This window comes from Bufo gargarizans, chromosome 5, assembly GCF_014858855.1.
Source record: "Bufo gargarizans isolate SCDJY-AF-19 chromosome 5, ASM1485885v1, whole genome shotgun sequence".
Taxonomy (NCBI): Eukaryota; Metazoa; Chordata; class Amphibia; order Anura; family Bufonidae; genus Bufo; species Bufo gargarizans.
In genome coordinates this window covers 443,421,376-443,709,733 of record NC_058084.1, presented here as the reverse complement: position 1 = coordinate 443,709,733, position 288,358 = coordinate 443,421,376, and the positions used below count along the sequence as shown (strand labels likewise).

At 46.1% G+C, this 288,358-nt stretch overlaps 2 protein-coding genes and 1 long non-coding RNA gene across 3 annotated transcripts in view; all 3 read right to left on the bottom strand.

Moving 5' to 3' along the window:
- Window positions 1–69,271: 69,271 nt before the first annotated feature.
- LOC122939505 (calpain-8-like) lies at window positions 69,272–198,539 on the bottom strand. Its single transcript, XM_044295572.1, has 12 exons — window positions 198,304–198,539; window positions 194,280–194,349; window positions 153,406–153,524; window positions 114,501–114,634; window positions 92,156–92,335; window positions 91,413–91,434; window positions 90,794–90,877; window positions 90,617–90,702; window positions 82,115–82,189; window positions 79,624–79,781; window positions 76,745–76,869; window positions 69,272–69,448 (listed from the first exon to the last, which is right to left on the bottom strand). Exons 1-12 carry the CDS (start codon window positions 198,517–198,519, stop codon window positions 69,272–69,274), a joined length of 1,446 nt encoding a protein of 481 aa, XP_044151507.1. The 5' UTR covers window positions 198,520–198,539.
- Window positions 198,540–267,463: 68,924 nt separating this feature from the next.
- On the bottom strand, window positions 267,464–275,727 carry LOC122939191. Its single transcript, XR_006390100.1, has 2 exons — window positions 275,305–275,727; window positions 267,464–267,686 (listed from the first exon to the last, which is right to left on the bottom strand). It is a non-coding gene; the product is annotated as an uncharacterized LOC122939191 (long non-coding RNA).
- A 2,919-nt stretch (window positions 275,728–278,646) lies between these two features.
- Window positions 278,647–288,358, bottom strand: part of LOC122939504 (calpain-2 catalytic subunit-like) — a 100,734-nt gene continuing 91,022 nt past the window's right edge. The window contains exons 9-11 of the mRNA XM_044295571.1: window positions 286,414–286,571; window positions 285,141–285,292; window positions 278,647–278,664 (exon numbers count right to left, since the gene is read on the bottom strand). Of these exons, the coding sequence (XP_044151506.1) occupies window positions 278,647–278,664; window positions 285,141–285,292; window positions 286,414–286,571 (328 nt within the window). The remainder of the gene's footprint in view (window positions 278,665–285,140; window positions 285,293–286,413; window positions 286,572–288,358) is intronic.

Below are 288,358 nucleotides of genomic sequence, written 5' to 3'. Positions count from 1 at the left end.
GATACGTGGACCAGTAAGCACGGCCAGGGACGCTATATCTCCCTAACTGCACACTGGGTAAATGTAGTGGCAGCTGGGCCCCAGGCGGAGAGCTGTTTGGCGCACGTCCTTCCGCCGCCAAGGATCGGAGGGCAACATTCTTTGCCTCCTGTTGCCACCTCCTCCTTCTCGGCTTCCTCCTCCTCTTCTTCCACCTGCTCATCCAGTCAGCCACACACCTTCACCACCAACTTCAGCACAGCCCGGGGTAAACGTCAGCAGGCCATTCTGAAACTCATATGTTTGGGGGACAGGCCCCACACTGCACAGGAGTTGTGGCGGGGTATAGAACAACAGACCGACGAGTGGTTGCTGCCGGTGAGCCTCAAGCCCGGCCTGGTGGTGTGTGATAATGGGACGAAATCTCGTTGCAGCTCTGGGACTAGCCGGTTTGACGCACATCCCTTGCTTGGCGCATGTGCTGAATTTGGTGGTGCAGAAGTTCATTCACAACTACCCCGACATGTCAGAGCTGCTACATAAAGTGCGGGCCGTCTGTTCGTGCTTCCGGAGTTCACATCCTGCCGCTGCTCGCCTGTCTGCGCTACAGCGTAACTTTGGCCTTCCCGCTCACCACCTCATATGCGACGTGCCCACCAGGTGGAACTCCACCTTGCACATGCTGGACAGACTGTGCGAGCAGCAGCAGGCCATAGTGGAGTTTCAGCTGCAGCACGCACGGGTCAGTCGCACTACTGAACAGCACCACTTCACCACCAATGACTGGGCCTCCATGCGAGACCTGTGTGCCCTGTTGCGCTGTTTCGAGTACTCCACCAACATGGCCAGTGGCGATGACGCCGTTATCAGCGTTACAATACCACTTCTATGTCTCCTTGAGAAAACACTTAGGGCGATGATGCAAGAGGAGGTGGCCCAGGAGGAGGAGGAGGAGGAGGAGGAGGAAGAGGGGTCATTTTTAGCACTTTCAGGCCAGTCTCTTCGAAGTGACTCAGAGGGAGGTTTTTGGCAACAGCAGAGGCCAGGTACAAATGTGGCCAGCCAGGGCCCACTACTGGAGGACGAGGAGGACGAGGATGAGGAGGAGGTGGAGGAGGATGAGGATGAAGCATGGTCACAGCGGGGTGGCACCCAACGCAGCTCGGGCCCATCACTGGTGCGTGGCTGGGGGGAAAGGCAGGACGATGACGATACGCCTCCCACAGAGGACAGCTTGTCCTTACCCCTGGGCAGCCTGGCACACATGAGTGACTACATGCTGCAGTGCCTGCGCAACGACAGCAGAGTTGCCCACATTTTAACGTGTGCGGACTACTGGGTTGCCACCCTGCTGGATCCACGGTACAAAGACAATGTGCCCACCTTACTTCCTGCACTGGAGCGTGATAGGAAGATGCGCGAGTACAAGCGCACGTTGGTAGACGCGCTACTGAGAGCATTCCCAAATGTCACAGGGGAACAAGTGGAAGCCCAAGGCCAAGGCAGAGGAGGAGCAAGAGGTCGCCAAGGCAGCTGTGTCACGGCCAGCTCCTCTGAGGGCAGGGTTAGCATGGCATAGATGTGGAAAAGTTTTGTCAACATGCCACAGCTAACTGCACCACCACCTGATACGCAATGTGTTAGCAGGAGGCAACATTTCACTAACATGGTGGAACAGTACGTGTGCACACCCCTCCACGTACTGACTGATGGTTCGGCCCCATTCAACTTCTGGGTCTCTAAATTGTCCACGTGGCCAGAGCTAGCCTTTTATGCCTTGGAGGTGCTGGCCTGCCCGGCGGCCAGCGTTCTGTCTGAACGTGTATTCAGCACGGCAGGGGGCGTCATTACAGACAAACGCAGCCGCCTGTCTACAGCCAATGTGGACAAGCTGACGTTCATAAAAATGAACCAGGCATGGATCCCACAGGACCTGTCCATCCCTTGTGCAGATTAGACATTAACTACCTCTCCTTAACCATATATTATTGTACTCCAGGGCACTTCCTCATTCAATCCTATTTTTATTTTCATTTTACCATTATATTGCGAGGCTACCCAAAGTTGAATGAACCTCTCCTCTGCCTGGATGCCGGGGCCTAAATATATGCCAATGGACTGTTCCAATGTTGGGTGACGTGAAGCCTGATTCTCTGCTATGACATGCAGACTAATTCTCTGCTGACATGAAGCCAGATCCTCTGTTATGGAACCTCTCTCCTCTGCCTGGGTGCTGGGCCTAAATATCTGACAATGGACTGTTGCAGTGGTGGCTGACGTGAAGCCTGATTCTCTGCTATGACATGCAGACTAATTCTCTGCTGACATGAAGACAGATTCTCTGTTACGGGACCTCTCTCCTCTGCCTGTGTGCTGGGCCTAAATATCTGACAATGGACTGTTGCAGTGGTGGCTGACGTGAAGCCTGATTCTCTGCTATGACATGCAGACTGATTCTCTGCTGACATGAAGCTAGATTCTCTGTTACGGGACCTCTCTCCTCTGCCTGGGTGCCGGGGCCTGAATATCTGACAATGGACTGTTGCAGTGGTGGCTGACGTGAAGCCTGATTCTCTGCTATGGGACCTCTCTCCAATTGATATTAATCAATTTTAATATTTAATAGTTTAATAGTTAATTTTTATTTATTTTATTTTTATTTTAATTCATTTCCCTATCCACATTTGTTTGCAGGGGATTTACCTACATGTTGCTGCATTTTGCAGCCCTCTAGCCCTTTCCTGGGCTGTTTTACAGCCTTTTTAGTGCCGAAAAGTTCGGGTCCCCATTGACTTCAATGGGGTTCGGTTTCGGGACGAAGTTCGGATCGGGTTCGGATCCCGAACCCGAACATTTCCGGGAAGTTCGGCCGAACTTCTCGAACCCGAACATCCAGGTGTCCGCTCAACTCTAGTCCTGACATAAACACAATAAGGTCTGCATACCCCATTGTTTCCCATGATGGCCACCCTGTCCCACGCCGTGGTATATAACTTCAAGAGCCATAGTTTTACAGAATTAGTTTGTTCAAGGACTTTAGAATGTGGCTGAGAAAAATTTGTACAGGGAGTCCTTACATGTGCAAGGCATAACCCTGGTAAACCTACCCAAATGCCCAGGAAGAGCACCACGAGACCAGATTGCCCATTATAGAGATTGCAGGTAGACTACATACAGCTACCTAAAGTGGGTGCTTATGAGTATGACCTGGTCTGTGTAGACTTGTTCTACTGCAAAAGCCACTGCTCCAAACTGCTGAAGGCAGTAGAATGCACATATGGGGTCCCAGAAGTGATAGAAAGTGACAGGGGTACAAACTTCACAGGTTAAATTATGAAAGCAGTGACAGATGCCTTAAGCATCCAACAAGCATTCCATGTTCCATGCCACCCACAAAGCTCAGAAAAGTCTAAAGAATGAATGGCACACTTAAAATGAAAATTCAAAAAGACATGGACAGGGGTGAACTGACCATTCGGACACTCGGTCATGGACCGAGGGCCCGTGGCCACTAGGGGGCCCGGCGGCAGTGGCAGGGAGAGATGAGCGCTTCCATTATGTCTATATATGTATCTGTATCACCGTCCTTCGGACGCCAATACAGATGACTGGTGGGGGGCAGGGTAGAGGCGTCTCCCTTGCCCGTTTCTCTGATAGGCTACAGGCACTATGCCTGCAGCCTATCAGAGGCCAGTGCAGGCGGCGCGATGACGTCATCGCACAGCCTGAGCCGTACAGAGTGGGACACAGGCCGGAAGAGGCCTGCATCGCATCACTGAGAGCGATGGAGAAGGGGGGGATGGAGCACTATGGGGGCATCTATTGGGGGGCCCTATATATTGGCACATTATAGGGGGGCACTATGGGGGCATCCATTGGGGGCACCTATATACTGGCACATTATGGGGGCACACTATGGAGAAGGGGGAAGGATCATAATGGGCGCATCTACTGGGGGGCCCTACATACTGACTCACATTATGGGGGGCACAATGGAGAAGTGTGGGGGAAAGGAGCACTATAGGGGAATCTACTGGGGGCCCTAAATACTGGCATGCATTATGGGGGGCACTATTGAGAAGTGGGGGAGAATCATTAAGGGGGCATCTATGTGGGACAGTCTATAGAGTCATTTCATACTGGCACATTATGAAGGGCACTATGGGGATGGGGGAGGACCACTATGGGGGCATCTTCTGTGGGCACTATATAAGATGGGGAGGAGCACTATGGAGGCATCTTCTGGGGGGCACTATATAGGAGTATTTTATACTGGCACAAATTATAGAGGCACTATGGGCACCTTAGCTCAACTGTAGGCACTAAGTGTTTTTTGTAGTGGCACACAGTACAGGTCATTTGATCACATGAGGGCACTCTACTACTTACTACCAAGTGCACTCTGGCACAGAATTATTACTATTGCTGGGATTAGGGGGAGCACTATTACTGTGGGGGCACCGTGGCACGGTATCAGCATAGCACAGTTTTTTGGGGGGACATTATGGTTACACTATTAGTGTCAGGGGCACTATTAGCTGGGAGCAGTTATTTTTTAGAGCACTGTATTCCAATAATTATTGAAGGGGGCGCTATCTGTGTGTAACTAGTATTTTCAAGGGGGTTTATCTGTTTCTACAGTATATTTTTAGGGGGAACAGCGTCTCAGTATTGGAGGTGCATGATGGGATGTTGAGAAGGTGGGAGGAAAAGTAGGAAACTAAGATGTCTGTCAAACTCTGCAGAGATGAGAGATGGCTGAAAGAAATCATCATGGTGGTCTGGGCTGAATGGAGAAGATGAAGAAAGAGAACATCTACATCAAAGGAGACGTCACTGCATGGAAGAGGTATGGGCGCTGTATTAGGCTGCCTTCACATATGCGCTAGTGATTCTGGCAGGCTGTTCCAGCTAAGAACAGCCTTCCGGAATTTACTGCATCCGGCACTGCTGGATGCAGACAGAATGCCCGCTGGCCCCATTAACTATAATGAACTTTTATTTTGAACATAGTGAAGAGAAATTCTGTACCAAGTGTAGGTGATGTGGGTGGCATGATATGTGGGTGGGGCTGTGTGTGGGTGTGGTTTGAGGATGGGCGGGGACACAGGAGCCCCATAATCTCCTATTGCCCGGGCCCATGGAAGAGAAAGGAAAGGATTGGCTTGACTGCTTACATGTAACTTTATTCTCAATCAGGTATACTCCAAGTAGAAAAACTGAACTAACCCCTTGTGAAATCCTCTTTGGGTCTACCCCTCGTACTGGCCTGTATTTTCCACAAATATTGGCCTTGAAACACTATTCATTGTCATATCTTACCGGCACAATTAAATAAGGTACATAAACAGGTGTTTGCATCTATTCCAGATCCTAACAGTCTTAAAGGTTGCCACTCTTTGGAACCAGGAGACTGTGTGGTCCTAAAGAGATGGTCAAAAAAAGCCTTGATCCCTGATCCCTTTCAAGTCCTCCTGACAACTGCCACTTCAGTAGGATTGCAAGGAACGATGAATTGGGTCCATGCATTGCAAGAAAGTTGAGACTGGAGTGTTGAGACTGGAAGAGGTGATGCCTCTCATTCTATTGATCATAGTGCAAAGAATATGGGCTGTTAATGAGATGCTGAAGGAGGACTAGGACAATACGTTTCCTAAAGGGATTCTGTCACCTCGTTTTACCCTATAGAGATGCGGACATGCACGGCTAGATCGCCGCTAGCATGTCCGTAATATACCTGTCCCATAAAGCTGTGTGCATTTATTGTGCTTAAAAAATGATTTTATAGATATGTAAATGAGCCTGGTAAGGTGCCCAAGGGGCTGTACTAATCTTCTTGGAGCCCAGCCACGTGCCCCTGTGAAGGAGCCCAGCACCGCCTGCGTCCTCCGAATCTCCCCCTTGTCACAGTTAGATTGCCGTAATCTCGCGATGCTCAGTTCTATCCCTGAGGCTGATGCCAGCACAGGGAAGGAACACTATACCGGCTCGCGCATCGTGAGATTACGGCAATGTAACTGTGAGCAAGGAGGAGATTCGGAGGACGCAGGCGGTGCTGGGCTCCAAGAAGGTTAGTACAGCCCCTTGGGCTCCTTACCAGGCTCATTTACATATCTATAAAATCATTTTTTAAACACATAAATGCACACAGCTTTATGGGACAGGTATATTGCGGCGATCTAGCATGTCCGCAGCTCTATAAGCTAAAACGAGGTGACAGAATCCCTTTAAGCATCACCAAATACTGTATAGAGACTTGAATGATACGACTCTTAGGCCTCTTTCACACGAGCGTGGCGTGTGAGGGCCCGATAAGATGCAGGTGCGTTGCGGTAAAATGCGCGATTTTTCAGCGCGAGTGCAAAGCGTTTTAATGCGTTTTGCACGCGCATGAGAAAAATTACCATGTTTGGTACCCAGACCCAAACCCGGACTTCATCACTGAAGTTCAGGTTTGGGTTAGGTGTTGTGTAGATTTCTTAATACAGAATGCAAAGTAAATTAGGGATGGAGGGGTTAAAAAAAATAAGAAGTTAACTTACCTGCTCCATAACTGCCGGTCTCTGTTCTATCTTCAGGACCTGGCAAAATACCTGTGGTGACATCACTGTGCTCATCACATGGTCCAATCACATGGCTCATCACCATGGTGAGGGACCATGTGATTGGACCATGTGATATGATGTCACCACAGGTCCTTAGCCGGCAGCTCAACATTACAGAAGAAGTAAGAGATCCGCAACTACTCGATCAAGTGGACTCGGTGAGTTAATTTTTTTTATTTTTAACCCCCCATCACTATTTTACTTTGCATTCTGTATTCAGAATGCTATTATTTTCCGTTATAACCATGTTATAAGGGAAAATAATACAGATTAGGTCCCCAGCCCGATCGTCACCTAGCAACCATGCGTGAAAATCGCACCGCATCTGCACTTGCTTGCGGATGCTTGCGATTTTCACGCAGCCCCATTCACTTCTATGGTGCCTGCGTTGTGTGAAAAACGCAGAATATAGAGCATGCTGCGATTTTCATGCAACGCACAAGTGATGCGTGAAAATCACCGCTCGTGTGCACAGCGCCATAGAAATAAATGGTTCCGGATTCAGTGCGGGTGCAATGCGTTCACATTGCGCATTGCACCCGCGCGGAATACTCGCTCGTGTGAAAGCGGCCTTAGGAACTGCTGGATTTGTACCGACAGCCCTGTGAGCTCAAGGAACTCACTATAATCAAGAGTCTCACTTTGAGGCCTCATGCACACGACCGTTTTTTTTTACGGTCCGCAAAAACGGGGTCCGTAGGTCCGTGATCCGTGGCCGTTTTTTCGTCCGTGGTTCTTCCTTGATTTTTGGAGGATCCACGAACATGAAAAAAAAGTCGTTTTGGTGTCCGCCAGGCCTCCCCTGTAGTTAACTCATTGGTGGCCAGTGGGCCCCCCTCCCTCCCCTGTAGTTAAAGGAGTTCTGCACTTTCAATTAACTGATGATCTATCCTCTGGATAGATCATCAGCTTCTGATCGGCCGGGGTCCGACACCCGGGACCCCCGCCGATCAGCTGTCTGAGAAGGCAGCGGCGCTCCAGCAGCGCCGCGGCCTTCTCACTGTTTACCGCCGGGCCGCCCGCCCACTGACGTCACGACTTGTATCAACTAGAGTGGGCGCAGCTAAGCTCTGTTCACTTGAATGGAGCTTAGCCGCGCCCACTCTAGTTGATACAAGTCGTGACGTCAGTGGGCGGTCGGCCCGGCGGTAAACAGTGAGAAGGCCGCGGCGCTGCTGGAGCGCCGCTGCCTTCTCAAACAGCTGATCAGCGGGGGTCCCGGGTGTCGGACCCCCGCCAATCAGAAGCTGATGATCTATCCAGAGGATAGATCATCAGTTAATTGAAAGTGCAGAACCCCTTTAACTCTTTGTTGTCCAGTGCGGCCGTCCCCCCTCCCTCCCCTGTAGTTAACTCATTGGTGGCCAGTGGGCCCTCCCCCTCCTAATTAAAATCTCCCCCCCTATCATTGGTGGCAGCGGAGAGTACCGATCGGAGTCCCAGTTTAATCGCTGGGGCTCCGATCGGTAACCATGGCAAAAAGGACGCTACTGCAGCCCCGTTTGCCATGGTTACTTAGCAATTTGTAGAAGCATTATACTTACCTGCGAGCTGCGATGTCTGTGACCGTCTGGGAGCTCCTCCTACTGGTAAGTGACAGGTCTGTGCGGCGCATTGCTTAATGATCTTTCACTTACCAGTAGGAGGAGCTCCCGGCCGCAAAATGGTGCATTTTTTCGATTTTTCCACGGACCCATTGAAAGTCAATGGGTCCGCGAAAAAAAACGGAAAACGGCACAACGGCCACGGATGCACACAACGGTCGTGTGCATGAGGCCTGACTCAGATACTCAGACTTCATATACAATACAAATTGAAATTCGAGACAGACTACACCCATGCCCTAGAATAAGGCTGTTGGTTACACCTGATCTTCACACATGAGTAAGGGGACGTGACCCCCGAAACCTCGCGCTTGAATATGTGATTTACAACTCGGCGAACTCTGAACAAGTGGGCCTGAGAGCCATGCAACACTTTTTAATTGTGAAAAATAAAGTAAAGAAAGTACCATGAGGTCTTCTGGAGCATGAATAGTATCCTTCTCACCTAACAACAAATATTCAAAACGTTATATGGCTGAATTGTATATGAAGCTCAAGGAACTCACCCATATGTCTTGCTGGTTATTTGTATCAAAGAGAAGAGAAGGACAGGATGACCAAAAATATAACTCCACAGCAGTCCCCCTCCCCATAGCTGGGTTGGTAGAGCCCCCTTGCTGACAAGCAAACGTTACTGCACAGAAAGATGGAACAGTACAGGTGTGGGATTTTGATGGGCAGAAGTGGGCCAAGAAAAAGGTGCCGCGATTTATCCTTGGAAGGAAGGAATACAAATTCCACTGTGGGCCCCTACTCCTCCTACTCCTCCCCATGCTGATCATTCATTTTCTTTCAAACTAAACATAGTAACTCAAAGCTTGTCTATACTGTGACAGTTTTACTGAGGTTTTTTTGTGTATAAATACGTACACTGCTGGTTATAATAAATAAAGGCATAACAAGGAACACATCTTGTATGTGTCCCTGTGTCGTAACCTCAGATGGTCGGTTTGCGACCACAGGTAGAACTGGCTTAGTTGCCCATATCAACCAATCAGATTCCACCTTTCATTTTTCACAGCTCCTTTATAAAATGAAAGGTGGACTCTGATTGGTTGCTATGGGCAACTAAGCCAGTTCTACCTTACACCAGTTTGATAAACGACCCCAGTGTATTATATTTAAAGAAGTGCTCAAAATAGTGCCTATTATAGTCCCCTTGTCGGACTATTAAATGGTTAAAAAAGTAAAATGAAAACATTTATTAAAAAATAAAAATAAAATCTCCACATAACTGGTATCACCGCGTCCCTAACAACCTGCACTACACAATTATCATGTGATTTATTCTGCACGGTGAAGGCTGTAAAAAAAACAAAAAAAAAAAACAACTGAAAATTAGTGATGTTCCGAACTATTCGCCGGCGAATAGTTCCCGGCAAACATAGCTTGTTCGCGTTCGCCGCTGCGATGTTCGGTCCGCCCCCTATACATCATCATTGACTAAACTTTGACCCGCTACCTCACAGTCAGCAGACACATGTAGTGTCCCACTAGGTAAAGGTGGGCACTACACAAAAGGGGTTAATGTGTCTTATTGTATTTAATGTCATGTGCATGTATTTCCCTGTGTTAACTGGGTGTCAGGCCTTTCAGGGTGCAGTTTAGCCTCCCAGACGTTAGAGGGAGCTAGAGAGCCCTAGTTATATATAGGACGGCCCAGACAGGGGAGAGTTAGTGCATTCCAGGAGACTAGAGGAGTCACCTAGTCAGCCTGAAGCTCCTGAGGCTAAGTATAGCTCAGTTGAGACACCCCAGTAGTAGGAGAGCACCTCCTGGGAGCAACCTGCAGTTTCCCTACCAAGCGAGGATAATACAACCAAGTACAGATAAGTAACCTGATGGGCAGAAGTACTATAAAGTGAAGAGCAAGAGTTTATACTGGAGGAAGGATTTATATACCAAGGATTAAAGCCAGCAATTAGGCATTCGGGCCTTGGGATCCAGCCAGCTAGAATAGCTGAGGGGATAGAGCAGCATTGTACTGCAAAGCATTAACTGTTTGCCCTCCAAGTATCTTGCAAGATTATACCTGCCATTATTGTAAAGGAAACCTGCTTGTGAAGTATTGTTTAAGGGACTGCATCATCATTAACAACTGTAATTGTCTGTACAAAGTTGGACTGTTTTCCAAGTAAAGCAACGTTTTGGTTCACCATACAATCTGTGTACCTCAATTACTACTCCTATAAACCGGTGTGCCACCGTTACAGGCACTGGCGTCACGATCCTTAAAGGGACCTTGCCTCAGGCACTCAAAACACCTACAACATCCAGGGCACCTCACATACCATCAGGCCTGGTCCCTATCTACAGAGTGTGCCCCAGAGGAACTAGTGTCTACCTCTCCTTCACTGTCGCATGCCTGCCCAGGGTTCTCTTCAGAAAAGTGAGTAACCCTCGATTGCCCATACCGTGACCTCACTGTCGCTATACCCTGCAGGTCTGGCGTGCTGCATAAATTGGCGTCACGAACAGGATACGATCATTCCTGCGCCATTGCGGATATAAAAACTGTGTGCCATTATTTGTCTTAAAGTGACCAAGCCCTAAGTGCTTTATTTAAAATTGCTGGGCCAAAGAGAACTGTGATAATTTGCGGTGTGAAGATTGTATTGTATGGACTGTTTGCTGCTTATTTAAGCCACCGCTTGCTGTCAGTGAATAGACAGTGATTTTGATTGGATTACAAGTGCGCCTTGTGGAACCGTTTGGCGCGAAAAAGAGGACTTTGGCGCGAAAAGAACCAGACGGAGTCATCGCCCAGCCAACAAGGAGGAAGAACGCCGCCCTGTCTGGAAGAAAAGGTGCCGCCTACCTGAGTCCCGGAGCTACGAGAGGCCGCGCCCACCTGCTGACGCTGTACGCAGGACGCTCAACGCCCGTAGCCACGCATCTCTCGAGATCTGGAGCGAGCATCACCGGAGTAAGTACAGACTTTAAACTTTTGCCGGCTCTTCCGATTACCTTACCGGAACATCCCCGACCCCTGCCAGGGCACCGGAGGGGATCCCCTTAGTGACCAAAGACTTTACTGTGAAAAGTTATTACACTTGCCGTTCCGGTCCACTCCGCTACATTTAAAGGGGCATACCCACATATTAACGCCATGTCCGCACCTGAGGAAATCGGGCAGGCGGCTCCAGTCGTGCCTTCTGAAGCACCCACAGCCGACTTTGGGGCCCATGCCGCCGCGGCACCGCCAAGCCTGATGCCGCTTACCATGCCGTATTATTTTGGGGCCCCCTGGTTCCCACGTTATTCGGGGGAAGCCCACAATTTAAAGGACTTTAGGGAGCAGATACTGGCCTTGTTCCGGCTTTATCCCATAACTGCCGAACAACAAATGGAGATCCTCCTAGCTCAGTTAGAAGGGGCCGCCCGCAGGGAAGTCATGTCATGGCCCCGTTCTGAGAAAAGTAGCCTGGAACAGATCTTTGATCGCTTGGGCACAACATTTGAGGCCAGAACGGAGTCAGAAGTTAAAATGCGTTTCTTCAGCAGAAAGCAGCAGCCTGGAGAGTCACTCCGCGATTTTGCCCTGTCCTTACAAGAGACGCTGAGAGCTGTAGTCCACGTGGATCCTAAAGAAGCTGAGGACCAGGACCGGACTTTTAGAGAGCAATTCATTGCGGGCATAGGTACTGAGCATTTAAAGGGCCAGCTACGCATGTTGTCAGCTCAACACCCCCACTGTACATTTTTGGACTTTAAGGAATTGGCCATCAGTATACTAGGCCAGAACCCTGCTCCAGGGCCAGCAGCCTTCCCTGAACCTCAGGCTTGTCAGCCAAAGACTGTTAATGTGGGGTCTGCAGGAGTCGGTCAGGCCACCCAAGCTCCAGTCACGGATGTAGTGGCAGCACTAATGGAGCAAGTGAACTATCTTACTCTATGTCTAGAGAAGGTGTGCAATAAAATAGAGGAGTGGGAGAGACCATTGTTACTAGAAGATGAAGGTCCTTTTCCTCCAAGGCTCCCACCTGCATATAGAGAGGTATATCCAAAAGAACCTGATGGGCGACCGAGGTATCGGCCCAGAAGTAGAAAGCAGCCTGTCTGCCACCATTGCAAGAAATATGGACATACTGAATCAATGTGCTGGCAGTTAAACGGGCAACCCCTAAGGCACAGGACCGCCCCTCGGAGGTAGAACAGTAGGTCCAAAGGATCCAAGTTGGATGCCTAAGTAGGTAGGATCCCGTCCGAAAATTAATATATGTATCAACGGGATACCCTTTGAAGCCCTGTTGGACACTGGGTCACAGGTCACCACCATTCAACGGCCTGCCTTTGACAAATTCTGGGATCCAAGTCTCCTCACCCAGCCACCAGAGTCCTAGCTAGATATCATTGCCAGCAACGGTAAGCCAGTGAAAGTGCATGGTTATTGGGAACCTACCCTTCAGGTGAGAGAAGCCACCCTGCCACAGCAAGGCGTAATTGTGGTACAAGCAGGAGATAAAGGAGGACACCCTGTGATCTTAGGGACTAACGTTCTTAAAAATTGTTACTCCGAAGTGCTTGAAGCATTGAATCAAACCATATCTTCAGCCTCACCTGCTTCCAGAAGAGTTATTCAAAAGACTATTAGTGTGCTGTGTGCTCAACAAAGGTTCGCCAACAAGAAAGGAGAAATTTGTACTGTCCGGATCCGGGATAACCGGACGGTAATTCTGCCTCCAAATTCCCAGATCATCCTGTGGTGCCGTGCTGTATTAGGGATCCAGGGCCAGGACTATCCAGCCCTAGTGGAACCTATTCCCATCGAAGATCATCCCTTCGTACGGACAGCCAAGAGCCTGGTGACCGTGTCTCAAGGTAAAGTGCCTGTCCGTTTAATTAACTTTGGTGATCATCCCGTTACTCTTCTTAAACACTGCCCCGTTGCTCAGCTTTTCCAGGTGTCTTTCCAGGATGTGATCCATCTGCCTGCCACGGAGGCGTTCCAGACCACACAGAGCAGCAGCACCCCTACGACATCCTGGTGGGAAGAACTACATGTGGGGAACGAATCCACCCCAAAGGAACAAATAGAGGGAGTCCTGAAGCTGGTGAAGGAGCACCACCAGGCTTTCAGCAAACACTCCACGGACTACGGAGAGGTCAGTGTAATCAAACACACCATACCCACTGGCTCTCATCCTCCTATTAAGGAGAGACACCGACCCATACCACCTACTACCTATCAGTCCGTGAAAGAGATGATACAAGAGATGAAAGACTCTAATATAATCCGGGACAGTCATAGTCCCTGGGCTGCGCCCCTAGTACTTGTCCGGAAAAAAGATGGCAGCATAAGGTCCTGCGTGGACTACAGGAAAATTAATCAAATCACCCACAAAGATGCATATCCCTTGCCACGCATTGAAGAGTCCTTGACTGCCCTGGGGTCATCAGCCTATTTCTCCACCTTGGACTTAACCAGTGGGTACTGGCAGGTACCCATGGCCCCAGAAGATCGAGAAAAGACTGCTTTCACTACACCTATGGGCCTGTTTGAATTCAATTATATGCCGTTTGGACTGTGTAACACTCCAGGAACGTTCCAGAGGCTGATGGAACGTTGTTTAGGCCATAGGAATTTTGAGACTGTACTATTATACCTGGATGACGTCATTATATACTCCAAGACGTATGAGGACCATTTAAAGCACCTGGGTGAGGTGTTTCAAGTTCTTACTAAATATGGCCTCAAAATCAAGCCATCCAAGTGCCACCTGCTGAAACCAGCGGTCAAATATCTCGGGCAAGTTGTCAGTGCCAAAGGAGTACAGCCTGATCCTGATAAACTTGCTGCTGTCCGCAACTGGCCTACCCCTACGAACGTGAAAGAGGTGAGAAGCTTTCTCAGTTTTGCAGGGTATTACAGGCGTTTCATCCCGCATTTCGCACAAATTGCGGATCCCATCCAGGAACTCTTGAGGGGGCATCCAAAGAAGAGCCCAAAAACTCCTATTCCTGTTGAATGGAATGAAGAACGGGAAATTGCCTTTCAACTCCTAAAGAAGAAGTTGACTGAACCCCCTGTTCTGGGTTACCCAGATTATCAGAAGCCATTCCACCTCTACACAGATGCCAGTAAAAGAGGCCTGGGGGTCATGTTGGCTCAAGTGCAAGATAACAAAGAAAGGGTAATTGCCTACGCCAGCAGATCCCTGAAGGGAGCTGAAAAGAACAACCAGAATTACAGTTCTTTCAAGCTGGAGTTTCTTGCCTTAGTGTGGGCTGTGACCAAAAAGTTTAAAGACTATCTCGCCGCCACACCATTTGTTGCCTTCACGGATAATAACCCCTTGGCGCATCTGAATACGGCCAAATTAGGGGCACTGGAGCAAAGATGGGCCTCCCGCCTTGCCAACTATGACTTTACTGTGAAATACCGGGCAGGCCGCTCCAACGATAACGCTGATGCTCTGTCGCGGCGTCCCACTACAGAGGCCCCAGATGAACCAAAAGATGCCTGGGAAGAGGTGGAAATGCCAGCGTTCTACAATAAATTTACCCAGCAGGATAATATCCGTACTGAAGATCTCCCTGCTGCTGATCCTCCCTCATCAGATGGTCCTGAGTCCAGAGGCAATCAAGAAAGATGGATTAAGCTCCAGTCCGAAAGTAGAGTCCTTGGTGAACTGCTCGACTTCCTTACCAGTGGGAAAATCCCTGAGAGAATCCGCAGGAAGAGTAAAGACCCAGAACTAGCGAGACTGTGGAGACATCGCCACCAACTATTCCTTCAAAGAGGCCTGTTGCTCAGAAGGAGTCTGGATCCAGTGTCCTGTGATAGAGTGTACCAAATTCTCCTGCCACGTCGGGATGCCAGCCTGGTGCTGGATATGTATCACAACCAGTCCGGACACTTCGGTGTGCAAAAGACTGAGGCTACCATTCGCAGAAGATTCTATTGGATTGGGATGCGAGAAGATATTGAGAAATGGTGCCGAGAATGCACTGCCTGCGCTGTGGGGCGAACTGAACGCCATGACCAGAGGGCGCCTCTCCATCCTATCGTAAGTAAAACTCCTTTAGAACTTGTTGCTATTGATCATGTGAAGTTGGAGCCGAGTCGCTCAGGGTATACGTATGCCATGACTATAATTGATCACTTCACCAAGTTTGTCGTAGCAGTGCCTGCGAAAGACCTGACAGCCAAGACTACAGCGGAGGCGTTCTGGAAGCATTTCCTGTTGCCATACGGCTGCCCAGAAAGGATCCTCACCGACCAAGGGTCTGCGTTTGAGTCGCAGCTGTTCCATGAGATGTACCTGCTGCACAACTGCCAGAAAGTCCGGACCACCGCCTATCATCCGCAAGGTAACGGACTCTGTGAAAAAATGAATAAAACTCTCATTGAAATGCTGAGAGCAGTACCCCCTGAGACGAGGGGTGATTGGCCTACTCTGTTGCCGCAGCTCATGTACACTTACAACAACACCATCCATTGTTCCACCGGTTACACCCCGTTCTATCTGATGTTTGGACGACAAGGGAGATTACCTGCGGATCACTCCCTGGGTGTACAAGTACCGGACGTGATCAACCCACTGCCCAGGACGGATTGGGTAGTGGAACACCAAAGGCGTCTCCTCAATGCTAAGGAGATCGTCCAGGAACGTATGGAGATTGTTCGGGAAAGGCAGCAAAAAGACTACGACCAGGCTGCCCATGCGTAACCCCTGGCTCTTGGAGACAAGGTGTGGTTAAAAAACAACCACCGGACCAGCAAGTTGGACAGCAAATGGGAAAGGATTCCCTATATCAGTGGTGGCGAACCTATGGCACGGGTGCCAGAGGCGGCACTCAGAGACCTTTCTGTGGGCACCCACACCTTGGGAAAAGTCTATGGTGTACCAATATGCCTTAGACTTTTCCTGCCATTCATCAGCGCCGGGTTCACTATGAATGGCCCCGGCAGTGCACTGAATGTAGGCAGGCTATTACAGCTACATGATAAAGTACATGGAAGATACACTATATTGGACTGTAGTATTAAGGGTAAATTGCCGTGTTGGCACTTTGCGATAAATAAGTGGGTCTTGGGTTACAGTTTGGGCACTCAGCCTGTAAAAGGTTCGCCATCACTGCCCTATATCATTATTGCCATCCCCAATGCTGCAGCACACATCTATCAAGTCTCCAGAGTCTCCAGAGAAGGTTCTCAAGTCGTCCACAGGAACCGCCTCAAACCTTGTATAGAAGGAGAACCAGCGGCAGAGGATATGGAGCCTGAGCCTTCTAAAGAGGAGTTGCCGGCTCCACCTATGGACCCTATGCAGGCTGTGGAGAACTTGATCCACGACAAAGAGCCGCTCCACTGGGCCCTCACGCCCTGGTTGAATTTAATGGTTCCCGCTCCCGTTCCTGTCTGCCCTCAGCCTCAGGACACCTTACCCCAGAGAGCTCCTGAAGAAGCTCCAGAGGCGGTGGGCTCCTCTGACCTTCCTGAATCCGGGCAGGAAGAACCCCTGCCAGTAAGGAGGTCCACCCGTTTTACTAGGGGGCACCCACCTGTGAGGTTTGGGGACTATATTATGGGCCCAGGTAGCCCCTCACGGGAAACCCCTGTTTAACCCTTTGCAAGCCTGGGTACGGACTCATGTGATCCTGTGAGCCTCCAAGGACTTATGGTTGTTTGCGTTTTTGTGGACTGTTTACATTTAAAGTTTATAATGGAAACTATCCTGGTTTACTGACACGCTGCACCAGGTCAGCGCCCCTGTTCCCTTACATTATCCTGAAAGAAGAGAACGACGGCCCTTTTCACCACTCCTCTCAGTGACACTGTTTGCCATTGTTTATATTGTGATTGTGGTGATTGCTGGTATGCCTTTTCTCATTTGTCTTTCAGGCTGCCGCTTCCAGATGGGCGGACCCTCCATGTTGCGCCGAGGACGGGCAACGTCATAGCGTGGGGGTATGTAGTGTCCCACTAGGTAAAGGTGGGCACTACACAAAAGGGGTTAATGTGTCTTATTGTATTGAAAGTCATGTGCATGTATTTCCCTGTGTTAACTGGGTGTCAGGCCTGTCAGGGTGCAGTTTAGCCTCCCAGACGTTAGAGGGAGCTAGAGAGCCCTAGTTATATATAGGACGGCCCAGACAGGGGAGAGTTAGTGTGTTCCAGGAGACTAGAGGAGTCACCTAGTCAGCCTGAAGCTCCTGAGGCTAAGTATAGCTCAGTCGAGACACTCCAGTAGTAGGAGAGCACCTCCTGGGAGCAACCTGCAGTTTCCCTACCAAGCGAGGATAATACAACCAAGTACAGATAAGTAACCTGATGGGCAGAAGTACTATAAAGTGAAGAGCAAGAGTTTATACTGGAGGAAGGATTTATATACCAAGGATTAAAGCCAGCAATTAGGCATCCGGGCCTTGGGATCCAGCCAGCTAGAATAGCTGAGGGGATAGAGCAGCATTGTACTGCAAAGCATTAACTGTTTGCCCTCCAAGTATCTTGCAAGATTATACCTGCCATTATTGTGAAGGAAACCTGCTTGTGAAGTATTGTTCAAGGGACTGCATCATCATGAACAACTGTAATTGTCTGTACAAAGTTGGACTGTTTTACAAGTAAAGCAACGTTTTGGTTCACCATACAATCTGTGTACCTCAATTACTACTCCTATAAACCGGTGTGCCACCGTTACAGGCACTGGCGTCACGATCCTTAAAGGGACCTTACCTCAGGCACTCAAAACACCTACAACATCCAGGGCACCTCACATACCATCAGGTCTGATCCCTATCTACAGAGTGTGCCCCAGAGGAACTAGTGTCTGCCTCTCCTTCACTGTCGCATGCCTGCCCAGGGTTCTCCTCAGAAAAGTGAGTAACCCTCGATTGCCCATACCGTGACCTCACTGTCGCTATACCCTGCAGGTCTGGCGTGCTGCACACATTCTAGCCAATCAGCAGCAGACCCTCCCTCCCAGACCCTCCCACCTCCTGGACAGCATCCATTTTAGATTAATTCGGAAACTGTATTCACTGCTGCTGCTGATTCAATAGGGAAAGCGTTAGCTAGGGCATTGTTCTGTGTCCACAGACTCATCTGCTGTAAGGACAGCACCCCAAAAAGCCCTTTTCAGGGCTGGTACATCAGTGTTCTTTTTTTTTTTTTTTTTTCATATATATATATTGCAGTTGCCTGGCTGCAGGCTCAGTCACAGACAGCACTGTGTGCACAGTGCACACCATTCATACAGGGTGTGACAGAAAATACCTCGCAGATAAAAAAAAAATCCATTTAATATTTTTCTGTGACATAATCACATTTGCAAGCCCGTGTGTGTCAAGCCAACACAGACTGTATTGTGCCCACTGGCTAGTGGCTGGTTAGGCCTGCACTCATACCGTTACAGGGTGTCATTCACTCAAATACCTTGCAGGAAAAAAAAAATCTATTTAAAAATTTTCGGTGATCTAATCACATTTGCAAGCCCGTGTGTGTCAGGCCAACACATACTGTATACTGGCTAGTGGCTAGGCCTCTACTCATACCGTTACAGGGTGTCATTAACTCAAATACCTGGCAGATAAAAAAAATTATATTTAAAATATTTCTGTGATATAATCACATTTGCAAGCCCGTGTGTGTCAGGCCCACACAGACTGTACTGTGCCCACTGCCCACCACTTATATAGGGTGGCACAGTACCTTGCACGTATAGTACCACTTATCTAAAAAAGGGCCGTCGTGGTCATGGTGCTGTGATTTCCACTGGCCCTGGAATAATGCCCAGTGTTCAGAGGCCACGTACCCTGAACCCCAAAAAATCTGAGAAAATAGTTGACTGGCTTACATAGAACAACCAATCTTCAACAGCTCCGCTAAGAACCCTGACGCACCATCCTCCTCCAGCTCAGCTTTGGTCACCACTCTCCCGCCCGCCGCCACCACCACCACTACCACCACAGCCACCACAGCCGCTTCACTTGATCCCTCAGAGGAGTTATTTACACATCAGTTGGATGAAAATAGTGATGTGCAACCATTATTGCCAGGGGATGTAGATAACAGGGATATGTCTCAGTCAGGCAGTATTACACATATGGATGTACAATGTGATGATGATGATGATGTTGTACCCGCTGCTGCTTTCTTTGCTGAGGTGTCAGATACAAGTGAAGTGGTTGATGATGACGATGTGTCCATGGATGCCACGTGGATGCCTGCTCGAAGAGAAGAAGGAGAGGGGGAAAGTTCAGAAGGGGAGACAGAGAGAAGGAGGAGACGAGTTGGAAGGGGGAGGTCGTCGCAAGGAGCTAGTGGCACAGTCAGACAGCATGGATCGGCACCCGGGGTCAGCCAGAAAGCACGCCAATTTTTTTTTTAAGGCAATCCCAAACCTCTACTCAGTGATTGAAAAGGAAGTCATGGCATCTCTGGCATACAGTGTTGGGGCAAGGGTCCATCTGACCACTGATACCTGGTCTGCAAAGCATGGTCAGGGCAGGTATATCACCTACACTGTGCATTGGGTCAACCTGCTGACGGCTGCCAAGCATGGAATGCGTGGCTCTGCAGCGGAGTTGGTGACACCGCCACAACTTGCAGGCAGGCCTACTGCCACCTCCTCTACTCCTCCTACTCCATCCTCTTCCATAACCTCCTCGGCTGAGTCCTCTTCTGCTGCGGCGTCTGGCTGCACATCAACTGAATCCCCCCAGCTCCCCAGGGGCTATTCCATATCCCGGATACAACAGTGTCACGCTGTCTTGGTGTTGACTTGCCTGAAAGCAGAGAGCCACACCGGACCAGCACTCCTGTCCGCCCTGAATGCACAGGTGGATCAGTGGCTGACCCCGCACCAACTAGAGATCGGCAAAGTGGTGTGTGACAATGGAAGCAATTTGTTGGCTGCATTGAATTTGGGCAAGTTGTCACATGTGCCGTGCATGGCACATGTGTTGAATCTTATCGTACAACGCTTTGTGTCTAAGTACCCAGGCTTACAGGACGTCCTCAAGCAGGCCAGAAAGGTGTGTGGCCATTTCAGGCGTTCCTACACGGCCATGGCGCACTTTTCAGACATTCAGCGCCGAAACAACATGCCAGTGTTGCGACAGCCCGACACGTTGGAATTCAACACTCCTAATGTTCGACTGCCTGCTCCAACAGGAAAAAGCCGTCAACGAATAATTGCTCTGCGGAGCTGGGAACATGCTTGATTTGCGACAGCCCGACACGTTGGAATTCAACACTCCTAATGTTCGACTGCCTGCTCCAACAGGAAAAAACCGTCAACGAATAATTGCTCTGCGGAGCTGGGAATTATTTTGCCACGTTACTGGATGCTCGTGCGCAATGCCTGTAGGCTATTGCGTCATTTTGAGGAGGTGACAAACCTAGTCAGTCGCACTGAAGGCACCATCAGCGACCTAATCCCATTTGTTTTCTTCCTGGAGCGTGCCCTGCGAAGAGTGCTGGATCAGGCTGTAGATGAGTGTGAAGAGGAAGACTTGTGGTCACCATCACCACCAGAAACAGCCTTGTCATGATCGCTTGCCGGACCTGCGGCAACGCTGCAAGAGGAGTATGAGGAAGAGGAGTCAGAGGAGGAATGTGGCTTTGAGGAGGAGGAAGACCAACCACAGCAGGCATCCCAGGGTGCTCGTTGTTGTCACCTACCTGGGACCCGTGGTGTTGTACGTGGCTGGGGGGAAGAACAGACCGTCAATGACATCAGTGAGGAGGAGGAACGGGAAATGAGTAGCTCGGCATGCAACCTTGTGCAAATGGGGTCTTTCATACTGTCATGTCTGTTGAGGGACCCTCATATAAAAAGGATGAAGGAGAACAACCTGTACTACACCCCCGGTATAAGCAGAAAGTGGCGGAAATGTTACCAAATTACCGAAAGTCAGAAAGGATGCAGCAGTTTAAAACCAAACTAAAAAATATGCTTTACACAGCTTATAAGGGGCTCTCACAGCACAACGGGAATCTAACAGGGGAAGAGGTGAAAGTAATCCTCCTCCTACCACGACCACGGCGTCTAAGACAGGGCGCTTTACAGATGTGTTGTTGATGGAGGACATGCAGAGCTTTTTCAGTCCTACACATCGCCACAGCCCTTCGGGATCCAGCCTTAGAGAACGACTCGACCGACAGGTAGCAGACTACCTCACCTTAACTGCAGATATCGACACTCTGAGGAGTGATGAACCCCTTGACTACTGGGTGTGCAGGCTTGACCTGTGGCCTGAACTATCCCAGTTTGCGATAGAACTTCTGGCCTGCCCCGCTTCAAGTGTCCTGTCAGAAAGGACCTTCAGTGCAGCAGGAGGCATTGTCACTGACAAAAGAAGTCGCCTCGGTCAAAAAAGTGTTGATTACCTCACCTTCATTAAGATGAATGAGGCATGGATCCCGAAGGGACTGACAGTGGGGGATATGTTTGACTAACAAAATGCCTGATGACATGCCTTGGCCTCAAAATGGTCCCCACGCTCCTGTATTTAATGTCTGCATACCGGATGACTTTTGTGAATTCTCCACCACCAACTAAGGTTCAAGCCGCAATACCTAATTTTTTAGGCATGTGTACATGCCTAATTTTTCTGGCCTCTATTGCTGCACTGTGGCTACAAAAACAAAACAAAAAAAAAGGCACATACATGTGTCAATTCCCCTTCGTGATCGGTACCTTGTTGTGGTGAAGGGGCATGCGTATCACAATAAAGCGATCATCACCTCTATGAGTGTAATGAAAGTTTTGGAACCGCGCTGCTTGAGACTATGGTCCCCGGTCAACAGTGGATAGCACAGGGCTCCAGCCCCTCTCCTTTTCACCCAAAAAGATCCGATCTTCCACAGACAGTCTCCTCTACAGGGTTTAAGAAGATTGGCAGAATAGTGAAGCACCCTTTAGCAAGATGGTTTAAAAAGTTTTATTCTACTCACAAGAGTTGATGGACAAAAGGCATATAATAATATTAAGACCGTCACGTTCCTGCCCGACCCGGGTTTCGCTGCCTCGCTTCTTCAGGGGCGACAACTGCGTATATCTGCAGTGGGGCCCTTTAAATAGCCCAGCTTATCACATTATATGAGCCGGTGTTTCTCCGGATCATATCCCAAAATTACAAAGCCATGATTTAAAATCATACGTATTACAAATACAGCCATGATCTTATTATACCTTCAGATAAAAAAGTCTCTTGCTGTTATGAACAGCATAAGCCACATACACACTTATTCACATATTCACCCTTTCGGTTTACCGCAGTCTTATTTAATAAGTGTAGTTCTCCGATCACCTACTACACATTATTCTCTCACATCATAGTATTAACAGTCAAATTCCCAGTTTCCTCTAACTCTACCTGTAATATTCATAGAGCCGTCATTTAGGCTCCACCCACTCCTGGGACGTCATTCAGGTATTCCTAACCTCGCCTCCCCCTCCGGCGCCCACATCACACCGTGTCACCGCCCTATTGAGCGGTCCAACCCTCATGACGTCGCTCGAAGGTCCTCAAGAAGCAAGGTAAAGAAAACTCGAATAGCGCCACCAGTAGAGATGTTTTACAGTATGCATGGTTTCAAGTCAAATTCAATATTCAGCCCACCTGGTTGTAGGGTCCCTAGCTGATAGATCCACTCTACCTCTTTTTTATTAATCTGTGCCAATGAGTCCCCCCCTCGCCAATGTGGCTTAATAATTTCTACTCCAGCAAATTTCAAGCCCCGCGGAGGAGGAGGAGGATTTAGTAGGTTGGGAAAAAGTACTAAATGAATGCGCATGGAAAGTTATGCAATATATTATCACTGTTCGAAAAAATAAGTTAAAAAAGATTAACAAGGTTATTGATGAACTGCAAGAAGTGATTAAACCTATAAAAAGCGCAAATAGAGAGGTATATGAAAAATGTAGCAAACAATGTCAGGAAGCAGTACTTAAATCCGAAAAGGAAATAAGGAATAAAAAACAGAAGAAATATGTTAAGATCTGTAATGAATATAAAATAGATATGGTATATAAATGGAAAAATAAGCAAAAGAATACTGAGGAGACTATGTTAGAAACGGGAAATGTGGATGAGTTCAGTGCTAGTAATCCTAATGAAAATTTCACTGGTATAACTGGTATAAGGTATACGTTCCACCTATCAAAATTAAGTCACTGTCGTTTGGAACGCTATATTTCTGTTAAAACTGTTACTTTATTAATCAGAAAACAAAAAGGGAAGGGGGACTAACCTATATTAAAATTCTAGGACGCCATCCATTCAGTATAGGGTCGATGAATAGGACCTATAAACCGCAATTGCGGTGGATACAGCTGTGGATGGGGTCACTAGAAATACCGCAGGCTAGTGCTGTACTGCTGGTTGAAGCATGGGGCCATGGGGCCGTGCTAAATCAATACCACAGAAGTTAGGCACTATGGCGCGGTCGAGGTGCTCTGAACCACTACCAGCTGTTGGATCCCTGGACTAAAATTATTCATAGACTAATCCAGTGATAAACATCTGCCTGCAGAAGCCGATCTCAATTGAAACCATCCGTTCATATGAAACGGGTGTCTGAGAATCGGCCCTGCAAACACGAATCAATGGATCTAAGCTACAGCTGGGTGGAACAGAAAAAAACAGAATTGCCGTTGCTCATCTACCTGCAGAGGGCTGAGAGCCGCAGACCTCAACTGCAGTGTGAGCGCAATGCAGATACATATGAACATTATTTCATCCCCACACCACACTCGACGCGTTTCGCCATAAGGCTCGTCAGGAGCGTGTATCTGTGGTTATCAGGAGAAATATTCAAAGCTGCTAAGCCTCCGTTACAGAGACTGCAGCTGTAAGTACGAGGTGGCCGAACGCGGCCGCTCAGGTGCACAGAATATGAGGAGAGTCCTCCTCCCCTCTGCTGAGCCACGCCTACAGAACGGCCAATGAGGATACAGGAGGCGCGGCATCGCCGCATCATCCGTCCCACCCTCATTGTGCCGCCCCCTCTATGAGACTGGCCCAGATGAATGTCATGACATTCTACATTAGAATTAGAGTTGATGTATACGGCGACTTGTTACAACGGCGACGTATGTACAGCACAGATCGGGACGCGGATCATAAAGTGGTATAGACTACATTATATTTTATTTTATTTAATTTTATTTTATTGAGGACATCAATCGGTAGTTGTAGAGACAGCCCAACAGGATCACAGAGGACCCTGCCGCATTGTTACTAGATGGTGATACTGTGATCAGGCGGATGTACATAGCGATCCCTTCATAGATTGCAGGGGCGGTGTTTGGTATGATGTGGTATAGGTAATCCACAACCCATGATTATACTACCATACCCCTACTGTCTCCTGGCCCCATCAGTGCTGACCTAATAACATGAGGTCATTAGTGGTCAGTCCTACTAGGACACATGGATCGTGGGCAGTATATCATCACCCCTAATATTCCCCTGTTGTACTCCAGTTCCAGGGATCTAGAGAAAACACACAAAGGAATTATACTCATTCAATCCCTGGGGCTGGAGCGCACACAGGCAGTAAATCCACTGTGTCTCTTTTTGTAATAAGCGCCTGTCGAAGTCGCCTCCTCTTGGCGATCTTCTGACCACCTCCACAGCCTGAAATTTGATGACATCCACATCACCATTGTGCATGGTTGATATGTGTCTAGCAATCGGGGTATCAGCCCCTTTGCGGATGTCATTTAGATGTTCTGCTACTCTTCTACGGAATTCTCTTGTGGTTTTACCCACATATTGCTTTCCGCAAACACAAGTGGCCAAATATACCAGGCCTCTTGTTTTGCAATTAACAAATGACCTAATAGTGAACCTCTGTTCGGTGACGCTACAGATAAATGTGGCGCCAGTCTGGATTGCAGGGCAGGCCACGCAACTGCCACAGCGGTAGGTCCCTTTGAGACTAGTGCTCAACCATGTGGATGTAGTCGGGGCCTGAAAGAAGCTGTGGACCAGGCGATCTCTCAAACTACGTCCACGTCTGTACGTAATTAGAGGTACATCGCCTATCATATCGCCAATGTCCGGGTCTGATTTAAGAATACCCCAGTAGGTTGTCAGCAACTCACGCACTGTGTTGTGTGCTTCATCATATGTGGCTATAATGCGCAACTGGTCCATTCCAACCGATCCCGACCTAGGGGTAAGAAGGGTATCCCGGTTTTGTGCCAGCGAATGCTGGTACGCCTTAGTTAATACATGTTGTGGGTACCCCCTACTCCTAAATCTGGTTCGTAGATCACTAGATGCCGTTCTGAAATCCGACATGCTGGAGCAGTTGCGCCTTACCCGAAGGTATTGCCCTTTTGGAATTCCCCTCTTCAGGGGCAAGGGGTGGCAGCTGTCCCAACTAAGGAGGCTGTTTGTCGCAGTCTCCTTGCGGAACAGTCGTGTGCCAATGTTGCCCAACCTGTCCCTGAAGATGGTCAAATCCAGAAAGTTGATTTGAGATTCCTGGATCTCCGATGTAAAGAATAATCCCATAGTGTTTATGTTCAGGTCTGAAACAAACCGATTGAAGTCCTCAACACTCCCAGACCATAAAATCAAAACATCATCGATAAAGCGTAACCACAAATTAATGTGGTCAGCCCATCTCTGATTATCCGCGAACACAACTTCACGTTCCCACCAGCCCAGGTAGAGATTGGCGAAGGTCGGGGCACAGGGGCTCCCCATCGCCACTCCCCTGAGCTGGTGGTACATGCGATGGTCAAAAATGAAACAATTGTGCTCAAGGATAAATTTCATTAGTTCAAGGATAAACTCGTTATGCTGCCAGCAATGGGTGCCACGTTGACTGAGAAATGAGGCCACAACTCCACACCCCCTATCGTGGGGTATGGAGCTGTACAAGGCCTCGACATCCAGGCTGGCCAGCATAACATTCTCACCAAGATGTATTCCTTCCAATTTTTTGATCACATCCATAGAATCACGTACATACGAGGATAGGGACACCGCAAATGGTCGTAAAATCCTATCCACGTATGTACTGATTGGATGTGTCAAACTCCCAGTCCCTGACACAATGGGACGTCCCTTTAGGGGGGCAAGTCCCTTGTGCACCTTGGGTAACCCATAAAAACAAGGGGTCTGGGGATGTTTGGGGAACAAAAACTCAAACTCAGACCTACTGATAAGGGCATGATTGTGTGCTGTGTCCAAGAGGTCCTTCAATTGCCTCCTGAACGTCTCAGTTGGATTTGATTCCAGCACACGGTAACATGATTCGTCACTGAGAATGTTCAGACACATGGTCTTGTACTGATCACAATTCATTACGACAATATTCCCTCCCTTGTCCGATGGTTTAATGACAAGGGAGTTGTCGCGTTCCAGTGAGATAAGGGCATCAATCTCCCTTTTACGGAGATTGGGCTCAGTCCCCCTGGATGTGTCGAGCATTCTCAGTTGGTCTGTCACGACCTTAAGAAAGATGTCAGGTGGTGTACCATCACTAAGGGGCGGATTTTTTGTAGAGGACAGTTTGAGGTCCGTAAATGGACCCTCACCAACATCCCTACTCCCTTCCTCCAAGAGGGATGCCAGTAGTTGGATATCCGGCAGGTCATGTATGTCCACACCCAATTCATTGCATTGTTGTTGATTATGTGTAGCAAAGAATTTTTTCCATTTAAGTTTCCTTACGAATAAGGTCAAGTCCTTGACCCATTCGAAGGAGCTAAAGGAACAGGTGGGAACAAATGATAGGCCCTTGCTTAGCAGTTCTAGTTCTACCTCCGTAAGTGACCTATCAGATAAGTTAATGATTTGTAACTTATCCCTGGACCTATTTTTTCCTAGAGAATCCACAGTCTCGTAACCGGCTGCACCCATCCTGTGATGGTGTGCTATTGGTTCTTGCTGTTTCTGAGACTGTAGGACCTCGTAGTTTGGTTCCCTAAAAAACCACCCCGTGATCTGGGGTTCCTACCTCTGCCTCCTCTTCCTCTAGGTCCCTTATTAGAGGGTTGGAAAATGGGGTATTGACTATTCTGGTAGGAAGTGCCTTCCAATTCAGTTTCTCCCTCAGAGGATGAGGGTTCTGTCTCAACCTCAAGAGTCCTTGCGGTTTTAGTTGCAAAATCGAGGATGCGCCCTTCTTTAAAATCCGCTTTGTCTCTCAAGAATTGAGAATGTTTACGCTCTTTGAGCTGGGCCGTGAATCGTTCCACCGTCTGTTGCAGAAAGACCTCCTTACGCGTAAACTCAGAGTTACTGGAGAATTTGCTCACTTCTGCAATTTGCTCCTGCAACAATGTGGTATTTTTAGTGTGCAGGGCCTTTTCCTCCTCCAGCAACAATGCCATAAGTCTGAGGGAGCTCTCCACGGCCTCTTTTTCCCAATTCTTACGGAACTCTGAGGACTGAATTCTGTTGGATGGGAGGAAGGGAATCCGCATACCCCTGGGAACTATTTGGTGTTGAATATAAGTTTCAAGGGTTTGAATTTCCCACCACCCTCTGACTTGGTCTTTGTAAATTTTGGTGAGTAGTTTAAATGAATCAGCAGTTTAATGATTATATACCGCAGCGGAATCATGGGTATTATAACAGAAATTATGAACGTACATATCAGCCCAATAGAGAAAATGTATATGCATATGAGTCAAATTTTGGGAAAGGGAATGATTACATGTACCAGCAGAACCCCATATACCAGCAAAATCATGCTGGCCAACAGGGCGGTAGCTATGACCAAAGTAATAGCTACAGAGGAGGTCAGCATAGTGGTAATTATGGGCAAAATAATGGATACAGAGGCAATCAATACAGACAACCATATAGACAGCCGTATCAAGGAGGAGGATATAAGGGAAAATCAAAATGGAGACCACAGGAAAATTATAAAACGAACTACTATGAAGGAGCTTATTATGAAGGAAATAGTTATGGAGCAAACCAGAAGAGGGACAACAGTGAGGGAAATAGATTAAGTTTTAAACAACAAAGTGAGCAGAATTTTCCCCACCAGAGCATAAAAGGAGTTCAGAGGGAAGGAGAAATAAGGGAACAGATAACGAGGACACCACAAAAAAGAAGCTTGGCAGAGGAAGACGGGGAAAGGGAAAGGGGAAGAACGAGCCCAAAAACCAAAAAGATCAAGGAGATATAAGAGGAATTTTCAATTTAAGTAATCACATTCTAACAGAGGGAGAAAAGAGTGTCCTGAGTAAGGGCCTGAAATATGCGCCTAGCCAGAAGATTAACAAATTTGAGGCATTCCTGGATATTCACAAATATATTCGGAAAATCAATATGGCAAAATACTGGATCATTAACCCTGTATCACAGAGTAAAAACCCTGTACCATCGAACACAAAGGTAGATAAAGAGGAAGGGATCGTGCATACACATATGAAAGAAAAATCAAAGTTTTTTCCAAAAAATCGGAATAATGAATGCGTGGAGGCTTTTAAAACAGGCCTGTTGAAAGAGCTAGAAGAGATGGATACGAGTAAGGTGAATCAAAATCTCAATTATAAAGAAAGAAAGGCCCTGAAAGATCTGGAAAAAAATCCAGACATAATAATTAAGCCAGCTGATAAAGGGGGGGGGGGGGGGGGGGGTGGTTGTAATGAATAAAGAAAAATATGAAGCAGAAATGGCGAGATTGGTATCGGATGTAACAACCTATAGTAAACTGAAAAGTAACCCCACCCAGGAGTATAAAAATATTCTTGATGGCATATTGGGAGAGGGCTTTAAAAAAGGGATATTAAATAAAAAAGAGTATGAGTACCTTACCGTTCCGTTTCCCTTAGTACCAGTGATATATCACTTGCCAAAGGTCCATAAAAATCTGACCGACCCTCCAGGGAGGCCAATAATCTCGGGCCTGAATTCGTTAACTTGCAGGATTACTGAATATATCGATTTTTACCTACAGGGGTATGTGTTGCAGAATCCCTCTCATTTGAAAGACACTGGAGCCGTGTTACATCTTATTAAAGACCTAAGCCCCCCCACTGTAAATACATGGATGGCCACAATTGATGTGGCATCTCTGTATACAGTCATTCCGAAGAAATTAGGTATGGAAGCTGTAGAGAACAGGATTAAAAAAGATGTAAAAATAGGAGATCAACAGGGAACTTTTATCCTGGAATGCCTCAGCTATTGTCTTGACCATAACTACTTCTGGTTTAGGGACTCGCACTATGTACAGTGCATTGGGACGGCGATGGGGGCGAAATTCGCCCCCAGTTTTGCTAACATTTTTATGGGGGCATGGGAGGAGACTTCCATCCTTCCCACACTAGGAGCGGACACCCCAGGGGGTAAGTTGACCTTCTGGAGGAGGTATATCGATGACTGTCTCCTAGTGTGGGAAGGAGGGAGAGAGGGACTTGAGTCTTTCATCTGCCAGTTGAATAACAATGACTGGAATCTGCGATTTGTGGGGGAAATCAGTAATGTCTCTGTCAATTTTCTAGATTTGTGCATACGGATAGAAGATGGCCGTTTCATAACCAGTTCACATTTTAAAGGGAACCTGTCACCGGGATTTTAGGTATAGAGCTGAGGACATGGGTTGCTAGATGGCCGCTAGCACATCCGCAATACCCAGTCCCCATAGCTCTGTGTGCTTTTATTGTGTATAAAAACTGATTTGATACTTATGCAAATTAACCTGAGATGAGCCAGAGCTTGAAAATATGACTCTTCTCTGGTCACACAAGTAAGATATGACTCTTTTATGTTAATTAGCATGTGTATCAAATAGTTTTTTTTTTACACAATAAAAGCACACAGAGCTATGGGGACTGGGTATTGCGGATGTGCTAGTGGCCATCTAGCAACCCATGTCCTCAGCTCTATACCCAAAATCCCGGTGACAGGTTCCCTTTAAGGAGACAGATGTTAACTCCTATATTGATATGAAGAGTTGCCACTACGGGCCTTGGCTCAAGAATATACCGAAGGGACAATTTAAGAGAATGGCCCGTAATTGCACAAAAGTGGAAGATTACAGAACACAAAGTAATGTGTTAAAAAGTAGATTTGTTGAAAGGGGTTATGATGAGGCAAATCTGGATGCATGTATAAAAACTGTGGAAGTGGAAAAAAGGGAAGAGAATAAACATATGGGAGAAAAAGTGAAAAAGGATGACAGGGACTATAAGTTCTCGTTCGTGACAAAATACTGTTCGATGTCTGACAATATTAAAAAAATGGTGAAAAAGAACTGGGGGATACTAAAGAACGATCCAGTATTAGGAAAAATTATACCAGATAATCCCTCCTTCATCTTCAAGAAAGCGGCTAATATTAGAACAAAGCTTGTACACAGCGCTATCTCCCCAGTGAATATCAAGTAAGGAAGGAGAAAAATTCACTTGGTGTGGGTTTTGCGCAGGGTGCAAAAACCGGAACACAAAAGAACGGCAGAGAAACACTAACTGTATATTATCCAAAAAGAATGGAGTGGAGTTCCGTATAAGAGGAAACTGCTCTTGTGAGAATGAGAGCATTGTTTACGTGCTGGAGTGCCCTTGTGGGCTCCAGTACGTGGGCAGGACAGTAAGGAAGCTGAAGATTAGAATACAAGAACATCTACGGAACATTAGAAAAGGTTTGATGACCCACAGCGTATCAGCCCATTTTAAGCTCGCGCATGGAAAAAATCTGCGGGGCTTGAAATTTGCTGGAGTAGAAATTATTAAGCCACATTGGCGAGGGGGGGACTCATTGGCACAGATTAATAAAAAAGAGGTAGAGTGGATCTATCAGCTAGGGACTAGGGATGAGCGAACTCGAACTGTATAGTTCGGGTTCGTACCGAATTTTGGGGATTCCGTGACACGGACCCGAACCCGGCCATTTTCGTAAAAGTCCGGGTTCGGGTTCGGTGTTCGTCGCTTTCTTGGCGCTTTTGTGACGCTTTCTTGGCGCTTTTTGAAAGGCTGCAAAGCAGCCAATCAACAAGCGTCATACTACTTGCCCCAAGAGGCCATCACAGCCATGCCTACTATTGGCATGGCTGTGATTGGCCAGAGCACCATGTGACCCAGCCTCTATTTAAGCTGGAGTCACATAGCGCCGCCCGTCACTCTGCTCTGATTAGCGTAGGGAGAGGTTGCGGCTGCGACAGTAGGGCGAGATTAGCCAGATTAACTCCTCCAAAGGACTTGATTATTGATCGATCTGCAGCTGTGGATCATTGAGCTGCTGATACTCAATTGCTCACTGTTTTTAGGCTGCCCAGACCGTTTGTCAGTCACATTTTTCTGGGGTGATCGGCGGCCATTTTGTGTCTTGTGGTGCGCCAGCACAAGCTGCGACCAAGTGCATTTAACCCTCAATGGTGTGGTTGTTTTTTGGCTAAAGCCTACATCAGGGTGAAGCTGTCACACCAAGTGCATTTAACCAGCAATAGTCTGTTCATTTTTTGGCCATATACTACATCAGGGGCAAGCTGCGCCTGTCACCAAGTACATTTAACCCTCAGTAGTGTGGTTGGTCAAGCTATCACACCAAGTGCATTTAACCAGCAATAGTCTGTTCATTTTTTGGCCATATACTACATCAGGGGCAAGCTGCGCCCGTCACCAAGTGCATTTAACCCTCAGTAGTGTGGTTGGTCAAGCTATCACACCAAGTGCATTTAACCAGCAATAGTCTGTTCATTTTTTGGCCATATACTACATCAGGGGCAAGCTGCGCCTGTCACCAAGTGCATTTAACCCTCAATGGTGTGGTTGTTTTTTGGCTAAAGCCTACATCAGGGTGAAGCTGTCACACCAAGTGCATTTAACCAGCAATAGTCTGTTTATTTTTTGGCCATATACTACATCAGGGGCAAGCTGCGCCTGTCACCAAGTGCATTTAACCCTCAGTAGTGTGGTTGGTCAAGCTATCACACCAAGTGCATTTAAACAGCAATAGTCTGTTCATTTTTTGGCCATATACTAAATCAGGGGCAAGCTGCGCCCGTCACCAAGTGCATTTAACCAGCAATAGTCTGTTCATTTTTTGGCCATATACTAAATCAGTGGCAAGCTGCGCCCATCACCAAGTGCATTTAACCCTCAGTAGTGTGGTTGGTCAAGCTGTGACACCAAGTGCATTTAACCAGCAATAGTCTGTTCATTTTTTGGCCATATACTACATCAGGGGCAAGCTGCGCCCGTCACCAAGTGCATTTAACCAGCAATAGTGTGGTTATTTTTTGGCCATATCCCAGTCTAATTCTGTCACTAAATCCATACCGGTCACCCAGCGCCTAAATACTAGGCCTCAAATTTATATCTCGCTAAATCTGTCGTTACCGCTGTACTGTTGTGGCTGGGCAAGTTATTTAGTGTCCGTCAAAGCACATTTTTTGTTCTGGGTTGAAATACAATTCCCAATTTAGCAATTTCATAATTTAGTGGTTTCTGCTATATCAGAGCTATTTGAAATCTATCCCTAAAAGGGTATATAATATTCAAGGTGCACATAGGGTCATTCAGAATAACTTCACACACACGCTACTGTGCATTTCCAAGTCTAATTCTGTTAGTAAATCCATACCGGTCACCCAGCGCCTAAATACTAGGCCTCAAATTTATATCCCGCTAAATCTCTCGTTACCGCTGTCCTGTTGTTGCTGGGCAAGTTATTTAGTGTCCGTCAAAGCACATTTTTTGTTCTGGGTTGAAATACAATTCCCAATTTAGCAATTTCATAATTTAGTGGTTTCTGCTATATCAGAGCTATTTGAAATCTATCCCTAAAAGGGTATATAATATTCAAGGTGCACATAGGGTCATTCAGAATAACTTCACACACACGCTACTGTGCATTTCCAAGTCTAATTCTGTCACTAAATCCATACTGGTCACCCAGCGCCTAAATACTAGGCCTCAAATTTATATCCCGCTAAATCTCTCGTTACCGCTGTCCTGTTGTGGCTGGGAAAGTTATTTAGTGTCCATCAAAGCACATTTTTTGTTCTGGGTTGAAATACAATTCCCAATTTAGCAATTTCATAATTTAGTGGTTCCTGCTATATCAGAGCTATTTGAAATCTATCCCTAAAAGGGTATATAATATTCAAGGTGCACAAAGGGTCATTCAGAATAACTTCACACACACGCTACTGTGCATTTCCAAGTCTAATTCTGTTAGTAAATCCATACCGGTCACCCAGCGCCTAAATACTAGGCCTCAAATTTATATCCCGCTGAATTTGAATACAATACATTGGGCCAAATAATATTTTTGTTGTTGTGGTGAACCATAACAATGAGGAAAACATCTAGTAAGGGACGCGGACGTGGACATGGTCGTGGTGGTGTTAGTGGACCCTCTGCCACATCCACACGTCCTAGTGTACCAACTACCTCAGGTCCCAGTAGCCGCCAGAATTTACAGCGATATATGGTGGGGCCCAATGCCGTTCTAAGGATGGTAAGGCCTGAGCAGGTACAGGCATTAGTCAATTGGGTGGCCGACAGTGGATCCAGCACGTTCACATTATCTCCCACCCAGTCTTCTGCAGAAAGCGCACAGATGGCGCCTGAAAACCAACCCCATCAGTCTGTCACATCACCCCCATGCATACCAGGGAAACTGTCTCAGCCTCAAGTTATGCAGCAGTCTCTTATGCTGTTTGAAGACTCCGCTGGCAGGGTTTCCCAAGGGCATCCACCTAGCCCTTCCCCAGCGGTGGAAGACATAGACTGCACTGATGGGAATACCACCTCAGCATGTCTCTGATGATGACGAAACACAGGTGCCAACTGCTGCGTCTTTCTGCAGTGTGCAGACTGAACAGGAGGTCAGGGATCAAGACTGGGTGGAAGACGATGCAGGGGACGATGAGGTCCTAGACCCCACATGGAATGAAGGTCGTGCCACTGACTTTCACAGTTCGGAGGAAGAGGCAGTGGTGAGACCGAGCCAACAGCGTAGCAAAAGAGGGAGCAGTGGGCAAAAGCAGAACACCCGCCGCCAAGAGACTCCGCCTGCTACTGACCGCCGCCATCTGGGACCGAGCACCCCAAAGGCAGCTTCAAGGAGTTCCCTGGCATGGCACTTCTTCAAACAATGTGCTGACGACAAGACCCGAGTGGTTTGCACGCTGTGCCATCAGAGCCTGAAGCGAGGCATTAACGTTCTGAACCTGAGCACAACCTGCATGACCAGGCACCTGCATGCAAAGCATGAACTGCAGTGGAGTAAACACCTTAAAACCAAGGAAGTCACTCAGGCTCCCCCTGCTACCTCTTCTGCTGCTGCCGCCTCGGCCTCTTCCTCTGCCTCTGGAGGAACGTTGGCACCTGCCGCACAGCAAACAGGGGATGTACCACCAACACCACCACCACCTCCGTCACCAAGCGTCTCAACCATGTCACACGGCAGCGTTCAGCTCTCCATCTCACAAACATTTGAGAGAAAGCGTAAATTCCCACCTAGCCACCCTCGATCCCTGGCCCTGAATGCCAGCATTTCTAAACTACTGGCCTATGAAATGCTATCATTCAGGCTGGTGGACACAGACAGCTTCAAACAGCTCATGTCGCTTGCTGTCCCACAGTATGTTGTTCCCAGCCGCCACTACTTCTCCAAGAGAGCCGTGCCTTCCCTGCACAACCAAGTATCCGATAAAATCAAGTGTGCACTGCGCAACGCCATCTGTAGCAAGGTCCACCTAACCACAGATACGTGGACCAGTAAGCACGGCCAGGGACGCTATATCTCCCTAACTGCACACTGGGTAAATGTAGTGGCAGCTGGGCCCCAGGCGGAGAGCTGTTTAGCGCACGTCCTTCCGCCGCCAAGGATCGCAGGGCAACATTATTTGCCTCCTGTTGCCACCTCCACCTTCTCGGCTTCCTCCTCCTCTTCTTCCACCTGCTCATCCAGTCAGCCACACACCTTCACCACCAACTTCAGCACAGCCCGGGGTAAACGTCAGCAGGCCATTCTGAAACTCATATGTTTGGGGGACAGGCCCCACACCGCACAGGAGTTATGGCGGGGTATAGAACAACAGACCGACGAGTGGTTGCTGCCGGTGAGCCTCAAGCCCGGCCTGGTGGTGTGTGATAATGGGCGAAATCTCGTTGCAGCTCTGGGACTAGCCGGTTTGACGCACATCCCTTGCTTGGCGCATGTGCTGAATTTGGTGGTGCAGAAGTTCATTCACAACTACCCCGACATGTCAGAGCTGCTGCATAAAGTGCGGGCCGTCTGTTCGCGCTTCCGGCGTTCACATCCTGCTGCTGCTCGCCTGTCTGCGCTACAGCGTAACTTCGGCCTTCCCGCTCACCGCCTCATATGCGACGTGCCCACCAGGTGGAACTCCACCTTGCACATGCTGGACAGACTGTGCGAGCAGCAGCAGGCCATAGTGGAGTTTCAGCTGCAGCACGCACGGGTCAGTCGCACTACAGAACAGCACCACTTCACCACCAATGACTGGGCCTCCATGCGAGACCTGTGTGCCCTGTTGCGCTGTTTCGAGTACTCCACCAACATGGCCAGTGGCGATGACGCCGTTATCAGCGTTACAATACCACTTCTATGTCTCCTTGAGAAAACACTTAGGGCGATGATGGAAGAGGAGGTGGCCCAGGAGGAGGAGGAAGAGGGGTCATTTTTAGCACTTTCAGGCCAGTCTCTTCGAAGTGACTCAGAGGGAGGTTTTTTGCAACAGCAGAGGCCAGGTACAAATGTGGCCAGCCAGGGCCCACTACTGGAGGACGAGGAGGACGAGGATGAGGAGGAGGTGGAGGAGGATGAGAATGAAGCATGGTCACAGCGGGGTGGCACCCAACGCAGCTCGGGTCCATCACTGGTGCGTGGCTGGGGGGAAAGGCAGGACGATGACGATACGCCTCCCACAGAGGACAGCTTGTCCTTACCCCTGGGCAGCCTGGCACACATGAGCGACTACATGCTGCAGTGCCTGCGCAACGACAGCAGAGTTGCCCACATTTTAACCTGTGTGGACTACTGGGTTGCCACCCTGCTGGATCCACGCTACAAAGACAATGTGCCCACCTTACTTCCTGCACTGGAGCGTGATAGGAAGATGCGCGAGTACAAGCGCACGTTGGTTAGACGCGCTACTGAGAGCATTCCCAAATGTCACAGGGGAACAAGTGGAAGCCCAAGGCCAAGGCAGAGGAGGAGCAAGAGGTCGCCAAGGCAGCTGTGTCACGGCCAGCTCCTCTGAGGGCAGGGTTAGCATGGCAGAGATGTGGAAAACTTTTGTCAACACGCCACAGCTAACTGCACCACCACCTGATACGCAACGTGTTAGCAGGAGGCAACATTTCACTAACATGGTGGAACAGTATGTGTGCACACCCCTCCACGTACTGACTGATGGTTCGGCCCCATTCAACTTCTGGGTCTCTAAATTGTCCACGTGGCCAGAGCTAGCCTTTTATGCCTTGGAGGTGCTGGCCTGCCCGGCGGCCAGCGTTTTGTTTGAACGTGTATTCAGCACGGCAGGGGGCGTCATTACAGACAAACGCAGCCGCCTGTCTACAGCCAATGTGGACAAGCTGACGTTCATAAAAATGAACCAGGCATGGATCCCACAGGACCTGTCCATCCCTTGTCCAGATTAGACATTAACTACCTCCCCTTAACCATATATTATTGTACTCCAGGGCACTTCCTCATTCAATCCTATTTTTATTTTCATTTTACCATTATATTGCGAGGCTACCCAAAGTTGAATGAACCTCTCCTCTGTCTGGGTGCCGGAGCCTAAATATATGCCAATGGACTGTTCCAATGTTGGGTGACGTGAAGCCTGATTTTCTGCTATGACATGCAGACTGATTCTCTGCTGACATGAAGCCAGATCCTCTGTTACGGGACCTCTCTCCTCTGCCTGTGTGCTGGGCCTAAATATATGCCAATGGACTGTTGCAATGTTGGGTGACGTGAAGCCTCATTCTCTGCTATGACATGCAGACTAATTCTCTGCTGACATGAAGCCAGATCGTCTGTTACGGGACCTCTCTCCTCTGCCTGTGTGTGTGCTGGGCCTAAATATATGCCAATGGACTGTTGCAGTGGTGGCTGACGTGAAGCCTCATTCTCTGCTATGACATGCAGACTGATTCTCTGCTGACATGAAGCCAGATTGTCTGTTACGGGACCTCTCTCCTCTGCCTGTGTGTGTGCTGGGCCTAAATATATGCCAATGGACTGTTGCAGTGGTGGCTGACGTGAAGCCTCATTCTCTGCTATGACATGCAGACTGATTCTCTGCTGACATGAAGCCAGATTCTCTGTTACGAGACCTCCCTCCTCTGCCTGGGTGCTGGGCCTAAATATATGCCAATGGACTGTTGCAGTGGTGGCTGACGTGAAGCCTCATTCTCTGCTATGACATGCAGACTGATTCTCTGCTGACATGAAGCCAGATTCTCTGTTACGGGACCTCTCTCCTCTGCCTGGGTGCTGGGCCTAAATATATGACAATGGACTGTTGCAGTGGTGGCTGACGTGAAGCCTCATTCTCTGCTATGGGACCTCTCTCCAATTGATTTTGGTAAATTTTTATTTATTAAATTTTTATTTTTATTCATTTCCCTATCCACATTTGTTTGCAGGGGATTTACCTACATGTTGCTGCCTTTTTCAGCCCTCTAGCCCTTTCCTGGGCTGTTTTACAGCCGTTTTAGTGCCGAAAAGTTCGGGTCCCCATTGACTTCAATGGGGTTCGGGTTCGGGACGAAGTTCGGATCGGGTTCGGATCCCGAACCCGAACATTTCCGGGAAGTTCGGCCGAACTTCTCGAACCCGAACATCCAGGTGTTCGCTCAACTCTACTAGGGACCCTACAACCAGGTGGGCTGAATATTGAATTTGACTTGAAACCATGCATACTGTAAAACATCTCTACTGGTGGCGCTATTCGGGTTTTCTTTACCTTGCTTCTTGAGGACCTTCGAGCGACGTCATGAGGGTTGGACCGCTCAATAGGGCGGTGACACGGTGTGATGTGGGCGTTGGAGGGGGAGGCGAGGTTAGGAATACCTGAATGACGTCCCAGGAGTGGGTGGAGCCTAAATGACGGCTCTATGAATATTACAGGTAGAGTTAGAGGAAACTGAGAATTTGACTGTTAATACTATGATGTGAGAGAATAATGTGTAGTAGGTGATCGGAGAACTACACTTATTAAATAAGACTGCGGTAAACCGAAAGGGTGAATATGTTAATAAGTGTGTATGTGGCTTATGCTGTTCATAACAGCAAGAGACTTTTTTATCTGAAGGTATAATAAGATCATGGCTGTATTTGTAATACCTATGATTTGAAATCATGGCTTTGTAATTTTGGGATATGATCCGGAGAAACCCCGCCTCATATAATGTGATAAGCTGGGCTATTTAACCCCTTAGGGACACAGCCTTTTTACACCTTAGGACCAGGCCATTTTTTGCAAATCTGACCAGTGTCACTTTAAGTGATGATAACTTTAAAACGCTTTGACTTATCCAGGCCATTCTGAGATTGCTTTTTCGTCACATATTGTACTTCATGACACTGGTTAAAAAAAAGTAAAAAAAAAAATTTTTTTTTGCATAAAAAATGTCAAATTTACCAAAAATTTGGAAAAATTAGCCAATTTCAAAGTTTCAGTTTCTCTACTTCTGTAATACATAGCATTCACAGTTTGAACATAATCCTGTTCAGGGGAATCAGTAGTAGAATGAGGTTATGTACCAGAGAATCACAGAATTACCACCATTCTAAAATATAACCTTTAATTGTATTTAAATAAAAGTCAATACACCCTTATCTATACAGAAATTAGAAAATAAATAAATACAAAAATAAATCAAAAAATAAGGTCTAATGGTATGACCCATCTAAGGCTGATAGGGAGGTGGTAGAGCAGTTGTGTTGGGCCTATAGGGAAAAATGTCCCTGATGCTGGCCCTGATGTAGATGATCCTGCCTATATACGGAATAGCCGCCCTGATAAGGGCGATCCCGTCTCTCGTACCTCCTAAAAACCCTAAAGAACCCTAGCGGGTGAAGGAACACAAGAATTAATAAACTTGATAGAGGACCTATGCTAAAGTACACAAAATAATAAATAGAGAAAGTACCCAAGGAAATTAAATGTGGCAGTCAATAATCAAACGAAAGGGTGAAAGAAATGTCCAATACCGTCCCTACGCGTTTCGCCTGGTTGTTGTCAGGCTCATCAGGGGACAAAATTGATCATGGAGGACCGACACCAAAAAGTACTAAAGTAATATTATGTACAAGAAGATTTGTTTTTGATTTTTTTTAGGTATTTTAGATAAAATAATAACAATATAACAATATAAGCCGCTGGCTCTAATAAGAGTAGTGACACCTGTCAGTAAGATAACAGAATATTTGATACAGGGGATCCCTAAGTGGCCGGTGGTGGATCGAGAGGTAGGGGTCTGGATTGATGAACTCTACAGGTCCCCAAATCTCAAGATTTCCAAGCAGTGGCTACGTGACGGTATATCATTTTATATATATAATGTATAATCCGAATAGGACGGTCCCCCTGACTCGCTGCAAATTGGTTATAATAATATTATGAGCGGACACCACACATGAAAAATCTGGACAAAATTAGATAATTAAACCAAGATGTGGTATAGGCGATGTGCAGTGGGTACCATAGAAATTAACTATTTAGATTATAGCAGTGCAAGATAGCGGGCAAATAGTGCTATTAGAGCACATGGTACTTGCGTTCCCTTAAACGATTAGGGGTCCACATGTTGAGTCCATGGATGAGGAAGCCAGAGTCAGAAAAGATGTTGGGGTGGCGCTCAGGTGGTGATGTGCGGCAGGTAGCAGGGAAACACTAAACGTGATTACCTATATATAGAGTACTTCCGGGTATCGGGGAGGCCGGGCGTCCACGTGATGGATGTGACGTGGGGCGTGCTACGTAGCACGCTCCCACGTGACCGGGAGACTGACGCGGCCGTGCATGTGACCTGGTGAGGTCACTGTGTGGGTCACATGACGGGTAGCAGGGAGGCCGGGCGCCCACGTGATCGGTGTGACGCGAGGCCTCCTACGTCTGATACCCCCACGTGACCGGGAGGAGGAGGTGATCTGATGAGGTCACTATACTGGTCACGTGAGGTAGGCGGAGCAAAGGGGCCGAGATGGCTGATTGCACTGGCCATCATTAATGAACAGTATCAAAATGTGAGTGGATCCGATATTAATAAAGGGGGTTAAGGAGGAGTGTGGGCAAGGAAGATGGTGGGGGACATAATTGGTGTATCCTAAAGGGAAGTAAGTTAATAACGGGATGATGGCGAAGAGAGCCGGGGATCGAATTAAACAGAATATTGAAAGTGTATCAAATATAGGTGTATGCATCGAAAATGGATGCATTAATAATAGATAGCCAGGGAATAGTTGATAAGGGGTGACCAACTATTATATAAATAATTAAGGATCAGCTGTGGAGGGGTTAATCTCCCAGTCAACATACGTTGTACTAGATAAAAGATAAATTGATCCTATCAGATTGGAGGCCTCAAATAAAGCACGCATAGTCTATGTTTTCGTTTAGTCCAAATGGTGCCACAGTGTTTAGTCTGAAGATCCATCTGGACTCTTTCTGTTTTAATAATTTGTCTATATCCCCACCTCGCTTAGACATTTTTAGGACTTCAATCATGAAGAAGTGGATACTTTTAGTGGACCCTGCATGACTCATCCACGAGTGTCTGGATATCGGTTTGTCTCGTTTGTTTCGGATGTCTCCGATATGTTCAAGAATCCGTTTTTTTTAAATTCTTTTGGTCTTGCCTATATACTTGAGTCCACAGTCACATTGAGCCATGTAGATTATCCCAGCTGTGTTACAATTTGCAAAACTGCGAGGATAGAATGTCTGATCGCCTAGGCTATTCATGAACGTTTTACCGGGGACTATATGCATGCATGCCTTGCATTTACCGCACTTAAAAGTGCCCACTTGTCTGTTAGACAGCCATACCTTCTTTTCTGGGGGCTCGAAGTGACTGTGGACCAAGGTGTCACCTATATTGCGTCCGCGTCTATAGGTGATTGCCGGATTGTCCGGTAGAACCTTTGTGAGATCAGGGTCGGTCTTCAGGAGAGACCAATATCGATTTAAGATGTCTCGAATTTGTCTTGATTCTGAGTCAAAGGTGCCGATGATTCTAATTAGATCCTGAGGGGCTGGTTTTTTAGGGTTTGGTTGAAGGAGGGTGGTGCGGTCCTTAGAGTTGGCCCAGTCCCATGCCTCAAACAGACAGGGGTCCGGATAGCCCCTTTGTTTGAAGCGATCGAAAAGTTTAGATGCTTCATGCGAGAAGTTTTGACTGTTGGAGCAGTTCCTTCGAACTCTTAGGAATTGGCCTTTTGGCATGCCCCTCTTAAGGGGAGTGGGGTGGAAACTTTCCCAGCGTAGAAGACTGTTGGTTGAAGTCTTCTTCCTAAAGAGGGTAGTTTTAATGTAATTGTGTTGATCTCTTGCCAGACAGACATCCAAAAAATTGATGGTATTGGGGTGCATTTCAAAGGTGAAAAACAGTCCAATGTGGTTTGAGTTCAGGGTGTTCATGAATTGTTGAAATTGACTAGCTGTACCTGACCAGAGTAGTAGAATGTCATCTATATATCTGGACCATAAAGAGATGAATCTGGTCCAGGATGACATCGATTCAGAGAAGACGACCGTGTCCTCCCACCAGCCCAGGAGCAGATTGGCATATGTCGGTGCACAGGGGCTACCCATTGCAGTGCCCCTGAGCTGGTGGTAGAAGCGGCCCTCAAATATGAAATAGTTGTGTGTAAGGACAAAATTGAGGAGTTGGAGGGTAAATTGATTGTGTTGGTATAGATCCGTAGACCTGGAATCCAGATAGTGTTTTACTGCTGCTAAACCCTTGTTATGTGGGATAGAGGTATATAGTGCTTCTACATCTATTGATGCAAACCAGCTGTCAGGTTCTATAGTGACTCCTTCGACTCTTTTTAGTAGATCAGTCGTGTCTCGTAGGTATGAGGGGAGTGTTGACACGAATGGACGTAGGATTTTGTCTATGTAAATACCGGAGTGGTGTGTAAGGCTCTCAATTCCTGATACTATGGGACGTCCCTTAAGGGGGCGTGTCTCCTTGTGTATTTTTGGAAGCCCATAGAACGTGGCTATTCTTGGTGTGACATTTAATAGATATTCATATTCCTTTCGGTCTATACATCTGTTATCCAGACCCTCTCTCAATAGCTGGGAGAGTTCAGTCTGGAAAGCCTCAGTAGGGTCACCCCTGAGGACTGCGTAGCTATTTTTATCAGAGACCAGGGAGAGGCACATATCTCTATATTGCTGTACCGAGAGGATAACAATGTTCCCCCCCTTATCGGAGGGTTTGATAACAATGTCCCTATTAGTTTTTAGGTTATGCAAAGCTGTTATTTCTGCCCGAGTGTAGTTTTTATAATCAGGGCTAGTGTATCCTATTCTCTCCAGATCTCGTGTGACCGACTTAAGGAAGATATCTATATTGGCATCGTTCAAAGTTTTGGGTGGCATTTTAGAGCTTTTGTTTCTCAATGTAGTAAAGGGACCTTGTCCCCTTGGTCGCTCATTCTCTTCTAGGAGACCTACAAGATTATCAATGTCCTCTAGGTCCCCCATTTCCACACCTAGTTCCTGGCATCTCTTCTGATCTAATGTTGCAAAGATCTTGTGCCAACGTAATTTTCTGGTAAATAGTTGTATATCTTTGATCCAGTCAAAACAGTCAAATCTGGTTGTTGGTACGTATGTGAGTCCCTTTCTTAGTATGGATGTCTCGTCTTCAGAGAGAATTTTCCCTGATAAGTTAATGATTAGGGTGTTTTCTGTGGTGGAGTTCTCTATTTTTTGTTTATGGGGGGTAGTGGACGATCCCTCAATCCATGCGGGTTTGATGGAGGTGGGCCTAAAAAAACCCCGTTGGTTGTGGTCATAGGTAAAGAAGACAAGTTTGAGGTAGCAGAGGAGGATGAGGATCCTGATATATGACCATCCTGTTCTAATTGTTCCTGATTGGTCCGGGTTCCATTTATCGATCCTCCTCTGATCTGTTGGCCCCATGGTCTGGGTGGGTTACCACTAGTGTATTGGTCGTTACGCCAATTGGATCTAGGGGCTGGGTATCTATTTCGTCCCCTATAACGTCCTCTACCCCTCCAATTGGATCTTTGAGTGGGATATTGTGGGCGATAGGTGGATGATTCAGGGTCAGAGCTCTCTATTTCAGATGCTGATGTGTCAGTGATAGAGCCCCTTTTGTCCCCCCCTGTGGTGATATATGCCGTGTTGTTCCTGAATTCGGCTAGGTCCTTGGTAAATTGTCTATGTTTCCTTTCAACAAGGGTCGCCCTATATTTTTCTATATTATTTTGTAATTCAAGTTCTTTTTTTGAAAAGTCAGTATGGTCCTTGAATTTTAGTGCTGTCTCGGTTAATGTAACTTTTTTCTTTTCTAGCTGTTCGATATTAATCTTTTCTTGTTCTAACAATAGTCGCATAAATCTGATGGAGCTTGTTGTGGCCTCAGTTTCCCATTTTACCAATAATTCAGGGGTACTGATCCGTGGCGCAGGGCGTATATATATTCTGAGGCCATTAGGGACAATTGAGTTTTTTATATAGTTGTCAAGGGATTGAATCTCCCACCACGCTTTAATGTAATCCTTGTGGATCTCGTATAGGTCTTTAAAAATAGTCTTGAGTGAGGGGGTAGTTATGTTAGATAAAGTTAGTTCTTTGTCTGAAAAAATCTCACTGGCTTCTGTTAGCCATCTGTCTTCATTGGTCTGCGTGCTTAGGAAGCCAGCCATCACCTGGATATTGTGATGGTTATATATTCGATATAGTTTTAAGCGAAAAAAGAAGCATTCACAGTTTGAACATAATCCTGTTCAGGGGAATCAGTAGTAGAATGAGGTTATGTACCAGAGAATCACAGAATTACCACCATTCTAAAATATAACCTTTAATTGTATTTAAATAAAAGTCAATACACCCTTATCTATACAGAAATTAGAAAATAAATAAATACAAAAAGAAATCAAAAAATAAGGTCTAATGGTATGACCCATCTAAGGCTGATAGGGAGGTGGTAGAGCAGTTGTGTTGGGCCTATAGGGAAAAATGTCCCTGATGCTGGCCCTGATGTAGATGATCCTGCCTATATACGGAATAGCCGCCCTGATAAGGGCGATCCCGTCTCTCGTACCTCCTAAAAACCCTAAAGAACCCTAGCGGGTGAAGGAACACAAGAATTAATAAACTTGATAGAGGACCTATGCTAAAGTACACAAAATAATAAATAGAGAAAGTACCCAAGGAAATTAAATGTGGCAGTCAATAATCAAACGAAAAGGTGAAAGAAATGTCCAATACCGTCCCTACGCGTTTCGCCTGGTTGTTGTCAGGCTCATCAGGGGACAAAATTGATCATGGAGGACCGACACCAAAAAGTACTAAAGTAATATTATGTACAAGAAGATTTGTTTTTGATTTTTTTTAGGTATTTTAGATAAAATAATAACAATATAACAATATAAGCCGCTGGCTCTAATAAGAGTAGTGACACCTGTCAGTAAGATAACAGAATATTTGATACAGGGGATCCCTAAGTGGCCGGTGGTGGATCGAGAGGTAGGGGTCTGGATTGATGAACTCTACAGGTCCCCAAATCTCAAGATTTCCAAGCAGTGGCTACGTGACGGTATATCATTTTATATATATAATGTATAATCCGAATAGGACGGTCCCCCTGACTCGCTGCAAATTGGTTATAATAATATTATGAGCGGACACCACACATGAAAAATCTGGACAAAATTAGATAATTAAACCAAGATGTGGTATAGGCGATGTGCAGTGGGTACCATAGAAATTAACTATTTAGATTATAGCAGTGCAAGATAGCGGGCAAATAGTGCTATTAGAGCACATGGTACTTGCGTTCCCTTAAACGATTAGGGGTCCACATGTTGAGTCCATGGATGAGGAAGCCAGAGTCAGAAAAGATGTTGGGGTGGCGCTCAGGTGGTGATGTGCGGCAGGTAGCAGGGAAACACTAAACGTGATTACCTATATATAGAGTACTTCCGGGTATCGGGGAGGCCGGGCGTCCACGTGATGGATGTGACGTGGGGCGTGCTACGTAGCACGCTCCCACGTGACCGGGAGACTGACGCGGCCGTGCATGTGACCTGGTGAGGTCACTGTGTGGGTCACATGACGGGTAGCAGGGAGGCCGGGCGCCCACGTGATCGGTGTGACGCGAGGCCTCCTACGTCTGATACCCCCACGTGACCGGGAGGAGGAGGTGATCTGATGAGGTCACTATACTGGTCACGTGAGGTAGGCGGAGCAAAGGGGCCGAGATGGCTGATTGCACTGGCCATCATTAATGAACAGTATCAAAATGTGAGTGGATCCGATATTAATAAAGGGGGTTAAGGAGGAGTGTGGGCAAGGAAGATGGTGGGGGACATAATTGGTGTATCCTAAAGGGAAGTAAGTTAATAACGGGATGATGGCGAAGAGAGCCGGGGATCGAATTAAACAGAATATTGAAAGTGTATCAAATATAGGTGTATGCATCGAAATGGATGCATTAATAATAGATAGCCAGGGAATAGTTGATAAGGGGTGACCAACTATTATATAAATAATTAAGGATCAGCTGTGGAGGGGTTAATCTCCCAGTCAACATACGTTGTACTAGATAAAAGATAAATTGATCCTATCAGATTGGAGGCCTCAAATAAAGCACGCATAGTCTATGTTTTCGTTTAGTCCAAATGGTGCCACAGTGTTTAGTCTGAAGATCCATCTGGACTCTTTCTGTTTTAATAATTTGTCTATATCCCCACCTCGCTTAGACATTTTTAGGACTTCAATCATGAAGAAGTGGATACTTTTAGTGGACCCTGCATGACTCATCCACATGTGTCTGGATATCGGTTTGTCTCGTTTGTTTCGGATAGTCTCCGATATGTTCAAGAATCCGTTTTTTAAAAATTCTTTTGGTCTTGCCTATATACTTGAGTCCACAGTCACATTGAGCCATGTAGATTATCCCAGCTGTGTTACAATTTGCAAAACTGCGAGGATAGAATGTCTGATCGCCTAGGCTATTCATGAACGTTTTACCGGGGACTATATACATGCATGCCTTGCATTTACCGCACTTAAAAGTGCCCACTTGTCTGTTAGACAGCCATACCTTCTTTTCTGGGGGCTCGAAGTGACTGTGGACCAAGGTGTCACCTATATTGCGTCCGCGTCTATAGGTGATTGCCGGATTGTCCGGTAGAACCTTTGTGAGATCAGGGTCGGTCTTCAGGAAGAGACCAATATCGATTTAAGATGTCTCGAATTTGTCTTGATTCTGAGTCAAAGGTGCCGATGATTCTAATTAGATCCTGAGGGGCTGGTTTTTTAGGGTTTGGTTGAAGGAGGGTGGTGCGGTCCTTAGAGTTGGCCCAGTCCCATGCCTCAAACAGACAGGGGTCCGGATAGCCCCTTTGTTTGAAGCGATCGAAAAGTTTAGATGCTTCATGCGAGAAGTTTTGACTGTTGGAAGCAGTTCCTTCGAACTCTTAGGAATTGGCCTTTTGGAATGCCCCTCTTAAGGGGAGTGGGGTGGAAACTTTCCCAGCGTAGAAGACTGTTGGTTGAAGTCTTCTTCCTAAAGAGGGTAGTTTTAATGTAATTGTGTTGATCTCTTGCCAGACAGACATCCAAAAAATTGATGGTATTGGGGTGCATTTCAAAGGTGAAAAACAGTCCAATGTGGTTTGAGTTCAGGGTGTTCATGAATTGTTGAAATTGACTAGCTGTACCTGACCAGAGTAGTAGAATGTCATCTATATATCTGGACCATAAAGAGATGAATCTGGTCCAGGATGACATCGATTCAGAGAAGACGACCGTGTCCTCCCACCAGCCCAGGAGCAGATTGGCATATGTCGGTGCACAGGGGCTACCCATTGCAGTGCCCCTGAGCTGGTGGTAGAAGCGGCCCTCAAATATGAAATAGTTGTGTGTAAGGACAAAATTGAGGAGTTGGAGGGTAAATTGATTGTGTTGGTATAGATCCGTAGACCTGGAATCCAGATAGTGTTTTACTGCTGCTAAACCCTTGTTATGTGGGATAGAGGTATATAGTGCTTCTACATCTATTGATGCAAACCAGCTGTCAGGTTCTATAGTGACTCCTTCGACTCTTTTTAGTAGATCAGTCGTGTCTCGTAGGTATGAGGGGAGTGTTGACACGAATGGACGTAGGATTTTGTCTATGTAAATACCGGAGTGGTGTGTAAGGCTCTCAATTCCTGATACTATGGGACGTCCCTTAAGGGGGCGTGTCTCCTTGTGTATTTTTGGAAGCCCATAGAACGTGGCTATTCTTGGTGTGACATTTATTAGATATTCATATTCCTTTCGGTCTATACATCTGTTATCCAGACCCTCTCTCAATAGCTGGGAGAGTTCAGTCTGGAAAGCCTCAGTAGGGTCACCCCTGAGGACTGCGTAGCTATTTTTATCAGAGACCAGGGAGAGGCACATATCTCTATATTGCTGTACCGAGAGGATAACAATGTTCCCCCCCTTATCGGAGGGTTTGATAACAATGTCCCTATTAGTTTTTAGGTTATGCAAAGCTGTTATTTCTGCCCGAGTGTAGTTTTTATAATCAGGGCTAGTGTATCCTATTCTCTCCAGATCTCGTGTGACCGACTTAAGGAAGATATCTATATTGGCATCGTTCAAAGTTTTGGGTGGCATTTTAGAGCTTTTGTTTCTCAATGTAGTAAAGGGACCTTGTCCCCTTGGTCGCTCATTCTCTTCTAGGAGACCTACAAGATTATCAATGTCCTCTAGGTCCCCCATTTCCACACCTAGTTCCTGGCATCTCTTCTGATCTAATGTTGCAAAGATCTTGTGCCAACGTAATTTTCTGGTAAATAGTTGTATATCTTTGATCCAGTCAAAACAGTCAAATCTGGTTGTTGGTACGTATGTGAGTCCCTTTCTTAGTATGGATGTCTCGTCTTCAGAGAGAATTTTCCCTGATAAGTTAATGATTAGGGTGTTTTCTGTGGTGGAGTTCTCTATTTTTTGTTTATGGGGGGTAGTGGACGATCCCTCAATCCATGCGGGTTTGATGGAGGTGGGCCTAAAAAAACCCCGTTGGTTGTGGTCATAGGTAAAGAAGACAAGTTTGAGGTAGCAGAGGAGGATGAGGATCCTGATATATGACCATCCTGTTCTAATTGTTCCTGATTGGTCCGGGTTCCATTTATCGATCCTCCTCTGATCTGTTGGCCCCATGGTCTGGGTGGGTTACCACTAGTGTATTGGTCGTTACGCCAATTGGATCTAGGGGCTGGGTATCTATTTCGTCCCCTATAACGTCCTCTACCCCTCCAATTGGATCTTTGAGTGGGATATTGTGGGCGATAGGTGGATGATTCAGGGTCAGAGCTCTCTATTTCAGATGCTGATGTGTCAGTGATAGAGCCCCTTTTGTCCCCCCCTGTGGTGATATATGCCGTGTTGTTCCTGAATTCGGCTAGGTCCTTGGTAAATTGTCTATGTTTCCTTTCAACAAGGGTCGCCCTATATTTTTCTATATTATTTTGTAATTCAAGTTCTTTTTTTGAAAAGTCAGTATGGTCCTTGAATTTTAGTGCTGTCTCGGTTAATGTAACTTTTTTCTTTTCTAGCTGTTCGATATTAATCTTTTCTTGTTCTAACAATAGTCGCATAAATCTGATGGAGCTTGTTGTGGCCTCAGTTTCCCATTTTACCAATAATTCAGGGGTACTGATCCGTGGCGCAGGGCGTATATATATTCTGAGGCCATTAGGGACAATTGAGTTTTTTATATAGTTGTCAAGGGATTGAATCTCCCACCACGCTTTAATGTATTAATGTATTAAGTTTATTAATTCTTGTGTTCCTTCACCCGCTAGGGTTCTTTAGGGTTTTTAGGAGGTACGAGAGACGGGATCGCCCTTATCAGGGCGGCTATTCCGTATATAGGCAGGATCATCTACATCAGGGCCAGCATCAGGGACATTTTTCCCTATAGGCCCAACACAACTGCTCTACCACCTCCCTATCAGCCTTAGATGGGTCATACCATTAGACCTTATTTTTTTATTTCTTTTTGTATTTATTTATTTTCTAATTTCTGTATAGATAAGGGTGTATTGACTTTTATTTAAATACAATTAAAGGTTATATTTTAGAATGGTGGTACTTCTGTAATACATAGTAATACCCCTAAAAATTGTGATGACTTTACATTTCCCATATGTCTACTTCATGTTTGAATTATTTTGGGAATGATATTTTATTTTTTGGGGATGTTACAAGGCTTAGAAGTTTAGAAGCAAATCTTGAAATTTTTCAGAAATTTACAAAAACCCAATTTTTAGGGACCACTACAGCTCTGAAGTCACTTTGCGAGGCTTACATAATAGAAACCACCCAAAAATGACCCCATTCTATAAACTACACCCCTCAAGGTATTCAAAACTGATTTTACAAACTTTGTTAACCCTTTAGGTGTTGCACAAGAGTTATTGGCAAATGGGGATGAAATTTGAGAATTTCATTTTATTGCCTAATTTTCCATTTTAACCAATTTTTTCCACTAACAAAGCAAGGGTTAACAGCCAAACAAGACTGTATCTTTATTGCCCTGACTCTGCCGTTTACAGAAACACCCCATATGTGGCCGTAAACTACTGTACGGCCACACAGTGGGGCGTAGAGTGAAAGGTGCGCCGTTTGGTTTTTGGAAGGCAGGTTTTGCTGGACTGGTTTTTTGACACCATGTCCCATTTGAAGCCCCCTGATGCACCCCTAGAGTAGAAACTCCATAAAAGTGACCCCATCTAAGAAACTACACCCCTCAAGGTATTCAAAACTGATTTTACAAACTTTGTTAACCCTTTAGGTGTTGCACAAGAGTTATTGGCAAATGGGGATGAAATTTGAGAATTTCATTTTTTTGCCAAATTTTCAATTTTAACCCATTTTTTCCACTAACAAAGCAAGGGTTAACAGCCAAACAAGACTGTATCTTTATTGCCCTGACTCTGCCGTTTACAGAAACACCCCATATGTGGCCATAAACTACTGTACGGCCACACAGCGGGGCGTAGAGTGAAAGGTGCGCCGTTTGGTTTTTGGAAGGCATGTTTTGCTGGACTGGTTTTTTGACACCATGTCCCATTTGAAGCCCCCCTGATGCACCCCTAGAGTAGAAACTCCATAAAAGTTACCCCATCTAAGAAACTACACCCCTCAAGGTATACAAAACTGATTTTACAAACTTTGTTAACCCTTTAGGTGTTGCACAAGATTTAATGGAAAATAGAGATACAATTTCAAAATTTAACTTTTTTGACAGATTTTCCATTTTAATATTTTTTTCCCAGTTACAAAGCAAGGGTTAACAGCCAAACAAAACTCATTATTTATGGCCCTGATTCTGTAGTTTACAGAAACACCCCATATGTTGTCGTAAACCGCTGTACGGTCACACGGCAGGGCGCAGAAGGAAAGGAATGCCATACGTTTTTTGGAAGGCAGATTTTGCTGGACTGGTTTTTTTGACACCATGTCCCATTTGAAGCCCCCTTGATGCACCCCTAGAGTAGAAACTCCAAAAAAGTGACCACATTTTAGAAACTACGGGATAGGGTGGCAGTTTTGTTGGTACAAGTTTAGGGTACATATGATTTTTGGTTGCTCTATATTACACTTTTTGTGCGGCAAGGTAACAAGAAGTTGCTTTTTTGGCACCGTTTTTTTTTTTGTTATTTACACCATTCATCTGACAGGTTAGATCATGTGGTAATTTTATAGAGCAGGTTGTCACAGACGCGGTGATACCCAATATGTATACAATTTTTTTTATTTATGTACGTTTTACACAATAATTTCATTTTTAAAACAAAAAAAATGTTTTAGTGTCTCCATAGTCTAAGAGCCATAGTTTTTTCAATTTTTGGGCGATTATCTTAAGTAGGGTCTCATTTTTTGTGGGATGAGATGACTGTTTGATTGGCACTATTTTGGGGTGCACATGAATTTTTGATTGCTTGCTATTACACTTTTTGTGACGGAAGATGACAAAAAATGGCATTTTTTACACCGTTTTTATTTTTATTTTTTTACGGTGGTCATCTGAGGGGTTAGGTCATGTGATATTTTTATAGAGCCGGTCAATACGGACGCGGCGATACCTAATATGTATACTTTTTTTTATTTATGTAAGTTTTACACAATGATTTCATTTTTGAAACAAAAGAAATCATGTTTTAGTGTTTCCATAGTCTAAGAGCCATAACTTTTTCAGTTTTTGGGCGATTATCTTGGGTAGGGTATGATTTTTGCGGGATGAGATAACGGTTTGATTGTTACAATTTTGGCGTAGATGCGACTTTTTTGATCACTTTTATTACCTTTTTTGGGAAGTAAGGTGGGCAAAATTCCAATTTCATCATAGTTTTTATTTTTTTTAATTTTTATGGCGTTCATCGTTCGGGTAAAGTAACATTACCGTTTTATAGATCAGGTCGTTACGGACGCGGCGATACCAAACATGTGTAGGGAATTTTATTTTTTTCATTTTTAATCAGTGATAAATGTGTTTTTTGATTTTTACTTTATTTTCACTTTTTTCACTTTTTTTTTGATCCAGACCCACTTGGTTCTTGAAGATCCAGTGGGTCTGATGTCTGCGTAATACAGTACAGTACAATATATATTGTACTGTACTGTATTTTGCTTACACTTTGTCTGAACAGATCTATGCTTTCAGCACAGATCTGTTCAGAACCATGGACAGCAGGACGCCTGAGAAGGCGTCCTGTTGCCATGGGAACCTTCCGCGTCTGCTCAGTAGTGTTCAGAACTACGCAGACGGGGAAGGGTAAGGACGGGGCTCTGGGGGGGCTGCCTGGAAGCTCTCTCCCTCTCCATTCGGGGGACTGCAAAGGCACAGCAGCCCCCCGATGGGAGAGGGAGGGAGCTCCCTGAGCTGTTAACCTTTTCCATACAGCGGTCCGTACGGACCGCTGTATGGAAAGGGTTAAACGGCTGACATCGCATCACCGATGTCAGCCGTTTATACCAGGGTGCCAGCAATGTGCTGGCACCCTGGTATACCCACTAGACGCCAACGATTACGCAGGAGGCGGGCGGGGGATCGCGATCCCGCCTACCGCACCGCCCGCCTCCCGCACCGCCCGCAACCCTCCCCCTGCACCTCCCACCGTGCTCAAATAACTCAGGGGTGCAGGGGGGAGGGATACTGGACAAAATTTTGAATCCTAAAGTTTCTGATCCCCGCGGTCAGGGACCGCGGGGATCATAAACTGCAGAAATCGCAGCAAACCGCAGGTCTGAATTGACCTGCGGTTTGCCGCGATCGCTGACATGGGGGGGGTCACGGGACCCCCCCGCGCATTTAGCCTAGGTGCCTGCTCAATGATTTGAGCAGGCACCGGGTTCCGATCACTGCCAGCCGCACGGCAGTGATCGAAAATGCACAGGGCGTACATGTACGCCCTGTGTCCTTAAGTACCAGGGCACAAGGGCGTACCTGTACGCCCTGTGTCCTTAAGGGGTTAAAGGGCCCCACTGCGGATATACGCAGTTGTCGCCCCTGAAGAAGCGAGGCAGCGAAACCCGGGTCGGGCAGGAACGTGACGGTCTTAATATTATTATATGCCTTTTGTCCATCAACTCTTGTGAGTAGAATAAAACTTTTTAAACCATCTTGCTAAAGGGTGCATCACTATTCTGCCAATCTTCTTAAACCCCGTAGAGGAGACTGTCTGTGGAAGATCGGATCTTTTTGGGTGAAAAGGAGAGGGGCTGGAGCCCTGTGCTATCCACTGTTGACCGGGGACCATAGTCTCAAGCAGCGCGGTTCCAAAACTTTCATTATCTGCATCTCCAGTGTGAACTACTTACCACACTACTCCGGAACCAGCAGCAGCGCAAGTAATTGTCCGTGTTGGGACATAGGACTGACTTTTTATTGTTATTTTAACCTCTATGAGTGTGTTGGCAATGTTGCCACACCCCAGTTAAGGCCGCTGCTTCATTATGATCAGACTAAAAGCGATTGACTGGATAATTTTTCATGGAAAAAACATTATTTTTCTTTTTTTAAGTTGTATGGGTTTTTAATACATAAAATAAAAAAATCATAATAAAGTCTCTTAAAAGTTTATTAGAAATAATGCAGACAATTTAAAAAATCCCCATCAATTCCAATACAAAGCAAGTACAGAGCTCAGAACAAAATTATTTCAGGATGTCGTTAATTCGACAATGATTAATCAATTCGACACACGTCTCTGGATAGGGGACGTAACAGGGATTAAACTGATAAGAATAGTACTACAGAAAATACCACTCATATCGGGTGTGACAGTAAATTGCACGGCGCAGACGCAGTGACCCTGGCGTGGATTCAAACAAAGGGGAGGGAGCCAGCGTTTTTTAACCATCTCCCCATTCGAAAAATCAATTCAATTCACCTTTCGGGGACCCTTGGTGTTGTACGTGGCTGGGTGGAGGAAGAAACCTTTAATGACATCAACGGGACATGGCTAGCTTGGTATCCAACCTTGTGCAAATGGGAAGTTTGCGGTTGGGCAAATGGACTGTTTGTGGTTGTTTGCAGTGCATTAAAAGGGGAGTTTGGTCTGTCAATGTCTGAGAAGCGGGCGTAACCCTTACACTACCTGATCGATACAACATCATACCTGATCGTATACACACACTGGATGTTTTAAACCACGTTGTTCAAAAAAATTTTGGATTGTTAGGTGATTTATGCCCTTTATGGATTAAAATCCAACTCTGCGTCAACTATGTAATTTTCCATAGGAGTTTTGCCATGGATCCCCCTCCGGCATGCCACAGTCCAGGTGTTAGTCCCCTTGAAACAACTTTTCCATCACTACTGTGGCTTGAAAGAGTCCCTGTGGGTTTTAAAATTCGCCTGCCTATTGAAGTCAATGGCGATTCGCCCGGTTCGCCCGTTCGCGAACATTTGCATAAATTTGCGTTCGCCGCTCGCGAACTGAAAATTTTATGTTCGCGACATCTCTACTGAAAATGCCAATAGCGCCTGCGTCATGTACAGTGCCTTGCAAAAGTATTCACCCCCCTTGACTTCTTTCGTATTTTGGTGCCTCACAACCTGGAATTAACATTAATTGTTTGAGGATTTGCATCATGTAATTTACAGAACATGCCCACAACTATGAAGATGTTTTTTTTTGTTTTTATTGTGGAGTAAACAACAAATAGGACAAAATAACTGAAAAAGGACAATGTGCAGAACTATTTCCCCCCCCCCCCCCCCAAAGTCAATACTTTGTAGAGCCACCTTTTGCGTCAATCACGGCTCCAAGTCTCTTTGGATAAGTCTCTATGAGCTTGCCACAGCTTACCACTGGGATTTTTGCCCATTCCTCCTTGCAAACAGCAATCTTTAAGTCTGACCACAGATTTTCTATTGGATTGAGATCTGGGCTGTGACTCGGCCATTCCAACACATTTACATGTTTCCCCTTAAACCACTCAAGTGTTCTTTAGCCATGTGTTTGGGGTCATTGTCCTCCTGGAAGGTGAATCTCTGTCCGAGCCATTAGATCACGCACAGAGTGGGACAGGTTTTGCTCAAGAATATCCCTGTATTTAGCACCATCCATCTTTCCCTCCACTCTGACCAGTTTCCCAGTCCCATCCCCCCAGCATGATGCTGCCACCACCATGTCTCACTGTGTGGATGGTGTTCTTTGGGTGATTTGATGTGTTGGGTTTGCGCCAGACATAGCGTTTGCTTTGATGGCCGAAAAGTTCAATTTTAGTCTCATCAGACCAGAGCACCTTCCTCCATACATTTTGGGAGTCTCCCACATGTCTTTTCACAAACCCACAAAGTGCTTTTTTGTTTTTAGCTGAAAGTAATGGCTTTCTTCTGGCCACTCTGCCATAAAGCCCAACTCTATGGAGCGTGCGGCGTATTGTCGTCCTCTGTACAGATACTCCAGTCTTTGCTGTGGAACTCTGCAGCTCCTCCAGGGTCACCTTAGGTCTCTGTGCTCCCTCTCTGATTAATGCCCTCCTTGCCCGGTCTGTTAATTTTTACTGGGCGGCCGTCTCTTGGCAGGTTTGCTGTTGTGCCATGTTCTTTCCATTTGGTTATGATAGATTTGATGGTGCTCCTGGGGATCATCAAAGATTTGGATATTTTTTTATAACCTAACCCTGACAACATTGTCCCTTATTAGTTTGGAGAGTTCCTTGGTCTTCATAGCAGTGTTTGGTTAGTGATGCCTCTTGCTTAGGTGAAGCAGCCTCTGGGGCCTTTCAAGAAAGGTGTGTATATGTAATGACAGATCATGTGACACTTAGATTGCACACAGGTGGACATTATTTCACTAATTATGTGACTTCTGAAGGTAATTGGTTGCACCAGAGCTTTTTAGGGGCTTCCTAACAAAGTGGGTGAATACATACGCACATGACAATTTGCTGTTTTCTATTTCTAAACAATAGTTTTATTTATATATTTTTCTCATTTCATTTCACCAACTTAGACTATTGTGTTCTCATCCATCACATAAAATTTTGATTAACAAAACATTGAACATAAGGCTGTAATGTAACAAAACACAAAAAAGTCAAGGGAGGTGAATACTTTTGCAAGGCACTGTATGTGGTTACAGGGGTAGTGGACTCCCTCTGTCTTCCAACGGCACTGCACAAAAGAGATTTCAGTCAATGTCATTGCATGAAGGCCAGGCCCTAGTGAAGCTCTACGGCTGCGCCTCTCTGCTGGCGAATGTCAGTATAGCATTATACAACGGACCATAGAAATAGTGTATTATATTTTAGAAAAAAATTGCCTACTATAGTCAACCTTGTGGAACTATTAAATGATTTTAAAAAAAATGTAAACATTTATTTTAAAAAAATTCCAATAAAAATATGTTTTTTTTAAAAAAGGCTCTTCAATGGAAAAGAAAATGAAAAAAGTTATAGCTCTTGAAAGACGACAATGAAAAAATGGAGAAAAATCTCTTGACGGCCCAAAACAGGCTGGCAATTAAAGGGTTAACTCTGGTCTCAGTCTTCTCCGCTCTCTCTGGATGTTTCTCTCCTTGAGGACTCTCATAACTCTCCATAACAGCTCCTCACAGACCTATTCCTTGTCAGCACCAAGCTGCACCCTCTTCTTACTAGCCCTTTCTACAATGTCCAACACCAGCTATCTGAGCATGCTCAGCGCACTCTGATCACTTGTACCATTATTCCTTGAGAATCTGAGTTGGCTCCTTATGGGTTTAAATTGGGGCCATTATGTTCAATAGCGGCTTGTGTTGCCACTGCTCCGGTTTTTGTGCTGTGGGCGGAGAAAAGGCTTCCTCTGCATCGCTCTCGCATACAGCATCTCCTTGTGTAAAGTGCGCCGAATGGTTGAACGATGCACAGTGACTCCGTCTGCAGCAAGATGATGTTGTAGGTCTTTATGCTGGTCTGTGGGTTGACTCTGACTGTTCTCACCATTCGTCGCTTCTGTCTATGCGAGATTTTTCTTGGTCTGCCACTTCGAGCCTTAACTTGAACTGAGCCTGTGGTCTTCCATTTCCTCAATATGTTCCTAACTGTGGAAACAGAAGCTGAAATCTCTGAGACAGCTTTCTGTATCCTTCCCCTAAACCATGATGGTGAACAGTCTTTGTCTTCAGGTCATTTGAGAGTTGTTTTGAGACCCCCATGTTGCTACTCTTCAGAGGAAATTAAAAGAGGAGGGAAACTTACAATTGACCCCCTTAAATACTCTTTCTCATAATTGGATTCACCTGTGTGTGTAGGTCAGGGGTCACTGAGCTTACCAAGCCAATTTGAGTTCCAATAATTAGTTCTAAAGGTTTTCGAATCAATAAAATGACAACAACAACAGTGCCCAAATGTATGCACCTGCCTAATTGTGTTTAAACAATTATAGCACACTTTCTGTAAATCCAATAAACTTCATTTCACTTCTCATATATCACTGTGTGTGTCTCCTGTATGATAGATTTATCTGACATTGTTTATCGTAACAACCAACGATTTATACAGGAAAATCATGACGATTAACAAGGTTGCCCAAACTTTCGCATCCCACTGTATGTTTCTGAGTTCTGTTTAAGTGTGATATGTCTCTTGACTTCTGTGACCTTCCCTGGTTATGCAACATGTCATGTCTCGCTTTGGTCCATTTGGAGTCTGTCTGTGCCTTGTATTGGAGTTTACTGTATATCTCAAGTTTGTGTCTGAATTGGTATAGTTATTTCTGTGTCTAGATTCTGACCACCTACTTCCTTATGTCTTTACCTTGCCTGTGTACCCTGTTTGGTTGATTTTGTCTTGGATTTGCATGTGTGCCACTAGAGTCTGTATGGAGCTTATCCATCTGTTTGTGCTGGCTTCTGTCTGTATTCCTGCAACCACTGTGTCTGAACCATGTCCTCTAGCAACATTGTGAATGTCTTATGCTTCCTTCTGCCTAGGCATCTTGACCACTGCCGTCCAATATCCGCAACTTCTGGGATTTACTAGGATAGGGCTAACTAGGGTCAGTTTATCTAGGGAAAGGTTCCGGATGGGTGCCCTTGTCAGGGCTGGTGCTCTGTGGTTAGGCTATCAGGGCCAGCCTAGCACCCCCACTGTAGGGCAATATTAGGGACATTAATCCCAATCCCCGTCTTACATGCAGTAACCCTATCTTTTTCCAGGCACAGCCTCATTGTGTTTCCTTGGACAATTGATGCATCTTGGAACCCATTGACGGCGTGGTAGGTTTTCATTTAAGTGTGCACCATTGTTTCTACTACACATCATTTTCTTGCTTTTGTCGGTTCATCTATTGGGACAAGAAGCCTTTTTTGTCTATTTATCTGTATTATTTTGATATATCTTGAGGGCCATCAGTTTTAAAAGTGGTATTAAAAGTTACGTTTTATACATATCTAACAAATTTTGGATCACTCCTTTAGTGTGCTTTGTGTAATTATTGGTGATCTACAATATTTATACTTCATTATCTCCCGAGTGTTTATTCTAGGTGTAGAAAATGGCAAATGAGACGGGCCTACCATCAGGCCCATGCCATGCCCACTTTTTTTAGATCTGGCGTGAGTGGGGAGAAGTCACAGATTGAACTTTTACACCGCAATCTGCGTCAGAAATACGACTAATATAGGCGTAATTGTGTTTGACAAATGACCTCCCCTCGTGTTTATGCACCTGGCTGGTAGAAGAAAGTGCCCTCCTGCATTCAACTGTATCGCTGTCCTCATGATGGTTATAGATTTGAATGGTGCTGTGGGGCCAGCAGTATTTTTTGCTGCACTGTGTGCTTGGGTCTGTTGGAGTGGTATTATGTGCTGCACTACAGTATTGCTGGCCCTGCCTACTTATATTCTCCCTGCCTTCTGTCAATTTGGACCCGCCTACAACAAAAGGCCACTTTTATTTTTTTTTCCAGGGCCACTTTAAGTTCCCAGTCTGCCCCTATACGTCTGTATGAGTTCCTGTAGTCCGTACTGTATATCTGGTTCTTGTAGTTTATCTGGTTTCACCAAGTCTATTCATCTGCCTGTGCTCCATGTTTTGGCTTTTCCCCTTATCTGTGTTGCGTTGGATTTGCCTGCATTCTACCTGGTTCTTTACTGGTGTCAGCCAAAAAGGTAGCGTTCTAGTTTGTTCCCTATTATTATATATTATACATGTTATTATGAGCAGAAGCATACCTCTAGCCCATGGGGTCCCAGAAACTCAGAAACTAGGGGTGGTGTAGACTTGAGCTGTAGTTTCTGGTGTAAATTATAGAAAATCTGGCAGGCTGTGGGTGGCCATGCCCCTCCCGCTATACCCAGTCCTCTTTTAAAAAAGTGGTGAAAAGCTCCAAATTACAGATTATTGTGCAAATACAGCATGTATAATAATCTGCAACTTTTTACACCATTGTTGTGATGCAAAAATGTTGACAACTCTGTGTCAGTTATTGCTAAAACTATGAAACACTGACATTACTCATGCTCACAGTCATACTACTGAAGATCTATCTCCCTGTGTATTACAAAGCAACAAAGTAACAACCCTTAAGAGAAAAAGCTACAGGATTTAGCAGAACAGTATAGCAGCCACATAAGAGAACATGCAGAGCAACTGCCAGAGAAAGGTAAATCATCTACATTGTGGCTACAGACATCTCTGCATACTGACGGGAGCAATACACTTCAGGTTCCTCGTCATACCCTTTTTTTCCCCAGAGACTGTATTCCCCTGAGGATGCTTCAGAAATAACCTACTGAGAGAGATAAGTTGAACATCTTGGGCCGGAAAAAAAGAGATTGCATAGCCTGATTGAGAGAAAGACCAACCTTTCATACACAGCCTTGGGAATTACATATACCAACTGTAAAGACTGCATCTAATGTGTACAATGTCTATGTGAGTCATCTATGAAACTACCTCAGTAAAGTATAGTGAACTTGTTGCACAAAACCCAGCCTCATCATTGTCTTGCACTTTAGGGAGCCCTGCCTTACACATCACAATCCATCACCATCAAGGGCACCCCAAACCACCATCAAGCAGGAGAACACCAAAGCCAGAGAGTGCTCCAAAGGGAGAATGAGGTGTGCCCTTCACATCACTGCATGACCCAGGGGAGCTTCAAAGTGAGTAACTACAAACTTCATTATTGTTACTATTACCCTTGTCTTCCACTCCTCTCCCTTCCTAGGCAATCTGCACATATTACTCTAGTATTTTCAGATCTTGAGGGTTGTTTTATGATGTCACTTTTTAACTGCTCACTGTGCTCCTCTTGACCATCTCTCAGGCGGGGCTTTATATCCATTATCTTAGCAGTGAGGGTCCAACACCACAGACCCCAACCAATCAGCTGTTCCCTGCAAGCTCAGTCACTGGAACTAGCTGTATGAATGTAATTGAAAGCACAGCTCCGTTCAAAGTGTAGTGGCCATATCAGGTTACTGCAGCTAAGTTCCTATTGAGGTGAATAAGAGCTTAGTAACCCTGTATTGCCACTACACTTTAAATGGAGCTATCTGCTTCCTGTTATATTTAATGTGCTAGTTTCAGTGTCGGAAGCTTCAGGAATCAGCTGATTTGTGGGGATGCTGGTGTTGGACTCTCACTGATTGGATATCGATGACCCATGCTGAGGGTAAGTCATCAATAGCAGGAGCTTGGAAAATCCCCTTAAAGGGGTTATCCCATGACTAATGTAAGAAATGAAAATCAGACATCATATAGTACATGACAACCTCTTTCTAACAAAGCCCTAAGCAGCCCTGTACCTCACATGGATCCAGAGACCTCCCCCATTCACTGCTTTTCTAGATCTATATCAAGCTGAAAGCTCAAGGGGAGTGTCTTCTCTGCTGCAGCTAAAGGGGGTGTGTCTCAGCTCTCCCTATCACAGCTCAGGAGGCGTGTCTGTGCTCTCCCTATCACAGCTCAGGGGGCGTGTCTCAGCTCTCTCTATCACAGCTCAGGAGGCGTGTCTGTGCTCTCCCTATCACAGCTCAGGGGGCGTGTCTCAGCTCTCCCTATCACAGCTCAGGAGGCAGTTGAAGGATGAAACTGAGCATGTGCGGCCATCTCAGTGAGCAGGTCAAATAAATAATTTAAAAAAAAAACAGCAGGTGGCGCTATGCAGATACATTTTATTGAATAACTAAGTGGCTATGATCAATTTTTAATTACTTGCAACTACAAAAGTATTCAGATGCAGGTGATGGTTTGAAAACTGTAGACAATTTTTCACGGGAAAACCCCTTTATGGAAGTCTAGCTACCGCTCTGTTAGCAAAGAAACCAAGTTTGGTTGAAGAGAATAGCTCAAATAGTTAGTCATTTTATGATTATGTAAAAAAAAAATTTTTTTTCAGCTACAAAACTATCTGACCCGAAATTATGTTGAGACATTTAGTTCACACAAGAGGAGATTCTGCATTTCAGAGGAAATTGTATTGAAATAATCAACATTTATGCATATAAGCGATATAATAGGAATCTGCTGAGAATGTGCTGATTAAAGGATGAGGCCAAGCATCTTTCCTTTCTTATCATTGTATCTGTGGATCTATCCTCAGGCCAATAGTGTGGTTCGCCACTGTGAAAATAAAAAGATAAATTCATAAAAGTAACATCGCATTAGAGATGGAGCCAGGATCACAATTTCACCCTGGCGGCAATAACCAGCTCATTCCACCATGTTCTCAATAACGTTTCATGACTTTTTTGATTACCATAGGAACTCTTTCAAGGAATTTTTTAGCATATTTTAACTAAATCATTCTATTATGAAACTGTATTTAGGGAGTCTTTAATTATTCTGGAGGTCTATTTGTTTTGGGGTCTGGTCTCGGGTCTGTATTTATTCTGGGGTATGTAGATATTCAAGGGTTTGTATTCTGGCGTAGTATATTCACCAGCTATCAAGCCAAGGGATGATCCAGATGCATGGACACCACCCCAGAAAGAGTAAGCAATAGAAGCAAAACAGAAAGCAATCCAGCTCCATCGGAATAAAAATTAAAAATCTCCTTTATATAGAATATTAAAAAGGCACAGGTAATTGTAGTGAGTACAAATGACATGTTTCGATCGACTAAACGATCCTTATCATAACGTGTACACGTTTAAGATTAATGATGAACATCTCTTAGTCGATCGAAACACGTCTTTTGTACTTACCACAGTTACCTGTGACTCTAATGTTTTTACTAGTGCTGAGTGAATCGAACCATCCGAAGTGGAATTCGATCAGAAGTTCAAGAAAAATTTGACTTGCAGCGAATCCAAATTTCCTTGCGCTTCGTGGTAACAAATTTTTATTTTTTTCTAAAATGGCAGATGCAAGTGTTACAAAGTGAAAGTAAGAAGCCTGGAAATGCGAGATCAGCCATAATGCCGTGCAGCTAGCCATCTTGTCATCATGTTGCTGAAAACTGTTTGAAAAAGAATATTGGATAGGGAGAGTGCAGGGGCAGTGCAGGGATATTGTAGGGAGAGTTTTTGGAGACTGTAGGGAGACCATAGGGAGACTGCAGGTTGCGTGCATCTCATTCATAGTTAATCTGTTATTTTATACATAGACTTACTGTGCGTCAGACTCAATATTTAAGGGCGGTCTAATATATCGTTTATCTTGTTCAACTGCTGCCAAGATCATAGTTAATCTGTTATTTTACACATAGGCTTACTGTGCGTCAGACACATTCTTAGTTAATCCGTTACATTACAGTTCAGTTACTATGACCAACAGACAGTTGCCTGGGCCCTCCAAAGGAACCGGCAGTAGAAAAAATGTTGTTGTAGCTGGCACAAGTAGAAGCAGAAGAAGTGGGTTGTTACAGCCACAGAAACAGGCCAGAGCTGCCACTGTCATCCATTTTGGCCAACAATCCAACTGTACTGGAATGTTTGACTCGGGCTTCAACATCATCTCAAGTGACAACAGGTACACACAGCCAGGAATCAGTGGGTTCTTCTGACACCAAGCTTACTTGGCATGGCCTAGGAACTGCTTTTGTGCCCTCACCTGTCCTGAACCTGCCTCTTGTTTTTGCTGCTCCTTCTGCTAGCCAAGTAATGTATGCTGCTGGCTCTACTCTGCTTTTCACAGGGATGAGCTTTGTGAGAACAGTCAGCAGTTACAGGCCAGCACAGACTTGGAGGAGAAGTCTGCTGCTGACTACCATTGATGACAATCGGGTGGGAGCACATGTTGCAAGAGGTCAGGGAGCATCACCCTGAAGTGGTGTGGGAAAACCATGCCACTCATTTAGTGTTACAGCTTGATGCACCAACCGCTACATCTCCCACTGGCATGTACCCCCTATCCAGCAGTCAGGGCTCGACAACATCACCAGAAGGAAGCTGTCATTCCTTCCCGTCAACTTCAATATTGTCTATTGCTTTTGATGCTCCTCCTCCTCATCGCTTGTTTAGACAGCTATCGATCACCAAAGCGATTGCAAAAAGATAACAGTATGTGTGCACTCATCCAATGGTGCAGAAGCTGAACGTGCACCTGGCCAAGTTGCTGGCACTACAGTCCCTCCCTTTCCATGTAGTTGACACTGCACATTTCAGAGAACTGATGGCTTATGCCAAGCCAAGGTGGAGAGTCCCAAGTCATCATTACATCTCTAACAAATCTGCATCAGCCTTGTACACGTACATTAAGCAGAAGGTTTGCCAGTCCATGGGTCTCTCGGCATCTGATAGAGTTCACGCCAGTGCTAACTTATGGTGTTGCAACTATGGTCTGTCACAAGGCCACTATTGTCCCTGTTTCTGCCACTGCTGTTCGACACCATCCCCACTCTGTTTTGGGGCCACAACTATTACTGTTACTGCCACTGCTGCTGCTGCCACCCGCTCCACTGTGTTATGGGGCCACTATTTTCACTGCCACTGCTGCCACCCTCTCCACTGTGTTATGGGGCCACTATTTTCACTGCCACTGCTGCCACCATTCCCACTGTGTTATGGGGCCACTATTTTCACTGCCACTGCTGCCACCCTCTCCACTGTGTTATGGGGCCACTATTTTTACTGCCACTGCTGCCACCATTCCCACTGTGTTATGGGGCCACTATTTTCACTGCCACTGCTGCCACCCTTCCCACTGTGTTATGGGGCCACTACTTGAATCTTGGGGCACTGTGTGGTTAAATCCACAGCAATAAATTAGACCTGACGCTAACATTGACCTGTAATACTGACACACAGTAAATTTTCAGCTAACAGAAGGGCGCTGCCTCTATTTCTTTATTTTGTTCAGCTAAAGTACCATTGCACTGCAGTGGTGCACACAGGTTTTTTGCTTTACTGAAGGGTGCTGTATGCTTTTCTTTTTGTTTAACAAAACAGATTAGCTATGAACGTGGGTGGACTACAATGTGAAGCGTATGGCGATAAAGTACATCTGCCTGTAATACTGATGGCACAGTACCTACAGAAAGGATTAACTTTGGATGTGGGTGCACTATAGCGTACTGCACATGTCGGTACACTCTCCCTGCAATCTCCCTGCAGTTTAACTTCCAAGCTTTCACACTGTGATTGGGGTTTACCAAGTGGGATGAATAGGATTAGGCAGAGTGGCCTGGGTTTACCTGATTGATCGCGATTTGTGACAAATTGATTAGTGATGAGTGGCATAGGCAATATTAATTTTTGCGATATTTTGCGAATTTTTCACTTAATATTCGCAATAGATTCATGAATTCTAGAATTTGTGATCTCCAGTCATTATTTTCACAATTTTATTTCAAGACACGGAGGCTCCTATTGCTTTATCTCTCTTTACTGACAAAACCACAGCAGCAAAGAAAAAACTTAGGAGATTAGCATATCTCCATGGTAACAAGCTCCTCCCACTTGCTCCCCTATATATAGTCTCTGTTGCAGGAAGCCTTCCTCTTTCTTTGCTGCTGCCACAGCTAAGTACCTCACTGTGCCTAATTTCGAATGTTTATATGTAATACACTGTATATATATATACATTTCCTTCCTTACAGGGTGCGGTCTTTACCCAGTTATTCATTTATTATGGTTGGTGACATTTTGCAGCTGTATTTGTAAATTTTTCTCCTCAGGTTGCACGCCATTTTTCATTTCCATATACCACATCGTTTTCTTTATCAAATCTTTCCCTTCTCTCACTCCGACCCACCCTGTACTCGCCCCTTTTTCGCCTGTTTTTCCTCTCAGTCTTATAATACCTTGCGCTTCCTCGTCCGGTCGCCATTTTAGTCGCACTGCCCCGAGATCTCGCACGGATCCTTCCGTTCGCGAGAATCTCGGCGGCCATTTTGGATCCCTTCTGGCCACTCCGAAAATCTCGCGTTTTTTCTATCGCGAGATTATCGGCGGCCATTTTACAGTCATTTGTAGGCGCGCAATCAGTCAGTCACATCCTCGGTTTATCGCTGCCAGGCTGCGTTTCTTCTCTGCGTTTCTTCTCTGCGTCTTGTGGGGTAACTCACCCCAATTAAATTATTTGTTTTCTCCAACTACCCTGTTTATTAGGTCTATAAATTTAACCCAGATTTATACTTAGAGATAATAAATCTCTCAATATTACCTCAGTTACCATGTCACATACCCCATCCAGACATTCTATAGCTGAGGAGTCTGAGGTAGAATTTCACTCCCCTCCTACAGCACCTGAATTTAGTGCAGCCCCTTCCACACTAGACCCTAACCAGGTTGATATGTTACAGCGCTCTGTGTCAGAGGCTATTATTGCGGCAATGGGATCTATGTCCCATTCCCTTTCCATGACAATTGCAGATGCACTTAAGAGTCAGCCCCCCACACCCTCAGTTGATACCCAAGCAGGTACTACTTCCCATCCTACCTCCAGAATTGATTTGACTGGTGTGAACATAGCCACCCAAGACGGCGCGCCAAGGTCGCGCAAAAGAGCCTTTTCCCGCCAGGCAGAAAAGGCGAGGAGTTGGAAATGTGCCAGAGCACAACCAGAGTCAGTCTCAGGATCCGAATTCGGTTCCGACTATGAGGAGGCTAGATTTGAGGATGAGGAATATCCAGATGCCGACCTGTCTGACTCCCCATATGTTCAGCCTACTGACAGTTCCGCTACTGCGGCTATACCGTCGACATCCCAGGCTGCATTGGGTTCATCCGGTCCTTTGACCGACCCCTCTGGAGAGCCATTATTTGATCCTGACTCCTTGCACCACCCAAGGTCAGCTGAGTGGCTACCGCTGGATCATGTAGCCCAATACTTAGAGTCCAGAGTCCGCTGCCCCCTCAGTAAGGAGGCGCGTAAAAAGCTCAGGGCTGAATGCCCGCGGCCCTTAATACCAAACAAAGTGTGCGATACATCATCAGTAGACCCTAAGATGGTCCAATTTCTATCCAAATCTGGCTGGAATCCTAGGAGAGGCCTAGATTCTGCTCTTCGAGCATGCCAAGATAAACTGCTGGACATATTTGGGCCCCTAGCAAAAAATTTTGAACTAGCTGAGACCGCAAAGACGGCTAATGAGTCTGTGGACCCTGAGGTCCTCCGTGCCTGGGCACAACGTGCCATTTGTATAGCTGGGAATGTCAACACTTCCCTGTCAATAGAAAGACGTAAGGCGATCTTATTTAAGATCGAGCCTAAATTAGCTAATTTAGCTCTATCCGAATCTGGTAGTGAGGCACAGGGCCTCCTCTTTGGTGACTCATTCATTAAAGACATGAGTAAATTTGTGGGAGCATTCACGGCCCTTGACAAGGCCCAATCCTCCATGAAGAGGGTTTTCCACCCTCGTTTTTCTCACAGGGCCGGCAGCTCCAGGGGCCGTCTGTCCGGCCGCTCCTCTTTCCAGACCCGGGGCTCGGGTCGAGGTTCCTACAGCCACCGATCCTATTCAGATAGATCCTCATTCCAGGATTCCAGACAACCAATGGGTTTCTTCCCATCCCGAGGCGCCCCCAATCGTAGAGGTTTCCGTGGAAACTCCGGCTCCCGCCGCCCTTTCGGTAAGTGTACCACCACTTCTTTTTTCTCCACTTTGTGTAGGGGGCAGACTACGACATTTTTCTCGTCCTTGGTCCGCCATCACCACGGACACTTGGGTGCTCTCCACAATCCTTGGTTTCCAGATAGAGTTGGTAAGTTTTCCGTTTCTTCCCAACCCCCCCTACCCGATGGCCACTTCATCAGAGACCCTCTTCCACATAGACAAGGAATTGATGGACCTACACAGAAAGGAGGCGATCGAACGTGCTCCAGATTACTCCGGAGGAGTTCTCAGCACTATCTTTCTGGTGCACAAGAAGGGCGGACAGATGCGCCCAGTCATCAACCTACGCCCCCTAAACAGGTTTGTGCGATATCGACACTTCAAGATGGAGGGCATCCATCTTCTCAGGGATCTCCTACTAAAAGGGGATTGGATGGTGAAACTCGACCTAAAGGACGCGTACCTCACCGTCCCTGTAGAGGAATCCTCCAGAGACCTGCTTCGCTTCAAATGGAAGGGAGAAATTTGGCGTTTCACTTGCCTCCCATTCGGCCTTTCATCGGCTCCATGGTGTTTCACCAAACTCATGCGGCCGGTGGTAGCATGGCTCCGCAGTCGAGGAATTCGACTAATTATCTACCTGGACGACATACTTCTGCTGGCCCAGGACAGACAGACCCTTCTCTCGCATCTGGAACTCACTTCAAGCCTATTAACCAGATTGGGATTCCTCATCAACTACGACAAGTCCGTTTTGACACCAGCACGGATAATGGAATTCCTAGGGTTTTCCGTGGATTCGGTAGCAGAAACCCTCAGTCTTCCGACGACAAAGATCAAGGAGATTCGCAAGGAACTACGCAGAACGCTGGACATGCCCCGGATTTCCCTTCGACATCTGGCTCGAATCATCGGTCTTCTATCGTCCTCCATCCAGGCCGTTTTTCCAGCTCCTTTACACTACTGAGCCCTACAACGCCTGAAGACGGCGCATCTTCACAAAGGAGCCACCTACGCGGATTTTATTTGTCTGGACGACGAAACTCGGGACGAGATCCATTGGTGGATCGGCAATCTTCAAGCCTGGAACGGGAAGGCGATTTGCAGTCCCCGTCCGGATTTCACAGTAGAGTCGGACGCCAGCCTACTTGGTTGGGGGGCCCACTGCGAGGGCATTTCGACCGGGGGTCGTTGGTCAGTAGAAGAGTCTCCTTTACACATCAACGCCTTGGAACTCCTAGCGGGCTCATTCGCTATTCGCAGTTTTGCGAAGGACATGACCAAGGTTTGCATTCGACTACGTATGGACAACGTCTCCGCTGTCCGTTATGTCAATGCCATGGGCGGTACCCATTCTCCCATGCTGTCTCATTTGGCCAGGGATTTCTGGTCTTTCTGTCTGAGTCAGGAACTTACAGTGGTGGCGGAATACATCCCAGGACTACACAACGTTCAGGCGGACTGGAGCTCACGCTATCTCAAGGATGCCAGCGACTGGAGATTAGATGCGCAGGTGTTTTCTACCATCTCCTCAATCTGGGGCCCTGCTTACATCGATCTCTTCGCCTCCCGTTTGAACAAACAACTACCGAGGTTCTTCAGTTGGCGCCTGGATCCAGAAGCGGAGGCTGTAGACGCATTCCTTCAAGATTGGTCAGAGGATCTTCACTACGCGTTTCCGCCGTTCTCAATGATTCAGAGAACCCTGAACCAGGTCCGCTCCCAATCAGCGGAGATCATCTTGATCGTTCCGTTCTGGACCACTCAGTCATGGTTTCCCAACCTTCTAGAGCTTCTCATCTTCCCTCCTTTTCTTCTACCAGTTTACCCAGATCTCCTCTTAGGTCCGGAAGACGCTCAACATCCTCTCCTTCTAGAGGGTTCTCTCCGATTACTGGCGTGCAGAGTTTCAGGCGTTCCTACCAAGGCTATGTCCTTTCGGAACCAACTTGGAGATTACTGGAAGAGTCTTGGGCTCCTGGCACCAGACGGGCTTATAGAGCGGCCTGGAGATCTTGGTCTAGTTGGTGCGTGGACCGGGGTCTGGATCCCGTTTCGGCCACTGTGACAGACATCTTAAATTTCCTTACTTCCCTATTCGACGACGGTAAGGCTTATCGGACTATGAATCTTTTCAGGTCCGCCATTTCCTCTTTTCATCAAGGTTTTGAAGGCCGCCCTTCAGGCCAACACCCTTTAGTCTGCCGCCTACTCAAGGGCGCCAGGATGTCTCGTCCTCCCAGACCACGCCTTTCCACCACTTGGGACGTTTCTCTGGTCTTAAATCTTTTCTCTTCCTGGCCATCCAATTCGGAACTCTCATTACGCCAATTGTCAGCTAAACTGGTCACTCTGTTCTGTCTGATCTCTTGTAAGAGAGTTTCTGACGTGAGAGCGTTAGATTATAACGCCAGATTTTTCTCTCCTGAAGGAGTCACCTTTGACATTTCTCGTCGGACTAAGACCCAGATTCGTTCTGTGTCTTATCCTTCTTTTCCGGGAGTTCCTGCCCTTTGTCCCGTATCTTGTTTACGCGAATACGAGTCTCGAACTTTACCTCATCGTTCCATCGAGCTCCCTCAGTTGTTCCTTTCTTACCGACGTCCGTTTGCCCCAGTTTCCACCACAACTTTGGCTAGATGGGTTAAATGGCTCATGTCTTTAGCGGGTGTTGATACTTCAATATTCACCGCTCATTCTACTCGAAGCGCATCGTCTACTTCTATGATGGCGGCGGGCGCTCGCCTGGAGGACGTTATGAAAATTGCAGACTGGTCCAGAGTATCGACTTTCAGAGACTTCTATTTTCGTCCTACTCAACATGTTTTTACTCCTGTTATTGGACAGCTTTAAACTCGCAATAGGAGCCTCCGTGTCTTGAAATAAAATTATATGATTTTGCTAATTTATGACGTAAAGTCATGATTTTATGAAAGACACGGAGGCGAGTATTGCCCTCCCTCACTTATTTTCCCTCCCTGCTCACTTTAATTTAGTTATTTATTTATTTATTTAATAAATTATTGTACTATTTTGACTTGGTGACGATCACTTATACTTGCCATTTATTATGCTCCTTGCTGCTTTGCATGCACATGTTCCTTTAGTGTTTACTATTACCCCCTCTATGTGATTTTCCTTTTTCTTTTTTTCTCCTAGTGTGACTTAATCCTCACTATCGACTGGATTACGTATGATCTACATTCTTAGTTCCCAGTTTCGACATTGCAGTTCCGGTTTGACCAGTTCTCGGCTTCTGTTTCAAAGTTCCTGAAGAGTTGGAGTGGCATCCGCCAAGAAAGAGGAAGGCTTCCTGCAACAGAGACTATATATAGGGGAGCAAGTGGGAGGAGCTTGTTACCATGGAGATATGCTAATCTCCTAAGTTTTTTCTTTGCTGCTGTGGTTTTGTCAGTAAAGAGAGATAAAGCAATACTCGCCTCCGTGTCTTTCATAAAATCATGACTTTACGTCATAAATTAGCAAAATCATTGTGCTAATCGGCACTAATGATGTGCATATTTTTTGTGCAATACATGCAACTTCACATTTTATTAGGTCTGAGTAGATATTACTGATTGGTGCACTAAGTATTGTTGTGACATCACAGCACGTAGCATGTAGGTATGGACAGCAGAGAAACAGTAAGGTCCCTTGCAGACGAGCGTGTCCGGATTAGGTCCGGATGCGTGGCGGATGCGTTCAGTGAAAACTGCCCGATTTCGCAAGCAAGTTCATTCAATTTTGTTTGTGATTGCGTTCAGTTGTTCAGTTTTTATCACGCGAGTGAAATGCGCATTGATGCGTTTTTCACACGAGTGATAAAAAACGGAATGTTTACAAACAACATCTCTTAGCAACCATCCGTGAAAATCGCATAGCATCCACACTTGCTTGCGGATGCGATGCATTTTTCATGCAGCCCCATTCACTTCTAAGGGGCCAACGTTCCGTGAAAAACACAGAATATAAAAACAATGCATAAGTGATGCGTGAAAACCACCGCTCATGTATACAGACCCATTGAAATTAATGGTTCCGGATTCCGTGCGGGCACAATGTGTTCGCATCACGCATTGCACCCGCGCGGAATACTCGCTCGTGTGAAAGGGGCCTAATTCCTTTCACACTACCTAACACCCTGCACTGGAACCTATCAGCCACACTATATCACTATCTAGCCTACACTGACTATCTCCCACTAACTATCTGTATTATATATTTATGAGCTAACTATCTAATGTAATTATATAAGGAATAGGATCCAGATGAAAGCACAGAGCACAGCAATGTCACTGCTCTCTCTGTCAGAACTGCAAAAAAACTGCAGAAAATGGCTGCTGGGGAGGTTCTTATGTAGTAAAGGGGAGGCAGCTTTCCTATTGGTTGCTAGGGATGTTGCTAAGTTCTGACAAAAATATAGCAGCCTTCTCATTGGCCCACAAGCAAGAAGGGAGGTTACTGATGAAAAAATCTAGAATATTCGCGATTATGAATATATAGCACTATATTCTACATCTTTGCGAATTCTCGAAATGCCGATATTTGTGATAAAAATTTGCTAGTAGAATACTTGCGATCAACACTAGAATTAATTTAAAAAAGAATCAAATTTCTGGCTGAATCGAATTTTTCAAAACTTTGCTCATCTCTAGTTTTAACTAAAGAAGGAGATTTGAATTTGGATTCCAGTGGAGCTGGATCGCTTTCTGTTTGGGTTGTTTTCTGGCATCTGATCTGAGTTATGTATTCTTTTAGTCAGTCTGTATTTATTCTAAGGTCCCTATTTAATAAGGCGGTTTCCAGCAGTAAGACTGGAGCAGCTTCAGAATAGCAGCAGGGAAATCAATGAAAGTATGGTGTCCTTTTTACTTTAAACCTACTGTAAGCCACATATAAAAATGTTGTACCAACTGGACGACCACTCTAAGTGGTCTGGTGTCACTCTATAGTTATTTCTGAGGTCTGACCTCGGTCTTAAATTAGGGTGGCTGGTTTAATATCTGCATTTTTTGGGGTCTTGTCTGAGTTTAAATTTATTTAGGGTCTTTGAGGCATGTATTTATTCTGGGGTCTGTAGTTAGCCTGTAGTCTGGTCTTAAGTCTCTATTTTGGGGTCTATATTTTGGGGGGCATTCCAAGTTTTTTCTGGGGCCTATATGTACTCTGCAGTCTGGTCTGTCATCTGTATTTCAAGGTGCAATCCAGAGTTAGGCCTCATGCACACGACCGTTGTTGTGTTCCATTCCGCAAAATGGGGTTCCGTTGTTCCGTGATCCGTTTCCGTTTTTGTTTCCGTGTGTCTTCCTTTATTTTTGGAGGATCACCAGACATGAAGGAAAGTAAAAAAAAGTCTAAGTCAAGTTTGCCATGCAAATGATAGGAAAAAAACGGACGCGGAAGACAATCTTGTGTGCCTCCGTGTTTTTTCACGGACCCATTGACTTGAATGGGTCCGAAAACCGTTTTCCGTGAAAAAAATAGGACAGGTTATATTTTTTTGACGGACTGAAACCACGGATCACGGACGCGGATGACAAACGGTGCATTAGCTGAGTTTTCAATGGACCCATTGAAAGTCAATGGGTCCGCAGAAAATCACGAAAAATGGAACAACGGACACGGGATGAAACAACGGTCGTGTGCATGAGGCCTTATTCTGGGGTCGGTAATTATTTTGTAGACTGTTTCCTCTTGGGTCTGGTCTGGGGTCTGTATTCTTTACAAGGTGTGATGAAGGATATAAGCACTGTGTGATTGGGATATAGACGTGTAAGGGACTCTGCGGTTTTGGTTCCCTTGCGGGCAGATACGGTGGGGCGTCCGCATGGGTGCCGGAGGGGAGGGCCGCGGGGATCTCTGAGGCAGAATTGCCGGGCTGATGGCAATACGTCGCGGCCGGTCCTGCCTCCGGTGTCTCCTGCGGGTTCCGTTCCGGCGTCCATGCTGGCACAATCCCGTGCCCGTGCCAAGTCTGTTGGGCGTCTGCGTGCACGCCCGAGGGGTTATTCGCAAAGGAATGCGCGGCCGAGTGTGTGTGTATCTTATGTGCTACGTCGGCCACTGGCAGGTAAAGCATCTGTGCACAAATTCAAAGTTGATTAGGGATTTGCTGCACAGGTGCTAATGAGTAGGAGCATCGCATGACCTATGAGGTTCTGACAAGCAGCACTCTGTGATTGGCCAGCAGGTGTCTCCCTGGCTGACCAGTGCTCACTGTTGTCTCTACAACCTGGGAGTATGCTGGTTCAGATTCACTAAGTTTGTTCCATGCGTGAACTCTGAGTGTCTCCATTTAGTGAATGCCTCTGGAAACCTCGTCTCTGCTCTACAGTTGCACCGTGTGTGGCCTCGGATCGGACCTTGGATACTTCAGTCTCATCCTTAGGTATTTGGTTTCACGGACTATTCTGTATGAACTTTAGCCTGGTCTGGCTTTTCTCTGATGTTTTCCCACAGAGGTTATTATTTGGACTTGGGGTTCTGCAGCATTACAAGAAGGTTAGCAATGTTTGGGGGAATGGTCTATGTAAATATGTATAATTGGACAAAAGTGAGTGAATCTACAGAAGTGATTCCAAAGTAACAGAAGTCATTTCTGCATACAGTACTTACCATGCTCTGTTTTATTTTTCAGTTAAAATACGGAGGTAAAATTCACCTTCTTGAGACTCAGAATAGGTTGCTGCCACAATGACATAATCCCCTGCAGGAAGCTCCATCTGACCTGATACGTCACGGTAAAAAAAAAAATCGGATACAAAAATCGGATTGTTTTTATTGAGGAACTCCGTCCCCAGAGGAGTTTTGTCTGAAGGTGTACCCTGTTGTATAGAGAAAAAAATGATGACTATACAGTAATAGTGTAACATTAGCATCAGTTACCATTATCTCTGTATCCAGTGTAAGTATCACAGAGCGGAAGAAAAATTTAATAAAGCCTACATGGATGGTAAAATGAATCCATTATCCAATATCTTTCTATTTATTGGCTATTTATATAGTGATATTTAGTAGCAGCTGTGGTTGCAGTAGTAGTAGTGATAGTAGTAGTAGTGGTAGTAGAGTTATAGTAGTTAGGCCCCTTTCACACGGGCGAGTTTTCCGTGTGGGTGCGATGCGTGCGGTGAACGCATTGCACCCGCACTGAATCCTGACCCATTCATTTCTATGGGGCTGTGCACACGAGCGGTGATTTTCACGCATCACTTGTGCGTTGCGTGAAAATAGCAGCATGCTCCTCTTTGTGCGGTTTTCACGTAACGCAGGCCCCATAGAAATGAATGGGGTTGCGTGAAAATCGCATAGCATCCGCAAGCAAGTGCGGATGCGATGCGATTTTCACGCATGGGTTCTAGGTGACAGTCTATTCACTGTATTATTTTCCCTTATAACATGGTTATAAGGGAAAATAATAGCATTCTGAATACAGAATGCATAGTACAATAGCACTGGAAGGGATAAAAAAAGTTAACTCACCTTCTCCTCTTGATCGCGTAGTTCCCGGTCGGTCACTTCTTTAGCTGTGGGCTAAATGACCTGTGGTGATGTCAGATCACATGCTCCAATCACATGGTCCATCACCATGGTGATGGAGCATGTGATCTGACATCACCACAGGTCCTTTAGCCCACAGCTAAAGAAGTGACCGACCGGGAACTACGCGATCAAGAGGAGAAGGTGAGTTAACTTTTTTTTATTTTTTTTAACCCTTCCAGCACTATTATACTAAGCATTCTGTATTCAGAATGTATTATTTTCCCTTATAACATGGTTATAAGGGAAAATAATAGCAATCTTCAGAACATCAATCCCAAGCCCGAACTTCTGTGAAGAAGTTCGGGTTTGGGTACCAAACATGCGCGATTTTTCTCACGCGAGTGCAAAACGCATGACAATGTTTTGCACTCGCGCAGAAAAATCGCGCATTTTCCCGCAATGCACCCGCCTCTTATCCGGGCAAAAAACATGACGCCCGTGTGAAAGAGGCCTTATAGTAGTAATAGCAGCAGTAGTAGTAACATTAGTGATAGTAGGGTGGAAATAGTAGTACTAGTAGTAGTGGTAATAGGAGTAGTGCTAGTGGTAGTAGTGTTAGTGGTAGTAGTAATATAGTGGTAGTAGTAGCAGCAGTGGTACTGGTAATACTAGGAGTAGTGGTAGTAGAGTAGTAGTAGCACTGCTGCTGGTACTAGTAGACATAGTAGTAGTGGTGGTAGTAGTAGAAGTAGTAGTAATAAGACTAGGGCAGTAGTAGTATTGGTAGTGAAAGTAGGAGTGGTAGTAGTAGTAGTGGTAATAGTAGCAGTAGTAGTAGTGGTAGAAGTAGCAGCAGTGGGAGTACTAATAGTAGTAGAGTGGTAGTAGTACTGCTGATAGTAGTGGAAGTAGTAGATGTAGTAGTAGTTGTAGTAGTAGTAGAAGTAGTAGTAGTAATAAGTAGTGATGAGCGGGAGGTGCCATATTCGATTTCGCGATATTTCGCGAATATTCGAATGAATATTCGTGTTATATTCGTCGAAATCGAATATTCGTAATTATTCCAATTATCGCGAATAGTATCCGAATTTTTTTTTCGCGTATTGCGATTATTTATCTTGATAGTATAAGGCAACATTCCTATGCTAATTGACTATGGCTAGGCTAATATGTGTATTTTACGAAATTTCGTGATTTGCTCTAACTTCGTCTCTTAGAATATTACGAATATTCTAAAAGACGAAGTTAGAGCAATATTACGAAATTTCGTAAAATACACATATAGATTGTAATTTAGCTAATATAGTGCTATAATCCCTTTTTTTTCCTCTAATTTTTTTTTGCCTCTTCTGAACTTAAGTTTTGTAAAATATGTACACTATTAAAAAATATTACTATAGCAGTATATTAGCTTAAATACAATCTATGTGTATTTTACGAAATTTCGTAATATTGCTCTAACTTCGTCTTTTAGAAATTTCGTAATATTGCTCTAACTTCGTCTTTTAGAATATTCGTGATATTCTAAGAGACGAAGTTAGAGCAATATTAAGAACATTTGCAAAAGCCGAAATTGCGATGCGAGTAATATAATACGAAATAATCGCATGAAGATTTCAACTTAGCACTGCTATATTCCATATTCTAGCCTAGTATGGAATATAGCAGTGCTAACTTAGCACAGCTATATTCCATATTAGGCTAGAATATGGAATATAGCAGTGCTAAGTTGAAATCTTCATGCGATTATTTCGTATTATATTACTCGCATCGCAATTTGCGAAATTTCGTAAAATACACATATAGATTAGATTGTAATTTAGCTAATATGGAATATAGCAGTAAGTTGAAAACGCCACTGACTGGAGCAGCCAGGAAGCCAGGAATCCAAAGGACAGGTAAGAACAACTTTAGAGAAGTGGGAAAGAAAAAAATATAATAATAATAAAAAAACAAATATTCGAATTCGCGAATATATAGAACGATATTCTAAATATTCGCGAAATCTCGAAATTGCGATATTCGAGAAAAAAATTCGCAATTCGAATATTCGCGCTCAACACTAGTAATAAGAGTGGGGCAGTAGTAGTAGTAGTAGTAGAACTGGTAGTGGGGTAGTAGTAGTAGAAGTAGTAGTGATAGTGGGATAGTAGAAATAGTAGTGGGATGATAGTAGTAGTAGTAAGAAAAGGTGGTGGTAGCAGTGGTAGAAGTAGTAGAAGTAGTAGTGGTAGTGAGGTAGTAGTAGTACAAGTATTAGTAGTGATAGTAGGGTAGTAGAAGTGGTTATAATAGTAGTAGTAGTAGTAGTAGTGGCATTAGGCATAACACATTGTGCAGTGGCCAGAGAGTTCCTTTCAGAAGTGGAACATAATAAAAAATAATAACAATAATAATAACAAAAATTCCCAACAACCTTATATACATAGAAGCCAATGTTAAGGTTTTTCACATTGGCAGCTTTCTGCTTCCTTCGATCCTTCTGTGTCAGAGACACAACGAGAGTGCGTTTCTTGGTGGCATCACCATCTTTAGCCTTCAATTGTATCCGGTACTGGGGGTTGGTGCTAAATCTGTCTGAGTGTGAAATAAAATAACAGTGAAGGATAACAATATATGAATAGTAGTGGATGCAGTACTTCATATACCAGGCCCTGATACTTTCTCCTGTTAGATTCTATCTATTTATGTATAAAAGGGTTGACCACTTTTGGCATTCCCATTTTCCCAAGTATAATTAAGACATTTTTAAATAATATTTAAATTTCAAAACACGGTCCTCTCCTCTATCTGGGAAGAGCCAGCATGGCAATGTTATCACAGACATTAGTCCCAGGTGTCTCCTGTGTGAAACAGCAAAAATCCAGCAGCTACGGCTCCCACCTCACTCCGGGGCGGGCACCATCCGTTGTACATGCACGATGCATGTTGTCAAGGGGTTAATGTTTTTACTATGTGATTGTAGTGAAAGACTATGCATTTGGTTTCGTCATATTCGTACTGACCCCCAGAATAAAGTGACCCTGTTATTTTTACTGCATAGTAAATGTCATAAAAACAAAACCTCAAAAAAGGGTAGAATTGTGTGTTTAAATTTCCCAACTTAAAGAGGACCTTTCACTTGAATAAACTATGTGAACTGAGTATGCTGCCATATAGAGCGGCGCCCGGGGATCTCACTGCACTTACTATTATCCCCGGGCGCCGCTCCGTTCTCCCGTTATAGGCTCCGGTACCTTTGCTCCTTAAGTTATAGTAGGCGGGTCTTCCCTTGTCCTGTGGGCGTCTCCTTCTCCCAGGCTGCAGCGCTGGCCAATCGCAGCGCACAGCTCACAGCCTGGGAGGTTTTTTTTCTCCCAGGCTGTGAGCTGTGCACTGCGATTGGCCAGCGCTGCAGCCTAGGAGAAGGAGACGCCCACAGGACAAGGGAAGACCCGCCTACTATAACTTAAGGAGCAAAGGTACCGGAGCCTATAACGGGAGAACGGAGCGGCGCCCGGGGATAATAGTAAGTGCAGTGAGATCCCCGGGCGCCGCTCTATATGGCAGCATACTCAGTTCACATAGTTTATACAAGTGAAAGGTCCTCTTTAACCCAACCTATAATTTTTTACATGTTTCTCGGTACATTATTATTGATAAGCAGCATAGGCAATATTCATTTTTGCGATCTTTCGTGAATTTTTGGCCTAATATTTACCATAAATTAGCAAATTCTAGAATTCGTGATCTCCAGTCATTATTTTCTTGATTGTGAAAATCGGCAATGTAATATGCGCGTATTGCGCGTGCAATACAGGCGTGGCTCACTTTTGCTACATTTTTCATGTAGCACTATTCCAATCACACTACCTAACACCCTGCACTGGAACCTATCAGCCACACTATATCACTATCTAACCTACACTGACTATCTCCCACTAACTATCTGTATTATATATATGCGCTAAGGGCTCTTTCACACTTGCGTTTTTATCTTCCGGCATAGAGTTCCGTCGTCGGGGCTCTATGCCGGAAGAATCCTGATCAGGATTATCCTAATGCATCCTGAATGTAGAGTCCGTCCTTCAGGATGCATCAGAATGTCTTCAGTTCCGGAACGGAACGTTTTTTGGCCGGAGAAAATACCGCAGCATGCTGCGCTTTTTGCTCCGGCCAAAAATCCTGAAGACTTGCCGCAAGGCCGGATCCGGAATGAATGCCCATTGAAAGGCATTGATCCGGATCCGGCCTTAAGCTAAACGTCGTTTCGGCGCATTGCCGGATCCGACGTTTAGCTTTTTCTCAATGGTTACCATGACAGCCAGGACGCTAAAGTCCTGGCAGCCATGGTAAAGTGTAGTGGGAGCGGGGGAGCAGCATACTTACCGTCCGTGCGGCTCCCGGGGCGCTCCAGAGTGACGTCAGGGCGCCCCAAGCGCATGGATCACGTGATCGCGTGGCACGTCATCCATGCGCATGGGGCGCTCTGACGTCACTCTGGAGCGCCCCGGGAGCCGCGCGGACTGTAAGTATACCGCTCCCCCGCTCCTACTATGGCAACCAGGACTTTAATAGCGCCCTGGCTGCCATAGTAACACTGAAAGCATTTTGAAGACGGATCCGTCTTCAAATGCTTTCAGTTCACTTGCGTTTTTCCGGATCCGGCGTGTAATTCCGGCAAGTGGAGTACACGCCGGATCCGGACAATGCAAGTGTGAAAGATGCCTTACTAACTATCTAATGTATTTAAATAAGGATCCAGATGAGTCAGCAAAGCACAGAGCACAGCAATGTCACTGCTCTCTCTCTCTCTCTCTCAGAACTGCAAAAAACAGCAGAAAATGGCTGCTGGGGAGGTTCTTATATAGTAAGGGGTAGGCAACTTTCCTATTGATTGCTAGGGATGTTGCTATGCTCAGAGAAAGATATTGCAGCCTTCTCACTGGCCCACAAGCAAGAAGCAGGGAGGTTACTGATAAAAAAAAAAACTAGAATATTCGCAATTATGAATATATACAATATATATTCTATATATTCGCGAATTGTCGAAGTGACGATATTCGCGATAAAAATTTGCGATTAGAATATTCGCGATCAACACTATACATTATATGGTACAATAAATGGCCACGTTGACAGAAAAATATTAAAGTTATGACTCTTGGAAAAAGGGGATGAAAAAAATGACAAAAAAACCCCTAAAACTGCCTGCAGTGGGTTAGGAGTAATCCTCCTGGTTATGTAGTACACAAAGGATGGACTCACTTCATAAGATGAGTTGTGGGATTGTAGACATCTGTATAACGTATGACAGTGTCAGGCGTGATTTCGGAGAACACACATTCTTACCCAAACCTTTCTTCCCTCCATCGCTGATGTCCTTCTGCCAGCTTCCATTGAATTCTGTCAGGGACCAGTTAAAGTCGTCACCACAGCACACCTCACTCAGGTGGATGTTACAGATCTCCAATACTTTAAACCTGTTCTTATACTCCTCTAAGGGCATCCTGCAAACAACCAAAACTATGTGTTTCACAAATTTCCAAATTTCCAAATTTAAAGAGGACCCGTCACCTCTCCTGGCATGCCTGTTTTAGTAACATTTATGCCCTATGCCCCGGAGGAGAGGATGATGGGAATGGTAGTGATTCTGGTTGCAATAATTATTCACAGTGGCGATCCTCACACTGATGCTCCCTAGGGCCAGGGCCGTGATAGAAGGACGCACCCTTTCTTCCCTTGGGGCATAACCTAATGTTGGGGCTCCTGCGTATTGGTAGTTGGGGTGCCCTTGGTGTTGTGGGTTTGGTGCGGGTGCTAGGCAGGAGATATAGGTGCTGTGGCCCACATATAGTGCCGGAGTCAGTAACCAGGCCATTTGTAGAAAAGAACAAGTCTCTCCTTACTGGGGAGTTGTAGTACATCCACCAGATCTAAAGAGTTATCTCCCAAGGAAAGAAAATCATCTTGCGTGCGCTTTTTTTTTACCACCAGGATGACCACCTAAGTGTAAACGATAGATCAACTGGCAATGTAATACTGCCTCCGATTACACGCTTGTTCATCAGGCAATGCCGGCGGCAGATCGTGCTGTGTAATAATGATCTGCCGCCGGCACACCGCTGTCCTACACATGGACGAGCGATGGTATAGTGATGGCTCTTCCCCATGCTGCAGAGTTATTTAACCCCTGGAAGGGGTAAGGAAGAAATTTGCTATTACAGGAAACATGATATATAGAGTTTGGTTAGGAGTCTCTGAATATCTGGAGCAACAACCTTTTATTTGATCAGAGTCTGAGAGAAGTTGGCACTGTATCCATCTGAGAAGGATTTGGGGTAACATGCCTCTCTCAGTTCTATAATCAAGAAGGAGTTAAAGGTTATGCGTCTTCAATATCCGATCAGCAGGGGTCCGACACCCAGCACCTCCACCTATGCACTGTTTGAAGAGAAGGCGGCGCTCTATGTCAACACCGATTCCAATTCATTGCACTGCACTTCGCCTCGGAAGTGGAGTGTAATACAAGTACCCGCTCAATTCACCACGCTACTGGAGATGAAACGTAGTGTAATGACGAGGAAGCAGCGCCGCCTCCTCGTCTTACTGCTGATTGGCGGTGGTCCCGGGTGTCAGACCCCCGCCAATCAGATATCGATGACCTATCTTGAGAATAGTTCTTCAATATTAACACAACACAACCCCTTTAAGGCTGCAGGTTTTGGAGATTAGATGGAATTGAATATAGGTTAAATTTTCACCCTTGATAGATATATGGTTTGGTTTTAGGATTATATTAAATAAACAGTATGTATTTTTTCTCTCTCGCTCTTACTAAGGAGTGGGATCAGTTTGTGGATTTATCTAGGTAAATATAACTGCATTTCTATACTGATTATTGATTCTGTGTTATTTTGATATTATGAAATAAAGAGAAAATTTAAGAAGTTTTTTAACTTTTGCACCCTTGCCTGGCCATATAAACAGTAGTCACAGGCAGTTGGTAATGAATACACCTGGCAAGACCCTGTATAAAGGGGCAGCAAGCAGGTAGTGTTTATGGGGCAGACTGTTTGATACAAAGGGCCAGATTTATCATTAGCTCAAGTCAGAATAATGGAGTGAAAAAGTCGCAAATTTTTGCGCAATCGCTTAAACTGCGCAAAAATTTGCGACTTTTTTCTGCTCTGCACTATGCTCGCCAGTTTTCTGAAAGTGGGCGTGTTTTCTTATGTAAATGAATCTCTAGACAGATTTACTATTGTGACTATTTAAAAAGTCGCAAAAAAGTCGCAAAAAAGTCGCAATTTCACTCCAGTGAGGACCATGCTTATCTTATGAGACTTTTTAATAGAACATGCGACTTTTTCGTAAAGATGTGCGACTTTTGTAAAGCTGCTTACTGACGGATAAACTGCTACCGTCAAGCCACATTTATTACAGTCTTAAAGGGCCGATCATAAATCTGACTTGGCTAAAACTGACTTTAGCCATATGTGAAAGTGGAGTGAGCTGTCAGTCATGATAAATCTGGCCCAAGCTCTTTTGAAAATGTCCCATGGAAAAAACACATAAGCGGCAGTCACCAGAGATAGGTTTCTTTATTCCCAAATTCTCACATTACATCGCGGACTGCCCCATGCCTTTATCCATGTAATGTGAGAATTTTGGAATAAAGTGCCGCTTATGTGTTTTTCTTCTGTGGGACATTTGCAAAAGGCTTGGATGCAGAGCACCACCTATAGTGGGAACAAGGACCTGACTTGGGAGAGCTGAAAGTGGAACTTGGGAAGTCTGTGCTCTAGATGTTGTTTATGCTTGATACAAGCTGATAACTCACCAAGTTTCTCCATCTTCATTCTGAACATTGAGTTTTGCTTTTACGTCGGGATCCACCTTGTCCCACTCCGGGGATCTGAGAGGACAAGAAGAAATCATGAAAATTAGGAAATTCCCTTTTAGACATTAATTTGCAAAGACTAAAGTCCAGGGAGTGGAAACCTTCCGTCACACGCGGCCAGCATACTCAAACATTACATTGGAAAAAGCCGACCACAAGCATAAAAAGGCCAAGGGCTGACAGCTGTCTTTGCCGACTTCCCATGAACAGACATTTTCGGCTCAGTCTTCACATCTATTTAGTAAGGGCTCAGTAGGTTCACTTCCCCACTGGGTCTCCTGGGCACAGGAGGAAAGTGCAGGCCGGAATCAGGGCTGCAAGGCTGGATGGAGGCCTGGCATGACTGGGGCTTGGAGGGAGAGGATTCGGGGTTACGAAGGGTTAAGGAGGAAGGATAGTGACGAAGGGCTGGAGGTGTGGCTAAGGGCATAAAAGGGACAGCAAGGGCGGGAAAAGGGGCCATTTTGTGAGGACAGCAGTGTGGCAGCAGCCAGTGTCTTAGCTGCTGCAGTACCTCTTTGGTGGTTCCTGTCCCACGATGTCCGAGGTGGAAGCGCTCCTGGCACAGCTCCGTGCGGCAGCGGAGAGCAGGGGATCTGGATGGCTGCAGGCTACTGTTCAAGGTCTGCTCTCGGGGTCTGGGGAGGCTGCTGCTTCGGCTCTCCCCTCCAGCCGGCCGCGGAGGACAAGGCCTCCAGTGCGCCTAACTCCAGAAGCGACCCCGAGGGTCCGGCGCCGGTTAAGGAGCCCCTCTTTGGCCCCTCCAGCACGCGCTGCGGTGAGTACCAGTGCTTCCAGGCAGTCGCGTGCTGGGAGGAATCCTGTGGTACGGCGGGATCCTAGGAGGGGGGTGAAGGACCTCCCCCCCCCCCTCCTCTGATGCAGGCAGCGTGGGATCCGGAGCTGGTTCGGCAGGGAGATCGGGCCCCGGTCTCTCTGCCCGGCGTGGGAGAGGAGGGCAGACTGCTTCTGCTGGTCGGCGGTGTCCTGTGTGTGGCCCTGAGCTGGTTTACTTACTGAAGCAGCGCAGCGCTGGCTTCAGGTCGACTCTCGATGGGGAAGGAAGGGCGACATCTGGTGGCAGAGCTGCTGATCTGCAGGCTCTTGGAGCTCCAAGCGGGACGAGGGTGACATCTGGTGGCGAGGCTGAGTTACTGCAGGCCTTGGGATCTACAAGTGCTGTAAGGGAGACATCTAGTGGCGCAGCTGCAGGATTGCAGGCTGCAGGGTCTGCAGATTCCAGAGGAGACGTTACGGAACAGCTTTGGTCGTCTGGACGGGAGTTCGTCGCCAGTCAAGTTTCGGTGCCTCACGTTCCCGCTGGTGGAGTCACAGCCCGCGCAGCCAGGTGAGATAAGCAGGGATTCCTCTTTAGTGGTTGCTAATAGTGGGGGAGCCTTGGGGGTGGTGGGAGTCTCTGGGGTGTCTGTTGGCGGTGGGTTGGTGGAGTTGTTGTTGGGATTGCGTGATTTGGTGACAGGGTTGGTAGGTACGGGGATGGTGGCGGGGTCCCCTTTGACGGCATGGGGTGTGCAATGTCCGGGGTTGCTGGGTGCGAGTGCGGCTGGGGGTCTGGGTGGGGCGGGTGCTGGGAGGTCAGTTCTGGTGCTGGAGGTGTGGCTGGAGCGGCGCACCAGGGAGTGGCGGATAAGGATGGCGATAAAGGAAGGGACGGGGCGAAGGAGAAGGATGGTGAGGAACCACGTTTAGATGATGCAGCAAAAGGGGAGGTTTATGTGTGCTTTGAGGGGCCGCTGGGGGCGCACTTGAAGCACGAGGTTAGGGAAAAAATTTGGAAAGGGGAGTACGTGTATATATTCTCGCTGCTTCCCCTGGAGCGATTTCATTTGGACCGGGATAGGCGGAATGATAGGAAAAAGGAGGATGAGGATAAGCAGCGTTCTCGTTTGAATCCGCGGACCTTTTCAAACTGGTTACAGGCTTTCGTGATCTTGGCCAATGTTATCGGGGAGAAAGCGCCAGACAATTGTTTGGCACTTTTCTGTTATCTGGATGCAATAGGCGAGGTATACCGAGTGTATGGTGGTTTGGGGTGGTTGAGGTATGATGAGCAGTTCAGGGAGCTGAAGGCGGTCCGGCCTAGTATGCGCTGGGACCATAAAGACATTGGCCTGTGGATGCGGGTTATGACTCCGGCCAGGGCTGGGCAGCCCTTTCCGGGGGGCGCCGGGGGTTCGGGGCAATAGGAGCGCTCGGCGGCCTCAGTTAAGGGACTCTGTTTTTCATTCAATGAAGGGGGATGCAAGTTCAAGCACGAGTGTTACTTTTGCGGGGGTAACCACTGAGCGCAACGGTGCTTCAGGGGGCGCAGGGGTGGGGGTGATGCGGCTGGAAAAGGGGCGGACGCCAATACGGGTAACCGAGATGGAGCGTTTTCTAAATGAATACCCTGATGTGGAGGCGGCGGAATTTTTGCTTGCTGGTTTTCGGGAGGGTTTTCGGATTCCGTATGTTGAGGGGGTTGGGGGGAAAGGAATTTACATTCTGCGGCGGAACTTCCTGGAGTGGTGACCGAAAAACTGCGGAAAGAGGTGGAGTTAGGTCGCATGGCAGGGCCCTTTAGGGAATTGCCGATGCAGGATTTGCGGGTGTCTCCGTTGGGGGTCGTACCTAAGAGGGAGCGGAATTTTTTTCGCCTTCCATACATCACCTTTCTTTCCCAAAGGGGAACTCGGTTAACGATGGGATCGCGGCGGAATTGTGTTCGGTTGTATATACGTCGTTTGATGAGGCGGTTCGTTGGGTCCGGTTGTATGGGCAGGGGGCGCTGTTGGCCAAGGTTGACATTGAGGCGGCGTTTCGTCTTTTGCCTGTACACCCGGAGTGTCAGCACTTGTTGGGGTGTTTATGGGATGGGGGTATTTTGTTGACCAGTGTTTGCCGATGGGTTGTTCGGTTTCGTGCGCTTATTTTGAAAAGTTCAGTACTTTTTTGGAGTGGGTTGTTCGCGAGCGGTCAGGTTAGGGTTCTATCATTCATTATTTGGATGATTTTTTGTTTATCGGGCCGCCATGTTCTAATGGCTGCTCAGTGATGTCGCATTCTTTTGAAGCCATGTCTTGCCTTTTCGGTATTCCTTTGGCGTCTGGAAAGACGGAGGGCCCGACAACGCGGTTGAGTTTTTTGGGGATAGTCATTGACACGGTGGCTATGGAATGCAGGTTGCCTGAGGATAAACTTGTGGATTTGCGGCGGGAGGTGTCTGTGGCTTGCGGCAAACGCAAAATGCGGCTCCGAGAGTTGCAGTCCCTATTGGGCAAGCTCAACTTTGCGTGTCGCATAATGCCCATGGGGCAAATTTTTTGTAGAAAATTGGCTAGGGCGACGGCGGGAGTGCGGTCTCCCCACCATTTTGTTCGGGTTACCCGTGAGTTGCAGGACGACTTGATGGTTTGGGCGTCTTTTTTGGAGACGTATAATGGGCGGTCCTTGTGGATGGCGGACAGAGTGTCGGCAGCGGATTTAGACTTGTTTATGGATGCGGCTGGGGGCCGGGGTTTTGGGGCATATCTGGGGGGCCGTTGGTGCGTGGGGGAATGGCCGGAAGTATGGAAGGAGGAGGGCTTGTTGACAAACTTGGTGTTACTGGAACTTTTCCCCATTGTGGTGGCGGTGTCCATTTGGGGTGGAATCTTTTGGGACAGGAAGGTATGTTTTCATTGCGATAACATGGGGGTGGTTGAAGCCATTAATCGCAATTCAGCTTCGTCGCCACCGGTTGTGAGGTTGCTTCAGTATTTAACGTTGGGTTTCCTATCCTTAAACGCGTAGGTGGTGGCGTCTCATGTAGTGGGGGTTAGTAACTCAATTGCGGATGCTTTGTCTCGTTTCCAGTGGGATCGTTTTCGCGCATTGGCACCGGAGGCGGAGACTGAGGGGACCAGCTTTCCGCCGGAAATGTGGAATCTGCCATTCGGTCGGTTGAGGTTCTGGTGAGGGGTTCTTTGGCGGCGGGAATCTGGGCGGCGTATGAACAGGTGTGGGCCCTGTGGGAGGCATGGAGGCGGCGTTTGCAGGGTTGTGGGTTGGAGGATAGCGCGTTGATGTTGCTGTGGGTGGGGCACTGTAGGGAAGAGGGGTGGTCGTATTCCAGGGTGGTTAAGTTTATGGCGGGTGTGGCCTTTGGTTGTAGGAGCCGGGGGGTGGGGGATGTGACAAAGTCTTTTTGGGTTGCGCAAGCTTTACGGGGTTGGAGGAGGCGTGCATCCAAGGTGGATAGTCGCCGTCCGATATCTTTTACTTTGTTGGTGGATCTGTTGGGTCAGTTGGAGGGGGTTTGTATTTCGGAGGGGGAGGTTAAGCTGTTTAAGTTGGCTTTTTCGCTCTCCTTTTTTGGGGCCTTGAGGATCGGGGAGTTGGTTAGTCCGAGTAAGGGGCGGGCTGGGGGCCTTTGTGGGCAGGATGTGGAATTATTTGATGACCGATTGGAATTCTGCATTAGATGGTCGAAAACAGACCAGCTGGGTCGGGGTAGTCGGGTGGTGTTGTTCCAAGTAGAGGGTTCGGTCACGTGCCCGGTTCGATGCCTCGGGGAGTTTTGGGGACGGGGTGGGACAGGGAGAGCAGGCCCTTTATTAGTTCATGGAGACGGGTCTTGTCTTTCTCGTTTCCAGTTTATAGCAGTTCTGCGATCATGCTTGTTGGGCTTGGGTAAGGATTCCTCGTTGTATGGGGGACATTCTTTTTGGATCGGGGCGGCCACGGAGGCTGCCAGGATGGGGTTGGGTGATGTTATTCGGCGCATTGGCCGGTGGGAGTCTATTCGATTTCGGTCATATGTGAGGCCCGCATGGTTATAGGGAACTTGCGGAGGGGGGGGCTGGGGGCAGGTGGCAGTGTTTGGTTGACGTTTTTCTTTGTTTCTAATAGGTGTTCCACCGTGCTTGGTGTGGATTATGGGGCACTCCTACGTGTTCTGGGGAGCGTTGTGAGCAGCAGTCAGGCCGGACGGGAGGCAGTTGTCAATTTCGAGAGAGGTGGCGGTGATTCGTTGGATTGGGATGCGAGGGATGCTGTGGAGTCGGGTTCTTCCTGAGTTTCACAAATTTGCACGGTTGGATAGGCCCCCTGGTGTTTTGGTGTTACATGTAGGGGGGAATGATTTGGGGGCGCGCCCCTTCAGGGAGTTAGCGAGGGACATTAAGTTTGACTTGCTACGTTTGTGGGCGCAATATCCGCGACTGGTGACGGTTTGGTCGGATATGGTGCCGCGCCAGCATTGGAGGGAGGAAAGGTCTGTGGAGCGGCTGAATAAGGCGCGAATCAAGGTGAACAGGGCAGTTGGTAGGTTTGTGGCACGTAACGGTGGCATTGTTGTTCGGCATAGGGAGCTGGAGTCCGGTGAGGGGGCGTTTTGGAGGAGCGATGGGGTGCACTTGAACGGGGTGGGGATTGATCTCTGGTGTTCCGGTTTTCAGGACGGCATTGAATTAGCGCTGCGGGTGTGGCGGGACACAAGTAGGTGAGGTTTTCACCTTCTTGTGTCGTGGGCGGTGGTGGGTCCTTGGAGTTGGTGGTTATGGTGGCTCTGGCGTGGTGGGGAGGGAACCAAAGGAGGCTCTGGACTCCCCAGGTACTGGTTTAAGGTGTGATATGGCGGGTAGCGGCCTAAGTTGGTTGCCCTTGGTTACCGGTTCCTGTGTCTGAGCTGGCGTTTATCGGCTAGAGGTAATTTAACTGGGGGCGAGGCCAGTTATCCGTCATTTATGGGGCTCCAAGGACCCTCCCCATGTTGGCATTCATGGGTTCTTGGTAAGGTTTTAGGGCGAGGCCTTCAGGTGGGAAGGCCAAGGGTTAAGTTATGTATGTATGATATTTATTTGTATTTATGTTATTAATCAAAGGCTGCTGTGGCCATATAATCCACTTGCTGAGCCTGTCATTATTGGAGGGGGGAGTGGAGTTTAAGGGGTAAGCGACTAGACAATACGCCGGTCATGTGTAAGATTTAGTGAATACGCCGGTCATGACTGACATTCTTGGAGGGTGGTATTATCCTCGCTCAGATGTGGCTGGCTCACTGATCAAGATCTTAGAGAGTCCCTGCTGCTGGACATCTACACTTACATGCAAGTCTAATTGATGACATAAAGACAATTATCATGTGATATTTATAATACTGGTGTCTTCTTATGTGGCAGATGGACCTTTGAGTGTAACTGCTACCTCTACACCGCTGATAGCTATGCCCCTGTCATCACGTTTATGACCTACTGTACTTTTAAAATATCCACAGGGTGTCCCATTGTAAAAAGAGTAATCTTTAGGATGTACATTTTTTTTAATTATGTTATTTAGATTTTATTATGTGCAATAGTGCAGCCTATTACAGTATTACATACCTTTCTTATTTAATATACTCATGTATGTTGGCCAGACGGAGGCCAGAAGGACACTCTTATAGACTCCCTATGAATGTGTTTAACATCTGCTTCACCAACTTTCTCTTGTAACTTGATATGAACTCAGGATAGGTCATCAGTATCTAGTCGGTGGAGTTTGGCTCCCAGATGTTGGAAGGGGTTGCAGCACTTAGGTGAGCACTGCGGCCTCTTCCCTGGGCTATGATGTCCTTCATCACATAGCCTTCCTACAGTTGAGTCCCATTCAAGCAATGAGATTGAGACATTCAAAGAAAATGGCTAGCTTACACTCAATTTGCATATAATATTTACTGTTAGGGTCCATTCACACGTCCGTTAGTGTTTTGCGGATCCGCAAAACATGAACACTGGCAATGTGCATTCTGCAATTCGCGGACCGCACATCGCCGGCACTATAATAGAAAATGCCTAATTTTGTCCGCAATTGCGGACAAGAATAGGACATGTTCTATTATTTTGAGGAAACAGAAGCACGGATGGGGAAGTGCGGATCCGCAAATGCGGATGCGGACAGAACATTCCGGCCCCATTGAAAATAAATGGGTCTGCACCCGTTCCGCAAAATTGCGGAACGGATGCGGACCCATTTTGCGGACGTGTGAATGGACCCTTAACAGTAAAATACACATAATAATGCAATAATAAAAAATAATAAAACAGTCACGGTCCCTTTTAAAAACTTAAAATACGGAGCTCTCGCATATAGCACTAGTGTATATACGCTAAAAGACGGCTGAATTGTAATTATAGTTAATAACCGTTCTCATCGGTGCATCCACTAGACAACTTTGTCTCCGGTTGTGTCCTTTTTTGCAGTGGAATAATGTCCAAATGCAACATATACTAGGTAATAGTCAATATGCTAGCGCTCCTGCGCTTGAGCTGGGACTCGCAGTACTATAGAAACTTAATAGAGGGGACAAACTCCAGTGTATACTGCTCGTGAGTCTCCCCATTCTACAATCTGCCGCTCGGCCTACTGAACTTGCGCCTTTGTGTTTGTGCTGGGATTTGTGGTACTATAGAAGTTGATGTCTGTTACTCCGCGTTCCACAGTCCACCGCTCAGCCCGTTGTTCATCGGTGTATCGGCTGCTCTGCTATGTGCTGGCTTGTATGACTCCACGCATGCGCTCTTCAAGTATGGAGACACCAAAACCGATTCAAATACTGCAAGATTAAAGTTCTCCAGATGTTTATCCACACTAGCGATACTGGATAAGCCGTCCTACAAGACGCGTTTCGGAACAAGTGTTCCTTCCTCAGTGGTAAAAAATTATATATACTTAAAGGGACCAATCTCTCTATATATACCTGTGGATGATAATTAGAAGCTAGATAATTAGAAGACTGTATATTTTTTTTATTTCATTTTTCGTTTATTTATTTTTTTATTTTTGTTTTTATATTTTTAATTAGTTTTAGATAATAGTTTTTTTTGGGGGGGGCCTTTTTGCCTGTAACATGCATTTTGTCTAAGTATGTAGTAAATAATAGTGCAACCTGAGTCCAATGACGCAGTGTGCACTATACTTAAGATTATACGAGTAAAATCACTAGCGCACAGTCCGTAGTTTGCTATTTACATCCACAGGTATATAGGACGGCTGACACGCAATGTAAGTCAATGAGGACGGATCACTTTTCTCTGACACAATAGAAAACAGATCCGTCCCCCATTGACTTTCAATGACGGATCCGTCATGGCTATATAAGACATAATACAACCGAATCCGCTCATGACGGATGCATGCGGTTGTATTATTGTAACAGAATAGTTTTTGTAGATCCATGACGGATCCACAAAAAACACTAGTGTGAAAGTAGCCTTAGTTTGCTGTGCTCCAGTTTACTACACTGACCGCCAATACCAACAACAGCCACAATACACTTTATGGCGCTGTTCTTAGTATACTATTAAGAGGCCACTATGCTCCTCAGAGCTGATTGCAGTGGGTGCTGGGAATCTGATCCTATCTTTTGTGGAGGTTTCACTGTGACTATTAAAAATGAAAATGAGAAATATCTAGACCACATACCCATCACTAAAGGGTCCGTTCCATTCAGTTTTACCCCAGGGATTCCTCAGTCGGATAATTTGAACCACTTTTCCATCACAGGTGACCTTCAAAGCACACAACGATAGTTTGAATAAACATAAAATTATATCACTACCAAGATCAAAAGGACTCTAGTCAAGTATGTCGTGTCCTCACCTCCTCTGCTCCGGTTATAGAGTACATATGTCCTGCAACAATATTCATTTCGTCAATAGTTTCTCCTACATCATCGACAAACTTCTGCAGAGAAAAAATAGTAAGTGTCACTAAAGCTTCTTTGAATCAAGCATGCAAATGTAGGTGTCACGGACGTACCGAGACATACGGACTTCCCCGCGAGGAGATCTTTGAGACTGGCAACACGTGGTTTGATTTGACATGTTTACCTTGTGGATCAATAGGCGTCTGTGTTGTTTCTGGTACCGGCCACACCCTTAACTTTCAGGTGTTGCTATTGTGGTCATTTTACTTTCCCTATTTATAGTTGTTTCTCCCACAATGCTGTGCGGTTAATAACTTCAGTTGGACCTGTAAATACCTGGTGTTTGGATCTCGGCTGAGTTCCTGGTGCTGCCATAGCTTCTTGGAAGTTAAGTGTTACCTTTCCGTTTTGTACTTTATTTAGACTTTTCTGTGTGTTGCATTTCCTTATTGTTTTGTATTAGGCCTTAGGGAGACTCCCGTTCATACTTTCTTTTGGAGGAACGGGTTGTCATTAGTACCAGGGTCCTTTAGGGTTAGATAGGACTTTAGGTATGCCTGTGTATAAACTCACCTGCCTCTGGGGTCTGTTCATACTGGTAGTCAGTCAGGGCTTTGATTAGGGTTTTCACTAGGAGGTGTCCATCTTCCTTCCCTTCCTTTCAGACCTTATTTCCTTTCCCCTTTCCCTATGTTCGGTGTGGGGTTTCCCTCCCACATTAGTGCGTGACAGCAGGAGGCAGTTGGTCCAGTATGTTCCCCACCCAACCATTTGACCATCTAAATTTAAAGGTTATAAGGTTGGAAATACACATTAGATAGCTATTGGCCAATTGAACATTTAATCGACGCCCGACAAAATGGACAAACTGCCCCACACATCTGCACAATTGGCTTGGCCAAGCGTGTCTGTGCCCTGAATGGTGAGAGAGGAGTAAGTCGTATAAAAATGTGATCACATGGTCCAGCACTAATTGGACAGTGTCATCCTCTTTTAGGACACACCTCATTGACAAGTGGAATAGTAACTCTCCCAGTTGTTAAACAGGTTTTGCAGAAGTAAAACTTTGATAACCTATCTTGAGGATAAGTCATACATATCTGATTGGTGTGGGTAAGACTCCCGACATCCCATTCCATCAGTAGTTCAAAAGGGATTCGGTGCTTGGGCGTTAAGTCCTGCTCAGGTAAAACTGGTAGACTGCACTATGTCTACAGCAGGACCCAGGTGAGGAACATGACACACGGATTCTCTCTTTGGTGCCCTGTACTAGGAATAACACTTTCATTTTATGGAGCACTGGTGGAAATTAAGACTTATAATAACTTACTGTGCTACTAGCGGTCAAGCTCTTTTCTATCAGTGTCCTCTTGACTCTCTGAAACAAATCTGCTGGAGGTTTCGCAGTTTCATATGTTTCACCAACCCCTCCAGTGAAATCCACAAGTGATTCCAGAGCATGACCACCATCAAGGGCTTCATACGATCCATTGATCCTGCGCAGAATAAGTGTTACTGATTAGTGTGTTCTTTGTTTTTAAATGAGACACTGGCCCACATGGCCATGTTCAGACGGTACATTTTAAAGCGTCTTTTTAAACAAAAACAAGAAGTAGATACAGAAGAAGAGCGTGTGTGGGCACATACAGTGTAATTATTGTTGGTAGCAGACCCTGCTTACATGAGGCGATGTGCTGCCAATAACCAATTATTTTTATGCCTGTAAAAAAGATGTGATCAGCTGAATGTTCTCACTTGGCTGATCACTGGGGATCTTCACATGTGGCAGTGACCAGGACCGAGCATTTGTAGGAATGTTTATACACTTAATCATTGGCCTGTGTTAAAGGACCTGGGTTCAGTAATTCCCCACTAGAGGGAGCTTACAATCAGTTACATGTAACGGAGGGATTAGGCCTGTGTTTTGAAAATTTGCAAGACAACAATTCTAGAAGACTGCAACCATACTAAAAGCTTTAGAATCTTTTCACAGGAAGGCACAGTGTAACGATAAAGATTGTTAAATAAGCATTCTGGCATTTGTCTCAGTTGGTTACGTACATTTTGAACCTTTTCATTATGGGAACCTGGACATGTGAGCACAAGTCTGATGTGTAAACAGGACACAAAGAAAGAGGAACCAAGTGCCCATATATAGAGTTACTGCGTATTGACATAGCTAGGGATACTTATAGAAGTGTGTTGGGATTCGCTCTGGTAGGCAGGTTGAGCGGACGCAGTACAGAGGCACAAAACAGTTCTTAACCAAAAATTCAGTGTTCATTCACACATGGCAGGTTAACAAAACCAAACAAAGTCACCTTAGGTTTTAAGTCCTGGTGTTCAATTCACACCGTGCCGCGGGTACCGCATAAAAATGTCAAGTTCAGTTGACACTGTGCTGCAAGTACTGTGTAAGAAGGACAAGTTATGGTGTTCGTCGACCTGTCCTCCCAGACGGGTCGCAAGCCGACATCCAGCCACAGGCCTCACACACACAGACACAGCCTACTGCCGTCCAGCTGGCTTTTTAAGACAGTCAGATGTTGGCAAAGCCCGGACTTGCATCCCTCACCTCCCTCGGCGAGGTCGCCTGAAGAATATCAAACACTCTGTCCGTTCAACAAGATGGATCAGAGGACTCCAGAAAAAGGAAGGTATTTATTGAAGAAATTAGCTTGACGCGTTTCGAGGATTACAATAGAAGTTCCCTTCTTAAGGAGCATACAGGATGTCTCTCCAGTGTGACTTCCTGTGAACTCCAGGATTACATCATGACCAATCACATCCCTCCTGGCAGCTCTCAGTCCCCTTCTCTCTCCATTTTCCTGTTTTACTGTGTGGGTAGTAAACTCCACACCGAACACAGAAGTGAAAGGAAGAAGTACCAGGCCTGGAAACTAGAGAAAGGTCACCTCCTTGTGAATCCCTACCCTGAGTCCTGACTACTAACAGTATGAACAGACCTCGATGGGTAGGAATGCTCATACGCAGGATCCAAGAGCCAATCTTATCCTAAATGGCCCTGGAAATAGTGTCAGGACAAAAGGCGACCTGTTCCTTCCCAGTTGAAGAGACTCTCTCAGACCCAATACCAAAAGACAGGGGAATACAAAAAATACGAATTAGGGAATGTGGCGAAACCAACCTCGCCACTGGGTGCTGGAGAAGCCTGGTTGCCAGCCTCTTGCCTCAGGAGTATATGGGCCCTCTCATCAGTCCATGCTAAACTTTAACTCCATGGCAATTGAACTGTATTCGTGTAGTCTGAGTGCCATTCACCTAATAATTGAATGCACTCAGACCGAAGCTATCTGGGGATATGTTAAATGTCTATGTTTACTGTAATGGTTGTGACATTGTATATTTGAATAGTGATTTCTGTCCTATTGTCCCCACGTGTGTATTGGCGATTTCCCTTTGTCCAGGAGAGAAAATTGAATTACTCCCCAATTGTCTCCAGGACAGAAGACATTGTATAAAACTGTGTATTCTCCTGCCTGTGATAATTACAGTTGCAATAAAAAGTATGTGAACCCTTTGGAATGATATGGATTTCTGTACAAATTGGTCATAAAATGGGATCTGATCTTCATCTAAGTCACAACAATAGACAATAACAATCTGCTTAAACTAATAACACACAAAGAATTAAATGTTATCATGTCTTTATTGAACACACCATGCAAACATTCACAATGCAGGTGGAAAAAGTATGTGAACCCCTAGACTAATGACATCTCCAAGAGCTAATTGGAGTGAGGTGTCAGCCAACTGGAGTCCAATCAATGAGATGAGCTTGGAGGTGTTGGTTACAGTTGCCCTGCCCTATCTGCGTTTGCTTTTCACAAGAAGCATTGCCTGATGTGAATGATGTCTCGCACAAAAGATCTCTCAGAAGACCTACGATTAAGAATTGTTGACTTGCATAAAGATGGAAAGGGTTATAAAAGTATCTCCAAAAGCCTTGCTGCTGTCATAAAAACAGGAGTGGATCCAAAACAGAGATGACACATGAATGGAATATTTGCATGTCTTCTGTGTTTTGTACCCACTCCTGCTTTTAGCTACCAAATCACAAGCCAATTCTGATGGGACCATACAGGACTTACAGCTACTATACAGACAGGATCCATTGTGCATCTCATTATTCCTTCCTTCTGACAGATCAGAAGAAGGGTCAAATAAATAATTATGTCAGCCAGCAGGGAGGTGGCAGCAGCATGAGGAAACCACACATTGGCCCAATGAGAGAGTCTGTAGGTGGCGGCAGCATGAGGAGGCCACAGAGTGGCACAATGAGAGAGTCTGGAGGGAGCTGCAGCACTAGGAGGCCGCAGGGTGGCAAGGTGACATAGTGTGGAGGTGGCATCAGCATCAGGAGGCCACAGAGTGGCAAGGTGACAGTGTGGAGGTGGCAGCAGCCTCAGGAGGTCACAGAGTGGCAAGGTGACATAGTGTGGAGGTGGCAGCAGCATGAGGAGGCCACAGAGTGGCAAGGTGACATAGTGTGGAGGTGGCAGCAGCAAGAGGGTGACACAGAGTGGCACAATGACGAGCCTGGAGAAGGCAGCAGCATCAGGAGGCTGCAGAATGGCACAATGACAGAGTCTGGAGGTGGTAGAAGCATGAGGAGACCTCAGAGTGGCACAATGACAGAGTCTGGAGGTGGCAGCAGCATTAGGAGGTCACAGAGTGGCAAGGTGACATAGTGTGGAGGTGGGTGGAGCTCTTGGCATCAGATGTGTGGCATCAGGTGGGTGGCAGCATCAGAATAGTAGCCGAGTCATGTAGCCAGAAGAAACCGGCCTCTTTTGTGTTGGTGTGGCACCATAGATGATCTAGTCTGATGCATCAGGAATTGGTGGGTGGAAATCCTGGCTGATCCATGCCTGATTCATCTTGACAAAGGTCAGTCTCTCCACATTTTGGGTGGACAGGGGAGTTCTTCTTGGGGTAACTCTCTCCCCCGCCACACTAAACACCTGCTCTGATGCCACACTACTGGCCGGGCAGGACAGCTTTTCCAGGGTAAACTCGGCCAGTTGTGGCCACAAATCCAGTTTGGCTGCCCAGTAGTCCAGCGTATCTTCAATGACGGCTGGCAGGCTGCACTCCAAGGATGCCACCACCTGCTGGATCAGGTTCTGCTCCAGGTCTAGATGCTGCTGCTGGTGAGTAGTTTCTTCATTAGGCGGGTGAATAAAGCTGCTCATCAGTGACTCTAGACTGCTGCTGATGGAGCTGGTACTGCTTCTGCCACCCCACCCCTCCCCAGCAGCAATGGCTGTGGAACATAAGCGCAGAGGGCCCCCCGGTTAGCCCTGCAAGAGGATAGACGATGGCGCAGATAGTTAGCCGCCAACTTACTACATAGGATGTCTCTATAGTAGTAAAGTTTCTCCTCCCTCTCAGCGAGTGTAACAAAGGCCCCCATTTTGGACCGGTAGCGAGGGTCCAACAAGGTGGAGAGCCAGAAGTCATGGTGACAATTCGGCTGTCACTACCCAAGCAAGTGAGCATGCAGCGGGTCATTTGCGAAAGTGACTCGGAGGGACTCCCTGCCTCCATCTCCACTGCATACTGCCACGGTGTGTCTGGGTCCTCTGCCTCATCTTCATTGCCCTGTAGCTCCTCTGGCTGCTCCTGCTCCTATTCTCCTGTCCCCTGTGTAGAAAAAACACCCATTTCGATACACATTGCTTGTGCAGTGTCCAGATACAGGTGGATAATATTCTGTATTTGTCATGATGCCAATTGCAGTGTAAGCAGGGTACTACCGCCCCAGGGCCCTTCCAAGGTGTTATAACTCACGTCTCAGATTAGGAATGCCAGAGTGGTGTAATGGCCTATAATGTGTCTGTAGTTTTGTGGTAGTTGTGTCACAGTGTCTCCTACCTGGGTATGGCCGGATTCCTGGCTCCTGGCTCACTTGCAATAAATTTGAGTGTACTGATAGTAGGAGTAATAGAGCAATAAATGATGTCCAGACCTTTAGATGAAGTTCAAATTGAAATAACTTTCATTTAAACAGTATACAGCTTTGGTCTCTTGGTCCCAGCAGGTGTAGGCAATGATTGGCAGGAATGAGTACTTCTGCTTTAAATGTGGAGCTTGCAGGATAAACGTCTGCTTGGTAGCTATGCAGCTGTGGCAGGCTTAGCTTCTGCACTTATCTGTAACTTCTGCTGTGTGGGGACAGACTAGCTGAGGAGGAATAGGCTTCTCCTAGGACTCTGGACTTATCTCACAGATGGATTCTCAGGGAATGCTTTCTTCCTGGAACACTGGAGTTTGACTGTAGTTTCTGCTTCCTTCATCCAGAAGAGCCGAAGGTGCTCAGACTAGGTATTTGACCACGTCTCTTGCGGAGACGTGTCCCTACCCTAAGGAGGAAATACTACTCAAAAAGCTTCTTTCCCCAACATGGCTGAGCTACAACTGGTTCTAACTGGTTTTTCCCTCCCTTGCTGCAGGAAGAGGGACTAGCCCACCTTTCTCACAAAGGGGGAGCTAAGCTAGAATAAACCATTCCAGCTCAGATACACTAAACACTAAGCTGTCACTGCCAATGAGTTGCTGCCACCCGCTGGTGAACCAGGCAAATTACATGAACCATTACATTTAACATAGTTTTATGCACATTTCTGGAGGACATAATGAAAAATTACATTAGAAGACATTATAAGACGCGCTTAGAAGATAGCAGCGGGGTAGAGGAGTGTAGTAACACAACTCTGGGGTGTTACACTTGTGCTCCAATGTCCTCATCCTCCTCCTCCAGTTCAGCCCCCACAGGGCTCATGTGGCTATAAGATCTAGGTGCCACGTCTCCAGTCCCCTGACAAGCTAGATTTGCCAGCATCTGTTCCAGGTCATGAAGCAGTGGAATAACATCATTTATCACATAGTCCTGGTGACTGACAAATAACGTAGCCTCCTCAAAGGGTCTGAGCAAACAGCAGGTGTCACGCATGAGCTGCCACTGGCTGACATCGAAGTTGCACGGAGGAGTACTCCTGTCGGCTTGGATCATCAAGAAATCATTTATGGCCTTTCTCTGTTCGTACCATCGCTCCAACATATGGAGGGTGGAATTCCAACGGGTGGAAATGTCGCATATCAGCCTATGTTGGGGGATGCCATTCTGCCGCTGCAGCTCAAGGAGGGTGTGCTCTGCGGTGTACGAATGGCTGAAGTGCATGCTAAATTTCCTGGCCATTTTTAGGATGTCTTGCAGTTGGGTGGAAGACTCTAGAAACCACTTGATACCAGATTCAACATGTGTGCCATGCAGGGCGCATGGCTCAGCCCTCCTTGACGCAACGTTGACACAATGTTCTTCCCGTTGTCGGTCACCATGTTTCCGATTTTCACTTGTCCTGGAGAAAGACATGATTCAATTTCTTGCTGTAGGATACGGAGCAGTTCCTTCCCTGTGTGACTCCGTTCGCCCAGACAAGCGAGGTACAGAACAGCGTGACACCACCGTGCCCTGCACATTTGGTATGCTGGAGGGGCACAGTGAACTGTCCCTGCAGTGGAGGCTAAGGACACGGTGGAGGATGAGGAGGCAGAGGCGGACATTGTCGCAGGACCAATGGCGTGAGAACGTGGAGGAGGAAGCAGCATCACCTGGCCAAGTTGCTGGTTTGGCTGAGCAGGAACCACATTCACCCAGTGGGCCGTAAAGGACATGTATTCTTCCTGACCATAGTTAAAGCTCCACACCTCTGCATTGCTGTGCACTTTGGTAGACACCGACAGGCTCAAAAACTGGCCCACCTTCTGGTGTGAAAGGCTGGTACTGCCTTTTTGGCAAATAAATGACGGATTGGGACTCGGCTCAGCACAAGCCATCTGTTCGCTGAAAGGTTCAGAGTCTACCACTTGGAAAGGGAAGGACTGCAGCACCAGCAACTTGGCCAGGAGAACATTCAGCTTCTGCGTCGTTAAATGAGTGCACGCATACTGTTGTCTCTTGGCAATTGCTTTACTGATTGCTGATGGAATGACTGATGAGGAGTAGGAGGCAGAAGAGCAGGAGCATCAGGACCAGCAGATGATGGGAAGGACAGACAGCTACCTTCGGCTGAGGTGGTTGAGCCTTGATGGCCTGAAACCGGGTGCGTGCCACTGGGTGATGCAGCGGTTGCTGCGGCAGTCTGGACCACCATATCTGAGCCATGGTTCTCCCAGGCCACTTTATGGCAACGTTGCATATGTTGACGCAGGGCCGTAGTGGCAACATTGGCACCCTGGCCACGCTTCACCTTCTGCCCACAGATTCTACATTTGGCCACGTTCACTTCCTCCGGCGGCTTTACAAAAAACTGCCACACTGCCGAGTAGGTGAAGTTATCCCCAACACCACGCACTGACTGACTGCTACCGCCGCTGCCTCCGCAAACCCATGCACCGCTACTTCCCAGGCAGGTAGGCTCCAGTGAAGAGGGTGGTCTACCCTGGGCACGTTTTGCTCCCGATCTCCCACTGCTGCCACGCTGCTGACTCCTCGCCACGCTAGCGACTTGCTGGCTCCGCTGCTGCCTCACGGGCAAGCTGCCACCCTCTTCTCCCGATGATGATGAAGCATCTTCGTCACCCGGCTCCAAAGTGCGATCAGCTACATCAACATTATCGAGTACTGTCTGCACGTCACTGATGTCCTCCTCAACTGTCTCTGGGTCAGAAGCCTGACCGCTCCCAACACCTACTCCCGCGCCACTCTCCCCATCACTCCAGATCTTAGCTGGGCAGTAGCTGCTGACTGCCCTCTAGTAGCTCATCCTCACTGTATAGTGGAGCTGAGCCCACAGCATACAAGACTTCTCTGGCTGAGGGAACAGATAAGGCCAGAGGCAGGTTGAGGACAGGTGAGGGCACAGGACCTGCCCCCGGGCCATGCCAACTAAGTGTCGTGTCAGAGAAACCCACCGACTCTTGGCTGGGGGTGTCTGATATCACTTGGAACAAAGTGGATGACCGAGTCAACCATTCAAGAACCCCTGGGTTGCTGGTCAAGACACGACCGCTAGATGACACCGGGAGCTCAGGCCTCTCGCTGTGACCGCTGCTGCCACGCTGCCTGCACCAGAAACATTTAGGCCTCTACCACTCCCCTGTGCAGGGCCTGACACTTGTCTGTCTGACATACTGCTAGATCAAAAAAATAAATAAAAAGGAAATGTAATCACCCCAAAAAACTCTGTAATTTTCCCACTTCAGCACACAACTGCTAATAAGCCCCTTTTTTTTACCACTAATACACACCTAAAAGGTCAGTAATTTTGTCACTTCACCACACAACGGAAAATACTATTTTGTGCCGGTAACAGACGCCAAAAAGGGCTGTAATTTTGTCACTTCACCACACAACGGAAAAAACTTTTGTGCCAGTAACACACGCCAAAAAGGGCTTTAGGACATATAACTGGTTTGCCACTTATACACTGCAAAAATGGGTTTAAAACAGATGACTGCACCGCTGAGCGGCAAATATATTTTTTCTTTTCACGGTAATACACGCCACAAAAGGCTTTACAAGATATACGGTAACTGCACCGCTAAACGGCAAATATATATTTTCTTTTCACGGTAATACACGCCACAAAAGGCTTTACAAGATATACGGTAACTGCATCGCTAAACGGCAAATATATTTTGGTTTTGCAACTAATACACAGCAAAAATGGCTTTAGAACAGATAACAGCACCGCTGACTGGCAAATATATTTTGGTTTTGCCACTAATACTATCACATCTGCTATGGCAGGTACTAGACTTGCGGCGAAGATGGAAGGGAGACTGGGTGCCCTAACAAAAGGGAGAGGGAGGAGTAGTGACCCCTAACTCACCTAGCACTGGCACCTGGCTTCCCTGACGTCCCTAGATGGGTTGCTCACCCGTACGCTAGTCACGTGCCTTGTCCCTGGCTTACCCTGAAAGAAGACCTAGATAGTGAGTAGGGTGGTGGGAGCACTAGTTCTCACCACTGACACCTAGGGTATCAACAGGGAGTGGACAAACAACACAAACACCACCTATAATCCCCAAAGGGAGACAACAAACAGTAAGAAACAAACTGGAGAGAACCGGAGATCCAACCACACTGGTTCCAACAGCTCCTGTAGGCTCCACAGCAACACCACCTGAGGTCAGACTAGATAACCTGAAAGGAAGGTCTATATCTGGCAACAAGGGAAGTAGGAAAAGAGAATATATATGGTAGCTGGAAGTGGCAGACCAAGAACAGCTGAAAGGAAAACTACTGATACCTAGATAGGACAAAAAGGATCGCAAACCAAAACAGGAAAACCTGGACCGGAATCCATTCCCACAACTAGGTCATGGAGCGATGCATTGAAATTGGGCGAATAGCCACCAGCTACGACCTTCTGACGCCAGGCACCACGGGGTCAGCGATAGGTCTTGACACCCTCGTGACAAGTACATAGCAAAATAGGCTTTAAAACAGATAACTTAACCCTTGAGCGGCAAATATATATTTTCTTTTTCCGATAATACACGTCCTTTCATTGGTTTGTAGTAAGTGAGATAAATATCTGTACCTGCTGATGCTGCCAGCCTGCCTGTTTTTTTTTAAATAGCGCTCCTGAGCCCTGTTATGGCCCCCACAAATTTCACGCTAAGTCGGCTAATACTGTGCATCGGAGCAATGGGGAGGAGACACGGTCTTTCTCTGTGGGCGTCTCCTTCTCCCCTGGCTGTAGTACTGTCCAATCGCAATCGCAGTGCAGAGCGTCACAGCCAGGGAGAAAAAACCTCCCTGGCTGTGACGCTCTGTGCTGCGATTAGACAGCTCTACAGCCAGGGGAGATAGAGACGCCCACAGAGAAAGACCGTGTCTCCTCCCCATTGCTCCGATGCTCAGTATTAGGATACTGAGCGTGAAATTTGCGGGGGACCATAACGGGGCTCAGGAGCGCAGTTAAAAAAAAAACAGGTAGGATGACAGCATCAGCGCAGGTACATATATTTATCTCACTTACTATAAACTAATGAAAGGTCCTCTTTAAAACAGATAACAGCACCGCTGAGCAGTAAATATATTTTTTTCACAAAAGGCTTTAAATCATATAACTGCAGACGCTGACTGGCAAATATATTTTTGGTTTGCCACTAATACATGGCAAAAATGGCTTTAAAACAGATAACCACACAGCTGACCGGCAAATATATTTTTCTTTTGCCATTATTACACGACAAAAAGGGCTGTAATTTTCGCACTTCACCACTCAACAGCTAATAAGTAGGGATGAGCGAACTCGAACTGTATAGTTCGGGTTCGTACCGAATTTTGGGGTGTCCGTGACACGGACCCGAACCCGGACATTTTCGTAAAAGTTCGGGTTCGGTGTTCGTCGCTTTCTTCGCGCTTTTGTGACGCTTTCTTGGCGCTTTTTGAAAGGCTGCAAAGCAGCCAATCAACAAGCGTCATACTACTTGCCCCAAGAGGCCATCACAGCCATGCCTACTATTGGCATGGCTGTGATTGGCCAGAGCACCATGTGACCCAGCCTCTATTTAAGCTGGAGTCACATAGCGCCGCCCGTCACTCTGCTCTGATCAGCATAGGGAGAGGTTGCGGCTGCGACAGTAGGGCGAGATTAGGCAGATTAACTCCTCCAAAGGACTTGATTAACTGATCGATCTGCAGCTGTGGATCATTGAGCTGCTGATCCTCAATTGCTCACTGTTTTTAGGCTGCCCAGACTGTTTGTCAGTCACATTTTTCTGGGGTGATCGGCGGCCATTTTGTGTCTTGTGGTGCGCCAGCACAAGCTGCGACCAAGTGCATTTAACCCTCAATGGTGTGGTTGTTTTTTGGCAAAAGCCTACATCAGGGTGAAGCTGTCACACCAAGTGCATTTAACCAGCAATAGTCTGTTTATTTTTTGGCCATATACTGCATCAGGGGCAAGCTGCGCCTGTCACCAAGTGCATTTAACCCTCAATGGTGCGTTTGTTTTTTGGCTAAAGCCTACATCAGGGTGAAGCTGTCACACCAAGTGCATTTAACCAGCAATAGTCTGTTTATTTTTTGGCCATATACTACATCAGGGGCAAGCTGCGCCCGTCACCAAGTGCATTTAACCCTCAGTAGTGTGGTTGGTCAAGCTATCACACCAAGTGCATTTAACCAGCAATAGTCTGTTCATTTTTTGGCCATATACTAAATCAGGGGCAAGCTGCGCCCGTCACCAAGTGCATTTAACCAGCAATAGTCTGTTCATTTTTTGGCCATATACTACATCAGGGGCAAGCTGCGCCCGTCACCAAGTGCATTTAACCCTCAGTAGTGTGGTTGGTCAAGCTGTGACACCAAGTGCATTTAACCAGCAATAGTCTGTTCATTTTTTGGCCATATACTACATCAGGGGCAAGCTGCGCCCATCACCAAGTGCATTTAACCAGCAATAGTGTGGTTATTTTTTGGCCATATCCCAGTCTAATTCTGTCACTAAATCCATACCGGTCACCCAGCGCCTAAATACTAGGCCTCAAATTTATATCCCGCTAAATCTCTCGTTACCGCTGTCCTGTTGTGGCTGGGAAAGTTATTTAGTGTCCGTCAAAGCACATTTTTTGTTCTGGGTTGAAATACAATTCCCAATTTAGCAATTTAAAAATTTAGTGGTTTCTGCTGTATCAGAGCTATTTGAAATCTATCCCTAAAAGGGTATATAATATTCAAGGTGCACATAGGGTCATTCAGAATAACTTCACACACCCGCTACTGTGCATTTCCAAGTCTAATTCTGTCACTAAACCCATACCTGTCACCCAGCGCCTAAATACTAGGCCTCAAATTCATATCCAGCTAAATCTGTCGTTAGTGCTGTAGCTGGGCGAGTTATTTAGTGTCCGTTCAAGCACATTTCTTGTTCTGGGTTGAAATACAATTCCCAATTTAGCAATTTCATAATTTAGTGGTTTCTGCTATATCAGAGCTATTTGAAATCTATCCCTAAAAGGGTAGATCATATTGAAGGTGCACATAGGGACATTCAGAATAACTTCACACACCCGCTACTGTGCATTTCCAAGTCTAATTCTGTCACTAAACCCATACCTGTCACCCAGCGCCTAAATACTAGGCCTCAAATTTATATCCAGCTAAATCTGTCCTTAGTGCTGTAGCTGGGCGAGTTATTTAGTGTCCGTTCAAGCACATTTCTTGTTCTGGGTTGAAATACAATTCCCAATTTAGCAATTTCATAATTTAGTGGTTTCTGCTATATCAGAGCTATTTGAAATCTATCCCTAAAAGGGTAGATCATATTGAAGGTGCACATAGGGACATTCAGAATAACTTCACACACCCGCTACTGTGCATTTCCAAGTCTAATTCTGTCACTAAACCCATACCTGTCACCCAGCGCCTAAATACTAGGCCTCAAATTTATATCCAGCTAAATCTGTCCTTAGTGCTGTAGCTGGGCGAGTTATTTAGTGTCCGTTCAAGCACATTTCTTGTTCTGGGTTGAAATACAATTCCCAATTTAGCAATTTCATAATTTAGTGGTTTCTGCTATATCAGAGCTATTTGAAATCTATCCCTAAAAGGGTAGATCATATTGAAGGTGCACATAGGGACATTCAGAATAACTTCACACACCCGCTACTGTGCATTTCCAAGTCTAATTCTGTCACTAAACCCATACCTGTCACCCAGCGCCTAAATACTAGGCCTCAAATTTATATCCAGCTAAATCTGTCCTTAGTGCTGTAGCTGGGCGAGTTATTTAGTGTCCGTTCAAGCACATTTCTTGTTCTGGGTTGAAATACAATTCCCAATTTAGCAATTTCATAATTTAGTGGTTTCTGCTATATCAGAGCTATTTGAAATCTATCCCTAAAAGGGTAGATCATATTGAAGGTGCACATAGGGACATTCAGAATAACTTCACACACCCGCTACTGTGCATTTCCAAGTCTAATTCTGTCACTAAACCCATACCTGTCACCCAGCGCCTAAATACTAGGCCTCAAATTTATATCCAGCTAAATCTGTCCTTAGTGCTGTAGCTGGGCGAGTTATTTAGTGTCCGTTCAAGCACATTTCTTGTTCTGGGTTGAAATACAATTCCCAATTTAGCAATTTCATAATTTAGTGGTTTCTGCTATATCAGAGCTATTTGAAATCTATCCCTAAAAGGGTAGATCATATTGAAGGTGCACATAGGGACATTCAGAATAACTTCACACACCCGCTACTGTGCATTTCCAAGTCTAATTCTGTCACTAAACCCATACCTGTCACCCAGCGCCTAAATACTAGGCCTCAAATTTATATCCAGCTAAATCTGTCCTTAGTGCTGTAGCTGGGCGAGTTATTTAGTGTCCGTTCAAGCACATTTCTTTTTCTGGGTTGAAATACAATTCCCAATTTAGCAATTTCATAATTTAGTGGTTTCTGCTATATCAGAGCTATTTGAAATCTATCCCTAAAAGGGTATATAATATTCAAGGTGCACATTGGGTCATTCAGAATAACTTCACACACACCCGCTACTGTGTATTTCCAAGTCTAATTCTGTCACTAAACCCATACCTGTCACCCAGCGCCTAAATACTAGGCCTCAAATTTATATCCAGCTAAATCTGTCCTTAGTGCTGTAGCTGGGCGAGTTATTTAGTGTCCGTTCAAGCACATTTCTTGTTCTGGGTTGAAATACAATTCCCAATTTAGCAATTTCATAATTTAGTGGTTTCTGCTATATCAGAGCTATTTGAAATCTATCCCTAAAAGGGTAGATCATATTGAAGGTGCACATAGGGACATTCAGAATAACTTCACACACCCGCTACTGTGCATTTCCAAGTCTAATTCTGTCACTAAACCCATACCTGTCACCCAGCGCCTAAATACTAGGCCTCAAATTTATATCCAGCTAAATCTGTCCTTAGTGCTGTAGCTGGGCGAGTTATTTAGTGTCCGTTCAAGCACATTTCTTGTTCTGGGTTGAAATACAATTCCCAATTTAGCAATTTCATAATTTAGTGGTTTCTGCTATATCAGAGCTATTTGAAATCTATCCCTAAAAGGGTATATAATATTCAAGGTGCACATTGGGTCATTCAGAATAACTTCACACACACCCGCTACTGTGTATTTCTAAGTCTAATTCTGTCACTAAACCCATACCGGTCACCCAGCGCCTAAATACTAGGCCTCAAATTTATATCCTGCTAAATCTCTCGTTAACGCTGTCCTGTTGTGGCTGGGAAAGTTATTTAGTGTCCGTCAAAGCACATTTTTTGTTCTGGGTTTAAATACAATTCCCAATTTAACAATTTCATAATTTAGTGGTTTCTGCTATATCAGAGCTATTTGAAATCTATCCCTAAAAGGGTATATAATATTCAAGGTGCACATTGTGTCATTCAGAATAACTTCACACACACCCGCTACTGTGTATTTCCAAGTCTAATTCTGTCACTAAACCCATACCTGTCACCCAGCGCCTAAATACTAGGCCTCAAATTTATATCCTGCTAAATCTCTCGTTAACGCTGTCCTGTTGTGGCTGGGAAAGTTATTTAGTGTCCGTCAAAGCACATTTTTTGTTCTGGGTTGAAATACAATTCCCAATTTAGCAATTTCATAATTTAGTGGTTTCTGCTATATCAGAGCTATTTGAAATCTATCCCTAAAAGGGTATATAATATTCAAGGTGCACATTGGGTCATTCAGAATAACTTCACACACACCCGCTACTGTGTATTTCCAAGTCTAATTCTGTCACTAAACCCATACCGGTCACCCAGCGCCTAAATACTAGGCCTCAAATTTATATCCCGCTGAATTTGAATACAATACATTGTGCCAAATAATATATTTGTTGTTGTGGTGAACCATAACAATGAGAAAAACATCTAGTAAGGGACGCGGACGTGGACATGGTCGTGGTGGTGTTAGTGGACCCTCTGGTGCTGGGAGAGGACGTGGCCGTTCTGCCACATCCACACGTCCTAGTGTACCAACTACCTCAGGTCCCAGTAGCCGCCAGAATTTACAGCGATATATGGTGGGGCCCAATGCCGTTCTAAGGATGGTAAGGCCTGAGCAGGTACAGGCATTAGTCAATTGGGTGGCCGACAGTGGATCCAGCACGTTCACATTATCTCCCACCCAGTCTTCTGCAGAAAGCGCACAGATGGCGCCTGAAAACCAACCCCATCAGTCTGTCACATCACCCCCATGCATACCAGGGAAACTGTCTCAGCCTCAAGTTATGCAGCAGTCTCTTATGCTGTTTGAAGACTCCGCTGGCAGGGTTTCCCAAGGGCATCCACCTAGCCCTTCCCCAGCGGTGAAAGACATAGAATGCACTGACGCACAACCACTTATGTTTCCTGATGATGAGGACATGGGAATACCACCTCAGCATGTCTCTGATGATGACGAAACACAGGTGCCAACTGCTGCGTCTTTCTGCAGTGTGCAGACTGAACAGGAGGTCAGGGATCAAGACTGGGTGGAAGACGATGCAGGGGACGATGAGGTCCTAGACCCCACATGGAATGAAGGTCGTGCCACTGACTTTCACAGTTCGGAGGAAGAGGCAGTGGTGAGACCGAGCCAACAGCGTAGCAAAAGAGGGAGCAGTGGGCAAAAGCAGAACACCCGCCGCCAAGAGACTCCGCCTGCTACTGACCGCCGCCATCTGGGACCGAGCACCCCAAAGGCAGCATCAAGGAGTTCCCTGGCATGGCACTTCTTCAAACAATGTGCTGACGACAAGACCCGAGTGGTTTGCACGCTGTGCCATCAGAGCCTGAAGCGAGGCATTAACGTTCTGAACCTGAGCACAACCTGCATGACCAGGCACCTGCATGCAAAGCATGAACTGCAGTGGAGTAAACACCTTAAAACCAAGGAAGTCACTCAGGCTCCCCCTGCTACCTCTTCTGCTGCTGCCGCCTCGGCCTATTCTGCTGCTGCCGCCTCGGCCTCTTCCTCCGCCTCTGGAGGAACGTTGGCACCTGCCGCCCAGCAAACAGGGGATGTACCACCAACACCACCACCACCACCTCCGTCACCAAGCGTCTCAACCATGTCACACGCCAGCGTTCAGCTCTCCATCTCACAAACATTTGATAGAAAGCGTAAATTCCCACCTAGCCACCCTCGATCCCTGGCCCTGAATGCCAGCATTTCTAAACTACTGGCCTATGAAATGCTGTCATTTAGGCTGGTGGACACAGACAGCTTCAAACAGCTCATTTCGCTTGCTGTCCCACAGTATGTTGTTCCCAGCTGGCACTACTTCTCCAAGAGAGCCGTGCCTTCCCTGCACAACCAAGTATCCGATAAAATCAAGTGTGCACTGCGCAACGCCATCTGTAGCAAGGTCCACCTAACCACAGATACGTGGACCAGTAAGCACGGCCAGGGACGCTATATCTCCCTAACTGCACACTGGGTAAATGTAGTGGCAGCTGGGCCCCAGGCGGAGAGCTGTTTGGCGCACGTCCTTCCGCCGCCAAGGATCGCAGGGCAACATTCTTTGCCTCCTGTTGCCACCTCCTCCTTCTCGGCTTCCTCCTCCTCTTCTTCCACCTGCTCATCCAGTCAGCCACACACCTTCACCACCAACTTCAGCACAGCCCGGGGTAAACGTCAGCAGGCCATTCTGAAACTCATATGTTTGGGGGACAGGCCCCACACCGCACAGGAGTTGTGGCGGGGTATTGAACAACAGACCGACGAGTGGTTGCTGCCGGTGAGCCTCAAGCCCGGCCTGGTGGTGTGTGATAATGGGCGAAATCTCGTTGCAGCTCTGGGACTAGCCAATTTGACGCACATCCCTTGCTTGGCGCATGTGCTGAATTTGGTGGTGCAGAAGTTCATTCACAACTACCCCGACATGTCAGAGCTGCTGCATAAAGTGCGGGCCGTCTGTTCGCGCTTCCGGCGTTCACATCCTGCTGCTGCTCGCCTGTCTGCGCTACAGCGTAACTTCGGCCTTCCCGCTCACCGCCTCATATGCGACGTGCCCACCAGGTGGAACTCCACCTTGCACATGCTGGACAGACTGTGCGAGCAGCAGCAGGCCATAGTGGAGTTTCAGCTGCAGCACGCACGGGTCAGTCGCACTACAGAACAGCACCACTTCACCACCAATGACTGGGCCTCCATGCGAGACCTGTGTGCCCTGTTGCGCTGTTTCGAGTACTCCACCAACATGGCCAGTGGCGATGACACCGTTATCAGCGTTACAATACCACTTCTATGTCTCCTTGAGAAAACACTTAGGGCGATGATGGAAGAGGAGGTGGCCCAGGAGGAGGAGGAGGAGGAGGAGGAAGAGGGGTCATTTTTAGCACTTTCAGGCCAGTCTCTTCGAAGTGACTCAGAGGGAGGTTTTTGGCAACAGCAGAGGCCAGGTACAAATGTGGCCAGCCAGGGCCCACTACTGGAGGACGAGGAGGACGAGGATGAGGAGGAGGTGGAGGAGGATGAGGATGAAGCATGGTCACAGCGGGGTGGCACCCAACGCAGCTCGGGTCCATCACTGGTGCGTGGCTGGGGGGAAAGGCAGGACGATGACGATACGCCTCCCACAGAGGACAGCTTGTCCTTACCCCTGGGCAGCCTGGCACACATGAGCGACTACATGCTGCAGTGCCTGCGCAACGACAGCAGAGTTGCCCACATTTTAACCTGTGCGGACTACTGGGTTGCCACCCTGCTGGATCCACGCTACAAAGACAATGTGCCCACCTTACTTCCTGCACTGGAGCGTGATAGGAAGATGCGCGAGTACAAGCGCACGTTGGTAGACGCGCTACTGAGAGCATTCCCAAATGTCACAGGGGAACAAGTGGAAGCCCAAGGCCAAGGCAGAGGAGGAGCAAGAGGTCGCCAAGGCAGCTGTGTCACGGCCAGCTCCTCTGAGGGCAGGGTTAGCATGGCAGAGATGTGGAAAACTTTTGTCAACACGCCACAGCTAACTGCACCACCACCTGATACGCAACGTGTTAGCAGGAGGCAACATTTCACTAACATGGTGGAACAGTACGTGTGCACACCCCTCCACGTACTGACTGATGGTTCGGCCCCATTCAACTTCTGGGTCTCTAAATTGTCCACGTGGCCAGAGCTAGCCTTTTATGCCTTGGAGGTGCTGGCCTGCCCGGCAGCCAGCGTTTTGTCTGAACGTGTATTCAGCACGGCAGGGGGTGTCATTACAGACAAACGCAGCCGCCTGTCTACAGCCAATGTGGACAAGCTGACGTTCATAAAAATGAACCAGGCATGGATCCCACAGGACCTGTCCGTCCCTTGTCCAGATTAGACATTAACTACCTCCCCATAACCATATATTATTGGACTCCAGGGCACTTCCTCATTCAATCCTATTTTTATTTTCATTTTACCATTATATTGCGAGGCTACCCAAAGTTGAATGAACCTCTCCTCTGCCTGTGTGCTAGGCCTAAATATATGCCAATGGACTGTTGCAGTGGTGGCTGACATGAAGCCTGATTCTCTGCTATGACATGCAGACTAATTCTCTGCTGACATGAAGCCAGATTGTCTGTTACGGGACCTCTCTCCTCTGCCTGGGTGCTGGGCCTAAATTTATGACAATGGACTGTTGCAGTGGTGGCTGACGTGAAGCCTGATTCTCTGCTATGACATGCAGACTGATTCTCTGCTGACATGAAGCCAGATTGTCTGTTACGGGACCTCTCTGCTCTGCCTGTGTGCTAGGCCTAAATATATGCCAATGGACTGTTGCAGTGGTGGGTGACGTGAAGCCTCATTCTCTGCTATGACATGCAGACTGATTCTCTGCTGACATGAAGCCAGATCGTCTGTTACGGGACCTCTCTGCTCTGCCTGTGTGCTAGGCCTAAATATATGCCAATGGACTGTTGCAGTGGTGGGTGACGTGAAGCCTCATTCTCTGCTATGACATGCAGACTGATTCTCTGCTGACATGAAGCCAGATCGTCTGTTACGGGACCTCTCTGCTCTGCCTGTGTGCTAGGCCTAAATATATGCCAATGGACTGTTGCAGTGGTGGGTGACGTGAAGCCTCATTCTCTGCTATGACATGCAGACTGATTCTCTGCTGACATGAAGCCAGATTGTCTGTTACGGGACCTCTCTGCTCTGCCTGTGTGCTAGGCCTAAATATATGCCAATGGACTGTTGCAGTGGTGGGTGACGTGAAGCCTCATTCTCTGCTATGACATGCAGACTGATTCTCTGCTGTCATGAAGCCAGATTGTCTGTTACGGGACCTCTCTGCTCTGCCTGTGTGCTAGGCCTAAATATATGCCAATGGACTGTTGCAGTGGTGGGTGACGTGAAGCCTCATTCTCTGCTATGACATGCAGACTGATTCTCTGCTGACATGAAGCCAGATTGTCTGTTACGGGACCTCTCTGCTCTGCCTGTGTGCTAGGCCTAAATATATGCCAATGGACTGTTGCAGTGGTGGGTGACGTGAAGCCTCATTCTCTGCTATGACATGCAGACTGATTCTCTGCTGACATGAAGACAGATTCTCTGTTACGGGACCTCTCTCCTCTGCCTGTGTGTGTGCTGGGCCTAAATATATGCCAATGGACTGTTGCAGTGGTGGCTGACGTGAAGCCTCATTCTCTGCTATGACATGCAGACTAATTCTCTGCTGACATGAAGACAGATTCTCTGTTACGGGACCTCTCTCCTCTGCCTGGGTGCCGGGGCCTAAATATCTGAGAATGGACTGTTCCAGTGGTGGGTGACGGGAAGCCAGATTCTCTGCTATGGAACCTCTCTCCAATTGATTTTGGTTAATTTTTATTTATTTAATTTTTATTTTAATTCATTTCCCTATCCACATTTGTTTGCAGGGGATTTACCTACATGTTGCTGCCTTTTGCAGCCCTCTAGCTCTTTCCTGGGCTGTTTTACAGCCTTTTTAGTGCCGAAAAGTTCGGGTCCCCATTGACTTCAATGGGGTTCGGGTTCGGGAAGAAGTTCGGATCGGGTTCGGATCCCGAACCCGAACATTTCCGGGATGTTCGGCCGAACTTCTCGAACCCGAACATCCAGGTGTTCGCTCAACTCTACTAATAAGCCCTTTTCGTCCCACTAATAAAAGCCGAAAATGCATTAGAACATATAACTGCACTGCACAAGGGCAAATAAGATGTAGAAATGTTTCCTTGTAATAAACCCTGTTACCCTAAGTTCACACCAGAGCGTTTTACAGCGCGTTCAAACGCGCTGTAAAACGCTCAACACGTGAAAACCAATGCTTCCCTATGGCCCTGGTTCACACTTGAGCGTTTTACAGCGCGTTTGAACGCGCTGTAAAACGCCCGACGCATAAACAAGTTCTTGAGCTTTTTTTGGGGCGTTTGTCGCGCGTTTTGGCCATAGACTCATTGGACAACACTGCAGTCAATCACACAAACGCGCGTCAAACGCGCGTTTACTATTGCAAAAAACGCGCATAAAAACGCGCGTAAAACGCGCGTCTCAGAAACGCTCAGGTGTGAACCCAGGGTTACTGGCTGTATCAAACAGCACTTGTACCCTAATAAGAACGGTTTGCTGGATTTACAGAGCTGTATAATGGCAGTTTGGATCCCCAGTCAGTGCTGCAAGGTGTAATAGGATTGTTCCTATTACCCAGGCTGTAACCTCCCCTACTGAACCCTGTTCTACATAAATGCTGTGGAATGATTCCTCCCTATCCTTTCCCTACACCTTGAATTATCTTTCCCTTTCCCTGCGCTTTTTCTGCACAATTAAATAGTTTTTTCTAACACTGTCCCTAGTGCCTGCAGACGTCAGTACACTGGCAAATGGCAGAATCTAAGATGGTTGCTGCTATTTATAGGGCTGGACATCACAGGGCTGGCTGGCTGCTGATTGGCTGCATGCATGTATGTCAATCTTGGTGATCCCGCCTTCCCAGACTTCCTTTCTCCATGACCTCACACGTGCAGCGGCCATTTTAAGAAAAAATGTGATTCGTTACCACGAAGCGCGAGGAAATTCGGCTTTCGTGCGAATCTAATTTTTCCTTAAATTCGGAATGAATTCCACGTTGTCAGCTTCAATTCGCTCATCTCTAGATATAATGTCTCTTCTATGCAAAAGACCTCTATATGCAGAAATATAGTACGTAAGTGTATACAATGATTAGCTGCCGTTAAGTATGTAGTACCCCAGACCTGGGGGTTCTACCATGGTATCTGCAATTGTTTACTGTTTTATATGCAATGTGAATGTATTGCTTTTGTAATATTCATAATATGTAACCTTTCATGCAATACATTTTGTTGTTCAGCAGATGGATTACAGTTGTCAATGTTTGGCAACAGGAATGGAACTTACCATTCCATTCCTCTCCTTTTGGTAGGAGTGGGCTGGTCTCACTTTCTGCCAAGGGTGGGGCAGAGCAAAAGAGATTCAGTCTACAGTCTGAGAGAAGAGAGTGAGGCATGACGGAGCATGTGATTCATTTCTTGCTCCTCCAGGCCAGGTGGACCACAGAGGAGGCTCATCAAGGAGGATGTAATTGCCCCAGGTGGACCACAGAGGTGACTCATCTAGGAGGATATAATTGCCCCATGGAGACTGCAGGGTCGTAGGCCACAAATGGATTGCAAGCAACAGCATATTAGAGTCAGCAGTGTGATGAAGCAATCAAGCTAGTAAGACTCGGCTGCAGAGTGGAAAACACGTTCTAACACCATCACGAAAATTCAGGACAGGCATAGCTAGAAGCCTGCAGCATTCAGTTGACACCTACAGTGTAAAGCCGTAGGGAAAGGAATGCAGAAAGAGACAGTGTGCCCTAACAAGTTTCTGAGTGTAATTTTTGCACAATGTGGTGAGATTACCCCTCCCCCTGTCTCTGCCAAGCCAGGCATAAACATACAGTAGTTCACAGAATAATGAACGGTGGATCCCACTTAGCCAACCAAATCCAACTTGATTGAGGCACGGTCAGTAATGTGGAAGAAAATAGCCTATGACTGTTTCGCGTGTATCCAAGCTTTGTCAAGGCCGCCACGTCACAAGATAAATTGCAAAAGCGGTCAACACCTGACTTCCAATACGTCAGCACGGGAAGGGAATCACTCCAATGTAGACACAACTGAAAATCCCAGTGGACGTTTGTCTTCAAAACATCTCTTTCTTTATTTCCTAAGTACAGATAGATATAGAGGACCTGTATCGGCCCGTCCAGCCTTCATCAGCTCCTTTATTTGTATCTGTACTTATGAAATAAAGAAAGAGAAGTATTGAAGACGAACGTCCCCTGGTATTTTCTGTTGTGGCCATGTCTCAAAAGACTTCTGCATATGAAGGAGATGTCTTTGAGATGCAGAGACCTTTACAAACTGTGAAAAACGATTGTAGATTATCTTCCTCCATATTACTGACCGTGCCTTATTAAAGAAGAATTTGGTTGGATTAGTGAGTGCCACGGTTGCCTTACCTGTGGACTATATGGATTTATGATTCTGCTAATATAATCACTGAGCACCATCTACAACAGTGAGCAAATTGACGGGCGATACATGTATACTTATATTCTGATCAATATGAGGAATAGCTGAGCAGGGCCAGCTTTTCTGTGAGTGGATGGTGACATTCATTTTCACTACACTTACTTAGCATAGGCTTTTTCCAGAAGTGGGCACCAGAACTCATGAGATGCATTGGACTTAGCAGCCGTGAGCTGACCATTCTTTGTAGGCAGCATGTCATCCACTACCACTTCCATCCATTGTCCATACTGCCAAAACTGTAATAAAGCCAGAATATTTGGTTAGGCTCAATTGTCTCTTTTTTCTTATCACAGACAGCCTTTTTCATACAGGAGACAATGTGGCAATCATCTCCCGACACCTCGGCAAACAGCTGATTTTGCATTGAGCTGTGGCCATTCTGATAAAAGTCATATTACATGGCGATCATCCACAGAGGCTCTCCATTCTAAGTCACATAGGGGGACTTAAAGGGAACCTGTCATGTGGATATTTGATTATAATCTAACTAATTATATACAATCATTAACTACTAAAAAGTACTTTAGATGTATTCACTTACTGGTGTGACAGATGGTTACCTCATAATATACACACAAAGATGCCACATGCCGCATGCTAATGATCTGATTTGAGTCCAGCGTGATGTCAGTGAGTCCAGCGTTTTTTTAATTCAGAGCTATAGCCACTCCCATTCCCACCTGCTGCTGATTAATATGGAAAAAAACTGTCAATCAGCAGTAGGCAGGCGGGGAGAGTCAGGAGCTCATGAATATTCAGGACTCATCATTATGAGCTGGAGCTTTTCAATACAAGATGTTGGCAGATTAACTGGGTCAATTAAAGAAAGTGACCCAGCATTTTGCTAAGAGAATCAGTCACTTATTTATGTTGCCCTTAGTTAGGATACCATAAAACTGGTGACAGGTTCTCTTTAAGCCAGGGACCACTCTATGATGTTCATTTGTCCTATCTGGTCAATGGACAGCAGTTATCTTTGTACAAATACCATACACTGATATATAATCGCATAAGAAACACTAAAACATGTCAGGTCTTTCTTAAATGGGTTGTCCCACAAATAAATATTCTACAGTTTTAAAACCAGTACCTGGATCTGAATACTTTTGTAATTGCATGTAATTAAAAATTTAGCATAGCCACTGAGATATTTAATAAAATTCGTCTGTATAGGGCCACCTACAGTTTGTGTTTTTTTCCTATTTCTTTGACCTGCTCACTGAGAAGGCCGCACATGCTCAGTTTCATCCTTCAACTGCCTCCTGAGCTGTGATAGGGAGAGCTGAGACACACCCCTTAGCTGCAGCAGAGAAGACACTCCCCTTGAGCTGTTAGCTTGATCTAAATCTAGCAGAGCAATTAATGGGGAGATATATGGATCCATGTGAGGTGCAGGGCTGGTTCTGGCTTTGTTAGAAAGAGATTGTCACAAACTATATGATTAGAGATGAGTGAATTTGGAAAAAATTGGATTCGCCGGTTCGCCAAATTTTTCTGGGAAAATTTGGCTCGATCCGAACATATTTGCGGTGAATCGCGTAAAAAAACGACTAGTTCCTGGCTGCAAAGAGCCTTTATAGTGGTGCAGAACACTGTGCCTTGCAGTAAGACGCATAGGGAGTCTGCTTTGGTAGTGAAATAACAATGTGAGCCTGTATGACATGCAGATGACAGGCGTCGCTGTTAGAATCACTGCACACTTCACTTATTTGGGCAGTCACGGCGCCAAAACCAACCAAATAACTAAAGTATGAACTCAGCCTTACAGGTTAATGTTAGCGCCAAGAAGAAGCGCACTCCTTTTACACAGCTGATTCCACATATATGTCTACAGAACCTGTTCTATTAAACGCTTATACAAGTAAAGCCCCCCGACTGGAGAAGGTGTCAGAAGTAAGTTTGTGTTGATGCCACTGATTATTTTGCCCTTCCTCTGATCCATCAGAACAATAACCCACAAAAAACCGATCCTGTCTGTTCCGCATCCACCTTTACTCGGTTAGCATTTGGTCAGTAATGCAAAAAAAAAACAGGAGTGGATCTAAAACAGAGATGAAACATGAATGGAATATTTGCATGTCTTATGTGTTTTGTACCCACTCCTGCTTTTGGCTACCAAATAACAAGAGCATTCTGATGGGACCATACAGGCCTTCAGCCGCTGGGCTGCAGAGTGGCACAATGACAGAGTCTGGAGGTGGCAGCAGTATGAGGAGACCACAGAGCAGCACAATGATAGAGTCTGGAGGTGGCAGCAGCATCAGGAGGCCGCAGAGTTACACAATGAAAGAGTGTGGATGTGGCAGCAGCATGAGGAGACCACAGAGTGGCACAGTGACAGAGTCTGGAGGTGGTAGCAGCATGAGGAGACCACAGAGCAGCACAATGACAGAGTCTGGAGGTGGCAGCAGCATAAGAAGACCACAGAGTGGCACAATGACAGAGTATGGAGTTGGCAGCATTAGGAGAAGGCCACCAAGTGGCATAATGACCGAGTCTGGAGTTGGCAGCAGTATGAGGATGCCACCAAGTGGCACAATAACAGAGTCTGGAGGTGGCGACAGCAGCATCAGGAGGATACCACAGAGTGGCAAGGTGACATAATGTGGATATGGCAGGAGCAGCAGCATCAGGATACCACAGCGTGGCAAGGTGACATAGTGGGAGATGACAGCAGCATCAGCATCAGGAGACCACAGAGTGTCAAGGTGACATGGTGTGGAGATGGCATAAGCATCAGGATACCGAAGAGTGGCAAGGTGACATAGTGTGGAGATGGCAGCAGCATCAGGATACCACAGAGTGGCAGGCATTAGAAGGCCACCGAGAGGCACAATGACAGAGTCTGGAGGGAGCGGCAGCAGCATCAGGAGAAGGCCAACGAGTGGCACAATGATTGAGTCTGGAGTTGATAGCAGTATGAGGAGGCCACTGAGTGGCACAATGACAGAGTCTGGAGGTGGCGACAGCAGCAGCATCAGGAGGATACCACAGAGTGGCAAGGTGACATAGTGTGGATATGGCTGGAGCAGCAGCATCAGGATACCACAGCGTGGCAAGGTGACATCGTGTGGAGATGACAGCAGCATCAGCATCAGAAGACCACAGAGTGTCAAGGTGACATAGTGTGGAGATGGCAGCAACATCAGGATACTACAAAGTGGCAAGGTGACATAGTGTGAAGATGGCAGCAGCATCAGGAGAAGGCCAACTAGTGGCACAATGACGGAGTGTGGAGGTGGCAGCATCAGGAGGATACCGCAGAGTGGCGAGGTGACATAGTGTGAAGATGGCAGCAGCATCAGGAGACCACAGAGTGGCAAGGTGACATAGTGTGGATATAGCAGCAGCATCAGGAGACCACAGAGTGGCAATGTGACATAGTGTGGATATGGCAGCAGCAGCATCAGGATACCACAGAGTGGCAAGGTGACATAGTGTGGATATAGCAGCAGCATCAGCATCAGGAGACCACAAAGTGGCAAGGTTACCTAGTATGGATATGGCAGCAGCATCAGCATCAGGATACCACAGAGTGGCAAGGTGACCTAGTGTGGATATGGCAGCAGCATCAGCATCAGGATACCACAGAGTGGCAAGGTGACCTAGTGTGGATATGGCAGCAGCATCAGGAGGCCACAGAGTGGCAAGATGACATAGTGTGGATATAGCAGCAGTAGCAGCAGGATACCACAGAGTGGCAAGGTGACATACTGTGGAGATGGCAGCAGCAGCATCAGGAGACCTGAAAGTGACCCGGTGACAGAGTGGGGCGTTGGGTTGCAATACCAGTACCCGCTGACGAAGGTGGGTGAAAGAAGGAGCACTTGGCATCAGATGTATGGCATCAGGTGGGTGGCAGCATCAGAGTAGTAGCTGAGGCAGGTAGGCAGAAGAAACCGGTCTCTTTTTTTAAAGTGCTGGTGTGGCACCATGGATGATCTAGTCTGATGCATTAGGCATTGGTGGGCGGAAATCCTGGCTGATCCACTCCTGATTCATCTTGACAAAGGTCAGTCAGTCTCTCCACATTTAGGGTGGACAGGCGAGTTCTCCTTGGGGTTACTATGGCAACCGCCCCACTAAACACCCGCTCTGATGCCACACTACTGGCCAGGCAGGACAGCTTTTCCAGGGCAAACTCTGCTAGTTGCAGCCACAAATCCAGTTTGGCTGCCCAGTAGTCCAGCGGATCTTCAATGTGGGTTGGCAGGGTGCTGTCCAAGTATGCCATCACCTGCTGCTGCTGGTGAGTAGTTTCTTCAGTATACAAGTGAAGAAAGCTACTCATCAGCGACTGTAGACTCAGGCTGCTGCTGATGGAGCTAGTACTGCTCCTGCCACCCCACCCCTCCCCAGCAGCCATGGCAGTGGAACGTGAGCGCAGAGGGCCCCCCCGGTCAGACCTAAGAGAGGATGGACGATGGCGCAGATAGGCAGAGGCCAACTGACTACATAGGATGTCTCTGTAGTAGGTTAGTTTGTCTTCCTTCTCAGTGGGTTTAAAAAAGCCCCCATTTTGGACCGGTAGCAAGGGTCCAACAAGGTGGAAAGCTAGAAGTCATCCCTCTGCCAAATGATAAAATTCTGCTGTCACTACGCAAGCAAGTGAGCATGCAGCGGGCCATTTGTGCAAGTGACCATGAGGGACTCTCTGCCTACATCTCCACTGTATACTGCCACGGTGTGTCTGGGTCCTCTGTCTCGTCTTCCTCATCTCCCTGTAGATCCTCTGGCTGCTCCTGCTCCTTCTCTCCTGTTCCCTGAGTAGAAAAAACACCCATTTCGCTAGACATTGCCTGTGCTCCAATGTCCTCCTCCCCCCTCCTCCCCCTCTTCCAGTTCAGCCCCCACAGGGCTCTTCTGGCCGTGAGATCTAGTCGCCACGTCTCCAGTTCCCTGACCAGCCAGATTTACCAGCATCTGTTCCAGGACAAGAAGCAGTGGAATGATATAATTCACACTGAATAAATTTTTTGTTTTCTATAGAAATACGTCACTAAAGATTTTACCACAAATTTTACTGCAGCGCTGAACAATGAATACATTGATTGTCTACCGAAATACGTTAGTCAAGATTTCACCCCAAATATTGCTGCAGCACTGAATAAATTGCTTTTCTACCGAAATATGTCAGTAAAAATTTCACCACAAATATTACTGCAGAGCTGAACGTTGTATAAAATTTTGTTTTTCTACCAAATGACGAACTAAAGATTTTACCACATATAACTGCAACAGTGAACGCTGAATATATGTCATGGTTGGGAGTGGGGGAAACTCCCCACCATACAATGAGGATTGGTGGGGCATGCCACTAAGCCAGAAACCGGGATAAGGGAGCTGGTCACCTCCTAAAGCGCCCCTAATCCATGCCTTAACTCCTAACCGTATGAGCGGACCTGAATGGTAGGTTGGCTCATACCCAGGAAACCTAGGATCCTGAGTCACCCTGATAATCCCTCACATAGGAGCAGGGAAGAGACGACCTGTTCTTCCATGACACAGAAGCACAGAAGTCTCCACCGGCCTAGCAGCAAAAACGGGAAAGCCGAGAAAAGCCAAGTACGTACTGACACACGAAGTAACCAGCACTCCAGCAACTGCTCACCAACTTGACTTGTGGTTCCCCCTTCAGGGAAACAGAGACCCCCTTCCGGAGGTACAACACCCAGGGTAATGCCTTGCATACATGCCAGACATAACACACCAACTGACCAGACATGTAACAACAACAAGATGAGACACCACACCCTAAACATAAACCCACACCAAACAACCACACAGGTAAGGCTACTTTCACACTTGCGTTCGGAGCGGATCCGTCTGGTATTTGTACAGACGGATCCGCTCCTATAATGCAAACAATGGTATCCGTTCAGACGGAACCGTTTGCATTAAATTTCACTTAAAAAGTCTAAGTACAATTTGTATTCAGACGGATCCGTCCAGACTTTACATTGAAAGTCAAAGGGGGGCGGATCCGTTTGAAAAATGCACCATATTGCGTCACCTTCGAACGGATCCGCCCCCATTGACTTCCATTGTAACTCTGGACAGATCCGTTTGCCTCCGCACGGCCAGGCGGACACCCGAACGCTGCAAGCAGCGTTCGGGTGTCCGCTTGCTGAGCGGAGCGGAGGACAGACGGTGCCAGACTGATGCATTCTGAGCGGATCCGCATCCACTCAAAATGCATTAGAGCTGCACGGATCAGTTCGGGGCCGCTTGTGAGAGCCTTCAAACGGAACTCACAAGCGGAGCCCCGAACGCTAATGTGAAAGTAGCCTCAGGTAGGGGAACATGGAGGATGGGAAGACAAACTATGTTCAACAAGGTAGCCCTCAAGCTGAACAGATGGAAAGGTCCAGGATGGCAGCATAACTCCAGCTACAACATAAGCTGAAGTCAACACTGACCTCAAGCTCCAAACACCAGTACTATAAGGCTGGGTTCAGACCTGAGCGTTTTACAGCGCGTTCCTACGCGCTGTAAAACGCACAACAGGCAAGAACCAATGATTCCCTATGGGAATGGTTCTCACCTGGGCGTTTTACAGCGCGTACGATCGCGCTGTAAAACGTCCGATGCCCAAGAAGTACATGAGCTTCTTTGGGGCGTCTTGTCGCGTGTTCCCGTACATAGACTTCAGGGAACGCGCGACAATGGGCGTTCGCTTGTCTCTGTATGCGCGATTGTAAACGCCGGTACAATCGCGCATACAGAGCGCTCCATCGCGAACGCTCAGGTCTGAACCCAGCGTAAGAGCCAAGAGGCCACACCCAGCTCCACCTTGCACACACCTTAACTCCATACACACCAGAACTGGGAAGGGAACCAGACTTCAAGGGAAAGTGTCAAAACATGCTATAAACTACACGTTGCCACCAGCAACAAGCATGCATGGCAAAAGTGTCACGGTCCACTACCACCATGACACAGCCGTAGCAATATATTTAGTTTTCCTACCAAAATACGTTACTAACAATTTCACCACAAATATTACTGCAGCGCTAAACGCTGAATAAATTGATTTTCTACCAAAATACATCAGTAAAGATTTCACCACAAATATTACTGCATCACTGAACGCTGAATAAATGTTGTTTTTCTGCCAAAATACGTAACTAAAGATTTTACCACATATAACTGCAACAGTGAACACTGAATACATTTTGTTTTTCTACAAAAATACGTCACTAAAGATTTCACCACAAATATTACTGCAGCGCTGAATAAATTGCTTTTCTACCGAAATACGTCAGTAAAGATTTCACCACAAATATTACTGCAGCACTGAACACAGAATAAATGTTGTTTTCCTACCAAAATACGTTACTAAAGATTTCACCACAAATATTACTGCAGCTTTGAACATGGAATAAATTGCTTTTCTATCAAAATACGTCAGTAAAGAATTAACCACAAATATTACTCCAGCGCTGAACACTGAATACATTTTGTTTTACTACCGAAATATGTCACTAAAGATTTTACCACATATCACTGCAACAGTGAACACTGAATATATTTAGTTTTACAACCGAAATACGTCACTAAAGATTTTACCACAAATATTACTGCAGCACTGAAGGCTGAATACATTTTTTTTTCTACCGAAATACAGCACTAAACGCTTTTAACACATATAACTGCAGAAGTGAACTGCGTATATATATTTTTCTTTTTGCACTGAAATAGGCCAATAAATGCTTTCAACACATAACTGCAAAAGTGAACTGCGTATATATTTCTCTTTCTGTACTGAAAAATGCCAGTAAACGCTTTCAGTGCAAATAACTGCAAAAGTCAACTGCGTATATATTTCTCTTTTTGTACTAAAATAGCCCAATAAACGCTATCACCACATATACCTGCAGAAGTGAAATGCGTATTTATTTCTCTTTTTGTACTGAAATAGGCCAATAAACGCTATCACTACATATAACTCAAGTCGTGAAATGCGTATATATTTCTCTTTTTGTACTGAAATAGGCCAGTAAACACTTTTAGTGCAAATAACAGAAAAAGTGAACTGCGTATATATTTGTAACACCCAAAAGTGGCATTACCACTCCTACACCCTGCTTCTGTCTGTATCTGCAATAACCATGGCATTCTTATTCCTGTATTCCAGGTCCTCCATGTAGTGTGCATTTCTTCTTATGCATTTGTATTGTTCATGCAATAACCTGGTTCCCCAGCGTGTGGCAGCAGACTTGGCAGTGCTACTCTACAGAGGGTGGAACCTGGCTTTCCAGCAATCTTATACTCTCCTCCAAGGAGCAAGTACAATCTTGGTAGAACCAGTTAGGTCCTGTACTCCATGCTATAGGAAGCAATGTGGACGCTCGTCCCTGGTGAGACTAAGCTCTCCCTCAAACCAAGCCAGGACAAGACGTTCCTAGGATCATAGTGGGAGAGAGACTTAGAACAACAGCAACAAGCAGAACGGAAAGCATTCCCATTTAATATTGCTGACGTAGCAGGGCTGAGAAAGTTACAGCATAGCAGGGCTGAGAGAGTACACTACAGATTCAGCAGAGAGAAGTTTGTTTTGCAGAAGTTGTTTGCCTGCCAAAGTCCTGCTAAAACCTGTTGGGAACCAAGACAAGTTCTGTGGATTGTTTGGATTATCGTTTATGCAAAGTAAAGCAACTGTTGAACTTCTATACAACCAAGTCTGGACTCAACTTTATTTCTACACTATCCAAGTTAACTACCCCTTTTGAATTGCTTTGGATGACCACGTCTGGGATCCAACCATATCCAGGTAAGGAGCACCGTGACACGTGCAACACAACACCTTCAGTGATATTGTGGACACTTCTACACCACCCTGGCAATCCTACACCTGGGTACCAACACTACCATCTACAAAGGGGGCTCTATGTCCTCGTTGCTTAACTGCAACTGGCGTCACGTTTACTTGCTCTATAAGAGGGACATATTTTGTAGAATCCTCCTAAGGGGAAAGGGATCCCCCAGACGCTGAACCCAGCCGTTGCATCATTCGGCGTCATGAACAGGATTCTGATAATGCTAAATTGTGTGCCATATAAATATAAAGCCTACAGGATTTACAAAAAAAACCTGTTAAAAGTGACTTTATTGAGTTTATCTGTGTGCTCCGGCACCCGAGGGGTTAATTAGCCATCTTAACCTTGATGACTCCGCTTCTTGTCCAGTCCAGAAGCGGGAAAGACAAGAAACGCCTCCTCCGCAGCGGGAAAGTCCAGCCCTGCCTACAGGGAGCGACTTCACAGTAAAGAGAAGTAAAGTGGCAACTCCGCCCCAAAGCACCCTCCTTTGTCTTCAGCTCACGCCAGCACCAGGGAAGACAAAGGAAATCAACGGCACCCTTACAGGAAGTGAAGTGGATACCCAAAAGCCATGTCTGACAGTGAAGAAGGCAACCAGTTGGACTGCAGCGATCCACTTGCGGCAGCCGCATGCATCATGCCTCTTACTATGCCATATTACTTTGGAGCACCCTAGCTCCCACGTTACGCAGGAGAATCCCATTCACTCAGGGAATTCCGCGATAAAATGCTGGCTACGTTTAAGTTATATCCAGTATCTCAGGACCAGAAAGTGGAAAACCTGATTGGTCAGTTACAGGGAGCTGCGCTCCGAGAGGTCAAATCATGGCCCCAGCTAGAGTGAAAAACAGCTGAGCAGATCCTAGACCAACTCAGTATCACCTTTGACACTAGGACCGCCTCTGAACTGAATATGCATTTCTTTGGGAAATGACAGCAGTGCACAGAGTCGCTAAGAGACTTTGCCCTATCCCTGCAAAAAGCTTTGCAGACAGTTATCCAGCTAGAGCCCCATGAAGCTGAGGGACAAGATCAGATCCTCAGGGAGCAGTTTATTGAAGGTGTCCTTGACAAACCTCTCAAACACCAGCTGAAGATGCTGTCGGACCAGCACCTGGATATCCCATTCCTAGATTTTAAGGAGCTTGCTATTGACATCCTGGGAGAAAATCCCCACTCTGAACCTCCTGAAGATAGGAAGGCCTGGTCCGTCCTGCGATCCGCTGCCCACGGCCAGATAGCGGAGTGTGGGGCCCAGACACCTGTCCCAGATGCTGTGGCAGCCCTGACTACCCTCCTAGCGGAGAATATGGAGAGAATGAGGAAGCAGCTAGAGCGACTGGTACAGCAGTCCCGGGCTGTAGAAGGGACCGCTACACCCAGAAACTGTCCTCCACCCAGTCCGCGAGAGGATCGACGTCGACCAATCGGTGGGTTGTCAACCCCCCGGCATCAACACACCAGAAAACCGAAATGCCGGTATTGTCAGAAGTATGGACACACTGAAGATAATTGCTGGCAGTTAAACGAATATCCCCTGAGGCCAAGGACCACCCCTCAGGAGGAAGAATACTAGGCCCCGAAGATCCCCAGCCTTCATGCCTAGATATGTTGGGGGCCGCCCTGTCATTGAAGTTAGCATCAACGGAGTAATGTTTTCTGCTTTGGTCGACACCGGATCTTAAGTAACTACCATCCGCCGATCAGCATTTTAAATATGCCGGAAAGGAGCTCAATTGACACAGCCCCCAAAATCCTGGATCCACATCAGAGCTACTAACGGCCAAACGGTACCCATCCTAGGTTATTGGGAACCCACCTTACGGATCGAAGATACCGAACTTCTACACCAGGGAGTAGTCGTAATCCACGTTCCAGATGATGATAAAGAACCTGTTGTCCTTGGGATTAATGTAATCAGGAACTGTTACACTGAAGTGCAAGAAGCCTTGAAGAAAACCCTACTAACGGCACCCAGTGCGACTCAACTTGTCATCAGCCAGACCCTCCAAGTGCTAATCGCTCAACAAAAATTCAGTAACTGACAGGGAGAAATCTGCTGCGTTCACATCAATGATGCTCAACCTATTAAACTTCAATCTGGTGCAGAGACCCTGATATGGTGCCGAGCCTGCATCGGGGTCCGAGGTCAGGATTACCAGGCCCTCATGGAGCCCCTACAATTACAGGATCACCCTATTGTCAGAGTTGCCAGGAGCCTGGTCACTGTGTCGTGTGGAAGAGTACCCATCCGCTTGGTCAATCTTAGTGATGAAATGTGGAACTAAAGAAATATTATCCAGTGGTGAGTCTATGTCATGTCCATCTACACGACGTCCTGGATTCCCCTACTGCTGCTGCACAGCAATCACTTCAAATAGCGGATTCAGCCAAAGATCCGTTTAAACAACCTTGGTGGGCCTAACTACACATTGGAGATGCCACCACCTCTGCTGAACAACTTAAAGGTGTGTTGGACTTAGCCAAGGAGCACCACCAAGTCTTCAGTAAGCACCCCTTGGACTATGGTCAGACGAGCTTAATAAAACACACTATTCCCACTGGCACTCACCCTACAATCAAAGAAAGATATAGGCCAGTGCCTCTTGCCCTATACCAGCAGATGAAGAAGATGGTTCAGGACATGAAAACAGCCAATGTCATCCAGGAGAGTCAGAGCCCCTGGGCTGCCCCTTTGGTCGTGGTAAAGAAGAAGGACGGAACCATCCGTTTCTGCGTGGAGTTTCTCAAAATTAACATTACGCACAAGGACGCGTACCCCCTGCCACAAATTGAAGAATCTCTAGCAGCCCTGGGATCTGCTGCTTATTTCTCAACCCTGGATCTAACCAGTGGCTATTGGCAAGTCCCCATAGGGCCTGAAGATAAGGAGAAAACAGCCTTCACTACCCCAATGGGTCTGTTCGAGTTCAACCACATGTTGTTTGGGCTGTGCAACGCCCCTGGAACATTCCAGAGACTCATGGAAAGGTGCCTTGGACACAAAAACTTTGAATCCGTATTGCTGTACTTGGATGATGTGATCGTCTACTCCAAGATGTATGAAGACCATTTACAGTATTTAGCAAATGTATTCCAGACTCTGGCTCAACATGGATTGAAAGTCAAACCTTCATAGTGTCACTTGTTGAAACCCCAAGTGAAATATCTGAGACATGTTGTGAGTGCGGAAGGTCTGAAACTGGACCCTAATAAAATAGCGGCCGTACAAAGCTGGCTTGCTCCTAAGACCATCAAAGAGGTCAAGAGCTTTCTGGGATTTGCAAGTTACTATCTGAGATTTACCCCCCACTTTGCTCAAGTTGTGGAGCCTATCCAAGAGCTTTTGAAGGGTTATCCCCTCATACCAGTAGAAAGGAATGAAGAGCAAGAGACCGCTTTCTGACTACTAAAAGAAAATCTCACTGAACCACCAGTCCTGGGCTACCCTGACTATAGCCTTCTATTCAGTTTCTAAACGGACGCCAGTAAGAAAGGGTTAGGAGCCATATTATCTCAGACTCAAGCCAGAACTGAAAGAGTCATCGCCTACGCTAACAGATCTTTACGAGAACCGGAGCAGAATGACCACAATTATAGCTCCTTCAAACTGAAATTTCTGGCCTGTAATTGAGAAGTTAAAGGATTATCTAGCGGCCACACCTTTCACCGTCTATACCCATAATAATCCACTGGCTCATTTGAACACTGCGCGTCTGGGAGCTCTAGAGCAAAGATGGGCCTCTAGACTGGCAAACTTCGACTTTACCATTAAGTACCGGACAGGTGAAGCTAATGACAACACTGATGCCTTATCCAGGCTATCTGCCCAGAATGAACTCATTTCCAAAGACGATCAGTGGGAAGATGTGGAAATGCCTATGTTCTACTCCCGATTTGCACAGCAGGAAGCTCTACACACTGAGCACCAGGTCTCCAAAGCTTCTAAGGCTCCAAGGACCAGTGGTCCCTCATTTTGCTTTGTGGAGTAGGGACAGGCTGTTGACACCAAACGCTTGCTAATAGGGCCACAAAAGTCCTTTTAAGGACTGGAATAGGTGTGCTATCGATAGGTGTGATATACTGAGGTGTGTGATATACTTATAATATACTTTCTAACATAGAAAGTATATTATAGTGCATTTGTATTGTGCAGCAGTTGTGACCGGTTCTGCTGCGATACCGCAGCTGTATAAAGGGACAAACACTATTGGAATAACTAATTGCAACTGGGGTGATATACCTGTTGCCCCCCAAAAAAAAATATTGAGGGGTGTGATATACCTATAATATACTTTCTAACATAGAAAGTATATTATAGTGCATTTGTATTGTGCAGCAGTTGTGTGTGTTTCTGCTGCGATACTGCAGGTATATACAGGGACAAGCGTTATTGGAACAACTATTTGTAATGAGTGTGATATACCTGTTGCCCCCCCAAAAACTGATTGAGGGGTGCGATATAACTGCTTTCACAAAATACTGATTGAGGGGTGCGATATACCTGCTCCCACCAATTACTGATTGAGGCGTGCAATATACCTGCTTCCACCAAATATTGATTAAGGGGTTCTATATACCTGTTTCCACAAATTACAGATTGAGGGGTGCAATATACCTGCTTCCAAAAAATACTGATTAAGGGGTTTGATTTACCTGCTTCAACAAAATACAGATTGAGGGGTGCGATATACCCGCTTCCACAAAATACTGATTAAGAGGTTTGATATATCTGCTTCCACAAAATACTGATTGAGGGGTGCGATATACCTGCTTCTACAAAATACTGATTAAGAGGTGCGATATACCTGCTTCCACAAAATACTAATTGAGGGGTGCGATATACCTGCTTCCACAAAATACTGATTGAGGGGTGCAATATACCTGCTTCCACCAAATATTGATTGAGACCTAAGATACACCGGCTTCCACAAAATACTGATTGAGGGGTGCGATATACCTACTTCCACAAATTATTGATTAAGGTGTTCTATATACCTGTTTCCACAAAATACTGATTGAGGGGTGTGATATACCTGCTTCCACCAAATATTGATTAAGGAGTTCTATATACCTGTTTTCACAAAAACTGATTGTGGGGTGCGATATACCTGCTTCTACAAAATACTGATTAAGGGGTTCTATATACATACTTCCACAAAATACTGATTGACGTGTGCGATATACCTGCTTCCACCAAATATTGATTGAGGCCTGCGATACACCAGCTTCCACAAAATACTGATTGAGGGGTGTGATATACCTGCTTCCACCAAATATTGATTATGGGGTTCTATATACCTGTTTCCACAAATTACAGATTGAGGGGTGCAATATACCTGCTTCCAAAAAATACTGATTAAGGGGTTTGATTTACCTGCTTCAACAAAATACAGATTGAGGGGTGCGATATACCCGCTTCCACAAAATACTGATTAAGAGGTTTGATATATCTGCTTCCACAAAATACTGATTGAGGGGTGCGATATACCTGCTTCTACAAAATAATGATTAAGAGGTGCGATATACCTGCTTCCACAAAATACTAATTGAGGGGTGCGATATACCTGCTTCCACAAAATACTGATTGAGGGGTGCAATATACCTGCTTCCACCAAATATTGATTGAGACCTAAGATACACCGGCTTCCACAAAATACTGATTGAGGGGTGCGATATACCTACTTCCACAAATTATTGATTAAGGTGTTCTATATACCTGTTTCCGCAAAATACTGATTGAGGGGTGCGATATACCTGCTTCCACCAAATATTGATTAAGGAGTTCTATATACCTGTTTTCACAAAATACTGATTGAGGGGTGCGATATACCTGCTTCTACAAAATACTGATTAAGGGGTTCTATATACATACTTCCACAAAATACTGATTGAGGGGTGCGATATACCTGCTTCTACAAAATACTGATTAAGGGGTTCTATATACATACTTCCACAAAATACTGATTGACGTGTGCGATATACCTGCTTCCACCAAATATTGATTCAGGGGTTCTATATACCTGTTTCCACAAAATACTGATTGAGGGGTGCGATATACCTGCTTTCACAAAATACTGATTATGGGGTTTGATATGGGGCGTGGCCTACCGCCACATGGAGTAAGTCGCACTGCTCGGAGCTCCCGCCTGTATCCTGGTTTTAAAAAGCTGTACAGCGATCCTGTGCCACTTCAATTTCTCCCACTGGGGACCGGGTGTGAACGAGGACACAGTGTGTGAGTGGCAGGCGTGAGAACATGCCGAAAAAGTTAAATAAGCCGGCGTGGCAAGAAAAGCCAGAGCCGGAGCAATATGGCGCCGAACGGAAGGAGGAGGCAGCCCAGCATGATGCGGTGAGCAGACAGGCAGCGGCACGGCTGAGCAAATATGCTAGAGTGGTGGCAGCAGAGGGGAACTGGGCTTGCGTGAAAGAAGCTGAGATGTCTGAAACCTTGGATCAGGAGGAGGGTTCCTCTGATGAGGAAGAGCAAGTACTGCCTGGTCAGCCATCCTCAGTTGCTAAAAGTCCTGTTAAAGAGACAGAGACCCCTCAAAATGTGCCAGTGTCAGAACCTACTCTGAAAGATATTATGATGGCTGTTTCTAGCTGCAATGCCACCCTCAAGGCTCTTACTGTTCAAGTTGGTAGCCTCCACTCAGATGTTTCTATAATTAAACATGATTTACACAAAATATCGGCGCGCACTTCTGAATTGGAGAAGAGGGTATCCACAATAGAGGATGAGATTCGGCCCCTTCAGGCAGACAGCAGGGCGGTGAACAAGGATATTGCTGCGTTGTATGCCAAAACCGACTATTTAGAAAATAGATCGCAGAGAAATAATATCCGAATTGTGGGAGTGCCTGAAAAAACGGACGCTACAGAATTTATTGAAAAATGGCTTCACCAACTTTTCCATGATAAAGGACTATTCGCCATTATATGCCGTGGAAAGGGCGCACAGGGTGCCTATGAGACCACTACCACCGGGCAGACCTCCAAGACCTATACTTGCAAAGATTCTACACTTCAGAGATAGGGAGAATCCTGAGAATGTCCAGAGATTGTGCGGACATGACCCTGAATGGCGTTAAAGTATCTATCTTTCCGGATTACTCAAATGAAGTCCAACGATGAAGTCCTGGATATTAAAAGGAGACTTAGAGGATTGCAAGTACAATATGCTATGCTGTTTCCTGACAGATTGCTAGTGGTGGTGCTGGGCTCTACGAGATTCTTTAAAGACCCAGAGGAGGCTGCGCATTGGTTGGATATTCATTAGCGGCAGTTGAGAGACTGCGTCAAAGACACTTGAAGCGGAAAGAGCTGAAAATGGACACTTGAGTTTACCCATACCTATGTGTTCTAGTTATTGGTTCCTGTTGGGACTTATTTTTTCATGCTAACATGATATCCTTGGTGGCGGGAGAAGGTGCAGAATGGGTATTTGCCAACTATTTGAGTTGAAGCGGTTGTACCCAAGAGGGATTGTGTGTACCGTATTGTTTCTATGCATGCTTTTTATTTTTATTTTTCCAATGGTGGGCATGTTACTAAGTAGAAGCCCCAAATTTGGATTCGTAAATCCAAGTGTTATGTGTGCACTTATATGCATTGTTCATTTGGGGGGAGGGGGGGAGGGACTCTGGGGTATGCTTACTGTTTAAAGATGTGCCTGGTTACGCTGGGATTTTGGAATCCCCAAGTGGGTATGGTGTAAAGTGCTGTTTGTTTTAACATTTCACCATGTTGCCGGGGGTTAATATAATTAGCTGGAATGTGAGGGGCATGGCAGATGCGCATAAACGACACTGTATTTTCCACTATTTGCAGAGATTTCAACCAGCTATACTTTGTCTGTAAGAGACGCATTTAACTGGTGAGACTATACAGTTAATGAATAAGCCATGGGTGGGACATGCTGTGCATGCTGTCATGTCCTCTTACTCTAGGGGCGTGAGTGTGCTAATTCATAGAAGTATTCGCTATGAGGCTATTAAGGAATTAGTGGATGATGAGGGAAGATTTGTATGCCTTCTTTGTAAAATTGATGGGGTTCAGGTAGTGTTGGTAGCAGTATATATCCCTCCCCCGTTTGCTTCACCCTTGATGAGACGGATTATGGACTTTATGGCGGATTTCCCTGGGGTGCCCTGGTTGCTTTTGGGAGACTTTAACTGTACACCTGACGATCACTTAGATAGATGTAGGATAGAGGGAAGGGGCAGTTCACCAGGTAGTACGGCGCTGAAAAATATTATGAGGGAGACAGGGTTGTTAGATGCTTGGAGACTGCGCCACCCTACTTCGCGTGAGTACTCCTGTAGATCGGCCACACATCACTCACTATCGCGAATAGATCTAGCACTGGTTAATGATGCAATGTTGCCTTTGCTCCATACTGTTGAGTACCACCCTCGGTCATTGTCGGATCATTCGCCTATGCAGGTGTGTGTAAACCTTGCAATGATTCAGCAAAGACTGACTCTATGGAAATGCAATCCTTACTGGCTGCAGATCTTGGGAGATCTGTCGGGTATGGCGGAAGATATAAAGGCTTTTTTCATCATTAATAGAGGGACGGCTTCTCCACACGGAGTATGGGACGCCATGAAGGCATACCTTAGAGGGCTACTGATTAAAGATATCAGTCGTCATAAAACTAAATCGCGAGAAGCCGATGTTAAGGCTCACCTATTGGTTTCAGAAACAGAGCAGGCGTTTAGGTTAGCCCCCACATTAGAAAATAGTAGGACCCTTGATGCTGCACAGGAGCAACTGAGGTGTCACCTAATGCAGGCGGCTGAACGTAAGAGAAGCTTTTATCAAATGAGGACATGGGAGGAAGGAGAAAGGGTGGGACATTTACTTTCTGTCGTCTCTAAAGCTCAACGTGGGACAACGTGTATTCAGGAGTTGGTAGATAGTCAGGGGACGTCTAGGCAGGACACACAGGGCATTTTAGAAGTTCTTAAGGATTTCTACGCCTCTCTGTACTCGTCTATGACTTCCAGCACAGTGGAGGAAATGATTGATTTCCTGGAGGAAGCTGAGCTGCCTAAGTTGTTGGACGAAGATAGGGAAAAACTAGATGAACCAATTACGATAGAGGAGCTGGAGGAAGCTCTTGGAGACATGGCAAGTGATAAGGCTCCAGGGGTGGATGGACTCCCAGTGGAAGTCTATAGGGTATTTCAAGGGATATTGCTACCTGAACTGCTTAAGGTGTTTGAATTCTCCCTGGATGCTGGGTCGTTGCCGCCTTCTATGCAAGAAGCACTAATTGTAGTCATACCGAAGCCTGGGAAGGATCCCAAGTATCCGGATTCCTATAGGCCAATATCACTGTTGACAGCGGATGTAAAACTGCTAGCGAAGGTGTTGGCGACACGGTTGTCTAGGTTGATTCTTACCATAATACATCCGGATCAAACAGGCTTTATGCCCGGCAAATCTACTGCCATTAATATCCGGAGATTGTACACCAGTTTACAGATTCCAGGGGAAGACAGTGGTGATAGAGCTGTGCTGACGCTTGACGCTGCTAAGGCGTTTGATAGTATAGAGTGGAAATATCTTTGGACGGTGCTGAATTGTATGGGCTTTGGTACTCAATTTATTAGTTGGGTCCAAGTGCTCTATTCCAATCCACGAGCACGGATTAGAGCCAATGGAGGAATATCTGACTACATTCACTTGCAAAGAGGTACTAGACAGGGTTGCCCACTGTCGCCTCTATTATTCGCCCTAGGCGATAGAACCCTTAGCGGCGTCGATCCGCAGGTCACAGCAAATCAAGGGATTCCAATATGGCTCTATACAAAATAAAGTCGCTCTATATGCGGATGACACCCTGTTATTTCTGAGGGATACTAATTCCTCTCTGAACGCCGTTATGTCCATTATTGATAAGTTTGGGGGGTTTTTCTGGTCTTACCATTAACTGGCAGAAGTCAGCGCTGATGACCTATAGATGGTCAAGACTTATCGAGCGTGCTGAGTGCTGATCTGGTACCACGGGTGACAAAAATTAAATATCTTGGAATATATGTTACCCCTAGAATTTTGGATTTTGAGGAGCTTAACCTGAATCTGCTTTTAGCTAGGTTTAGGCTCAAGGTCAGGACATGGTGCCGATTATTTCTTTCTGTAGTGGGTAGAGCAAATCTACTGAAAATGGTGTTGATGCCACAATTACTGTATATATTACACAATGCTCCGACTTGGATTCCTTTGGACAGGTTCCGGAGGATCAACACAATTTTTAGGGAACTGATATGGAAGGGTGGTAAGGCACGGATTAAGCTGGAGACGCTGCAATACCCTAAGACAGAGGGGGGACTGGCGGTGCCCAACTCATGGCTTTATTACCTTGCTGCACAGAGCCAACACTATCAGGGATAGATGGAGGGCAACCTTCAGGAGACTACGTGCCAAATATTACAACATTGGCTAGGTAAGAGAGACTTTATGTGTATCCTGGTGTCACGGCCACGGAAGGAGCTGGGGTTACTTTAAGGAAAGAGAAATTGCCATTGATAGATCTCATGAAGAAAACGTGGGCCAAAATTAAATAATTGAGAGGAATGGGAGGTGTAAGTGAACTCTCGCCAATTTGGAATAACAATATATTGCCGGAGTTCTTACAATTCTCTAATTCTAAGAATTGGTAGTCCAGAGGGGTGTGGAAAATAGGGAACCTACTTGAGGGAAATGTCTTTAAGTCGTTCCAGGATATGCAGGAGGAATTTAATATCCCGCGTAATTGCTTTTATCAGTATCTCCAACTTAGACATGCGTATGAGACCACCATAAGGACTGGCTGCTTAGTAGCGAAAGTGGAGGCAGTTCAAAAGCTGATTTTGATGGGAAGTAATAGGAGAGGTTTGATATCCCAAGTGCTGCTCATCCATTGTCGAGGATGATTAAATGGGAACAGGATGTAGGAGAGATTCCGAGGGATCAATGGGCTGATATACTGGAAGCAGTTCCAAAGGTGTCCCTGAGTGAGCAGGGCAAGCTGTCTCAACTCTTTATTATACATAGAGTGTATAAAACACCGGTGTTTTTGCATAAGGTTGGATGTAGGGCTGATGCAAGATGTCCTAGATGTTTGAAAGAGCCTGCCGACTTACTGCATATGCTTTAGACTTGCCCAGTTATTGCACACTACTGGGAAGAGATATTAGACTTGATACATCAGCATATAGAGTTAAGGGGACAAAGTGACCCGAAAATATGTATATTGGGATATGTCTCGAAGCTTGCAGCTACTGAGTCTGCTAAAATAGCTATAGGTAGACTGTTGTATGTTGCCAGAAAATTTGTGGCGCTGCACTGGATTTAGAGTAACCCACCGACACTGGGTGAATTTGTAAGGAAGGTTCATGATATGTTGATGGACGAGAAGAGAGTTTTTACTAAGAGAGGCTGCCCTCAAAAGTCCGATAAAATTTGGAGCGATTGGCTGGCACATAGCCCAATAGTTATGTAATTTTTGAGAAACTTGACTAAGCGATAACCAGGCATTCTAGTTAAATGTATGTTTGGGTGGGGGGGGGGGGTTACGGGAGTTTTCTTACTCGCCTTTCTATATTATATGGAAAATAATATATATGTATGTAATATGAATATTTCTATGTCTTTATGTTACCATGTAATTTTACGCGGCAATGTAACTGTAAGATCTTGGAAAAAGACAATGGCATGTGATTATTGTTTCAAAACTTTACATTATTTGTTACAATAAAAAAGATTTGATTAAAAAAAAAAAGGGGTTTGATATACCAGCTTCCACAAAATACAGATTTAGGGTTGCGATATACATGCTTCCACAAAATACTGATTAAGAGGTGCGATATACCTGCTTCCACAAAATACTGATTAAGGGGTGCGATATACCTGCTTCAACAAAATACTGATTAAGGGGTTCTATATACCTGCTTCCACAAAATACTGATTGAGGGGTGCGATTTACCTGCTTCCACCAAATATTGATTAAGGGGTCCTATGAACCTGTTTCCACAAAATACTGATTGAGGGGTGCGATATACCTGCTTTCACAAAATACTGATTAAGGGGTTTGATATACCTGCTTCCACAAAATACTGATTTAGGGGTGCAATATACCTGCTTCCACATAATACTAATTAAGGTGTTTGATATACCAGCTTCCACAAAATACTGATTAAGGGGTGCGATATACCTGCTTCTACCAAATATTGATTCAGGTGTTCTATATACCTGTTTCCACAAAATACTGATTGATGGGTGCGATATACCTGCTTCTACAAAATACTGATAAAGGGGTTCTATATACCTGCTTCCACAAAATACTGATTAAGGGGTCCTATGAACCTGTTTCCACAAAATACTGATTGAGTGGTGCGATATACCTGCTTTCACAAAATACTGATTAAGGGGTTTGATATACCTGCTTCCACAAAATACTGATTTAGGGGTGCAATATGCCTGCTTCCACAATATACTGATTAAGGGGTTTGATATACCTGCTTCCACAAAATACTGATTAAGGGGTGCGATATACCTGCTTCTACCAAATATTGATTCAGGTGTTCTATATACCTGTTTCCTTAAAATACTGATTGAGGGGTGCGATATATCTGCTTCTACAAAATACTGATTAAGGGGTTCTATATACCTGCTGTATCTGCACCCTCCTCACTCTCTGCTGTGTGCACCCCCAAAGACACCACCACCACCACCATAGCCACTCCACTTGAGTCAGAGGAATTATTTTCCAATCCATTCCCAGACCTTACCAATGTTCAGCCATTCTTGGCATCGGATGAGGAGGAGGAGGTAGCAGTGGTCTGACAACAGTACCCAGATCGGCCCAAGGAGGGTGGTCCCCGCTGTTGCTACCAACTCCAAGATCTCTAATGTCAGTGGTGGGTAGGATGACGATGATAATGTGTCGATGGACGTAATGTGGGTGCCCACAAGAGAGGAAGAGGAGGGGAGTTCAGTGGAAGAGACAGAGCAGCAGATAGGAAGGAGAAGAAGGAGAAGCAGGCAGAATTTGCAGTGCACAGGAGACAAAAAGCAGACTGCAAATGTATCTGGAGCGAGCAATCCACCATGCACGGTCATATCTTGCGCTGCCAGGACACCGGCACATGGCTCCACAGTGTGGGCTTTTTTTTTTTTGTGTCAGCTGCTGACAATAGTGTTGCCATCTGCAGCCTGTGCTGTTAACGCATAGGTTGTGGTAAGCCCAACACTCACCTAGGGACGACTGCCTTAAGAAGGCACCTGGCCTCCCATCCCCGAGCCCAGTGAGAGCAACGCCGTTAGAACCCACAAAGCCACACTCCCGGAGCTCCACGTCCTGCCTATTCTCCTCCTCTCTCCTACCATTTGTCCTCCACTCCACCTTCCACCGTGCTGTTGTCGCGCTTATATGGCAAAAGGCAGGCTTTTGTAGCCCAAATGTTCGAGCGTAAAAAGTTGATTAGACCAGATAACCCTCTTGCTCAACGGCTGACCGCTGGCTTGTCGAAACTGCTAGCCCACCAACTACTGCCATATAAACTGGTCGACTCGGAGGCATTTAGAAAATTTGTGACTATTGACACACCGCAATAGAAGGTCCCTGGAAGGAAATATTTCTCCCAGAAGGGCATCCCAGAGCCTTCACTCCACTGTACTGCAGTAAAATTGTTATCCACTGACCGCCTAATATACGGATGGAGTAGAGTTAACACTCCTGTTTTCTGAGATTTCTGAGTTGTGTTATCTAATCTAAGCAAACACCTTCAATTGCTTTTCAATGGCTTTTGTCTCAAGATAACTCGATGAGTTAAGAAATTTGAGTTAAGTGTTGGAGTGCTAACCCTGCTACATCTGTACCTCCAGCCACATAATCACTTTTTCTTTTCTGTCCGGTAAATGCCTAATGTTTGGGGCCTTTACTCCACTGGCCTACAGTAAAATTGTTATCCACTGACCGCCTAATATACCCCCAGCCACATAATCACTTGTTCTTTTCTGTCCAGTAAATGCATAATTTTTGGTGCCTATACTCCACTGGCCTGCAGTAACATTGTTATCCACTGATCGCCTAATATACCTCCAGCCACATAATCACTTGTTCTTTTCTGTCAGGTAAATGCCTAATGTTTGGGGCCTGTACTCCCCTGGCCTACAGTAAAATTGTTATCCACTGACCGTCTAATATACCTCCAGTAGGGATGAGCGAACTCGAACTGTATAGTTCGGGTTCGTACCGAATTTTGGGGTGTCCGTGACACGGACCCAAACCCGGACATTTTCGTAAAAGTCCGGGTTCGGGTTCGGTGTTCGTCGCTTTCTTGGCGCTTTTGTGACGCTTTCTTGGCGCTTTTTGAAAGGCTGCAAAGCAGCCAATCAACAAGCGTCATACTACTTGCCCCAAGAGGCCGTCACAGCCATGCCTACTATTGGCATGGCTGTGATTGGCCAGAGCACCATGTGACCCAGCCTCTATTTAAGCTGGAGTCACATAGCGCCGCCCGTCACTCTGCTCTGCTCTGATTAGCGTAGGGAGAGGTTGCGGCTGCGACAGTAGGGCGAGATTAGGCAGATTAACTCCTCCAAAGGACTTGATTAATCGATCGATCTGCAGCTGTGCATCATTGAGCTGCTGAAATTCAATTGCTCACTGTTTTTAGGCTGCCCAGACCGTTTGTCAGTCACTTTTTTCTGGGGTGATCGGCGGCCATTTTGTGTCTTGTGCGGTGCTGCGACCAAGTGCATCCAAGCTGCGACCAAGTGCATTTAACCCTCAATGGTGTGGTTGTTTTTTGGCTAAAGCCTACATCAGGGTGAAGCTGTCACACCAAGTGCATTTAACCAGCAATAGTCTGTTAATTATTTGGCCATATACTAAATCAGGGGCAAGCTGCGCCCGTCACCAAGTGCATTTAACCAGCAATAGTCTGTTCATTTTTTGGCCATATACTGCATCAGGGGCAAGCTGCGCCCGTCACCAAGTGCATTTAACCCTCAGTAGTGTGGTTGGTCAAGCTGTCACACCAAGTGCATTTAACCAGCAATAGTCTGTTCATTTTTTGGCCATATACTACATCAGGGGCAAGCTGCGCCCGTCACCAAGTGCATTTAACCCTCAGTAGTGTGGTTGGTCAAGCTGTCACACCAAGTGCATTTAACCAGCAATAGTGTGGTTATTTTTTGGCCATATCCCAGTCTAACTCTGTCAGTAAATCCATACCGGTCACCCAGCGCCTAAATACTAGGCCTCAAATTTATATCCCGCTAAATCTGTCGTTACCGCTGTACTGTTGTGGCTGGGCAAGTTATTTAGTGTCCGTCAAAGCACATTTTTTGTTCAGGGTTGAAATACAATTCCCAATTTAGCAATTTCATAATTTAGTGGTTTCTGCTGTATCAGAGCTATTTGAAATCTATCCCTAAAAGGGTATATAATATTCAAGGTGCACATAGGGTCATTCAGAATAACTTCACACACACGCTACTGTGCATTTCCAAGTCTAATTCTGTCACTAAACCCATACCTGTCACCCAGCGCCTAAATACTAGGCCTCAAATTTATATCCCGCTAAATCTCTCGTTACCGCTGTCCTGTTGTGGATGGGCAAGTTATTTAGTGTCCGTCAAAGCACATTTTTTGTTCTGGGTTGAAATACAATTCCCAATTTAGCAATTTCATAATTTAGTGGTTTCTGCTATATCAGAGCTATTTGAAATCTATCCCTAAAAGGGTATATAATATTCAAGGTGCACATAGGGTCATTCAGAATAACTTCACACACACGCTACTGTGCATTTCCAAGTCTAATTCTGTCACTAAATCCATACCGGTCACCCAGCGCCTAAATACTAGGCCTCAAATTTATATCCCGCTGAATTTGAATACAATACATTGGGCCAAATAATATTTTTGTTGTTGTGGTGAACCATAACAATGAGGAAAACATCTAGTAAGGGACGCGGACATGGTCGTGGTGGTGTTAGTGGACCCTCTGGTGCTGGGAGAGGACGTGGCCGTTCTGCCACATCCACACGTCCTAGCGTACCAACTACCTCAGGTCCCAGTAGCCGCCAGAATTTACAGCGATATATGGTGGGGCCCAATGCCGTTCTAAGGATGGTAAGGCCTGAGCAGGTACAGGCATTAGTCAATTGGGTGGCCGACAGTGGATCCAGCACGTTCACATTATCTCCCACCCAGTCTTCTGCAGAAAGCGCACAGATGGCGCCTGAAAACCAACCCCATCAGTCTGTCACATCACCCCCATGCATACCAGGGAAACTGTCTGAGCCTCAAGTTATGCAGCAGTCTCTTATGCTGTTTGAAGACTCCGCTGGCAGGGTTTCCCAAGGGCATCCACCTAGCCCTTCCCCAGCAATGGAAGACATAGAATGCACTGACACACAACCACTTATGTTTCCTGATGATGAGGATATGGGAATACCACCTCAGCATGTCTCTGATGATGACGAAACACAGGTGCCAACTGCTGCGTCTTTCTGCAGTGTGCAGACTGAACAGGAGGTCAGGGATCAAGACTGGGTGGAAGACGATGCAGGGGACGATGAGGTCCTAGACCCCACATGGAATGAAGGTCGTGCCACTGACTTTCACAGTTCGGAGGAAGAGGCAGTGGTGAGACCGAGCCAACAGCGTAGCAAAAGAGGGAGCAGTGGGCAAAAGCAGAACACCCGCCGCCAAGAGACTCCGCCTGCTACTGACCGCCGCCATCTGGGACCGAGCACCCCAAAGGCAGCTTCAAGGAGTTCCCTGGCATGGCACTTCTTCAAACAATGTGCTGACGACAAGACCCGAGTGGTTTGCACGCTGTGCCATCAGAGCCTGAAGCGAGGCATTAACGTTCTGAACCTGAGCACAACCTGCATGACCAGGCACCTGCATGCAAAGCATGAACTGCAGTGGAGTAAACACCTTAAAACCAAGGAAGTCACTCAGGCTCCCCCTGCTACCTCTTCTGCTGCTGCCGCCTCGGCCTCTTCTGCTGCTGCCGCCTCGGCCTCTTCTGCTGCTGCCGCCTCGGCCTCTTCCTCTGCCTCTGGAGGAACATTGGCACCTGCCGCCCAGCAAACAGGGGATGTACCACCAACAGCACCACCACCTCCGTCACCAAGCGTCTCAACCATGTCACACGGCAGCGTTCAGCTCTCCATCTCACAAACATTTGAGAGAAAGCGTAAATTCCCACCTAGCCACCCTCGATCCCTGGCCCTGAATGCCAGCATTTCTAAACTACTGGCCTATGAAATGCTGTCATTTAGGCTGGTGGACACAGACAGCTTCAAACAGCTCATGTCGCTTGCTGCCCACAGTATGTTGTTCCCAGCCGCCACTACTTCTCCAAGAGAGCCGTGCCTTCCCTGCACAACCAAGTATCCGATAAAATCAAGTGTGCACTGCGCAACGCCATCTGTAGCAAGGTCCACCTAACCACAGATACGTGGACCAGTAAGCACGGCCAGGGACGCTATATCTCCCTAACTGCACACTGGGTAAATGTAGTGGCAGCTGGGCCCCAGGCGGAGAGCTGTTTAGCGCACGTCCTTCCGCCGCCAAGGATCGCAGGGCAACATTCTTTGCCTCCTGTTGCCACCTCCTCCTTCTCGGCTTCCTCCTCCTCTTCTTCCACCTGCTCATCCAGTCAGCCACACATCTTCACCACCAACTTCAGCACAGCCCGGGGTAAACGTCAGCAGGCCATTCTGAAACTCATATGTTTGGGGGACAGGCCCCACACCGCACAGGAGTTGTGGCGTGGTATAGAACAACAGACCGACGAGTGGTTGCTGCCGGTGAGCCTCAAGCCCGGCCTGGTGGTGTGTGATAATGGGCGAAATCTCGTTGCAGCTCTGGGACTAGCCAATTTGACGCACATCCCTTGCTTGGCGCATGTGCTGAATTTGGTGGTGCAGAAGTTCATTCACAACTACCCCGACATGTCAGAGCTGCTGCATAAAGTGCGGGCCGTCTGTTCGCGCTTCCGGCGTTCACATCCTGCTGCTGCTCGCCTGTCTGCGCTACAGCGTAACTTCGACCTTCCCGCTCACCGCCTCATATGCGACGTGCCCACCAGGTGGAACTCCACCTTGCACATGCTGGACAGACTGTGCGAGCAGCAGCAGGCCATAGTGGAGTTTCAGCTGCAGCACGCACGGGTCAGTCGCACTACAGAACAGCACCACTTCACCACCAATGACTGGGCCTCCATGCGAGACCTGTGTGCCCTGTTGCGCTGTTTCGAGTACTCCACCAACATGGCCAGTGGCGATGACGCCGTTATCAGCGTTACAATACCACTTCTATGTCTCCTTGAGAAAACACTTAGGGCGATGATGGAAGAGGAGGAGGAGGAGGAGGAGGAGGAGGAAGAGGGGTCATTTTTAGCACTTTCAGGCCAGTCTCTTCGAAGTGACTCAGAGGGAGGTTTTTGGCAACAGCAGAGGCCAGGTACAAATGTGGCCAGCCAGGGCCCACTACTGGAGGACGAGGAGGAGGTGGAGGAGGATGAGGATGAAGCATGGTCACAGCGGGGTGGCACCCAACGCAGCTCGGGCCCATCACTGGTGCGTGGCTGGGGGGAAAGGCAGGACAATGACGATACGCCTCCCACAGAGGACAGCTTGTCCTTACCCCTGGGCAGCCTGGCACACATGAGCGACTACATGCTGCAGTGCCTGCGCAACGACAGCAGAGTTGCCCACATTTTAACCTGTGCGGACTACTGGGTTGCCACCCTGCTGGATCCACGCTACAAAGACAATGTGCCCACCTTACTTCCTGCACTGGAGCGTGATAGGAAGATGCGCGAGTACAAGCGCACGTTGGTAGACGCGCTACTGAGAGCATTCCCAAATGTCACAGGGGAACAAGTGGAAGCCCAAGGCCAAGGCAGAGGAGGAGCAAGAGGTCGCCAAGGCAGCTGTGTCACGGCCAGCTCCTCTGAGGGCAGGGTTAGCATGGCAGAGATGTGGAAAACTTTTGTCAACACGCCACAGCTAACTGCACCACCACCTGATACGCAACGTGTTAGCAGGAGGCAACATTTCACTAACATGGTGGAACAGTACGTGTGCACACCCCTCCACGTACTGACTGATGGTTCGGCCCCATTCAACTTCTGGGTCTCTAAATTGTCCACGTGGCCAGAGCTAGCCTTTTATGCCTTGGAGGTGCTGGCCTGCCCGGCGGCCAGCGTTTTGTCTGAACGTGTATTCAGCACGGCAGGGGGCGTCATTACAGACAAACACAGCCGCCTGTCTACAGCCAATGTGGACAAGCTGACGTTCATAAAAATGAACCAGGCATGGATCCCACAGGACCTGTCCGTCCCTTGTCCAGATTAGACATTAACTACCTCCCCTTAACCATATATTATTGGACTCCAGGGCACTTCCTCATTCAATCCTATTTTTATTTTCATTTTACCATTATATTGCGAGGCTACCCAAAGTTGAATGAACCTCTCCTCTGTCTGGGTGCCGGGGCCTAAATATATGCCAATGGACTGTTCCAATGTTGGGTGACGTGAAGCCTGATTCTCTGCTATGACATGCAGACTAATTCTCTGCTGACATGAAGACAGATTCTCTGTTACGGGACCTCTCTCCTCTGCCTGGGTGCTGGGCCTAAATATCTGACAATGGACTGTTGCAGTGGTGGCTGACGTGAAGCCTGATTTTCTGCTATGACATGCAGACTGATTCTCTGCTGACATGAAGCCAGATCCTCTGTTACGGGACCTCTCTCCTCTGCCTGTGTGCTGGGCCTAAATATATGCCAATGGACTGTTGCAGTGGTGGCTGACGTGAAGCCTCATTCTCTGCTATGACATGCAGACTAATTCTCTTCTGACATGAAGCCAGATTGTCTGTTACGGGACCTCTCTCCTCTGCCTGGGTGCTGGGCCTAAATTTATGAAAATGGACTCTTACAGTGGTGGGTGACGTGAAGCCTGATTCTCTGCTATGACATGAAGACTGATTCTCTGCTATGACATGAAGACTGATTCTCTGCTGACATGAAGCCAGATTGTCTGTTACGGGACCTCTCTCCTCTGCCTGGGTGCCGGGGCCTAAATATCTGAGAATGGACTGTTCCAGTGGTGGGTGACGGGAAGCCAGATTCTCTGCTATGGGACCTCTTTCCAATTGATTTTGGTTAATTTTTATTTATTTAATTTTTATTTTAATTCATTTCCCTATCCACATATGTTTGCAGGGGATTTACCTACATGTTGCTGCCTTTTGCAGCCCTCTAGCCCTTTCCTGGGCTGTTTTACAGCTGTTTTTGTGCCGAAAAGTTCGGGTCCCCATTGACTTCAATGGGGTTCGGGTTCGGGACGAAGTTCGGATCGGGTTCGGATCCCGAACCCGAACATTTTCGGGAAGTTCGGCCGAACTTCTCGAACCCGAACATCCAGGTGTTCACTCAACTCTAACCTCCAGCCATATATTTACTTGTTCTTTTCTGTCAGGTGAATGCATAAGTTTGGGGGCCTGTACTTCACTGGAACTACAGTAAAATTGTTATTCAGTGAATGCCTGATGTTCCTCCAGCCACATAATCACTTGTTCTTTTCTGTCCGCTGAATGTCTAATGTTTGGGGCCTGTACTCTACTGGCCTGCAGTAAAATTGTTATCCACTGACCATCTAATATACCTCCAGCCACATAATTATTTGTTCTTTTCTGTCCGGTGAATGCATAATTCTGGGGGCTAGTACTCCCCTGGCCTACAGTAAAATTGTTATCCACTGACCGCCTAATATACGTACCTCCAGGTACATAATCACTTGTTCTTTTCTATCCGGTGAATGCCTAATGTTTGGGACCTGTACTCTACTGGCTTGCAGTAATATTGTTATGCACTGGGGGGCCTGTACTTCACTGGAACTACAGTAAAATTGTTATTCAGTGAACGCCTAATGTTCCTCCAGCCCAAAAATCACTTGTTCTTTTCTGTCCAGTAAATGCATAATTTTTGGGGCCTGTACTCCCCTGGCCTACAGTAAAATTGCTATCTACTGACCATCTAATATACCTCCAGGCACATAATTACTTGTTTTTTTCTGTCCGGTGAATGCCTAATGTTTGGAGCCTGTACTCCACTAGCCTGCAGTAAAATTGTTATCCACTGATCGCCTAATATACCTCCAGCCGCATAATCACTTTTTCTTTTCTGTCAGGTGAATGCAGAATTTTTGGGGCCTGTACTCCACTGGCCTATATTGAAATTGTTATCCTCTGACCATCTAATATACCTCCAGCCACATATTTACTTGTTCTTTTCTGTCAGGTGAATGCATAATGTTTGGGGCCTGTACTCCCCTGGCCTACAGTAAAATTGTTATGCACTGATTATCTAATATACCTCCAGCCACATAATTACTCGTTCTTTTCTGTCCGGTGAATGCCTAATGTTTGGGGCCTGTACTCCACTGGCCTACAGTAAAATTGTTATCCACTGACTGTCTAATATACCTCCAGCCACATAATCAATTGTTCTTTTCTGTCAGGGGAATGCCTATTTTTTTGGGGCTGTACTCCTGTGGCCTAAAATCAAATTGTTCTAGGCTCCAGCATAAGACGCATAAAAATGGCCCCTGATTAAAATCCATATTTTTTGTGGGAATTTTTGCCATTTAAGTGTATGGGGCCCGCCGCGAACGCGTGGTTCACAAATATTTGATCGCGAACTCGCATTCGCGTTCATGGAACGTCCTGGCCAATGTTCGTCCATCACTATATTGATTTACTTGTGAAGGATTTAACAGCCAAAACTACAGCAACAGTGCTGTGGAAAAGCTTAATTCTGCCATATGGGTGTCTTGACAAGAATCTCACTGACCAAGGATCAGCATTCGAGTCTCAGTTGTTCTACGAATTTTGTGCTTTGTACAACTGCAAAAAACTGAGGACCACTGCATATCACCCGCAGGGGAATGGCCTGTGCGAAAAGATGAACCAAACCCTGATCAATATGCTCAAGCCCGTACCACCTCACAAGAGACCCAAATGGCCTTTGCTTTTGCCTGAATTAGTGTACCTGTACAACAATACAACTCACTGCTCCACAGGGTACACTCCATACTACCATGTTTGGAAGACAGGGCCGTTTACCTGCAGACCTCGCCCTTGACATCCCTGTGCCGGACTCTGAACCACTCCTTCCCCAATCTGAGTGGGTCAAAGAGCATCAGAAGTGCTTAGAGGATGCCAGAGAAAAAGTGGACTTTAAAATAGAGAAAGCTCAGCAAAAACAAAAACAGAACTTTGATCAACATGCACATGCTGAGCCCTTACAACCAGGACACAAGGCTTGGCTCAGAAACAATCACCCAGTAAGCAAGCTGGACAGTCGCTGGGAATGTGAACCATACACATTCGTGGCTGTCCCCTCATTGGAGGTCTATGAGATCCAGAGAGTGGATAAAGGTACTCAGCGATTACACTGCAACAGGCTCAAGAAGTGCCTGAAGGAACCTTTTCAGAAACAGCCAAGAGAAGTGGATAAATCACTTGAACCACCATTGCCTCAAGTGACCGAGATGCCAACAGAGTTGTCGTCCATGCTGGACCCCCTTCAATGGTTCTCTCTGCCTCAAATTTGAGTTCTGATGCCAATTCCTGCAACCCCTGCATCTGCAGAATCAAGTCCAGTGGCCAATCCTCCTTCACAAGTCCCGGACACTACTTCTACCCCCGGAGACTTGGAACTGTCCTTGCGGAGATCCCAATGGACCAACAAAGGTATCCCCCCGTTATCTGGAATCCTTAGAAACAAGTGTTTAGTTATAGAGATAATAAGAGCCAAGCCATGGACACATCTTGAGAAACTTGCCCCTTGTTTTGTGGTTATATTTTCTTTTTTATCCTTCCTTTTTGTGCCTGAACTTCATGGACTCCAAACTTCAACTATACCCCATGTGGATAACAAATAACTTTACTACCTCATGTGGATTGCAATTGACTTTTTGCATTATATGTTCCCGTTTTGCAACGTGACAAGTAAGCACCCAAAGAATAGACTCAAACGTATACTTGAGCTCTTTGTGATTTCTACTGTGATATTTTTGCACTGACATTTTAAAGTTTTAGCAAAGTTTAAGCACCTTATCCCATTGTATAGACTCTTTCACGAGTACAATGTGACCTCTTTTGCACTCTAAATGGCCTCTGGACTTTATATTGGTAGTCAGATAGCAATTTGCTTTATTACTCATACGGACTGCCTTTGAGCACTTAAAAGTACTAATCATCCTATATTTCTCTTGTGTTAGCTAGAACGCCTAGGTATAATATTGTAATGTATTGTTGCTGCACAGATAGGACCAAGTGGTAAAGTCACAAGTAGGTCTAACACTTTGTAAGGGTAACCTGCTGCTAATCTGTGTGCTTTGAGGAAATAGTCCTCATGAATATATGGGAGAATACCGGTTCCTCCTCCAATTTGTCTGTATTCTAAGGCCTTGCCCACCGCATTATGGATACCTATGTTATAGCTACCTGTTTCAATCATCAACGTGACAAAGCGTAAATCATAATTAGACCTTGTTTCTGGGAGGGAACACCGGATAAAGCCACTCTTCTATCTGTGGGCGTTTCATTGCATAGTGGTGGGATAACCGAGTAAAGACACTCCCACACTTCCTTTGGCCGGAACACTCCAAAGTTAGTCAAGAATGAGTGCTTAGTGCACACCTGTTTGGTTCTCTGGTTATACCTGAGAAGGAAACTGTTCTCGGACACCCTACTCGTCAGAGCAGAGACCTCGTGGTAGCCGTTGCTACATCAGTTAGTAACTGTATATATAGTCTAATGCAGCACTTTAACTTCCCTTGGGTACCCTTGGAACTTACTTTAAGCACAAGCCAAGGGCGGCTTGCCTCTTAAGTAAAGGGGAATGTAACGCCCCCAAGTGGCATTACCACTCCTACACCCTGCTTCTGTCTGTATATGCAATAACCATGTCATCTTATGCCTTTATTCCAGGTTCTCGATGTAGTGTGCATTTCTTCCTATGCATTAGTGTTTGTTCATGTAATAACCTGGTTCCCCAGCGGGTGGCAGCATACTTGGTAGTGCTACTCTACAGAGGGTGGAACCTGGCTTTCCAGCTCTCTTATACTCTCCTCCAAGGAGAAAGTGTGATCTAGTAAGAACCAGTTAGTTCCTGTACTCCCTGCTGTAGGGAGAAACGCAGACGCTCGTCCCTGAGGGACTGAGCTCTCCCTAAAAGCCAGCCAGGACAAAAAGTTCCTAAGATCACAGTGAGAGACAGACTTAGAACAACAGAATCAAACAGAAAGGAAAACATTACCATTTAATATTGCTGACATAGCATTGCTGAGAAAGTTACAGCATAGCAGAGCTGAGAGAGTAAGCTACAGATTCAGCAGATATAAGTTTGTTTTGCAGAAGTTGTTTGCCTGCCAAAGTCCTGCTAAAACCTGTTGGGAACCAAGACAAGTTCTGTGGATTGTTAGGCCTATCGTTTATGCAAAGTAAAGCAACTGTTGAACTTCCATACAACCAAGTCTGGACTTAACTTTATTGCATCGCTTTTGACGACCATGTCTGGGATCCAACCATATCCAGGTAAGGAGCACCGTGACACATGCAACACAATACCTTCAGGGATATTGTGGGCACTTCTACACCACCCTGGCAATCCTACACCTGGGTACCAACACTACCATCTACAAAGTGGAGTCCATGTCCTCGCTGCTTAACTGTAACTGGCGTCACGTTTACTTGCTCTATAAGAGGGACATATTTCGTAGAATCCTCCTAAGGGGCAAGGGATCCCCCAGACGCTGAACCCGGCCGTTGCATATTTCTCTGGTAGTACTGAAAAACGCCAATAAATGCTGTCACCACATATAACTGCAGAAGTGAACTGCGTATATATTTCTCTTTTTGCACAGAAATAGGCCAGTAAACACTTTTAGTGTAAATAACTGCAAAGGTGAACTGCATAGATATTTCTATTTTTGTACTGAAAAAGGCCAATAAACGCTATCACCACATATACCTGCAGAAGTGAACTGCGTATATATTTTTCTTTTTGCACAGAAATAGGCCAGTAAACACTTTTAGTGCAAATAACGGAAAAAGTGAACTGCGTATATATTTCTCTGGTAGTACTGAAATAGGCCAATAAACACTATCACCACATATACCTGCAGAAGTGAAATGATTATATATTTCTCTTTTTGCACAGAAATAGGCCAGTAAACGCTTTTAGTGCAAATAACGGAAAAAGTAAACTGCGCATATATTTCTCTGGTAGTATTGAAATACGGCAATAAACGCTATCACCACATATAACTGCAGAAGTGAACGGCGTATACAGTCAGGTCCATAAATATTGGGACATCGACACAATTCTAACATTTATGGCTCTATACACCACCACAATGGATTTGAAATTAAACGAACAAGATACGCTTTAACTGCAGACTGTCAGCTTTAATTTAAGGGTATTTACATCCAAATCAGGTAAACGGTGTAGGAATTACAACAGTTTGCATATGTGCCTCCCTCTTGTTAAGGAACCAAAAGTAATGGGACAAAATAAATCAAACTTTCACTTTTTAATACTTGGCTGCAAATCCTTTGCAGTCAATTACAGCCTGAAGTCTGGAACGCATAGACATCAGCAGACGCTGGGTTTCATCCCTGGTGATGCTCTTCCAGGCCCCTACTGCAACTGTCTACATTTCCTGCTGGTTCTTGGGGCATTTTCCCTTCAGTTTTGTCTTCAGCAAGTGAAATGCATGCTCAATCGGATTCAGGTCAGGTGATTGACTTGGCCATTGCATAACATTCCACTTCTTTCCCTTAAAAAACTATTTGGTTGCTTTTGCAGTATGCTTTGGGTCATTGTCCATCTGCACTGTGAAGCGCCGTCCAATGAGTTGAAGCATTTGGCTGAATATGAGCGGATAATATTACCTGAAACACTTCAGAATTCATCCTGCTGCTTTTGTCAGCAGTCACATCATCAATAAATACAAGAGAACCAGTTCCATTGGCAGCCATACATGCCCACACCATGACACTACCACCACCATGCTTCACTGATGAGGTAGTATGCTTAGGATCATGAACAGTTCCTTTCCTTCTCCATACTCTTCTCTTCCCATCACTCTGGTACAAGTTGATCTTGGTCTCATCTGTCCATAGAATGTTGTTCCAGAAGTGTGAAGGCTTTTTTAGATGTTGTTTGGCAAACTCTAATCTGGCCCTCCTGTTTTTGAGGCTCACCAATGGTTTACATCTTGTGGTGAACCCTCTGTATTCACTCTGGTGAAGTCTGCTCTTGATTGTTGACTTTGACACACTTACACCTACCTCCTGAAGAGTGCTCTTGATCTGACCAACTGTTGTGAAGGGTGTTTTCTTCACCAGGGAAAGAATTCTATCACGACCGGCGTGCCTATCACATACGTGACACGAAGGGAGGGAAAGAGGAAGGCCCTGTCCAAGGGAGAGGGAAAGGTGGTGACCCCTATCTCACCTTGAGGCTGGCACCTGACTGCCCTGACCTCCCTAGACGGGTTCCTCACCTGTACGCCGATCACGTGCCTAAAACCCTGGCTTTCCGTAAGCTGAGCCCTAGATAGTGAATAGGGCGGTGGGAACACTAGTCCGCACCACTAGCTCTAAAGGAAAACACCAAGGGGAGGACAGACAATACAGACTAAACATATAATCCCAGGTGGGCGACAACAGAGGACAACAAAAAGCCCAACAGGGATCCGGAGGAAAACACTCTGGATCAACAACAGGATTCACAGCTCCAGTGGGTCAGTATAGAAGTCCAGGCAGGAAGCTCTATATCTGGCAACCAGAGAAGTGGGAGAGGAGAATATAAGGAGGTTGGGAGTGACAGACAAGAAACAGCTGAGGAGGAGAGGCTACGGATCCCTGAGTGAGACAAAAAGGATTGCAAGGCAAACACAGAAAACTATCATTAAGAAACAACGTGATCTTTAGACCTAGAGCGCGCGACCACCCGCTGCGACTTCCTGACCCCGGGTATAACGGAGTCAGACGTAGCTCTTGACACCCTCGTGACAAATTCTTCGGTCATCCACCACAGTTGTTTTCCGTGGTCTTCCAGGTCTTTTGGTGTTGCTGAGCTCACCGGTGCGTTTATTCTTTTTAAGAATGTTCCAAACAGTTGTTTTGGCCATGCCTAATGTTTTTGCTATCTCTCTGATGGGTTTGTTTTGTTTTTTTCAGCCTAATGATGGCTTTCTTCACTGATAGTGACAGCTCTTTGGATCTCATCTTGAGAGTTGATAGCAACAGATTCCAAATGCAAATAGCAGACTTGAAATGAACTATGGACCTTTTATCTGCTCATTGTAATTGGGATAATGAGCGAATAACACACACCTGGCCATGGAACAGCTGAGAAGCAATTGTCCCATTACTTTTGGTCCCTTACCAAGTGGGAGGCACATATGCAAACTGTTGTAATTCCTGCACCGTTCACCTGATTTGGATGTAAATACTCTCAAATTAAAGCTGACAGTCTGCAGTTAAAGCACATCTTGTTCGTTTCATTTCAAATCCATTGTGGTGGTGTATAGAGCCAAAAATGTTAGAATTGTGTCAATGTCCCAATATTTATGGACCTGACTGTATATTTCTCTTTTTGCACAGAAATACCTGTAGGCCAGTAAACGCTTTAAGTACAAATAACTGCAAAAGTGAACTGCGTATATATTTCTCTTTTTGCACAGAAGTAGGCCAGTAAACGCTTTTAGTGCAAATAACGGAAAAAGTAAACTGCGCATATACAGTACAGACCAAAAGTTTGGACACACCTTCTCATTCAAAGAGTTTTCTTTATTTTCATGACTATGAAAATTGCAGATTCACATTGAAGGCATCAAAACTATGAATTAACACATGTGGAATTATATACATAACAAAAAAGTGTGAAACAACTGAAAATATGTAATATTCTAGGTTCTTCAAAGTAGCCAACTTTTGCTTTGATTACTGCTTTGCACACTCTTGGCATTCTCTTGATGAGCTTCAAGAGGTAGTCACCTGAAATGGTCTTCCAACAGTCTTGAAGGAGTTCCCAGAGATGCTTAGCACTTGTTGGCCCTTTTGCCTTCACTCTGCGGTCCAGCTCACCCCAAACCATTTCGATTGGGTTCAGGTCTGGTGACTGTGGAGGCCAGGTCATCTGGCGCAGCACCCCATCGCTCTCCTTCAAATAGCCCTTACACAGCCTGGAGGTGTGTTTGGGGTCATTGTCCTGTTGAAAAATAAATGATGGTCCAACTAAACGCAAACCGGATGGAATAGCATGCCGCTGCAAGATGCTGTGGTAGCCATGCTGGTCCAGTAAATCCCCAACAGTGTCACCAGCAAAGAACCCCCACACCATCACACCTCCTCCTCCATGCTTCAGGGTGGGAACCAGGCATGTAGAGTCCATCCGTTCACCTTTTCTGCGTCGCACAAAGACACGGTGGTTGGAACCAAAGATCTCAAATTTGGACTCATCAGACCAAAGCACAGATTTCCACTGGTCTAATGTCCATTCCTTGTGTTCTTTAGCCCAAACAAGTCTCTTCTGCTTGTTGCCTATCCTTAGCATTGGTTTCCTAGCAGATATTCTACCATGAAGGCCTGATTCACACAGTCTCCTCTTAACAGTTGTTCTAGAGATGTGTCTGCTGCTAGAACTCTGTGTGGCATTGACCTGGTCTCTAATCTGAGCTGCTGTTAACCTGCGATTTCTGAGGCTGGTGACTCGGATGAACTTATCCTCCGCAGCAGAGGTGACTCTTGGTCTTCCTTTCCTGGGGCGGTCCGCATGTGAGCCAGTTTCTTTGTAGCGCTTGATGGTTTTTGTGACTGCACTTGGGGACACTTTCAAAGTTTTCCCAATTTTTCGGACTGACTGACCTTCATTTCTTAAAGTAATGATGGCCACTCGTTTTTTCTTTACTTAGCTGCTTTTTTTCTAGCCATAATATAAATTCTAACAGTCTATTTAGTAGGACTATCAGCTGTGTATCCACCTGACTTCTCCACAACGCAACTGATGGTCCCAACCCTTATTTATAAGGCAAGAAATCCCACTTATTAAACCTGACAGGGCACTTTGAAGAACCTAGAATATGACATATTTTCAGTTGTTTCACACTTTTTTGTTATGTATATAATTCCACATGTGTTAATTCATAGTTTTGATGCCTTCAGTGTGAATCTACAATTTTCATAGTCATGAAAATAAAGAAAACTCTTTGAATGAGAAGGTGTGTCCAAACTTTTGGTCTGTACTGTATCTCTATTTTTGTACTGAAATAGCCCAATAAACACTATCACCACATATAACTGCAGAAGTGAAATGTGTATATATATATTTTTTCTGTACTGAAATAGGCCACTAAACGCTTTTGCCACAAATAACTGCAACAGTAAAGTGCGTGTATATTTTTCTTTTTGTACTAAAATAGACCACTAAAGGCTTTTCAACATAGCACTTGCGCCCCAATAACAAGAACAAATTGCTGGAATGACAGAGCTGTATAATGGCTATTTAGATCCCCAAATAATCTTTTCCTGCACTTGTAAATCGCTTTTCTAGCACTGTCCCTAGCGCCTTCTGACATCTCTCCCTGCACTAATATGCTGTGAAGTGATTCCTCCTATCCTTTCTCTGCACTTTTAAATCGTTTTTAAGTTTTTTTTTCACAATGAGGTTTTTCCTATTGCTCTCCCTAACACCTTCTCACGTCTGTCCCTGCACTCAGAACGCTGGAAAATGTCTGAATCTAAGATGGCCACCGTATTTATAGGGCTGTGACATCACAGGGCTGGCTGTAATGGAGAAAAAGAAAAGAAATGAAAGGGTGTGTCCGAACTGCATATTACAAAAAACCTGAATGGAGTGGTTGTCAAATGTGAATCAACTGGATTCTATGCAGGGACTTCTGTAGGAGGTATGGAGGTAGCAGTCACACCTAGCTCCTGAGGCCTGGGGGTGCCCAAGGACACCCCTTCCATAAAAGAGGATACTAGTATTATCAATGGTACATGCTAGGTGGGGCCCTGGTAAAGACTTTGCACTGTGGCCCAGAAGCTTTACATTGTGTCACATTAAGAAGTTACTGTACCTTGAAATAAAAGATCCCGGCATAGTCTTTGTCAAAGGATTGATTTGGTGGAACCACACGGAAGAGGCAATCTTGATTCAATGTGAGACATGCGACGGAGGCGAGGAGCCAACAGTCTACTGTGTAAAGAAAGAGTCAAGGGTCAAAGGGAATGTCTTATGTATTTCATTTTAGTTTCCAATAATTTGGAGTAAGTCTGTAAAAAAGCAATAATGAATGAGTTCTTTTTTTTTACCCCTTCACAACATCCGCCATATACGTACAGGGGTCTTTAAAGATGGAGCACCCTCCAGAGTGGAGCGAGCTCCATAACTAGTGGGTGCCTGATGTTTCATACAGCAGACACGAGCGGCTGTCAGCAACTATCAGTAATGCCTATTGCGGACATTTACCCCCTCAGATGCCATGGTCAAATGTGACTACGGCATCTAAGAAGCCAGAAACCCTGAAGTGTGCTTTTTACGGGATGCAGAGATCGGGGAGAAGGTGTTTATTCAAAGAAATGAGCCTGAGCCTGTATTAGGCTACTTTCACACCAGTGTTTTTGCTGGATCCGTCATGGATCAGCAAAAACGCTTCCATTCTGATAATACAACCGTCTGCATCCGTTATGAACGGATCCGGTTGTATTTAGAGTTGAGCGAACACCTGGATGTTCGGGTTCGAGAAGTTCGGCCGAACATCCCGGAAATGTTCGGGTTCGGGATCCGAACCCGATCCGAACTTCGTCCCGAACCCGAACCCCATTGAAGTCAATGGGGACCCGAACTTTTCGGCACTAAAAAGGCTGTAAAACAGCCCAGGAAAGAGCTAGAGGGCTGCAAAAGGCAGCAACATGTAGGTAAATCCCCTGCAAACAAATGTGGATAGGGAAATGAATTAAAATAAAAATTAAATAAATAAAAATTAACCAAAATCAATTGGAGAGAGGTTCCATAGCAGAGAATCTGGCTTCCCGTCACCCACCACTGGAACAGTCCATTCTCAGATATTTAGGCCCCGGCACCCAGGCAGAGGAGAGAGGTCCCGTAACAGAGAATCTGTCTTCATGTCAGCAGAGAATTAGTCTGCATGTCATAGCAGAGAATGAGGCTTCACGTCAGCCACCACTGCAACAGTCCATTGGCATATATTTAGGCCCAGCACACACACAGGCAGAGGAGAGAGGTCCCGTAACAGAGAATCTGGCTTCATGTCAGCAGAGAATCAGTCTGCATGTCATAGCAGAGAATCAGGCTTCACGTCAGCCACCACTGCAACAGTCCATTGTCATAAATTTAGGCCCAGCACCCAGGCAGAGGAGAGAGGTCCCGTAACAGAGAATCTGGCTTCATGTCAGCAGAGAATCAGTCTTCATATCATAGCAGAGAATCAGGCTTCACGTCACCCACCACTGTAAGAGTCAATTTTCATAAATTTAGGCCCAGAACCCAGGCAGAGGAGAAAGGTCCCGTAACAGACAATCTGGCTTCATGTCAGCAGAGAATCAGTCTTCATATCATAGCAGAGAATCAGGCTTCACGTCACCCACCACTGTAAGAGTCAATTTTCATAAATTTAGGCCCAGAACCCAGGCAGAGGAGAAAGGTCCAGTAACAGACAATCTGGCTTCATGTCAGCAGAGAATCAGTCTTCATATCATAGCAGAGAATCAGGCTTCACGTCACCCACCACTGTAAGAGTCAATTTTCATAAATTTAGGCCCAGAACCCAGGCAGAGGAGAAAGGTCCCGTAACAGACAATCTGGCTTCATGTCAGCAGAGAATCAGTCTTCATATCATAGCAGAGAATCAGGCTTCACGTCACCCACCACTGTAAGAGTCAATTTTCATAAATTTAGGCCCAGAACCCAGGCAGAGGAGAAAGGTCCCGTAACAGACAATCTGGCTTCATGTCAGCAGAGAATCAGTCTTCATATCATAGCAGAGAATCAGGCTTCACGTCACCCACCACTGTAAGAGTCAATTTTCATAAATTTAGGCCCAGAACCCAGGTAGAGGAGAAAGGTCCCGTAACAGACAATCTGGCTTCATGACAGCAGAGAATCAGTCTGCATGTCATAGCAGAGAATCAGGCTTCACGTCAGCCACCACTGCAACAGTCCATTGTCATAAATTTAGGCCCAGCACCCAGGCAGAGGAGAGAGGTCCCGTAACAGAGGATCTGGCTTCATGTCAGCAGAGAATCAGTCTGCATGTCATAGCAGAGAATGAGGCTTCACGTCAGCCACCACTGCAACAGTCCATTGGCATATATTTAGGCCCAGCACACACACAGGCAGAGGAGAGAGGTCCCGTAACAGACAATCTGGCTTCATGTCAGCAGAGAATTAGTCTGCATGTCATAGCAGAGAATGAGGCTTCACGTCACCCACCACTGCAACAGTCCATTGGCATATATTCAGGCCCAGCACCCAGGCAGAGGAGAGAGGTCCCGTAACAGAGGATCTGGCTTCATGTCAGCAGAGAATCAGTCTGCATGTCATAGCAGAGAATCAGGCTTCACGTCAGCCACCACTGCAACAGTCCATTGTCATAAATTTAGGCCCAGCACCCAGGCAGAGGAGAGAGGTCCCGTAACAGAGGATCTGGCTTCATGTCAGCAGAGAATCAGTCTGCATGTCATAGCAGAGAATGAGGCTTCACGTCACCCACCACTGCAACAGTCCATTGGCATATATTCAGGCCCAGCACCCAGGCAGAGGAGAGAGGTCCCGTAACAGAGGATCTGGCTTCATGTCAGCAGAGAATCAGTCTGCATGTCATAGCAGAGAATCAGGCTTCACGTCAGCCACCACTGCAACAGTCCATTGTCATAAATTTAGGCCCAGCACCCAGGCAGAGGAGAGAGGTCCCGTAACAGAGGATCTGGCTTCATGTCAGCAGAGAATCAGTCTGCATGTCATAGCAGAGAATCAGGCTTCACGTCAGCCACCACTGCAACAGTCCATTGTCATAAATTTAGGCCCAGCACCCAGGCAGAGGAGAGAGGTCCCGTAACAGACAATCTGGCTTCATGTCAGCAGAGAATTAGTCTGCATGTCATAGCAGAGAATCAGGCTTCACGTCAGCCACCACTGCAACAGTCCATTGGCATATATTTAGGCCTAGCACACAGGCAGAGGAGAGGTTCATTCAACTTTGGGTAGCATCGCAATATAATGGTAAAATGAAAATAAAAATAGGATTGAATGAGGAAGTGCCCTGGAGTCCAATAATATATGGTTATGGGGAGGTAGTTAATGTCTAATCTGGACAAGGGACGGACAGGTCCTGTGGGATCCATGCCTGGTTCATTTTTATGAACGTCAGCTTGTCCACATTGGCTGTAGACAGGCGGCTGCGTTTGTCTGTAATGACGCCCCCTGCCGTGCTGAATACACGTTCAGACAAAACGCTGGCTGCCGGGCAGGCCAGCACCTCCAAGGCATAAAAGGCTAGCTCTGGCCACGTGGACAATTTAGAGACCCAGAAGTTGAATGGGGCCGAACCATCAGTCAGTACGTGGAGGGGTGTGCACACGTACTGTTCCACCATGTTAGTGAAATGTTGCCTCCTGCTAACACGTTGCGTATCAGGTGGTGGTGCAGTTAGCTGTGGCGTGTTGACAAAAGTTTTCCACATCTCTGCCATGCTAACCCTGCCCTCAGAGGAGCTGGCCGTGACACAGCTGCCTTGGCGACCTCTTGCTCCTCCTCTGCCTTGGCCTTGGGCTTCCACTTGTTCCCCTGTGACATTTGGGAATGCTCTCAGTAGCGCGTCTACCAACGTGCGCTTGTACTCGCGCATCTTCCTATCACGCTCCAGTGCAGGAAGTAAGGTGGGCACATTGTCTTTGTAGCGTGGATCCAGCAGGGTGGCAACCCAGTAGTCCGCACAGGTTAAAATGTGGGCAACTCTGCTGTCGTTGCGCAGGCACTGCAGCATGTAGTCGCTCATGTGTGCCAGGCTGCCCAGGGGTAAGGACAAGCTGTCCTCTGTGGGAGGCGTATCGTCATCGTCCTGCCTTTCCCCCCAGCCACGCACCAGTGATGGACCCGAGCTGCGTTGGGTGCCACCCCGCTGTGACCATGCTTCATCCTCATCCTCCTCCACCTCCTCCTCATCCTCGTCCTCCTCGTCCTCCAGTAGTGGGCCCTGGCTGGCCACATTTGTACCTGGCCTCTGCTGTTGCAAAAAACCTCCCTCTGAGTCACTTCGAAGAGACTGGCCTGAAAGTGCTAAAAATGACCCCTCTTCCTCATCCTCCTCCTCCTCCTCCTGGGCCACCTCCTGTTCCATCATCGCCCTAAGTGTTTTCTCAAGGAGACATAGAAGTGGTATTGTAACGCTGATAACGGTGTCATCGCCACTGGCCATGTTGGTGGAGTACTCGAAACAGCGCAACAGGGCACACAGGTCTCGCATGGAGGCCCAGTCATTGGTGGTGAAGTGGTGCTGTTCTGTAGTGCGACTGACCCGTGCGTGCTGCAGCTGAAACTCCACTATGGCCTGCTGCTGCTCGCACAGTCTGTCCAGCATGTGCAAGGTGGAGTTCCACCTGGTGGGCACGTCGCATATGAGGCGGTGAGCGGGAAGGCCGAAGTTACGCTGTAGCGCAGACAGGCGAGCAGCGGCAGGATGTGAACGCCGGAAGCGCGAACAGACGGCCCGCACTTTATGCAGCAGCTCTGACATGTCGGGGTAGTTGTGAATGAACTTCTGCACCACCAAATTCAGCACATGCGCCAAGCAAGGGATGTGCGTCAAATTGGCTAGTCCCAGAGCTGCAACGAGATTTCGCCCATTATCACACACCACCAGGCCGGGCTTGAGGCTCACCGGCAGCAACCACTCGTCGGTCTGTTGTTCAATACCCCGCCACAACTCCTGTGCGGTGTGGGGCCTGTCCCCCAAACATATGAGTTTCAGAATGGCCTGCTGACGTTTACCCCGGGCTGTGCTGAAGTTGGTGGTGAAGGTGTGTGGCTGACTGGATGAGCAGGTGGAAGAAGAGGAGGAGGAAGCCGAGAAGGAGGAGGTGGCAACAGGAGGCAAAGAATGTTGCCCTGCGATCCTTGGCGGCGGCAGGACGTGCGCCAAACAGCTCTCCGCCTGGGGCCCAGCTGCCACTACATTTACCCAGTGTGCAGTTAGGGAGATATAGCGTCCCTGGCCGTGCTTACTGGTCCACGTATCTGTGGTTAGGTGGACCTTGCTACAGATGGCGTTGCGCAGTGCACACTTGATTTTATCGGATACTTGGTTGTGCAGGGAAGGCACGGCTCTCTTGGAGAAGTAGTGCCGGCTGGGAACAACATACTGTGGGACAGCAAGCGACATGAGCTGTTTGAAGCTGTCTGTGTCCACCAGCCTAAATGACAGCATTTCATAGGCCAGTAGTTTAGAAATGCTGGCATTCAGGGCCAGGGATCGAGGGTGGCTAGGTGGGAATTTACGCTTTCTATCAAATGTTTGTGAGATGGAGAGCTGAACGCTGGCGTGTGACATGGTTGAGACGCTTGGTGACGGAGGTGGTGGTGGTGGTGTTGGTGGTACATCCCCTGTTTGCTGGGCGGCAGGTGCCAACGTTCCTCCAGAGGCGGAGGAAGAGGCCGAGGCGGCAGCAGCAGAATAGGCCGAGGCGGCAGCAGCAGAAGAGGTAGCAGGGGGAGCCTGAGTGACTTCCTTGGTTTTAAGGTGTTTACTCCACTGCAGTTCATGCTTTGCATGCAGGTGCCTGGTCATGCAGGTTGTGCTCAGGTTCAGAACGTTAATGCCTCGCTTCAGGCTCTGATGGCACAGCGTGCAAACCACTCGGGTCTTGTCGTCAGCACATTGTTTGAAGAAGTGCCATGCCAGGGAACTCCTTGAAGCTGCCTTTGGGGTGCTCGGTCCCAGATGGCGGCGGTCAGTAGCAGGCGGAGTCTCTTGGCGGCGGGTGTTCTGCTTTTGCCCACTGCTCCCTCTTTTGCTACGCTGTTGGCTCGGTCTCACCACTGCCTCTTCCTCCGAACTGTGAAAGTCAGTGGCACGACCTTCATTCCATGTGGGGTCTAGGACCTCATCGTCCCCTGCATCGTCTTCCACCCAGTCTTGATCCCTGACCTCCTGTTCAGTCTGCACACTGCAGAAAGACGCAGCAGTTGGCACCTGTGTTTCGTCATCATCAGAGACATGCTGAGGTGGTATTCCCATGTCCTCATCATCAGGAAACATAAGTGGTTGTGCGTCAGTGCATTCTATGTCTTTCACCGCTGGGGAAGGGCTAGGTGGATGCCCTTGGGAAACCCTGCCAGCGGAGTCTTCAAACAGCATAAGAGACTGCTGCATAACTTGAGGCTGAGACAGTTTCCCTGGTATGCATGGGGGTGATGTGACAGACTGATGGGGTTGGTTTTCAGGCGCCATCTGTGCGCTTTCTGCAGAAGACTGGGTGGGAGATAATGTGAACGTGCTGGATCCACTGTCGGCCACCCAATTGACTAATGCCTGTACCTGCTCAGGCCTTACCATCCTTAGAACGGCATTGGGCCCCACCATATATCGCTGTAAATTCTGGCGGCTACTGGGACCTGAGGTAGTTGGTACACTAGGACGTGTGGATGTGGCAGAACGGCCACGTCCTCTCCCAGCACCAGAGGGTCCACTAACACCACCACGACCATGTCCACGTCCGCGTCCCTTACTAGATGTTTTTCTCATTGTTATGGTTCACCACAACAACAAATATATTATTTGGCCCAATGTATTGTATTCAAATTCAGCGGGATATAAATTTGAGGCCTAGTATTTAGGCGCTGGGTGACCGGTATGGATTTAGTGACAGAATTAGACTTGGAAATGCACAGAAGCGTGTGTGTGAAGTTATTCTGAATGACCCAATGTGCACCTTGAATATTATATACCCTTTTTGGGATAGATTTCAAATAGCTCTGATATAGCAGGAACCACTAAATTATGAAATTGCTAAATTGGGAATTGTACTTCAACCCAGAACAAAAAATGTGCTTTGACGGGCACTAAATAACTTTCCCAGCTACAACAGGACAGCGGTAACGAGAGATTTAGAGGGATTTAAATTTGAGGCCTAGTATTTAGGCGCTGGGTGACAGGTATGGGTTTAGTGACAGAATTAGACTTGGAAATACACAGTAGCGGGTGTGTGAAGTTATTCTGAATGACCCTATGTGCACCTTCAATATTATATACCCTTTTAGGGATAGATTTCAAATAGCTCTGATATAGCAGAAACCACTAAATTATGAAATTGCTAAATTGGGAATTGTACTTCAACCCAGAACAAAAAATGTGCTTTGACGGACACTAAATATCTTGCCCAGCAACAACAGTACAGCGGTGGGTAACGAGAGATTTAGAGGGATTTAAATTTGAGGCCTAGTATTTAGGCGCTGGGTCACCGGTATGGATTTAGTGACAGAATTAGACTTGGAAATGCACAGAAGCGTGTGTGTGAAGTTATTCTGAATGACCCTATGTGCACCTTCAATATTATATACCCTTTTAGGGATAGATTTCAAATAGCTCTGATATAGCAGAAACCACTAAATTATGAAATTGCTAAATTGGGAATTGTACTTCAACCCAGAACAAAAAATGTGCTTTGACGGACACTAAATATCTTGCCCAGCAACAACAGTACAGCGGTGGGTAACGAGAGATTTAGAGGGATTTAAATTTGAGGCCTAGTATTTAGGCGCTGGGTCACCGGTATGGATTTAGTGACAGAATTAGACTTGGAAATGCACAGAAGCGTGTGTGTGAAGTTATTCTGAATGACCCTATGTGCACCTTCAATATTATATACCCTTTTAGGGATAGATTTCAAATAGCTCTGATATAGCAGAAACCACTAAATTATGAAATTGCTAAATTGGGAATTGTACTTCAACCCAGAACAAAAAATGTGCTTTGACGGACACGAAATATCTTGCCCAGCAACAACAGTACAGCGGTGGGTAACGAGAGATTTAGAGGGATTTAAATTTGAGGCCTAGTATTTAGGCGCTGGGTCACCGGTATGGATTTAGTGACAGAATTAGACTTGGAAATGCACAGAAGCGTGTGTGTGAAGTTATTCTGAATGACCCTATGTGCACCTTCAATATTATATACCCTTTTAGGGATAGATTTCAAATAGCTCTGATATAGCAGAAACCACTAAATTATGAAATTGCTAAATTGGGAATTGTACTTCAACCCAGAACAAAAAATGTGCTTTGACGGACACTAAATATCTTGCCCAGCAACAACAGTACAGCGGTGGGTAACGAGAGATTTAGAGGGATTTAAATTTGAGGCCTAGTATTTAGGCGCTGGGTCACCGGTATGGATTTAGTGACAGAATTAGACTTGGAAATGCACAGAAGCGTGTGTGTGAAGTTATTCTGAATGACCCTATGTGCACCTTCAATATTATATACCCTTTTAGGGATAGATTTCAAATAGCTCTGATATAGCAGAAACCACTAAATTATGAAATTGCTAAATTGGGAATTGTACTTCAACCCAGAACAAAAAATGTGCTTTGACGGACACTAAATATCTTGCCCAGCAACAACAGTACAGCGGTGGGTAACGAGAGATTTAGAGGGATTTAAATTTGAGGCCTAGTATTTAGGCGCTGGGTCACCGGTATGGATTTAGTGACAGAATTAGACTTGGAAATGCACAGAAGCGTGTGTGTGAAGTTATTCTGAATGACCCTATGTGCACCTTCAATATTATATACCCTTTTAGGGATAGATTTCAAATAGCTCTGATATAGCAGAAACCACTAAATTATGAAATTGCTAAATTGGGAATTGTACTTCAACCCAGAACAAAAAATGTGCTTTGACGGACACTAAATATCTTGCCCAGCAACAACAGTACAGCGGTAACGAGAGATTTAGAGGGATTTAAATTTGAGGCCTAGTATTTAGGCGCTGGGTGACAGGTATGGGTTTAGTGACAGAATTAGACTTGGAAATACACAGTAGCGGGTGTGTGTGAAGTTATTCTGAATGACCCAATGTGCACCTTCAATATTATATACCCTTTTAGGGATAGATTCCAAATAGCTCTGATATAGCAGGAACCACTAAATTATGAAATTGCTAAATTGGGAATTGTACTTCAACCCAGAACAAAAAATGTGCTTTGACGGACACTAAATATCTTGCCCAGCAACAACAGTACAGCGGTAACGAGAGATTTAGAGGGATTTAAATTTGAGGCCTAGTATTTAGGCGCTGGGTGACAGGTATGGGTTTAGTGACAGAATTAGACTTGGAAATACACAGTAGCGGGTGTGTGTGAAGTTATTCTGAATGACCCAATGTGCACCTTCAATATTATATACCCTTTTAGGGATAGATTCCAAATAGCTCTGATATAGCAGGAACCACTAAATTATGAAATTGCTAAATTGGGAATTGTACTTCAACCCAGAACAAAAAATGTGCTTTGACGGACACTAAATATCTTGCCCAGCAACAACAGTACAGCGGTAACGAGAGATTTAGAGGGATTTAAATTTGAGGCCTAGTATTTAGGCGCTGGGTGACAGGTATGGGTTTAGTGACAGAATTAGACTTGGAAATACACAGTAGCGGGTGTGTGTGAAGTTATTCTGAATGACCCAATGTGCACCTTCAATATTATATACCCTTTTAGGGATAGATTCCAAATAGCTCTGATATAGCAGGAACCACTAAATTATGAAATTGCTAAATTGGGAATTGTACTTCAACCCAGAACAAAAAATGTGCTTTGACGGACACTAAATATCTTGCCCAGCAACAACAGTACAGCGGTAACGAGAGATTTAGAGGGATTTAAATTTGAGGCCTAGTATTTAGGCGCTGGGTGACAGGTATGGGTTTAGTGACAGAATTAGACTTGGAAATACACAGTAGCGGGTGTGTGTGAAGTTATTCTGAATGACCCAATGTGCACCTTCAATATTATATACCCTTTTTGGGATAGATTTCAAATAGCTCTGATATAGCAGGAACCACTAAATTATGAAATTGCTAAATTGGGAATTGTATTTCAACCCAGAACAAGAAATGTGCTTGAACGGACACTAAATAACTCGCCCAGCTACAGCACTAGGGACAGATTTAGCTGGATATAAATTTGAGGCCTAGTATTTAGGCGCTGGGTGACCGGTATGGATTTAGTGACAGAATTAGACTGGGATATGGCCAAAAAATAAACAGACTATTGCTGGTTAAATGCACTTGGTGTGACAGCTTCACCCTGATGTAGGCTTTAGCCAAAAAACAACCACACCATTGAGGGTTAAATGCACTTGGTGACAGGCGCAGCTTGCCCCTGATTTTGTATATGGCCAAAAAATGAACAGACTATTGCTGGTTAAATGCACTTGGTGTGACAGCTTCACCCTGATGTAGGCTTTAGCCAAAAAACAACCACACCATTGAGGGTTAAATGCACTTGGTGACAGGCGCAGCTTGCCCCTGATTTTGTATATGGCCAAAAAATGAACAGACTATTGCTGGTTAAATGCACTTGGTGTGACAGCTTCACCCTGATGTAGGCTTTAGCCAAAAAACAACCACACCATTGAGGGTTAAATGCACTTGGTGACAGGCGCAGCTTGCCCCTGATTTTGTATATGGCCAAAAAATGAACAGACTATTGCTGGTTAAATGCACTTGGTGTGACAGCTTCACCCTGATGTAGGCTTTAGCCAAAAAACAACCACACCATTGAGGGTTAAATGCACTTGGTCGCAGCTTGTGCTGGCGCACCACAAGACACAAAATGGCCGCCGATCACCCCAGAAAAATGAGACTGACAAACGGTCTGTGCAGCCTAAAAACAGTGAGCAATTGAGGATCAGCAGCTCAATGATCCACAGCTGCAGATCGATCAGTTAATCAAGTCCTTTGGAGGAGTTAATCTGCCTAATCTCGCCCTACTGTCGCAGCCGCAACCTCTCCCTACGCTAATCAGAGCAGAGTGACGGGCGGCGCTATGTGACTCCAGCTTAAATAGAGGCTGGGTCACATGGTGCTCTGGCCAATCACAGCCATGCCAATAGTAGGCATGGCTGTGACGGCCTCTTGGGGCAAGTAGTATGACGCTTGTTGATTGGCTGCTTTGCAGCCTTTCAAAAAGCGCCAAGAAAGCGTCACAAAAGCGCGAAGAAAGCGACGAACACCGAACCCGAACCCGGACTTTTACGAAAATGTCCGGGTTCGGGTCCGTGTCACGGACACCCCAAAATTCGGTACGAACCCGAACTATACAGTTCGAGTTCGCTCATCCCTAGTTGTATTATCTATAAAATAAACATGAACACTAATGAAAGTCAATGGGGGAACGGATCCGTTCTCTATTGTGTCTGAGAAAACCGATCCGTCCCATTGACTTACATTGTGTGTCAGAGCGGATCCATCTTGCTACGCACATCGCGGACAGAAAAATTATGCTTGCAGCTGAATGCATTCTGGTGCATTATGTTTCGTTCAGTTCAGTTTTGTCCCCATTGACAATGAATGGGGACAAAATGGAAGCGTTTTCCCCCACCATTGAGATCCTATGACAGATCTCAATAATGGAAAGGGAAAGCGCAAGTGTGAAAGTCGCCTTAGGCTTCCAGGCTCACTACTGTATATTACAGTTCAGGCCAGTCGGTGGCGGCTCTAAACTGTAATATAACTATTTTTGTATAAGATAATGGAGAAAATTCCATTACCCTAGACAAATTGCAATCTGATGATTGTGTGTTGCGGTCCACTTGGAGACCTAATAAAAGTTTTTTTTTTTTAAATAATAATATAATTTTTATATAAAAAATATAAAAACATAAATAAAAAATTATATAAAAATTTTAATAATTCCTCTTCACCCAAAATCAAAATACTTAATAAAAAAGTAAACATTGCCACGTGCTAAAACACCCGTACTATTAAAATATATAAAACTTGTCCCATACGGTGAATGGCATAACGGAAAATAAAATAAAAATGGCCAATTCGATTCGGCCGGCTCACTGAATTTTTCGGAAAAAATTTGGTTCGATCAAATTTATTTGTGGTGAATCGCTGTAGAGAGCCTGTATAGCGGTGTAGAACACTGTGCTTTGTAGTAACACGCATAGGGAGTCTGTTGTGGTAGTGAAATAATACTGTGAGTCTGTATGACATGCAGATGACAGGCGTCACTCTTAGAATCACTGCACACTTCACTTATTTGGACAGTTACGGGGCCAAAACTGACCAAATCACTTAAGTGTAAACTCAGCCTTACAGGTTATTGTTAGTGCCAAAAAGAAGCGCACTCCTTTTACACCAGTGTTTCCCAACCAGTGTGCCTCCAGCCTTTGGCTGTGCGGACATGCTGGGAGTTGTAGTTTTGCAACACTGTTTTACACCATCGGCAGCTGATTCTACATAGATGTCTACAGAACCTGTTCTATTAAACGCTTATACAAGTAGAGCCCCCAACAGAGTGGAGAGGATGTCCGCAATGAGTTTGTGTTGACGTCACTGATTATTTTGCCTTTCCTCTGATCCGTCAGAACAATAACCACCAAAAAACGGATCCTGTCTGTTGAGCATGCACCTTCACTCGGTCAGCATTTGGTCAGTAATCCTTCAGTATTGCTAAAGCCAAAAAAAACAGGGGTGGATCCAAAACAGAGATGACACGTGAATGGAATATTTGAATGTCTTCTGTGTTTTGTACTCACTCCTGTTTTTGGCTGCCAAATCATAAGCCAATTCTGATAAAAAAATAGGGACTGTGACGGACCCCTAGTATTCAGGATGCGTAGATATTGCAAACCGCTGATCTTTAGCTCCCAGTTTTCCCCAGTCACTGGTCGAGACTCAGTATAGGTGAAACAAAGATTGATTTATTGAGCTTCTGTACAAACTTATTTACAGAAAGTGATCAGATAAAACTGTAATCCCATCACTTCCCCCTTCCCCTCCCCCAGAAATTCTGGCGGCACCACACCACAGGGGTCCAGCTGCTAAAAGAGCTCCAGACAGTCCTAGCAAAAACCTTTCCAGAATGTCATTGTCCTGAGCTCCTTCAGAGTACAATGAGTGATATCGGGGGGGGGGGGGCTGAAAGTCTTTTTCTAAACAAGCTACACAGTATAGCATAATTACACATAATCCAACACCAATACACATTTAACTCAAACTGGTCATCATGTCATGCAGGCCTTGCAGCTGCTACATAGACAGGATCAGTTGTGCGTCAAATTTTTCCTTCCTTCTGACAGATCAGTAGAAGGGTCAAATAAATGATGATTTCAGCCAGGCCGAAGGGCAAAATAGTGGCCCAGTCATGAAGTGGGGAGGGTGGGAACAGCATGACATAGTGGTGAGGTGGAAGCATCATCAGGAGACCACAGAGTGGCCTAATGACAGAGTCTGGAGGTGGCAGCAGCATCAGGAGACCACAGAGTGGCAAGGTGACATAGTGTGGAGGTGGCAGCAGCATCAGGAGACCACAGAGTGGCAAGGTGACATAGTGTGGAGGTGGCAGCAGCATCAGGAGACCACAGAGTGGCAAGGTGACATAGTGTGGAGGTGGCAGCAGCATCAGGAGACCACAGATTGACCCGGTGACAGAGTGGGGAGGTGGGTGGCAGTACCTGTACCAGCTGAAGATGGTGGGTGAAAGAAGGAGCACTTGGCATCAGATGTGTGGCATCAGGCAGGTGGCAGCATCAGAATAGTAGCTGAGGCAGGTAGCCAGAAGAAACAGTCTATTTTTTCAAAGTGTTGGTGTGGCACCATGGATGATCTAATCTGATGCATCAGGCATTGGTTGGTGGAAATCTTGGCTGATCCACGCCTGATTCATCTTGACAAAGGTCAGTCTCTCCACATTTTGGGTGGACAGGTGAATTCTTCTTGGGGTAACTATGGCCCCCGCCGCACTAAACACCTGCTCTGATGCCACACTACTGGCCAGGCAGGACAGCTTTTCCAGGGCAAACTCTGCCAGTGCGGCCACAATTACAGTTTGGCTGCCTACTAGTCCAGTGGATCTTCAATGTGGGGTGGTAGGGTGCTATCCAAATATGCCACCACCTGTTGGTTCTCCTGTCAGTGGCGTACCGCCAATATAGGCAGGGTACGCCACTGCTATGGGGCCCGCGGCACAGGGGGGCCCGGAGCGCTCGGAAGGCCCCGCCCCTTCCAACTGCACTCACTGCAAGCTCAGCTTGGCGCAGAGGTGGTCCGGCTCCCAGCGCCGCCAATAACAACTGGCCCGGCCCCCCCCCTTCCCGAGTTCTTACTGGCTCTGCACGCTCCTTAGTACCCAGCCTGGCTGCACGCTTCCTTGGCTTTTGCACCTGCACAGCTTCACACAATGGGCCAATCAGCATTAGGAGTGTGCAAAGATCCTGCTGCTGATTGGCCCAGTGTTTCGCTGGCAGGCATCAGGCACGCACCCAGCATGAAAGAAGTTGAGAGTGACTTGCTGGCCGCCCGCCTCGCCAGTGTCGCCAGCCAAACAGTCATCCTGCAGCCAGTTCGGATCTGTGCCACTGCCAGCCCGCCCACACAGTAAAACTGCCCCAGCCCCCAGTCACTATCTTTCCAAGCCCAACCCGGATCATTAAGTTTCACTGGCGTAATTAGAAATGACTGGGCCCCACAGGAAAAATTTTAATGGGTCCCCCCAGTTGTCCGTCACCTTGACTTATTCCCTAATACAGTCCAATTATCGTCAAATAGACAATAGACAGTGTTAAAATATCTTACAGTATACATATATTTCCATGACTTGTCTATTGGACAATAATTGGACTGTATTAGGGAAGAAATCAAGGGTCTCTGCCGGTCAGAGGTGCCGGACAATTGGGGGGGCCCATTCAAAAATCTGCTGTGGGGCCCGTTCAAAAATTTCCTGTGGGGCCCAGTCATTTCTAATTACGCCAGTGTCCCTAACGTTTTGAGTAGGTCATGTATACATTTCTTTATTGGCAAATGGGGATGTGGCAGGGGAGGAGCCAGGGCAGGAGGTGGGATGGGCCAGGGTAGTGGGCAGGGTTAGGGGGCCTAATTCAGATTCTTGCTATGGGGCCCAATGATTTCTATATATGCCCCCGGGTCCTGCTCCAGTCCTAGCTGCTGCTGGTGAGTAATTTCTTCACAAGGCAAGTGAAGAAAGCTGCTCATCAGCGACTCTAGACTCAAGTTGCTGCTGATGGAGCTGGAACTGCTGCTACCCCCCCTACCCTGCCACAGCAGCCATGGCAAAGTAACGTGAGCACAGAGGGACCCCCAGTCAGACCTGCGAGAGGATGGACAATGGCGCAGATAGGCAGTGGCCAACTGACTACATAGGATGTCTCTATACTAGTTCAGTTTGTCCTCCCTCTCAGCAGGTGTAAAAAAGGCCCCCATTTTGGACCGGTAGCGAGGGTCTAGCAAGGTGGAGAGCCAGAAGTCATCCCTCTGCCGAATGGTGACAATTCGACTGTCACTACGCAAGCAAGTGAGCATGCATCGGGCCATTTGTGCAAGTGACTCGGATGAACTCCCTGCCTCCATCTCCACTGCATACTGCCACGGTGTGTCTGGGTCCTCTGCCTCGTCTTTCTTATCGCCCTGTAGCTCCTCTGGCTGCTCCTGCTCTTCCTCTCCTGTCATCTGTGTAGAAAAACCACCCATTTTGCTACACATTGCTTGTGCTCCAATGTCCTACTCCTCCTCCAGTTCAGCCCCCACAGGGCTCATGTGGACGTGAGATCTAGGCGCCACATCTCCAGTCCCCTGACCAGCCAGATTTACCAGCATCTGTTCCAGGAAATGAAGCAGTGGAATGACGTTGTTCATCCCGTAGTCCTGGCGACTGACAAATAACGTGGCCTCCCCAAAGGCCTGAGCAAATGGCAGGTGTCACACATGAGCTGCCACTGGCTGACATTGAAGTTACACAGAGGAGTACTCCTGTCCACTTAGATCATCAAGAAATCGTTTATGGCCTTTCTCTGTTCGTATAGTCGGTCCAACTTATGGAGGGTGGAATTCCAAAGGTTGGAAACGTTGCATATCAGCCTATGTTGGGGGATGCAGCTCAAGGAGGGTGTGCTTTGCAGTGTAGGAGTGGCTGAAGTGCATGCAAAGTTTCCTGGCTATTTTTAGGATGTCTTGCAGATGGGTGAAAGACTTCAGGAACCGCTCGACACCTAGATTGAACACGTGTGCCATGCAGGGTGCATGGCTCAGCCCTCCTTGACGCAGCGCCGACACCATGTTCTTCCCATTGTCGGTCACCATGGTTCCGATTATGAGTAGAGTTGAGCGAACACCTGGATGTTCGGGTTCGAGAAGTTCGGCCGAACATCCCGGAAATGTTCGGGTTCGGGATCCGAACCCGATCCGAACTTCGTCCCGAACCCGAACCCCATTGAAGTCAATGGGGACCCGAACTTTTCGGCACTAAAAAGACTGTAAAACAGCCCAGGAAAGAGCTAGAGGGCTGCAAAAGGCAGCAACATGTAGGTAAATCCCCTGCAAACAAATGTGGATAGGGAAATGAATTAAAATAAAAATTAAATAAATAAAAATTAACCAAAATCAATTGGAGAGAGGTTCCATAGCAGAGAATCTGGCTTCCCGTCACCCACCACTGGAACAGTCCATTCTCAGATATTTAGGCCCCGGCACCCAGGCAGAGGAGAGAGGTCCCGTAACAGAGAATCTGTCTTCATGTCAGCAGAGAATTAGTCTGCATGTCATAGCAGAGAATGAGGCTTCACGTCAGCCACCACTGCAACAGTCCATTGGCATATATTTAGGCCCAGCACCCAGGCAGAGGAGGGAGGTCCCGTAACAGAGAATCTGTCTTCATGTCAGCAGAGAATTAGTCTGCATGTCATAGCAGAGAATGAGGCTTCACGTCAGCCACCACTGCAACAGTCCATTGGCATATATTTAGGCCCAGCACACACACAGGCAGAGGAGAGAGGTCCCGTAACAGAGAATCTGGCTTCATGTCAGCAGAGAATCAGTCTGCATGTCATAGCAGAGAATGAGGCTTCACGTCAGCCACCACTGCAACAGTCCATTGTCATAAATTTAGGCCCAGCACTAGTGTTGAGCGGCATGTCCCATATTCGAATTCGCGAAATTTTGTGAATATTCGAAAGAATATTCGTAAAATATTCGCGATTATTCAAATTCGTTATTATTTCGCATATGCGATAATTCGAATTTTCGCATCGCATAATACATATGCTATGCAAAATTCACATGTGCGCTAATGAAATCGCCTTACGAAGATTCGCAACTCAATTCAATCACTAATGTATGAATGCAATGCCCTTTGCCTCTGTTCTGGGACAAGTGTAGATATTCGCATGTGCGCTAATAAAATCGCCTTACGAAGATTCGCACCTCAATCACTTTCTAGGGAATGTGAGACTTTTGGGAATCAATCGAGATACAGTGGGGGGGTGATGACAGTAGTTGACAGAGTACAGATCAATGTAATCTGTAAGGTGGAAAGTAAAATAAAAAATACGAATATTCGTAAATCGAATTTTACGAAGTTCTACGTATTCGCGAATATGGTGCTATACTATATGAATGCACAGGCCTTTGCCTCTCTGTTCTGGGGACAAGTGTAGATATTTGCATTTGCGTTAATAAAATCGCCTTACGAAGATTCGCAGCTCAATTCAATCACTAATGTATGAATGCAAAGCCCTTTGCCTCTGTTCTGGGACAAGTGTAGATATTCGCATGTGCGCTAATAAAATCGCCTTACGAAGATTCGCAACTCAATTCACTAATGTATGAATGCAAAGCCCTTTGCCTCTGTTCTGGGACGTGCCGATATTCGCATGTGCGCTAATAAAATCGCCTTACGAAGATTCGCGCCTCAATCACTTTCTAGGCAATGTGAGTAAGATCTGAGCTGTTGGACCTTTGGGAAACAATCAATTATATGTGTACTGTAATTTTGTGGGGGGGGGGGGGAAAACAAAAAACGAATATTCGTTTTTACGAATATATAGCACTATATTCGAAATATTCGCGAAATCGCGAAGTTGCGATATTCGCGAAAAAAATTTGCTTTTCGAATATTCGCGCTCAACACTACCCAGCACCCAGGCAGAGGAGAGAGGTCCCGTAACAGACAATCTGGCTTCATGTCAGCAGAGAATCAGTCTGCATGTCATAGCAGAGAATGAGGCTTCACGTCAGCCACCACTGCAACAGTCCATTGGCATATATTTAGGCCCAGCACACACACAGGCAGAGGAGAGAGGTCCAGTAACAGAGAATCTGGCTTTATGTCAGCAGAGAATCAGTCTGCATGTCATAGCAGAGAATGAGGCTTCACGTCAGCCACCACTGCAACAGTCCATTGGCATATATTTAGGCCCAGCACACAGGCAGAGGAGGGAGGTCCCGTAACAGAGAATCTGTCTTCGTGTCAGCAGAGAATCAGTCTGCATGTCATAGCAGAGAATGAGGCTTCACGTCAGCCACCACTGCAACAGTCCATTGGCATATATTTAGGCCTAGCACACAGGCAGAGCAGAGAGGTCCCGTAACAGACAATCTGGCTTCATGACAGCAGAGAATCAGTCTGCATGTCATAGCAGAGAATGAGGCTTCACGTCACCCACCACTGCAACAGTCCATTGGCATATATTTAGGCCTAGCACACAGGCAGAGCAGAGAGGTCCCGTAACAGACAATCTGGCTTCATGTCAGCAGAGAATCAGTCTGCATGTCATAGCAGAGAATGAGGCTTCACGTCAGCCACCACTGCAACAGTCCATTGGCATATATTTAGGCCTAGCACACAGGCAGAGCAGAGAGGTCCCGTAACAGACAATCTGGCTTCATGACAGCAGAGAATCAGTCTGCATGTCATAGCAGAGAATGAGGCTTCACGTCACCCACCACTGCAACAGTCCATTGGCATATATTTAGGCCTAGCACACAGGCAGAGCAGAGAGGTCCCGTAACAGACGATCTGGCTTCATGTCAGCAGAGAATCAGTCTGCATGTCATAGCAGAGAATGAGGCTTCACGTCAGCCACCACTGCAACAGTCCATTGGCATATATTTAGGCCTAGCACACAGGCAGAGCAGAGAGGTCCCGTAACAGACAATCTGGCTTCATGTCAGCAGAGAATCAGTCTGCATGTCATAGCAGAGAATGAGGCTTCACGTCAGCCACCACTGCAACAGTCCATTGGCATATATTTAGGCCTAGCACACAGGCAGAGCAGAGAGGTCCCGTAACAGACAATCTGGCTTCATGTCAGCAGAGAATCAGTCTGCATGTCATAGCAGAGAATCAGGCTTCACGTCAGCCACCACTGCAACAGTCCATTGTCATAAATTTAGGCCCAGCACCCAGGCAGAGGAGAGAGGTCCCGTAACAGACAATCTGGCTTCATGTCAGCAGAGAATTAGTCTGCATGTCATAGCAGAGAATCAGGCTTCATGTCAGCCACCACTGCAACAGTCCATTGGCATATATTTAGGCCTAGCACACAGGCAGAGGAGAGGTTCATTCAACTTTGGGTAGCCTCGCAATATAATGGTAAAATGAAAATAAAAATAGGATTGAATGAGGAAGTGCCCTGGAGTCCAATAATATATGGTTATGGGGAGGTAGTTAATGTCTAATCTGGACAAGGGACGGACAGGTCCTGTGGGATCCATGCCTGGTTCATTTTTATGAACGTCAGCTTGTCCACATTGGCTGTAGACAGGCGGCTGCGTTTGTCTGTAATGACGCCCCCTGCCGTGCTGAATACACGTTCAGACAAAACGCTGGCTGCCGGGCAGGCCAGCACCTCCAAGGCATAAAAGGCTAGCTCTGGCCACGTGGACAATTTAGAGACCCAGAAGTTGAATGGGGCCGAACCATCAGTCAGTACGTGGAGGGGTGTGCACACGCACTGTTCCACCATGTTAGTGAAATGTTGCCTCCTGCTAACACGTTGCGTATCAGGTGGTGGTGCAGTTAGCTGTGGCGTGTTGACAAAAGTTTTCCACATCTCTGCCATGCTAACCCTGCCCTCAGAGGAGCTGGCCGTGACACAGCTGCCTTGGCGACCTCTTGCTCCTCCTCTGCCTTGGCCTTGGGCTTCCACTTGTTCCCCTGTGACATTTGGGAATGCTCTCAGTAGCGCGTCTACCAACGTGCTCTTGTACTCGCGCATCTTCCTATCACGCTCCAGTGCAGGAAGTAAGGTGGGCACATTGTCTTTGTAGCGTGGATCCAGCAGGGTGGCAACCCAGTAGTCCGCACAGGTTAAAATGTGGGCAACTCTGCTGTCGTTGCGCAGGCACTGCAGCATGTAGTCGCTCATGTGTGCCAGGCTGCCCAGGGATAAGGACAAGCTGTCCTCTGTGGGAGGCGTATCGTCATCGTCCTGCCTTTCCCCCCAGCCACGCACCAGTGATGGACCCGAGCTGCGTTGGGTGCCACCCCGCTGTGACCATGCTTCATCCTCATCCTCCTCCACCTCCTCCTCATCCTCGTCCTCCTCGTCCTCCAGTAGTGGGCCCTGGCTGGCCACATTTGTACCTGGCCTCTGCTGTTGCCAAAAACCTCCCTCTGAGTCACTTCGAAGAGACTGGCCTGAAAGTGCTAAAAATGACCCCTCTTCCTCCTCCTCCTCCTCCTCCTCCTCCTCCTCCTGGGCCACCTCCTCTTCCATCATCGCCCTAAGTGTTTTATCAAGGAGACATAGAAGTGGTATTGTAACGCTGATAACGGTGTCATCGCCACTGGCCATGTTGGTGGAGTACTCGAAACAGCGCAACAGGGCACACAGGTCTCGCATGGAGGCCCAGTCATTGGTGGTGAAGTGGTGCTGTTCTGTAGTGCGACTGACCCGTGCGTGCTGCAGCTGAAACTCCACTATGGCCTGCTGCTGCTCGCACAGTCTGTCCAGCATGTGCAAGGTGGAGTTCCACCTGGTGGGCACGTCGCATATGAGGCGGTGAGCGGGAAGGCCGAAGTTACGCTGTAGCGCAGACAGGCGAGCAGCAGCAGGATGTGAACGCCGGAAGCGCGAACAGACGGCCCGCACTTTATGCAGCAGCTCTGACATGTCGGGGTAGTTGTGAATGAACTTCTGCACCACCAAATTCAGCACATGCGCCAAGCAAGGGATGTGCGTCAAATTGGCTAGTCCCAGAGCTGCAACGAGATTTCGCCCATTATCACACACCACCAGGCCGGGCTTGAGGCTCACCGGCAGCAACCACTCGTCGGTCTGTTGTTCTATACCCCGCCACAACTCCTGTGCGGTGTGGGGCCTGTCCCCCAAACATATGAGTTTCAGAATGGCCTGCTGACGTTTACCCCGGGCTGTGCTGAAGTTGGTGGTGAAGGTGTGTGGCTGACTGGATGAGCAGGTGGAAGAAGAGGAGGAGGAAGCCGAGAAGGAGGAGGTGGCAACAGGAGGCAAAGAATGTTGCCCTGCGATCCTTGGCGGCGGAAGGACGTGCGCCAAACAGCTCTCCGCCTGGGGCCCAGCTGCCACTACATTTACCCAGTGTGCAGTTAGGGAGATATAGCGTCCCTGGCCGTGCTTACTGGTCCACGTATCTGTGGTTAGGTGGACCTTGCTACAGATGGCGTTGCGCAGTGCACACTTGATTTTATCGGATACTTGGTTGTGCAGGGAAGGCACGGCTCTCTTGGAGAAGTAGTGCCGGCTGGGAACAACATACTGTGGGACAGCAAGCGACATGAGCTGTTTGAAGCTGTCTGTGTCCACCAGCCTAAATGACAGCATTTCATAGGCCAGTAGTTTAGAAATGCTGGCATTCAGGGCCAGGGATCGAGGGTGGCTAGGTGGGAATTTACGCTTTCTATCAAATGTTTGTGAGATGGAGAGCTGAACGCTGGCGTGTGACATGGTTGAGACGCTTGGTGACGGAGGTGGTGGTGGTGGTGTTGGTGGTACATCCCCTGTTTGCTGGGCGGCAGGTGCCAACGTTCCTCCAGAGGCGGAGGAAGAGGCCGAGGCGGCAGCAGCAGAATAGGCCGAGGCGGCAGCAGCAGAAGAGGTAGCAGGGGGAGCCTGAGTGACTTCCTTGGTTTTAAGGTGTTTACTCCACTGCAGTTCATGCTTTGCATGCAGGTGCCTGGTCATGCAGGTTGTGCTCAGGTTCAGAACGTTAATGCCTCGCTTCAGGCTCTGATGGCACAGCGTGCAAACCACTCGGGTCTTGTCGTCAGCACATTGTTTGAAGAAGTGCCATGCCAGGGAACTCCTTGAAGCTGCCTTTGGGGTGCTCGGTCCCAGATGGCGGCGGTCAGTAGCAGGCGGAGTCTCTTGGCGGCGGGTGTTCTGCTTTTGCCCACTGCTCCCTCTTTTGCTACGCTGTTGGCTCGGTCTCACCACTGCCTCTTCCTCCGAACTGTGAAAGTCAGTGGCACGACCTTCATTCCATGTGGGGTCTAGGACCTCATCGTCCCCTGCATCGTCTTCCACCCAGTCTTGATCCCTGACCTCCTGTTCAGTCTGCACACTGCAGAAAGACGCAGCAGTTGGCACCTGTGTTTCGTCATCATCAGAGACATGCTGAGGTGGTATTCCCATGTCCTCATCATCAGGAAACATAAGTGGTTGTGCGTCAGTGCATTCTATGTCTTTCACCGCTGGGGAAGGGCTAGGTGGATGCCCTTGGGAAACCCTGCCAGCGGAGTCTTCAAACAGCATAAGAGACTGCTGCATAACTTGAGGCTGAGACAGTTTCCCTGGTATGCATGGGGGTGATGTGACAGACTGATGGGGTTGGTTTTCAGGCGCCATCTGTGCGCTTTCTGCAGAAGACTGGGTGGGAGATAATGTGAACGTGCTGGATCCACTGTCGGCCACCCAATTGACTAATGCCTGTACCTGCTCAGGCCTTACCATCCTTAGAACGGCATTGGGCCCCACCATATATCGCTGTAAATTCTGGCGGCTACTGGGACCTGAGGTAGTTGGTACACTAGGACGTGTGGATGTGGCAGAACGGCCACGTCCTCTCCCAGCACCAGAGGGTCCACTAACACCACCACGACCATGTCCACGTCCGCGTCCCTTACTAGATGTTTTTCTCATTGTTATGGTTCACCACAACAACAAATATATTATTTGGCCCAATGTATTGTATTCAAATTCAGCGGGATATAAATTTGAGGCCTAGTATTTAGGCGCTGGGTGACAGGTATGGGTTTAGTGACAGAATTAGACTTGGAAATACACAGTAGCGGGTGTGTGTGAAGTTATTCTGAATGACCCAATGTGCACCTTGAATATTATATACCCTTTTAGGGATAGATTTCAAATAGCTCTGATATAGCAGAAACCACTAAATTATGAAATTTCTAAATTGGGAATTGTATTTCAACCCAGAACAAGAAATGTGCTTGAACGGACACTAAATAACTCGCCAGCTACAGCACTAGGGACAGATTTAGCTGGATATAAATTTGAGGCCTAGTATTTAGGCGCTGCGTGACAGGTATGGGTTTAGTGACAGAATTAGACTTGGAAATACACAGTAGCGGGTGTGTGTGAAGTTATTCTGAATGACCCAATGTGCACCTTGAATATTATATACCCTTTTAGGGATAGATTTCAAATAGCTCTGATATAGCAGAAACCACTAAATTATGAAATTGCTAAATTGGGAATTGTATTTCAACCCAGAACAAGAAATGTGCTTGAACGGACACTAAATAACTCGCCCAGCTACAGCACTAACGACAGATTTAGCTGGATATAAATTTGAGGCCTAGTATTTAGGCGCTGGGTGACAGGTATGGGTTTAGTGACAGAATTAGACTTGGAAATACACAGTAGCGGGTGTGTGTGAAGTTATTCTGAATGACCCAATGTGCACCTTGAATATTATATACCCTTTTAGGGATAGATTTCAAATAGCTCTGATATAGCAGAAACCACTAAATTATGAAATTGCTAAATTGGGAATTGTATTTCAACCCAGAACAAGAAATGTGCTTGAACGGACACTAAATAACTCGCCCAGCTACAGCACTAAGGACAGATTTAGCTGGATATAAATTTGAGGCCTAGTATTTAGGCGCTGGGTGACAGGTATGGGTTTAGTGACAGAATTAGACTTGGAAATACACAGTAGCGGGTGTGTGTGAAGTTATTCTGAATGACCCAATGTGCACCTTGAATATTATATACCCTTTTAGGGATAGATTTCAAATAGCTCTGATATAGCAGAAACCACTAAATTATGAAATTGCTAAATTGGGAATTGTATTTCAACCCAGAACAAGAAATGTGCTTGAACGGACACTAAATAACTCGCCCAGCTACAGCACTAGGGACAGATTTAGCTGGATATAAATTTGAGGCCTAGTATTTAGGCGCTGCGTGACAGGTATGGGTTTAGTGACAGAATTAGACTTGGAAATACACAGTAGCGGGTGTGTGTGAAGTTATTCTGAATGACCCAATGTGCACCTTGAATATTATATACCCTTTTAGGGATAGATTTCAAATAGCTCTGATATAGCAGAAACCACTAAATTATGAAATTGCTAAATTGGGAATTGTATTTCAACCCAGAACAAGAAATGTGCTTGAACGGACACTAAATAACTCGCCCAGCTACAGCACTAAGGACAGATTTAGCTGGATATAAATTTGAGGCCTAGTATTTAGGCGCTGGGTGACAGGTATGGGTTTAGTGACAGAATTAGACTTGGAAATACACAGTAGCGGGTGTGTGTGAAGTTATTCTGAATGACCCAATGTGCACCTTGAATATTATATACCCTTTTAGGGATAGATTTCAAATAGCTCTGATATAGCAGAAACCACTAAATTATGAAATTGCTAAATTGGGAATTGTATTTCAACCCAGAACAAGAAATGTGCTTGAACGGACACTAAATAACTCGCCCAGCTACAGCACTAAGGACAGATTTAGCGGGATATAAATTTGAGGCCTAGTATTTAGGCGCTGGGTGACCGGTATGGATTTAGTGACAGAATTAGACTGGGATATGGCCAAAAAATAAACAGACTATTGCTGGTTAAATGCACTTGGTGTGACAGCTTCACCCTGATGTAGGCTTTAGCCAAAAAACAACCACACCATTGAGGGTTAAATGCACTTGGTGACAGGCGCAGCTTGCCCCTGATTTAGTATATGGCCAAAAAATGAACAGACTATTGCTGGTTAAATGCACTTGGTGTGACAGCTTCACCCTGATGTAGGCTTTAGCCAAAAAACAACCACACCATTGAGGGTTAAATGCACTTGGTCGCAGCTTGTGCTGGCGCACCACAAGACACAAAATGGCCGCCGATCACCCCAGAAAAATGTGACTGACAAACGGTCTGTGCAGCCTAAAAACAGTGAGCAATTGAGGATCAGCAGCTCAATGATCCACAGCTGCAGATCGATCAGTTAATCAAGTCCTTTGGAGGAGTTAATCTGCCTAATCTCGCCCTACTGTCGCAGCCGCAACCTCTCCCTACGCTAATCAGAGCAGAGTGACGGGCGGCGCTATGTGACTCCAGCTTAAATAGAGGCTGGGTCACATGGTGCTCTGGCCAATCACAGCCATGCCAATAGTAGGCATGGCTGTGATGGCCTCTTGGGGCAAGTAGTATGACGCTTGTTGATTGGCTGCTTTGCAGCCTTTCAAAAAGCGCCAAGAAAGCGTCACAAAAGCGCGAAGAAAGCGACGAACACCGAACCCGAACCCGGACTTTTACTAAAATGTCCGGGTTCGGGTCCGTGTCACGGACACCCCAAAATTCGGTACGAACCCGAACTATACAGTTCGAGTTCGCTCATCCCTAATTATGAGTTGTCGCGGAGAAAGCCAGGATTCGATTTCTTGATGAAGGACACGGAGCAGTTCCTCCCCTGTGTGACTCTGTTCGCCCAGGCAAATGAGGTGCAGAACAACATTACACCGCCGTGCCCTGTACATGTAATATGCTGGAGGGGCACTGTGAATTGTCCCTGCAGTGGAGGCTGAGGACACGGTGGAGGATGAGAAGGCAGAGGCGGACATTGTCGCAGAACCAACGGCGTGAGAACGTGGAGGCGGAAGCGGCGTCACCTGGCCAAGTTGCTGGTGTGGCTATGCAGGAACTACATTCACCCAGTGGGCTGTAAAGGACATGTATTGTCCCTGACCGTAGTTACAGCTCCACACGTCGGCGCTGCCATGCACTCTGGCAGACACCGACATGCTCAAGGACTGGCCCACCTTCTGTTCTACATACATGTGCAGGGCTGGTACTGCCTTTTTGACAAAGAAACGACGGCTTGGGACACTCCAACTCGACTCAGCACAAGCCATCAGTTCTCTGAAAGGTGCAGAGTCCACCACTTGGAAAGGGAGGGACTGCAGCACCAGCAACTTGGCCAGGAGCATATTCAGCTTCTGGATGAGTGCATGCATACTGTTGTCTCTTGGCAATCGCTTCAGTGATCGATTGCTGACTGAATGACTGACATGTAGAGTTGATCGACCATGCTCGGCCGAATACCAGTTCGGCTCGAGCATCTCGATGCTCAGAACATGGCGGTACTCAGCCGAGTACCGCATGTGCTCGAGCACAATGCTCAAGTCGAGCCAATAAACGTGCAGGTAGGTACTGCCTTCACTGTAATGTCATAGTCATGTGGGTTACTGGCATTACAGTGATTGGCTAGCCGACACACATCATTGGGTGCTATATAGCACCCGATGACGCGTGTTTGGCTCAGTCTTAGTCAGGGAGAGCTGAGCATAGGAAGGGATAGACAGTGTAGGGAGTGTTATCGGAATAGTTTTATCAGAAAAACGTTTCAGAGACCCAAAAGTCCTTTCAAGGACGATTGTGTGTGGCAGAAGCAACATCTATTTTTAGCGCAAACTGCGCTAAATAGCTAAAACTTTACAGACACAAAAGTCCTTTTAAGGACTATTGTGTGTGGCAGCAATATCTATTTTTAGCGCATTCTGCACTAAATAGCGTGCAAAAGTTAGGCCGCTGCAGACAGTGACATTAGCTGCGCCAAATCTCCTGTGTAAAGGGTGCAGATCTAAAAAATATCAGTGACATCTAGTGTACTTTTTCCGTAGACAATGTCCGCTGCAGACAGTTAAATTATCCGTGCCACAACTCCTGTGTAAATTGTGCGCATCCCACGTGTACGTGTGACATACTTTCAAGCATATATAACATTTAATATGAAGAAGGTGAGCAGTAAGGGACAGGGGAAGTGGCCGTGATGCTGATGGTTCACGCAGAGGCCGTGGCCCTAGGTGCGTTGAAACTGTGCCTGCTGCCAGAGCACAAGAAAAACAATCATCCACGATACCTAGCTTCATGTACCAGTTTGCAGGGCGGCCAGGACAACACTCTTGAAGTCAGACCAGTGCGACCAGGTGGTCGGTTGGATTGCAGCAAATAATGCTTCCAGTCAGTTAAGCACCACCCTGTCTTCCACCAAGTCCAGTCTCAGTAGCCAAGAGTCTGGTCAACAACACAATCCTCACCCTGATCCTCCTTCCTCCCACCATGGAGAGTCTTGCCAAACAAGTGATCCCACACTCGGATATTCCGAGGAGCTCTTTTCATCGCCATTATTTGATTTGGCCCTCTCGCCAAGCACGCTTGAAGAGGGACATGAGATCTTGTGCCCTGATTCCCAACCTCTAGAGCATCCACAGTCACAAGAAGATGACAGTGGGGAATGGCATTTAGTGTATAATGAGGTGAATGATGAGACACAGTTGCCAATAAGTCAACGGCAATTAGTGTCTCAAGAGGTTGATGATGAGGATAAGACACCGTTGTCAATCACTGAGGTTGTGGTTAGGTCAACAAATCAGGAAGATGATCAGAGTGAGGAAGTGGAAGAGGAGATGCTGGAGGACAAGGTCACTGACCCAACCTGGGAAGGTGGCAACAAGCCGAACGAGGAGAGCAGTACAGAGCGGGAGGGATCTGCAGCACTGCAACAGGCTGGAAGAGGCAATGGGGTGGCAAAAGTTAGAAGGCGGGCACCACCGAACAGGCCCGCAACTGTTCCACGGAGCACCCCCTTGTGAAAATCTCCCTTGCCAAGGGGTAAGTGTTCCGCAGTATGGCGCTTTTTTGAGGAAAGTGCGGACGACAAAAGAATAGTAGTTTGCAGCCTGTGCCGTACCAAAATGAGCCAGGGCGTGAACGCTAGAAACCTGACCACCACCAGCATGATCCACCATATGGCATCCAAGCAACGTAATAAGTGGGACGAACGCATGGGTCCAAAATCTGTGTCTGCGGGTCACACCACTGCCTCCTCTTCACCTATGTTATGTGCTGCTGGCCAATCCCCTGTCAAAGGTGCAGGCCCGGATGCCTCCCGCCTTGCACCTGGACCTTCGCTAGCACCATCAGCGACCACATCCACTTCCCTGTCCCAGCGCAGCATCCAAATGTCCTTACCCCAGGCATTTGAACGCAAGTGCAAATACCCAGCCACCCACCCACAGGCCATAGCACTAAATGTGCACCTTTCCAAATTACTGGCCCTGGAAATTTTGCCATTTAGGCTTGTGGACAATGAGGCCTTCTGCAGCCTGATGTCGGCGGCCGTCCCGCGTTACTCTGTCCACAGCCGCCACTATTTTTCAAGGTGTGCCGTGCCCGAAACATCACACGTAGTCCACTTAACCACATACACATGGACAAATGCATTCGGCCAGAGACGCTTCATTACCCGAACGACACACTGGGTCAACTTGGTGGAGGCTGGGAGTGAGTCGTACCCTGGGATGGCACAGGTGCTACCGGCGCCGAGGATTGCGGGTCTTACATCGATCAGGGTTTCCGCCAGCACCTACGTTAGTGGCTCCAACCCCCACTTCTCCTCCTCCGCCTCCTCCTCCACTTCGACCTCCAAATTATCCGCGTGCAGCACCAGTCAGCCAGTAGCTGGAAGCAGTGTAGCACTGCAGTGGGGAAGCGTCAACAGGCCGTGCTGAAGCTGATATGCTTAGGGAACAAACAGCACACCGCCGCAGAGCTGTGACTCTCGCCACTCAACCTACAACCAGGCATGGTTGAGTCTGATAATGGCCGTAACTTTGTGGCGGCTTTGGAGCTCGGCAAGCTCACACACATCCCATGCCTAGCCCACGTCTTTAGCTTAGTGGTTCAGCGGTTTCTGAAATCCTACCCCAATTTGCCTGAGCTACTAGTGAAGGTGCGCCACGTGTATGCACATTTCCGCAAGTCATTGACAGCTTCAGCCGGTCTGTCAACGCTGCAGTAGCGCTTGAAATTGCCAGCTCAACGGCTGTTGTGCGACGTGAGCGTGCGCTGGAACTCGACGTTCCACATGTTGGACAGGCTTTGTGAACAGCAGAGGGCAGTAGTGGAATACCAGCTGCAATTTTCCAGTCAGCTTTCGCTATTCACAAGCGAGGAGTGGGCATGGATGTCTGGCCTCTGAGAGGTTTTATAAAAATTTGATGAATCAACACAGATGGTGAGCGGCAATAACGTTATTATCAGCGTAACCATCCCACTTCTGTGTCTACTCAAACGCTCACTGCTCACAATTAAGGACGACGCTTTGCATGTGGAAGAGGTGGAAATGGGGGAAGAAGACATTACACAGGGTTATAGGCAGACCACCCTCACTTTGTCTTCTCAGCGCGAATTGGACAATGAAGAGTAGGAGGAGCAGGAGACGGTTGCCTCTACTACAGAGGGTAGTACCCATGGAAGTTTAATTCCATCTGTTCACCGTGGGTGGGCAGAAGAGGAGGAAGAGGATGAGGAGATTGAGAGTCATCCTCCTGATGACGACAGCGTAGTCTTGCCTGTTGGCACTCTGACACGCATGTCTGACTTCATGTTAGGCTGCCTTTCCTGCGACCCGCGCGTTATAAGCATTTTAGACAACACGGATTACTGGGTGTTCACCCTTCCTGACCCCCGCTACAAAGAGAACTTCTCATCTCTTCTGGTATTGCACAAAACTGTGCAATACCAGAAGCTCCTTGTTGAAAAATTGCTCCAAATATTTCCATCTGACAACGCTGTCGGCAGAGTCCGTAGTTCCTTGGGCAACCGAGGAGGGGAGACAAGGGGAACACATAGCAGTTCCAAAGGAGGCAGGGCAACACTCTTCAAAGCCTGGGACAGTTTCATGACGACCCGCCAGCACCCTCACCCTGATGCTCGGCTTACTGTCACAAGGAGGGAAAAATTTTGGAAGATGGGGAAGGAGTACATAGCACACTGTGACATCGTCCTCAATGATCCCTCAGTGCCTTACAACTACTGGATGTCCAAGCTGGACATGTGGAACGAACTACGCTTTGGAGGTGATGGCCTGCCATCTGAGTTTTGTCTGAGCGGGTAATTAGTGCTGCTGGTGGCATAACAGATAAGCGTATCCGCCTGTCAAATGAAAATGCTGACAGGTTGACTCTTATAAAAATGAACAAGACCTGGATTGCCTCTGACTTCTTGACTCCACCAAAGGAAAGCTGAGCTGATAAACATAAAGGCACTTTAAATGTGTTTTTTATAATGTACTCAATACACTGTATTCCCATGCACCCCTTCCACCACAAAAAAGGGTATATGGTTAAATCTTCCTTTTCTCATCCTCCTCCTCCTCTTCCATCATATCAACATGCTTATTCATCGCATATAATACCCTAGCATATATGCCCTCGCATATAATTTTTTAGAGGGTCAGCTCACCTGCAGGCCCTCGCATATAATTTTTTACAGGGTCAGCTCACCTGCAGGCCCTCGCATATAATTTTTTAGAGAGTCAGCTCACCTGCAGGTCCTTGCAAATAATGTTTTAGAGGGTCAGGTCACCTGCAGGCCCTTGAAAATAATGTTTTAGAGGGTCAGCTCACCAGAAAACCCTCACCTACAATCTTTTAGAGGGTCAGCTCACCAGCAGGCCCTCACCTACAATCTTTTAGAGGGTCAGCTCACATGCGGGCCCTTTGCAAATAATTTTTTAGAGGGTCAGCTCACCTGCAGGCCCTCACCTACAATCTTTTAGAGGGTCAGCTCACCTGCAGGCCCTCACCTACAATATTTTATAGGGTCAGCTCACTTGCAGGCCCTCACCTACAATATTTTATAGAGTCAGCTCACCAGCAGGCCCTCACCTACAATATTTTAGAGGGTCAGCTCACCAGCAGGCCCTCATCTAAAATCTTTTAGAGAGTCAGCTCACCAGCAGGCCCTCACCTACAATCTTTTAGAGGGTCAGGTCACCTGCAGACCCTCGCAAATAATGTTTTAGAGGGTTAGCTCTGCAGCAGGCCCTCACCTACAATCTTTTAGAGGGTCAGCTCACCTGCAGGCCCTCGCAAATAATATTTTAGAGGGTCAGCTCACCAGCAGGCCCTCACCTACAATCTTTTAGAGGGTCAGCTTACCTGCAGGCCCTCACAAATAATGTTTTAGATGGTCAGCTCAGCAGCAGGCCCTCGCCCATAATGTTTTAGATGGTCAGCTCAGCAGCAGACCCTCACCCCTAATGTTTTAGATGGTCTGCTCGGCAGCAGGCCCTCACCCATAATGTTTTAGATGGTCAGCTCAGCAGCAGACCCTCACCCCTAATGTTTTAGTTGGTCATATCAGCAGCAGGCCCTCGCCCCTAATGTTTTAGAGGGTCACCAGCAGACCCTTGCTCCTAATGTTTTTGAGGGTCACCAGCAGGCCATCAATCATAATTTTTCAAGGGTGTGTATGATGCCCTCCTTTATGTGTAATAAAGGGTGTATTGGAGTGTCGGTTCCTTGTAATTTTTGGCAGCCCTTTTATTTAGTGCATTGGCTTTATGAGTGTAGGAGTCCCACTACCTGAACGTATAATTGTCAGTCTACTCGAACAAGATCATTCCCAGCAGCAACCTGGGAGTCCAAGATGCATGCAGACATCCTCCCCATGCTGTTCCCGAACCATTTCGGTGGAGTTTTCATCAATTTCTGACCTTTTCCTATGAACCAGGCACCCTCCCCTCTTTAGAGCAGGTGGTGCCTGGTTTAATGCTCGGGTTCTCCCATTGACTTCCATTATATTCGGGTGCTCGGTAGAGCACCCGAGCATCCCAATGTGTTCGGCCCGAGCACCCAAGCACTTTGGTGCTCGATCAACACTACTGACAAGGAGTAGTAGGAGGAGCAGGAGCATCTGGACCAGCAGGGAAGGACTGACAGCTCCCTTCAACTGAGGTGGTGGAGCCTTGACTGCCTGAAATCGGGTGCGTGCCACTGGGTGATTGAGCAGTTGCTGTGGCAAGCTGGACCACCACATCGGAGCCACGGTTCTTCCAGGCCACTTTATGGTGACGCTGCATATGTTGACGCAGGGCCGTGTTGCCAACATTGGCACCCTGGCCACGGTTCACCTTCTGCCCACAGATTCTACAAATGGACATGTTCATCTTCTCGGCCAGCTTAACAAAACTGCCACACTATCGAGTAGGTGATTTTACCCCCAACATTACGCACTGACGGACTGCTACCGCCACTGCTTCCGTGAAGCCCTGCACCACTACTTTCCGGGCTGGTAGGCTCCTGCAAAGAGGGTGGTCTAACCGGGCATGTTTGGCTCCCAACCTCCCACTGCTGCCACCCTGCTGACTCCTGGCCACGCTAGTGACTTGCTGGCTCCGCCGTTGCCTCACGGGCAAGCTGCCACCCTCTTCTCCCGATGATGATGAAGCCCCTAATTCACCCGGCTTCCAAGTGCGATCAGCTACATCATTATCGAGTACTGTTTGCACATCACTGATGTCCTCCTCAAGGGTCTCTGGGTCAGGAGCCTGACCCCTCGCAACACCAGCTCCTACACCACGTATAGTGGAGCTGAGTCCACAGCATATATTTCTTTGGCTGAGGGAACAGAAAAGGACAGAGGCAGGTTGAGGACAGGTGAGGACACAGGCCATGCCAACTAAGAGTTGTGTCTGACGAACCCACCGACTCTTGGCTGATAGTGTCTGATGTCACTTGGTTCGAAGTGGATGACAGAGTCAACCATTCAAGAACCCCTGGGTTGCTGGTCAAGACACGACCGCTAGATGACACCGGGACCTCAGGTCTCTCGCTGCGACTCCTGCTGCCACGACCCCTTACTCTGCTGCGACCTGTGCCTGCACCAGAAACATTTAAGCCTCTGCCACTCCCCTGTGCAGGACCTCGCACTTCTCTGTCTGACATATTGTTAGATCAAATAAATAAATAAAAAGAAAATTTAAACACCCCAAAAAACTAACTTTTCTCACTTCAGCACACAACGGCTAATAAGCCCTTTTTTTAACCACTCATACATGCCAAAAACAGCTTTTGAACATATAACTGCACCGCTGAACGGCAAATAATATATATTTTTGTGCCACTAATACACGCCAAAAGGGCTATAAAACATATAACTGCACAGCTGAACAGCAAATATTATATATTTTTGTGCAAATAATAAACGCCAAAAAGGGCTTTAGAACATATAACTGCACCGCTGAACGGCAAATAATATATATTTTTGTGCCACTAATACACGCCAAAAGGGCTTTAGAACATATAACTGCACCGCTGAACGGCAAATAATATCTATTTTTGTGCCACTAATACACGCCAAAAGGGCTATAGAACATATAACTGCACAGCTGAACAGCAAATAATATATATTTTTGTGCTACTAATAAACGCCAAAAAGTGCTTTAGAACATATAACTGCACCGCTGAACGGCAAATAATATATATTTTTTTGCCACTAGTACACACCAAAAAGGACTGTAATTTAGGCACTTCACCACACAGCGGCTAATGGGCCCTTTTTTCCACTAATACAAGCCAAAAAATGCTGTAGAACATATAACTGCACCGCACAAGGGCAAATAAGACGTAGATATATTTCCTTGTAATAAACCATGTTAATGTCTGTATCAAACAGCACTTGCACCCTAAGAAGAACGGTTTGCTGGAATTACAGAGCTGTATAATGGCAATTTGGATCCCCAGTCAGTGCAGCAAGGTGTACTAGGATTGTTCCTATTACCAAGGCTGTAAACACCCTTACTGAACCCTGTTCTGCTTCAATGGTGTGGAATGATTCCTCCCTATCCTTTCCCTGAACTTCTATACAGCAAAATAAAAGTTTTAAAGTCTTTCCTAGCACTGTCCCTAGCACCTGCTGACGTCTCTCCCTGCACTAAGTACACTGGAAATGGCTAAATCTAAAATGGCTGAGAAAATTTCCCATTAGGCCGGTAGCCTTGACTGCCGCACGGCCTGCCGTGCCGACAGTGAGGAGGCTCCTTGGCTGGTGCAGTATATTACACAGAGTGACTGACAGAGAGAGGAGCCCATCCCCCGGCCCCGCCCCAAACAGCAGGCTCCAGCACGGACATTGCCCGGAGCCTGACTCCTCCCACATATGTGACTGATCACATGATCATGACATCACGGAAGGTCCTTTAGCCTGCTAGCTGCTGCTTGTGCAGAGCTGTCATCCGACTGTTCAGGGCTGTGTGTCAGGTAGGAGGCTGAGTACAGAGAGGCTGGTGATTTTCAATATCAAGAGGAGTTTCAATAGGAGAGCGATTGTTTTAGCAGTAAAGAAAGACTTTGCATACAAAGTTTAGGACACATGAGGGGACATTAATAAAGTAATGCTGTGACACATAGGGCCATGAGAGGGGCCAGCATAATATGCTATATGTGTGTCATTCACACATATAGCATCTTATGCTGGCCCCCCTCATGGCCCTATGTGTCATAGCACACATCCCCCATAACAGTGCATCAGTGCCATCCACAGATCTCCATAACAGTGCCATCCACAGATCCCCATAACAGTGCCAACCACAGATCCCCATAACAGTGCCAACCACAGATCCCCATAACAGTGCCAACCACAGATCCTTCATAACAGTGCCATCCACAGATCCTTCATAACAGTGCCATCCACAGATCCTTCATAACAGTGCCATCCACAGATCCGTCATAACAGTGCCATCCACAGATCCCCTATAACAGTGCCATCCACAGATCCTTCATGAAAGTGCCATCCACAGATGCCCCATAACAGTGCCATCCACAGATCCCCCATAACAGTGCCATCCACAGATCCCCTCCATAACAGTGTCATCCACAGATCCCCTCCATAACAGTGCCATCTACAGATCCCCCATAACAGTGCCATCCACAGATCCCCTCCATAAAAGTGTCATCCATAGATCCCCTCCATAACAGTGCCATCCACAGATCCCCATAACAGTGCCAACCACAGATCCCCATAACAGTGCCATCCACAGATCCCCCCATAACAGTGCCATCCACAGATCCCCATAACAGTGCCAACCACAGATCCCCATAACAGTGCCAACCACAGATCCCCATAACAGTGCCAACCACAGATCCTTCATAACAGTGCCATCCACAGATCCGTCATAACAGTGCCATCCACAGATCCCCTATAACAGTGCCATCCACAGATCCTTCATAAAAGTGCCATCCACAGATCCCCCATAACAGTGCCATCCACAGATCCCCCATAACAGTGCCATCCACAGATCCCCTCCATAACAGTGCCATCTACAGATCCCCCATAACAGTGCCATCCACAGATCCCCTCCATAAAAGTGTCATCCATAGATCCCCTCCATAACAGTGTCATCCACAGATCCCATCGATAACAGTGTCATCCACAGATCCCCCATAACAGTGCCATCCACAGATCCCCCATAACACTGCAAATAGACCTCTAGCACAATTCCCTTTAAAATATTGCATCGCATATCGTTATCGCATCCTGTTTGGGAAAAGCTGGTCTACTGTGATAATATAAACAATGGGGGTTCTACAAAAGAGCTATTGTGGGGCAAAATTCATATTCGTTTTTACACACGTGTTTTAAAATGAATGCTTTTGCCTTTTATAAACAAGTAAATAAGGACACAATGCTGTGGGGCTGGTATGCGAATTTTTCCAGGGCTGGTTTTTATCCCCATTCCGGCCCTGGACATCACAGGGCTGGCTGGCTGCTGATTGGCTGCATGCATGGCATTATGGGTGATCCCTCGTTCCCATGTCCTAACACGTGCAGCAGCCATTTTAGGAAAAAATGTGACTCGTTACCACGAAGCGTGAAAAATTCTGATTCGGTGTGAATCAAATTTTTCCTGAAATTTGGATCGAATTCCACTTCGTCAACTTCAATTCGCTCAAGTTTTTATTTTTTTTCCAGTATTAAAACATGAGAAAAACTATACATATGTGGTATCGCCGTAATTGTACTGACCTATAGAATGAGGAGCACACGTCAGTTTTACCGCATAGGGAACAGTGTAAAAACAAAACATGTAAAACTGTGGCGGAATTGCGTTATTTTTTTTTTCAAATTCCACCCAATTTGGACTTTTTTTTGCCTGCTTCCCACTACATCCTATGCAATATTAAACAGTGGCATTAGAAAGTTCAACTTGACATGCAAAAAAGCCTGCAAATGGCTATGTGAACAGAAATATAAAAAGTTATTACTCAGGGAGGGCAGAGAGCAAGAAATGAAAACGCAAAAATGGAAAATTGCTACGTCAGGAAGGGGTTAATGTTGTAGCTTTTTATTTTTCATTTTTAATATTTTCCTGGGGCGGCCATATGAGAGAATCTCGCTTACTGTTTTGTCTGTGTGCAGTACCCCAGCAGAAAGGGGTATCTGCAATTGTTTGACAATGTTCTGTACTGTAACGTTATAAAAAACTTGTATATTTAAGCATGAGATAAATCCTTGCTCAGCCTTCTCTGGAACTTAGGGTGTGTACTATTCACACCCCCGAGGTTCAGAAGATTCTATTTGTGTTAGGAGTAAGGAGTGTGGGGACACACCTGGAGAAGACAGACAGCAGAGAGTATGTGCTCCAATCCTAGTGTGTCCTGTGCTACTACATAGATACTGCAAAGACGGAACTGCAGATATTCTCCAAAGCTACAGGGTTCCAGTCAGCAAGGTAACCAGTGTAAAGCATTACAGACTTTGCTGCTGCCTAGGTAAGTTAAAACACCCTATGCAACCCAAATTTGTGGATTCAAGGGCTATGACATTTTTTTCTGCAAGATAATTAGTTGTAAAGCATTCTTAGGTCATGCTGCAGTTTAGGGATAATGAATTAAGACACCCTGCACAATTCAGGTACAACGTTCCAATGATTTTTTTAGAACCACATACCACTGTGTGAACTGCTACATTGTGACAGATTACTGTTATTAGCCAGAGATCCCAGTACTAGAGACTCTAGCAAGAGAAAGAGTAATCAGAACAAGTGATGAGCGGCATATGCAATATTTCACAAATTTTTGGCCGAATAATCACCATAAATTAGCAAATTTGAGAATTTGTGATCTCCAGTCATTATTTACTTCATTGCGAAAATCGGCAATGTAATATATTCACAATAAAAATTAGATTAGAATATTCGCGATCAACACTAAGGGGTAGGCAGCTTTCCTATTAGTTGCTAGGGATGTTCCTAAGTGTCGATATTCATAATAAATTCACGATTAGAATATTCGCGATCAACGCTCATCGCGAATACGAATATATAGCACTATATTCGAAATATTCGCAAATTCTCAAAATGGCGATATTCACGATTAAAATTCGCGATTCGAATATTTGCACTCAACACCAATCAGAGGGCCATTGCTACAAACTAATTGATTGCAAAAAATTATCTAATCACCAGTCCGCAAAAATGCTGCGCTGCAGGTCCGGGGAGTGTTGTGGGGTCAATCACACTTTCACGGGGTATATATATAGACTAATACTAAATACTAAACTAATTGCTTAGCTCATGCTTGAACATCTGGGTGGAATTGCACTGTGTACAGATAATTGCTGGATGTACTACAACTCCCATTTAGTGCACAGTAAAGAGACACTTTTGTAAAGTTCAATCTGGCCTGGTTACTAACACCGCACACTAGCCATTACACCATTTCAAGCCCTGCTTTGCACCCACATGGGCATTTAAGGGCACATCAAAATTACCATTGGGCAGGGGCTCTTGCTACAGGGAGTTCTCTGTGGGAATAAAGGTTGCTCCTCCATCACTGCTCCGACCCCAGGGAACAACAGCCTAAGGGAGAACACTGTTACACATCATCATCAGGGCTGCTACTACTCCCATCTTCCGTTCTGACTCAGGGGCTCGCTGCAGGGCATGGTATGGTAATTGCAATAAATGGGAGCCAATGTCCATAGACGAATAGTCTTTAGAGGAGGACCTCTTACAGAAACAGGGAAGTGATAAAGTCCTGAATACAGAGTCTATACACATAGCTAGGGACACATTTATTTAGACCAGAGTTTTAGACACCGGTCTTAATAAACCCCTAAGGCTACTTTCACAGTAGCGTGTTTGCTGGATCCGGCGGGGTTCAGCAAAAACGCTTCCATTACTGACAATATAACCATCTGCATCCGTTATGAATGGATCCGGTTGTATTATCTTTCACATACCCAAAACGGATCCGTCATGAACTCCATTGAAAGTCAATGGGGGACGGATCAGTATTCTATTGTGTCAGATAGTGTTGAGCGCGAATATTCGAATTGCGAATTTTTTGCTCGAATATCGCGATTTCGAGATTTTGCGAATATTTAGAATATAGTGCTATATATTCGCGAAATCGAATATTCTTTTTTTTTTTTTTATGCTCCAGTCAGTGCCCGTTGCCGCTTCTGCCGACTTCCGTGCTCATGGAGCGTCCCCATCACCATGGGAACGTCTCCATATACTAGAACTGTCGGATTTGAGAATTACGTTGAAATCGCAATTCGATTATTTCAAGTTATAATAATCGAATTGCGATTTCAACTTAACACTGCTATGTTCCATATTCGTTAATTCTATCCTAATATGGAATATAGCAGTGCTAAGTTGAAATCGCAATTCGATTATTATAACTGGAAATAATCGAATTGCGATTTCAACGTAATTCTCAAATCCGACAGTACATTCTAGTATATGGAGACGTTCCCATGGTGATGGGGACGCTCCATGAGCATGGAACATAGCAGTGCTAAGTTGGCAGTGCTAAGTTGAAATCGCAATGCGATTACTTCGAGTTATATTAATCGCATCGCGATTTCAACTTGGACCTGGTTTACTATGGTTGGCTTCAATGGCTTGGTAGAATTAGCGAATATGATGAATGTATTCGTCATATTCCACAAAACGAAGATATTCTCCATCTTCGTTTTAGCTACCTATTCATCAACTTCGCGAATTCTAGCAATCATATAGGAAAGTTTACTATAGAGACAGCTAAGTTTAATTCGCTATGCGATTATATTACTTAGCTTTTTTTAAAATAAATAGAATAATTATAATACCTGATAATTATTATAATTATTCTATTTATAAAAAAAAAAGCTAAGTAATATAATCGCATAGCGAATTAAACTTAGCTGTCTCTATAGTCAACTTTCCTATATGATTGCTAGAATTTGCGAAGTTGATGAATAAGTAGCTAAAACGAAGATGGAGAATATCTTTGTTTTGTGTAATATGACGAATACATTAGTCATATTCGCTAATTCTACCAAGCCATTGAAGCCAACCATAGTAAACCAGGTCCAAGTTGAAATCGCAATTCAATTAATTCAAGTTATAATAATCGAATTGCGATTTAAACTTTTTACTTATATTCTTAATATTGCTCTAACTTCGTCTTTTAGAATATTCGTAAAAGACGAAGTTAGAGCAATATTACGAAATTTCGTAAAATACACATATAGACTGTAATTTAGCTAATATACTGCTATAGTAATTTTTTTAACAGTGTACATATTTTACAAAGTTCAGAAGAGGCAAAAAAAATTTGAGGAAAAAAATATGATTATAGCACTATATTAGCTAAATTACAATCTATATGTGTATTTTACGAAATTTCGTAATATTGCTCTAACTTCGTCTTTTAGAATATTCGTCATATTCTAAAAGACGAAGTTAGAGCAATATTACGAAATTTCGGAAAATACCGTTGCCTTATACTATTAAAAGAAAAATCGCAATACGCGATTAATTAAATCGCATATTATTCGTGATAATTGGAAAAATTCTGAATATTCGATTTTGACGAATATAACACGAATATTCAATCGAATATTCGCGAAATATCGCGAAATCGAATATGGCACCTCTCGCTCATCACTAGTGTCAGATTGTGTCAGGGAAAACAGATCCGTCCCCATTGACTTGCATTGTGGGTCATGATGGATTCGTCTTGATCTGCATCCCAGGATGGAAATGCTACGGTTTGCTCTCCAGTATGAGAACGGAACGGAATGCATTTTAGAGCGCTCCGTTCTGTTCAGTTACGTGTTGTCCCCATTGACAATGAATGGGGACAAAACGGAAGTGTTTTTTTCCAGTATTGAGACCCTATGATGGATCTGAATACCGGAAAATATTAACGCTAGTGTGAAAGTAGCCTTAGCTGGCAGTGGTTCTGCGGGAGTTATGAAGAGGCGCCGGCCACTCCATAACGTCGGCGCATCCATCTCCAGTTCTAAATGTAAAATGGCTTCCTTGCTGTCTAACATTTAGACCTTTTTCTAAGTGTAAAACAGGCGTAGAAAATGGTAAGAGAGATTGGCCCGCCGGCCCGTCCCCTTCCTCGCCCACAATTTTAGACCTGCCATTAGCAGGCAGAAGTCACAGATAGCGGCACAACTAACCGTTGCGCCGCTATCTGTGCCTGAAATACACCTAATTTAGGCGTATTTCAGCATAGTAAGTGACCCTTATAGTATATAGTGTTGTCATCTATATGTCTTATATCTGAAATATATCTTTAACTTTTCATATTTCATTGAATTCAGCTCCACTTACATAAGCCTCCCTGTCGGATATCTTCACGTTCTGCCCCATCTATGATAAACACTGGGTTCTCCTTTAATTCCTGTAAAATGAAACACACTTTTTTATTTTTTTTGTCAGCAGTTCATAAACCCATATCATTACCTAAAAATACTTTATAATCATCAGCAAAGACATTTATACAGCACAGCTAATGAGATCACTATCGGTGGAAAGTCACACGGACATGCTCCTGCAGCGATCCACTAGGACACTGCTAGTGGATGAAGTTGGGAGAATGTGCTGTATATTTCTGAAGATTAGGTTTGCATTGTTTTTTACTATAGACATGGGCTTTAAGCTGAAGCACTGCCTCTGAAATGCTGGGCTTGGCCTCCTCTCTGTACAGTCAGTCATAGAGCACAGTCTGAGCTTGAGTCTGACAAGCTGCTGAAGGAGTAGCATCCAGTCTTGACAATCAGAACCTGCTCGTTTGAGACCCAAAGCAGACTCCAGTTAGTGAACCCCTGAGGTGGTGTGCAAATAAGGAACCCCTGAGCAGTGATGGCCAGTTCGCATTGTTCGCCCGCGAACATATGCGGGCTGCCATCTTTTTTCACAAGTCCGGTGAGGCACAGGTAAGCCCTTACCTGTGCCTGTGCCGCGAGCCGGTCTGAAAACAAATGCGGTCACCGGGAGCAGGCAGTTCCGAGAACAGCCTGATGAAGGCCCCCGGTGACTGTTCTCGGAACTGCCTGCTCCCGCTGACCGCACTTGTTTTCAGACCGGCTCACGCACAGGTAAGGGCTTACCTGTGACTCGCCGGACTTGTTGAGAAAAGATGGCAGCCCGCATATGTTCGCGGGCGAACAATGCGAACTGGTCATCACTGCCCCTGAGGTGGTTGAGCAGCTGTGAGACGGAGTGCAATGATTTAGCCTGTGAGGGTAATGCATGTTTATGGCTGCTGGACCTCACAGTCCTGGTTAGGGTACCTTTGGATTCTCACAGCCCTTACCTGCTCAATTTGTAGTGCTGGTTTTGGAGTTGCATCTTGTTAAAAAAAAAATTAACATCTAATGTGGGCTCCAAAGATAACAACTGCTTTAGCCAGTATTTGTTGAAACTGTGCCTCCATTTTGTGTGGAGCTGTTTGTGACCTTTGCACTTCAGTAAAGACTCTCCATTTTGTTAAACTGCACTTGGCTGCCTGTCTCTTATCTTATAACTCTGCACTATGACACCATCAATGGCACCCCTCCATCCATCAGACAGGAGACACCGATAGGGTGAGCCCCAGGGGAAACCGTTGCTAGTCACAACAACCAGGTGCACACTATCCCTGTGACAGCCCTGGGAACGAGGAAGAAGGATCCAGTCACCGTGAGTGTGAGACGGGCGGCCGTGCCCCAGGGCCCTCTATGTCGCGTCCCAGGTGTAGGAAATGCAGAGTCGTATGTTGCGGCCTAAAATATCTCTTTATGTGTGTCACGGTGCTCCTACCTAGATACCGCTAGACCCCAGGCTTTGGCTCCGAACCAATAAATAGGGGGAATAATTGAGGGATTTGAAGAAATAACGAGTCCAGACCTTGAGATGAAGTTCAACAGCAGCTTTACTTGCATAAACATTTCTTCCAACGGTTTACAGGCTTTGTTTTGGTCCCCTCAGACTTTCTCTGGGTTGCTGTATGTGTACGCGGCATTGGCAGATTTACGAGGGGGGGCAAGGGGGCAATTACCCCCCCCCTGAGAATACAGTGAGATACAGGGGCAGACTGACCATTCCGGCGGCGGTGGCAGCAGCAGGGAGAGATGAGTGCTTCCATTGTGGAAGCACTCATCTCTATATTCATCTGATGAACGGTGCGGGGCAGGGGAGAGGCGTCTCCCTTGCCCGTTCCTCTGATAAGATACAGGCACTAGGCCTGCAGCCTATCAGAGGCCGTTGCAGGCGGCGTAATGACGTCATCGCGCCGCCTGAGCCGTACAGAGTGGGACACAGGCCGGAAGACTCCTGCATTGCATTGCAGTGTCCTGGAGGTGAGTATACGTGTTTATTGTTTTAATTATCTTTAGTACAGTATGGCAAGAAGGGGGGTGGGGCCCTATATACTGGCACATTATGGGGGGGCACTATGGAGAGGGAAAGAAGGAGCACTATGTTGGCATCTAATGGGGGCCCTATATACTGGCACTTTATGGGGGGCATTATGGAGAAGGGGAAGGAGCACTATGGGGGCATCTAATGGGGCCCTATATACTGGCACATTATGGGGGGCACTATGAAGAAGGGGTGGGAGAGCACCATGGGGGCATTATATAGGGGCATTTTGGTGCCACAATGGGGAAGGGGGGGAGAGAAGCATTATGGGGGTATCTGTGTGGGGCAGTCTATAGGGGGATTTTATACTGCCACAATATGAAGGGCACTATGGGGAAGGGGGAAGAGCACTATGGGAGCATCTTCTGGGGGCACTATATAGGACAGGGAGGAGCACTATGGGGGCATCTTCTGGGGGCACTATATAGGAGTAATTTATGCTGGCACGAATTATAGGGGAACTATGGCCACCTTAGCTCAACTAACACAGTACGGGTCATTGGATCACATGAGGGCACTCTGGGAACATTGACTATACTGGAGGCACTAAGAGGAGGTATTTTTTTTATTTATTTTTTTACTGCCACACACCGGAGCATTTTTTGTACTGGCGCACATTATAAGGGGGCTTTATTACAAATGGGGGACTTTGGGAGCATTATTACTTCTGGAACACAATTACTGTTGGGGCACTGTAGGAGCACTATTACTACTAAGTGCACTCTGGCACAGAATTATTACTATTGTTGGGATTTTGGGGAGCACTATTACTGTGGGGGCACCCTGGCACTGTATCAGCTTAGCACAGGTATTTTTGGAGGACATTATGTTTACACTATTAGTGTCAGGGGCACTATTTGCTGGGTGCAGTTATTTTTTAGAGCATTGTGTTCCAATAATTATTATTGAAGGGGGCACTATCTGTGTGTATCTAGTATTTTCAGGGGGTTTATCTGTTTCTACAGTATAGTTTTGGGGGACACAGCGTCTCAGTATTGGGGGGGAATGATAGGATGTTGAGAAGGTGGGAGGAAAAGTAGGAAACTAAGATGTCTGTCAAACTCTGCAGAGATGAGAGATGGCTGAAAGAAATCATCATGGTGGTCTGGGCTGAATGGAGAAGATGAAACATCTACATCAAAGGAGACGTCACTGGATGTACGAGGTATGGGCGCGATATATGGGTTGGGCTGTGTGTGGGTGTGGCTTGAGGGTGGGCGGGGACACAGGGGCCCCATAATCTCCTATTGCCCGGGGAAGTGCCCCTCCCGTGACCAGGCTCTGGATCCGCCACTGGTACCCGGTGACATGTATGTAGTCAGAAAACTAGCACTTCTGGAGCCTTAGGTATGCCAAGGGAAAAAGGTTTACTTAAAAGAACTGTCTGAATAAAATTGATGCACTAGTGAAGATCCCTGGAGGGTGGAGCATGACACAGGGAATAATAGAGAATTGTTGGGTCCTATTCCCTCCCACTCCCACACGCCGTACACGAGGTGTAATTTATTGTAATGTTGCTCAGGGCATCAGTCACATTGAATGTAATGGCTGTCTGTGAGCAGCATATTACAACACAGGATAAGGTGTTTGATATAGTTTTGTGGGGAAAGATTTAGTATAACTTGTGATTTACCAGTATCAATCCCTGCTCCTTACAATAGGTCCAGAGGGCAGTCCCACTTGGTAAGACCGCCCATCAGACTCCAATACCTTCTCAAGTTATACTGAAACTAACGAGATATATATATCAATCTGCTCAGCTTCTCCTGTTGTAAAACATGGTGTCAAAAGAGCAGCACATTCAACGGGAGCAATCCGAACAGGAAGCAGTTCAGAGAATGTACAGTAATGATATCATTTCACATATTTAACTTGTTTCCTACCGCCTCCTCAAAAAAAATAAAAGAAAAAGAAGAAGAATATACATAGACATTAGTCTTAAACAGGTTCTTACCGAAGCCCTCTTCCACACGATCTCCTTTACTTTTTCTGAGTTTGGACCATATTTTTTAAAGCCCATAGAGGCCTGTTCAGCTGGAAAAATTGGATCTTCAAATAAAGTGCCAGAGGCCAAGCATTCTGCCTTCAGTTTCTCAAAGTCTTGATCCTTAAATTTTACTGGGTTGTTGATGGAGCCAAGAGGCGCAGCTTTAGAGGCAACTCCGGACATGATGTGAAGCTCTCTGCGCTGTAGTGTATGATTATAGAGAATCCGCAGGGAGGTATTTATACCGAGTTATATGCTAAATAAAGCCCCGGAGATATGGATCACACTGGTGGGGTGAGGTATAGCTGTGTTTACCTGGCTATGTACACATTTAAGGATTCATAAAAATTCCTAACACCAATATCTTATTTTTATTATTAACCCCGTCAGTACCAGGCCACTTGTCACCTTAAATCCCAGGCTGTCACTTTATGTGGTAATAACTTTGGAACGCTTTTACTTATCCAAGCCATTCTGAGATTGTTTTCTCGTGACACATTGTACTTCATGACAGTGTTAAATTTGAGTCAAAATATTTAATTTTATTTATTAAAAATACCAAATTTACCCAAAACTTTGAAAATGTCAATTTCTCTGCTTTTAAAACAGATAGTGATACCTCCTAAAATAGTTATTACTTTACATTTCCCATATGTCTACTTCATGTTTGGATCATTTTGTAAATTACATTTTCTTTTTTTGGGACATTAGAAGGTTTAGAAATAAATCTTAAAATTTTTCAGAAAATTTCCAAAACACACTTTTTAAGGACCAGTTCAGGTCCGAAGTCACTTTGTGGCTCTTACATGATAGAAACCACCCATAAATGGTGCCATATTAGAAACTACACCCACTCAAGGGGGTGCTGGATCTCACAGGCTGTCACGGAAGGGAGCCATGATGCCTAAGAAAGGCATCGGGCTGCCTTCCCTGCCATCAGGTCCCCATCACGGCAGCGCGAGGACCCAATGGCCACCCCGCACCTGCACCCGCCCAATCAGCCCGCCGTACATTTACGGCGCTGGTCCTTAAGTCACATCCACCAGTGCCGTACATGTGCGTCTCGGGTCCTTAAGCGGTTTAATGTATTTTAATCTCATTATTAGTAAGTAGGGTTAATTTCAATTGGAGGGGGGGGCAATTACCCAGCTCTGCCTAGGACACTGAACTGTCTCATCTCATCAACTGTCACTATTAGTTAAGAGATTTATTTGTGGCGAATCGCGTTAAAAAACTGCTATTTCCTGGCTGCAGAGAGCCTTTATAGTGGTGTAGAACACTGTGCCTTGCAGTAACACGCATAGGGAGTCTGCTGTGGTAGTGAAATAATACTGTGAGTCAGTATGACATGCAGATGACAGGCGTCGCTCTTAGAATCACTGCACACTTCACTTATTTGGGCAGTCACGGAGCCAGATAACTCAAGTATGAACTCAGCCTTACAGGTCGATATTAGCGCCAAGAAGAAGCGCACTCCTTTAACATCGTCGTCAGCTGATTCCACATAGATGTCTACAGAACCTGTTCTATTAAATGCTTATACAAGTAGAGCCCCCCAACAGAGTGCAGAGGGTGTCAGCAGTAAGTTTGTGTTGATGTCACTGATTATTTTGCCCTTCCTTTGATCCATCAGAATAATAACCCCAAAAAAACGGATCCTGTCTGTGGAGCATCTGCCTTCACTCGGTCAGCATTTGGTCAGTAATCCATCAGTATTGCTAATGCCCAAAAAAACAGAAGTGGATCCAAAACAGAGATGACACGTGAATGGAATATTTGCATGTCTTCTGTGTTTTGTACCCACTTATTTAACCCCTTAAGGACCGAGCTCATTTTCACCTTCAGGACCAGGCCATTTTTTGCAAATCTGACCAGTGTCACTTCATGTGGTGATAACTTTAAAACGCTTTTACTTATCCAGGCCATTCTGAGATTGTTTTTTCGTCACATATTGTACTACATGACACTGGTAAAATGGAGTAAAAAAAAAATCATTTTTATTTATAAAAAAATACCAAATTTGCCCAAAATTTTGAAATATTTGCAAATTTCCAAGTTTCAATTTCTCTACTTCTATAATACATATTAATACCTACAAAAATAGTTATTACTTTACATTTCCCATATGTCTTCTACATGTTAGGATCATTTTGGGAATGACATTTTATTTTTGGGGGACGTTACAAGGCTTAGAAGTTTAGAAGTAAATCTTGAAATTTCTCAGAAATTTTCAAAAACCAACTTTTTAAAGACCAGTTCAAGTCTGAAGTCACTTTGTGAAGCTTACATGATAGAAACCACCCAAAAATGACCCCATTCTAGAAACTCCACCCCTCAAGGTATTCAAAACTGATTTTACAAACGTTGTTAACCCTTTAGGTGTTCCACAAGAATGAATGGAAAATAGAGATACAATTTCAAAATTTAACTTTTTTGGCAGATTTTACATTTTAATATGTTTTTTTCCAGTTACAAAGCAAGGGTTAACAGCCAAACAAAACTCATTATTTATGGCCCTGATTCTGTAGTTTACAGAAACACCCCATATGTGGTTGTAAACTGCTGTACGGGCACACAGCAGGGCGCACAAGGAAAGGAACGCCATATGGTTTCTGGAAGGCAGATTTTGATGGCCTTTTTTTATGACACGCTGTCACATTTGAAGAACCCCTGATGCACCCCTAGAGTATAAATACCATAAAAGTGACCACATCTAAGAAACTACACACCTCAAGGTATTCAAAACTGATTTTTACATTTGTCGTTAACCCTTTAGGTGTTCCACAAGAGTTATTGGCAAATAGAGAAGAAATTTCAGAATTTCAATTTTTTGGCAAATTTTCCATTTTAATATTTTTTTTCCAGTTACAAAGCAAGGGTTAACAGCCAAACAAAACTCATTATTTATGGCCCTGATTCTGTAGTTTACAGAAACACCCCATATGTGGTTGTAAACTACTGTACGGGCACACGGCAGGGCGCAGAAGGAAAGGTGCGCCATATGGTTTCTGGAAGGCAGATTTTATTGGATTGGTTTTTAGACACCATGTCCCATTTGAAGCCCCCTGATGCAACCCTAGAGTAGAAACTTCAAAAAAGTGGCCCCTTTTTGGAAACTACCGGATAAGGTGGCAGTTTTGTTGGTACTATTTTAGGGTACATATGATTTTTGGTTGCTCTATATTACACTTTTTGTGAGGCAAAGTAACAAAAAATAGAAATTTTGAAATTTCATCTCCATTTGCCATTAACTCTTGTGGAACACTTAAAGGGTTAGCAAAGTTTGTAAAATTAGTTTTGAATACCTTGAGGGGTGTAGTTTCCAAAATGGGGTAACTTTTTGGAGTTTCTACTCTAGGGGTGCATCGGGGGGGCTTCAAATGGACATGGTGTCAAAAAACCAGTTCAGCAAAAACTGCCTTCCAAAAACCATATGGCGCTCCTTTCCTTCTGCGCCCTGCCGTGTGGCCATACAGCAGTTTACGACCACATATGGGGCATTTCTATAAACTAAAGAATCAGGGCAATAAATATTGAGTTTTGTTTGGCTGTTAACCCTTGCTTTGTTATGGGTAAAAATGGATTAAAATGGAAAATTTGCCCAAAAATTGCTATTTTCACTGTTTTTATTTTTTATTATTTACAACGTTCATCTGACAGGTTAGATCATGTGCTCTTTTTATAGAGCAGGTTCTTACAGACGCGGCGATACCTAATATGTATACTTTTTTTATTTATTTAGGTTTTACACAATAATATCATTTTTGAAATAAAAAAAAAATCATGTTTTAGTGAGAGCCATAGTTTTTTCAGTTTTTAGGCGATTGTCTCAGGTTGGGTATCATTTTTGCGGGATGAGATGATGGTTAGATTGGTACTATTTTGGGGTGCATATGACTTTTTGATTACTTGCTATTACACTTTTTGTGATGTAAGGTAACAAAAAAATAGCTTTTTTGACACCATTTATATTTAATTTTTTTTACAGTGTTCATCTGAAGGGTTAGGTCTTGTGGTATTTTTATAGAGCAGGTTCTTACGGATATGGCAATACCTAATATGTCTACCTTTTTTTAATTTATCTAGGTTTTACACAATAATATCATTTTTTAAACAACAAAAAAAAAATGTTTTAGTGTCTCCATAGTCTGAGAGCCATATTTTTTTTTATTTTTTGGGCGATTGTCTTAAGTAGGGGCTCATTTTTTGCGGGATGAGATGATGGTTAGATTGGCACCATTGTGGGGGGCATACGCTTTTTTGTTACAGTTTTTATTTTATTTTTTTGACAGTATTCATCTGAAGGGTTATGGCATATGATATTTTTATAGAGCAGGTTGTTACGTACGTGGCGATACCTAATATGTATACTTTCTTTTATTTTTTTAAGTTTCACACAATAATATCATTTTTTTTAAACAAAAAAAATGATGTTATAGTGTCTTCATAGTCTGATACCCATAGTTTTTTTATTTTTTGGGCCATTGTCTCATGTAGGTGACGGTTTGATTGGTACTATTTTGGCGTACATGCAAATTTTTTTATCACTTTTATTACCTTTTTGGGGAATTAAGGTGGGCAAAATTTCAATTTCCTCATAGTTTTTATTTTTTTATTTTTATGGCGTTCACCGTGCGGGGAAAGTAACATGACCGTTTTATAGATCAGGTCATTACGGACGCGGCGATACCTAATATGTGTAGTGTATTTTATTTTTTTAAGTTTTTTTCAGTGATAAATGTGTTTTTTTATCTTTACTTTTTTCACTTTTTTTTAAATTTTTTTTGACCCAGACCCACTTGGTTCTTGAAGATCCAGTGGGTCTGATGTCTGTATAATACAGTACAGTACACTATATAGCGTATTGTACTGTATTTTAATTATATACAAAGTCCCTTTTAGAGACCCTCGGGATATTAACAATTAATACTGCAATGGTCTGTAGGACCAGAAATCCCTTTAGGGGTCCCTAACTGATATTAAAATTATATCTTTATTAATTCATTTAAAATATATCAAGCACACACAAAAAGGGGGGAAAACTAATTAAAATTGTCAGTACCGAGTGGAATATGAGATGATTTCTATTGCAACTCCTTGCTGGCCGCAGCCAATATTTACATCTAAATGTCTGTGGAGTGTATAGGTAACATTTTATTCCATTTAGAGTGGCACATTTATTCTGTGAGGGTCCCAAATTGGTTTATTCCATCCAACTTTTTACTGGGATTAGTGTTAACTCTGATGTATTAATATACTGAGGCTTTCCCATGTAGCGGGTTCCACCACCTGAATAGTGATTGTATCAAACCTGCAGGGAGTACACTGTCTCACCCCTGTACAGAGGGTTACAATTTACTGGACAGTGTTGCTGCCCCTGAGAGGTTAGCAATGTTTGTAACAATCTGCTCAAGTTGATACTCTGCTCACTATAATTGATCCCTAATGTGGCTCTACTATTTCCTCTATTTCTATTGATAGAGGTCCGTGAAGCACTACTCTATGCCTTATCCCTCACTCTGTTCGACTCTAAATTACTATGCTGCTCATTAGGCAACCACATAAATCTTCTCATTCACACTGGACTGTCTAAAAAGTAGCCGCACTATACCACCCCTCCCGACATGTTTCGCCACATACTGTGGCTTCGTCAGGGGATGTGGGGTATGTGTACGCGCGCGCTCGCTATGACCTCCCTTTATGCTTTACAGGGTACCGCCCTCCTATGTCTTGCGGCCAATCAGCAGCCATACACCACGGTCAGTGTACGCGATCGCCTTCAGGAAGCGTCTGCTGACGCATATCCTGTGCGCTCCCTTGTTCCGTCTCGTCGCAGACACTGACCGGTAATCAGTTGCCGATTCTATTACACACTTAGTCATTCAGTCTATCGATAGTGAGTGCAAGCGCACACAGGGTCCGCCCCTTCTCAGTGACGTTCCCTTCCATGTCCGCCAATCATTAACCTATTCATAGTGAGTGTAAATACACACTCTGTCCGTCCCTCCGCTATGGGATAAACCTTTAACCCATTCAAGCCGGTCAACCTGGACACCCAGCATATATCTTAGGGGGGTTACAATGCCAGCCTTGTATCAATAATCAGACTCCATCATTGCATGTCAATCAAAAGAATATATGTATAGAAGTAAAAACAATTCAGCTTCCTAAATGCCAGATAGAAGTGGGAGTACATCTAGGATTATACTCCATTTTATTCTAATATATTTATATACATACTGTTCCAATTTCTCAATAGATTATTATATTATTATACATTGCAGTCATAGACCCATCATTTATCATACAAAGAATCCCAATCCATAACTGAGAGATAGGATAGCTGAATTATTTCCTTCCATGGATTCAACTATATGTCCATGAGGGCTTATCCAACCTACCGAAATATATTATAAATGGGGTTGCTGTTTTAATCAAGATCAAGCTTTATGAACTGTACATGACACATTATTTTATTCTATGAAGATTATGCTGTGACTGGTCAAATGCCATTTAATTATTTAGACTGAACTGACTAGCTTATGTTTTGTGGGCCAATTTGCCCTGAATATGTACTGGGGGTCTTTTATTCTCTCCTTTTTGTTGTTTTGCTGTCATATTGTTTTTTCTCTTTTTATACTTTCTTATCCTTAAATATTCTAATTAAATAAAGGCTGTATAGGAGAAACCTTCATTGAGGCCTCCTGGGCTCAGGCTCTGCAATTTATGTATCCATCTGGCCTCTTCCTGCAGAAGTTTCGTATCTAGATTGCCACTTCTTGGTCGTCAGTCCCCAAAATTTTAGGACTTCCAAATTGCCCCCATGAGCATATGTGATTTGCCTGTATTTATGGCACTAATATGTCCAGATATTCTGCGCCTCAACTCCTGCGTGGTTTTACCCACATATAGCTTAGGACAATTGCAAGAAGCAATATAAATGATGCCACTACTCCGGCAGTTGAAAAATTCTCTAATTATATAAGATACATCACTCTATAGGCACATCACATATGCTCATGGGGGCAATTTGGAAGTCCTAAAATTTTGGGGACTGACAAAGAAAACTCTGGGACCAAGAAGTGGCAATCTAGATACGAAACTTCTGCAGGAAGAGGCCACATGGATACATAAATTGCAGACCCTGAGCCCAGGAGGCCTCATAAAATCATTCAGAATGCGGGGGGGGGGGGGGGGGTGAAAAATCTATATTTTCAGCATTTTAAAGTTTCTGATCACCGCGGGGATCAGAAACTGCAGAAAGCGCAGCAAACCGCAGGTCTGAATTGACCGGCAGTTTGCTGCGATCGCTGACATGGGGTGGTCACAGGACCCCCCGGCGCATCTAGCGGCACATGATTTGAGCAGGCACCGGGTTCCGATCACCGCCCGCCAGGCGGTACGTCATGTGTCCTTAAGTACCAGGACAACATGACGTACCAGTACGTCATGTGTCCTGAAGAGGTTAAAATAAGCCTTAGTATGCGCAGGTCTCACAGCCGCTGTAACAGAACGGTAAGAAGCGGTATAATATGTACAGATGTAGCAGCGATCACAGTAGAATCGCGTGAGCGCATAGCGATATCCTGTTTCATTAGCTACTGAAGCGCGTAGAATAGTTAGAAAATTTTGCGTGCAATTTGTGTTTGTAAACAGCAGATGGCGGATGGAACTGTAGGAAATTGCATATATTTGAATTGTCAACCGGCGCGATACACAAGATGGAGTCAGACATTCCACTTATACGCATACCGCCCAGCCAAATTATAAATTCAAACAAAATAAATGCGTTTTTATATGTAAATATTCACTGATATAAATGAACCCTTTCTATTACACGACTAACATACCGAATTATGCAAAACATGCCCATGACTGTCCTCCCTCCCTTTCTGCCTGCGTGCCAAAAAGGGTTTTAAAAATCCCTGATTTCTGCATGTTACTTGTATCACTGTCACTGCTTAACACCGAACTGCTCTGCGCATTACATCACTGTGGGTACATGAGTAGGTTATTGGCTATATACTCGGGGCCCCCCTTTCGCTGCTTTGACCACCCATTTAACCCTAATTCCCCAAATAAAACACAGAGACCAAAAGCTTGGATTATAATGGCCACAGCAGCCATTTATTAACATAAATACAATAACCTTAAATAACATTACAATTTTATACCCATGACGAGGGAGGTCCTTGAAGCCCCAAATTCGTTTAAAACACAAGTCCCCAAAAACTGGCACATCCGTCTTGCCTCCAGCCGTAAAGCACCAGCTCGGAGACCACCTGACGGACGCCTTTCATCCGAGCCAACTGTCCAACCATGGGAGTCCAGCCCCACCATTGAGGCCCTCCCATTCACCTGAGGCATCCTTACCATCAACTTCGAGGACCTCCCACCGCCTAGACTGCCGCGACATAACACACACACACACAACACCTAAAAAACCCTTGCCCCAAGCCAAACACACCACCTACCCCCCAAAGCCTTCCCCAAGGGAGGGAGGGTGGGAGTTCGCTCCGTCAACACCAATTTTAAATCTAAAATGGCTCCGTCACCACTCCCCTAATATAACCTTCCTAGACCACCCCCCTTTAACTCCACCCACCGCAATTCCTACCTCCACTTAACTCTATCACTACCGGCCCCCTCCCACCAAAACCCCTCATGTCGGCCTCCCCCAACTGCGTCCAGTACGGCCTCACTTGAGTAGGTTATTGGCTATATACTCGGGGCCCCCCTTTCGCTGCTTTGACCATCCATTTAACCCTAATTCCCCAAATAAAACACAGAGACCAAAAGCATGGATTATAATGGCCACAGCAGCCGTTTATTAACATAAATACAATAACCATAAATAACATTACAATTTTATACCCATGACGAGGGAGGTCCTTGAAGCCCCAAATTCGTTTAAAACACAAGTCCCCAAAAACTGGCACATCCATCTTGCCTCCAGCCATAAAGCACCAGCTCGGAGACCACCTGACGGACGCCTTTCATCCGAGCCAACTGTCCAACCATGGGAGTCCAGCCCCACCATTAAGGCCCTCCCATTCACCTGAATCATCCGTACCACTAACTTCGAGGACCTCCCACCGCCAACGACGCGCAACCTGACTCAACACCCTCAGAATTGCGCGTTCCTCCACACACCCAATGCTCGCTCGATTCCTCCTTGAAGCCCCAACGACCGCAAGTCAATACCTACAGCATTTAAATGCACACCATCAGCCCTCCAGAACGCCCCCACACCAGGCTCCAGCTCTGAATGCCGCACTGCCACCGCCCCATTCCTGGCCATAAACTTACCCAACGCCCTATTAACCTTTATCCTCACTTTATTAAGGCGTTCCACCGAACGCGCCCCACGCCATACCTGTCTAGGCACTATATCCGACCACACCGTAACCATGCCCGGGAATAAAGATCGCAAGTGTAACAAGTCAAACTTAATATCCCTTAACAGCTCTCTCACAGGCCGCACCCCCAAATCGTTCCCCCCCACATGAAGTCACCAACACATCCGGCGCCCTACTCAACCGTACATACCGATGAACCTCCCTTAGCACCCCTTGCCTACAACATACCTCTCACTCCCCAACCATCTAACGACCAGCGACGTCCCTGTCAAACCCCAGCTGCCGACCCTCATGCCGAACATCTGCCCTCAAAGCGCCCCAGAACACAAATGAGTGCCCCATTATCCAAACCAGCGCGGAACCGGAATCTGAAAAATAGGACAAAGCAAACACAAGAACACATCAGTCAACATACCTTATACAACAACCCCACCCGCACATAGGACCTAAACCTAACAGACTCCCATCTACCAATCCTCTTGATTACCTCGTCACTCATTCCCAACCTAGCCACCTCTGTAGCCGCCCCTATCCTGAACGAGTGCCCCGCAAAATCCCCCGCTGCAATACCCAGCTCCTGTAAACAGCGCCTAAACACTGCCAGAAACTGGTACCGCGATAAATATGAACCATCCATGTGCCTCAACAACGGACCTACCTCGGCGATACCAGCAGCTGCATACTCCCTCACACACCGCACCGGACACATCGAACAACCGGGCACCTCAAACAACCGCACAAAGCTCCCCTTACCTTCCTTATCCGTCTTAGACCTACAGATCTTAATCACCACCCTATCCCCCGACAACACAACATCTCCCTTCAACAACCCCCCGCCAATAGCCCGCACACTGCGACACACTAACGCACCTAACCGAAATGCTCCGAAAAACACCAAAGAAAAGGCTGCCCTAAACAACCTCACCTCCCAGCCCGAACTACAAACTGATTCCAACTGCGTCCCCAGTCTTAATAACAACTCAAACGAGACTGGCCTCCTTTTGTCCGAAACCGTCTGCCCACGCCGCCAACCCCGCAACACCTGCCTCACTAAGAACGTCTTCGTCACATCCTCCAAACCCCTCAATTTGAAACCAAAAGCCAGCCCAGCAATCCACTTATTCAATTTCGCAACCGACCAACCCAACTCCTTAACATGCCCCAGAAACAATAATAACGGAATATCCCCATCATCCACTCGAGCCCCCAACTCCTCGCACCACCGCAGCCACTCCCCCCCACACTTTACCGTACGCCAACCACGTTCCGGAACTCATTGTATCCCGAAGAAGTACGTCTATGGTACCTCCAACATCTCCCACATGGACTCCGGACACTCCAAACCCTCGGCGTCCGCTCCTGGCGCCAACTGCCAAAACCGCTCCAGCTGCGAACGAGAAAGGGCATCCGCAATATTATTAAAAATACCTGGTACATGTACTGCTACCACCCAAACATTACGTGACAAACAGACCAAAACCAAATGCTGTAACAAACGAACAACCGGCGGAGACGACGCCATGATACCATTAATGGCCTGAACCACTCCCAAATTGTCGCAATGAAAACTGATATTTTTATCCTTAAACCGATCCCCCCACAACACCATAGCTAACACAATCGGAAAAAGTTCTAACAATGCCAAATTCCAAACCCATCCCCTCTCCACCCATGTCACCGGCCACCTGCCCGCACTCCATTGCCCATGACAATACACACCAAATCCCGAACCGCCCGCCGCATCCGAAAACAACTCAAAGTCAAAATTATCCACAGCTGCCCCCAAAACCAAAGTCCTTCCATTAAAATGCTGCAGAAATTCCGCCCACACCTCCAAATCTCCTTTTAATTCCCTCCCCAACCTAATAAAATGATGCGGGGCTGTGACCCCCGCCGTAGCCCCCGCCAACCGACGACAAAAAATACTCCCCATTGGCATAATCCGACACGCAAAATTTAGTTTACCAAGCAGCGATTGCAAATACTTTAATCGAATCTTCGCCGATTTCCTAGCCCTCTCCACCACCATACGTAAATCCTGCACTTTATCCTCAGGCAATCGACATTCCATCCTTTCAGTGTTAACAACAATACCCAGAAAACTCAACTCCGTAGTGGGACCCACCGTTTTTCCCCCCGCCAACGGCACCCCAAATAAACCAAAAACCGACTCCAATGTGCTAAGTAACAACGCGCAAACCCTAGACCCCGCCGGACCCAAACAAAGAAAATCATCCAAATAATGAATAATTGATGAACAACCCGAAACGTCCCTAACAACCCACTCCAAAAACGAACTGAATGCCTCAAAATATGCGCAGGACACTGAACACCCCATCGGTAAACACCTATCCACGAAATAGCCCCCTTCCCAATAACATCCCAACAGATGTAAACTATCCAGATTAACTGGCAACAACCGGAACGCAGCCTCAATATCCGTTTTAGCCAACAACGCCCCCAATTTCCTCACCCAATCCACAGCCGCATCAAATGAAGTGTATACCACCGAACAGAGTTCCGGATCGATACCGTCATTGACCGACGCACCTTTTGGATAGGACAAATGATGAATCAGCCGAAACTTATTTGGCTCCTTTTTGGGGACAATCCCCAAAGGTGATATCCTCAAATTGACCAAAGGCGGACTCGAAAAGGGGCCATCTATACGCCCCAAAGATACCTCCTTCGCCAATTTTTCGGACACCACCTCGGGATGCTCAAGTGCCGAACGCAAATTTTTTCCCCCCGTAATCACCGGTACGGGAGAAGAGGGGATGCAAAACCCCTCCGTAAACCCAACCCTCAAAAATTCCGCCATCCCTTGATCAGGATATCTACTTAGGAAGGGCCCCATCTCTGCTACCCGCACTGGCGTCAGCCCCTTTTCCACCTGCCTCCCCCCCTTTTGCCTCCCCCCTCTAAAACAACGACTGAATCCATGATTCCCGCCGCAGGCAGGACATTCATGCCTAAAACGACACTTTGCCCCAAACCTGCAGTTGCCCTCGTTAAAGAGGAAGCAAAGCCCTTTTGCCGACGCCGCTGAGAAAGCTGCCTGTCCTGTTCCACCCGACTCCCCCCGAAAGGACTGCCCCGCACGCACCTGGGCCATCACCCGCATCCATAACCCAATGTCCTTATGATCCCATCTAATAGTGCTACGCACCGCCATCCTCTGCCGGAACTGCGTCGTAACGCAACCAGCCCTTCCCCCCGAAACGCTTCCCCAATCGCATCCATATAGCAGAAAAGAGCCGAACAACACTCCGGCTTCTTTTCTCCTATCACACTGGCCAGAATAGCAAATGCCTGAAGCCAATTATAAAACGTCCGTGGAATCAGACGAAACCTCAGTTTCTCCTCCTCATCCTTCTTGCCATCCTCCTTCTTACCCCTTTCTAAATTAAACCTCTCCAGGGGGAGCAAGGAAAATATTTCAACCTCCATCATGTAAGTGCGCTCAGTTCGCTCCGTCACCACCAATTTTTAATCTAAAATGGCTCCGTCACCACTCCCCTTAATATAACCTTCCTAGACCACCCCCTTTAACTCCACCCACCGCAATTCCTACCTCCACTTAACTCTATCACTACCGGCCCCCTCCTACCAAAACCCCTCATGTCGGCCTCCCCCAACTGCGTCCAGTACGGCCTCACTTTACTCCCAGGACTGGAGATGTAGTGGTGCTCAGCACCGCACTGCTCTGTCTTTTAATGTATTTGAAGCAGCAAATATCACTTAAACTCTTATAAAGTGCACCTATATACCCATCTAGCTACAAATAATATTGCACAAGTCCCATAAGTAGCAATATCAGTAGCTACTGTAACCTTTTCAGAGAAAAATCCTAACAGGAATTAACCTGATAAGTTGGAATGCTATCCCGTATTCCTTAGTAAGGACAGAACAAACACCAATGAATGATAAGTGCAAAAAGTAGCATAAGAAAACAATACAGACCAGAGGCCAGGCGTGAACACCAACCCCGACGTGCGTTTCGACTTGCTTCCTCTAGGGGGCGTATCTTACCATCCAACCCACTCATCATTTATACCCTATCTAATAAGAGATTTACCAATATTCCAACGGATTTATTAGGCAAGAATGCTGCTTGTATTGTGTATATAGCTAGTTCTCACATTATCACCTTGTAGCACCCTTCTACTAGCATGAAACACTGCATGTCACTTTGCAGGGCTCCAGATAAAAAAAAATATCAAGGAGCCATTGGCTCCTAACATTAAAAATTTACATTTTTATTCGCCAAATTTAAAATACTAATAATTACGGCATAATAAAAAAAAAACACACAAGTCTTACCTAGGGTTGTCACGATACCAAAATTTTGACTCTATTTCGATACCATAAAAAAGTATTGCGATACTCGATACCAAAATTGGGCAAGGGAGTGATTTAAACTTAATATTTTGGTGTGTTTTTTTTTTACTTTTTATTTAATAACTATTTCCCCCTTAGGGGCTAGAACCTGGGATCTTTTCATCCCTTGTCCTATTCACCCTGATAGATCTCTATCAGGGTGAATAGGACTTCACACTCTCCCTGCTGCCCTGTGCTTTGTGCACACAGTAGCAGGGAGCTGACTATGGCAGCCAATAGCGTCCTGGCTGCCATGGTAACCGATCGGAGCCCCAGGCTTACAGGTGCGGGACCTGAGGGGTTAATAGCGGCGGATCGCAGCACGCAGTTATAGAGGCTGGGTGCTGGGTATGGGATATGGCCGGCACCCGTAGCGCAGCCTGCGTTTGTATTCAGGCATAAACGATATTCATTGGTGGCGCAGTGGCCACAGCCCCTCCCCTCCTCCTTGCTTCTATCAGCCCATTGGCGGCAGAAGCAGCAGCAGTGCAGGGGGAAGGACTGCCTCCTTCTCCCCAGTGCAGTTGAGAAGAACATGGCACGCGCTGACTGCAGCGCGTGCCATGTCAGTTTAATGTGAAAGAGGAGGGTCTAGGCGCATATAGTACACTCCAAAAGAGTGTGAAATATCAAAAATACTCCAGTGACGGAATTAAGGACCGTACGTTGTCCTTGTAACGGGGATCCAGGAGCGTGGCCACCCAGTAATCAGCACAAGTTAGAATGTGGGCAACTCGGCAGTTGTTGCGGAGACATTGCAGCATATAATCACTCATGTGTGTCAGGCTGCCTAGAGGCAACGAAAAGCTGTCCTCTGTGGGAGGTGTATCGCCTGTGTCCTCTGTATCCCCCCAGCCACGCACCAGTGATGGCCATGAGCTGGTCGGGGTGCCACCCTGCTGTCAACACGGTTTCTCCTCCTCCATCTCCTCCTCCTCATCCTCCACCTCGTCATCCTCCAGAACTGTGCCCTGGCTGGACAATAGTGTACATGGCGTTTGTGGGTGCAGGAACCCACCCTCGGAGCCAATTGTAAATGACTGGCCGGAAACCCTACGAAATGATCCCTCTTCATCCTCCTGTGCCACATCCTCTTCCATCATCACCAGCAGCGTTTTTTCAAGGAGGCATAGAAGTGGAATAGTTACTCTGAGAACGGCGTTATCGGCACTGGCCATGTTGGTGGAGTACTCTAAACAGCGCAATAAAGAACACAGGTCTCGCATGGAGGCCTAGTCATTGGTGGTGAAGTGGTGCTGTTCATCAGAGCGACTCACCCGTGCGTGCTGCAGCTGAAACTCCACTATCGCCTGCTGCTGCGCGCACAGTCTGGCCAGCATGTGCAAGGTGGAGTTCCACCTTGTGAGCACGTCGCATATGAGGCGGTGAGTGGGAAGGCCGAAGTTACGCTGCAGCGCTGACAGGCGAGCAGCAGCAGGGTGAGCATGCCGAAAGCACGCACAGACGGCCCACACTTTATGCAGCAGCTCTGACATATCGGGGTAATTTTTAAGAAATCTCTGCACCACCAAATTCAGCACGTGCCAGGCAAGGGATGTGCGTCAAACCGGCTAGTCCCAGAGCTGCTACGAGATTTCGCCCATTATCGCACACTACCAGGCCGGGCTTGAGGCTCACTGGCACCAACCACTCATCAGTCTGTTGTTCAAGGCCCGTCCACAGCTCCTGCGCAGTGTGGGGTTTGTCCAACAAACAGATAAGTTTTAAAACTGCCTGCTGTCGTTTACCCCTGGCTGTGCTGAAGTTAGTGGTGAAGGTGTTACGCTGACCGGATGAGTAGCCGGTAGAGTAAGAGGAAGCGGAGTAGGAGGAGGAAGCAACAGGAGGCAAACTGAAGCGCCCTGCAATCCTCTGTGGTGGAAGGACATGCGCCAAACTGCTATCCGCCTCAGGCACTGCATTTACCCAGTGTGCTGTTATGGAGATATAACGGCCCTGACCGTGCTTACTGGTCCACTTATCCGTAGTGAGGTGCACCTTGCCACAGATGGCGTTGCGCAGGGCACACCTGATTTTGTCCCCTACTTGGTTGTGCAGGGAAGGGATTGCTCGCCTGGAAAAGTAGTGGTGGCTGGGCACGACGTACTGTGGGACAGCCACCGCCATAAGGCTTTTAAAACTATCCGTCTCCACCAGACAGAATGACAACATTTTAAAGGCCAGTCATTTAGAAATGCTGGCATTCAGGGCTAGGGATCATGGGTGGGTAGGTGGGTACTTCCTCTTCCTCTCCAGTGTTTGGGAGATGGAGAGCTAAACGCTTCCGTGGGACATTGTGGTGATGCTTGGTGACCCAGGTGTTGGTGTTGCGGGCAGATCCTCTGTTTGCAGGGTGGCAGGTGACACTGTCCCTCCAGAGGTGGATGACGAGGCCGAGACTGCAGCAGAAGAGGAAGAAGGAGGAGCCAGAGACCTTTCTTGGTTTTTGAGGTGTCTACTCCACTGTAGATCGTGCTTAGCACTTAAATGCCTGGTCATGCAGGTTGTGCTCAGGTTGAGACCGTTTATGCCTTGCTTCGGCTCTGATTGCACAGCGTGCAAACCACTCGTGTCTTGTTGTCAGCACATTGTCTGAAGGACTGCCATGCCAGGGAACTCCTTGGAGCTGGCTTTGGTGTGCTCGGTCCCTTGCTGCGGTGGGCCGTAGCAGGCGTACTGTCTAGAAGAGGGCCGCTCCGCTTTTGCACCCTGCTCCCTCTTCTGCTGTGCTGGTGGCTCTGTGCGACCACCACCTCTTCCTCAGAACTACATAGGTCACTCGCATGACCTTGATTCTATGTGGGGTCGAGGACCTCATCGTCCTCCTCATCCTCTTCCACCCAGTCTTCACCCCTGCCCTCCTTGTCAGTCTGCACACTTTCGAAAGCCACAGCAGTTGGCACCTGTGTTTCGCATTCATCCGAGACTTGCTGCGATGGTCCTCCCATGTACTCATCTTAAAACATAAGTGGTTGGGCATCGGTGCACTCAATCTCTTCCACTTCTGGGGCAGAGATAGGTGGATGGTCCTGAGAAACCCTGCTAACAGAGTCATCAAAAAGCAGAAGAGACTGCTGCATGACTTGGGGCTCAGACTGCTTGGCTGATTTGCAAGAGGGGGAGGTGAAAGACTGATGGACATTGGCTGCAGGAGCCAACTCTGATCTTTCAGCAGGAGACTGGGTGGGAGACAATGTGATGGAACCCAATCTACTATCGCCTGTACTTGTTTAGGCCTCACCATTCGTAGAGCCGCATTAGGCCCGACCAAATACCGCTGCAGGTTCTGTCACCTACTCGCACCTGAGGAAGGGGTTTCACTTGTGCGAGTAGCTGGCACAGATCAACCACATCCTCTCCCTGCAACAGGAGCTCCACCAGCAGCACAACGACCTGGGCCACGTCCCTTATTTGATGCTCCCCTCATATTTCCCTTAAGGACTCAGCCCTATTTCACCTTAAGGACTTGGCCATTTTTTGCAAATCTGACCAGTGTCCCTTTAAGTGCTCATAACTTTAAAACGCTTTGACTTACCCAGGCCGTTCTGAGATTGTTTTTTCGTCACATATTGTACTTCATGACACTGCTAAAATTGGGTCCAAAAAGTAAATTTTTTGCATAAAAAAATACCATATTTATCACAAATTTAGAAAAATTAGAAAATTTCAAAGTTTCAGTTTCTCTACTTCTGTAATACATAGTAATACCCCCAAAAATTGTGATGACTTTACATTCCCCATATGTCTACTTCATGTTTGTAGCATTTTGGGAATGATATTTTATTTTTTGGGGATGTTACAAGGCTTAGAAGTTTAGAAGCAAATTTTGAAATTTTTCAGAAATCTTCAAAATCCCTTTTTATGGACCAGTTCAGGTTTGAAGTCATATTGTGAGGCTTAGATAATAGAAACCTCCCAAAAATGACCCCATTCTAGAAACTACACCCCTCAAGGTATTCAAAACAGTTTTTTCAAACTTTATTAACCCTTTAGGTCTTTTTCCAATATAATCAATTTTTTCCAGGGGTAAAACAAGGGTTAACTGCCAAACAAAACTCAAAATGGGTTGCCCTGATTCTGTAGTTTGCAGAAACACCCCATATGTGGTCGTAAACTACTGTTTGGCCGAACGGGAGCACATAGAAGGAGGGGAATACCATATGGGTTTTGGAAGGCAGATTTTGCAGGACTGGTTTTGTTTATACCGTGTCCCATTTGAAGCCCCCTGTTGCACCCCTAGAATAGAAATTTCAAAAAAGTAATCCATCTAAGAAAGTACACCCCTCAAGGTATTCAAAACTGGGTTTACAAACTTTGTTAACCCTTTAGGTGTTCCACAAGAGTTAATGGCAGATGGAGAAACAATTTAGAAATTTCTATTTTTTGGAAAATTTTCCAATATAATCAATTTTTTCAAGGAGTAAAACAAGGGTTAACTGCCAAACAAAACTCAAAATGGGTTGCCCTGATTCTGTAGTTTGCAGAAACACCCCATATGTGGTTGTAAACTACTATTTGGCTAAACGGCAGGACATAGAAGAAGGGGAACGTCATATGGTTTTTGGAAGGCAGATTTTGCTGGACTGGTTTATTTACACCATGTACCCTTTCAAGCCCCCTGATGAACCCCTAGAGTAGAAACTCCATAAAAGTGACCCCATCTAGGAAACTACAGGATAAGGTGGTTGTTGTTTTGGGACTATTTTAGGGGTAAATATGATTTTTGGTTGCTCTATATTACTCTTTTTTGAGGCAATGTAACAAAAAATGTAATTCTAAAATTGTTTCTACATTCGCTATTTAGTTTTGTGGAACACCTAAAGGGTTAACATAGTTTGTAAAGAAACTTTTGAATACCTTGAGGGGTGTAGTTTCTTAGATGGGGTCACTTTTTTGGAGTTTCTAGTCTAGGCTACATCAGGGGGGGCTTCTAATGGGACATGGTGTCCAAAAAAAACCTGTCCATCAAAATCTGCCTTCCAGAAACCGTATGGAGTTCCCTTCGTTCTATGCCCTGCCGTGCGGCTATATAGCCATTTACGACCACATATGGGGTGTTTCTGCAAACTACAGAATCAGGGCCTTAAATATTGAGTTTTGTTTGGCTGTTAACCCTTGCTTTATTACCGGCAAAAAGGATTCAAATGGAAATTTTGCCCAAAAATGGGTGTTTTGGCACCGTTTTTATTTTATATTTTTAACACCGTTCATCCGAGGCATTTGGTCAAAAGTTATTTTTATAGCGACGACTTTTACGCACGCGACGATGCCCAATATGTATGGCTCTCAGACTTTGGAGACACTAAACAGGCATCCTAAAAACTGCAGCCCTCCAGATGTTGTAAAACTACAATTCCCACCATGCCCTGCTGATGGCTGTAGGTTGTCTGGGCATGCTGGGAGTTATAGTTTTACAACATCTGGAGGGCCGCAGTTTGAGGATGCCTGCTCTAAAACTAATATTTTTTTTGGGAAAAAAAAATTGTTTCCGTGTCTCCAAAGTCTGAGAGCCATAGTGTTTTATGTTCTCTAGTGGACTGTTGGGGATTATAAAAATTTTGTACTCCATGGAAGTGTGGTACTCCCTGAAGCAATCAATAACGCAGAGGCCCGGATGATCGGGGCACGTGTCACACTGAGTGGTGGTGTCCTTCCGTATCCCCCTCTTGTGACACACTCTGCACCTTTTTTGGGTTCGTCCCTTCTTTCCAGTATGGGGGACCACACCTGGAAATTGTTGGCCAGGGACGATCCGGGCGCCTCCAATTCCCGAGGTACTCCGGCCTGCTCTTTCCCGGTCCTAAAAGATCAGGTCCTTGAGGACTGCCTCATAGAACTGGAGGAATGTCCCTGTGCTGCCAGCGCTTTGGGATAGTACAAAAGAGTTGTACATGGCAACCTGTACCAAGTAGACCGCAACTTTTGTGTACCATGCCCGGGTTTTGCGCATGGCATTATATGGCCTGAGGACTTGATCAGAGAGATCAACTCCTCCCATATACCGATTGTAGTCGATGATACAATCGGGCTTGAGGACCGTTGCCGCGGTACCTCGCACAGGGACCGGGGTGGTGCCGTTACCATGGATTGTGGACAGCATAAGGACATCCCTCTTGTCCTTATACCTGACCAGCAACAGGTTTCCACTGGTAAGTGCACGGGTCTCACCCCTAGGGATAGTTACCTGGAGGGGGTGGGCAGGGAGGCCGCGTTGATTTTTCCGCACGGTCCCACAAGCGAACGTGGATCTGGCGGCAAGGGACCTGAACAAGGGAATGCTGGTATAAAAGTTATCCACGTACAAGTGGTAACCATTATCCAGCAGTGGGTACATAAGGTCCCACACGAGTTTCCCGCTAACACCCAGAGTGGGGGGACATTCTGGGGGTTGAATACGGGAATCTCGCCCCTCGTACACACGACGAAATTTGTAAGTGTACCCTGAGGTACTCTCACAAATTTTGTACAGCTTCACGCCATACCTCGCCCGCTTTGTGGGAATATATTGGCGGAAACTGAGTCTCCCCTTGAACGCAACGAGAGACTCATCAACCGCGACCTCCCTTCCAGGTACGTAGGCCTCCATGAATTTGGCCCCAAAGTGATCGATGACCGGCCGTATCTTATACAGCCGGTCATAGGCAGGATCACCTCGGGGTGGACATGCTGCATTATCGGAATAATGCAGACATTTCCGGATGGCCTCAAACCGGGGACGTGTCATGGCCATACTGTACAGTGGGGTCTGATATAGGACGTCCCCACTCCAGTATTGCCTGACACTGGGTTTTTGGACTAGACCCATATGCAGCACGAGGCCCCAAAATGTCCTCATCTCGGCTGCACTGACCGGCGTCCAGCCACCGGGTCTAGCCAAAAATGAGCCTGGGTTTTGAGCGACGAACTGTTGGGTGTACAGATTCGTCTGCTCCACCATCAGATTCACCAGTGGGTTACTGAAAAAAAAACTAAAAATAGTCAATTTCAGTAAACCCCACTGTGGGAATCTGGATTCCAGGATTGCCAGCAAAATCCAGAATCTCAGGCTCGAAGTCCACTGGGGGACACCAGCTAAGTTCATCGGCAGGGGGCTCCGGTGAACTTATTTGGTGGGCCGGGAAACCAGTACGAACCCCAGGGCGGCTCGTACTAGGGTGGGCCACAGGATCGCTAGCATGTGGGGCCCCTGGCTCCGCCTGGCGGCGTCTCCGCCGCCTTGGTGGCTCATCGTCATCCGATGATGATGAGGAGGATGCGGATGATAAAAGGAATGTGGGGTCATCCTCATCCTCACTGGGGCTCTCAGAGTCAGAGGCAATCTGGGCGTATGCCTCCTCGGCCGAGAACACCCGGCGGGCCATGGGTGTGTGTGTGTGCGTGTATGTGTGCGTGTGTGGCAAACTTTATTATATGTGCGTGTGTGTGGGGGCAACGGGTGTTCGCGTACAAAAAAAAAAGGAAAAGGGAAAAAAAGGGGCAAGTGTTAGGAAAAAAAAAAAAAAGTTCAAAGTTGCTGATCAGCGGTACAACACTGGTGGTGGGGGGCTGGTGGGGGGGCAAGTGGCAGGGGGGGGGGTCTGATAGATGGATCAAAGAAAGTTTTGTGTAAAAGTTTTTTTTTTTTTTTTCCTAACTAACTTTTCCCTTCTTTCCCTTCCTAATGGTGCCTCTCCCTCACTGACCCTAACCTACCTAGGTGGCGATGGGTGCAGGAGGGTGATGGATGGCGATTAGGGGGGACGTAGGAGCTGGTGCTGAACGATGCTGCACGGTCAGGGTGCTGGACAGGAAGAGGAGGGAGAGAGGAGTGCAGGAAGTTTGAATCTCGCGCCTCTCTCCCCTGCACCAATCAGCACCCTGGACAGCAGTGTTCAGCACCAGGGCCAGCACCGCCTCTTCAAATCTTCGTACTGTGATTGGTGGTGTGTAATCACGCCACCGATCGCAGTCTTTTTCCGGTTCATCGGGTCACAGGAGACCTGAATGGACCGGAAACGCAGAAAACCGCAGGTCTGAATTGACCTGCGGTTTTCTGCGATCATCGATACGTTGCGTTGTTACGGGATGCCGGCTGAATGATTTCAGCCGGCATCCCGTTCCGATTAACCCCAGCGGCGCCGGAATCGCGAATTAAAGCCATGACGTACCGGTACGTCATGGGTCCTTAAGGATTCGGGACCCATGCCGTACCGGTACGTCATGGGTCCCTAAGGGGTTAATAGCAGAATAGAACCACAGTATGTAAAGGGTGTATCTCACATGCCCTGATCCAGACTAGGCCGCAATTAAAGATTTGTACCCAAAATGGCTGTATTTCAAATAACTGAATAGAACCACAGCATGTAAAGGGTGTATCACACACGCCCTGATCCAGACTAGGCCGCAATTAAAGATTTGTGCCCAAAATGGGTGTTTGTTTAATGACTGAATAGAACCACAGTATGTAAAGGGTGTATCTCACACGCCCTGATCCAGACTAGGCCGCAATTAAAGATTTGTGCCAAAAATGGGTGTTTGTTTAATGACTGAATAGAACCACAGTATGTAAAGGGTGTATCTCATACGCCCTGATCCAGACTAGGCTGCAATAAAAGATTTGTGCCCAAAATGGGTGTTTGTTTAATGACTGAATAGAACCATAGTATATAAAGGGTGTATCTCAATACGCCCTGATCCAGACTAGGCCGCAATTAAAGATTTGTGCCCAAAATGGGTGTTTGTTTAATAACTGAATAGAACCACAGTATGTATAGAGTGTATCTCACATGCCCTGATCCAGACTAGGCCGCAATTAAAGATTTGTGCCACAAATGGCTGTATTCCAAATAACTAAATAGAACCACAGTATGTAAAGGGTGTATCTCACACGCCCTGATCCAGACTAGGCCGCAATTAAAGATTTGTGCCCAAAATGGGTGTTTGTTTAATGACTGAATAGAACCACAGTATGTAAAGGGTGTATCTTACACGCCCTGATCCAGACTAGGCCGCAATTAAAGATTTGTGCCAAAAATGGGTGTTTGTTTAATGACTGAATAGAACCACAGTATGTAAAGGGTGTATCTCATACGCCCTGATCCAGACTAGGCTGCAATAAAAGATTTGTGCCCAAAATGGGTGTTTGTTTAATGACTGAATAGAACCATAGTATATAAAGGGTGTATCTCAATACGCCCTGATCCAGACTAGGCCGCAATTAAAGATTTGTGCCCAAAATGGGTGTTTGTTTAATAACTGAATAGAACCACAGTATGTATAGAGTGTATCTCACATGCCCTGATCCAGACTAGGCCGCAATTAAAGATTTGTGCCCAAAATGGCTGTATTCCAAATAACTAAATAGAACCACAGTATGTAAAGGGTGTATCTCACACGCCCTGATCCAGACTAGGCCGCAATTAAAGATTTGTGCCAAAAATGGGTGTTTGTTTAATGACTGAATAGAACCACAGTATGTAAAGGGTGTATCTCATACGCCCTGATCCAGACTAGGCTGCAATAAAAGATTTGTGCCAAAATGGGTGTTTGTTTAATGACTGAATAGAACCATAGTATATAAAGGGTGTATCTCAATACGCCCTGATCCAGACTAGGCCGCAATTAAAGATTTGTGCCCAAAATGGGTGTTTGTTTAATAACTGAATAGAACCACAGTATGTATAGAGTGTATCTCACATGCCCTGATCCAGACTAGGCCGCAATTAAAGATTTGTGCCCAAAATGGCTGTATTCCAAATAACTAAATAGAACCACAGTATGTAAAGGGTGTATCTCACACGCCCTGATCCAGACTAGGCCGCAATTAAAGATTTGTGCCCAAAATGGGTGTTTGTTTAATGACTGAATAGAGCCATAGTATGTAAAGGGTGTATTTCACACGCCCTGATTCAGACTAGGCAGAATTTTAAGATTTGTGCCCTAAATGGGTGTTTGTTTAATGACTTAATAGAACCACAGTATGTAAAGGGTGTATCTTACACACCCTGATCCAGACTAGGCTGCAATTAAAGATTTTTGCCCAAAATGAGTGTTTGTTTAATAACTGAATAAAAACACAGTATGTAAAGGGTATATCTCATAATGACATATGCAGCAAAGGCTGCAAAATAAACTTTTTTGCCCAAAACGGGTGTTTGTTTAATAACTGAATATGACAGCAGTATATAACACTTGAATTTCACACGTGCTGATGCTGCAAGGGCAGAAAAATTGTGTATTTTGCCCAAAAAAGGGTGTTTTATTAATAGAAGAATATAACCACAGTGTCACCACCAGACATCTGAAAAGCTCTGACAGACGTTCTTCAGAACCTCCTCCTTGAGGTTCCTTTTGTTTTGCTTTTGTTTTCTCATCTCGTTAGCCTCTCTCAGCTGTCATGTAGTTGCACTGATTGCATCCCTTTAAATCCCTTCCCATACTGCATCACTTTGCGGTTTATACAACTTCCTGGAGTGTGTGCATGCTGGATGCTACTACTGAGTCTTCTAAAGATAAGTTTTGTTCATTCATTTGTGTTTTCCTGTTTGCTGGATCCTAGGTGACCCTGACTCCCTCCATATCAAGTGTAGGGAGCCGGTGGTCGTGTCCCCTCACTATTATAGGGTGTTCAGGTGTCATACAGTCGACGAACGAGGATATGCAATCATCTACCATAGAGATTTTTGCATAGGCTGAGCAGTAAGGGAGAGAGCCAGATCTGTTGCATGGCTTACCCTTTGGTTCCTTAGTTTTGGATCCAGTCAGTCGGATCTTCATTTTGTGTCTTCTAGTTTTCTGTACACCTTCCGTGACATTATAAACCGCCAAAACCGTCTTAAGCATGAATCCGGTTTGAACCTTGATTGACCGCATGCAGGGTCTTTCACTGGAGGTAGCAGATCTCTCAGTTTGAGGTGACCATTTCTGCTTGCGTTCATGGAGTTTGTTCTGAGCCTAAGATCTCACTCCCGGATACGTTCTCCGGGGGTAGTGAGAATTTTGTTCGTTTTAGAGAGGCTTGCAAACTCCATTTTCGCCTACTTCCCCATTCCTCTGGTGATGAGGAGCGGAGGGTGGGGATCATCATCTCGCTGCTCAGGGATAACGCTCAGTCCTGGGCCTTTTCGCTGCCAGTGGGGGCACGGCCCCTCTGTTCAGTGGATGAATTTTTTTTAGCCCTGGGTCAGATATATAATGATCCGGATCGTATTGCTCTGGCTGAGTCTAGACTACGTCTTTTATGCCAGGGTAAACAGTCCGCAGAGATATACTGTTCAGAATTTCGGAGATGGGTAGCTGATACTGGTTGGAATAATGCTGCACTCCGAAGTCAATTTTGCCATGGTCTTTCAGAGGGATTGAAAGATGCATTTGCCTTTCATGAGAGACCTACCTCCTTGGACTCTGCCATGTCTCGGGCCGTTCGTATTGACAGGCGTCTTAGAGAGAGAGGAGAGATCACTCCTTCCTGTCATACTCAGTCCAAGGAAAGTGCGGCCGTCTCATTCAGTGCACAGGGGTCTCAGTCGCTCTCAATTCCTTCTGAGCAGGAGCCAATGCAGCTGGGTTTGCTTGCCTCTGACAATAGAAGATTCAGCTCTCATAGTAAGGTTTGTTTCTGTTGTGGAGGTATAAATCAGTTGGCAAATGTTTGTCCCTCTAGGAGATTCAGGCAGTTTTTTGAGAGTAATAAAGAAACAAAAAGAAAAAAATCCTCTAAAAACGTTCCATCTGTTACTATTGGCAAGGTTGATGCGGAAATTGAAGGTTTTCCGTTTGCTTGTAGTTCCCGTTTTGTCCTACCTGCCAGGGTGGCGCTAGAGAGCAAGAACATTTTTTGTGAGATTTTTGTAGATAGTGGAGCAGCTGTCAATCTCATTGATAATCAATTTTCTATAACTCATGGTTTCCAGGTATGCACTTTGGGAAAGGATATACCTGTTTTTGCTATTGATTCCATTCCACTTTCTCAGAAATCGTTAAAGGGCATAGTTCACAATATCCGTTTGATTGTGAGTAGAGTTGAGCGAACACCTGGATGTTCGGGTTCCAGAAGTTCGGCCGAACTTCCCGGAAATGTTCGGGTTCGGGATCCGAACACGACCCGGACTTCGTCCCGAACCCGAACCCCATTGAAGTCAATAAGGACCCGAACTTTTCGGCACTAAAAAGGCTGTAAAACGGCCCAGGAAAGGGCTAGAGGGCTGCAAAAGGCAGCAAAATGTAGTTAAATCCACTGCAAACAAATGTGGATAGGGAAATGAATAAAAATTAAAATAAAATAAATAAAAATTAACCAATATCAATTGGAGAGAAGTCCCATAGCAGAGAATCAGGCTTCATGTCACCCACCACAGGAACAGGCCACTGTCAGATATTTAGACCCCGGCACCCAGACAGAGGAGAGAGGTTCCATAACAGAGATTCAGGCTTCATGTGAGCAGAGAATCAGTCTTCATGTCATAGCAGAGAATCAGGCTACACGTCAGCCAAAACTGGAACAGTCCATTGTCATATATTTAGGCCCCGGCACCCAGACAGAGGAGAGAGGTCCCATAACAGAGATTCAGGCTTCATGTCAGCAGAGAATCAGTCTTCATGTCATAGCAGAGAATCAGGCTTCACGTCAGCCAAAACTGGAACAGTCCATTGTCATATATTTAGGCCCCGGCACCAAGACAGAGGGGAGAGGTCCCATAACAGAGATTCAGGCTTCATGTCAGCAGAGAATCAGTCTTCATGTCATAGCAGAGAATCAGGCTTCACGTCAGCCAAAACTGGAACAGTCCATTGTCATATATTTAGGCCCCTGCACTCAGACAGAGGAGAGAGGTCCCATAACAGAGATTTAGGCTTCATGTGAGCAGAGAATCAGTCTTCATGTCAGCCAAAACTGTAACAGTCCATTGTCACATATTTAGGCCCCGGCACCCAGACAGAGGAGAGAGGTCCCATAACAAAGATTCAGGCTTCATGTCAGCAGAGAATCAGTCTTCATGTCATAGCAGAGAATCAGGCTTCACGTCAGCCAAACCAGGAACAGTCCATTGTCATATATTTAGCCCTCGGCAACCCAGACAGAAGAGAGGTCCCATAACAGAGATTCAGGCTTCATGTCAGCAGAGAATCAGTCTTCATGTCATAGTAGAGAATCAGGCTTCTCGTCAGCCAAAACTGGAACAGTCCATTGTCATATATTTAGGCCCCGGCACCCAGACAGAGGAGAGAGGTCCCATAGCAGAGATTCAGGCTTCATGTCAGCAGAGAATCAGTCTTCATGTCATAGCAGAGAATCAGGCTTCACGTCAGCCAAAACTGGAACAGTCCATTAACATATATTTAGGTCCCGGCACCCAGACAGAGGAGAGAGGTCCCATAGCAGAGATTCAGGCTTCATGTCAGCAGAGAATCAGCCTTTATGTCAGCCAAAACTGGAACAGTCCATTGTCATATATTTAGGCCTCGGCGCCCAGACAGAGGAGAGAGGTCCCATAACAGAGATTCAGGCTTCATGTCAGCAGAGAATCAGTCTTCATGTCATAGCAGAGAATCAGGCTTCACGTCAGCCAAAACTGGAACAGTCCATTGTCATATATTTAGGCCCCGGCACCAAGACAGAGGGGAGAGGTCCCATAACAGAGATTCAGGCTTCATGTCAGCAGAGAATCAGTCTTCATGTCATAGCAGAGAATCAGGCTTCACGTCAGCCAAAACTGGAACAGTCCATTGTCATATATTTAGGCCCCGGCACCCAGACAGAGGAGAGAGGTCCCATAACAAGATTCAGGCTTCATGTCAGCAGAGAATCAGTCTTCATGTCATAGCAGAGAATCAGGCTTCACGTCAGCCAAACCTGGAACAGTCCATTGTCATATATTTAGGCCCCAGCACCCAGACAGAGGAGAGAGGTCCCATAACAGAGATTCAGGCTTCATGTCAGCAGAGAATCAGTCTTCATGTCATAGCAGAGAATCAGGCTTCACGTCAGCCAAAACTGGAACAGTCCTTTGTCATATATTTAGGCCCCGGCACCCAGACAGAGGAGAGAGGTCCCATAGCAGAGATTCAGGCTTCATGTCATAGCAGAAAATCAGGCTTCACGTCAGCCAAAACTGGAACAGTCCATTGTCATATATTTAGGCCCCGGCACCCAGACAGAGGAGAGAGGTCCCATAACAGAGATTCAGGCTTCATGTGAGTAGAGAATCAGTCTTCATGTCAGCCAAAACTGGAACAGTCCATTGTCATAAATTTAGGCCCCGAAACCCAGACAGAGAAGAGAGGTCCTATAACGGAGATTCAGGCTTCATGTCAGCAGAGAATCAGTCTTCATGTCATAGCAGAGAATCAGGATTCACGTCAGCTAAAACTGGAACAGTCCATTGTCATATATTTAGGCCCCGGCACCCAGACAGAGGAGAGAGGTCCCATAACAGAGATTCAGGCTTCGTGTCAGCAGAGAATCAGTCTTCATGTCATAGCAGAGAATCAGGCTTCATGTCAGCCAAAACTGGAGCAGTCCATTGTCATATATTTAGGCCCCGGCACCCAGACAGAGGAGAGAGGTCCCATAACAGAGATTCAAGCTTCATGTGAGCAGAGAATCAGTCTTCATGTCATAGCAGAGAATCAGGCTTCACGTCAGCCAAAACTGGAACAGTCCATTGTCATACACTACGTGCAGAATTATTAGGCAAATGAGTATTTTGACCACATCATCCTCTTTATGCATGTTTTTTTACTACAAGCTGTATAGGCTCGAAAGCCTACTACCAATTAAGCATATTAGGTGATCTGCATCTCTGTAATGAGAAGGGGTGTGGTCTAATGACATCAACACCCTATATCAGGTGTGCATAATTATTAGGCAACTTCCTTTCCTTTGGCAAAATGGGTCAAAAGATGGACTTGACAGGCTCAGAAAAGTCAAAAATAGTGAGATATCTTGCAGAGGGATGCAGCACTCTTAAAATTGCAAAGCTTCTGAAGCGTGATCATCGAACAATCAAGCGTTTCATTCAAAATAGTCAACAGGGTCGCAAGAAGCGTGTGGAAAAACCAAGGTGCAAAATAACTGCCCATGAACTGAGAAAAGTCAAGCGTGCAGCTGCCAAGATGCCACTTGCCACCAGTTTGGCCATATTTCAGAGCTGCAACATCACTGGAGTGCCCAAAAGCACAAGGTGTGCAATACTCAGAGACATGGCCAAGGTAAGAAAGGCTGAAAGACGACCACCACTGAACAAGACACACAAGCTGAAACGTCAAGACTGGGCCAAGAAATATCTCAAGACTGATTTTTCTAAGGTTTTATGGACTGATGAAATGAGAGTGAGTCTTGATGGGCCAGATGGCTGGATTGGTAAAGGGCAGAGAGCTCCAGTCCGACTCAGACGCCAGCAAGGTGGAGGTGGAGTACTGGTTTGGGCTGGTATCATCAAAGATGAGCTTGTGGGGCCTTTTTGGGTTGAGGGTGGAGTCAAGCTCAACTCCCAGTCCTACTGCCAGTTTCTGGAAGACACCTTCTTCAAGCAGTGGTACAGGAAGAAGTCTGCCAGGTAAGAAAAACATGATTTTCATGCAGGACAATGCTCCATCACACGCGTCCAAGTACTCCACAACGTGGCTGGCAAGAAAGGGTATAAAAGAAGAAAATCTAATGACATGGCCTCCTTGTTCACCTGATCTGAACCCCATTGAGAACCTGTGGTCCATCATCAAATGTGAGATTTACAAGGAGGGAAAACAGTACACCTCTCTGAACAGTGTCTGGGAGGCTGTGGTTGCTGCTGTACGCAATGTTGATGGTGAACAGATCAAAACACTGACAGAATCCATGGATGGCAGGCTTTTGAGTGTCCTTGCAAAGAAAGGTGGCTATATTGGTCACTGATTTGTTTTTGTTTTGTTTTTGAATGTCAGAAATGTATATTTGTGAATGTTGAGATGTTATATTGGTTTCACTGGTAAAAATAAATAATTGAAATGGGTATATATTTGTTTTTTGTTAAGTTGCCTAATAATTATGTACAGTAATAGTCACCTGCACACACAGATATCCCCCTAAAATAGCTAAAACTAAAAACAAACTAAAAACAACTTCCAAAAATATTCAGCTTTGATATTAATGAGTTTTTTGGGTTCATTGAGAACATGGTTGTTGTTCAATAATAAAATTAATCCTCAAAAATACAACTTGCCTAATAATTCTGCACTCCCTGTATATTTAGGCCTCGGCACCCAGACAGAGGAGAGAAGTCCCATAACAGAGATTCAGGCTTCATGTCAGCAGAGAATCAGTCTTCATGTCATAGCAGAGAATCAGGCTTCACGTCAGCCAAAACTGGAACAGTCCATTGTCATATATTTAGGCCCCGGCACCCAGACAGAGGAGAGAGGTCCCATAACAGAGATTCAGGCTTCATGTCAGCAGAGAATCAGTCTTCATGTCATAGCAGAGAATCAGGCTTCACGTCAGCCAAAACTGGAACAGTCCATTGTCATATATTTAGGCCCCGGCACCCAGACAGAGGAGAGAGGTCCCATAGCAGAGATTCAGACTTCATGTCATAGCAGAGAATCATGCTTCATGTCACCCAACACTGGAACAGGCCACTGTCAGATATTTTTAGGCCCGGCACCCAGACAGGAGAGGTTCATTCAACTTTGGGTTGCCCCGCAATATAATGGTAAAATGAAAATAAAAATAGGATTGAATGAGGAAGTGCCCTGGAGTACAATAATATATGGTTAAGGGGAGGTAGTTAATGTCTAATCTGCACAAGGGGTGGACAGGTCCTGTGGGATCCATGCCTGGTTCAAAATTAACCAATATCAATTGGAGAGAAGTCCCATAGCAGAGAATCAGGCTTCATGTCACCCACCACAGGAACAGGCCACTGTCAGATATTTAGACCCCGGCACCCAGACAGAGGAGAGAGGTTCCATAACAGAGATTCAGGCTTCATGTGAGCAGAGAATCAGTCTTCATGTCATAGCAGAGAATCAGGCTACACGTCAGCCAAAACTGGACGTATAACGGAGATTCAGGCTTCATGTCAGCAGAGAATCAGTCTTCATGTCATAGCAGAGAATCAGGATTCACGTCAGCTAAAACTGGAACAGTCCATTGTCATATATTTAGGCCCCGGCACCCAGACAGAGGAGAGAGGTCCCATAACAGAGATTCAGGCTTCATGTCAGCAGAGAATCAGTCTTCATGTCATAGCAGAGAATCAGGCTTCACGTCAGCCAAAACTGGAACAGTCCATTGTCATATATTTAGGCCCCTGCACTCAGACAGAGGAGAGAGGTCCCATAACAGAGATTTAGGCTTCATGTGAGCAGAGAATCAGTCTTCATGTCAGCCAAAACTGTAACAGTCCATTGTCACATATTTAGGCCCCGGCACCCAGACAGAGGAGAGAGGTCCCATAACAAAGATTCAGGCTTCATGTCAGCAGAGAATCAGTCTTCATGTCATAGCAGAGAATCAGGCTTCACGTCAGCCAAACCAGGAACAGTCCATTGTCATATATTTAGCCCTCGGCAACCCAGACAGAAGAGAGGTCCCATAACAGAGATTCAGGCTTCATGTCAGCAGAGAATCAGTCTTCATGTCATAGTAGAGAATCAGGCTTCTCGTCAGCCAAAACTGGAACAGTCCATTGTCATATATTTAGGCCCCGGCACCCAGACAGAGGAGAGAGGTCCCATAGCAGAGATTCAGGCTTCATGTCAGCAGAGAATCAGTCTTCATGTCATAGCAGAGAATCAGGCTTCACGTCAGCCAAAACTGGAACAGTCCATTGTCATATATTTAGGCCCCGGCACCCAGACAGAGGAGAGAGGTCCCATAGCAGAGATTCAGGCTTCATGTGAGTAGAGAATCAGCCTTTATGTCAGCCAAAACTGGAACAGTCCATTGTCATATATTTAGGCCTCGTCGCCCAGACAGAGGAGAGAGGTCCCATAACAGAGATTCAGGCTTCATGTCAGCAGAGAATCAGTCTTCATGTCATAGCAGAGAATCAGGCTTCACGTCAGCCAAAACTGGAACAGTCCATTGTCATATATTTAGGCCCCGGCACCAAGACAGAGGGGAGAGGTCCCATAACAGAGATTCAGGCTTCATGTCAGCAGAGAATCAGTCTTCATGTCATAGCAGAGAATCAGGCTTCACGTCAGCCAAAACTGGAACAGTCCATTGTCATATATTTAGGCCCCGGCACCCAGACAGAGGAGAGAGGTCCCATAACAAAGATTCAGGCTTCATGTCAGCAGAGAATCAGTCTTCATGTCATAGCAGAGAATCAGGCTTCACGTCAGCCAAACCTGGAACAGTCCATTGTCATATATTTAGGCCCCGGCACCCAGACAGAGGAGAGAGGTCCCATAGCAGAGATTCAGGCTTCATGTCAGCAGAGAATCAGTCTTCATGTCATAGCAGAGAATCAGGCTTCACGTCAGCCAAAACTGGAACAGTCCATTGTCATATATTTAGGCCCCGGCACCCAGACAGAGGAGAGAGGTCCCATAGCAGAGATTCAGGCTTCATGTCATAGCAGAAAATCAGGCTTCACGTCAGCCAAAACTGGAACAGTCCATTGTCATATATTTAGGCCCCGGCACCCAGACAGAGGAGAGAGGTCCCATAACAGAGATTCAGGCTTCATGTGAGTAGAGAATCAGTCTTCATGTCAGCCAAAACTGGAACAGTCCATTGTCATAAATTTAGGCCCCAAAACCCAGACAGAGAAGAGAGGTCCTATAACGGAGATTCAGGCTTCATGTCAGCAGAGAATCAGTCTTCATGTCATAGCAGAGAATCAGGATTCACGTCAGCTAAAACTGGAACAGTCCATTGTCATATATTTAGGCCCCGGCACCCAGACAGAGGAGAGAGGTCCCATAACAGAGATTCAGGCTTCGTGTCAGCAGAGAATCAGTCTTCATGTCAAAGCAGAGAATCAGGCTTCATGTCAGCCAAAACTGGAGCAGTCCATTGTCATATATTTAGGCCCCGGCACCCAGACAGAGGAGAGAGGTCCCATAACAGAGATTCAAGCTTCATGTGAGCAGAGAATCAGTCTTCATGTCATAGCAGAGAATCAGGCTTCACGTCAGCCAAAACTGGAACAGTCCATTGTCATACACTACGTGCAGAATTATTAGGCAAATGAGTATTTTGACCACATCATCCTCTTTATGCATGTTTTTTTACTACAAGCTGTATAGGCTCGAAAGCCTACTACCAATTAAGCATATTAGGTGATCTGCATCTCTGTAATGAGAAGGGGTGTGGTCTAATGACATCAACACCCTATATCAGGTGTGCATAATTATTAGGCAACTTCCTTTCCTTTGGCAAAATGGGTCAAAAGATGGACTTGACAGGCTCAGAAAAGTCAAAAATAGTGAGATATCTTGCAGAGGGATGCAGCACTCTTAAAATTGCAAAGCTTCTGAAGCGTGATCATCGAACAATCAAGCGTTTCATTCAAAATAGTCAACAGGGTCGCAAGAAGCGTGTGGAAAAACCAAGGCGCAAAATAACTGCCCATGAACTGAGAAAAGTCAAGCGTGCAGCTGCCAAGATGCCACTTGCCACCAGTTTGGCCATATTTCAGAGCTGCAACATCACTGGAGTGCCCAAAAGCACAAGGTGTGCAATACTCAGAGACATGGCCAAGGTAAGAAAGGCTGAAAGACGACCACCACTGAACAAGACACACAAGCTGAAACGTCAAGACTGGGCCAAGAAATATCTCAAGACTGATTTTTCTAAGGTTTTATGGACTGATGAAATGAGAGTGAGTCTTGATGGGCCAGATGGCTGGATTGGTAAAGGGCAGAGAGCTCCAGTCCGACTCAGACGCCAGCAAGGTGGAGGTGGAGTACTGGTTTGGGCTGGTATCATCAAAGATGAGCTTGTGGGGCCTTTTTGGGTTGAGGGTGGAGTCAAGCTCAACTCCCAGTCCTACTGCCAGTTTCTGGAAGACACCTTCTTCAAGCAGTGGTACAGGAAGAAGTCTGCCAGGTAAGAAAAACATGATTTTCATGCAGGACAATGCTCCATCACACGCGTCCAAGTACTCCACAACGTGGCTGGCAAGAAAGGGTATAAAAGAAGAAAATCTAATGACATGGCCTCCTTGTTCACCTGATCTGAACCCCATTGAGAACCTGTGGTCCATCATCAAATGTGAGATTTACAAGGAGGGAAAACAGTACACCTCTCTGAACAGTGTCTGGGAGGCTGTGGTTGCTGCTGTACGCAATGTTGATGGTGAACAGATCAAAACACTGACAGAATCCATGGATGGCAGGCTTTTGAGTGTCCTTGCAAAGAAAGGTGGCTATATTGGTCACTGATTTGTTTTTGTTTTGTTTTTGAATGTCAGAAATGTATATTTGTGAATGTTGAGATGTTATATTGGTTTCACTGGTAAAAATAAATAATTGAAATGGGTATATATTTGTTTTTTGTTAAGTTGCCTAATAATTATGTACAGTAATAGTCACCTGCACACACAGATATCCCCCTAAAATAGCTAAAACTAAAACAAACTAAAAACTACTTCCAAAAATATTCAGCTTTGATATTAATGAGTTTTTTGGGTTCATTGAGAACATGGTTGTTGTTCAATAATAAAATTAATCCTCAAAAATACAACTTGCCTAATAATTCTGCACTCCCTGTATATTTAGGCCTCGGCACCCAGACAGAGGAGAGAAGTCCCATAACAGAGATTCAGGCTTCATGTCAGCAGAGAATCAGTCTTCATGTCATAGCAGAGAATCAGGCTTCACGTCAGCCAAAACTGGAACAGTCCATTGTCATATATTTAGGCCCCGGCACCCAGACAGAGGAGAGAGGTCCCATAACAGAGATTCAGGCTTCATGTCAGCAGAGAAATCAGTCTTCATGTCATAGCAGAGAATCAGGCTTCACGTCAGCCAAAACTGGAACAGTCCATTGTCATATATTTAGGCCCCGGCACCCAGACAGAGGAGAGAGGTCCCATAGCAGAGATTCAGACTTCATGTCATAGCAGAGAATCATGCTTCATGTCACCCAACACTGGAACAGGCCACTGTCAGATATTTTTAGGCCCGGCACCCAGACAGGAGAGGTTCATTCAACTTTGGGTTGCCCCGCAATATAATGGTAAAATGAAAATAAAAATAGGATTGAATGAGGAAGTGCCCTGGAGTACAATAATATATGGTTAAGGGGAGGTAGTTAATGTCTAATCTGCACAAGGGATGGACAGGTCCTGTGGGATCCATGCCTGGTTCATTTTTATGAACGTCAGCTTGTCCACATTGGCTGTAGACAGGCGGCTGCATTTGTCTGTAATAACGCCCCCTGCCGTGCTGAATACACGTTCAGACAAAACGCTGGCCGCCGGGCAGGCCAGCACCTCCAAGGCATAAAAGGCTAGCTCTGGCCACGTGGACAATTTGGAGACCCAGAAGTTGAATGGGGCCGAACCATCAGTCAGTACGTGGAGGGGTGTGCACACGTACTGTTCCACCATGTTAGTGAAATGTTGCCTCCTGCTAACACGTTCCGTATCAGGTGGTGGTGCAGTTAGCTGTGGCGTGTTGAAAAAACTTTTCCACATCTCTGCCATGCTAACCCTGCTCTCAGAGGAGCTGGCCGTGACACAGCTGCCTTGGCGACCTCTTGCTCCTCCTCTGCCTTTGCCTTGGGCTTCCACTTGTTCCCCTGTGACATTTGGGAATGCTCTCAGTAGCGCGTCTACCAATGTGCGCTTGTATTCGCGCATCTTCCTATCACGCTCCAGTGCAGGAAGTAAGGTGGGCACATTGTCTTTGTACCGGGGATCCAGCAGGGTGGCAACCCAGTAGTCCGCACACGTTAAAATGTGGGCAACTCTGCTGTCATTGCGCAGGCACTGCAGCATGTAATCGCTCATGTGTGCCAGGCTGCCCAGAGGTAAGGACAAGCTGTCCTCTGTGGGAGGCGTATCGTCATCGTCCTGCGTTTTCCCCCCAGCCACGCACCAGTGATGGGCCCGAGCTGCGTTGGGTGCCACCCCGCTGTGAACATGCTTCATCCTCATCCTCCTCCACCTCCTCCTCATCCTCGTCCTCCTCGTCCTCTAGTAGTGGGCCCTGGCTGGCCACATTTGTACCTGGCCTTTGCTGTTGCATAAAACCTCCCTCTGAGTCACTTCGAAGAGACTGGCCTGAAAGTGCTAAAAATGACCCCTCTTCCTCCTCCTCCTCCTCCTCCTCCTGGGCCACCTCCTTTTCCATAATCACCCTAAGTGTTTTCTCAAGGAGACATAGAAGTGGTATTGTAACGCTGATAACGGCGTCATCGCCACTGGCCATGTTGGTGGAGTACTCAAAACAGTGCAACAGGGCACACAGGTCTCGCATGGAGGCCCAGTCATTGGTGGTGAAGTGGTGCTGTTCCGCAGTGCGACTGACCCGTGCGTGCTGCAGCTGAAACTCCACTATGGCCTGCTGCTGCTCGCACAGTCTGTCCAGCATGTGCAAGGTGGAGTTCCACCTGGTGGGCACGTCGCATATGAGGCGGTAAGCGGGAAGGCCGAAGTTACGCTGTAGCGCATACAGGCGAGCAGCGGCAGGATGTGAACGCCGGAAGCGCGAACAGACGGCCCGCACTTTATGCAGCAGCTCTGACATGTCGGGGTAGTTGTGAATGAACTTCTGCACCACCAAATTCAGCACATGCGCCAGGCAAGGGATGTGCGTCAAACCGGCTAGTCCCAGAGCTGCAACGAGATTTCGCCCATTATCGCACACCACTAGGCCGGGCTTGAGGCTCACCGGCAGCAACCACTCGTCAGTCTGTTGTTCTATACCCCTCCACAACTCCTGTGCGGTGTGGGGCCTGTCCCCCAAACATATGAGTTTCAGAATGGCCTGCTGACGTTTACCCCGGGCTGTGCTGAAGTTGGTGGTGAAGGTGTGTGGCTGACTGGATGAGCAGGTGGAAGAAGAGGAGGAGGCAACAGGAGGCAAAGAATGTTGCCCTGCGATCCTTGGCGGCGGAAGGACGTGCGCCAAACAGCTCTCCGCCTGGGGCCCAGCCGCCACTACATTTACCCAGTGTGCAGTTAGGGAGATATAGCGTCCCTGGCCGTGCTTACTGGTCCACGTATCTGTGGTTAGGTGGACCTTGCCACAGATGGCGTTGCGCAGTGCACACTTGATTTTATCGGATACTTGGTTGTGCAGGGAAGGCACGGCTCTCTTGGAGAAGTAGTGGAGGCTGGGAACAACATACTGTGGGACAGCAAGCGACATGAGCTGTTTGAAGCTGTCTGTGTCCACCAGCCTGAATGACAGCATTTCATAGGCCAGTAGTTTAGAAATGCTGGCATTCAGGGCCAGGGATCGAGGGTGGCTAGGTGGGAATTTACGCTTTCTCTCAAATGTTTGTGAGATGGAGAGCTGAACGCTGCCGTGTGACATGGTTGAGATGCTTGGTGACGGAGGTGGTGGTGTTGGTGGTACATCCCCTGTTTGCTGGGCGGCAGGTGCCAACGTTCCTCCAGAGGCCGAGGAAGAGGCCGAGGCGGCAGCAGCAGAAGAGGCCGAGGCAGCAGCAGCAGAAGAGGTAGCAGGGGGAGCCTGAGTGAGTTACTTGTTTTTAAGGTGTTTACTCCACTGCAGTTCATGCTTTGCATGCAGGTGCCTGGTCATGCAGGTTGTTGTAAGGTTAAGAACGTTAATGCCTCGCTTCAGGCTCTGATGGCACAGCGTGCAAACCACTCGGGTCTTGTCGTCAGCACATTGTTTGAAGAAGTGCCATGCCAGGGAACTCCTTGAAGCTGCCTTTGGGGTGCTCGGTCCCAGATGGCGGCGGGCAGTAGCAGGCGGAGTCTCTTGGCGGCGGGTGTTCTGCTTTTGCCCACTGCTCCCTCTTTTGCTACGCTGTTGGCTCGGTCTCACCACTGCCTCTTCCTCCGAACTGTGAAAGTCAGTGGCACGACCTTCATTCCATGTGGGGTCTAGGACCTCATCGTCCCCTGCATCGTCTTCCACCCAGTCTTCCTCCCTGACGTCCTGTTCAGTCTGCACACTGCAGAAAGACGCAGCAGTTGGCACCTGTGTTTCGTCATCAGAGACGTGCTGAGGTGGTATTCCCATGTCCTCATCATCAGGAAACATAAGTGGTTGTGCGTCAGTGCATTCTATGTCTTCCACCGCTGGGGAAGGGCTAGGTGGATGCCCTTGGGAAACCCTGCCAGCAGAGTCTTCAAACAGCATAAGAGACTGCTGCATAACTTGAGGCTCAGACAGTTTCCCTGATATGCATGGGGGTAATGTGACAGACTGATGGGGTTGGTTTTCAGGCGCCATCTGTGCGCTTTCTGCAGAAGACTGGGTGGGAGATAATGTGAACGTGCTGGATCCACTGTCGGCCACCCAATTGACTAATGCCTGTACCTGCTCAGGCCTTACCATCCTTAGAACGGCATTGGGCCCCACCAAATATCGCTGTAAATTCTGGCGGCTACTGGGACCTGAGGTAGTTGGTTCACTAGGACGTGTGGCTGTGGAAGAACGGCCACGTCCTCTCCCAGCACCAGAGGGTCCACTAACACCACCATGTCCGCGTCCGCGTCCCTTACTAGATGTTTTCCTAATTGTTACCGTTCACCACAATAAGAAAAAAATTATTTGGCCCAATGTATTAAATTCAAATTCAGGCCTTTTTTTACAGACATCTAACACTATCTGGCTATCTATTTAGGTACCGTATTACACTAATACAGGCACAGCAGTAACGACAGATTTAGCTGAATATAAATTATAGGCCTAGTATTTAGGCCCTGGATGACAGCTATACAATTACGGACAGAATTAGACTTGGAAATGCACGGTAGCGTGTGAAGTTATTGAGAATGACCCTATCCGCACCTTCAATCTAATATACCCTTTTATGGATAGATTTAAAGTTGGCCTGATACAGCAGAAACCACTGATTTAGGGAATTGCTAAGTTGGGAATTGTATTTCAACCCAGGACAAAAACTGTGCTTTGGCGGACACTAAATAAATTGACCAGCCTCAGCAATAAACACAGATTTAGCTGAATATAAATTTTACGCCTATTATTTAGGCGCTGGATGACAGGTATACGTTTACGGACAGAAGAGGCCGTCACAGCCATGCCTACTATTGGCATGGCTGTGATTGGCCAGTGCAGCATGTGAGTCAGCCTCTATTTAAGCTGGAGTCACATAGCGCCGCCCGTCACTCTGCTCTGATCAGCATAGGGAGAGGTTGCAGCTGCGACGTTAGGGCGAGATTAGGCAGTGATTAACTCCTCCAAAAGACTTCATTCAGAGATCGATCTGCAGCTGTGCATGATTGAACTGCTGCTATTGAATTGCTCACTGTTTTTAGGCAGCCCAGAGCGTTTTTCAGTCACTTTTTTTCTGGGGTGATCGGCGGCCTTTTTGTGTCTTGTGGTGCGCCAGCACAAGCTGCCACCAAGTGCATTTAACCCTCAATAGTGTGGTTGTTTTTTGGCTAAATCCTACATCAGGGTCAAGCTGTCACACCAAGTGCATTTAACCATCAATAGTCTGGTTATTTTTTGGCCATATACTACATCAGGGGCAAGCTGTCACCAAGTGCATTTAACTCTCAATGTATGGTTGTTTTTTGGCTAAATCCTACATCAGGGTCAAGCTGTCACACCAAGTGCATTTAACCAGCAATAGTGTGGTTATTTTTTGGCCATATCCCAGTCTAATTCGGTCAGTAAACGTATACCTGTCATCCAGCGGCTAAATAATAGGCCTCAAATTTATATCCAGCTAAATCTGTGGTTACTGCTGTGCCTGTATTAGTGTAATACGGTACCTAAATAGATAGCCAGATAGTGTTAGTTGTCTTTAAAAAAAGGCCTGAATTTGAATTCAATACATTGGGTCAAATAATATTTTTGTTGTTGTGGTGAACGATAACAATGAGGAAAACATCTAGTAAAGGACGCGGACATGGTCGTAGTGGTGTTAGTGGACCCTCTGGTGCTGGGAGAGGACGTGGCCGTTCTGCCACATCCACACGTCCTAGTGTACCAACTACCTCAGGTCCCAGTAGCCGCCATAATTTACAGCGATATTTGGTGGGGCCCAATGCCGTTCTAAGGATGGTAAGGCCTGAGCAGGTACAGGCATTAGTCAATTGGGTGGCCGACAGTGGATCCAGCACGTTCACATTATCTCCCACCCAGTCTTCTGCAGAAAGCGCACAGATGGTGCCTGAAAACCAAGCCCATCAGTCTGTCACATCACCCCCATGCATACCAGGGAAACTGTCTGAGCCTCAAGTTATGCAGCAGTCTCTTATGCTGTTTGAAGACTCCGCTGGCAGGGTTTCCCAAGGGCATCCACCCAGCCCTTCCCCAGCGGTGGAAGACATAGAATGCACTGACGCACAACCACTTATGTTTCCTGATTATGAGAACATGGGAATACCACCTCAGCATGTCTCTGATGATGACGAAACACAGGTGCCAACTGCTGCGTCTTTCTGCAGTGTGCAGACTGAACAGGAGGTCAGGGATCAAGACTGGGTGGAAGACGATGCAGGGGACGATGAGGTCCTAGACCCCACATGGAATGAAGGTCGTGCCACTGACTTTCACAGTTCAGAGGAAGAGGCAGTGGTGAGACCGAGCCAACAGCGTAGCAAAAGAGGGAGCAGTGGGCAAAAGCAGAACACCCGCCGCCAAGAGACTCCGCCTGCTACTGACCGCCGCCATCTGGGACCGAGCACCCCAAAGGCAGCTTCAAGGAGTTCCCTGGCATGGCACTTCTTCAAACAATGTGCTGACAACAAGACCCGAGTTGTTTGCACGCTGTGCCATCAGAGCCTGAAGCAAGGCATTAACGTTCTGAACCTTAGCACAACCTGCATGACCAGGCATCTGCATGCAAAGCATGAACTGCAGTGGAGTAAACACCTTAAAACCAAGGAAGTCACTCAGGCTCCCCCTGCTACCTCTTCTGCTGCTGCCGCCTCAGCCTCTTCCTCCGCCTCTGGAGGAATGTTAGCACCTGCCGCCCAGCAAACAGGGGATGTACTAACAACACCACTACCTCCGTCACCAAGCATCTCCACCATGTCACACGGCAGCGTTCAGCTCTCCATCTCACAAACATTTGAGAGAAAGGGTGAATTCCCACCTAGCCACCCTTGATCCCTGGCCCGGAATGCCAGCATTTCTAAACTACTAGCCTATGAAATGCTGTCATTCAGGCTGGTGGACACAGACAGCTTCAAACAGCTCATGTCGCTTGCTGTCCCACAGTATGTTGTTCCCAGCCGCCACTACTTCTCCAAGAGAGCCGTGCCTTCCCTGCACAACCAAGTAACCGATAAAATCTAGTGTGCACTGCGCAACGCCATCTGTGGCAAGGTGTCACGGTGGACAGGAACTCAGAAACATAGACAACCAAATACACAAGTGTCTAGGCTAGATGCTGGGGACAGGTCACCTCCTAGCACATCCCTGACTTCTCTCCCTATGCTGCTAAGCCCACGTTCAGACCTTAATGGTAGGAATGAAGTGTCCTCGTGCCTGGACTGCAAACACCCTAGAATCCCTGAGATGGTGAAAGGGGAGAAGGGGCAGAAGACACACAAATAGCCTAGACCGCAAACAACACAAACAGAAATCAAACTTATCTGAGCTGGAACAGACAATCCTTCCTTCCTTGAATCCAAGGCCAGACTGAAATCTATAACCCGCACGGCCCTCTGGGATTGAATGCAATTTAAGCCAATGACCCCACCCAGAGCACCTGAAGGAAGGCGGATCCAGCATGATTCCAAAACAAACAAAAGGTTAGACACGTGCTGCCAATCTGACAGACCTTCGCACACCGTCTGAGCAGGGCATGACACAAGGTCCACCTAACCACAGATACGTGGACCAGTAAGCACGGCCAGGGACGCTATATCTCCCTAACTAGCCACAGGGTAAATGTAGTGGTGGCTGGGCCCCAGGCGGAGAGTTCTTTGGCGCACGTCCTTCCGCCGCCAAGGATCGCAGGGCAACATTCTTTGCCAACTGCAGCCTCCTCCTCCTACTCGGCTTCCTCCTCCTCTTCTTCCACCTGCTCATCCAGTCAGCCACACACCTTCACCACCAACTTCAGCACAGCCCGGGGTAAACGTGAGCAGGCCATTCTGAAACTCATATTTTTGGGGGACAGGCCCCACACCGCGCAGGAGTTGTGGCGGGGTATTGAACAACAGATCGACGAGTGGTTGCTGCCGGTGAGCCTCAAGCCCGGCCTGGTGGTGTGCGATAATGGGCAAAATCTCGTTGCAGCTCTGGGACTAGCCGGTTTGACGCACATCCCTTGCCTGGCGCATGTGCTGAATTTGGTGGTGCAGAAGTTCATTCACAACTACCCCGACATGTCAGAGCTGCTGCATAAAGTGCGGGCCGTCTGTTCGCGCTTCCGGCGTTCACATCCTGCTGCTGCTCGCCTGTCTGCGCTACAGCGTAACTTCGGCCTTCCCGCTCACCGCCTCATATGCGACGTGCCCACCAGGTGGAACTCTACCTTGCACATGCTGGACAGACTGTGCGAGCAGCAGAAGGCCATAGTGGAGTTTCAGCTGCAGCACGCACACGGGTCAGTCGCACTGCGGAACAGCACCACTTCACCACCAATGACTGGGCCTCCATGCGAGACCTGTGTGCCCTGTTGCGCTGTTTCGAGTACTCCACCAACATGGCCAGTGGCGATGACGCCGTTATCAGCGTTACAATACCACTTCTATGTCACCTTGAGAAAACACTTAGGGCGATGATGGAAGAGGAGGTGGCCCAGGAGAAGGAGGAGGAGGAGGGAGAGGGGTCATTTTTAGCACTTACAGGCCAGTCTCTTCGAAGTGACTCAGAGGGAGGTTTTTTGCAACAGCAGAGGCCAGGTACAAATGTGGCCAGCTGGGGCCCACTACTGGAGGACGAGGAGGACGAGGATGAGGAGGAGGTGGAGGAGCATGAGGATGAAGCATGTTCACAGCGGGGTGGCACCCAACGCAGCTCGGGCCCATCACTGGTGCGTGGCTGGGGGGAAACGGAGCACGATGACAATATGCCTCCCACAGAGGACAGCTTGTCCTTACTTCTGGGCAGCCTGGCACACATGAGCGACTACATGCTGCAGTGCCTGCGCAACGACAGCAGAGTTGCCCACATTTTAACGTGTGCGGACTACTGGGTTGCCACCCTGCTGGATCCCCGGTACAAAGACAATGTGCCCACCTTACTTCCTGCACTGGAGCGTGATAGGAAGATGCGCGAGTACAAGCGCACGTTGGTAGACGCGCTACTGAGAGCATTCCCAAATGTCACAGGGGAACAAGTGGAAGCCCAAGGCGAAGGCAGAGGAGGAGCAAGAGGTCGCCAACGCAGCTGTGTTACGGACAGCTCCTCTGAGGGCAGGGTTAGCATGGCAGAGATGTGGAAAACTTTTGTCACCACATCACAGCTAGCTGTACCACCACCTGATACGAAACGTGTTAGCAGGAGGCAACATTTCACTAACATGGTGGAACAGTATATGTGCACACCCCTCCACGTACTGACTGATGGTTTGGCCCCATTCAACTTCTGGGTCTCCAAATTGTCCACGTGGCCAGAGCTAGCCTTTTATGCCTTGGAGGTGCTGGCCTGCCCGGCGGCCAGCGTTTTGTCTGAACGTGTATTCAGCATGGCAGGGGGCGTCATTACAGACAAACGCAGCCGCCTGTCTACAGCCAATGTGGACAAGCTGACGTTCATAAAAATGAACCAGGCATGGATCCCACAGGACCTGTCCATCCCTTGTGCAGATTAGACATTTATAACTACCTCCCCTTAACCATATATTATTGTACTCCAGGGCACTTCTTCATTTAATCCTCTTTTTTTTATTTTACCATTATATTGCGAGGCTACCCAAAGTTGAATGAACCTCTCCTCTGTCTGGGTGCCGGGGCCTAAAAATATCTGACTGTGGCATGTTCCAGTGGTGGGTGACATGAAGCCTGATTCTCTGCTATGGGACCTCTCTCCTCTGTCTGGGTGCCGGGGCCTAAAAATATCTGACAGTGGCCTGTTCCAGTGGTGGGTGACATGAAGCCTGATTCTCTGCTATAGGACCTCTCTCCAATTGATATTGGTTAATTAAATTTTTTAATTTTTTATTTTTTATTCATTTCCCTATCCACATTTGTTTGCAGGGGTATAACCTACATTTTGCTGCCTTTTGCAGCCCTCTAGCCCTTTCCTGGGCTATTTTACAGCCTTTTTAGTGCCGAAAAGTTCGGGTCCCCATTGACTTCAATGGGGTTCGGGGCGAAGTTCTGGTCGAGTTCTGATCCCGAACCCGTCACTCAGTCTCATAATTTCCTCCTCCCCTCCCTTGTCTCTCTTATTCCCCCCCACTCCCTTGTCACTCAGTCTCATCATTTCCTCCCCCCCACTCCCTTGTCACTCAGTCTCATCATTTCCCCCCCCCCACTCCCTTGTCACTCAGTCTCATCATTTCCCCCCCCACTCCCTTATCACTCTCATTCCATTCCCCCACCTCCCACCTCTAGTGTAGCGTGGCCGAGCTCTGTTCGGTCCGCGGTACAGGAGCATTTGTTTCCTGTACCCGGCCGGACTGAAAGGAAGTGCACACTAAGTGAGCACTTCCTGTTAGTCCAGCCGGGTACAGAAAACAAATGCTCCTGTACCGCGGACCGAACAGAGCTCGGCCACGCTACATCAGAGTCGCTTCCCTCCTGTCAGTCCCTCTCTCTGGGCAGTGCGGCTGCCTAGGTCTTCCTTTTATGTTTTATCTCTTATGTCATATGCTTCATGCTTGATATTTTATGTTTGATGGTTTATGTCTTAAGTTCTATACCTATATTTTATGATTTTTATGATATTTAATACTTACTATTTTTATGATATTTTTTTAGATGGTGGGTGCCTGCTATTCAGTTATAAAGGAATCTGTCTTTATCTTGTTCTGTATCTTTAGCTTTATCTTTATCCTTATCCAGGGAATCTTTCCCCCTGGCTCTGAAGCTCTTTACTCTTTTCTTTGGCCTAGCAGAGCAGACAGTGTTCTGCTGGCTGGCACACAGCCTCTCCCAAGGAAAGGATCCTCTAGACTGAATCTAACTAACTAGAAGTCCTCCCTCCCTAGAGAGGGCTAGAATGGATAGAAAGTTCCACTCTAGGTAAACTAGCTCTGCCAAGATTGCTGCCATCTGCTGGTAGACCAGCAATATTTGAACTTAAAATTTGCAAGGAAATAGATATACGCATTTTGAAGGACATGGCAATAAGTATGCAGGATGACATAAGGTACACCATTAAGGATAGTGATGGGGTGAAAAGAGTGGTAATGCCTTCTTTCAGGGCGTTACATAAAGTTACCACGAAATGGAAGATTCTGACATAGTACTTGTCAGAGGATTGAGACATGCGATAGAAGCAAGGAGCCAACAGTTACCTGTGTAAAGGAATAGTTAAGGGTTAAAGGAAATACCTTATGTATTTCATTTTAGTTTTTTGTAATTTGGTATGTCTGTAGAACAGAAATAATTAATTTGTTAATTTTATAGTGCTTTAAAAGGCACTATATTGTTATTCCTCATCTTCTTATTATAGTGCTTGAAAAGCACTGTAGTGAAATTATTTTTATTCTTACTCTGTTTCGAGAGGTGTGCTATGTATTTTTGTAGTACAGTATCTCACAAAAGTGAGTCCACCCCTCACATTTTTGTAAATATTTTATTATATCTTTTTATGGGACAACACTGAAGATCTGAAACTTTGATACAATGTAAAGTAGTCAGTGTACAGCTTGTATAACAGTGTAAATTTGGTGTGCCCTCAAAATACCTCGACACACAGCCATTAATGTCTAAACCGCTGGCAAATGGCCATATCGTGTGGCCACCATTATTTTCCAGTACTGCCTTAACTCTCTTGGGCATGGAGTTCACAAGAGCTTCGCAGATTGTCACTGGAATCCTCTTCCACTCCTTCATGACGACATCATGGAGCTGGTGGATGTTAGAGACCTTGCGCTGCTCCACCTTCCGTTTGAGGATGCCCCACAGATGCTCAATAGGGATAAGGTTTGGAGACATGCTTGGCCAATCCAGCATCTTTACCCTCAGTTTCTTTAGCAAGGCAGTGGTTGTCTTGAAGGTATGTTTGGGGTCGTTATCATGTTGGAATACTGCCCTGCGGCCCGGTTTCCAAAGGGAGGGGATTGTGCTCTGCTTCAGTATGTCACAGTACATGTTGGCATTCATGGTTCCCTCATTGAACTGTAGCCCCCCATAGCCGGCAGCACTCATGCAGCCCCAAACCATGACAATCCTACCACCATGCTTGACTGTATGCGAGACACGCTTGTCTCTGTGCTCCTCACCTGGTTGCTGCCGCACACGCTTGACACCATCTGAACCAAATAAGTTTATCTTGGTCTTATCAGACCACAGGACGAAGTTCCAGTAATCCATGTCCTTAGTCAGCTTGTCTTCAGCAAACTGTTTGCGGCTTTCTTGTGCGTCATCTTTAGAAGAGGCTTGCTTCTGGGACAACAGCCATACAGACCAATGTAATGCAGTGTGCGGCGTATGGTCTGAGCTCTGACAGGCCGACCCCCACCCCGTAACCTCTGCAGCAATGCTGGCAGCACTCATACAACCTCTGGATATGACGCTGAGCACGTGCAATTAACTACTTTGGTTGACCATGGCGAGGCCTGTTCTCAGTGGAACCAGTCTTGTTAAACCACGGTATGGTCTTGGCCACCGTTCTGCAGCTCAGTTTCAGGGTGTTGGCAATCGTCTTATAGCCAAGGCCATCTTTATGTAGAGCAATAATTCTTTTTTTCAGAGATGAGTATGAGAGAGTTTGAGAGCGATAACAATAAATTTAACACACCTGCTCCCCAGTCACACCTGAGACCTTGTAACACTAATGAGTCACATGACTTCTAGGGCACACCAAATTTACACTGTTATACAAGCTGTACGCTGACTACTTTACATTGTATCAAAGTGTCATACATATCTTGAGTGTTGTCTCATGAAAAGATATAATAAAATATTTACAAAAAAGCGAGGGGTGTACTCATATTTGTGAGATACTGTAGATCGGATTTGTCATTTTTAATACATTTACGTTTAAAAATAGAAAATTCCCTATAGAAATGAATAGCAGAATTCTGCAATTAATACAGCCTGAAAACCCTTTAACATACAGACTCCGTTCAAAGTTCATTTCGAAGGCCTTCGCACTGAAAGTTGTGCTATGTGTTTTTGGACTGAATCGGATTAGTTGTTTTTAATAAAGTTACATTTAAAAATATAAAATCCCACATAGAAATGAATAACAGAATGTTCAGAGATTCAAATTTCAACTGCCATGGATGATACAGTATAGTCACTGTCTAGCTACCACCCAGTCTCACAGACACAGCACACATATGGCCCTTCTTCTCACTCACAAACACAAAAAGTCAGCTCTTTTCAAGCACTATGCGTTTCCTTTAGGAAATTCCAATCTAGTTTTAAAATGTTGTAGCTTTTTATTGACTGTAAACCTATTGTCTATATAGACAGTGTAGCAGGGTGTGTGAGCTTTATGACAATTGCACCAAATGGGCGCCAATATCAATAGACCAAAATTTTAAGAGTTGGAGTCCAGCCCCTTTCCCATGGATTTTTTCATGTCGCAGTGCAATACCATAGACCAGGCATCCTAAAACTGCGGCCCTCCAGCTGTTGTAAGACTACAACTCCCACAATGCCCTGCTGTAGGCTGATACCTGTAGGCTGTTCGGGCATGCTGGGAGCTGTAGTTGTGCAACAGCTGGAGGGCCGCAGTTTGAGGATGCCTGCCATAGACTATCATTATAAGAATTGTTGAGACAAAATGTCGCGCAATACATGTCGTTGTGTAGCCCTAGCATTAAAGGGGCAGGGCGCTGTGGAGGTCACTGTTAAAGAGGTGTTCACTGTGGATGTTACTGTTAAGGGGGCAGGTCACTGTTAAAGGGGCGGACATTGTGGCGGTCACTGTTAAGGGGGCAGGGGCCACTGCTATGGACATCACTATTAAGGCAGCAGAGTACTATGAGGTCATTGTTAAGGCAGCGGGGTACTGTGCAGGTCACTGTTAAGGGGGCAAGCCCATGCGGACGTCACTGTCAAGGGAGTGGCGTGCTGTGAAACTCACTGTTAAAGGGGCGGGCTGCTGTGAAGGTTAAAGTTAAGGAGATGTGCTGCTGTCTAGGTCCCATTTTAAAGTGGTGGGGCACTGTGGGGGGTCAGTGTTAAGGGTTGGGGGACTGTGGAGTTCACTATTAATGGGGCGGGGTGCTGTAGAGTTCACCGTTATGGGGGATACTGTCGATATCTTTTAGCGACACACACAAACATTAAATGAAATAGATGAAATATACCCATGTGAAGCCGGGTCCTTCTGCTAGTATGAGTAATAAAACCCTGGAGACATCGATCACACTGGTGAGATGAGGTATAGCTGTGTTTACCTGGCTGTTTACACATGCATATAAAACAACACCTTTGGGAACTGACACCAATATATTTATCATTATTATAATTACGGTGTGTCAGGACAGTCCTTTTTGTTAGAAGTGTCCCACAAAGACATGATGTTCTCAAGGTCTTAGGACCCTCAGTGATCATCTGAATTGTGTGGGGAAACCAGGCATTAATTTCTCTTTGTCTTGCTCCCCTCACCATCTGATGCTGCTGTGCCCCACTCTCCTCAGGGATGCTCTACCTCCATCTTCTGCAACCCCCTGCTTGGGTCTATTCCTGCCCAGCACACAGGCCTGAAGCCCCCAGGTTCTGCCATCTCTTCAATGCAGGGTGTCTTTTGCTGAGTTTCATACTGCTCCCTTATACATGTGCTGAATCATGGTAAAAGTGTCATACATATCTTCAGTGTTGTCTCATGAAAAAGTGGGGGGTGTACTCATATTTGTGAGATACTGTAGATCGGATTTGTCATTTTTAGTAAATTTACATTTAAAAATATAAAATTCCCTATAGAAATGAATAGCAGAATTCTGCGATTAATACAGCCTGAAAATCCATTAAAATACAGACTACATTCAAAGTGCAAGGCCTATGCACTGAAAGTTGTGCTATGTGTTTTTAGAGTCAATCGGATTTGTTGTTTTTAATAAAGTTACATTTAAAAATAAAAAATCCCACATAGAAATGAATAACAGAATGTTCAGAGATTAAAATTTTAACTGCCATGGATGATATACTGTAGTCACTGTCTAGCTACCAGAGCACACACTTGGCCCTTCTTCTTCATGGCCCTTATTGACTGAAAAGCTATTGTCTATATATACAGTGTAGCAAGGTGTGTGAGCTTTATGACAATTGTACCAAATGGGCGCCAATATCAATAGACCAAAATCTTAAGAGTTGGAGTCCAGCCCCTTTCCCAGAGACAAGGGAATGATAAAGTCCTCCATACAGAGCCTCATCTGTGCGCATAGTATGTATATATTGCCATCTACACTCACCTAAAGAATTATTAGGAACACCTGTTCTATTTCTCATTAATGCGATTATCTAGTCAACAAATCACATGGCAGTTGTTTCAATGCATGTAGGGTTGTGGTCCTGGTCAAGACAATCTCCTGAACTCCAAACTGAATGTCAGAATGGGAAAGAAAGGTGGGCTACAAAAGCAGAAGACCCCACCGGGTACCACTTATCTCCACTACAAATAGGAAAAAGAGGCTACAATTTCCACGAGCTCACCAAAATTGGACTGTTGAAGACTGGAAAAATGTTGCCTGGTCTGATGAGTCTCGATTTCTGTTGAGACATTCAAATGGTAGAGTCCGAATTTGGAATGAGATCATGTATCCATCATGCCTTGTTACCACTGTGCAGGCTGGTGGTGGTGGTGTAATGGTGTGGGGGATATTTTCTGGGCACACTTTAGGCCCCTTAGTGCCAATTGGCCATCGTTTAAATGCCACGGGCTACCTGAGCATTGTTTCTGACCATGTCCATCCCTTCATGACCACCATGTACCCATCCTCTGATGGCTACTTCCAGCAAGATAATGCACCATGTCACAAAGCTCGAATCATTTCAAATTGGTTTCTTGAACATGACAATGAGTTCACTGTACTAATATGGCCCCCACAGCCACCAGATCTCAACCCAATAGAGCATCTTTGGGATGTGGTGGAACGGGAGCTTCGTGCCCTGGATGTGCATCCCTCAAATCTCCATCAACTGCAAGATGCTATCCTATCAATATGGGCCAACATTTCTAAAGAATGCTATCAGCACCTTGTTGAATCAATGCCACGTAGAATTAAGGCAGTTCTGAAGGCAAAAGGGTGTCCAACAACGTATTAGTATGGTGTTCCTAATAATTCTTTAGGTGAGTGTATATATCATATGTCAACTACATCTTTACCTTTACATATTTCATTGAATTTAGCTCCACTCACCTATATCCCAATGCCGGACATCTTCACAATCAGCACCTCCTACAATAAATATATTATTTTTTTTTACTTACAAACCGGATTCCCAAAAAGTTGGGACACTAAACAAATTGTGAATAAAAACTGAATGCAATGATGTGGAGATGGCAAATGTCAATATTTTATTTGTAATAGAACGTAGATGACAGATCAAACGTTTAATCCGAGTAAATGTATCATTTTAAAGGAAAAATACGTTGATTAAAATTTTCACGATGTCAACAAATCCCCAAAAAGTTGGGACAAGTAGCAATAAGAGGCTGGAAAAAGTAAATTTGAGCATAACGAAGAGCTGGAAGACCAATTAACACTAATTAGGTCAATTGGCAACATGATTGGGTATAAAAAGAGCTTTTCAGAGTGGCAGTGTCTCTCAGAAGCCAAGATGGGTAGAGGATCACCAATTCCCACAATGTTGCGCAGAAAGATAGTGAAGCAATATCAGAAAGGAGTTACCCAGCGAAAAATTGCTAAGATTTTGCATCTATCATCATCAACTGTGCATAACATCATCCAAAGATTCAGAGAATCTGGAACAATCTCTGTGCGTAAGGGTCAAGGCCGTAAAACCATACTGGATGCCCGTGATCTCCTGGCCCTTAAACGACACTGCACCACAAACAGGAATGCTACTGTAAAGGAAATCACAGCTAAAACTCTACAGTGCAAAGAAGAAGCCATTTCTAAGCAAGATCCACAAGCTCAGGCGTTTTCACTGGGCCAGGGATCATTTAAAATGGAGTGTGGCAAAATGGAAGACTGTTCTGTGGTCAGACGAGTCACGATTCGAAGTTCTTTTTGGAAATCTGGGACGTCATGTCATCCGGACCAAAGAGGACAAGGACAACCCAAGTTGTTATCAACGCTCAGTTCAGAAGCCTGCATCTCTGATGGTATAGGGTTGCATGAGTGCGTGTGGCATGGGCAGCTTGCATGTCTGGAAAGGCACCATCAATGCAGAAAAATATATTCAGGTTCTAGAACAACATATGCTCCCATCCAGACGTCATCTCTTTCAGGGAAGACCCTGCATTTTTCAACAAGATAATGCCAGACCACATTCTGCATCAATCACAACATCATGGCTGCGTAGGAGAAGGATCCGAGTACTGAAATGGCCAGTCTGCAGTCCAGATCTTTCACCTATAGAGAACATTTGGCGCATTATAAAGAGGAAGGTGCAACAAAGAAGGCCCAAGACGATTGAACAGTTAGAGGCCTGTATTAGACAAGAATGGGAGAGCATTCCTATTTCTAAACTTGAGAAACTGGTCTCCTCGGTCCCCAGACATCTGTTGAGTGTTGTAAGAAGAAGGGGAGATGCCACACAGTGGTGAAAATGGCCTTGTCCCAACTTTTTGGGGATTTGTTGACACCATGAAATTCTGATTCAACATATTTTTCCCTTAAAATGGTAAATTTTCTCAGTTTAAACTTTTGTTCAGTGATTTATGTTCTATTCTGAATAAAATATTAGAAGTTGGCACCTCCAGATCATTGCATCCAGTTTTTATTTACGATTTGTATAGTGTCCCAACTTTTTTGGAATCCGGTTTGTAGATACTACAGTCAAAAAGAGAAATCTAGGCAGTTTGAGGGAGAGGGCTTCCTCTATCAGCCTGTGGCCCTTATCAGATTCTACAGGCTGCAACAGCAGTCAGGGTCTTAGAAAAAATCGGATGCCTGTTAGCATTTTGTGGACAGCCATAATACATTGTAATACAGAAGTATCGCAGTGTATTATAACAGCAATCAAATACCGGTGGTGAAGCTCCCTGAGACTTAAAATGTGTAAAAAATAAAATAACAAAATGTTTAAAAATGAATACATGCAAAAAAAAAAAATTCTGTAAAAAATAAAATCTACACAGCTGGTATTCCAAGTCAAAATTGACCCAAAAACAAAATTATCACTTTATTTAACTCGTTTAGTGAGGAAAACAATTCCAAAATTGCTGTTTTACATCTCGCTTCCACCAAAAAATTGAATAAAAGGCAAGTCAAAGTCATATGTACCACAAAATCGTACCAATTAAAAGAAAGTCAAGTCATCCTGAATACAACAAGCCCTCACACAGCTCCATTGAACGAAGAATTAGAAAATTTTAAAATACAACTCATTCCACAAAAAATAAACCATCATATGACCACTTGTGTTGTAAGAGTATTTTACATACATCATTGAGATTGGTTCTGTCCCCTTTAATTCTGTCCCTTTTAATATCACCTTCTATAGTATTTGTAATGTAGTAAATTAGAGATAGTTAGACATACACAACCTCCATTGTTCTAAGAAGGCCACATTCCTGAGCGATTATATCAGAGACATGCATGCTATACACTGGACAGCCTTAGGAGGAGTGGCTGAAAGGTATAACCCTAGTGTACATAGACAATTAATTGGAACTCCATTAAACATCATCCTGGCATCTCTGTCTTGCATCACCATGGGGTGTCGGCCATGTGCTATGACATGGCAACAGAAGTCCCTCCCAATATTGTATTGTGATGCAGGCCAGTGATGGTTATTTACTTTTACTACTCTGTATTTGATTTGTCAGTTTTATTTATTTTTTATCATATTTAGTTAATACATTTATTCACTTAGCCTAGGTAAGCTTATTTATTCTCAATTCTTTTGAATTACATTAAAACACTTGGTGATAGGGTGATACATAGAGAGGGAAGTTTGGTATCGCCACTCCAAATGGGAATCCGGGCAGTCATAGTAATGTGATAATCTGCGGGCAGATTATTAATGGTTGCATTGGTTGTGCAAATCTGCTACAAGCTGTGTGTGGGGCTGTGGTAGACGGTTGTAGAATCTAGCAAGGTTCTTTTGGAGTTGTGCAACTGAGCAGGATTCAATTGACAATCTGTAAGAACTTGAGTAGTTAGAGCTTGCGGATTGTAGATATCAGAGCTCCTGTGATGCTGAGGGGGTTCTGATGATTCTGTAATAGTGCCGTGTCAAGATAGGAAAATCGCCCATTTGTCTAGAATGATCATAACGGCACTTGTGTTAAAGGTTCAGAAATGAAGTGTTTAAGCATTTGTTAGAATATATAAAAAAATGCCCAACCAGCGAGGGTAAATGAATCACGCTCGCTAGCTACCACAGTTATGGATATGTATAGAAGAGGAGGTAGCGTTTAATAAGACTTAACGTTTAATAAGTTTACAAGTAAAATATATGGACAAACACATAAATCAAAAAAGTGTGCACACCAAATACGTGTCACAAACAACAAACATATAAATAGTCACAATAGGCAACCACAAAACTATGGTTAAACCCATGTGAAAAGGGTAACACTGTATCCCACCGCAGGTATAAATTCCACAGAAATATAAAAATATAAAAACGGGAACAGTCTTACCAGTGGGTGACGCTCATCTGGGTATGGTGGCACAATCCCAAGAGTCAGTGTTACCTGATGGAGCAGCGTCCAAGCGAGGATCACTGTCCCTAAACACCCCTGCCAGGCCTATAGAGCCCTATGACCCGGCTAGGGGTCGCACGACCGGGAGCTGATCCTACAGTGATGGACTCCCAAAATGACCCTAACTAGGGGTACACAGTAAATAAATTTACGGTCGTGCGCAAGATCCCTACGCTTGTAGGTATTACCCAGCCTTTTAAGTCCTCTCTTCTGCCCGATGGGATGCGCACACTCCTGCTGGAGTAACCGCCCCTTTTTAGTGACGTGCCATGTAGCCGCTCCCAACACGGCATCATCAGCACGTCAGGGCTAGCCGCGCCCCCATACACGCCCCCCCCCTGGTTAGGCCGATCATGTGATGGTGATGTCACATGTATCCACGCCCCAGGGGGGCGGGGCTAGCGCGCATTAGGACGCACATTTAAAGTGTGGACGGCGATACAAGCCGACTGCCGCCACACGTGCACAGGGAAGCGCCATACGTTGCCCCCTCTTTTTGCATTGACCAGGACCAAGGGACCCCCATTATCTGGGAATAGGGCCTGTTTCACATTAGCGACACGCTGCTCAGTAGCCCTTACTAGGTCCCCTCTTTAGTTCTAGGTCATTGCTGCAACATCTTTTCCATTAGCATGGGGATTGTCTGTATGTGACATCAGCCGATGAGGATACACTCCCTCCCATGCTGTCCCCTGATCCCCTGATGAGTCTGGGACTCTAATTAATTGACGAAACGCGTAGGGATCTTGCGCACGACCGTAAATTTATTTACTGTGTACCCCTAGTTAGGGTCATTTTGGGAGTCCATCACTGTAGGATCAGCTCCCGGTCGTGCGACCCCTAGCCGGGTCATAGGGCTCTATAGGCCTGGCAGGGGTGTTTAGGGACAGTGATCCTCGCTTGGACGCTGCTCCATCAGGTAACACTGACTCTTGGGATTGTGCCACCATACCCAGATGAGCGTCACCCACTGGTAAGACTGTTCCCGTTTTATATTTTTATATTTCTGTGGAATTTATACCTGCGGTGGGATACAGTGTTACCCTTTTCACATGGGTTTAACCATAGTTTTGTGGTTGCCTATTGTGACTATTTATATGTTTGTTGTTTGTGACACGTATTTGGTGTGCACACTTTTTTGATTTATGTGTTTGTCCATATATTTTACTTGTAAACTTATTAAACGTTAAGTCTTATTAAACGCTACCTCCTCTTCTATACATTTAAGCATTTGTTACTCTAATGATGTGAGTGTCCAAGTAGGAACAATTTTTGGCAGTGGAGCAAGGTTTGAAATAGCTAGAAGTAAGAATAAGTCTTTATTAGCCTAATGCTGTATGTGTGTGTGTCCGAGAAGGAAACATCAATGGCCATAGTATTAGAGATTGTTTCAGAAAAAAATATATAATGAATAAGCATCGTACATAGTGTGTGCCAATAGGTGTATGGTTAGCACTAAGATTATGAAAATGTTAGAAAAATATCTATGTTAAAACAATTTTGGTTTCAATAACTAGTTGTTGAAGCTATCTATCTGTGAGAAGATTTATTTTTGAGAAACATTAGAGTAAGTTTTATGCGATGTATGTATGAGGGTAAAAAGTTAAAAAGAATTGTGTATAGGATGTTTTTTTTTAAGAATGAAAGTAAAGACTAAGTAAAGACTAAGAGGGGAGGGGGGGGGGAAGAGGAGGAGTAGGAGACAGATGAGACAAAGAAAATGGATTAATGCAAAGTTGTAAAGTTTGTTGAAGTGGCTTTGAAATAAAGAAATATTAATTGTTTGTCTACTTAATTACAGGAAAAGACAAGAAAAAAGTCAAAATGTATGATTCTTCTCTAACAGAAATATTTAATTATCTAAGGATGCTAATGTAGGATGTGTGTGAGAGAATTCTATATAGGTATATAGTTAGAACTTATATAGTTGATTAAGACCACGTGGCATTTAAAATGATTAATGGATTTGTGATATCATTGTTCACATTTTTCAGTTTTAACAAAGAATGTTTTGTTATTGTAAGTGTATCTAAGCATTTCATTGATTACAGAAAGAAGACTACAGTACTTGGAAAGTAATGGCAGAAACAGGCAATAGAGACCATCCTTAATTCTGGGTGTCGTGTTTATATGTGTTTCCAGGAAAGCTGGTTACTAGGGATGAGCGAACCCGAACTCTATAGTTTGGGTTCGTACCGAATTTCGGGGTGTTCGTGACACGGACCTGAACCCGAACATTTACGTAAAAGTTTGAGTTCGGGTTCGGTGTTCAGCGCTTTCCTGGCGCTTTTTGAAAGGCTGTAAAGCAGCCAATCAACAAGCGTCATACTACTTGCCCCAAGAGGCCATCACAGCCATGCCTACTATTGGCATGGCTGTGATTGGCCAGTGCAGCATGTGACCCAGCCTCTATTTAACCTGGAGTCACGTAGCGCCGCCCGTCACTCTGCTCTGATCAGTGTAGGGAGAGGATGCAGCTGCTGTTAGGGTGAGATTAGGCAGGGATTTACTCCGCAAAAAAACTTAATGAAGTGATCGATCTACAGCTGTGAATCATTCAACTTCTGCTAGTTAATTGATCAGTGTTTTTAGGCTGCCCAGAGCATTTTTCTGTCATTTTTTTCTGGGATGATCGGTTGCCATTTTGTGTCTTGTGGTGCGCCAGCACAAGCTGCCACCAAGTCCATTTAACCATCAATAGTGTGTTTTTTTTTGTTGCTATATCCTACATCAGGGGCTTGGCTGTGCATGCTATTTTATTGAGGGGTGAAATACAATTGCCAAAATAGCAATACCCTAAATCTGGTGTTTCAGCTGTGGCTAGCCAATTGTAATACTGTCTGCTGTCTGGCAAAGGATATATTTTTTTCTGGGGTGAAATTCAATTGCCAAAATAGCAATACCCTAAATCAGTGGTTTCTGCTGTAGCAGGCCAAGTTTAAATCTGTCCATAAAAGGGTACATTACACTCAGCGTGCATCTCCAATTGTATTTTTGTTCCGTAAAAGGGTATATTACACAAACTGTTAAATTACAATTGCTGAAAGCATAAGCCTTTAAATTTGCACGCACTATTGTGCATCTCACATAGTGTATTTCTGTCTGTAAAAGGGTATATTACATTCAAGGTGCAAATTAAAGTGCTGATAGGGTCATCCTCAATAACTTCACACGTTACCGTGCATCTCCAAGTCTAATTCTGTCCGTAAAAGGATACCTTTCATCCAGGGCCTAAATACTAGGCCTACAATTTATATTCCCCTAAATCTGTGGTTACTGCTGTGCCTGTATTAGTGTAATACAGTACTTAAATAGATAGCCAGATAGTGTTAGGTGCCTGTAAAAAAAGGCCTGAATTTGAATTCAATACATTGGACCGAATAATTTTTTTCTTATTGTGGTGAACGGTAACAATGAGGAAAACATCTAGTAAGGGACGCGGACGTGGTGGTTTAGTGGACCCTCTGGTGCTGGGAGAGGACGTGGCCGTTCTGCCACAGCCACACGTCCTAGTGAACCAACTACCTCAGGTCCCAGTAGCCGCCAGAATTTACAGCGATATTTGGTGGGGCCCAATGCTGTTCTAAGGATAGTAAGGCCTGAGCAGGTACAGGCATTAGTCAATTGGGTGGCCGACAGTGGATCCAGCACGTTCACATTATCTCCCACCCAGTCTTCTGCAGAAAGCGCACAGATGGCGCATGAAAACCAAGCCCATCAGTCTGTCACATCACCCCCATGCATATCAGGGAAACTGTCTGAGCCTCAAGTTATGCAGCAGTCTCTTATGCTGTTTGAAGACTCCGCTGGCAGGGTTTCCCAAGGGCATCCACCTAGCCCTTCCCCAGCGGTGGAAGACATAGAATGCACTGACGCACAACCACTTATGTTTCCTGATGATGAGGACATGGGAATACCACCTCAGCAAGTCTCTGATGATGACGAAACACAGGTGCCAACTGCCTCGTCTTTCTGCAGTGTGCAGACTGAACAGGAGGTCAGGGATCAAGACTGGGTGGAAGACGATGCAGGGGACGATGAGGTCCTAGTCCCCACATGGAATGAAGGTCGTGCCACTGACTTTCACAGTTCGGAGGAAGAGGCAGTGGTGAGACCGAGCCAACAGCGTAGCAAAAGAGGGAGCAGTGGGCAAAAGCAGAACACCCGCCGCCAAGAGACTCCGCCTGCTACTGACCGCCGCCATCTGGGACCGAGCACCCCAAAGGCAGCTTCAAGGAGTTCCCTGGCATGGCACTTCTTCAAACAATGTGCTGACGACAAGACCCGAGTGGTTTGCACGCTGTGCCATCAGAGCCTGAAGCGAGGCATTAACGTTCTGAAGCTTAGCACAACCTGCATGACCAGGCACCTGCATGCAAAGCATGAACTGCAGTGGAGTAAACACCTTAAAAACAAGGAAGTCACTCAGGCTCCCCCTGCTACCTCTTCTGCTGCTGCCGCCTCGGCCTCTTCTGCTGCTGCCGCCTCGGCCTCTTCTGCTGCTGCCGCCTCGGCCTCTTCCTCCGCCTCTTTAGGAACGTTGGCACCTGCCGCCCAGCAAACAGGGGATGTACCACCAACACCACCACCACCACCTCCGTCACCAAGCGTCTCAACCATGTCACACGGCAGCGTTCAGCTCTCCATCTCACAAACATTTGAGAGAAAGCGTAAATTCCCACCTAGCCACCCTTGATCCCTGGCCCTGAATGCCAGCATTTCTAAACTACTTGCCTATGAAATGCTGTCATTTAGGCTGGTGGACACAGACAGCTTTAAACAGCTCATGTCGCTTGCTGTCCCACAGTATGTTGTTCCCAGCCGCCACTACTTCTCCAAGAGAGCCGTGCCTTCCCTGTACAACCAAGTATCCGATAAAATCAAGTGTGCACTGCGCAACGCCATCTGTAGCAAGGTCCACCTAACCACAGATACGTGGACCAGTAAGCACGGCCAGGGACGCTATATCTCCCTAACTGCACACTGGGTAAATGTAGTGGCAGCTGGGCCCCAGGCGGAGAGCTGTTTGGCGCACGTCCTTCCGCCGCCAAGGATCGCAGGGCAACATTCTTTGCCTCCTGTTGCCACCTCCTCCTTCTCGGCTTCCTCCTCCTCTTCTTCCACCTGCTCATCCAGTCAGCCACACACCTTCACCACCAACTTCAGCACAGCCCCGGGTAAACGTCAGCAGGCCATTCTGAAACTCATATGTTTGGGGGACAGGCCCCACACCGCACAGGAGTTGTGGCGGGGTATAGAACAACAGACCGACGAGTGGTTGCTGCCGGTGAGCCTCAAGCCCGGCCTGGTGGTGTGCGATAATGGGCGAAATCTCGTTGCAGCTCTGGGACTAGCCGGTTTGACGCACATCCCTTGCCTGGCGCATGTGCTGAATTTGGTGGTGCAGAAGTTCATTCACAACTACCCCGACATGTCAGAGCTGCTGCATAAAGTGCGGACCGTCTGTTCGCGCTTCCGGCGTTCACATCCTGCCGCTGCTCGCCTGTCTGCGCTACAGCGTAACTTTGGCCTTCCCGCTCACCGCCTCATATGCGACGTGCCCACCAGGTGGAACTCCACCTTGCACATGCTGGACAGACTGTGCGAGCAGCAGCAGGCCATAGTGGAGTTTCAGCTGCAGCACGCACGGGTCAGTCGCACTGCGGAACAGCACCACTTCACCACCAATGACTGGGCCTGCATGCGAGACCTGTGTGCCCTGTTGCGCTGTTTCGAGTACTCCACCAACATGGCCACTGGCGATGACGCCGTTATCAGCGTTACAATACCACTTCTATGTCTCCTTGAGAAAACACTTAGGGCGATGATGGAAGAGGAGGTGGCCCAGGAGGAGGAGGAAGAGGAGGAAGAGGGGTCATTTTTAGCACTTTCAGGCCAGTCTCTTCGAAGTGACTCAGAGGGAGGTTTTTTGCAACAGCAGAGGCCAGGTACAAATGTGGCCAGCCAGGGCCCACTACTGGAGGACGAGGAGGACGAGGATGAGGAGGAAGTGGAGGAGGATGAGGATGAAGCATGGTCACAGCGGGGTGGCACCTAACGCAGCTCGGGCCCATCACTGGTGCGTGGCTGGGGGGAAAGGCAGGACGATGATGATACGCCTCCCACATAGGACAGCTTGTCCTTACCCCTGGGCAGCCTGGCACACATGAGCGACTACATGCTGCAGTGCCTGTGCAACGACAGCAGAGTTGCCCACATTTTAACGTGTGCGGACTACTGGGTTGCCACCCTGCTGGATCCACGCTACAAAGACAATGTGCCCACCTTACTTCCTGCACTGGAGCGTGATAGGAAGATGCGCGAGTACAAGCGCACGTTGGTAGACGCGCTACTGAGAGCATTCCCAAATGTCACAGGGGAACAAGTGGAAGCCCAAGGCCAAGGCAGAGGAGGAGCAAGAGGTCGCCAAGGCAGCTGTGTCACGGCCAGCTCCTCTGAGGGCAGGGTTAGCATGGTAGAGATGTGGAAAACTTTTGTCAACACGCCACAGCTAACTGCACCACCACCTGATACGCAACGTGTTAGCAGGAGGCAACATTTCACTAACATGGTGGAACAGTACGTGTGCACACCCCTCCACGTACTGACTGATGGTTCGGCCCCATTCAACTTCTGGGTCTCTAAATTGTCCACGTGGCCAGAGCTAGCCTTTTATGCCTTGGAGGTGCTGGCCTGCCCGGCGGCCAGCGTTTTGTCTGAACGTGTATTCAGCACGGCAGGGGGCGTCATTACAGACAAACGCAGCCGCCTGTCTACAGCCAATGTGGACAAGCTGACGTTCATAAAAATTAACCAGGCATGGATCCCACAGGACCTGTCCGTCCCTTGTCCAGATTAGACATTAACTACCTCCCCTTAACCATATATTATTGTACTCCAGGGCACTTCCTCATTCAATCCTATTTTTATTTTTATTTTACCATTATATTGCGGGGAAACCCAAAGTTGAATGAACCTCTCCTCTGTCTGGGTGCCGGGGCCTAAATATATGCCAATGGACTGTTGCAGTGGTGGCTGACGTGAAGCCTGATTCTCTGCTTTGACATGCAGACTGATTCTCTGCTGAGATGAAGCCAGATCCTCTGTTACGGGACCTCTCTCCTCTGCCTGGGTGCTGGGCCTAAATATATGCCAATGGACTGTTGCACTGGTGGCTGACGTGAAGCCTGATTCTCTGCTATAACATGCAGACTAATTCTCTGCTGACATGAAGACAGATTCTCTGTTACGGGACCTCTCTCCTCTGCCTGTGTGCTGGGCCTAAATATATGACAATGGACTGTTGCAGTGGTGGCTGACGTGAAGCCTGATTCTCTGCTATGACATGCATACTGATTCTCTGCTGACATGAAGCCAGATCCTCTGTTACGGGACCTCTCTCCTCTGCCTGGGTGCTGGGCCTAAATATATGCCAATGGACTGTTGCACTGGTGGCTGACGTGAAGCCTGATTCTCTGCTATGACATGCAGACTGATTCTCTGCTGACATGAAGCCAGATCCTCTGTTACGGGACCTCTCTCCTCTGCCTGGGTGCTGGGCCTAAATATATGCCAATGGACTGTTGCACTGGTGTCTGACGTGAAGCCTGATTCTCTGCTATGACATGCAGACTGATTCTCTGCTGACATGAAGCCAGATCCTCTGTTACGGGACCTCTCTCCTCTGCCTGGGTGCTGGGCCTAAATATATGCCAATGGACTGTTGCAGTGGTGGCTGACGTGAAGCCTGATTCTCTGCTATGACATGCAGACTGATTCTCTGCTGACATGAAGACAGAGTCTCTGTTACGGGACCTCCCTCCTCTGCCCGGGTGCTGGGCCTAAATATATGCCAATGGACTGTTGCAGTGGTGGCTGACGTGAAGCCTGATTCTCTGCTATGACATGCAGACTGATTCTCTGCTGAGATGAAGCCAGATCATTTGTTACGGGACCTCTCTCCTCTGCCTGGGTGCTGGGCCTAAATATATGCCAATGGACTGTTGCAGTGGTGGCTGACGTGAAGCCTGATTCTCTGCTATGACATGCAGACTGATTCTCTGCTGAGATGAAGCCAGATCCTCTGTTACTGGACCTCTCTCCACTGCCTGGGTGCTGGGCCTAAATATATGCCAATGGACTGTTGCACTGGTGGCTGACGTGAAGCCTGATTCTCTGCTATGACATGCAGACTAATTTTCTGCTGACATGAAGACAGATTCTCTGTTACGGGACCTCTGTCCTCTGCCTGTGTGGTGGGCCTAAATATATGCCAATGGACTGTTGCGGTGGTGGCTGACGTGAAGCCTGATTCTCTGCTATGACATGCAGACTAATTCTCTGCTGACATGAAGCCAGAATCTCTGTTACGGGACCTCTCTCCTCTGCCTGGGTGCCGGGGCCTAAATATCTGACAATGGACTGTTCCAGTGTTGGGTGACGTGAAGCATGATTCTCTGCTATGACATGAAGACTGATTCTCTGCTGACATGAAGCCAGATTCTCTGTTAAGGGACCTCTCTCCTCTGCCTGGGTGCCTGGGACTAAATATCTGACAATGGACTGTTACAGTGGTGGGTGACATGAAGCCAGATTCTCTGCTATGGGACCTCTTCCAATTGATATTGGTTAATTTTTATTTATTTTATTTTTATTTTTATTCATTTCCCTATCCACATTTGTTTGCAGGGGATTTACCTACATGTTACTGCCTTTTGCAGCCCTCTAGCTCTTTCCTGGGCTTTTTTACAGCCTTTTTAGTGCCGAAAAGTTCGGGTCCCCATTGACTTCAATGGGGTTCGGGTTCGGGACGAAGTTCGGATCGGGTTCGGATCCCGAACCCGAACATTTCCGGGAAGTTCGGCCGAACTTCTCGAACCCGAACATCCAGGTTTTCGCTCAACTCTATATATCACCACTCTTTAGGGTCTGTCAGAGACCATCCTCATTTCTCTGCAGGTTCAGTTTTCACATCTCCTGTCCACACTTGAAAAAAACAGCATTTTTAATCCAAACTTTATTAAAAAGGCTTGATGGAGTACGGGAGTGACCTGTGCCACTATATCTGTCTGGGCACTCAGTACAAAAACACGGACCATAATTAAATACACGTCAAAATTTATTTTTTTACAGCTAGCTGATGTTACTGGTGTACTGATTTCCATAAAGTATCTAAACGAGGCATACAATTTAATTAAGATGTAAAGAGCATCCAAAATATAAAAATTTTCTTAGACTAAAAAATTAAAGTGCACAAAACAATATTAATATTTATCTAAAAATTGGTGTAAAAACTATGAAAATGGCAACAAAGAACGTACAACACACAACAGTAATATAAAACATGAACACTATAAAGTAATGAATCTACATAAAAAGCATTAACTTAACTACTAAGTCCATAACCCTAAAGTCTAAAGAACTATTATTAATCCTAACTAAACCAATATATAATGGATTAACATAGTAACATAGTACTGAAGTAAGGCTGAAAAAAGACAATTGTCCATCCAGTTCGGCCTGTTATCCTGCAAGTTGATCCAGAGGAAGACAAAAAAAAGCCTGTGAGGTAGAAGACAATTTTCAACACTTCTCTTTAAAAAATTCCTTCCCGAATCCAATCAGGCAATCAGAATAACTCCCTGGATCAACGACCCCTCTCTAGTAGCTATATCCTGTAATATTATTGCACTCCAGAAATACATCCAGGCCCCTCTTGAACTCTTTTTTTTTATAAACTCACCATCACCACCTCCTCAGGCAGAGAGTTCCATAGTCTCACTGCTCTTACCGTAAAAAATCCTCTTCTATGTTTGTGTACAAACCTTCTTTCCTCTAGACACAGAGGATGTCCCCTCGTCACAGTCCTGGGGATAAATAGATGATGGGATAGATCTCTGTACTGACCCCTGATATATTTATAGATAGTAATTAGATCTCCCCTTAGTCGTCTTTTTTCTAAAGTGAATAACCCTAATTTTGATAATCTTTCAGGGTACTGTAGTTGACCCATTCCAGTTATTACTTTAGTTGCCCTCCTCTGAACCCTCTCCAGCTCTGCTATGTCTGCCTTGTTCACAGGAGCCCAGAACTGTACACAGTACTCCATGTGTGGTCTGACTAATGATTTGTAAAGTGGTAGGACTATGTTCTTATCACGGGCATCTATGCCCCTTCTGATGCAACCCATTATCTTATTGGCTTTGGCAGCAGCTGCCTGCCACTGGTTTTTGCAGCTTAGTTTGATGTTTATTTTAATTCCTAGAACCTTTTCCATGTCAGTCTTACCCAGTGTTTTACCTGTTAGTATGTACGGGTGACTTGCATTATTCCTTCCCATGTGCATAACTTTACATTTGTCAGTGTTAAACCTCATCTGCCACTTATCTGCCCAAGCCTCCAATCTATCCAGATCCTCTGTAGTAGTATACTGTCCTCTTCATTGTTAATTACTTTACACAGTTTAGTGTCATCTGCGAAAATTGATACTTTACTGTGCAAGCCTTCTACAAGATCATTCATAAATATATTGAAGAGAATAGGGCCCAATACTGACCCCTGAGGTACTCCGCTAGTGACAGTGACCCAATCAGTGACCCAACCACCCTCTGTTTTCTATCCTTCAACCAGTTACTTACCCACATACAGACGTTTTCTCCCAGTCCGAGCATTCTCATTTTATATACTAACCTTTTATGTGGTACAGTGTCAAATGCTTTGGAGAAGTCCAGATACACGACATCCACTGATTCGCCGCTGTCAAGTCTAGAACTTACCTCCTCATAGAAACTGATTACATTAGTTTGACATGACCGATCCCTTATGAAGCCATGCTGATATGGCGTTATTTGCTTATTTCCGTTGAGATGCTCTAAGATAGCATCTCTCAGAAAACCTTCAAACAGTTTACCCACAACAGATGTTAAACTTACCGGCCTATAGTTTCCAGGCTCTGTTTTTAGACCCTTTTTGAATATTGGCACCACATTTGCCATGGGCCAATCCTGTGGGACATTCCGTGGTGCACCCTGGGTTATGGTAAATGAACCAGCGAATACTGAAATACTGGAGGTCAATCATTACTTCTCATAAACTGTGTGTAAGTGAGGAGGTGGGGGGGGGGGACATGATGGAGGGGGGTTTAAGGGGGTGGGGGGTTTAAGGGGGAAGGTGGGGTTGGTGTGGGTTTTATAGCGTGGGATATACAGTGTGTAGCACGTAAATAGAGGTGCTATGTGCATATGAGAGATATTTGTCTGCTATCCATACATACATGTTACAGACATTGTAGTGTGATGTAACCACTTTAATTTGTGCCATAATCATTTACCGCTTCACACCCAATGACGTAGCTATACTTCATCCATCAGAATAATTAAACATGGATCAATCCTTATGCGGGCGCCGTGGCCACCTGCTTTGTGTGGCTGCATACACCCACGGCTAATGTCCGTGACCGTCAGTAATACCGATGGTGGACATTTAACCCATAAGATCTAGTGGTCACTTGTTAACTATAACAATACAAGCAATACGAATATTTTAGCAATAGTGTTGAATTCGAAATGCAACAAATTTTTATTGCATTGCAATTCCAGCTTTGGAGATTTTGCTATAGGTGGTATTGGTAGAATTAACTAATAAAACAAATATAGTACTGTATGTCAGAATAGTGCATTATAAAAGTTGGATTCACAATGTGGTTACTAATAATAGCAAATATTATCACATTGCTAGATTCAATATCAGTTAAGTTTGTTAATTCTAGACCCATTCCATTAGAGACACAGCAGCAGCCTCAAGTTGAAATCGCAATGCTATTAATATAACTCGAAGTAATCGCATGGCGATTTCAACTTAGTACTGCTATATTCCATATTCGTTAATTCTAGCCTACTATGGAATATAGCAGTGCTAAGTTGAAATCGCCATGCGATTACTTCGAGTTATATTAATCGCATTGTGATTTCAACTTGGACCTGGTTTACTATGGTTGGCTTGGTAGAATTAGCGAATATGACGAATATATTCGTTATATTCCACAAAACGAAGATAACGAAGTATTCTGCATCTTCGTTTTAGCTACCTATTCATCAACTTCGCTAATTCTAGCAATCATATAGGAAAGTTTACTATAGAGACAGCTAAGTTTAATTCGCTATGCGATTATTTTAGTTTTTTTTTAAATAAATATAATAATTATAATACCTGATAATTATTATAATTATTCTATTTATAAAAAAAAGCTAAGTAATATAATCGCATAGCGAATTAAACTTAGCTGTCTCTATAGTAAACTTTCCTATATGATTGCTAGAATTAGCGAAGTTGATGAATAGGTAGCTAAAACTAAGATGCAGAATACTTCGTTATCTTCATTTTGTGGAATATGACGAATACATTCGTCATATTCGCTAATTCTACCAAGCCGACCATAGTAAACCAGGTCCAAGTTGAAATCGCAATTCGATTATTATAACTTGAAATAACTGAATTGCGATTTCAACGTAATTCTCAAATCCGACAGTACATTCTAGTATATGGAGACGTTCCCATGGTGATGGGGACACTCCATGAACACGGAAGTCGGCAGAAGCGGCAACGGGCACTGACTGGAGCAGCCAGGAAGCCAGGAATCCAAAGGACAGGTAAGAACAACTTTAGGGAAGTGGGAAAGAAAAAAATATAACAATAAAAAAATATATATAATAATACGAATATTCGAAATATCGAATTTATAGCACTATATTCTAAATATTCGCGAATTCGCAAAGTGCCGATATTCACCCAAAAAAATTCGATATTCGAATATTCGCGCTCAACACTAGTTTGATCTATGTCGGCAAAACCACTATGGAAATAAACATAAAAGTACGATTAGGCCATTCTGTCAACCAGTTGAGATTCAGAGTGATAGATTCGGTGGGTATATTGAGAAGAGGTGGTGATAAAGAACAAATTGTCACGGCCTATGGTGTACGCTGTGCCCGCACCAACGTGTTGCTGTGAGAGCATGCGGTGGCAGCATCTCGGCCTTCTGTGTGATTGCCGTGACATGGTTTCCACGCATGCTGTTGCCGGTGGTTACGTGTTTGGTATGCTTGTGTGTGCACTTCCCCTTTAAGTTGTAGACTCCCTCTGTCTGGTGCTGTAAGGGTTAACTCCCTGACTGGGTGTGGTCACTTGGCTTATATCTTCTGTGGTTTCCTGGCTGGAGTCAGTTGTACTTCAGCTGTGGTTGGTGCTGGAGCTCTGCTCCGGTCCAGGGTGTTCCATCTGTCCAGTGAAGGCCACCCTTGTGGTCATCAATGTCACCCCGGTGTCTCCTTCTCTTCCTGTCCCTATTTGTAAGGAGTGGGTTATGTTCAGGGTGTTGGGATGTCTAGTTTGGTGTTACATGTCTGGTGGTGTTTGGTGTCCAGCATGTTTGCTAGACACTCCCTGTCTCATGTTTATTGCAGCTATGGGTGTCCTGGGTTCCTGTGTCGTTTGTGGTGTGTGCTGTGTCCTTTAATGTTGGTGTGGACAGCAGCACTAGTGCACGGGTTCCAGTCAGTGTGTCTGTGGCAGGTAAGTGTGTTATTGGTTTCGCTTACCTGCCATCTCCTTATGCTTTCATTGTCCCCCACTCATCGTACGGTGGGGGGTTTTCCCCACTCCTCACCGTGACACAAATCCTTAGGAAGAAGGAACTTAAATGGATCTTTACCTTATTGTCACTGCAACAACATGGACTCAATATTAAGTTCAACATAAGTGCCATAAATTACTTTTGGTGAGCCGGTGGTTATAAAGTATAAATGAATATGATCTGATTCAGATATACAGCATCTATGTTTTTAACCTTGTTTTAACTATAAAAAAAAAATTCTCACCCTAATTTTGATAGATTCTGGGTATAATGCAATGGTGTGGACCGAGATAACAACATTGGGTCCAGCGATCGGGGGTTAATTTACTCCAGCCATTATATACTTTTTGACGCAATGTCCCCATATGTTATGCCCGTATTGAATATATGGTATGATATTGCGGGGTGGTGGGGGATATCTCTATTTTAATTGAGTTATAGCACGCTATATATGATTTGGGGAAATGCATAGGTAATGTGCGACATGGAGATTATTCTCCTGTGACAGCGTCGGTATCTATGACAACAGGATGCTTTCCTGTTGTACACGTCAGCTTGACTAGGCGGAGTTAAACAATCATGTGATTACCATGTGACCGTGGCTGATGACGCGATGTTTCGCGTCATCCGCATTTTGGCCAATTACTAACAATATGGACATGCGCAGTGAACATCGGGAGACGCGATCATGGAGTCTAGGTAATTCTTTTGCACGACAACACAGGTATTTTTAATGACATATAATGCTATGTAAATGAGGACTTGATTAACCTGGTTGTATATTGGTTAGTTTAAATGAAGTGGGTGTTGTGTTGTTTAATGGATTGGCTACCTTACAAGTGAGGGAGGTTCTTTTTTGCACTATATTAGATTGGGCATTTACATGTGTTATTATGCTTGACAAAGGCTACGATGTAGCCGAAACGTTGCATTTGTCGCTGTCTGTGCACATTCATTGAAGCACTATCAATAAAGAAGAGACCAGAGATGCTGCCATCGCCTTTTACTTACTTATCTATCTGCTAACTGCTGAGGATCTGCGGTTGTGGCGTGGCTGGTGCATTCTGGTGCAGTCGCTGAGACCTTTGTGTGCTGCTCCTACATATCTTTTTGACCATCCTGAGGGTTGGTCATCAATATAAGGAGCCTTGAAAATCCCCTTACTGTGGTTATCCCATGAGTAATGTAAGAAATGAAAATCAGACATCATGTACAACATGACAACCTCTTTCTAACAAAGCCCTAACCAGCCCTGTACCTCACATGGATCCAGAGATCTCCCCATTTATTACTCTGATAGATTTATATCAAGCTGACCGCTCAAGGGGAGTGTCTTCTCTACTGCAGCTCAGGAGGCGTGTCCATGCTCTGCCTATCACAGCTCAGGAGGCGTGTCCATGCTTTCCCTATCACAGCTCAGGAGGCGTGTCCATGTTCTTCCTATCACAGCTCAGGAGGCAGCTGAAGGATGAAACTGAGCATGTGCGGCCATCTCAGTGAGCAGGTCAAAGAAATAAGCAAATAACATACAGCGGGTGGCGCTATGCAGATACATTTTATTGAATAACTCAGTGGCAATGATACATTTTTAATTACATGCAAATATAAAAGTATTCAGATGCAGGTGATGGTTTGAAAACTGTAGAATATTTTTTGTGGGACAACCCCTTTAAGAAAGTCAAGCTACCACTTTGTTAGCAAAATCAGACAGTTGTTCATTTTATGATTATGTAAAGCATTTCTTTTTCTCAGCTACAAAGCTATCCGACCCCAAATTATGTCGAGACATTCAGTTCACACAAGAGGAGATTCTGCATTTCAGAGCAAATTGTATTGAAATAATCAACATTTATGCATATAAGCGATATAATAGGAATCTGCTGAGAATGTGCTGATTAAAGGATGAGGCCAAGCATCTTTCCTTTCTTAGCATTGTATCTGTGGATCTATCCTCAGGCCAATAGTGTGGTTCGCCACTGTGAAAATAAAAAGATAAATTCATAAAAGCAACATCGCATTAGAGATGGAGCCAGGATCACCCTGGCGGCAATAACTAGCTCAGTCCACTACGTTCTCAGTAACGTTTCATGACTTTCTCGATTACCATAGCTGCTGTTGCTCCCGGGCGGTCTCTGTAATCAGGGGTTTAGGTGGAGGTATCCCCTTGTGTTTTTTTTCCCTCCCCTATTGATTGTTTTCACCCATGTATTTGTTTAATTATACTCAATAAATATTTTTGTTATATTTTATATGATATTCTCTGTGAATTTGTTTGGGGCTATTAGTTAGTTCTATTGTAGGTGTTACACCAGTAACTTGGCCAGGTGATGGCAATGCTGCCTCTGCGTTGTAATGCTGGGATTCCTGTTCCAGTGTCCTCCTCTGCCTCCTCATCCTCCACTTTGTCCTCACCTTCCCCTCTAGGCACAGGTCACAGAGGTCCTCCAGCATATCATCTATGCAGAGCTAGGCGTTGTCACACGGTTCTGCAGCTGCCTTGGCGAAAGCAGCTAAATCAGGGGAAACTTGTAAGCGTCATCAATAAAGAAATCAAAAACTGGCTGCCTCCTCGACAACTGGAGATGGGAATCCAACTGGAAAAACATTTTGTCTGCACTGCATCAGGGAGGGCGCACGTTTTCAATTTCATCGTCACCTGGTTCCTCAAGTCTTCCACTGAACTGCAAGAGCTGTTAAAAATGTCCAGGAAACTGTGCATGCACTTCAGCCACTCTTACCGTGCAAAACACGGCCTCCTTGAGCTACAAAAGCACAATGCTCTTCCCCAACATCACCTGATATGCAACGTTTCCACCTATTGGAACTCCACGCTCCATATGGTAGACCGCCTGTACTAGCAGAGGAAGAGGGTCAGCGATTTCTTAATGCTGCAGACAGACAGGTCTACTCCCTGGTGTAACTTCTGCGTTATTCAGTGGCAGCTCATGTGTGACAAGTGCCGTTTGCTCATGTCCTTTGAGGAGGCCCCTTTATTTGTCACTCATGGGTAGAACTATGGGATAAATGATGTCATTCCATTCCCTAACATCCTGGAGGGGAAGCTTACAAATATAATTGGAGAGGGGACAGAAGACATGCAATCTACATTTCATGGCCACCTGAGCCGCGAGGAGGATGAACTGGCAGAGGAGGATGAGAACATAAACACCCAAGAATTTTATACACAACTACACGGTCAGTATTTGGGCAGTATTTGATACAGTAAGTATTTGTAAGCCAAAATCAGGAGTGGGTCCAAAACACAGAGGAGAAGCAAATAATTCCATTCCATTTTATCTTTGTTTTGGACCCACTTCTGCTTTTGGCTTACAAATACTGATTAAATACTGATTCAAAATACTGACCAAATACTGACCGTCTGAAAGAGGCTTTATGGATGCTCAAAATACTGGATGTGATGTGAACACAACATGTCACTGCTACTGCTGCTGCCCCCCCAGTCTGTCACAAGGCCACTATTTTACGTGTTACTGCCACTGCTGTTGGACCCTATCCCCACTGTGTTATGGGGCCACTATTTTCACTGCCGCTGCTGCCTCCCTCCCCACTCTGTCATAGGGCCACTACTTGAATCTTGGGGCACTGCGCGGTTAAGTCCATGGCAATAAATTAGACCTGACGCTAGCATTGACCTGTAATACTGACACACAGTGAATCTACAGCAAATGGAAGGGAATAAAAAGTGTGTTTTTGACCTCCAACAACATGCATTAAAATAATAAAAATTTCTACACTACTTTATTGGCGCTGCCTCCATTTATTTATTTTGTTCCACTAAAGTACCATTGGACTGCAGCGGTGCACACAGTTTTTTTGCTCTACTGAAGGCTGCTGTATGCTTTTCTTTTTGTTTAACAAAACGGATTAGCTATGAATGTGTGTGGACTACAATGTGATGCGTATGGCGATAAAGTACATCTGCCTGTAATACTGATGGCACATGTAACGGACCGTTTCAGCAGACAAGGGGTTAAGATCCGTTCAGGCGATATGCCCCTTTCCGAGAGACAGGCACAGCTACTGCAGAACACCAAACTCCCGAACTGGATACAAAATAGCACTCCAAACTGGAACCTCGCGGATAGCTGCCAGCAGACGAACAGGAAAAGCGTATCAGTCAGCTTACACTCCTGGCAATCAGTCTCCAACAGCATACAGGGAATCCCCCCAATAACGAGACAAGGCTCCGTGTTGAGGGTCAAGCAGTGATCTGACTGTACTTCAAGTACAGCCTCTTTTATTGATAAAAACCAAACATAGTACTGCCCACAGGGTTTTGAAATCCAACCAATCAGTAATTCACAACACACACAATGTAAATACAGCAACCAATCGTTCCCGCCCCCTAGAGGACCAGAAGGGAGACTGCGACACAGAACAGATACAACATATCCCCACAATGCATCATGGTTTCCTCCTCTCTGCCTGGGAGACGACCGAAGACAATCCAATTATCTCTCAGGACAAAGGGGAGATCACCAATACACATGTGGAGACAACAGGACAGGAATCACCACCCAAACACACAATGGCACACCCCCACAGCAAACACAGACATTTAACATATCCCCAGATAGCTCAAGTCTGAGTGCATATCATTAGGTGAATGGCACTCAGAATACATGAATACAATAATATTAGCTATCTGGGTGCCCTCACATAACATACAATTTAACCGAACGCATAATAACATAAAATACAATTCTACAGACAGATTTAAGCTGTGCGGCCGGTCTGTCTTCTCCTTTAAAGTTACTATGGGCCATAATCCTGAGGCAAGAGGCTTTTAAACAGCCCTCTCCAAAACCCAGTGGCGAGGTTGGTTTCGCCACACATCTCCCCCCCCCCAGGGAAGACTAACCAGATACCTGACCTCACGCCGGTCGGTACCTGAGTTAGTCTGGCAGCCCACCCACAACCCAATACTGGACCTGTTGAATTTAGTAGGCTGTCTCTGTCCAGTGAATCCACCAAGGTTATATTTGTAGCTGGTACTCCCGGTCTCTGAGTTGCTCCCTGGCTTGGAGTGGAGGTTGCTTTGTGGGCAGGGATCAGCGGTACTCTGCCCTGGTACCAGCGTTACCACGGAAGAAGCCTGGTTGGAGTCTGGTTGTTGGAGGGGGAAACCGACTGTCTCCCCTTTGTCTAAACAGCCCTGTTGCTGGGGGACAGGACCGACTGTCCCTACCCCCTGTGCTGTAAGTGCAGAGACCACGGTCCCATCTGCACAGTTGTGGGGCTTACTGTCTCCCCCTGGTGCGTTAATCTGCCGCTGGGGAGAGGGGGTAACAAGCTCCTCTCCCATACATACTTCCAGCCGCTGGGGAGGGCGACCGACCGCCTCCGCTCCCAATACAGTGTCCTGCTGCTGGGGAAAGGAGACTGGGCTCTCTATTCCCTGTAGGACACTCTGCCGCTGGGGGACAGGACCGACTGTCTCTGCCCCCTGTAACTCCGTCTGCCGCTGGGGAATGGAGACTCGGCTCCCAATTCCCAAAAAATCATGCTGCTGCTGGGGGGCAGGAACAACTACCTCTGCCCCCTGTAACTCAGCCTGCCGCTGGGGAGGGAGGCCGCTGCTCTCCTCTCCCTGCACTTCACACTGCCGCTGGGGAATGGAGACTGGGCTCCCACTGTCCCGCAACCATAACTTCCGATGGAGGTCCACCCAACGTGGCAGCTGACCGTCACCTTCTGCCTGGTATAGTAGGGTCTTAGACACTAGATTCCTCACGAACTTCACGTATTTCTCAGCTGGATTGGGTCCGAAGAAGTTCAGCCGCAACCACATCATACGGTCAAATTCCTCCACAGAGTATCTGTACTCCACTGCTGGTTCCATCCTGGTGCTTTTAGGGTCACTGTACTGAGACATGCGTTGCCCTTAAGTTGTAAAATCCAAAGAAATGGTGTCTCCTGTAGCTGTCCTTCTGGCTGTAGGAACGATCCCGCTGCTTGCCACCAATGTAACGGACCGTTTCAGCAGACAAGGGGTTAAGATCCGTTCAGGCGATATGCCCCTTTCCGAGAGACAGGCACAGCTACTGCAGAACACCAAACTCCCGAACTGGATACAAAATAGCACTCCAAACTGGAACCTCGCAAGTAGCTGCCAGCAGACGAACAGGAAAAGCATCCAATCAGCTTACACTCCTGGCAATCAGTCTCCAACAGCATACAGGGAATCCCCCCAATAACGAGACAAGGCTCCGTCTTGAGGGTCAGCAGTGATCTGACTGTACTTCAAGTACAGCCTCTTTTATTGATAAAAACCAAACATAGTACTGCCCACAGGGTTTTGAAATCCAACCAATCAGTAATTCACAACACACACAATGTAAATACAGCAACCAATCGTTCCCGCCCCCTAGAGGACCAGAAGGGAGACTGCGACACAGAACAGATACAACATATCCCCACAATGCATCATGGTTTCCTCCTCTCTGCCTGGGAGACGACCGAAGACAATCCAATTATCTCTCAGGACAAAGGGGAGATCACCAATACACATGTGGAGACAACAGGACAGGAATCACCACCCAAACACACAATGGCACACCCCCACAGCAAACACAGACATTTAACATATCCCCAGATAGCTCAAGTCTGAGTGCATATCATTAGGTGAATGGCACTCAGAATACATGAATACAATAATATTAGCTATCTGGGTGCCCTCACATAACATACAATTTAACCGAACGCATAATAACATAAAATACAATTCTACAGACAGATTTAAGCTGTGCGGCCGGTCTGTCTTCTCCTTTAAAGTTACTATGGGCCATAATCCTGAGGCAAGAGGCTTTTAAACAGCCCTCTCCAAAACCCAGTGGCGAGGTTGGTTTCGCCACAGCACAGTACCTACAGCACGGATTTACTTTGGATGTGGGTGCACTATAGCGTACTGCACATGTCGATACACTCTCCCTGCAATCTCCCTGCAGTTTAACTTCCAATCTTTCACACTGTGATTGGAGTTTACCAAGTGGGATGAATAGGATTAGGCAGAGTGGCCTGGGTATACCTGATTGATCGTGATTTGTGACAAATTAATTCAGAATGAATCAAATTTCTTGTATAAGTTTCCGCAAATTGGCCGAATCAAATTTTTAAAAAATCCGCTCATCTCTAGTTTTAACTAAAGAAAAAGGAGATTTTAATTTGGATTCCAGTGGAGCTGGATCGCTTTCTGTTTGGTTTGTTTTCTGGCATCTGATCTGAGTTATGTATTCTTTTAGTCAGTCTGTATTTATTCTAAGGTCCCTATTTAATAAGGCGGTTTCCAGCAGTAAGACTGGAGCAGCTTCAGAATGGCAGCAGGGAAATCAATGAAAGTATGGTGTCTTTTTTACTTTTAACCCACTGTAAGCCACATAAAAATGTTGTACCAAATGGACGACCACTTTAAGTGGTCTGGTGTCACTCTGTAGTTATTTCTGAGGTCTGATATAGGATCTGTATTTTTTCTGACCTCTGTCTTAGATTAGGGGGGCTTGTTTAATATCTGTATTTTTTGGGGTCTTGTCTGAGTGTAGATGTATTTAGGGGCTTTGAGGCCTGAATTTATTCTGGGGCCTGTAGTTAGTCTGTAGTCTAGTCTTCGGTCTATATTTTGGGGGGCATTCCAAGGTTTTTCTGGGGCCTATATGTACTCTGCAGTCTGGTCTGTCATCTGTATTTCAAGGTGCAATCCAGAGTTATTCTGGGGTTGGTAATTATTTTGTAGATTGTTTCTTCTCGGGTCTGGTCTGGGGTCTGTATTCTTTACAAGGTGTGATGAAGGATATAAGCACTGTGTGATTGGGATATAGAAGGTGAGCAATGTTTGGGGGAATGGTCTATGTAAATACAGACGTGGACAAAATTGTTGGTACCCTTTGGTCAATGAAAGAAAAAGTCACAATGGTCACAGAAATAACTTTAATCTGACAAAAGTAATAATAAATTAAAATTCTATAAATGTTAACCAATGAAAGTCAGACATTGTTTTTCAACCATGCTTCAACAGAATTATGTAAAAAAATAAACTCATGAAACAGGCATGGACAAAAATGATGGTACCCCTAACTTAATATTTTGTTGCGCAACCTTTTGAGGCAATCACTGCAATCAAACGCTTCCTGTAACTGTCAATGAGACATCTGCACCTCTCAGCAGGTATTTTGGCCCACTCCTCATGAGCAAACTGCTCCAGTTGTGTCCGGTTTGAAGGGTGCCTTTTCCAGACTGCATGTTTCAGCTCCTTCCAAAGATGCTCAATAGGATTGAGGTCAGGGCTCATAGAAGGCCACTTTAGAATAGTCCAATTTTTTCCTCTTAGCCATTCTTGGGTGTTTTTAGCGGTGTGTTTTGGGTCATTGTCCTGTTGCAAGACCCATGACCTGCGACTGAGACCAAGCTTTCTGACACTGGCTAGTACATTTCTCTCTAGAATTCCTTGATAGTCTTGAGATTTCATTGTACCCTGCACAGATTCAAGACACCCTGTGCCAGACGCAGCAAAGCAGCCCCAGAACATAACAGAGCCTCCTCCATGTTTCACAGTAGGGACAGTGTTCTTTTCTTGATATGCTTCATTTTTTCGTCTGTGAACATACAGCTGATGTGCCTTGGCAAAAACTTCGATTTTTGTCTCATCTGTCCACAGGACATTCTCCCAGAAGCTTTGTGGCTTGTCAACATGTAGTTTGGCATATTCCAGTCTTGCTTTTTTATGATTCGTTTTCAACAATGGTGTCCTCCTTGGTCGTCTCCCATGTAGTCCACTTTGGCTCAAACAACGACGGATGGTGCGATCTGACACTGATGTTCCTTGAGCATGAAGTTCACCTTGAATCTCTTTAGAAGTCTTTCTAGGCTCTTTTGTTACCATTCGGATTATCCGTCTCTTAGATTTGTCATCAATTTTCCTCCTGCGGCCACGTCCAGGGAGGTTGGCTACAGTCCCATGGATCTTAAACTTATGAATAATATGTGCAACTGTACTCACAGGAACATCTAGTTGCTTGGAGATGGTCTTATAGCCTTTACCTTTAACATGCTTGTCTATAATTTTCTTTCTGATCTCTTGAGACAGCTCTTTCCTTTGCTTCCTCTGGTCCATGTCGAGTGTGGTACACACCATATCACCAAACAACACAGTGATTACCTGGAGCCATATATATAGGCCCAATGGCTGATTACAAGGTTGTAGACACCTGTGATGCTAATTAGTGGACACACCTTGAATTAACATGTCCCTTTGGTCACATTATGTTCTGTGTTTTCTAGGGGTACCATCATTTTTGTCCATGCCTGTTTCATGAGTTTATTTTTTTACATAATTCTGTTGAAGCATGGTTGAAAAACAATGTCTGACTTTCATTGGTTAACATTTATAGAATTTTAATTTATTATTACTTTTGTCAGATTAAAGTTATTTCTGTGACCATTGTGACTTTTTCTTTCATTGACCAAAGGGTACCAACAATTTTGTCCACGTCTGTATGTATCATTGGACAAAGTGAGTGAATTTCAATCTACAGAAGTGATTCCAAAGTAACAGAAGTCATTTCTGCATACAGTACTTACCATGCTCTGTCTCATTTTTCAGTAAAAATACGGAGGTGAAAATCAACTTCTTGAGACTCAGAATAGGTTGCTGCCACAATGACATATTCCCCTGCAGAAAGCTCACACTGACCCGATACATCACGGTAAGTAGCTAAATGCTCAAAAACCGGATTGTTTTTTTTAAAGAACTCTTTCCCCAGAGGACTTTGGTCTGAAGGTAGAACCTGTTGTATAGAGAACACAATGATGACTATACAGTAATAGTGTAACATTAGCATCAGTTACCATTATGTCTGTATATAGTGCAAGTATCACAGAGCGGAAGAAAACTGTAATAAAGCCTACATGGATGGTAAAATGAATCCATTATCCAATATCTTTCTATTTATTGGCTATTTATATAGTGATATTCAGTAGCAGCTGTAGTAGCAGTAGTAGTAGTAATAGTAGTAGTAATAGTAGTGGTGATAGTAGTACAGTAATAACAGCGGTAGTAGTAAAAATAGTGATAGTAGGGTGGTAGTAGTAGTGCTAGTGGTAGTAGTGTGGTTGTAATGGTAGTAGTAGTAGGGTGGTAGTAGTAATAGTGGTAATAGTAGCAGAAGTGGTATTGGTAATATTAGTAGTAGTGGTAGTAGAGTAGTAGTAGCACTGCTGCTGATAGTAGTGGTAGTAGTTAGACATAGTAGTACTGGTGGTAGAAGTAGAAGTAGTAGTAATAAGAGTAGGGCAGTAGTAGTAGTAGTGGTACTGTCACAGCCACTATCTCTGGCTGTGACCTTCCCTCCTTGCTCGTTCGGCACTCCTCGCTGAAGTTTTGTTTCGGTGTGTTATTTGTGGTTCTGTATGGGTTAACTCCCCTGTGTTCCTATTAGGAGTAAATCCTCTCTGCTGCACCCAGGGAACCTGTATATAAGGCTGAGGTTTCCTCAGTTCTGCGTCAGCTCTCCTGGTGTGTGTTGTCTTGTCCTGCTCCTAGTTTGTACCCACTCTCACATGCTGCTGACCCATGGGATCCGTGTCTGTGCTCTGTGGGTTTCCTACTTGTTCATTCCCGTCTTCTTTCCTGTGTTTTGTTATCTGTTCTGCCTGTTATGTTTGAGTTACCTTGTGTATTTATATTTCTCTGTTCAGCAAGGCCTTTCTGCAGCATGCCTTGCTGCAGAGTGCTATGGGCAAGGCCGGGCAGTATACCACTGGTGGAGCTAGTCCTTCTCTGCTCATTGCCACTCCTGTTCCCTTGCGTGAACTCCTGCTTGTGTTTTTAGTTGCTATTTGTATTTGCCTGTTTATGTTTGCCTATGTACCGTCGGTACCTTCTGGTACCTGTTGTCCATTCGTTCCTGCTGTCACTGTCTAGTTCACGCTCCAGAGTGGACCCTGGCAACTTCCTGCTGCAAAGCCTAACCCTACCATCCGGGGCCCTAGTGAATTCCAGGAGTTGCTTAGTCATGCCCCTCTGGAGTATTACTAGACAGTGGCACAGTGGGGGTTTGCTCCCACTGTGCTGATGGTAGATAGAGCTCATGTTTTGTCTGTGCTGCCTTCCCTGGTTTTTGTTTGTGCAATAAACTCTTGTATGTCTGTACCTGATTTCTGTTTGTTTATTGCTTGACGATGCGGTGGTCTCTCTACTAGTGGTAGGAATAGTACTAGTGGTAGTAGTGGGAGCGGTAACAGTGGTAATAGTAGCAGTAGTAGTAGTGGTAAAAGTAGCAGCAATGGTAGTACTAGTAGTAGTATAGTGGTAGTAGTACTGCTAATAGTAGTAGTGGTGGTAGTAGTAGATGTAGTAGTGGTGGTAGTAGTAGTAATAAGAGTGGGCCAGTACTAGTAATGGTAGTAGTAGTAGAAGTGGTAGTGGAATAGTAGAAGTAGTAGACGTAGTAGTAGTGATAGTGGGATAGTAGTAAAAGTAGTGGTAGTAGTGGGATAGTAGTAGTAGTAGAAGTGGTGGTGGTAGTAGTAGTAGAAGTAGTAGTGATAGTAGTAGTGGTAGTGAAGTAATTGTAGTACAAGTATTAGTAGTGATAGGTAGTAGTAGTAGTGTTAGTTGTAGTAGTGGTTATAATAGTAGTAGTAGTGGTGGTAGTAGGGATAGTAGTAGAAGAAGTAGTGGGGTAGTAGTAGTGTTGGTAGTAGTGGAAGAGGTAGAGGTAGTAGTAGCGGTAGTGGTAGTAGTAGTAGTATTAGTAGTGGTAGTAGTAGTCTGCAACCTCACTCACATTTTGGTGCAATTTGGCTCATCTCTTTTCAGACATATTTAATAAGAAAGTGAGCCAAAAATAATAATCTGCTTGGCCCCACCTGTCGAAAAGGTGTGGCTTAGCGGGGGCTCCGGTGCATTACTATGACAGCCCAGGGCCTGCTAAAGGTTCCCAGGCCTGTTATGGTTAACTACCTGTAAAGGCATGCACAAGGCACAGCTCAGCAGGGAGACCGTCAGAATCCCATAGACCAATAGTACTTCATTATGGTGTATGGGACTATATTAGCTCTAAAGGGGATAAAAGTTATTGTAAAAAATTAAACATAAAATCATCCCACCGTTCTCAATTTTACATATTAAAAATAAACAATAATAAAAATTAACATGGTGGTATTGCCACGTCCGAAAATGTTTGAACTATTAAGATATAAAAATATTTTTCCAATATGCCATAGCAAAAAAAAAAAGTAAAAACATAAGATTTGCAATTTTTTGGTCATCTTGTCGCCCCATTCCCCAAAAAATATAAAAAAGTAATTAAAAAGTCATACATACCCCAAAATAATGCCAATAAAAACTACAGTTCGTCCCACAAAAAACAAGCACTTATACAGCTCTATAGACAAAAAATTTAAGGCTCTTGGAAAATGACGATGCCAAAAAACATTTTCATTTTTTTAAGTATTAAAACAAAATAACAACTATAAAAATGTAATACTATTGACCCGTAATTGGGTCAATTTTTGGACGTGGTATTGGCACGTCCGAAAATGTTTAAACTATTAAGATATAAAAATATTTTTCCAGTATGCCATAGTGGGAAAAAAAATGTAAAAACATGAGATTTTCTATTTTTTGGTCATCTTGTCCCCCCATACTCCAAAAAATAGAAAAAAAGCTATTAAAAATTCGTACTTACTACATACCCCAAAATAATGCCAATAAAAACTACAGTTCGTCCCACAAAAAACAAGCTCTTGTACAGCTCTATAGACAAAAAAATTAAGGCTCTTGGAAAATGACGATGCCAAAAAACATTTTCATTTTTTTAAGTATTAAAACAAAATAACAACTATAAAAATGTAATACTATTGACCCGTAATATTAAGACCCAAAAAAACCTTGGCAGCACTGTGTTTTTTTTTTCAATTTTACTCCACAAAGATTTGCTAATATAAAACACAGTACATTAAATGGTGCCATTAAAAAGTACAACTTGTCCTCCAAAAAAATAAAGAAAAAGTTATGGCTCTTGGAATGTGGGGAGGAAAAAAAATGAAAATGCAAAAATGACAGTGGGCGGGTCTTTCAGTCAATAGGGTCTGATATCCCTTTGGAGACTAAAACCATGACCCTGGTGTGAGCAGCAAATAAAATCTGCCCATAGCTATTTAATTATCTAAAATTGTATGCACAGTATGTCTGAGTATATACATTGGGGACAATACATTAAAGGGATTGCTTCACTAAAAATATTGTACAGTTTTCAAACCAGCACCTGGATCTGAATACTTTTGTAATTGCATGTTATTAAAAATTTTGCATAGCCACTGAGTTATTCAATAAAATGTATCTGTATAGTGACACCTACTGTTTGGTTATTTTCTTATTTCTTTGTCCTGCTCACTGAGAAGGCCGCACATGCTCAGTTTCATCCTTCAACTGCCTCCTGAGCTGTGATAGAGAGAGCTGAGACATGCCCACTTAGCTGCAGCAGAAAATACACTCCCCTTGAGCTGTCAGCTTGATATAAATCTAGCAGAGCAAAGACTGGAAGATCTCTGGATCCATGTGAGGTACAGGGCTGGTTCTGCCTTTATTAGAAAGGTATTGTCTTGTACTATATGACTAGAGTTGAGCGGACACCTGGATGTTCGGGTTCGACCGAACTTCACAAAAAAGTTTGAGTTCGGGACCCAAAGTCAATGGGGACCCTAACTTTTGAGCACTAAAATGGCTCTAAAAAAGTCATGGAAAGGGCTAGAGGGCTGCAAGTGGCAGCAAAATGTGGTTAAGAGCATGGCAAGTGTGGTTAACAAATGTGGATAGGGAAATGACTTCAAATAACATAAAATGCGTAAAAATGAAAAATAATTATCTTGATCTAGGAGGAGGAGGTCCATATGGAGTAGGAGGTTGTTTAGGTGGTGGATATGGCGGTGTAGGTGGAAGCGGCGGTGGGGAGAAGGATGTAGCCAACACTGGTTTTTGGTTTTGTTTTTTATTTTATTTTATTATTATAATTTTCTAATTTTTCTTTAAATTTGGGTAGACCCCAAAACATTGGGAAATATAACCTGTGATAACCCTCTCCAGCTGTGCTAAACACACGTTCAGACAATACCCTGGCTGCAGGGCAGGCCAGCACCTCCAAGGCGTAAAGGGCAAGCTCAGGCTATGTGCCCAATTTGGAGACCCAGAAGTTGAAGGGGGCAGACCCATCATTCAGTACGTGTAGGCGTGTGCACACATACTGCTCCACCGTGTTGCTGAAATGCTGCCTCCTGCTAAGACGTTCCATATCAGCTGGTGGTGCTGGTTGTTGTGGCATGCTGACAAAGCTTTTCCACATTTCGGCCATGGTAACCCTGCCTTCTGAGGTGCTGGCGTTGCCAAAGCTGCGTTTGCGACCTCTTCCCCCTCCTCTGCCTTCGCCCTGTGCTTCCACTGTGCCCCCGCTGTCAGGTGGGAATGCCACCAGCAACGCATCTACCAGCGTGCGCTTGTACTCGTGTGTCTTACGATCATGCTCCAATGATGGAATTAAGGACTGTACGTTGTCCTTGTAACGGGGTAGCGTGGCCTCCCAGTAATCAGCACAAGTTAGAATGTGGGCAACCCGGCGGTCGTTGCGGAAACACTGCAGCATGTAATTGCTCATGTGTGCCAGGCTGCCCAGACGCAACGACAAGCTGTCCTCTGTGGGAGGTGTATCGTCTGTGTCCTCTGTATCCCCCCAGCCACGCACCAGTGATGGCCATGAGCTGGTTTGGGTGCCATCCTGCTGTGAACATGGTTCCTCCTCCTCCTCCTCCTCCTCCACCTTGTCATCCTCCAGAACTGTGCCCTTGCTGGACAATTGTGTACCGGGCGTTTGTGGGTGCAGGAACCCACCCTTGGAGCCACTTGTGAATAACTGGCCTGAAACCTTTGGAAATTATCCCTCTTCCTCCTCCTCCTCCTCCTGTGCCACATCCTCTTCCATCATCGCTCAAAGCGTTTTTTCAAGGAGGCATAGAAGTGGGATAGTAACACTGAGAACGGTGTCATCGGCACTGGCCATGTTGGTGGAGTACTCGAAACAGCTTAACAAGGAAAACAGGTCTCGCATGGAGGCCCACTCATTGGTGGTGAAGTGGTGCTGTTCCACCGAGCGACTCACCCGTGCGTGCTGCAGCTGAAACTCCACTATCGCCTGCTGCTGCTCGCACAGTCTGCAGCGCTGACAGGCGAGCAGCAGCAGCAGGCAGAGAACCCGAAAGCGCGCACAGACGGCCGGCACTTTATTCAGCAGCTCTGACATATCGGGGTAATTTTTAAGGAACCTCTGCACCACCAATTTCAGCACATGCGCCAGTCAATGGATGTGCATCAAACCGGCTAGTCCCAGAGCTGCTACGAGATTTCGCCCATTATCACACACCACCAGGCCAGGCTTGAGGCTCACTGGCACCAACCACTCATCGGTGTGTTGTTCCATGCCCGTCCACAGCTCCTGCGCGGTGTGGGGTTTGTCCCTCAAACAGATAAGTTTTAAAACTGCCAGCTGTCGTTTACTTCTGGCTGTGCTGAAGTTGGTGGCAACGTAACAGGAGGCAAAGAGAAGTGTCCTGCAATCCTCGGTGGTGGAAGGACATGCGCCAAATTGCTATCCGCCTCAGGCCCAGTTGCCACTGCATTTACCCAGTGTGCTGTTAGGGAGATATAATGTCCCTGACCATGCTTACTGGTCCACGTATCCGTAGTTAGGTGGACCTTGCCACAGATGGCGTTGCGCAGTGCACACCTGATTTTGTCCCCCACTTGGTTGTGCAGGGAAGGGATGGATCGCCTGAAAAAGTAGTGGCGGCTGGGCACGAGGTACTGTGGAACAGCCACCGCCATAAGGCTTTTAAAACTCTCTGTCTCAACCAGACAGAATGACAGCATTTCAAAGGCCAGTAATTTTGAAATGCTGACATTCAGGGCCAGGAATCGCGGGTCGGTAGGGGGGTACTTCCTCTTTCGTGCCAGTGTTTTGGAGAAAGAGAGCTGAACACTTCTGTGGGACATTGTGGAGATGCTTGGTGACCCAGGTGTTGGTGTTGCTGGCAGATCCTCTGTTTGCAGGGTGACAGGTGGCATTGTCACTCCAGAGGGGGATGAAGAGGCCATGACTGCAGCAGAAGAGGAATCAGGAGGAGCCAGAGACCTTTCTTTGTTTTTGAGGTGTCTACTCCACTGCAGCTTGTGCTTTGCACTTAGATGCCTAGTCATGCAGGTTGTGCTCAGGTTGAGAACGTTTATGCCTCGCTTCAGGCTCTGATTGCACAGCGTGCAAACCCCTTGTGTCTTGTCGTCAGCACATTGTATGAAGAACTGCCACACCAGGGAACTTCTTGGAGCTGGCTTTGGTGTGCTCGGTCCCTTGCTGCGGTGGGCAGTAGCAGACGTACTGTCTATGGTACGGCCGCTCCGCTTTTGCACCCTGCTCCCTCTTCTGCTGTGCCGGTGGCTCTGTGCGACCACTGCCTCTTCCTCCGAACGACACAGGTCACTCGCATGACCTTGATTCCATGTGGGGTCGAGGACCTCATCGTCCTCCACATCATCTTTCACCCAGTCTTCACTCCTGCCCTCCTTGTTGGTCTGCACACTGCAGTTGATACCTGTGTTTCGTCATCATCCGAGACATGCTGTGATGGTCCTCCCATGTACTCATCCTGAAACATAAGTGGTTGGGCATCGGTGCACTTAATCTCTTCCACTTCTGGGCCAGGGCTAAGTGGATGGCCCTGGGAAACCCTGCTAACAGAGTCATCAAAAAGCAGAAGAGACTGCTGCATGACTTGGGGCTCAGACTGCTTGGCTGATTTGCAAGGGGGTGAGGTGAAGGACTGATGGCCATGGGCTGCAGGTGCCAACTCTGATTTTTCAGCAAGAGACTGGGTGGGAGAGAATGTGAAGGAACTGGAGGCACTGTCAGCCACCCAATCTACTATCATCTGTACTTGTTCTGGCCTCACCATTCGTAGAGCCGCATTCGGCCCTACCAAATAACACTGAAGGTTCTGACGCCTACTCGCACCTGAGGAAGGTATTTTACTTGTGCGTGTAGCTGGCACAGAACGACCACGTCCTCTCCCTGCAACAGGAGCTCCACCAGCAGCACCACGACCGGGGCCACGTCCCTTATTTGGCGCTCTCCTCATTCTTTGCGTTCACCCACCAAACTAACAGATGGTTTATGTCACGCAACAATGTAACCGCCAATAGTCGACAATTAAGTTCACTGAGAGTAAGGCAGTGCCGGTGTCATAAAGAGGAAAAATTTCAGGCGAATTTTATACAATTACCCCATGGTCACAAAAATTTTTCATTTGTCAACCAACAATGTAACTGCAGTATTAACTGGTTGTATTTGATTGTCATAAATGCAACAAAGGCCGCAAATGTATTATCTTGCCCAAAATGGGTGTTTTTTTATACCAGAATATAACAGCAGTATCTAACGCTTGTATTGGACTGTCAGAAATGCAGCGAAGGCTGCAAATTTATTATCTTGCCCAAAATGGGTGTTTTTTTAATACCAGAATATAACAGCAGTATCTAACGCTTGTATTTGACTGTGACAAATGCAACAAAGGCCCCAGATGTAGGGTCTTGCCCAAAATGGGTGTTTTTTTAAACTCAGAATATTACTGCAGTATTTAAAGTTTGTATTTGACTGTCACAAATTCAGCAAAGGACCCAAAATGTATTATCTTGCAAAAAATGGGTGTTTTTTTTTAAACCCTGAATATAACTGCAGTATTTAAACCTTGCAGTTGACTGTCACAAATGCACATATGCGGTGCTGGTGCACTGAAATTGCACAAAATGGCTGCCGACGCCCACCTAACTAACAGATGGATAAAGGTTCTTTTTATGTGTCACTGGGCTCAGGGCAGAGTAAAAAAAATGGTGCACTGCACGCATAAAACAAAATCGATGTAGATTGCAGAGTTAACAAGCACTTCTGATAACAGATTCTTTCCTATTCTCTCCCTCACAGCAGCAGCATCCTATCCCTACACTAGTAAGAGCAGAGTGATGTGCAGCGCTACGTGACTCCAGCTTATATAGAGGCTGGGTAACATGCTGCACTGGCCAATAACAGCCATGCCATTAGTAGCGATGGCTGTGATGGCTTCTAAGGGCACACGAGTTAAACTGCTGCCTTTGAAAAAGCGCCATTAGCTCGCCAAACACCGAACTCGAACCCAAACTTTTACTGAAAAGTTCGGGTTCGGGTCAGGGGTCGTCCAAAAATCCTAAAGTTCGGTACGAACCCTGTAACTGACCGTTTCAGCAGACAAGGGGTTAAAATCCGTTTAGGCGATATGCCCCTTTCTGAGAGACAGGCACAGCTACTGCAGAACACCAACCTCCTGAACTGGATAAAAAATAGCACTCCAAACTGGAACCTCGCGAATAGCTGCCGGCAGACGAACAGGAAAAGCGTACAGTCAGCTTACACTCCTGGCAATCAGTCTCTAACAGCATATAGGGAATCCCCCCAATAACGAGACAAGGCTCCGTCTTGAGGGTCAGCAGTGGTCTGACGTGCTGGCACACTCAGCCTGGTTTTTATTACAGTTGTTGCAAATACAGGTCCGCCCACAGGGTTTTGAAATACAACCAATCAGTAATTCACAACACACACAATGTAAATACAGCAACCAATCGTTCACACCCCCAGAGGACCAGAAGGGAGACTGCGACACAGGACAGATACAACATATCCCCACAATGCATCATGGTTTCCTCCTCTCTGCCTGGGAGACAACCGAGGGCAATCCAATTATCTCTCAGGACAAAGGGGAGATCGCCAATACACATGTGGAGACAACAGGACAGACATCACCATTCAAACACACAATGGGACAATAGAACCACACCCAGCATATTCCTCCCAAGCTGACAAGTTACACTTATTATAAATTGTTACAACTTTGTGAGGTTACATTGTCCATACATATAACTTACATCAATTTAAACAGTATAACTTGGGGGACAAACCTATCCAAAATTCCCTGGAATAGGTTCAGGGGTTTAAAAGTTAGTAGGGGCCATAATCCTGAGGCAAGAGGCTTTTAAACAGCCGCCTCCAAAACCCAGTGGCGAGGTTGGTTTCGCCACAAACCCGAACTTTACAGTTCGGGTTCGCTCAACCCTATATATGACGTCTGATTTTCATTTTTTACATTAGTCATGGGATAACCCCTTTAAGGCAATACTCTGTTGTATTTCAAATACTGTTTTGGGTGTTTTTGACTTCCGGTGTGATGCTCCACCTACTCCGGCCTTGCATTAGGCATAACACAATGTGCAGTGGCAGGATAGTTTCAGAAGTGGAACATAATAAAAAAAAAAAATTATAATAATAATAAAAATTAACAACAACCTTATATACATAGAAGCCAATGTTAAGCGTTTCCATATGATTCTTCCTTCGATCCTTCTGTGTCAGAGACACAACGAGAGTGCATTTCTTGGTGGCATCACCATCTTTAGCCTTCAATTGCATCCGGTACTGGGGGTTGGTGCTAAATCTGGCTGAGTGTGAAATAACATAACAGTGCAGGATAATAATATATGAATAGTAGTGGATGCAGTACTTCATATACCAGGCACTGATACTTTCTCCTGCTATAAAAGGGTTGACCACTTTTGGCAATCCCATTTTATTAGATAACTCCATCTCCGAAAAGCTGATCATATCTGTGAGGCAGATAATAAAATGGCTGCACAACATTTCACATACAAACAATAGAGCTGAGAAATGGGAATCATTCTAAATTAAAGTGGTATAATACCTACTATAAATGGAAAAATAGAAGCTTTTTGCGCACATTTTTGATCAAACGTGTGTCGGTATGTGAAATGTTGTGCAGCCATTTTATTATCAACCATGTTTGCTTGATGGATATGCACCTGTGACTATGAATATGAATGTGCCAGTCTAAATTTTCTTGTAGCATATTTGTAAGGCAAACATAATCTAAGTATAATTAAGACATTTTTAAATAATATTAAAAAAATGAAAACACTGTCCTCTCCTCTATCTGGGAAAAGCCAGGTCGGCAATGTTATCGCCGATCACAGACATTAGTTCCAGGTGTCTGCTGTGTGAAACAGCAAAAACCCGGCAGCTATGACTTCCACTTCACTCCGGAGCGCGCACCATCTTTAAATACACGACATCCGTCGTACATGCACGATGCGTGTTGTCAAGGGGTTAAAGTTTTTGCTATGTAAATGTAGTGAAAGACTACAAGAACTTTATGCATTTGGTTTTGTCGTATTCATACTGACCCACAGAAAAAAGTGACTCTGTTATTTTTACTGCATAGTAAATATCATAAAAGCAAAACCTCAAAAAAAGGAAGAATTGTGTGTTTAAAAACCTATAATTTTTATGTGTTTCTCGGTACATTATATGGTACAATAAATGGCCACGTTGACAGAAAAATACTAAAATTACAACTCTTGGAAAAAAGGGGATGAAAAAAATGACAACAAAAAACTAAAACTGCCTGCAGTGGGTTGGGAGTAATCCTCCTGGTTGTATAGTACATAAAGGATGGACTCACTTCATAAGATGAGTTGTGGGATTGTAGACATCTGTATAACGTATGACAGTGGCAGGCATGATTTCGGAGAACACACATTCTTACCCAAACCTTTCCTCCCTCCATCGCTGATTCCCTTCTTCCAGCTTCCATTGAATTCTGTCAGGGACCAGTTAAAGTCGTCACCACAGCACACCTCGCTCAGGTGGATGTTACAGATCTCCAATATTTTAAACTCTTTCAGATAGTCATCGAAGGGCATCCTGCAAACAACCAAAACTATGTGTTTCACAGATTTCCAAATTTCCACTTTCCAAATTTAAAGAGGACCCGCCACCTCTCCTGGCACGCCCGTTTTAGTAACATTTATGCCACAAGCCCCGGTGGAGGGGATGATGGGAATGGTAGTGATTCTGGTTGCAATAATTATTCACAGTGGAAATCCTCATACTGATGCTCCCTAGGGCCAGGGCCGTGATAGAAGGACAGACCCTTTCTTCCCTTGGGGAATACGCTAATGTTGGGGCTCCTGCATAATGGTAATTGGGATGCCCTTGGTGTTGTGGGTTTGGTGCGGGTGCAAGGCAGGAGATGTAGGTGCTGTGGCCCACATATAGTGCTGGAGTCAGTAACCAGGCCATTTCTAGAAAATAACAAGTCTATCTTTATTGGGAGTTGTAGTACATCCACCAGATCTAAAGAGTAATCTCCCAAGGAAAGAAACCCATCTTGCTTGCACTATTTTTGGACCATCAGGATGACCATCTAAGTGTAAAAGAGAGCGGTAGTGTCACTGGATGCACCCTGGGTGTCTGATTGGATTGGATTTTTAAACAAGGTACTGGAGAAGTATGGTATGGGGGATATATTTTGGAAATAGATTATAATATTGTATAGGAAACCGCGTGCAACTGTAGTAGTTAAGGGTAAGGATTGGGACAAGACAAGGTTGTCCTCTGTTTACCTCCCTTTTGCTGACAATGTGTTTTTGGAGAACATGTGTAGTTCAATTGGTAAGTTGGTAGAAAGGGTTGATGAGTGTTCAAGATATTCAGGTATAGAAGTTAATAAAAGCAAATTGTGTATATTTGGGATTTTTGTCTTTGGGGAATTATGTGTTTCCAGTGTCTCCAACCATTAAATACCAAGGGATTTGGGTGAGTAAAGGGTGCATTAAATGGGCAGATCTTCTGCCCAATAATCGCTAACGCGCATTCCTATAAACACTCGTTAGCGATCAACTGGCAATCTAATACTGCCTCCGATTACACGCTCGTTCATCAGGCAATTCAGATCCTTCAGCATGCCGGCGGCAGATCGTGCTGTGTAATCATGATCTGCCGCCGGCACACCGCTGTCCTGCGTGATGGCTCCTCCCCATGCTGCAGAGTTATTTAACCCCTGTAGCTCGCAAACTGAGAACATTTTTAATAAAGACCAACTACAAAAAAATAATTTTTGCCCAAAATGAGTAGAATGCAACAATTTTATAAAATTGCCCCCAAAAGTTGTTCATAGCCTTTAATTAAATCTGGATTTCACCTGGTAACAACTTATATCTAATAGTCCAGTTTGGAAAGAGAAAAATATTTTAAGGTAATAGATTCTATTTATCACAAGTTTTTGTGGGGAGGGAGAACTCCTAGAACAGGTTAAAGAGGTAAAAGAGGCTTAGCTATTCCAGATGCTTATGTATCATTCCTGGCAACACACGGGTGGCTAGGTGGCGCTCCAGAATATCCACATGTTTTGGAAGCATTAATTGGTGGAAAATAAAGAGAGAAATTTGCTATTACAGGAAACATGATATATAGAGTTTGGTTAGGAGTCTCTGAATATCTGGAGCAACAACCGTTTATTTGATCAGAGTCTGAGAGAAGTATCCATCTGGGAAAGATTTGGGGCAACATGCCTCTCTCAGTTCTATAATCAAAAAGGAGTTAAAGACTATGGGTCTTCAATATCAGATCAGCAGGGGTCCGACACCCAGCACCTCCACCGATCAGCTGTTTGAAGAGAAGGCGGCGCTCTATGTCAACGCCGCTTCCTC

What these genes read in the sequence shown, in the direction of transcription:
- LOC122939505 (XM_044295572.1), bottom strand. Translation starts at nt 198,519, where the DNA reads ATGTCCGGAGTTGCCTCTAAAGCTGCGCCTCTTGGCTCCATCAACAAC. An exon ending in CCGGGATCTTTTATTTCAAG is followed by an intron (nt 114,635 to 153,405) that starts GTACAGTAACTT and finishes GCTTTATTACAG; the next exon opens with TTTTGGCAGTATGGACAATG. An exon ending in CTGGAAAAAGCCTATGCTAA is followed by an intron (nt 92,336 to 114,500) that starts GTAAGTGTAGTG and finishes TATTCTGCGCAG; the next exon opens with GATCAATGGATCGTATGAAG.